The sequence below is a fragment of the Coenobita brevimanus genome, chromosome 116 (genome assembly GCF_032717465.1).
Source record: "Coenobita brevimanus isolate Jiangsu-jjx chromosome 116, ASM3271746v2, whole genome shotgun sequence".
Taxonomy (NCBI): domain Eukaryota; kingdom Metazoa; phylum Arthropoda; class Malacostraca; order Decapoda; family Coenobitidae; genus Coenobita; species Coenobita brevimanus.
Window position 1 is genome coordinate 51,508,856 of NC_137069.1, and position 288,358 is coordinate 51,797,213.

Consider the following 288,358-nt stretch of genomic DNA (forward strand, 5'->3'; position numbering starts at 1 on the left):
TGGCTCTTCATTCCGACCACGATCCTGCTGATTGTCAAACCTCCAGTGACCCGGTGACCTGCAACTTCCCCTCTTCACCTCCCACCAGCTATCAGTACCAACTCACACCACACCCAACACCATATACTGTATAAATAGGTAATGAGTTAGAACCATTCAGTAAAAAGTTTCTTCTATTATCTCTGAACCAATAATCTTCATAAATTATTTTTTCTTCTCTTCTCTTACACGATTAAAACAATATACAGTACTGTACATAAAACAACTTCCCAGATTATTTTTCATATTTTCAATATTATTTCACTTTATTCAAACATATGAACACTTCAGTTGTAAATAATATATATATATATATATATATATATATATATATATATATATATATAATATATATATATATATATATAATCATCATCAGCCGTTTGAGTATCCACTGCAGGACCGGCCTATCCCGACCGAAGTCGGGACGATACAGCCAATGTATCTCTACCAAGTGGCTTAGGCTGTCTGGTAGAGATTGTATGTAGAGTGAGAGGTACTTGTAAGTGTAATTGTAGTGTTGGAGTGGCTTTGGATGTGTGTGTAGTCTGTGAACCAAGTGTAATCGGCCCGCGGAAGCCGACTAGGTGCAAGCATACTTTGTAGTAAGCGACACTGGTTCAGCCACAGCACCCCTTCTGTCCTCCAATGCAGTACATGGCCGGGTGAACACTCCCAAAGTTTATTACCCTGGCGGGGCGCGAACCATGGTTCACCCGTGAACGAAACGCAATGCACACTACCACTGTACCAAAGAGGCTTTTCATATATATATATATATATATATATATATATATATATATATATATATATATATATATATATATATATATATATATATATATATATATATATATAGTATGCAGGGTGTTTCAAAAAGATGGACCCGATTTGAAATTGCTATATCTCTGCAACCTCGAACCGCCCCTGGATGAAACTCTTGAAAGGGCGGGGCATAAAGTTTCAAATAACCACCGCTAGATGCCTCTCCCCGCCGCATTGGCACCCGCAGGTTTGACGTTTTCTAAACAACACACTGCCTTTACTTTGGATAGGTAGCACGGGACCCCAAGACTTGGAGCTACACTCTTGGCCCCCAAGATCCCCAAACATTTCACCCTGCGACTTTTTCTTGTGGGGATACGTCAAACTGTGTTTTTGTGCCACTGTTAGTGACTCATCTGGATGACCTCAATAACAGAATCACGGCAGCGGTGACTTCAGTGAAAGAAGACACTCTGAGAAGCGTTTGGGACGATTGCAACTACCGTCTCGATGTTGTCCGTAGCAGCAGGTGGAGGGCACATAGAGCATTTATAAATTGGTTAGTAAAACTTGATAACTCACTAAACTGTTTGTAACTTTTTGTGTAATTATAACATGTTGCCGTCGTGAAATATACTGATTTGAAATTGGTCCATCTTTTTGAAACACCCTGTATATATATATAGAAGTGAGTTTTACGCCAGGTACCCCTTTTTTGGATAAGGGCTAAGGCGTTGCCCCTGGGTAGAGGACTTTGGTTTGAAGCGTGTAGCATTTTATGACCGGATGCCCTTCCTGATGTCTACCAATGACCCTTGGGTGGATTCGATCCTCCGACCCTTCGGTCAGAACGGAGCGCTCTAACCCACTGATATATTTATAATGTGTTTGTGTGTGTGTGTGTGTGTGTGTGTGTGTGTGTGTGTGTGTGTGTGTGTGTGTGTGTGTGTGTGTGTAACCAGAGTTTCATAGTAACCCTCAAGCCCAAAGAGTTGAAATGGACATTTTCTTAAAACCTTCCATTCAACAGATATTTTGCAATTTTGCTTAATAGCAGATGGTACCAGTTGCGGTAATATTTCATTAAAGAACTTTAATATGATGCTGAAATCCTTGTTACTAATTTCTGTGAGATATCAGCCTTTGGGTCTCTTCCATTAACCAATTTGTGCCCAGTCCCATAAATACAGGGTGGACCTAAGCATTTTCTACAGTTAAAAAAAAGGGGGGGGAGGGAACCTCAGGGTACAGACCTATGCACTTCGCGACTCTGAGCCAATGGACAGAAGCCGGTATGCTTATCATCCATCTAGAAAAAACCCTCAGACAGGAACTCTGGACACTAGTGGGATAGTTTTCCGGACCAATGGTACTTTTCTCATCTGTTTGATTTAACTGGTGTTCCCTTTTATCTCATAATCGCTAATCCCTTACCTCTGTTTACAGCAGATCCATAACCGTGACAAATTATAATGAACTAAGAATTCATCGCAGATCAATTATCACAATCCTTTGTTTCATCTGATACAGTACTTTACCTCTGCACCTCAGATGATGACCAGAGCAGTCATAAAACAGGTGTTCAGGGCGGCTCTGATAACAGCAGTGCTTTTCACATTAGAGTTTCAAGTCCTACCAAATTTCTATGGTGTCCGACGTGTGACGCAGACATCTAGGTGACATGAGTTTGCCAAAGCCAGTTTCCCGCTTGCAGTGATAGTATGCAAGAGGATGAGTTCTGAATCAGTGTCGTTTGATTCATTTCCTGCTGTGGGCAGCTGCCCGATCCCTGCCATCTTCACCTCTGCCAAGCCTACCACTCATTCAGGGAAGGGATTGAGTGGCAGTGCAATTGATAGGGTGTTGGAAATGATGGTGTCATTATCACATGGTGAGATGATATCAGAGTGAAAGTTACCATAGAGATAGTGCTGTCCTCCCATGCCTCATCCCATAGTTTCATGCTGCCACTTGAAAGTGAATCTGACACTACGCCAGAGCCTACTGACATCCTCTACCCTTCCAACGCCTTGGAAAACTGCTCTGAGGCATCGGACTCTGAGCCAAGGATCCCATAGCCAGAAGTCACATGGGGAATAAACTCTGCATTTTGGTCGACCGGCCTCCTATGCAGTACAGACACAGAGGCATCGTGTCGCCACCACTCCCCACATTGCCCAAGCCTGGTACTTGACAGAGGATGTCCCCAGAGCCTGGTCGTTCATCTATGCCCTCAGCAACACAGGAGCTACCATGTGGGTAGCTGTACGAGACTGCACTGCCTCCAAGCCCTCCCCAGACATTACCACATGGTGAATTGTTACCCTCTGATTCATTGTATTCTCCCTCCCGTCCCCACCGTTCAAGAGACCATGCATGTGGGTGTGCTGGCCATTCAAGAGGCCAAGGGGTATGGGGTGCATGTGTCCGTCATCCCAGTTCCCACAGAACATTTATGGAAATGATGTAAACTTTTGTGAGGGATGAGGAAGAAGGCTTTGAGCCAATGATAGCTGCCTTTGATGATTTATAGTCAGACATTCGAGCATATTTTTCTGTTGCACTAGGTATAATATCACCAGGAAATCTCCCAACACAAGCTTAACCTCCTTACCTGTGACAGATCCAGCATGAGGGAATGGTATACTCTGGAAGTAGGTGAATTTTGCTTGTGGCTAGCCCCGATGATGCTAAAGGCACAAACAAAAAAATATGCAATTTTCGGATCGGTATATTTGATCAAAGATGACCTTAGAGACATACCTGTCTTTGGGGTGTAGGGCAGTTACCTGCCATACTACATTACAGTTCTTGCGCTTCTTCTCCAACCTAGGACCTCCACTCAGTGACAGGTTGGGAATACTTGCCCAGTTCTGACCATGATAAATAGATCTTCTACATGATAAGCAAGACATTTGTCAAATGTTGAAAAGGTGTTATTCGAACTATATTCTCCCTCACTGTAATATAAATTATTTTAGGGCATCAAAGTTTACACATCTCTTTTTCCTACCTTATGAAGTTTGCCAGAAGAAATGAATTGGGCACTGGTTAGAGAAACTAATTTAAGTGAAGGAACGTTGTGGGGTGGATGTGGATGTGGTTGAGAAGATTAGGAGAAATACACTGAGGTGGTTTGGATATGTAAAGAGAATGGAGAATGAAAGACTGACTAAGAGGGTGTATGTAGGTGAGGTGGAGGGAGGGAGAGGGAGGGGTAGACCGAGGATGAGGTGGAGGGATGGAGTTGAGAGGTATATGAGGGGGGGTGAGTTGGGGGGAGGGTAGTCAAATGGTGGCGACATGGAGGCGTTTTGTCTGCGGCCACCCTTTGCGGGATTAGGGCGTCGAGCTATAGACAGATAGATAGATAGATAGATAGTTAGATAGAGTCTGGATCGTTCATAATAAATTAGGAAGAAAACGAAATTTTCTTATAAGAAAAGTAAAGGCATCGAGCAGAAAACCTGGAAGACCTGCAAATACGAAAGAATATTAAAATATGGGGGGGGGAAGTCAGAACTTTAAAAAAAACTAGAAAAATAAAGGAACGTACTGTACACGTCAGAAATGTGATATTCTGACGTTCAGTACCTAGGTTATCGAGAGGAAAAAATAATGGTGGACTTGGAGCTGTTTGAGGAAGAAATAAATAAGGGCGACGCGAAAGGGGACCGAACTACAGAGAAAAGTATAAGGGAAAAAGACGAAAGACACAAAGCCATATGGAAAGTCGTCGTTGAAAATGGCTTTTGTTGACTCTGTTTACTATTCAGTCCACAGTATGTTACCGAGAGTTTGTAAATTAAAGTTTCATTACTACCAGTTTCCTCCAGTATTATAGTACATGTTCTCTAAATATTTTATAATATTGACCAAACACCTGACAAAAAAAAAAAAAAAAAAGTTTGTATTCGCCGGAGATTCGGCGAATTTCCTGGTAGACAGCGACAGCAATTTTTGATGCATAAGAATAATTTTAGGTGAACTAGAAAAAAGCTCGAGCGTAGGAAATGAAGAAGCACAAAGTCCTTTATCCCGAGGACATAACTTATTTTTTTCTTGCTGTTGCCTGCCGGTTTTATTCAGCTTAGAAAATACCTGTCGTAATGAAGGAGCTAAGGAAAATTGTATCCAATCTTTTCAGATGGCAGGAGTATAATCAGTATTATGTTGTTTTCTATTACGTGTCCGTCCTTTTGCAGAGACATCACAGTTCATTCTCCACAGTGAGCAGCCCTCCTACTTACCATAAACTTCATAATCATGATTTTGGCACTAATACCCACTGGATGTAATAAACACACATTAATGCCGACTTATTCAGGACAGACGGAATGGTATCAATGAAGGTGTTTTTGCGTCATGTCGGTGAGTCATGTGGAAAAGTACTTGGTCTGTTTTAACGAAATTCAAAACATATTGTTCCCTGACCCAAACTGAGTTCGAACTCCTGTACTTGTAGGCAGCAGACCACGTTTTAAACCATATCATCATCATCTTGCCCACTTGATTTGCTGCAACATTAAGGTGACCAGAGGAGGGCAGAACAATTAACGATTGAGGTTAAATAATTCCAGTATATTGTACCCCAGATTATAGAGTAAAATAGCATCATAAAGGTGTGAGATACAAACAATTTTCGTGATGAGCTTCATAGTTTATTGTACAAAACCTGGGGGCTTCTCTTCCCGTTCTTGAGTTAATGTGTCTTTTGCTGGAAAGAAAAACTAGGATTAAAGACGAATAGGCGCTTTTTAAGCTTACGAAGATACGAACTGCAGAGTTAATATTAGTGTGGATTAACGAGGAAATATGACGAGAGGGAAATAAGAAGAAAATTAGAAAAAAAAGGAGGAAAGGGAAGAATGGAGAAGGAGGGAAAATGAGAGAAACTAGTCGAGACGAAGGTCGGGAGAGAAGGAGTAGAGAAGAATGAGGAAGATGGTAAGAATAGGAGAAGGAGATAAAAAAAAGGACCAGATGAGAACACGAAAAGAGGAATTCAGGAGAGGAAGGAGAATGAGGAGAATGAGAAAAGGAAGTGATACAGAAACAGGAAGAATAAATGAATAAATTGGAAGAGTGAAAAAAGCCAAGACAGGAAGAGGAAGACAAAGAAAACAGACGAGGGAGAGGGAAGTCAAAGGAGAGGAGAAATACGACAGGATATACGAGGGAAGGAGAGAGGTGAGAGAAAAGAAACGAGAAAAGGAGAGAAAAAGCAGAAAAGAGGTGATGGAAAAGAAAAAGGGAGGGAAGAGAACAATGTGGAGACTGGAGAGAGGGAAAAAATACAAAGGACAAAGACACCATACCGTACAAAGGAAAACAAACAGCAGCAGACCTGTTGGATCCACTCGTGACTGTTTGGTATCGGGAAGGTATTACAACTAACAAAATTATTCTATAAATTGAGGACCAGGATAGAAGAGCAGCAAGACAGGAGGAACGGGTAACAAGAGAAAGAGATAGAAGAAAAGGGAAAACAGGAAGAGAAAAGGGATACTGAAAACCTTGGAGAGAGAGAAAAAAATAATAAAAAGAAAAGACCAGAGAGAGGGGGAGGGGAGGAAACGTATCGGTATGGTACAAAGGAAAGGAGATAGCGAAGTGTCAAGCTAGTGCTGAGTTACATGAGAGAGAGAGAGAGAGAGAGAGAGAGAGAGAGAGAGAGCACCTGGAAAAGAAAAACACTAGTTCAGTAACAACGGCAGAAACAAACAAAATTAGAAAGCACACAGAGAGTGCATACCTCCGCCAATGCCATTGCCATTAAAAAGGAAGACCTGATCCGCGAAAATATTGTGTGGAATACATAGGATGCGGATCCGCCCCAAAATTTAATCAATTGTTCCTTGACCAATGGCTCATTTTTCCAAAAAGAAAAATATTGAATTTCATTGAAAGCTTTTGAAGATACTGTGCGAGATACGTAGGATCCGAATCCGGATCAGGATACGCCCCCAAATTTAATCAATTCTTTCCTGGCCCATGGCCCACCCATCCACAAAATTTCATTGAAATTCATTGTGAACTTTTTGAGATATTGTGCGGGATACTCCGAATCCGGATCCAGATCCTCCCCCAAATTTAATCATTTCATTCTTGGCCCATGGCCCACTCATCCACAAAATTTTATTGAAATTCATTGAGAACTGGAGATATCGTGTGGCCGAACGAACGTCCAGACAAACAAGCATAGGTGAATACATAACCTCCAACTTCGTTGGCTGAGGTAAAAAAAAAAAAAAAAAAAGTGAAATAGCAGTGGAAATAGTGATGACCGATAGAAAGAAAGCAGAAGGAACACAAAAGAAGAGAGAGAGAGAGAGAGAGAGACGTAGTGGGGCAGAGGAAATTTTTGTTTAATCAAGTACACAATAAACGAATATTCACAGCATTAAACTCTAATAAAAAATATGTATATATTCTTTTTTTTTTTTTTTTCATTCATTGCCAGACGCCATGTATCCCATTGGCCAAGAGTTAATTGTTCTACAGGGAGGGGCACTAATCCTTCACCAACCCCACTTGACACGTAGGGATGCCAACAGCATCTGGTGTTCCCAGGCGGTCACCCATCCAAGTACTAACCAGACCCAGCGTTGCTTAACTTCGCTGATCGGATGGCAAGCGGTGAGGCGGATTAGTCAGCAGGTGAAGGCTTGAGCTCAGCACACGTGTAAATGGAGTGCCAGGCCGCTCCACCTTATATATATATATATATATATATATATATATATATATATATATATATATATATATATATATATATTCTGGTCGTATAATTTCACATTGACCTACACTGGGTTTCAACTGTTAAACATTTGGCAGTTGTATATGATATAAAACAAGTAAAGCCAAGCAGTCTTAAACCGATCTCAGTTTCAAGAAATATCATTATTATCGACCCAGATAAAGATATGTTCAACATGGTTGATAATCATGGTGTAGATAAAATGAGAAAAAGACCCCGTAAGAGGGAAGAAGAGCTAACGGATTGGGACAAAGAGGAAAACTATAACGAAAAGTAGAGGAGAGGGAACCAGGCTGGCAAACTGCATATTACACAATCTCACACAAATGTTTATTACTCTCTACATAAGAATCAGTAAAAAAAAATAAAACGGAAATGCTGATACCTAATAAAGACTTAGCTGACAAGATACAACCAAAAGACAGTCCAAGTCAATACTAAACTACTGGATCTTCACAACGAACACAATTTACTTGTGCTGATATTAATATTATTCATATCAATTTATCTGCCATGCGATCCATTTATAGCCCATCAAGGGTAAGTTAAGGTCCGGGGTTAGTCTAGGTAATTCAGATATCAGGCGAGGACGACCGGCTTCACTAGCCCGTGTCTGTCATTATGTGAGTAATTAACCTCAATCATTCCACGGAAATAAACCTTTGCAAGCCAATCCGGTTGGAACGTCTTAACCCACAAAACCACCAGGCGCCAGTTGGTTGGGTTACCACCCAGTGTAGTAAATGGTTTCTTGGGTTACAGTAAACCTTTTGGTTGTCATTCAGTGCAGAGCCACCTGAAGGCAGCACAACCTCCAGTGAGTGACTGGTGGAGGCTTTCATCTACCAAGAGATGTTATACCCACATCCTTAAACACTAAATTCATTTGACAGTGTCCTGAACCTTTTAGATGGAAGAATTATTAATCCTTGTATCACGACACCATGAAATCAGGACATTTAAAAATCCTTAGTTGTTATAATATTATACATCTGTATCATGTTTTTACAGTAACTGATTATTATTGTATGGTTGAAGACTGGAGATGTGGCAGTGTGAGGTGCGATTGCTTTGTACTGTGTGTGAGTGTGTGTGTGTGTGTGTGTGTGTGTGTGTGTGTGTGTGTGTGTGTGTGTGTGAGATGTGTTCTGGTACTATGTGGTGGGTAGTGTGTGCGTTGTGTTGGAACTGTGTCTAGTGTGGCTATGTGTGATGTAGGAGTATGTGGTGTGTTAATGTGTTGTGTGATACTGTGATATGTTGTAGTGTGATGTAATAGAGTATTATGTGTGGCAGTGTGAGGCGTTATACTTTGTTGTGATCCGTGTGGTGACTAATACTGCTGGTGTGTTAATGAGAGGTTAGTAATTGTATGGTGTGGTTTATTTTTAGTTTAACAGTAACTGGCTTGTCAGTGACCAGTGTGACAGTGTGAGGTGTGGTAGTGTGTGTGTGATGTTGCGGTGTGTGTGATGTAATAGTATGTGGAGTGGTACTGGTATTGGAGATCGTGTGTGGAAAGTGTCAGGTGCGGCAGTGTAAAATGTGCTATTGTAAGGTGTGACAGAATGAGCGTGGCCGTGTGTGTTGTGAATGAATTGTGTGGTATGGTTGTGTGCGTGTGTGAGGAGGGGGTGGAAGGTGTGGTAGTGTTATGATTGACAGTATATTGTATGCCAGTATCAAGTACGGTAGTATATGGTGTGATACCGCGTGGTGTGAAGTTGTGTGATGTGTGTGATTCATTGACGTGTGGTGTGATAGTTTTACTGGCTGTAAAGTGAGGTGTGGAAGTGTAAAATGTTATAGTGTGAGGTTGCATAGTGTATGGTGTGGTAGCATGTGCTGTGGCAGTGTATGGTGTGGTAGCATGTGGTGTGGCAGTGTAAACTGAGACAGTGTCATGAGTGGCAGTAAATGGTATAGCATTATATTGTTTGGTGGAGTTTAATCTGAGAGTGTGAGGTGTTAGAGTGTGTGATGTGAGAGTGTGTGTTGGCATTATATGGTTAGTTGTTGTATGTGGTATGATGATGTGATGAGTGGTAGTTTGTGATATGACAGCTTGGTGCGTGGTAGTGTGTTATGATAATCTAGTGATAGGTATGCTTTTTGTGATATTGTGATGAGCAGTGTGTGGCGTGATAATGTGATGACTGGTTGTGTGTGTTGTAATAGTGTGATGAATGGTTGTGTGTGATGTAACAGTGTGATGAGTGGTGGTGTGTGGTATGACAGTGTGAAGAAATGGTAGTGTGTAGTATGATAGTGTAATGAGTGGTAATGTGTTGTGTGAGTGTGATGAGTAGCAGTGCTAGGTGAAATGAGTGGTGAGTGATAGTGTGTGGTATGATAGTGTGGTGAGTGGTAGTATGTGGTGTGGTGGTGTGATGAGTGGGCAGTGCGTGGTGTGATAGTGTGGTGATGTGATGTGGTAGTGTGGTGAGTGGTTGTGTGTGGTGTGATAGTGTGGTGATGTGATGTGGTAGTGTGGTGAGTGGTAGTGTGTGGTGTGATAATGTGATGAGTGGAAGTAGGGTGTGATGATGTGTAGTGAGTGGTAGTGAGTGGTGTGATAGTGTGGTGAGTGGTAGTGTGTAGTGTGATTGTGTGATAAGTGGTAGTGTGTGGTGTGATTGTGTGATAAGTGGTAGTGTGTGGTGTGATTGTGTGATAAGTGGTAGTGTGTGGTGTGATTGTGTGATAAGTGGTAGTGTGTGGTGTGATTGTGTGGTGATGTGATGTGGTAGTGTGGTGAGTGGTAATGTGTGGTGTGATAGTGTGGTGAGTGGTACTGTGTGGTGTGATTGTGTGATGAGTGGCAGTGTGTGATGTGATGAATGTTGAATGGTAGTGTGTATGGTATTATAATAATGTGAGTGGTAGTGTGTGGTGTAATGAATGATGAGTGGTAGTGTATGGTGTAATTAGTTGTGAGTGGTAGTGTGTGGTGTAATGAATGATGAGTGGTAGTGTATGGTGTGATGAGTTGTGAGTGGTAGTATGTGGTGCTATGAAAGGTGAGTTGTAGTGTGTGGTGCAATGAGTGGTAGTATGTGGTGTAATGAGTGGTGAGCGGTGTAATGATTGATGAGTTGAAATGTGTGGTGTATTGAGTTGTGAGTGGAAGAGTGTGATGTCATGCGTGGTGAGTGGTAGTGTGTGGTGTCATGACTGGTGATTGGTAGTGTGTGGTGAAATAGTGGTGAATGGTATTAATGTATGATACTGTGGTGAATGGAAATGTGTAGTGCGATAGTGTCGTGAGAGGCAGTGTATAGTGTGATGTGTGGTGAGTGGTACTGTGTGGTGTGATGTGTGGTGAGTGGTACTGTGTGGTGTGATGAGTACTGAATGGCACTGTGTGGTATGAGAAAGTGATGAGTGGTAGCGTATGGTGTAATGAGTAGTGAGTGGCAGTGAGTGATGCGAGGAGTGGTGAATGGTAGTGCGCGATGTTATGAATTTCGAGTGGTGGTGCGAGTGTCATAGTGTGGCAAATGTTAATGTTTGGTGTGACTGTGTAGTGAGTAGTAATGTGTGTCGTGATAATGCAATGAGTGGTAGTGTGTGCTGTGACTGAGTCAAGTGTGGCAGTGTGTGAGTGTGGTGGTATGAGAATGTGAAAGTGTTATGAGTAGTATTGTGGTATATACTGTACAGCGTCTGGTGTGATTGCGTGTGATGTGGTGGTGTGCGATGTGGTGGTGGTGGTGTGTGTGTGTGTGTGTGTTGTGGCAGTTGCTGGCAAGATTGTGAGTGATGTGGCAGTGTGTGGTGTGGTGGTGTGCTATGTGATAATGTTTGCTTTGATAGTGCGATGATTGGCTAAATGTTGTGTGAGTGTGTTTAGTGTGGTAGGTGAGAGTGTGGTGTGATAGTGTGTGGTGTGGCAGTGGTGATGAGATAATGTGACAGAGAGAGGAATGAAAGGTAGAAGGAGCATGAGAATATAGAAGTACTGTAGTGTGGAGTTCCAGAAGTGCGAGTACATTTGGTGGTTGAGACACAGTAGCTCTGTCTAAATAATTCTACCCTAAGGCAATGGGGCTTAGCCAACACACCAGAATTTTCTTTATTCTTTCGAGGGAGAAATGTCAAATAAAATCTAGTTCTTATCATCATTATGCCTCCGCCCACCCATAAGGGACGAGGCATTACGTGATTGGTGTGGCTGTCCGTGTGTACGTTCATGCGTGCGTGGGTCCGTGCATCTGTAGCACTCTTCTGGGCGTGATATTTCCTGAACCCATTGATGGAATTCCACCAGCCTTTTGTCAGTGATGAAGTATGAGGAGAAGAACTGATTAGGTCAGCTAGGTCAAGTGGTCAAAAATCAAGGATTATGGGGTCGACTTAGTTTATCCTTGTGGGGGCAATATCTCCAGAGCCCCAAGCAGGATTTTGATCAAACTTGTGTCAGTGATACAATATGAAAGGTCGATGCACTGATTATGTGAGCAAAGTCAATGATGCAAAGGTCAAGGTCATGTGGGTGTAGACGCGATATCTCCTGATCACGTCAACGGATTTCGCCCAAACTTTTATCAGTGATAAAGTATGAAGGAACAATGAACTGTCTAGAGGGCACTGTTTGGAAACTTCCTCTTCTGTTGTTTGCAGAAAGTACTGTATTGTTAAATGAAAACGTATGGGAACCACAAGGCTTGGTAAATGAGCTAGGAGAATATGTAAGAAACGGATCTGGAGGTAAATGTTGGGAAGAAGAAAATGGTAGTCTTCAAGATAAATGAAGTCAATGAACGCACAGTGAGGAGGGATTGTGAAGAAATGGAAAATGTGAGTGCACTTAAATATGTGGGTAGTGTGTTGAGTAACTATGGAAGTTTGGAGGAGCAAGTGCGTGAAAGGGTACACAAGGGAAGAAAAGTTATTGGTTCATTGAAAGCAGAGATAAAATATAGAGAAGTGAGTTGGAAGTAAAAAGCTGCTGCATGACAGTCCTGTGATCCCCACTCTACAGTAATGTATGGAAGAGAAGCTTGAATTTTGTTGGAAAGACACAAGTTAAGAGTGAGAGTAGTGGAAATGAGTTACTTGAGGGGAGCATGTAGGGCTGCAAGGAGAGACAAAATGGCAAATGAGAAAGTGAAGAAGCGATGTGTTGTGGATGTGGATGTGATAGAAAGCGTTAGGAGAAGTACACTGAGGTGGTTTGGCCATGTGGAGAGGATGGAGAGTGTGAGCCTAACGAGGAGAATATACAGTATGTAAGTGAGTTAGTGGGGGGAGAAGGACGGAGAGATGGAGGATGAGATGGAGGGATAGAACAGAGAGGAATATGAGATGGAGGGATAGAACAGAGAGGAATATGAGATGGAGGGATAGAACAGAGAGGAATATGAGACAGGGGAGTATAATTTGGGGGAGGACAGTGAAATGGCAGGGAACAGGGCGACTTGGAGGCAAATAGTTTGCAATCACTCCTCTTACGGGATTATGGCATCTGGCTAAAGATAGATATGCAGTACAGATAAAGAAGAAACAAATTCCCTAATCATTGTGTAGCTGAATAGCTGTCAGGACACTAAAATATCATGACACGCTACATAATAGCTAGTGACATATATGTTGTTAATATGTAATATTTTGCTTTACAAGAAAGGCGTTTCAAAAGACCTTACTAACTATGGGCCTATTAGCTTATCAGATATTTCCGGACTCTTCACTAAAGTCCTTATTAACGGGTATTCGACTACTGACCATCTTAACATAGAGAATCAGGTAATTGAGAAAACTGTGTAACTATTGCGTATAGCCAAATGCCATAATCCCGTAAGGGGTGGCCGTTTGTCTTTGAGTTAGTTGTTTTACGGGGAGTGGCACGAACCCTCCTCCAACCCACTTGTTGACACGTATGGAATACGTATGAGTTGGTTATGTAGTTACCACCCAGCGTTGTAAATGGTTTCCTGGCTTACAGGAAACCATTATGTTCGTCACTCAAACCCCTTAGGTTTTGTCGATTACGAAAAGGCTTTTGACTCAGTGGAGGATACAGCAGCTGTAAGTCCACTGCGGGAGCAAGTAGTAAATGAGATCATTGTAAAACTGCACAAAAACATATTCAAAGAGGAAACTGCTTCAGTAAAGTTACTCACTCAGGAAAAACTAAGGTTGCAAAAAACGTGCATTAGACAGATGAAGTTTCACCAAAAACAACTTACAGCATGCCTACAAAGTATTTTCAGAAAGCTAGACTGGGAGAACAATGGAATAAACATAAATGAAGACATCTTAAACCCTTAACGATTTGCGTATGACATTGTCCTTATTTCTGAAACAGCAGAGATAGCAGGAAATATTAAATGACCTAAATGAAGAAAGTCTCAAAGTAGTGGTAAAGGTGAATCCAAATACAGCGTCATCAAATTAAATGAAGAAACTTAGTAAGATGTTAAGTAGCACAATAACTTGGGGCAAATATTGCATTAAAGATATTCCCATAAACATGAAATTAAAAGACGCATTACAATTGGATGGAAAGCTAAAGCTTTCGATAAGCATAGAGACATCATAGAAAGTAGCTTCTCAGTATGCAGCTATGACACGAAAAATATATGACGATTGTATAATGCTTGCTATTACATACGGTTGTAAGATCAGGGACCTGGAAAAGATGGATAGAAAATAAACTAATTCGTTCTCATAGAGCAATGAAAAGGTCAGGGTTGGGAATAATCACACTGGGAGACAACAAGAGATCTGCTTGGAGGAAAAAAAAAAAGTCAAAGATACTACAGAAGCTATAAAAAAAACAAATGTAGTGAAGGTTAACTTCTGCAGTACGACTTCGTCATTCGTTTTTTATGCTTTCTGTCCGCAGATGATGTACGAGTAATTAAACTGAGGAAGTACCTGTAGCAGATAAGAGGGTCACTGTATCCTGTACTATACCTTCCCAGCTCGAGAAGTTACTTTTAAACAGAATGAAACCATCTGTAACCAGCGAGAGTACATTACAGAAGACGTCACCGTATTCAAAGCTTATAAGATCACCATGATAAGAGTAAACGTCCAGAAATCGAGATGTGTGTTCTTGGATCGGGATAACAGATTTATTATCAGTTTACGGTAATAACTATGATTACGGTATGATTTCTCAGGTGACAAGGATATGAGTGTGAAGCTTTTCACGACACTTGTTATTCTTGCAAAATTAACAGGAGATAAGTCATAGTACAGCTAGATTTTATCAATGCAGGAATAATGAAAATACACATTCATCTCATGTCTTACTCTTCCAGAAGGGAAAAAAAATCCTAAATACAGGAGTGAGATTAGCGTTTAACTAGGATGTGTTATGAAGACAGGGCAAGGAAAGGAGAGTCATGATTTTTCCCAAGTGTCTTTTTCTTTTGGAAAAACAAGTGTTTTTACGAGAGGTGGTTGATTGTATATTTGTTTGTGAAATCGATTACTATTTCTTCAAAAAGTGACCAGAGTGACATTTATGTTAATTACCTGTAAAGCTCTGTCACAGTCTTTTAATATTGTTCTCATTATCGCCGAACAACTTTATTTAACGTACAGGAAAATTTGTTAAATGAAGGGGTGATATTATGCCCTTCGTTATCCCCCTTTTAATACAGTTAAATCCTATTTTATATTTTATATCGTCTGGTGGCGACAAGACTAAAATTAAAACTACGTCATTAAACTGAAGGGCTTAAACTTGAGATCGTGAATGAAAAGTTAAGCTTGCAAACTTTGCCATTAATGAAATTATGATTAAAAAAAAAAAAAAAAAGGAAGAGCAGGAAAAGTCCTAATATTCTCCACTGTTGTTGTCTGACAGATGTAAAGGGTTGCAATGTCTAATTACTTCCCATCGTCACAAGTGTTTTGATTATGGCCGTCATGAATCAAGTGGTTACCTACACATTCATGCACACAATGTTGATAATACAGCCCTGAGCCTGCATCTTCAACACGTCTAGACCCGGGTATGAAAAAACCCAGACGTTACCGCTTTTATTGATCCATAAAGTAAGTCGCGGAGCCACTGACGATTTTGACGAGGGTCCGCAGTCTCCCGCCCATAAATCCTTTGATGTCCCAGGTGACGAGCAAATTTATACCGAAGTTGCTTCTGCCGGGAGACTCTTTCTTGACCTCCCCTGCCATACTCAGATAAAGATCCCTCCCCTTTCAAAATTTGTCTTTGGCATTATCTAACTCCTTCCTTAGCATAAACTGAACTAACCTAACCGCTATTAGCCTAGCTTAACCTAATCAAACAACCTAAAATATCTTGCCTTTTCCTACCCTCACCTCTAAATTATCATACCACAGCCTAACCTAACGGCCTAATGTTTTGTCCACTAACACACACATAAATAAAAAATCAAACAAATACATATCTATTTATCTATCTATTTATCTATCTATCTATATATGGTACATTAATTTGTTATTCTCGTAGGTTATTAAGCAGACAGTTTCTTTGGATTGCAATTACGTACGTGTAATGCACAATATTTTCTTTTGTAAATTACATTGGTAAAATGAGGGACCGGTCTTACTTTCCTCTTGTACACTGTTCACTTATTGCATCATCAAGAAAACCATCAACATTATCTTTGCTCACGTTTTCCTCCATAAGTGTATATATTTCATAAAGATACCATAAATGCAGAAGATTGTCTCATGAATATAGACATGAAAGAACCTCAATGCTACTCTCACATGAAAAATCAATAGAACGATTAATGACGCTAAAGAATCACAATAGAGTAAAAGCCAGATACTGGATGGATGCTATTATTATCAGAAATTACTACGTTATGGTGGTGGGTGGTGGCAACCATCATACACTCACTTGATGTAGAGCTGCCTACTTCTTCCTTCATCTTTATCACTCTCGTATTTTTGTGTTCTATGTCTTCCATCTATCCTGTCACTTTTTATTACTCCTCTTTCCTTTTCAGGTGGCTTTACATTGAGTGACAAGCCAGATGGTTTCCTGTAAGCCAGGAAGCCATTTACGTTGCTGGGTGGTAAACATGTGACAAACCCATACGTGTTCCCTACGTGTCAACAAGTGGGTTGGCGGAGGGCTAGTGCCCCTCCCGTAGAACACCGTACTCAAAGACAAACTACCACCCCTTATGGGATCATGGTGTCTGGCTACAGATAGATAGATAGAGTATGTTATTCAACAATGAGACAGAGGGATGCGCATTTTAAGAAACCTTAACTCTTTTGTTGCCGCTGGTGTCCACTGATACCACATCGTCCCACTGCTGTTGTGCCAACCCAGCGTGATTAACAAAAATCTTGGCACAGTACTCCGAACTAAACGAGTATATCGGCTGTCTATTGGCATCCTCTGGTTGTCATCTGTGTTGTTATCACGTCTTCATATATGTTCATAAAATGTATAATGTGCATAATCATATATACATTCATATATATCCATAATATATGGCGCTACTTATGTTGTGCGTATCTATCTGATTTGCGAATAGTATTACTCTTTCACTAAGACGTCTCATTACATGGACTATAGTGCTGGCAGACCTATTTACCGGTATATGTCACTAGATGAAATGTGTTTACTGTTAATCTTCGTGTTGAACTGAGGGATAAAAGGATCAATAATTCCATACTTCTAATTCTCTCGTCTGAAAAAATGTGTATTAACTTTCTGAAACACTTGCTGTTATTTATTCTCTCTGGTGTAGTCCATATGCATATATACCGTACGAAAAATATATATATTTTTTACTCATCGGCCAGACTCAGCACATCTTCTCCGACTGGTAGATACTGAAAGGGACTGAGTCAAGGGATAAAAGAGTTATAGATATGTATCGCAGACATGATTTTTCAATTCTACAAAGAAAAATTTGCCACTTTCAAAATCTGGAAAAACACCAACGGAGCCTGGGTGACAGGATGGCTAAATAAAATCAGGCTTTGGCAGCTAAAAGGTTAACCAACCAGATTCCAAGAACCACATAGTAATCCATGCTTTCTGACTACCACCTATGATGTACGACTTTGTTCTGCTGCTGATGTACAGCTTAGTAATTAATGCACGAAATCGCGTCTGTTGACACTGATAGCATCCCTGCAATGCCGCCCCAACAGGGAAGATGCTAACATCGTCACAGTGTCCAAGAATAAAACAGATAATCATCAGCATGTGGAAATGGCTGGAGTACCTCTGTTGCAGATGGATCTTTGTCTCAGTAGTATCTCTTTTAATTATAGCAGGACATTTCCTATCTAAAACATTGCTCCTGAAACTGGCAGGTCCAAACTGCTGACAAAATTCTTCCAGATGTCATGGTCGATTTCTTTCAATTCTGAAAAACAATTGCCATGATTGCCACGGCACCCCATTCACACACACAATATATATATATATATATATATATATATATATATATATATATATATATATATATATATATATATATTTTTTCAACAAAGCATGTGTTGAGACATAGCTTTCACTGACTGGACGAATCGATTCTATGTGCTGGGGAACACTAGTGTAAGTGCTGTGCCTCTCTTGTTGCCACTTAACTGATAGCACCTGTGCATCATGGTCCGAGGCACAACATGGATATTGCAGTGAAACTATCTAGTCATGCAGGATTTGGGCTGACGCCTATTTTATTTAACAAATGTATTGTCCGTATCACTATGCACCTCCATTAAAAAAAAAAAAAAAAAAAAAAAAAGGAACTACAAGTGGGACAAACATAGGCTTCAGAAGACAAGGAAGCCTTCTTAACATCAGCAAGTTCCACGGGAGAACAAAAGTCTCTCCTGAACATAATTTGAATCTGTTATAGTACATTAATCAGAGCACTCGAGAAGTCCCTAGTCTTATTCAACATCAGACGGACAAACAATCACCCTGGGCTTACAGAACCACTAGAGACAGAAGAGACAGGGAACGTTTGCTCTTCAAGTATAGAGGTATTTCCCAGTACATAATACTAGTATTGAAGAAACGATACAATTCTGCCTCAGACAATCAATAACATCTGTTGGCCTCCCACAGAAATGCTTTCTAATACAACAACCTCACCCTAAATACAGAAGCATCTTTTTTGGTGTTTAGTTTCACTTTAATCGACGGCTACGAAACATGTACGACGGATAAGAGTCACGTGAAATCCTTGTGACTACTCAACATGTCATGTCTCCACAATACTGTGAGTGTTACTTGGCAACGCTGTGTCTAAAACGTTGCAGAAATGCAGAGAACGAAGAGTACTTGAAATAGTCGTTATTCAACACCAGCTCCAATATTTTGCCCATGTCATCTGTATGCCTAAATAGAGGCTGATCCGTAAAGGATGTACAGTAAGAAAATAAACATTGGAAAATAGACATAAACGACTATTATCGTCTGCTGCGTGACCCACGTCACACTATCACACCATTAAAGGGGATAAATCTATGGCATGATGAGCAAAGGAAATGACTGAAATTTTAGTGGGCATGGGCAGTGGAACCGGAAAATTGCTTACTCTCTGAAAAAGGGTCATGTAGTATTAGGAGACTGATTACACTAAAGGTTTATTTCTAAACGTTCATCAAGAGTAAAAGTATTGGGGTGAGGGTCATGAAATGGGCATGGGGCCAAATAAAAGGGTTGGATGATCTGGAAATGTGATGAGAAAAAGTTTATATAGCTGTATACCACGAGAAAATGAGTGTTGTAGGATTCTAGTTCAGAACAATAGAAGTATATTTTGATGTATTCTTTAATAACTACAGCAGCAACTTACGCAGCTCGTGCTGCCGTCATATACTGATCGCCTTGCGACGCAGGTAAAAAAAAAAAATATTCTTATGAGAAACATGCTTGCAGACACACATGAAAAACAAACATTTTCTCGTAAGGAAGAATTTTAGTGTCTTTGTTATGGTAAGCTATGCACGTAGAGACTCGATCTCTTTCAGATCAAGTCACTGACGTTGACGAATTCAGTAGACGTTATAACTGAAGAATGATAAACTAAACTGAGCGAGTATCTTATACTGCACGTGGAATTTTCTGCTGCTCCGTATACTGTATATGGTGTTTTGTGTTCATTCATATTTGATAATAACTTTTGACCTTATGTTCAATATTAATTTTCTTCTTTTTTTTTTAAATATATTCTGGCAGTATCCTAACTCTCAGCATCTTAAAGTTTGTGCAACGCAGTTTGGCTTAATGTGTGTGTGTGGATGTGTGTGTGTGTGTGTGTGTGTGTGTGTGTGTGTGTGTGTGTGTGTGTGTGTGTGTGTGTTTGTGTGTGTTTGTGTGTGTGTGTGTGTGTGTGTGTGTGTGTGTGTGTGATATGGTAAAGTTGCTTAGTTTCTAATACTTTTAGTAAAGACAGTTACTTTCATCAGCACACGTGCTGCAGCATATATTCAACCAATAACGAAACATGAAATACGGACACCATTCCTGCCCCATAATTATAACTAACATATGCCAACACTGGCTCGTTCAACCTACACCGGCACCATCCCTGCACTATATACCCTACCTACACAAACATTTTTATATAATACCAACACCTACCCCTCGCCATGTAGCCTATCGACACCTGAACTACTGTATTTATCAACACCATCCCTTCATCATATAATCAACCACAAAATCATTCAGAACACACCAACACCATTCCCTTATCATATACGTAACTGCTGGCGTTAACACTGTTCCTGCATCTTACACTCAACGAGCACCAATACATTCAACTTGCACCATCAGCATTCCTGCGTCAAACACTCATATAACACCAACACATTAGGCATATACCAGTAACATATCCACACCACCACGGGAAGGTTGATTTGCGGTGGCCGAGTAGGTGACTGTTGAGTAGTAAGAGAAGTTGGCTGCTGTCCAAATGAACGCGAGTTTTATCCCAGTTTGTTATCTCCGCTAACGAAGTTTGTAGAAAATTATGTATTCACCTCTATTTCTCTCCGACAAGGAAAGTATGTGTTCATCCCTGTTCATTTGTTTGTTAGTTTGTTTGTTGGCAGGATTACTCAAATATTAAAAGAGAGATCTGGACCAAATTTGGTGGGTAGATAGCCCATGTCCAAGGGAACAATCTGTAAATTTGGGGGATCGATTCGGATCGTATTATATATTCAGGATCCGGAAACACTTTCTGTGAAACTCTAATCAATGATGAGAAAACCTAACCGATAATGAAGAGTGGTTTAGAAATTAAGTTGCCCCCTGTCAGAGGGATGCCCTTCACTGAATGTCCCTCTAGTTGTCTGTTTATTTCTTTGTTTGCAAGATCTCAAAAAGTTATTGTTGGTTTTCAGTGAGATTTTGTGGACATGTGGGTTATTGGTAAAAGAAAAGAGTTAACTAAATTTTGGTGGTGATCGGAGTTAAGTCCCGGTTTGGGACTGTTTTTCATTTGTCTGTGTACAAGATATCCCTCATTGACAGATTTCAATGAAATTATATAGACTTGTGAGCCTCGGGCCACAAAAGAGTTGATTTAATTTTGGTGGTGATCTGAGTTGTGTGGAATAGGCGTTAGCAAAGGTATGCGCTCTTTGGGTGCGCTTAACTAGTTTAACCCCGGGCTGTCTGGCCCAGAAGACCCATGGACCACAGGTTGGCAACGGCTTCTTTGGGGCAGCCCTACAGGTACTGTGCATTACTGTATTATATACCATGCAGAGACCTGGCGTCCTTTTGTTTTTCTCTCCGACAAGGAGAGTATGTTTTCACCCTTGCTTGTTTTTTGTTTGTTAGTCTGTTTGTCTGTTAGCAGGATTACTCAAAAACTAAAAGAGAGATATGGAACAAATTTGGTGGGTAGATTGCCCATGTCCCAGGAAACAATCGATTAACTTTCGGGACTGATCCAAATCTAAATACAGATTCTGGATCCGGAAAACAATTTTTGCAAAACCCCAATCAGTGATGAGAAAACCTAACACATTATGAAGAGTAGTTTGGAAATTACATTGCCCTTGTCGGAGAGATGCGCTCCACTGAGTGTCCCTCTAGATTTCTAATGCAGTGATGAAGGAACCAAAGGCCAGAAACCCTCAATATTGTTTTTCCAAGAAAAATATAAACAAAATAGGAAACCCAGAATCAAAATCTGTTCATTTCGAGATGCCTGGTCACAGCACATCAGTTTAAAAGAGTGGAAATCATAGAAAATACAGACCGATGAAGAAGGTTCCAGAGCTGACCAGTTGAATACATTAAGGACTGGGAGTAATGGTTAACTCCTGCATTAGAGAGGTGTACTATAAGTCTGCTGGTAGAGGGGTGCTACCTGCCAGTAGTAGAGAGAACCTCACTCAGGTCGTACCAGGGTCCTTCCCATGGCGAGTATCAGGGAAGTCGGAGGAGGTTTGGCACCTGGGTGAACGCCACAGCTGCTCCAGCTAGTTGCACAGCGCCACTACGTATAGGCTAAATAGATCCACGACGTTTGTCTCTATCATAAAATCCCTATAGACGGTGGGAATTATCATCAAACTGGTTACATATGCAAGAGCGTGCCAACAGGAGGGTGGCTGGTCTTCGGCAATGGACTTCTCTTTCAGATGCTGGCGAAGTATGGGTGGGGAAGGGGTGCCTGTAAGTTAACCTTTCGTTAGTTCTGTAAGGTATTCAAACGTGGTTAGTCCGGTGGGGTGTTACAGCACCCAGTACATGAATACATGTAGTGTTACTAACATGTAAAATATATTCATACTGCCGCTTCAGCATATCTCTGCAATCACTAATGAAAAGATTGAATGCCTTGTAGGTGGTGTTTACTAATTTATAATAATAAAATACAATAAATTACTGTATAATATCAGTAAAAAAATAACAGCTGGACTTATATCTCATTTGTCAGGTAAACACACACAGGAAAAAATATTTTGTGATTTTTAAAGTCAGTATAATGATAAACAATATGCAAAAATAAGAAAATAAAAAAAACAGTCTATATCAAAATATGATCTAAATGGTTAGTTTGATGGGGTGACTGGACACCCCAGATGGGGGGGTGAGTTCCTCTCTCTCTCGCTACAGCACAGGCAGGACTAAACCAATCCACATGCTCCCTCCCCTTACTGAATCAGGAGAGTACTGGAACGGAGAGAGATAATCGAATTACCGGCTAGTAAATATTATGAGCTTATAAAAAACTTTGGGGTGCCAAAACACCCCACCTGACTAACCAAAACCAAAGTGCTGTATTGGCTATAGTTGTGTGTATTAGAGTCGGTACTGTGTATGTCGTCGGTAGTGACCACAGCATATGAAAGGACACACTACCAGCATTCACAGAAGAGAAGAAAATATTAATACAGAAAATAAAGACAGAGAAGGTTTATTAATAACAGAGAGAGAGAGAGAGAGAGAGAGAGAGAGAGAAAGTCAGAAGTTGAGAGGCGACTCCTCACGAGGATCAAACTCACATTCCTCCAGGGATCATGGGGCTCAACTGTCACGTCAAGGCTCAACGGCCTCAAGTCGGGCATCTGGGGCTAAAGGCTTCAACGGGAGGCACATTATCACATCTTATCTCACCACGAGCCCCAGTACCACATGTTTACTGAACCGGTATCAAATGTCACACCCATGATCAAACAACGGTTGTCATATGGGGCTCAGTGGCTAAAGGCTCATAACAAACTCATAACTTGTTCATTACTGCTTTAAGTTCTTACTCATTGGTGTAACGAAGGTCATCATCATCATCATCCTAAGTCACTCCACTGCAGGATGAAGACCTCTCCCATCTTTTACCACTCTGAGCTAATGGTTGCTAGATTCTACCATTCAGCCCTAGTCATTCTTGTTCTTTGTCAACCTATTCTTCGTATACCATATATTAGGTTGTCATTCATTTCTTTTCCATTTTATATTGTCGTTTTCATACATACGGTGTTGATTGTAGTGAAGGTGATGCCGAAATACTGTACTGATGGTGATGACATTTGAGGTGATGAAATATTTGGTGGTGATAGAATGTATGAATTATTCTTAAGAGAGATAACTTCATGTGTAAGAGCTGATGGATTGGTTATAGTTGTGCAGGAGACTTTATCAACGAGGGCTGACAGAGACTAGAGTAAAGGTGATGTATGAAGGCAGTTTAAGATGGTGATATGAGAATGATGATGATAATATTGATGATAATGACACTGATCACGATAAAGAAAAAAATGATGATGATGATGATGATGATGATGATGATAAAATGAAGATGGAGGACACAGAAGGGGAGAGGGAAAATTATGATGAAAGATGGAGACTGGAGTACTGGTTATGAAAAGAATACGAGTACTGGAACATCTAATGATAAAAGAGGATCTGGAAGAATATTAACTCTCTACCGACTAGCATGAGGAATAGGTGGTAAGGCAATCTGAAAAAGTAAATGGGGTAACAAGAAGGTTTGGAGGTTTGAACTTCTTGACAATAAGAAAGTGGACGAAGGACGGTACATTAAGGTCTGCAAATCCCACACACAACAAATTAAGGTCTGCCTTTGTTAGGTGTGCAGGGAGGTGGGGGGGGGGGGTGCTTGGTCAGATGGAGGTTTGCAACAGTGTAGCATTGCCTGTGTTATGCATTAATCACAGGATTAGAGTGAGGAAGGTATGGTTCCTTGCCCGAGAGAAGAACGTCTGTATTGCGCAAGGCACACTCAGATGGCTCCCGTCCTTGGAAGCAATAATATTTCCAGGTAATATAGATATACTGCCTGAGGGCCTCTCAATGAATAGCTCCAAAGTGCCATAGCTACTGCCTCAAGGAAGGGTCCACAGGCCTTACTGGAGCAATAGGACAAGATAAATCGATAAGGTTATGATAAGACGAGCCCAACAGTGAGAAAAGATTAACAGCATAACCAAAGAGCTTAGCTGTAAGGAAAGGTCAAGAATGCTTGAGATCGCGCCAAGGTGGTCAGGATACAGGAAGGGCGCTGTACAAGCTGCTCTAGGTCATTATGCATAGAAAAGATGTAGGCTTGTTCATCAGGTGGATCAGTGAAAGTATAAGAGAGTCAAAGATGGTGGTGAACATTGAAATCACCTAGAATAGGAATTTCAGATAAAGGAGAAATTGATAGGATATGTACAATATTAGAAGATAGTCAAAGGATTTGTCATACTCAGTGGAATTAGGATAAACGTAAACAACATAGCTATATTTAGTCTGAGAATGACAAGATAGCTGAGGCCAGAGAGTAAACAATTCATAAGATTCAAGTAGAGGAAAGCGAGAACAAGATATGCTGTTGCATACATATACCCAACAGCCACCTTTAGCTTTGAAACGAACATAATGAATAGGAGGATACGGAGAAAGGTGTACTATCAGTCGCCTCAAGCATCTGAGTCTCAGCAAAGAAAAGAAGTTGAGGTTTAAAGGAAGAAAGGTGGTGTTCAAAAGGGAGAAAATTCGAGGAAAGACCGCAATGTTCCAGAAACGAAGACGAGGTAAACCAGACAATAGTCGCAAACATCTCTCTTGGCCGTCACCGAGAGAAAGGACTCCGAGGCTGGGTGTTGAGATGTCATTTCTTAGAAAATTAAAAATGGAAGTGTGGTGCGTCATGTGCTTGTAGTATGGTGTTGACAGTTAGAGGAACTTGTATAGGAGACTATATTGGCCTACTCTGTGATACTGAAACACTGAAAAAGTTCAGCCAAGGGGGATGATCTGAAGCTACTCCCTAGGCCCGATGAAATAGCAGCTCTAGCTCTTAGTCCAGCAGATACTGGGATGGACCTTCAAATGTTGTCTGTAGTTTTGATCTTGGTGTCATCTGAAAGGTAAGAATGTGTAGAGTAAGAATCTGCCAGGAGCCCTCTTGTAACCCATGATCATTTTGCATAAGTCAAGATGGCATCCAAGATGGCCGTCACGTCATATGTAAGTTGCATTCACAGAGTAATACACATATGTGCAAGTTTGCATATTTTTGTGGAAACTGTGTACCAAAGCCTTGTGAGAAGCATCTGCAACTGAATGTTGCATGATAATGCAGATAATTAAAATGAGGCCATAAATGATTCAAGAAATTACTATTCAAAAAAATATATATTCGATAATGTCAGATCTAATCAGATGAACCATTAAACCAACTCATATTTCGAACATTTCTCAACAGGAAAAAATTTGTTGGTATGCACCACATAATGCATACTAAGCTTCTATGTAGTTTAAAATTAACATTAATAAACATTTTACAAATATCGAAACACTATGGAAATACCATACTTACGACAACGCAACAGTGATATTCTACCTGTATATGACTAAATTGTACATACATAAAACTGTACCAAAACTAAATCACGTGTCTTAATTAGGCCTAGATATTGAAAAAAAAAATATCTTCTGAACATATGATGTGAAATTATATAGTTTCATTATGATGAACATTCATGTTGTGAGAAAGTATACCAAAAGATGCTTCTTACTTTCCAAGTAATGAGTGGAACCAAAATAGCACACTAATATCTTACCCTAGCTAGCATTATTCAAAGGAATCATTCAAGCGTCCAAAATCTTAAAAATTAATTTCACAAGAAAGATAATTCTCTTAGACTCAAAGACCAGCTTCCGGAAACACGGAGGTAACCAATTTGTACATGTCATGAAATGTAAAGCTTATGAATACAATTTTACATAAGTCAGAGAGTGACATCAATTCACTTTGGTAAATATGATTACTGAACATGTGTGTTAAAACATTCACGTCCCCTGCAACTGCAGAAAAATGTGAATCACAAACTGGCTGTTCTGTAACCACAGTGGAGTGTCTGGCATGGTGCATCTTCACTTTTGCAGCTGCACTGTATTAATTTTAATACAATGACTGGTTCCAGAGGGACATGGAGGCACTGTTACAGAATCTAAGGAATTGTTTGCATTATTCTTTATTCATCCAAAATTTTCAACGTCCCTGCTTGGGGGATGTGGGTCCTTCACTGATTTCCAAGTGCATGCATGGTAGTGAGCACGCTTGACATTCTCTGCTAATCATTCATTCATAGGCTGGAGAATTGAGATTTGGTGTCGTTGTATGTACTTCCCTTGCCAAGCTGTGATAACCAATAAGTCTCACAAGCCTCTGACATGCTGTCACACTGTGGAACTCCATAATATGCAACCATGAATTTCGCGGCTTCGTTCACCACATCTGACGTTGGTGGATGAATGTCGCCAAGAAGTGACAACGACAACTCAGAAAGCAATGCCTTTAGTGCAGCTCCTTTCCTAGTACCATAGACTGATTTTTGTGGAGTAGTGAGATTTTTGAACATCTACACCCTTTATGTTTGACTTGATACTTTTAACTACTTTGGACAATGCATCATCTATCTCATCTTCCTGGTCATCAACCAGTGTCATGAATAATGATGCCTTACACCGAAAAATGAATGTGCTAGATAAACCTGAAGTTGTCAGCATGAGCAAGTCTTCACCAAAACATTCCTTGACTCTTTGAACTACAAACCATCTTGACATATTTGTACCAAATTATGCTCTGTATATACCAAATAATTCAGCAGAATTCCAAACACGTGTTTTGGCTTCTGTTATGACATGAAGAAGAGATTCCAACGCACCATCTTTATCAGTTATCAGCACTGAATTTTCCAGTTGATGCTCCTGAATTTGGCGATATGAATTTCGACCTGCAGTCGACATGATATCTTCCATCAGTTTCATGGAGGTCACTGACAGCTCCCACCAGACGAAGCCTAACATCAGCAGCCCACACATCATTTCTTTCAGTACAGATGTTGAGGATGAAATCTTTGAACGACATTTTCTGTGATTGTTCCAATAATTTCACGGTGCATATAAGATGGTCTCCATCTTGAAGGTTTTTCATGATCTTTAATTAACAAACAATCTTCACCACAAAGGATACAGTACTCACGAAATGATAACTACTTATCCACCGTAAGTCTTGTTCTTTTTGATGGACTTGGTTCACTAAACGCTTGTTTTCCATTTCTCTTTACCGTAGGTGTCTTTGTGTATGTGTGCTTGTAGTAGGATATTATGAGGAAACACATGACTTATAGTACGGTATTTTAAAGTTCTCGTCTGTGACCATATTTTCTTCAAGTTGATCTGCTTTCCCATCATTGCAAATTTTACGGCACCTAATAATATTGCTAATCCTACTGGAACCATATTCAATCAGTCGAAATAACAGAAGTCAGTCATTTTTCATCCCTGCGAGAATAAGCATTCACCCTGCACGACATACTACATAATATTCTTCAACCAAATCCACCACCATGCACTGCACATTTTTTTTACCTGACAGTTAAATTCAATTAACTGATAATTAATAGAGTAAACAAACATGATGTAACTGGACAATCACATTCATGTAATGTTTCTACCTTTTCCTTTTCGTCTGCAAAAATTACCATGACCATGAAAGCAATATCCAATACTGCCACCACCAGTCGTTACCAGTCAATAAAGAAGATGCCTGAAAAAAAAAAAAAAAAGTAACAACACAAAAGTACAATAAATATACAGGAGTGATGAGTACAAAAAGCAAGCATGCAAAAATGCAATGGGCCAGTGTAGTGAAACCACTATTTTGCCATTTCATTTACTAACTTAATTTAGATGACTGATCAAAAAAGCATTTCTGTAAACAAAAATCGTTATTATTTTCATTATTTCATGAAAATAAAGGAAACTGTACCATGGCTGTACATTACGTTAGGTTTTTAAAAAATCACTTCAGCAACTTTTCGTAACTGGCGGCCAACTTGGACCCCATCTTAAATTACTTACAATGCTCAAGAGTGACATGAGGGCTCGCGGCAGATTCTTAATCTTCACATTCTTAGCCTGCAGATGACACCACCAAGAACAAAACTATTGACAGCTTTTGAAGGTACCCTCTAAAATCTTGCATTGGCTGCCGGACTATTTCCCTATCATCAGTTTTATCCACCTTGGGAGTACTGCCCTGTTCAACTGGTGCTGCAGTGTACTCCCATGTATATATATATATATATATATATATATATATATATATATATATATATATATATACACACACACACACACACACACACATAGGTACATATTCTCAAATATATCTTTCTTATGCTAGGTGAAATGCATAACAAGATAGCTGCTGTAACCTTCTTCGTGTGCTGGAGACCGGCAGACTGCAGTGGAAAAAAAAAAATCTAGAATGTCATGTGACGGGCACAGGAGACTAAGTAGGTAGCTAGATCAGAGGAGATTCAGTTCTGGGCAGGGATCATAGCAAACACACTTATCTTGAAACTCTTTCCAATAAAACCTTCTTGCATATAAATTCCACATCTTACTTTAATTCTGGAGGAAGTGGGGCGAGAGTGGACAGCAGAGACGAGAACAACACAGATTAAAATAGTGGTTAGAAAGAATGAGGTACCGAACCAATTACACAGCATCTACGTATGTTTATAATTTCGGGCGAGAATTATACCTGCAGCTACTTACTGTGTTGCCATTACCACATATTAATATTTTCAGGTAAATAAAAACTAATACCATCAAGCCTTTGCCCAGAGTCGGACACGTAAAAAAAAAAAAAATCCGAAACGCATCTCTGAACTTCATCATGCATTCCCCGATACCACTACTGGTCCCTGTTTCAGCTGAAGGTCCAAACAAGTGGAGAGAAGGCAACTTTGCCCAAAGGCCTAGTAGCTGTCCACGGATTCGAATCCAAGACATGTCTGTAGCATACGCAGTATGTTGGTGGTTGCATGGAAGCGACCATTGTATTGAAAGCTTCGATGCAATATTCAGTGACTTGACTAAACAGTTAATTTGTTAGCGAAATGAAATTTGCCGGCAGCAGCAGGAATTTAATGAACAGTTGCATCGTGCTGAAGAGTTTAACACTTTCATGCAATGAAATTTACATTTTCTTCCTACAACACACGGTTTTATTTTGTTTAAGAAGGGCTCATGAAAATGAAGCAAGCTAACCCTCCGAGATTGGGCACGTTCTTTTCATTTTATTTTTGCCATCGCCTGACGATCTTATTTAATCTAAGGACTAAGTCTCTGAACTGAAGTGGTAAAATAAAGCCATTAAAAAGACTCAGTAAGGTAAGCTTTCTCAATGTAAAATAGAATTGTATGATAGCAAAAAGTAGGTAAAAGGACATCATTCGGATTCAAGGAGTTACAATGGTCCGGAAGTGACTGGTCCAGTATGAAAGAGTATTGCTTCGTGACCTAATCTCATCCATCACCAACACAGTTAGTGCGACGCACAGCACTCCACATACAGATAGCACTGGCGCACACAATTACCATCATTTTATCAGTAGCAACTTTCTTGCCCTAACAGATCCCCAGCCTAGTCACAATAATATCATAAATAAGCTCCTTCCTTTCAATACAGGGCTGCCCTTTTAATGCTATTTTTGTTAATGTCAGACTATTTTATTCAGTTTATTTATAACTGCTCAGTAGATAGAATAGTTATCGCCTTGATGAACCCCTGCAATATAGGAAGTTTTTTTCTAGTTTGCAGAAAACATTTTTGTGGCAGCAAACAATTACTGAAAATATGCCCCATCACATGCAAGGAGTTTATTTTTTCACTATAGTGATAAATTAGATTAATCTAACACTGCAATATCCAATTATTATATTCAGCTTGATAAAGACCTCTCATAGTTAAAGAGTTAATGAAGGCTGTACAATTTATAAACCCTGCAGTACAAAAAGCCTCTCCATAGTTGAATAATATGGGCTGGTTTAGACAAGAATAAAATAAAGAACGGAAAATTAATGCACGGTCCGAATCCATGAAGAATCAGCACCTATTACGAGTTACAAGTACATAGACGAATTTTAAAAAGAGACATGTCAGTACAGTCAACCAAAAGAATATCTCACACCTGGGATTCGATGATGGTGAAAAAGAATTGCAGACGTACGCGAATGAATTAACACATTTTTTAAAAAATGTACCATTCAAGATGACGATGTATGCGATTTCCAGTCGTAATACTTAACAAACGACAATACTTGCACTTATAGTTACAGGGTGTTCCACATATCACAATGTTTCTTCCGTGTTTCAAAATGAAATGTGCGGTAAGATGCCCGATACACTTTTGGATGATTACATGTGATCAGGCACTGTTAATCAAAATTCACTTCCAACAGTCCAAGAGCCACTTATGCTGGCAACAGCAGCAGTAACAATAGCGGCAGCATATGTGGATGACCGTAATGGTATTTAATGCAGTAGGGGTGGGAATTATATCAGTACCTGTGGTGAGGGCAGGTGTGAGACTGCTACATTGTTAACCCTACACAGCCACTCTCTCCTACTACACCTGCACACCTACCTACCATCTTCAGTTATTGAGCTGACCTATATTCACCTTCCACCATATTACAAGATCATTAACCCATTTTCCACTAATTAATCCTTTGAAAATTAAGAATTTTCCTTATGGTAAATAAAATCATTAGTGCTTATAAAACCAAAAGAGGCCTCTACACTAAAGAGGTTTAAGTGCAGTTGGAGTTAACTCTTCCATTATACTGTTTTGAATCTGTGTCAGAACCTAATGTATCAGTGAGACTTGTCATAGTGGTTTAGGGGAATGGTTGAGCTGGCATCTCGAAGGTCCAGCTTATACGATTACTGCGAGGGGAAACACTCTCTTCATATACCACACAGTGAACTCCCAAATATAGTTGCACCTGATTATCTTACCTCCAGTGATCACTGGGATGCAAAGTTTCCTTCGCTCCGGCAAGACAGTGTTTCTTTCAGAACAACAAGGAACACTCAGAGGGTGCAACACCCGTGTTTTATATCTTTGACTTTGCCCTATGATCTAAACCTGCTCCCGGTTATTCTCAAAATCGATACACTTCATCCTTGCCCGGCCAACCACTTTTCCACAATACAGCAGTTGATTCAGATGGGATTAAAACGCTGATTCAGCCTTGCTGTTTGACCTTGACCGTTGATTCATTGCTTTCAAAATCAACAGTCTTCATCCTCACTTTACCCTCAACCCTTCCACTGAATATGATCTAAACCGCATCAACACTTTTTGTTACACTGTAGTTACACACAGGGATAGACGGACAGACACATGACCCCGCATGGGTTACAACAGTTAAACTAGACCCAAAAAAAAAAAAAAATGAAGAAAGGTGAAAATATGGTTCGATGGCTCAGATCCTTGAACTTGTAAACCTTTAACTACATTGCTTTCATGTTTTATTCTGGCTTTCCCCAGTCGATTTTATGCGTTTTCGATATAATTCTCACAGTGAAGCGGGTAATGGAGGTTGTTTTTGAGGCCTTCAGTGAGAGAAATCCTTCTTCAACTGAATAAAATCACTCAGATAACAAAAAAAGAGGTGCCTTCCTGCAGTTACCATAATGTTAGTTCTCTATATGCAGGAAGGAAACGGCGGTGTTGATGGTGGTGATGAGAGGAAACACGGGTGGAGTGGTGGTGGTGAAGGGCGAGAAAGTCATTAATCGGGAGATGTGAGGCTCGTGGGTACAATAAGCCTTGTGTTACGACAATGGCGTAAATAATTGAAGATACAAGATAACACCTGTCTTCCGGTCCCTCAGGTCACAGAAATGGGGAGGAACTAGCATGGAGAAACAGGGAGAAAACTGAAGGGAAGGAACAGAACGAACTGAGGAAAAAAGAGGGGAAAGGAGAGGCACAGATTTAGAAGGAAAACACAAAGGAGGGGAAGAGGAGAAAGTGTAGTGGGAAGAAAGAAATTAATGTATAGCGGATGAGAAGAATGAAAGACAAAATGGGAGGTAAAGAAAAATAATGCAGTGGAGAAGAGAAAATGTCAGAATGAGGAGAAGACTAATGGCTAAGTAAAGTGAATCTAGGAAATGAGGAGGGGTGGTTTTAAAAAATATCGAAGTATGGAAGTACTGTACTGAACATAAAGTAGGAATGAAATGAGGGAGGGGAGACCAAGGAGACAACCAGGACTAGGCAATGGAAAGGATAAAATTATGAAGAAGGCGATAATACTGCAAAGGAAGGAATAAAAGAATAGGGAGCGAGGAAGGTCTAGGAAATGGGAAGAAAGAAGGCCCCCCCAAAAAAAAAGAAAATGTGGAGATACAAAAAGGAGAAAAGGAAAGACAAAGGGTTAAGTAAGAAGGAAAGACAGCTGTGGAAGTAGAAGCGTGTGGTGAAAGTTGGTAATAGACTAAAAGTGAATACAGGAGGAAATGGGAGGTGGTGAGAGAATGTCTACTTATTACAGTAATGAACGACCTACCAACTCTCCTCACTTTATGGCTCGTATATCTCCCCTACTCACTTCTGGCAAAGGGTTAAGGGTAATGACCAGGTCGTGTCAATTTGTAAATACAAAATGAATCGGCACCGCTACGTCCCGTGACACAGATATATTTCAGTTGACCCCTTCTGCCAGATTAAGTCTTTTTAAGCTTCGCCCTATATATGACAATATCCAACTAGCAAAAAAGTACTAAATAATTCCCAAAATGCTGAAACTAAATGAGGGGTCGCGCCAAAGTAAAACACGTCAGAAAATGATCTGAAAATTCAGTGACATTTTGTGCCATTGCCTTAATCTCTTCCCTGTCATAGCTTTTTACTTACGTTTTTTTTTTTTTTTTCTTCACTGAAATATAACTATTGTAATGTAGGGTGAACATGATGCTTTGGCGATTTTTGATGAATAAAAAGAAAATGTTACTATATCTGATCATTGAACGCCTTTTCTGAAGTTTTGTGCAAGACGTATTTTTAAAGGTAAGGGCAACCTTCTTGGGAAGTATAGTATACAACCAATAAACATAACCGTACTACGAAACCCTACCCCTGAACAATAACACTCCGACTCGCTGTATCTGCAGGTATCCTCACAATGCATGTTTGCTTGTTTCTGAAGTGTAAACACGATTTTTACATAAATGAACAACACACACACACACACACACACACACACACACACACACACACACACTGAGTCTAGTTGTAGGGAGAGTTTTGGGGATTCCCCGTGGAGAGACACCCCTCCCCAAATAGATTACTTAATAATGTCTGCCATGTATCAACGTGGAGGGGAAACGCAGAACAATGAGTCTGTGCACAGTATTTACTGACGAATATTCACACAGTTGGAATTTTGAATCAGTAAATATTTTCCACTAGGTATTCAGTTTCTGTTAACATTACTACATGGTATTTTAATGATGGTAAAATGACAAAATGCTTCCTCATAAGGGATCCCCGCACTAGGAATGGCTTTGTACAGATGAAAGTTTACTATGACAGGCTTCAAAACTCAGACAGGCACCAACATTTGTTGAAAACTGCGAGGTAAAAAAAAAAAAAATAGATATACATATATAATTGTCTTTTACTGTATATACTCGTATTTCTGTCTTCTACCTCTTAAACCAGAAGGAAAGCATATACTCTGTTTCAGAGTATCTGTGTTCGCCTCACAGCCCTTATCAGAGTGCGAGACAGGAGACACCAATTACAGCGGCTGTCTCAGGGATGCTGACGGCTGGTCCTATGGCACATTAGTCCACCTACCGCAGTTTCTCGGACATTTTCATCGTTTAGCATATTTCACGTAAGAAAATGGCAGTACAAGACAATGCTACGGTGCTACATCCTTTTCACAGATCTTAGAAATTTTTCATCACAGCTCAGCATTGAAAAGGGAGAGATGACAATGTCAAGTCAGGTTAAAGTTGACAGAGTACCGTAGTTATCGAACCATGACCCCGACCACTCCACTGCCACCAGATCCAATTACCTCACATGACATTCTGGCCTTTATGATGGTGGGGGAGGGGGAGGGGCTAGCGGGGGAGAAAGAGGAGGCGCTGCGTGAAACAAGAGGAGAGAAAGGAAGAAGAGAGAAGATTATAGGCGAATATGTGCAAAATATAATGGTGGTTGTGTGAGGTGAGACCTAGAGGGATGGAGGGATGCTTGATGGAAGAGGTAGTGTGTGGAGAGAGGTAGACGGACGGAATAATTTAAAACAAGAGGTTGAAGGGAAGTGTTGTAGAGGGAGTGGTAATGTAAGGGATGTTTTGAGTGAAAAGAGAGAGCAGTGTAATAGAGGGAAGGAAGGGACATTGTGAGGGGAAAGAAAGGGGATTGTGTGAAGGCAGGGAAGGATGAACACGAGAAAGATAGATGGTAGTATGAGAGAAAAGAAATGTAGGAGTATGTGGAAAGAGGCAATGAGTTAACTGTCTAAAAAAAAAAAAAAAAAGAAGAAGAAAGAAAAACGTGAAGGGAGGAGAGAGACTGAGGAGAAGGAGGAAGCATGGATGACTGTATGATTAAGAGTAAAAGAGAGGGTAGTTTGAGTGAGAGATAGGAGAGGGGATGCTTGAAGGTGGGAGAGGGAATGAAGTAATGTAAAAGAAAAAAGGAAGGGAAGTGTGAATAAGAAAAGTTGTAGTGTGAGGGGGGAACAATGGATGGGGAATGGGATGTGGTGTGAAGGAGGGAGGTTGAAGGACAGTGTGAGGATGAGAAAAGTGGCAGTTTGACTAGAAGAAAAAAATTTGTATTGAGAGGAAAAAAAGATGAAGAGCATAAGAGTACGAACGGAAGAGCAATGTGAAAAACGAGAATCAATTGTGAGGATATATGAGATAGTGTGAAGAGGAAAGTATTTGACAGTATAATATGAAAGTAGAGAGGAAGAGAAGCATGAAGGAAGGAAGGAGTCGCAACGAGGGAATTTACAGATAATATAGTGAGAGACATGAAAAGGGATGGAGTGAAGGAGTGGGATGGGAATGGAACGAAGAAGCGTGAGGGATGAGGGGGAAAGGTCGGGTAAGGAGGTGAACTGTGGCAACACAGAAAGGCACAGGAGAATAAGGGCAATGTGAGTGAATGGGATGGGGAAAGATATGCGTAGCGTGAAGGGTATACGGAAATGTTTTCGTGAGGGACAAGGAGGGTTAATTTAGAGTGAGGGAATGGGGGAGTGGAACGATGGGAGCTGGTGGATCAGTGAGGAGATCGAAATATAGAATGAAACAATGTTAGTTTGAGAGAGAGAGAGAGAGAGAGAGAGAATACAAAGGCAGAGTAGGGAAGATGAACTAAATATGAAGTAATGTGTTAACAAGAGGGTGCAATGTGAGAGGATGAGGGATGAGTGATTGGAAGCAGCGTTGGGGCAGCGCAGATAAGGATTGCGTTTTTTTTTTTTTTATTAGAAACATACTGTAAGTGTAATTCGACCACGTTATCTTGCCGATAAATTTCGACATTTTCCAACGTATTTATCGTAGCGTTGTCGGAGAATAAAACACAACTGATGCACATCTGTTCCAGCGCACTTCTTAGTGACTAGCACTATAATTTAGTGTTAGTTGCCTTTTACATCCCATCATCCAAAAGCGAGAGATGACAGTTTCTGGAGTAGTTTAACTAGACTGACTTCATCACAGTTTCGCAGCAGTGACATCAAAATAGCGCCAGAAACCGATGGATTTAAACAAGCAGAACCAATAATTAACACTGAATAATCCTAAACAATGAGAAGTAAAGCCAAGTATAATGAAAAGTATGGAAGACTGTGCCTAGTTCTTACACCCTCCTTATTACAATAAATAATAGCCAACTGATAGGGAGGAGGTCGCTGCCACGTCACGCAGTTTTTTGGCAAAGCAGACGCTCGAGGTGCCAATGAGAATGCTTGAACAAGAGCCAACACTAATTATGTACCTATATATATATATATATATATATATATATATATATATATATATATATATATATATATATAAATATATATATATATGTGTGTGTGTGTGTGTGTGTGTGTGTGTGTGTGTGTGTATGTATCGACTCACTTGATGTAGTGCTGCCCACTACTTCCTTCAACTTTATCACTCTTTTTCTGTGTCTGTCCTCTCCCTTCCGTTTCCTCCCATCAATCCTGTCACTTTTTTATTTTTTTTTTTTACACTGAGCAATAAGCCAAATGGTTTCCTGTAAGCCAGGAAACCATTACAAGGCTGGGTGGAAGCCATATAACCAACTCATACATGTTACCTACGTGTCAGCAAGGGAGTTCGTGGAAGGTCAGTGCCCCTCCCCGTAAATCAACAGACTCAAAGACGAATCACCACCCCTTACGGAAGAAGGTGTCTGTATATCTCTTTCTATCTATCTATCTATCTCTATACATATACTGTATCTCTCTCTCTCTCTCTCTCTCTCTCTCTCTCTATCTATCTATCAATCTATCTATCTATCTATACAGGGTGTAACGCGACGTATGACAAAAACTTATACCATTGATCTATCATGTAATTCTGAGTATATTTTGTTCTATACACATATGCTCTCTGCGACCCCAGTTCAGTACCCAGCATTCGGCTGTTTTGTGTAAAAGCTTCGTCTCTTGCATGTGCCATTGGGTGAGAGCTTCGCAGGACGACGGGAGACGAGTATTATTAGCTTATACTGTACTATACATAAAAATCCCATATCCTATCAGTACACACGAGTTTTAAGAAGAAACTTTACGTAGTCTATTCATGCTTTAACATCGTCATGCATTCATGCAATTCTTTTGCACATATCGACTGTAATTAAGGATTAAAATCAAATTTTATGGCTTGCAAGGAAGTAGGGAGGGAGGGAGGACAGGCTGGTGTGTTGTTGCCAGTTATGTAATATTTGGTTTGTAGGATGTTGCTACCAGCATTATCATAACACCCACAGCTCATTCAGTGAAAGAGCATTACTGTGCTGGGTGACTAGCATCACTTTAAGTCAGGAGTAATATTATTATTCATAACAATTTTTCTGCTGCAAGTAAACGTGGCACCTTTTTTTTTCATATGCTGACGTGAGAGCAGATACAGGATTGCCAATGTAACGACTATGTTGCTAGACCTATTTTCTTGCTTCTACTTGTGGCACTAACATCTGGCAACATAATATCTAGCTACATTCTGGATATTTTTGCCATTTTTAGGTGATATTCTAGAGATTGTATCGTATTTTCTAGCTATGTTTTGCGGTGTTTATTATCTAGCGACATTCTAGCAAGTTTTCAGGACTAAACTAGCGAGACTGATGATAAGGACTTGGCAACCCTGCGTCCACTGTCATTTGAACGGGAACATTTGCAGGGGAGGCACATACTTTAAATACTGTTCTCTGCGTTCTGTTGTTCACCGGGTTTAGCTTCACATGTTCATGAAACAGCATGCCACGTACGTACAGCAATGAAGAATATGCAGATATCGTGTATTTTTTTACGGATTCTGCGATGATGTGCTGCAGAGAGGAACACAGGTGGAGATACCCAATGGCGCCACGTTTACTTGCAGCAGAAAAATTGTGATTAATGAAATTCTTCCTGACTTAAAGTGAGGCTAATCTCCCTTTAGAATAACGTTTTTTCACTGAATGAGCTGTGGGTGTTATGATAATACTGGTAGCAACATCCTACAAACCAAATATTACATAACTGGCAACAACACATCAGCCTGTCCTCCCTCCCTCCCTACTTCCTTGCAAGCCATAAAATTTGAATTTAATCCTTAATTACAGTCGATATGTGCAAATGAATTGCATGAATGCATGACGATGTTAAAGCATCAATAGACTACGTAAAGTTTCTTCTTAAACTCGTGTGTACTGATAGGATATGGGATTTTTATGTATAGTACAGTATAAGCGAATAATACTCGTCTCCCGTCGCCCTGCGAAGCTCTCACCCAATGGCACATGCAAGAGACGAAGCTTTTACACGAAACAGCCGAATGCTGGGTACTGAACTGGGGTCGCAGAGAGCATATGTGTATAGAACAAAATATACTCAGAATTACATGATAGATCAATGGTATAAGTTTTTGTCATACGTCGCGTTACACCCTGTGTATATATATATATATATATATATATATCCATTCATCCATCATCCAATCCTACATTGCCCCATGAGGAGCGTAGGAGCCCGGGGCTAGGCAGTTGGTTCCGACATTTAAGATGAGAGTGACCAGCCCCACTCATCCGTGATTGGCATTACATGAGCAATCAACCCCAACCATCCCTTAGATATAAACCTTCACTGGCTCTATCTGATTGGAGAGCAATAATTACCCACTAAACCACCAGGCGCCAAAATTTGGTTATATGGCTACCATCCAGCGTAGTAAATGGTTTCCTGGTGCACAGGAAACAATTTGGCTTGTCACTCAGTGTAGAGTCACCCAGAGGCTGAAGGAAGTGGAAAGAATGAAGGAAAGAAAGACAGAAGAGGGAGTGTAGAGTCACCCGTAGGGAGAAGGACAAGGAAAGAATGAAGGAAAGAAAAACAGAAGAGAATGGAAGGAAAGAAGGATGGAGAGGAAAGGGCAGACACCCGAGAGCAGCACTATATCGAGTGAGTGGATGGTGAGCGCCCCCACCTACCACAAATATATATATATATATATATATATATATATAAGTGGTAGGTGGGGGTGCTCATCACCCACACCTACCACAAATATATATATATATATATATATATATATATATATATATATATATATAAATGGTAGGTGGGGGTGCTCATCACCCACTCACTGGATGTAGTGCTGCTCTCGGGTGTCTGCCCTTTCCTCTCCTCCATCCCTCTTTCCTTCCATCCTCTTCTGTCTTTCTTTCCTTCAGTCTTTCCTCGTCCTTCTGCCTACGGGTGACATTACACTCCCTCTTCTGTCTTTCTTTCCTTCGTCCTTTCCTCTTCCTTCTGTCTGTGGGTGACTCTACACTGAGTGGCAAGCGAAATGGTTTCCTGTACACCAGGAAACCATTTACTCCGCTGGGTGATACCCATATAACCAAATTTTGGCGTCTGGTGGTTTAGTGGGTAATTATTGCGCTCCAATCGGATTGAGCAGGTGAAGGTTTATATCCAAGGGTTGGTTGGGTTTATTGCTCACGTAATGCCACTCACAGATGAATGAGGCTAGTCACCCTCATCTTAAATGTCAGGATCAACTGCCTAGTTCCGGGCTTCTACGAATTGGCTTCTATATATATATATATATATATATATATATCTATATATATATATATATATATATATATATATATATGTAAACTGTCTGCACTTTACCCAGTAACCACCATCAGGATTATCAATATGCATCCGCCCATCTACGATGGAGGAGGCATTAAGCATTTGGTCTGCAACGCGTGTGCACGTGGGTCCGTGAGTCTGTTGTACTGTTGTGGGCGCCATATCTCCTGAACCCATTAACGGATTTCCACCAGACTTATGTCAGTAAGGCGGCATAAGAAGATGATGAACTTATTAGGTCAGCTCGGTTAAGGAGTCAAAGGTCAAGGCCATCTGGGGGTCAGCTTAATTCATCCTTGTGGGCACGATATCTCCTGAACACTTTGACGGATTTCACCCAAACTTTTGTCAGTGATACAGTATGAAGGGGTATTGAATTCATTAGGTCAGTAAGGTCAAGAGGTCAAAGGTCAAGGTCACATGGATGTGGGAGCAAAATCTCCTGAAACCCTAGACGGATTTCGACCAAACTTTTGCCTGTAATACATTACGAAGGTCAAGGAGTCAGGTCATGTGGGTATGGGAACGATATATTCTGAACCCCACGACTAATTTCTGTCAAACTTTTGTCAGTGATAAAGTATGAAGGATCGGTGAATTGAATAGGTCAGCAAGGTCAGGGGATCAAAGGTGAAGGTCATACAGGGTCAACTTTATTTTAAGTCTCATTTCAACACACTGTGAACTCTGTCGTGGAAGTTGTATGTGTGCAAGGCTCGCCAGGGGCATACCGAGTGAAGCTTTGCGTCGGCAGCTCTGGACCCGAGTTTCCAGCATTTCTTTTCAGTACTAAATTACACCAACACACTAGGAAGGAGAGTTCATGATAGTGATAATAATGTTGACAATGATGGTGATGATATTGACTGGATAATACATGAGACCCACTGTCGAGGACGTCCACGGTGATTATTGATGATAATATATTTGACGATGACGAAGATGAAGACGAAAATGCAGACATGACGTATACGAAGCCGAAAATACAGACCACGACGAATATGAATACTAAAGTACAGACCATGTTGAAGACGAAGACGAAAATGCAGATGATGATGATGAGAGTGTTGCAAGGGATTAAGACATAACAAATAAGGTCACTTGGACGAACTCGGATGCTCTGCTGCTGAATGTGGTTTGTGCAATCGATCTGTAAGACAGAACAGTAGGCAACGGTCTGTGAAGCAGCTGTGCCAGTTTTCTTGTTTAACCCCCTTTACTGCAAGCATCGTCCCCCAGCCAGGATAAAATGGTCAGACATTGGCAAAAATACTGATGTTATTAATGGTTGTTCTTGCTATATTCCGTTCGAGCTGTCTGGTTGAGCAGACCCATCGACCTAGAGCAAGCAGCCTCCTTCACTGGCTGACTGCGCCTCACCAGGGTTGAAACAAGGTCTTTCCATACGGCATGGTGCAGGAAAAATGGAGGAGAAAAACCCTTAAGTGATTGTTGGCAATTGCTCCTAATCCCTTCGCTATGATAGATCACCTGTATGGTGAATAAAAAGGTCTGTCAGTATTGGCAGCAAGAATATAATATAGAAGAAAACCATTATATTTAGGGAGCATACGAAATTTCCCATAATCCCTACCCACCGATGGTTTTCTTATAACCTGAACAGAATCACTGAAAAACAGAAAGAAAATGAGTGAAAAACAAAAGTTCAAAACACTTTATCATTTCCTGCGAATCCCCCTCCAAGTGATATACTCCTATGTGGAATATGCAGGGATGTACTACTCTCACAGAGGGCTTCCTCTTTTGTTGCTTGAAGGCTCATTCTGTTAGGGATGATTTCGACTAAAGTCTCTCCAAGCATTTCTGTCGCTACTTACGCATGGCGTCATCTACCACGACACAATAAGCCTCACAGTGTCTTTCACCTTGTTCATGGCCTACCTCATCTCCCAGCTACAACACTCCTCTCTCTCTCTCTCTCTCTCTCTCTCTCTCTCTCTGTTGTTTTGAAGGTAATATGGAAAGAGGAAGAAAACCTTCCATTTTTCAAAGAGATAGGTGAGGTGTTTAGCAAACCCAGTTTGCCCAGCCCACATTAGTGTGAGCCAACAGATCTCATGTTATTTTCCTCCTTTCATTCCTTTGTTTGAGATATACTGGTGAGGTCTTTAAAATAACAATGTTGACTTAAGCAGATGACTTCTTTATAAACCAATAAGCCTCCTGTTTTCTGTACTTTTTGAATATTTATATCTATTCTTCATATTACTTTTCTTTCTCTCATTTTTCATTCAGCCCTCTACTCTCCCCCTGCTGCCCTCATCTCCTTTCTTCCACTATTCGTCTCTGTGAGCGTCAACTCGTCTGCTGCTACATTTTTCCACCCTGGTGACGCCTTTGCTGGAGTCACGGCTTTCCCTCACAGAACCCTCTCTTTTAATCTCATCTAACTTCTTCCTCCCATCTCTCCAGTCATCTTCCTTTCTTTAACCTCCTTTCATTATATCATTCATATAACATTTTTTTTTCTTTTTTAAATTTCTCCTCTCCAAAGTATTACCGTACTTATGTTCTGTCTGGATGGAAAACTACTTTGAGCACATGGTAATGAAACATTAATTTTGTATTTCGGTGTTTATGATATTAGCTTGTCATTGCTGGAATAATGCAAAGGTTAGTATAATGTTAACACACACACACACACACACACACACACACACACACACACACACACACACACACACACAGGTCACTGCGGATACTATTACAGTACGTGTAAATCCATAGTCATCCTTGACCAATATAACCATATCCATTTCTTTGCCGGGAGGAGTAATAATTGATATAATTATTAATTATTTGTCCTGACAATGGAAGGAGCTCATCTAGGTCATGGATGACTATGAATTTAAGTGCAATCATATTCTTAGTGGCGCCTTTAAATACAAGGTCATCAGATCTGATGTTCGAGCTACCATCCTTAAACATGAAGATAAATTAAAGAGACTGCTAGAAAGTCAAAGACATTATAGAAGTTATGAAACAACAGAATATAATGGAGGTGAACAGGTCATGTAGCAAGAATAAGAGCTAACCAATGGAGCAAGAGGCTGACTCCCTTGACTTCAGAGATAGTAAGCGCAGCAGAAAAAGGCCAGACAGAAGGTGGAGAGATAAGATAGAGAAGTTTGCAGGGAAAACATGGCAAAGATTGGCTCAGTCAAGGAATTCGTGGAGAAAGATGGGGAGGCCTTTGTTCAGCAGTGGACTTGCAATGGCTGATGATGATGATTATATATATATATATATATATATATATATATATATATATATGTGTGTGTGTGTGTGTGTGTGTGTGTGTGTGTGTGTGTGAATATTTTACTTATTTATGAGAAAGGTTATTGCTTGGGACTGAGAAATGTGGCTGAGTGTGGTATTTATTGCTTCAAGGTGGAATCTAATAAAATGATGGGTTATTGTTAGCTAATAGTAAGAAGGAGCTTTGGAGACTGTTCCGATCATCAGGGAATGTTTGTGAACGGAGAGATTTGAAGGTAAATGAATATAAAAGAAAGTTAGATTTTAAGGAAAAAGGTAATTCTCAGCGTGATAAGCATCTGAGTGAAGAGAGATTTGTACTCTTAGATGAGTTTACCTACCTTCGTACGGTAGTAGAAAAGTAAATGTTAATGTGTAATGGAAGTTTTGGGTAGAATGGCTCGAGGATGAAAATATTTTGTGCTGCTAAGGTTCGGATACGATGTCTCAATCTGATGATTGCAGGTGGATTGCATGACGTTGTGTTATTACCCATACCCATATTAAAATATAGATGTGACTTTGGATTGGGGTGAGTGTGGACGAAACGCCTAGAAAAGGAGCAGTAGAAATTAGACTGCTTATGTTTGGAGTGCAAAGAGTGGATGAGAAGCGACGTGCATTGTCAAAGATATGGAGTAAGTAGGTACGTGAATAAGAGGCTAGAAAAGAGTGTGTTTAGGTGGAATGACATATAGGAAGAATGGCTAAAGAAATGTTGCTGAAACGGCCATATGTGAATGAATATAAGTCGTGGTAAGCTAAGACGAAACTGGAAGATATGATTAATGGATATGTGAGAAAAAGAACCATAAATGCTGAAGAGGATGGCAGACTGAGAGGGGATCGAGTTAGTAATCTGCTTGATGTACGAAAATGCACTTGATAAAGGTTTGACACTCGATTCTTAACATGGCAGTTAAAATAATGACTCTGTCTGACGGGAGTATATGAAACTGACCTACACAGAAATAAAAATAAATGCAGTAAGTTACGACTGTGAGAAGTAGCCGTCATTATAGGGGCTTCAGTTATGTGCAGATGATTGATTGACTCATTTCACTGGGCATGCTATTGAATTTCTCTCTCTCTCTCTCTCTCTCTCTCTCTCTCTCTCTCTCTCTCTCTCTCTCTCTCTCTCTCGTTCTCATGCCTCACACCATTTTTTGGTTAAAAGAAAGAGTGGATGATAATGATGCTTGTTTTCCCCTACCCCTTCCATCAAGTATAATGAAATGCCAAAAACTCCAGTCCCGAGCTGTCAACGCAAAGCAGCATCGCTCGGTATGCCTCAAGCCTTGCACAAGGACTTGCTATACAACCTCCATAACAGGGTTTATTGTGGGTTGAAATGAGACTAAAGAAAAGTAAGCCGACCCAACATGGCCTTGACATTTGACTCCTGACTTTGTTGACCTAATCAGTTCATCGTCCCTTCATACTGTGTCATTGGCAAAAGTTTGGTCTAAATGTGTTGAGAGGTTCAGGAGATATCGCGTCCACACTCATATGACCTTGACCTTTGGCCTCTTGACTTTGCTGACCTAAACAGTTCATCGTCCTTTCATGCTGTATTGTTAACAAAAGTTTGGTCGAAATCTCTTGAGGTGTGCAGGAGGCATCGTGCCCACAACCATATGACCTTCCTCTTTGATCCCTTTACCTTGCTGAACTAATCAGTTCATCATCCCTTCATAGTGTACCACTGACAAAATTTGGTCGAACTGTCAAAGGGTTCAGCAGATATTTTGTCCACCAGGATAAACTAAGTTGACCCTTTGGACCTCGACCTTTGCCCCTTCACCTAGCTGACGCAATCAGTTCATCATCTTCTCATACTGCATCACTGAAAAAAGTTTGGTGGAAATCCGTCGTTGGGTTCAGGAAATATTGTGCCCACAAGTGTTATGGACGCGAGGACCCCCACATACATGCATGCACCCATGCAGGCATGAACAGACAGACTAATCACTCTTGCCTCCTCTGCCGTAGGTGGGCATAGGCAAAATGAGAGATGAGAGGAAGAATGGAACTTCAATGCATTAGTGTTGTGATGAGGAAGGGTAGACCGAGACGTTTGGGCATGTGAAGAGGGTGGGGGCTTTTCCACTCACAATCTTATTTCTTTTGTTTGTCTTATTGCTCCAGAAAAGCCTGGGGAACCTTTCAAGTAGTGGCAGCTATGGCACTTTGGCACTGCTGATTGGGAGGCCCTAAGGCAGTAATTATTTGATTTTTCTTGTAATGATTATTACTTCCATGGATTAGAGCCCTCTGAGTGTGCTGCGCTCATTTAAAATATCTTCCTTTCGTGCAAGGAAGCATACATTCCTTTCACTTTTCGTCTGACTATGTACAGAAAGAGAGAAAAAAAGAAAATCTGGGTTTGATCATGCTTGTTCTAATACCGTCCACAACAAAGAGGAGGCCTAGAAAAGGTATCGGCGCCCTCACACCCCAGAATCTTGCTTTTTAACATTTCTGCCCAGAATCATGCTAAGTGTGTTCCTAGCTCTACCAAGAATAAATTCATCCATAAATGCTCTGAACCCCCTGACTCAAGTTTTTCCCACTCCTTCCGGCACCTTACCAAAAACTTTTTAAACAACTTTACTTCATCCTCTTTCCCTCCATTTTTCCACCCTGATGGCTCTACAGCTTTTTTCATTTTGGGAAGGCAGAACGTTTCATCCAGACGTTCTCCTCCAGCTCCACCTTGGGAGATTTCGCTGCTGTTCCTCCATCTCTTCCCTCCTTTGATTTCCTCATATAGCCTAATTAAAATTCCTACAACTGATTCACTTTCTGCCCTCAACAGCTTCAGTACTTACAAGGCATACCAGCCAGATAGGGTCCATCCTCTTGTTCCAAACCGTTCTTCTGTAATTACATCCTGCCTGGGGAAAACTTTTTTGTCTTTGTCTGTCGACTTGCAACTTTCCTTTTTGCTAGAAATTTGCTCTCACTCATCTTGTCCCAAAGGAGGGTGACCGTTCACAGCCCCCTAACAATCGCCCTATTGCTTTAACATCCTCTGTTTCTAAAGTTTTGGAATGCATTCTTAACAAAAAAGAACCTTTCCTATCATACCTTCTTTCTGATCACAAGTATGGGTTCCTCTAGGAACCCTCCACTGGTGATCTTCTCATCTTCCCAAAACCCTGATCATCCTCCTTTGGGGACTCCGGCGAGAGATTTGCCATTGCAATTGCCATTTACTGATTTTGACAAATCTTTAAAATCTAGAGTGCCCTCTTATGATTTCTATCTTTTAATATATGCCTTTATCTCTAGCTTCCATTCTGTTCATTTGTTATTACTGTTGTAAATGGCCACCACTCTTCTCCTAGAGCTATCAATACTGGTGTTCTTCAGGATTCTGTCCTGTCACCAACCTTCTTCTTTCTAATAATAAATGACCTAAGCTATACATCTAACCCTATCCACTCGTTTGCTGATGATTCAGACTCCCCTCTCTTCTGTTGTCTTCTCACAGCATTCATCACAACAATTACTTCAACAATGATGGGATGCATCTATGGCATACATTATTCCTGACTTGGCATATATCTCTGATTGGAGCTAAAATAGTCTTGTTTTTAATACAGCATAAATTCAGTTCCTACATATTTCAATCTGCGAATATGTTCCATATAAGTATCCTTTAACATTCAACAATATTTAACTCGATCTTGCATCATCTCTCAACATTCTTGGTGTTTATTCTCTCGAAAATTGCATAAAAATATCATATCTCTGGTGCAAAATCTGTTTCAAGTATATTAGGTGTGCAAAGCTTACTTTGCAATTTCTTTACCCTTGTGCAACTAGTTATATACCTGTGAAAAAGTGCAACTCTCATGTGTGGAGGGTAGCCACATATCTGAACTGTTTGCTCACATCCCTCCCCCATCATGGTGGGCACATAGCATCTGTCTGGCACCAAATCTCACTTTTTATCTGCCCAGTTCTTTAATGTGAGAGTTAACCAATACTCCCAGTCCTTCATGTATGCAGCATGTCAGCCATGGAACTATCTTCCTCTGTATTTCTTCCTGCCAATGAACTCCAATCTTTTAAATGCAATCTGTTCAGACATCTCAGAATTAATGGATCTTGAATTTGGCTCTTTTCCCTTTTTTCTTGCAGTGAACATCTATGTGGGTGTCTAGCCCTGGGTTCTTTCTTCCTTGCATACAAAAGGATTGGTGTAGAGGGGGAAAGAGTTGCAAACATCAAGGGTTGAATTGCTAGAGGCAGACCAAAAAAGATATGTAACAAGGTCATAGATTTTGGCCTCAGGGACAAAAGACTGAATAGAGTGGCTGCTGGAGATCAAACAGCGTGCAAAGCCTCCATTAGGTGACCAATTTCGATGCATGCAAGCATGTTGAAACCTTTATAAATGATCAGACAAATGAATATTATCTGTGTTGTTTTTTTTCCTTCTTTATTGAACTAACTCGCTACCTTGCGCAGTCCTAAGACATGAAGGGAGGCCAGAAGACTGAGGTTTTGGTCGTAGCATAACACTTTTAGTGTTTTCTTGTTGAAGTGATATTGTATCATCTCTCAAGTTCTCCTTTCATTCATATGATTGTTACCTGGCCTGGACGGAGTCTGGTGAGGTATTGTTTTTGGTGGAATTTGTTTATTTGTTTGTTTGTTAACAATATTACACAAAAACGGCTGAGTGAAATTACATGAAACTTTCAGATACGTGGGGACTGGTAACCAAAGAAAGTGATTAAATTTTGGAGGTAATCGAGTGACCCTGAAAGGTCAAAATTAAGGTAACGGATTTTCAATGGGCTATAACTTGAAACCGGTTGAAGAAGGAGATATTTACTATTCAGAACATACAGGAACTCGCAATATGGGCTTTCATTTGGCACCAAGACTTTTAACCTTGAGTGTCCCTGAAAGGTCAAACTCAAGGTCACGGATCTTCAGGCGCCATAACTTGAAACTCATTGAAGATAGATATTTACTATTATCAACATATAGGAAGTTCTATATGGGTTTTCGTTCGTGCCATGACGTTTGACTGTAAGTGACCTTGAAAGGTCACTCTCAAAGTCACGGATATTCAGATAAGGCTATAACTCGAAAATCGTTGGAGATAGAGAGATTTACCACTACCGAAGTATAGAAAGGCTCATATTGGCCTTCATTTGTCACCATGACCTTTGACCTTGAGTGACTTTGAAACGTCAAATGCAAGATTATGGACTTTCAGAGGGTGTAACTTGAAAACATTTGCACCAATACCTTAGACTTCAATTATGTACTGACAATAAATGGCAGTAATTATTAAGTTTTCAACAGCGATACTGTAACATAACTGCTGTTGGGCGAGGTTTGTTGTGCCTGGCACTAATTAATAAGTATTACAAATCTGAAAAATTTCCTTTGCCTGGCTCTACACTATGGCAGATTTCTCCTGTCAGCATGCTCCCCATCCCTGATGGGAAGCAAGTGCTAGCAGATCTCATCATTGACATGCTGACTGTCCTAACAGATGTAGGAACTGAAAAGTGTGCTGTCATCAATATGGACAGAGACTGTTGCCACATACTAGAGGTCTTCCTCATACAGTAGTCGTAGATGTTTCACAGGATTAGGCTAATTATAAGTCCCATAGGATCTGAGGCTCTCGAGGGCATATCCAGGCATCATGCCACGCCTTGAAATGGGTTAATAGGAAGAATGAGGTATGTCATCCAGCACTGAAGGAGAAATATTGATCTGACAGAAGTTAGTTGTCACCTCGGTGGCTACAAATGAGTTCTATAACTATGCTTTCCAAGAACCTGTCCATCAGCAAGACGGGTCTGTAAATCTTGGAGTCAGACCTGGAGATCTTAAAGCTGGAGACTGTTAAGCCTTCTTCAATGTTGGTGTTTTTCTCCATACAAACTATGAATACCATTGAGGTAGATATTGTCAGATCACAGCCACACAGTCACTTGGGAAGGTGGGATCATGTTTTCTGGACCAGTGGCTTTCCTCACTTCTAGTCCTCTCAATAGGTGCCTGATCTTCTGCCTAATCCCCTCCACAGTAGTGACATTCTGGCTATACTCTTTCTCTATTTAGGGTGGCCATTGTACCCTGCCTTTCTTCAACGATGGTCCAAAAGGCTTTGCTACAATCCATCACCTACTCAGGTTCCGATTTGCCCTTTTACTATTAGAAGCCATTTGTGTGAATGCAACAATGTGAAAGTTCATATTCTAGTGGAATTGGATTCCTCTTATAGCACAGACAAATGAAATGTCTTCATTTTCTCTATGCATGTGGGGTAACAAAAACCGAAGGTTTACAGCAAATCTCAACAATTGTTGAAAGAAAGCCAGAACCATGTAGTAAGGGCTCACAGCTCATTCTAAGCATGCTGATGACACGTGACTGTAGTCTCTGGAGGTACGGTTATGACAGGGTTCAATGCATCGTCATGTTCGTGTGTTGAAAATCCGACATAATTGGTGAGTCTCTGCAGTGACAGGAGGTTTTTATTGACATCCTGAATCAATAAGTGGTTCAGGCAGCACATAATCAATAAACGTCCGAAGTGATTCAATACCAAAATGTTATCCAAGCTTCTTTTTGCCTCGGTGAACCGTATATGGCACACAGAAGCAGTGATGTAACGTTCACCAGCACTAAACAGAATAGCATCTTAATTATGGGCAGAATCTCCCCTGGCCTTGACTGAGCCTGTAATCATTCCTTGGAGCAGACAGCAACCTAATTAACTGCCCTCATGAGACGGTTACTAAACCTCCTTCCCAGCTCTCTACGTTTCCTTTCCCTCCTTACCTTTTCTTCTCATTTCCTTTCACGTTCTATGCACATCCTTTTGTTGCCACATTCTCCCAAGAGTTATCTTAGGAATGACTTTGTTATTGTGTCACTGTAGTACTGAGGAACTATATATTTTTTCCCAGGGAACCCAGCACTCAACACCACATGCCAGCAAATTCCGATGTACTGCAGGACGCATTTTGCATTCCGGAGTAACTTCACAGATTTGAGGAATTTGATAAAAAAAAAAAAAAATGATAAATTTTAAAGGTTGTTGAAATCTGACAAAATTATGTCGTAAAGGGGTAGGTGCCACTCAGTTTTCTGGATATTTGTTTTTTTCTGGATTTTTTTTTTTTTTCTGTCACTCCTCTCTCACGAGACTGGAAGTTGCCAATCGTTTCCTCCCCATATGAGCCAACTGGCTCTCATGCATTACCTGATTTTTAATATATTTAATCATATTCATCTCAGAGTCTACCATGAAAAGTCAACAAATCCGTTAGACATTAATCCCTCTCCCCTCCATTATTCCCTATCCTGTTTCTCCCATCTCCTTCATCTTCCTCATCCACATCTTAATCGAACATTCATCCTTAATGCATATTTCCGTCATATTCATTCATATCCCTCTCTTTCCCTTCTTTTTTTCTTTTCACACATATATTTCTCATTTTCTTTCCCTCTTCTTTTGTTTAATTTCAGTTTACCATTTTTTTGTTTTACTATTTTTAAATTATATATTCCCTCATACTCTTTCTCCCTCTGTCTATTTCCCTCCTTCCCTTCCTTTACTCTTTTCTTTACCTTTGTCCATTCCTATTTTCCCTTTCTTATCTTTGCTTTTTTCCTTGCTTTCCCAACATTTCCCTTTCCTATCTCTACATTCTATTTTTACATGTTTTCTCTCCCCATTCTGTGCTTTCCGTTTTTAATTGCTTCCCCTTTCTTCGTTTTCAGTCCTTCCATACTTTCTACTTCCTCAATTTTTTTGTTTCTTTTCAGTTCTTTCCCATGTGGATTTCCCTTCGCGTCTGTCTCCCTACATTTTTTTCTTCTCTCATTCCTCTGTTGTCTTGTCTGTCTACAGTATCTATCTATTGCCAGACTCCTCAATCCAGTAAAAGGTGGCCACAAACAAATCGTGTCCATGTCACCCTTTCCCCCGTCATTTCCCTGCCCCTCCCCTCAGCTTACATCCCCTTCCCTCATATACCTATCCACTCCATCCCACAATCTCATGCTCGGCCTCCTCCTCCCTCTATCAACCTCTACCTCACTCACATACACCCCCCCCTTGTTAGTCTCTCACTCTCCATCATCTCCACATGGCCAAACCTCCTCAGTGTATTTCACCTAAGGCTTTATATCACAACTACATCCACACCACAATGATTCATCACTTCCTCATTTGTCAGTCTGTCTCTCCATGTTACTCCACATGCTCCTCTCAAATAACTAATACTCACTGCTCTCATTCTTGACTTCTGTCCATCCGAAATGGTCTAAGCTTCACTTCCATACATTAGAGTTGGTATCACAATATTATCATGTAGCTACTTTTTAACTTGCATGCTCGCTTCCCTATTTCTTATCACTGCTTTCAAAGAACTGGCTACATTTTTTCCTTGTTGTCTCCATCCTCAAAACTTCCATCCTTACTCATCACACTAAACAGGTACTTAAAGGCACACATATATTTCTATTTCTTCATCATCCAACCTCACTATACATTCAGTGATTTCATTTCCCTCAAAGACCGTACCTTTTCTCTTCCCTATATTCACCTTTAGATTCCGTTTCTTACACACTCTCCCAAACTCATTCACCATGCATTGCAGTTCTCCTTCATCTTCACTTAACAACACAGTATCATCTGCAAACAACAGTACAGGGAGTTTCCAAACACTGCTCCCTCTCATTAGGACCACTCCAACATCCACTACCCTACCTTGTACCTCTTTTACAACCCCATCCTTATACAGATTGAACGACCATGGAGACATGATACCTCCCTGTTTCACTCCAACATTCAAATAGAAAAATTCACTCAGTTCACTATCCACACGCACTGCAGCCTAAGCACCCTCATTAATATTATTCATGGCATTCAACAACTTCCCATTTACCCCACATATTTTTAATATTTTCCACATTCGTTGTCTGCCCACTCTGTCATATGCTTTCTCCAAATCCATGAAGGCTAATTACAACAGCTTCCCTTTCCAAAAACCTAGCTGTTCTTGTCCGACTAATTCCTCTGTTATTTCCCTAACTATGTTGATAAGTATCCTACAATATACTTATCCTCTTACACTAAGAAGATAAATGCCCTTATAATTACACCGCAGTTTCATTTCCCTATTTTCTTTGTACATGGGAATAATTATACCTGACTTACAATCCTCTGGGGCTCAATCTTCTTCGCAGGCCACTCTGTTCATCTTCCATACCCATTTTACTGGAATCTCTTCCCCATGCTTCAGCATTTTACCACACTCATTCAATTCCCGGGGCTTTCCCCACTTTGACATTTTTCATTGCTTTTGCTACTTTCATCCTACTGATTTCCACCCTTCTCACCTCCCTCCTTGTCCCCGTCATTTCCTAGCCACTTATACTTGCATTACCCTCATTCTCTGTGTTTAACAGTTCTTTAAAGGTCTCTCTCCATCCACTCACTTTTTCTCCCTATTCTACTATCAATCTACCATTTTTATCTTTCACTCCCCTGCTATCTTCTGTATCACACTGTCTAACTCACAATACCTCCTTCCAGAACATTTTTTTTACATTCCCTCCACGATACACTCAAATTCCCTCCAATCTCCTCATTCTCTCTCTTCTCACTCTCTCTTACTAATCTTTTCATCTCTCTTTTCCTCTCTACATGTAACTCTCTCTTAAGTCCCTCAACTTCCCCTGTGCCTCTGCTTTCCATCCTCGCACTATACTTTTATGCCATAACTTGTCTCACCTCTTCATTCCACCATGTTGTTCCTTGTACCCCCCTTTCATCTTCTCTTCATCCCACACGCTGCGTCACATGCTGCACAGATTTTTCTTGTGAATATCTTGGACATACCTTCCATCCCCCGATCCCCATCTGCTCCAAAGCATATTCTGCCTTTTTTCCACCCTCTTGCAACCTTTCTAACCTCCTTGTATGGAGTACTTCCTCCTGTCCTTCCCCCCTTCTATTCCTCCATTGCACTTGAGCCTTGATTTCCACCACCAAGTGTTGGTCAGAAAGTCCACTGTCCCAACCTATGTATGCTCTTGTATCAGTCACATACCATATTCTCTCATCCACACACACATAATCAATCATTGCCTTCCATTCATTCAGTTCACTACCCATCCTTCTTATCACTCACCACGTATACCTGTGGATCATATTGTGCCTAAAGTGGGTGTTGGCCATCACCAACCCCCTCCCTGCATAAGAGTCCATTAGAGCACTGCTATTCTCATCCAATTTTGCAGGCACACCCCACTCACTAACTATTTCATCCACCTTCATATTCCCTACCTTTCTATTCATAATTCCAGTCAAAAACGCCCTCTCATTCCTCTCCATGAATGTGTCCACATTTGTCCAGAACTCTTCGTTCACTCTACTTGCGCTATCTTGCATTGGCGCGCATACATACAGTACATACACACACACACACACAGACACACACACACACACACACACACACACACACACACACACACACACACACACACAAACAAACACACACACACACACACACACACACACACACACACACACACACACACACACACACACACACACACACACATTTGCGCAAGTTTGTAATCCTACTTTCAATCTTACCCACACAATCCTTTAGACAACTGATTCATACTGTCTTATGTTCTCCTTCCATCTCTAGCACACAACAATACATACACCCTCTTTTGCTCTTTCATTCTCACCTATTCCCGCAAGAATACCCCATACTCCCACTCTCTCAGACTCTTACCTTACCATTTAGTCTTAGTTAATCCACGTAAGTCCACTTTTGCACCGTCTAACACCTGGACAATCTCTCGCTCTCTTTCACCTCATCATTCGCATCCCTTACATCCCATATTGCAATCCGTACCATGTCCTCTGTACCGTCCTTGGTCGTCACCTGTTTCTTCGTCCTGGTCCAAGGCTTCTTCTTCATACTTTTAGTTAGTTGTTTTCCGGGGTGGGGCACTAACCCTCCGCCAGCCCATTTGTTGACAAGTAAGGACAATACCACTTTTTCTTGGTTATAAGATTACCACCCAGCGTACTAAATCATTTCCTGGTTTACAGGATATCACTTGGCATGACACAAAATGTAGAGTTACCATGAAATAAAGTATCACTACACTGAGTAAGTGGATGATGAGTGCCACCACGGACCACTTCTCTTAGTCCTTCCTGAAATCTCTCTCCTTTCTCTCGTCATTTTCTGCCATCTTCTTCCCATATTCAGCTTAAGTTCCCTTTTCTCTCCCCATTCTCTTGTACCTTTCATCTTCTAGTATCTTTTTCTCCGCTCCATTCACCCTTCTCCTACTCCAGAAGGATTACTCTTTCATTTTTCTTCGATAATAACACTTTTTCTTTTTTCATTTTTTTTTACTCGCAATAAGTACTTCATTGGTCTCCTCATCCTTCTGAAGAGTGTTTTTCCTCTTCTCACCTTGTAATTATATATATATATATATATATATATATATATATATATATATATATATATATATATATATATATATATATATATATATATATATATATATATTCCAATCTCTAAAAGTAATGAAATTCTCGGTGTTTCACTTAACAATGTCCTCAGGTGGACCCCTCATCTCAAATCACTTGCCAAATCGCTTCAAAGAAACTTGGATTATTGTACAGAGTCCGTAACTTCTTCTCTGGCGAGCAGTTAGCTATAATTTATAAAAGTCATGTGGGCTCCCAGGTGGAATATTGCTCACCCTTGTGGAATGAATGTGGAGAGTTTGCACTAAAACAACTAGACAAAATTCAGAAAAAAGCTATTAGAGTTATTAACAACCCTACTGTTGCAAATAAACTATATTCCAAACAAGTAAGAAGGAATGTTGCCTACCTTCCACTGATTTGCAGATAGTTTTATGGCAAATACTCAGACAAAGTTCCATCCATTGTGCCACCTCTCCATGCCTTCCCCACACTACACGGGCATCTGGTAGCGCTCATGACTGGACTGTCACACTGCCATATTGCAGAACTTCTGCCTATCAGAATTCTTTTATTCCTCGAACTGCATCTCTTTGGAACTCGCTTCCCAAAAGTGGTTTCCCATCAAACATCAACCCACAGATGTTCAAGTGCAACTGTTACAGAGTTTTTTTATGAAGGGAGAACACCTGTAATCCGGTGTGATTTTTTTTTCATTTGTTTTTCTCTCCTCTTTTCTCTCTCTCTAAATATATATTCAGAAAAGAGCACACACACACACACACACACACACACACACACACACACACACACACACACACATATATATATATATATATATATATATATATATATATATATATATATATATATATATATATATATATATATATATATATATATATATATATATATATATATTCTCTCTTCCCTTCCTCGAACATACTTGTTCTCATCTCTTACATATAAATTTCTTATCTGTCTGTCTCTCCACTATTATTTCACGATGGTCTCCACTCCTTCTCCAGCATAGTTTTCTTCCTCTAGCCACAAATTTATTTTATTCGCTCTCTTTTCTCCTTTTCGCATCTCCCTCTTTTTCCTTCCATTTCTCCAACAAAACCATTACCTTCTCTCCGACACACTCTTTCTTCCCAATCTCACCCTTTGTCTTCTTTACATCCTGCCTTTCAAGCTCCTCTCCAAAGTCATTCTTTCTGTTTTTCTTCCTCTTTTCACTTTCAGTTCACCCTCTGTTTCTTCCTACAGTTATTTCTCCTTTCTACCTCCCTTCCATTCTTGCTAGCCCCCCCCCCTCTCTCTCTACCTCTAATCCCTTCATCTGTGTTTTCTAAGTCTTCCCCTCCATAACATTTTTCTGACCTTCCTCCTTCCTTTCTGCCACACAATATCCCATGGTGTTTTGCCTCTCCTTGCACAGTATTCTCGTCACCTTAACTTTCAGGCGACGACAGGCCACATTTCGAGCCGAATGATAACCATTTGTTGGTAGCAGTGTTGAAATAATTTAACGGTAGCAATAACCAAACAGTTAAAATCTCAGTCGTCTTTTAAGAATTTGTTTAGACTGAACCTATGCCTGTCCTGTTCCCACTGTTAACACTGGTGGGAAAGAAGGTTAGAATGATAATAATAATGACGATGAAGATGATATTTACATGTCATTATACACAAGCTAATTGCGTTACTTTATTCACTGTTAGTGCAAGTTTTGAGAGCACGGCTGGTAAAAGATATAATCCGGGAAAGAAGCACAAAATATTCAAATTTACATGATGTTGCAATTTTACCTTGACCTAAAATGCAGTTCTCTCTATACACTGAATGCCCAGTGTAGTAAGAGATTTGAACTAAACTTAAACATGTTCCAAAGGAGTGTAATGGAAAGGATATAAAACAATAGAACTGTAGTATTTTTGCCCCTGAAACAGGGGATATAAACTACAAAAAGATGAGCAGAATGAGTGCAGAGAAACATAGGAATATTAATCCCTTACCTCTTTGCTACGACAGAGTAGTAATTCACTTTTGCTACCTACTGTACACTGCCATTATAATATCCTTAGGAATGATCAACTGTTGAGATATTTTATGCTCTTATGGCTAAAATATGATACACCTCCAGTTCGAAATGTCTCTCATAAAATTAATAATATCATTTTCATAATAAAGAGTAAGATGAAAATTTGACAATGTTGTAATCAAGATTAGCATGTAAGAGGATAAGGTGTATACTCAGGAAGCAGAGAGGGTCAGAGCCATTACCACTTGTAATTAGAAAGAGAATATTTGCAGCCTGGAGGGGGATAGGGTTAGCATCATTAACCACTTCTGTCGGAGGGAGTATTTAGTAGTGCATTTTCGGTACCACCAAGCGATTTCTGTCAACTTAAGAGCAGCAATCCTATTAAGACTCTTGCCGGAGGATGGCAGGAATGGAGTGGCGAGGCTTAGACGCCGAGGGATAGACAACGGTGAAAGGGGGAGGGGTCCAAGGAGAGGGAAGCGAGTAACCTGGACATTCGAGATCAGGATCCCTGCACACCTCCGGTGCCTCACCCAAGTCGTGAAGTAGAGCCACAATGGCACGAGCCCAATCACGGTGGGGGAGTGGGTAGTGGGGTCTGCTTGCTAGATGCCGTAGCAGAACAGAGACAGGTAAGTGTGGATGGCGATGCACCAGACGGAGTGTCTCAGCCGTCGCACACAATGCAATCCGGTGGTTAAATGATGACTTTTCCCTGGTCAGTCTGACTTATATGGCCGGCTGCTGGATCACACACTTGGCTAATCCTTAGACTGCAGGTCGCTGATTGGTCCGTTACCTTTCCCTCTCTGACCTGATCATCTGCACTGCTGTGTAAGACCACACCACGTCACCTACTCTTTTGTTGTTGTTATTATTATTGTTTGTTATGTAGAGTGCCTCCAAAGCCTTTCTCAGTGCCTTTGTTAGGCTTGTCTCTAATATTTCTTTTTCACTCCATTTTGGCAGATGATGTTTTTCATTTCTGTGGTTGAAAAGGGCACTAGTTATCCGATGATGTCTTACATCAGCTTTATGCCCCCTCAGCCTCGTTTCGATGTCCCTATTGGTTTCTCTATAGGAGGCTGTTTTGCAACCACTACAGGGTATCTTGTATACTATGCTATTTTTATTTTGAGGGCCTTCTTTTTTCTCTCATTATGTCAGTTATTTTCTTACCTGATTAGGTCACTATGTTATGTTGGTATGGCGTAGTGATTTTCGAAGACTCATGACTATGTCTGTGTTTGGTACTATTAGATACTTATCCTGTCTTTTATCTGACTTTCCCCTTTCATTATTTGCTTTGCATTTTCTTTCAGTGTGACCAGAAGACCCTTGGGGTATCCATGTTTTAGAAAGGCACTTATGATGTAGTCTAATTCACTTTGGAGATACTTTACACTACAAATCCTAAATGCTCTTAGAACACGAAGGCTTGACAATGGGCTCAACACTCAGTCCAGTGATGGCATCCCTATATATGGAATTGCTAGAAAGGGATCATTACAAAAAGATAGTGCCGAAAGTACAAAGTGGCACAGACATGTGGATGACATACTAGTGATTACACACAGAAACACCAGCATTGACAGTTTTGTTTTTAAACTAAATAATGTAAGTGGAAAGTTAAATTTTACAGTGGAAGAAGAAAATGATTGTAAACAGGGGCGCAGCCAGAAATATAATTCGGGGGTGACCATAAACCTAGCCCCCCCCAACACCTCGCACTTAAGGACGCAGTGCACTATACATATTCCGTAGTTAAGAGTTCCACTAAATTGCCTGTAGCTATTTATGCTGAAAAAATTTACTGAGAAATATGCTTTTTATAATCATGAAAGGCTTTGTCCACCTCTTGCATCGTAAAAGGTACATTTCCTGCTAATAAGACAGGTCCACCAATGATATACAGCCGAAAATCATCATCAGTATACAGTATATCATCACAAACTGGCCAGTTGCATTTCTCAGTTCCTCTCCTTTCCAAAAATTTCATTGTACAACTCTTTTTCCCTACAGTTAACACTGTACCAATATATGCTTTTTTGCCATTATCCACATCACGGTATTTTCTCTCTTTAGGGCAGGCATGCAACCTGAAAATGAAAACTATCTACTTGTTGACACGCAAAACCACCATAAATACAGAAAACTATAAAATATATTGGTGTATAATGCATGAAAAGTAGATTTTTCCTTGCGAAAATCACACATGAAATTGTTGTCCCAACTCACCCTGGGTAAAAAAAAAAAAAAAATGATGGGTGAGTCGGGACAATTGTCTATTAATCCTTCAGTACTGCTCACCTGTAAAAATGCATTTGCTGGATAAATCATAATAAAATTATAACAATTGAAGATTTCACCCACCACAAAGTAGACCTTTAGCTCTAAAACTGACTGGGAGAGGAAAATTGACAAAATAAGTGTATTTTCAAAAATGAAATTTTACAAAGGTCAAAATGCTACCCTTCCATATTTGCACAGTCTTCATACATTATTCTTGGTTCTATAGAAAACTAGTATTAACAACATTTGTAAAGCTGGGGCAGGGCTATTGAATGGGCACCATAAAATGGAATTGTCTGGGCATTTAGCATTGCAGTGCCCACTGTTTCAACTCACCCCATGTCCCTACACTGTCCCAACTCACCACACTCAGCACTAATGTCTGTGAAAATCCATCGTCTGTTAAATACTTCACTTAGTTCAGTGATGATTAGTTACTTCAGTGATGGTTGCCACACAGGGCACAGGTAGCTTTAGCCTGAAATATATCACAAGGAGAATCTTAAGCAATCATTGGCTTCCAGTTTCTGCGTGCACCTACACTTATGCAGAGCTCATGACATAACATTATCATTTGTTATTATTACTGGCAGTAATAATATCCTCTACACTGTAATGCATTTGCTAAACATAAACTGACCTTTTAGAATTTGAACTCCTTAAGACCAATATACTTGATTGCTGCGGCTGCTTCCTTTTCATAATAAAGTGATCCAGGGAAACCCACGGAATACGTCTTTTCATAGCTTGTCACAGTACAGCATGCAAGTAGTGTAATTAGCAAGTTGTATGGACTGGTCACTGGTGCAACACGATCTGATGAGAGTTGACTGATGACTGATGGCACAGGCGGGTGATGAGTGAGTGACACTTAGCTGATGGCCGGTAAACGTTGCCACGATAGTTTATTTTTCTTGCCAATTCTGCCACATGTAGGCCTACATGCCCACAGGTACTCCTAACTAGTTAATTACATAAACCTATTAGTAGCGGAGTTTCCCGTTTTGAAGATAATATGTCATAAGGTACACCCTCTCAAAAAATTTTCAGCACCCCTTCCTCTGATACCGTTCACAATGATCACTGTTACAGACGGAGAGAATACGTGGTGTGTTGGTACCCCTGTACCTCTCTCCCTCTCCCACCGGATATCATCATTAGCAGACACATTAACACACACCAGCAACACAGGACCAGGGATACCAACCACGCAGAGTAATTTAGGAGTTGTTTCAGACTGCCTCGTGTGGTGTGGCATAATGTATCGTGCCGTACGGGTGCAGAATATTTTTTTATAGGCTGTACATGATGAAACTGAAAATTTAGCAGAGCGGCACATGTTTCTTCATTATTTTCCTGCCTTCTCTCCTCACCCGTTCGGGCGCTAACAGCTCCCCATGCGTAAATTCGAATATCTGTCTCACACCCAAAGTAAAGTAAGTCTTAAAAAGTATTTATATGTATACAAGACTTTTTTTCTCAGAATTGCATATTTTTTCAGTTCTCCAAGTAAGTGACATACCGAGTATTACACCCTTGATTAAACAAGAATTCAACATTTAAGATTCGCAGTCTACTCTCGAACACACGTAGATATATCGGGGGGGGGGGGTCCGGGCCCCTGTGGCCCTCCCCTGGCTGCGCCACTGATTGTAAAATACCTTTCTTGGGCACCTTAATTATGAGATCCAGTGATCAAGCAAAAGTCACTGTGTACAGGAAACTAACCAACAAAGATTACTTAATTCACTACCATACTTTAGTGCTCATTATAACAGGACAAAGCCAGGAGTGGTAATTGAATTTTTTTCTAAGAGCATTTAGGATTTATATTGTGAAGTCTCTCCAAAGTGAATTAGACTACATCATAAGCGTCTTTCTAAAACATGGATTCCCCAAGGGGCTTCTAGTCACACTGAAAGGAAAAAGGTAAGCAAATAATGAAAGGGGAAAGTCAGATAAAAGACAGGATATCTATCTAATAGTACCCGTACCAAACACAGACATAATCATGAGTCTTCGAAAAGCACTACGCTATTTCAACATAAACATAGTGACCTAATCAGGTAAGAAAATAACTGACATAATGAGAGAAAAAAGAAGGCCCTCAAAATAAAAATAGCATAGTATACAAGATACCCTGTAGTGGTTGCAAAACAGCCTCCTATAGAGAAACCAATAGGGACATCGAAACGAGGCTGAGGGGGCATAAAGCTGATGTAAGACATCATCGGATAACTAGTGCCCTTTTCAACCACAGAAATGAAAAACATCATCTGCCAAAATGAAATGAAAAATACTAGAGACAAGCCTAACAAAGGCACAAAGAAAAGCTTTGGAGGCACTCTACATAACAAACAATAATAATAATAACAACAAAAGTGTAGGTGACGTGGTGTGGTCTCACATAGCAGTGCAGATGATCAGGTCAGAGAGGGAAAGGTAACAGACCAATAAGCGACCTGCAGTCTAAGGATTAGCCAAGTATGTGATCCAGCAGCCGGCCATATAAGTCAGACTGACCAGGGAAAAGTCTTTCGCTGTGACTATTGGACATCAATCAGTGGAGGAACATAGGCTATGTGTGGCTGAAGGCTCACGATCCGCCACTTGGTATGCCAGTGCCACTTCTTATTCACCATTGCAGCCCCCTCTGGGCTTACCGAATCGTCTGCTAGTGAGGCTGCGGCGTTTACGTTTGGGATATTTATGCTATAACCAGATAAAAGGAGTGGCCCCAGACACTTGTGAACACTGCTTAGAGAGGTCGGAGGAGCCTCTACTGCACTATCTATTGTATTGCCCTGTGACTTCTGCTCTCAGGTCTCTCCCTCGTGGGGCATACGTCCCATCCGAAGATGAGGTGAGGGATGCCGCTGGCATAGTTGCCCGTGCTCCTTTTTCACATTTACTTCGGGTAGTCAGTCGCTACCCTCCGCCACGATAATATAGATGCGCATGCATAGCGCAACTGTGACGGGCTCACATGTTTGCCCGTGTCCCAGTACGTCCTGGGACGAATATCACACAAACAGGGAAAAGTCGACTCGCAGCCCACCTCTTGCCGAGGCAGTACCTCCTCCGCTGTTCCCGGCGGGACCAGCTCTCCACAGCAGCCGTACCAGCCGAGGGACGGGCCTGTCCTCTCCACCTGAGGGAGTGCCCTCGGTTAGCCCACCAGGAGGTTGAGACTCCTCCGCCCTATACCTTGCCGACGACCCTCCCTCCGCCAATACCTTGACCGGAGTTGTGCCCTTGTGTCCACCTGGACTGGGCCTCCCCTCTACGCTTCCACCTGTTGCTGCTGGAGAGCTGGGCAAGTCGTTTCGCCCTTTCCATCATAGGCAAGGGGGTTGAGGGCAGTGTCAGGGCGTATTCTACCTGAGCTCGTCGGCGCCCCCTCCATCGGCGCCGCATTGTCTACCTAGCTCTCGTCTCTCCCTGCCCTCGTTTTACCATCGTGCAGCCGGCTCACCATCCACCGCCGAGTCTTCCATCTGTTCCGCTCTGCCTCGTCGTACATCTGGCAGCCCAACTCACCACCAGCCATCGCACCTTCCCCTGCCTCTGCCGCCTTTTCCCTCGTTTGCCAGTTCCGCGTCTCCGCTACGCCCTCATTGGAGGGATTTTTCCTGCAGTTTTTTCCATGATGGGCTCTTTTGTTTGCCCGTTCCCCACCATAGCTGTGGGGCAAAAAATATTACAACACAACACAACAGGGAAAAGTCACTTGCAGCCCACCTCTCGCCGTGTCGACATCTCCACCCCAGTCCATGGCGGGACCAGCTCTCTGCAGCACCAAGGGGGTTTGGCCTGTCCCTTCCACCCAGAGGTCGAGGGCCTAGGTCCTGCCGACCAGGAGGCTGAGGCTCCGCCACCTTCCACTCGTAGACCACAGCCTACTACCCTCCCTCCGCCACCACCTGGATCGGGGCCTTCCCTCCATGCGACCGGGCCTTCCTTCCTCGTACTTACATCTGCTGCTGAGCTTGGCGAGTCTTTACAGCCCTAGTCAATCAAGAGTGAGGGGTTTGAGGGCAGTTTCAATATGCAGCTCGTTATCGGCGACCCCTCCATGGGCGCCGCGGTTTCCACCCTGCTCTACCCGTCCCGCCCTGCCCTCGTCGACCATCTGCAGCCAGCCTCACTGTTCCACCGTCCAGCCTTCTCCTTCCCTTGCTGCCTTTCCTCCGCCTGCTGGTTTCGCCTGTACTGCTATGCTGTCATTGGACAGCCTTCCTGCATCTCGTCTGACGGGCTCTCTTGTTTGCCCGTGCCTCACCACTGTTGTGGGGCGAATCTCACAACAACAACAGGGAAGAGTTTATTTCTCTGAATAAGCCTCTGTGCGAAACTATCCAGGAATAAACTTCTGTCTCAGACTCGTGTTTCTTTACACCACTCATATACATCTGTCATAATGTCTCAGCATTTATTGTTCTTATTATTATTATACTTTTACTGAGAGACAGTAGCCTATTAAATGTCTGTGTCCCACAAACTTACCTTAGAATTTTTTTCAGGCTGTCTATTACGAATCGGTACACAAACTTTGACCTTTCTTTTTTTTTTTTTTTTTTTACAATTCCGTACATTTTCACTTCGTCATGAACATTTATCGCCTGAATAATCAGTTTCCAGTCGTTCCTGCCTATATTTAGCTTTAATTTTGAAAAGTCAGAGTATTTTGTTAATAGTCTGGACCATTACCGGAAATGAAATTTATACCGTCATTAAAATTAATGTTTAGTATGGCTGCGATGATCACCAATACTAAAATAATTTCCCACTAAAACTTTATTAACGACCATCTATATTCTCCCCATCCTCCATTCTCCTTTCTCTCCACACTCCCTCCCTCTCTATCCCTTCTTCAGCCCTTTCCCAACGTCCTCTTCCTCCCACTCCCGTCCACCCTTCCTTCTTCCCTACCTGTCTCTTCCGTCCCTCCTCGCATCCTCTTGATCCTGCCCATTTTATCCCACCTACTTCCTCTTCGACGCCGTTCTCCCTCCTGCTTCTGTCGTTATCATTAAACAGTTTGACGTTTGATGCAAAAAAAAAAAACACTATGATTTTATTCATACGATTAAGTCCCTCAGTTTCACCAGTGGCGGGTTGGTTAGTTTTGATGTTGATTATCTATTTACTAAAGTCCCTACTGAAGATGTAATTAGTTTCTTGGAAGAAAAATTACCTAATTGTAACACTGATCTTGGCATGCCACATGATGTCTTTCTCCAACTTATTAGGTTATATATATGTGTAATGTAATGCATTTTCTTTTGGTTTTCATTTTCCCATGCAAAAGTTTGGTATGGGTGTGGGCTCGTCCCTCTTTCCCATCCTTAGCAACCTGTGCATTGAATATTACGAATCCAACCTTCTTAACATCATATCCCCTGAAAATCTAATTGGTATATATGTACTGATGATGTGTTATCCTTTTGGCCAGACATATTCACTAGCTTTGACGATTTTCTCATAAAATTAATTGCACTGGTTCCCTCAATTAAATTTAAAGCTGAATGGGAAAATAATCGTTCTATCCATTTCTAAATGAATTTATGCACAGGGATGAACAGAGGACACTCAGCTTTTCGATAAAGAGGACACCAACTCAGTGAAGTTTGTATATACACCCTTATTCATATCACTATAGCTCCACTAAAATGTCAGCTATTTCTTATGTGTTTCTTAGGGCACTCAGAATTAGCAGTCCCCGAAATCTGGATATGGAATACGTTAAGATAATCAAGGTATAATTAGATCTAAAGTATCGCAATTGGTTTATAAGGCAAGCATATTTTGAAGCCAGGAAAGCCATTTTTGTAAATAGACCAACATCACAACAAAGTAAGACCTACAGTACCATACGTGTCAAACCATAGCCTGGTGAAATCTGTGAGTCATGATTTGGATGTAAACATTGCATTTAGACATACTTCAACTTTATGATCAGTGTTGCTAGAGAATAAACCCATTAGTAACGAAACTGCAGGCGCGAACAAAATTCCTTGTAGAGGCTGTGACTTAGTTTATATTGTTGAAACTGGAAGGGATTTGGACACTCGCATGGATCACAAGTATGCTTGTAAGATAGGCAACATAAGTACTGCAGTGTATATTCACTCTTCAGAAAACAACCACAGAATCGACTGGAACTCTAGTTAAATTTTCTGCAAATGTAGTAATTATAAGAAACGTAGGATAGTAGAAGCTGCATGTACTGATAGATGTAACAATTGTAACCACTGTGAAGGAATGTATAAATTAGATCCAGTAATGAGAGGATTAGTGGCCAGGTCCTTGCCACCCCTGCAATCCCTAGCTCAGGACGTGAAGAGTGTAGAGGGAGTGTCAGGTGAGGTCACATCTGGTGCGGTTGGGGAGAAAAAAGTGTGGCCACCCTGCATATAAGTAGCTTCTCAGTAACAGTATGTACCACTGTTGGTCTGTAGATCCACTGAAGAGGGCGACAGCTGTCGCTGAAACTGTTTGGAAATACATTTTTTTTTGCTGCCAGTGTGTGTGTGTGTGTGTGTGTGTGTGTGTGTGTGTGTGTGTATCCTATTTCATGTTCACGATAATGTGACTCTTCAGCCGTCAGTTTGACGTTAATGGAAAAAGGGCTGATCCTCTGTTTTGAGAAGAACATCCATACATTCACTGCTGTATTTTTATTCCTGGGAATGTTAAATTTTGTCCAGTATTTTGTGGTCCTTATCGCCGCGATGGGAACACTCTGTGGCCACTTTTAAAAACTATTCCTAATAGTGCGAGGCGAAATTATTCGGTTTTCTTTGGTATTATCAGGTTTCCGGAGGAAGTTATGTATAATCGGTTTTAGCATTTTCCTTAAAACTGCTAGACTATTTCATTTTAGTTAAACAGGCCTTGTAGAACTAAGAAACAATCATAAATTTATTCAGTATCAGTATTTTTGTCATTCTTGCCTCTGAACTAATTCATTTTTTCCAGGCCCTAATCTCGTAAGGGACTCAGCCATGGAGCTACTGTAATGTTTGAATTGTTTTCAGCTACCACAAAATTATTCTGTTCAGTTTTCCTTGGTCCATTATGAGTGAAGAGACATCCCTATAGCCAGTTCCCTGTTTAGACAAGACACGCCAGTATAGTGCGCTTTATGAGCACGTGACGAGCTAGCTAGTGCCATGGTATCACAATTTCCCTCTGAAACGATATTCCTCATGATGGTTGCTGAACTTACAAAAAATATACTGGATGGAAAGACATTCTCTTATATACGATCACACACACACACACACACACACAGTTCTAATGGTACACGAGTGCTGGTGTAAAGCGAGGCGCCGTATCATTCATCACAGGCACAGTGCTAAATTATATACTCTTCGCTGCCAACCAGCTGGGTCGACGAACTTGAAACGATAAAGACTTGGTCATTGATGAGACGATTAATGCTAGAAATAGGGTGTTTTCCCTTGGTGACTGTGCCATAACAACATGACAAAAAACCGATGTAAAATTGTAGGGGAAATCTCCGATATTTATCTGTTAAGAGTTGATTGCAAAAAACACTGTTATACGATGGAAAATCTTCTTCAATTTGATTTCGTAATGGAAGCATTTACCGATAGGAACTGAACACTCCCATGGAAAACATGAAATTCCAAGGGGTTTCTATGCCTTTATGGGTGAGTTTTTAGTTTATATAAAAAAAACATTGAATGAATTTCACATGCAGAAATAATTTCAACTCCACTTCACATAGGAGTATAATTACTGGTTTCTGCTTAGCATGACAGTCGGGTTGGGCAGGGCCGGGTTGGACAAGGCCACTCATTTCCAAACTTAACTGAGGGTAAACATCGCTCGCTAGCTCGTAACTAGCGAATGTCTGGGACAATGACAATCTTTGGAGTTAATGTGGTAAATTATGTTTATGTTTTGGTCAGCATTTAAATTATCATGTACATTGATGATTTCTGCTGTGAGATGCGAAAAAGCAAGATGTCTCCGACCCCTGGGGGGTAAATATACTAGGTAAGCATACGAGTAAAACAGAGAAACGTAGGAGCGCGCGCGCGCGTGTGTAAATATCAATAATTTCCTTAGCACCGTGCCTGACTTGACCATCAGCATGCGTCACTGATGCCAAAACACTTCCAAAACTTTTGGTGCAGCAGACTGGCACTGAGACAGGGTGGAGAGGCCTGGAACCTTCCAGCCTCCGACACAAACATTTGTCTCAAGAGTACCAGAACTCCTGCATCAAAAATCATGTAGTGAAATCTTGACCTGTGTGTTATTATTATTATATTGTTTTTATGATTAATATAAATTATTATTATTATCATTATTATTATTATTATTATTATTATTATTATTATTAATTATTATTATTATTATTATTATTATTATTATTGTTGTTATTATTATTATTATTAATTATTATTATTATTATTATTATTATTATTATTATTATTGTTATTATTATTATTATTATTATTATTGTTATTATTATTATTATTATTATTATTATTATTATTATTATTATTATTATCATTATTATTATTAGTGGTAGTAGTAGTAGTAGTAGTAGTAGTAAGTAGTGGAAACAGAAACCTACTAAGATGTCTCCTTCCATACCCAGTTTAACAACCTGAATCAATATCAAACATTATCTGAGTATGAAACACATTGAAAAATTACATTTAAACTAAATTACTTCTAATATAATAGCCAACTCTCAAGCAGGTTTTCCCAAATAATGAAACAGTAGTATGGCATTAGTTGTGTATTGTACAATAACTAGAGAACTGAGAGTGGTGGTTTACTTTTCCATTAAGGACTTGGACAGGTATGCAGGGTATATGCGTGTGGTTGTGCTTGTTGCTACATGAATCTAAGTAATTATCTTCGTGTGTTGTCACTTGCAGATTGAAAAACAGTTACTACAAAATAGGTTTACCACAGATGAAATTTTGTTTTCTTAGCTCGTAGATTTAGGAAGTGAGGTAATTCAAATGTGTAATGCGAATGACAAGTGAAGTCGTGGTGAGTTGAATGGCAAGTTAAGTCTATCTAACAATCAGTATAGGTTCCACAACATAGTCTCCTTAAGCTCACACTGTTGACCTTAGAAATATTCTACGCAGTGAGTCAATTAATAATATTAATAATAATAATAGTAGCAGTAATAGTAGTAGTAGTAGTAATAGTAGTAGTAGTAGTAGTAATAGTAGTAGTTGCATTAATAGTAGTAGTAGTAACAATAATAAAAATAAAAACAAAAATTAATAATAATAAGAGAGCGACAGAGAGAGAGAAGGAAGGGGAAGGTATGTGACCCAGCTGACACCACACCACCTTTTATTGCCCTGTGTGTGTGTGTGTGTGTGTGTGTAATAATACACTAAGGAGCTATCTAGTGTTTCAGAGAGTTTATACACCCATATTATTCAGTGTGCATGTGTACGTATGTTTATATGTACCTTGCATACAGAATTTTGCTTGTCTGCTTGCTCATATATATACTGTATATATAATTGCTTGTGTATGCTTAATTTCCACTGCCAGACGTCTCTCAGCTGAATGAATTTATTTTGCGGTCGGAAGAATAATGTAGCCTATATCATCTCATCTCATCAGCAGTTTGAGTGTCCACTGCAGGACCGGCCTATCCCGACCGAAGTGGGGACGATACAGCCAATGTATCTCTACCAAGTGGCTTAGGCTGTCTGGTAGAGATTGTATGCAGGGTGTGAAGTGCTTGTAAGTGTAATTGTAGTGTTGGAATGGCTTTGGATGTGTGTGTATCTGTGAACCAAGTGTAATCGGCTCGCGCAAGCTGACTGGGTGCAAGCATACTTTATAGTATGCGACACTGGTTCAACCACAGCACCCCTTGTGTCCGCCAAAGTAGTACGTGGCCAGAAGAAAGTTCCCAAAGTTTATTACCCTGGCGGGGCGCGAACCCTAGTCCTTCAGTGTACGAAACGCACACTTTACCACTGTACCACAGAGGGCATAGTTCAACACATATTGTAATTTTTTTCTGGAGTTACTTCTTTCCCGACTGAAAGTTTGACTTATGTTTATGTGTTGCCTTGTGTGTGTACATTGGATGATCTAAGTTTTAAATGGACTTAAAACGAAAAGTGTCGACTGTTATTGGTATAGATCAAACCCTGTTTTCCAAAAAGAAGTGCCTCTCATCTACAGAATTTTCAAGCCAGTACGATTCCCTATCAGCTGAATATAATCCTTTGACATTTGTTGGACTAGATTACTCGAGTAATATCGATAATGGAAAAGTAAATGGTGATAGTATTATTATTCTCAGGATCCTGCCCTCAGAATAAAATGGTATGAGGTTATTTGGAACAGAAGGGTAAGGCCAATAAATTATAATATAGAGAAACGTTATGCTTCACTAGAGTAAAAGATTAATCAAGTAGGCAACAAATTTGGTGAGCTTAAACGATCAATGAATTAATACTACCCATCACAATCACCCCCCTGGGGGTAGGGGGGTTTGTCAAGAATACTCCCCCAGTATCCCTGCTTGTCGTAAAAGGCGACTAAAAGGGTTGGCGGAGGGTTAGTGCCCCTCCCCGGAAAACAAGTAACTAAAAAAACAAACAATAAGCCTCGGACAAGGACTGACCAAACGTTGACGACCAAGGACCGGACAAAGGACATTGCAATTGGAACGTGGAATGTAAGGGGAGCAAATGATGAGGTGAAAGAGAGAGAGATTGTCCAGGTGCTTGAGGATGCGAAAGTGGATGTATGTGGAATAACTGAAACAAAATGGAGAGGAGAAAGTGTGAGAGAATGGGAGTATGGATGGGGTATATGTGCAGGAGTAGGTGAGAATGAGAGGGCAAAGGAAGGAGTATGTATAGTTGTGAGTAAAAGATGGAAGAGGAGCATAAGACAGTATGGATCAGTTGGATCAAGGATTGTGTGGGTAAAGTTGAAAGTTGGAATACAAATGTGGGCGATTGTCTGTGTGTATGCGCCAACGCAAGATCGTGCTAGAGGAGTGAGAAGAGTTCTGGACAAATGTAGAAGTGTGCATGGAAAAGTTTGGAAGGAATGATAGAGTGTTTTTGATTGGTGATATGAATGGTAAAGTTGGGAATGTGAAGGTGGATGGAATAGTTGGTGAGTGGGGTGTGCCTGCTGAGATAGATGAGAATGGGAGTGCGTTAGTGGACATTTGTGCTGGGAGGGGGTTAGTGATAGCCAATACCCTCTTCAGGCATAAAATGATCCACAGGTATACATGGCGAGTGATGAGAAGGGTGGGTGGTGAATTGAGTGAAAGGAAGGCAATGATTGATTATGTGTGTGTGGATGAAAGGATGCGAAGATGTATATTGGATGCAAGAGTTTATAGAGGTTGGGGGAGTGGACTTTCTGACCACTACTTGGTGGTGGCCAGAGTCAAAGTTCAAGTAAGATGGAGGAATAGAAGAAGGGAAAGACGAGAGGAAGGAGTAGTTCCAAGGAGAGTGGAAAGGTTACAAGAGGATGAGAAAAAGGCAGAGTATAAGAGAGAAGTGGAGGAACGATTGGACAAATATGAGTTGGAGCAGATGGGGGACGTGGAAGGTGTGTGTAGAATATTTACAGAAGAAATATGTGCAGCATGTGATGTGGTGTGTGGAAGGAAGAGAAGACGGAGGGGTGAAAAGGAACAGCGTGGTGGACTAAAGAGGTGAAACGGGCTGTGGCACAAAAGAAGAAAGCATACAATGAATGGATGAGAAATAGGGGCGTGGAAGAAGTTGAGAGGCGGAAGAGAGAGTTATATGTAGAAAGAAAGAGAGAGGTGAAAAGATTAGTAAGAGAGAGTAAGAAGAGAGTGGATGAGGAATTTGGAAGGAATTTGAGTGTAAAGTGGAGGGACTGTAAGAAAATGTTCTGGAAAGAGGTGAAAAGAGTAAGACAGGGTGGAAGTGAAGTTAGCAGGGGAGTGAAAGATAAAAATTGTAGATTACTAGTGGAGAAGGGAGAAAAAGTGAGCAGATGGAGAGAACACTTTAAGGAATTGTTGAACGTGGAGGATGGAAGTAATGCGAGTATAAGTGGCTGGGGAATGGCTGGAAGAAGGAGGGAGGTGAGAAGACAGGAAGAAATCAGTAGGATAGAAGTTGTGGAAGCAATGAAGAAAGTTAAATCAGGGAAAGCCCCAGGAATTGATGGAGTGTGTGGTGAAATGCTGTAGCATGAGGGAGAGATAGTAGTAGAATGGATGTGGAAGATGTGCAGATTGGCCTGGGAGGAAGGTAGAGTCCCGGAGGATTGGAAGTCAGGTATAATTATTCCCTTGTACAAAGGAAAAGGGGAAAAAGAAGTGTGTGGTAATCATAGGGGCATTTGTCTTCTTAGTATAATAGGAAAAGTATATGGCAGGATACTTATTGACAGAGTTAGAGAAAGAACAGAGAAATTAGTTGGAGAAGAACAGGGAGGCTTAAGGAAGGGAAGAGGTTGTGTAGATCAGATATTCATTCTCAGATCTTTAGTGGAAAAGTTTCTAGAGAAGGGAAAGAAGTTGTATGCGGCTTTCATGGATTTGGAGAAAGCATATGACAGGGTGGATAGACTAGGATTGTGTAAAGAGTAAAGAATATATGGAATAGATGGGAAGTTGTTGAATGCTGGTGAAGAGTATGTACGATGGTGCGAAGGCTGCAGTGCGTGTGGATGGTGAACTAAGTGAATTTTTCTCTTTGAAAGTTGGGTTGAAACAGTGATGTGTCATGTCTCCATGGTTGTTCAATCTGTACATGGATGGGGTAATAAAAGAGGTACAAGGTAGGGTAGTGGATGTTGGAGTGGCCATGGTGAGAGAGGATAGTGTTTGGAAACTCCCTGTACTGTTGTTTGCAGATGATACCGTGTTGTTGAGTGAGGACGAAGGGGAGCTGCAAGGCTTGGTGGATGAGTTTGAGAGACTGTGTAAGAAACGGAATCTAAAGGTGAATGTAGGGAAGAGTAAAGTGATGGTCTTTGAGAGAGGTGAAGTCAGTGAATGTACAGCGAGGTTGGATGGTGAGGAATTGGAAAATGTGAGTATGTTTAAGTACTTGGGTAGTGTGATGAGTAAGGATGGAGGTTTGGAGGGTGAAGTGCTTGAAAGGGTACAGCAGGGAAGAAAGGTTGCTGGTTCTTTGAAAGCAGTGATAAGAAACAGGGAAGTGAGCTTGGAAGTGAAAAAGTTACTACATGACAGTATTGTGATACCAACTCTAACGTACGGAAGTGAAGCTTGGACGTTGTTGGAAGGACACAAGTCAAGAGTGAGAGCCGTGGAAATGAGTTATTTAAGAGGAGCCTGTGGAGTCACATGGAGAGACAGGCTGACGAATGAGGATATAAAGGAGCGTTGTGGTGTTGATGTGGATGTGATAGGAAGCGTTATGAGGAACACACTGAGGTGGTTTGGCCATGTGGAGAGGATGGAGGGTCAAAGACTGACGAAGAGAGTGTATGTGAGTTAGGTAGAGGGGGAAAGAGGGAGGGGGAGGCCGAGGATGAGATGGAGAGATGGGGTGGAGAGGTATATGACAGAGGGGGGTGTGAGTTGGGAGCGGGGGAGTGAAATGGCGGGGGACAGGGCGACTTGGAGGCGATTTGTTTGTGGCCACCCCAAACGGGATTGAGGCGTCTGGCAATAGATAGATAGATAGATAGACAATCACGACTATAAGAGAGGAATTATCTTTTATGATGCGAATAATAATGACTACAACTATAAACGTTACTTCTATTTTTATCATCGTTATTGTTCTTGGTATGATGACGATGATTACTTATATTAATATTACTACGTTGTTGTTGTTTTACTGATGATCATGATGATGTTCATAATGATGATGGTATAAACGGTACCATACAAATACTACTGCTATCATGACTACTAAGTATTTTGATACTTTTTATGTTTATCTTGTTTTGGTCAGTCACATTATTTAAACTAGTGAGTGACATTCCATGAAAACAACTAGATTAATGACAGGAGTATAGAGACTTAGCTTAACACTACCGAGACTACAGTATAGCATCCTTTGTTTTCACGCTTTGTAGTATGAGCTCATTGATCACCATCATTAGGTCACGTATGAAGTCATGTTGGTTGAGAGGCCCCCATAACATAATGAAGCAGTTGTTGAAAGCTACGGCTAACCCCTCCAGTTCCAAAAGTCACTTCTAAGCTGATTGTACCATCAGGGAGCAGTGAGAGTAACCCAGGGGGATATTTTCCTTTTGCTTTGCAATAATTTGTCTTGAAGAAAAGGTAGAAAAAATCTCTATTGATCCTGTAAAGACACTGGCGTCTCCGTAACGTCAATCTTGCTTCCGCCAGATAATATTTATGCAACATGGGAAACACCTCTCACACTGACGTTTTTGTTGCATCATTCTTGTTACCAACAGCAAACTATAATAACTAACAAAGGCCCTTTGTTACAGTGGGATAAAAGATTGAGCCTTAGGTTCCTAAGGCATATTTTGTTGCAATTCTGCTTTGCCATTTCTGTTTAGAAAGTGTGCTTTGTTCAGAAAGGCTGGTTCATTATTACCGGTATAAGTTTTCGATATGTATGCAAACCCGATGATATATGACGCATCAGGAACAAACTGTTTAAAAATTTTTGATTATCTATCTATCTATCTATTGCCAGACGTCTTAATCACGTAAGGGGTGGACACAAACAAATAGCCTCAACGTTGCCCTGTCCCCGTCCATTTCATTGCCCTGCTCCCAGCTCACACCCCCCCTCTCAAATATATATATATATATATATATATATATATATATATATATATATATATATATATATATATATATATATATACATAGAGAGAGAGAGAGAGAGAGAGAGAGAGAGATTCTTGATTATTAACCCTTTTGTTCTGAACATTAAACTTAGAAATATTAATGCCAGTAACTCAAAGGCATGTCATTCAAGAAAAATAATCCTTTCATGTCCATGTCGTAAAGCAGTATAACTTCTAATTAGGGTTAAGACACACACACACACACACACACACACACACACACACACACACACACACACACACACTTTCTCTATACTCACTTCAAAACCAAAGGTGGCTGTTGTGTATATGTATGCAACGACTTATCTTATAAAGCAGTGGTAGCAGCACTTTATCTAGATTCACCAAACTGGGTCTGATGATGTTTTTGGCACCAAGCTGTGGATTGTTTCTCCTTGGCCAGTCCTTCTGGACCCAGTGTAAATCCTCGGCTTTGCTCTCCCACCTACAGAGAAAACATAGGAATTTTGTATACCCCGACTGCTGACCCAGTAAAATACACAGACTTTCAGGTCTCCACACATGAACCGACGGTGTTCATTATAGTTTAGTTTCTCGAGAAGATTTGCCAAATTCTGTTTTTTTTTTTTTTTTTTTTTAATGCACAGAATGAGCAGCAGATACTGATGAATATTTATGACCACTATGAAGAAGCACCCCTTTCAGGCTTCTTTTAGATGAATCTAAAAATAGTCTCCATTCTTCTGTATTATAATCTCTGTCCAGTTTCAGCAATTGGCCATTCATGTCAGTGTAATATACCAAGGATCAGTGCAAAAACCACTATATTCAATAAATATCACTGTCATAAAAAATAAACACTCCAGTGAAAGCAATTTACAAGTGCACTAGTGAACTGAGTCACATTGAGATATGTCTGCTGTACTCCAATACTGGAATGACTCATCACTGTGTTGTTCCAGCTATATTCTGGCTTATTATCACCAGCCTTTAGAGGGCGGAGCGATAATGTTTTTGCCTGCCTCTGTGTGTGTGTGTGTGTGTGTGTGTGTGTGTGTGTGTGTGTGTGTGTATCTGTTCTTATTATACCATATGAACGGCTTGAGCTCTCAACATGAAACCTTCAGAGTATCAAGATATGGCCAAAAACTCGGACGAGTTCGAAAATGGGAACTTGGGGTCTAAGTCAAGGTCACCTAAATAACTGCCAAAGGTCAACTAGTTTTTATCGCTCGCCCTTAGTACCATTATATCTCATGAACGGCTCGAGCTATCAGCATGAAACCTTCATGATATCAAGATATGGCCTAAATCTTGGACTTGGCCAACAGCATATTTTTGCATTAGTCAAAGGAATGTATGCTTCCATGCCCGAGAGAATAACCTCTGTAAAGCGTATGGTACACTCAGATGGCTCCCGGCAATGGAAGCAACGATCATTCCAGGGACAGTCAAAGAAGTACTGTCTGAGGGCCTCCCAATCAGCAGCTCCAAAGTGCCACAGGCTGTACTGGAGCGATGGGACAAGTTAAGGTAATAAGGTTGTGATCGGAGAAGCCCAACGGAGAAGGAAGATTAACAGTGTAAGGAGAAGGATTAGTTATATGGAAGAGGTCAAGAATGTTGGAACTATCTCCAAGGCGGTCAGGGATACGGGTAAGGTGCTTCACAAGCTGCACTAGGTCATTAAGGATAGAAAAGATGTAGTCTTCTTCACCAGGAGGGTCAGTGAAAGGAGAGAAGAGCCAAAGGTGGTGCTGAACATTGAAATCTCCTAGAATTAATATTTCAGAGAAAGAGAAACCGATAGGATGTGTTCTATCGTAGAAATAAGATAGCCGAAGTATTTTTCAAAGTATAATTTGGGGATAAGTAAACAGCACAGGTATATTTAGTCAGATAATGACAGGAAAGCTGAAGCAAGAGAGTAGAGAATTCAGAGGAATCAAGTTCAGGAACACGAGAGCAAGATAAGCCGTTGCGTTCTTATACACAACAGTCACCTTTGGCTTTCAAATGAGTATAGAGAAAGTAGGAGGTCACAGGAAAGGGTTTGCTATCAGTTGCCTCAGACAGCTGAGTCTCAGTTAAGAAGAGAAGATGAGGTTTAGAGGAGGGAAGGTCGTGCTCAACAGAGGGAAAGTTAGCAAACTTGCCACGAATGTTGCATAAACGAAGAATTGAGTCATACAGTGGTTCCAGGCAGCTCGTTTGCTGATGAGGCAAAAATTCTAAGGAAAATTACAAACACAGAATCTTATTGAGAGGTACAAGAAGAATTAAATAAGCTTCATGAATGGAGCAATTATTGCTAAATTGAATTCAAAGTGGAGAAATACCATGTAATCAAGTTTGGTAAACGTGGAAAAAGGCCAGACTGGGATTATAAGCAAGGAAGTTCAACCCTACACATATCAGAGAAGGAGAAGGAGTTACGAGTGATTGCCAATAACAAACTATGTCTGGCTGATCACATCGATGAGAAACCACGGAACATGTAAACATTGCTTGCTAATGAGTGTCGCATTCACATATATAAAAAATGTTTCTAGAGAAGGGAAAGAAGTTGTATGCGGCTTTCATGGATTTGGAGAAAGCATATGACAGGGTGGATAGACAAGGATTGTGGAAAGTATTAAGAATATATGGAGTAAATGGGAAGTTGTTGAATGCTGTGAAGAGTATGTATGATGGTGCTAAGGCTGCAGTGCGTGTGGATGGTGAACTGAGTGAATTTTTTTCTTTGAAGGTTGGGTTGAAACAGGGATGTGTCATGTCTCCATGGTTGTTCAGTCTGTACACGGATGGGGTAATAAAAGAGGTACAAGGTAGGGCAGTGGATGTTGGAGTGGCCCTGATGAGAGAGGGTAGTGTTTGGAAACTCCCTGTACTGTTGTTTGCAGATGATACTGTGTTGTTGAGTGAAGACGAAGGGGAGCTGCAAGGCTTGGTGGATGAGTCTGAGAGAGTGTGTATGAAACGGAATCTAAAGGTGAATATAAGGAAGAGTAAAGTGATGGTCTTTGAGAGAGGTGAAGTCAGTGAATGTACAGCGAGGTTGGATGGTGAGGAATTGGAAAATGTGAGTACGTTTAAGTACTTGGGTAGTGTGATGAGTAAGGATGGAGGTTTGGAGGGTGAAGTGCTTGAAAGGGTACAGCAGGAAAGAAAGGTTGCTGGTTCCTTGAAAGCAGTGATAAGAAACAGGGAAGTGAGCATGGAAGTGAAAAAATTACTACATGACAGTATTGTGATACTAACTCTAACGTATGAAAGTGAAGCTTGGACTTTGTTGGAAGGGCACAAGTCAAGGGTGAGAGCAGTGGAAATGAGTTATTTAAGAGGAGCCTGTGGAGTCACGTGGAGAGACAGGCTGACAAATGAGAATATAAAGGAGCGTTGTGGTGTGGATGTGGATGTGATAGGAAGCGTTAGGAGGAATACAGTGGGGTGGTTTGGCCATGTGGAGAGGATGGAGTGTGAAAGACTGACGAAGAGAGTGTATGTGAGTGAGGTGGAGGGGGGGAGAGGGAGGGGGAGGCCGAGGATGAGATGGGGGGATGGGGTGGAGAGGTATATGAGAGAGGGGGGTGTGAGTTGGGAGCAGGGCAGTGAAATGGCGGGGGACAGGGCGACGTGGAGGCGATTTGTTTGTGGCCACCCCGAACGGGATTGAGGCGTCTGGCAATTGATAGATAGATAGATATGCTGAGAAAGATAATCACATCATTCATTAGACTAACTCTGGAGTATGCATCTGTTGTCTGGAATCCACACCTCAAAAAACACATGGATAAGATTGAAAACGTGCAAAGGGCCGCTACAAGATGGGACCCAATCTAAAGGGAGAAAAAGACAAGAAAAATTAGATCTACCAACATTACAAGAGAGAAGGAAAAGAGGAGACATGATTATGCTATCTAAATGTTTCACAGTAAAAGAGAAAATAGACATAGATGAGTATATAACCAATGGGGAAACAACATCAAGAGGACACTGCAAAAAATTTTACAAAAGTAGAGGTGATAATGACATAAGGAAATTCAGCTTCCCAAATAGAGCAATTAATCAGTGTAATGGACTACCGATTGAAACAGTGTGTGCTAAAACTATTCATGAATTCAAAGAAATGGTTGATGAAAATTGTTCAAAACACAGGACAGTACGACCTTCACTCATTCCTGTAAAGATACAATTAAGTAAGAACAAATAGTTAAGAACACATACCACTCACTGGCTCAGTGGTAACGCTTTCGCTTAGCATCGGTTAAGGCGGGATGCGAGAAGTTTCACTGACGAAGCGAGAAGTTACTGTCCCCCTTGAGCAAGGGGATGGTGTGTGTGTGTGTGTGTGTGTGTGTGTGTGTGTGTGTGTGTGTGTGTGTGTGTGTGTGTGAAGGTAATGTCCGTGCCCTTAGATCGGACTATATGACCTTTCAGCTTTCTTCAGGGAGGGTAAAAGCTGGCGATCACGACCATCACCTGGTCTGATCCTGACCGACCTGGTGAGTTTTACACACACACACACACACACACACACACACACCGCTCGCTGGTGCAGTGGTAACGTTCTCGCTTGCCAACTGGTGGACGGGAGTTCGCGCCTCGCTCAGGTTGCGAAAACTTTCACTGACGAAGTGGGTGGTTACTGTCCCCCTTGAGCAAGGGGACGGGTGTGTGCGTGTGTGAAGGTCACAGCCTTGCCCTTAGATCGGACTGTATGAGCTCTCAACTCCCTTCCGGGAGGGTAAAAGCTGACGATCACGACCATCAAGTGATCCTGACCGACCCGGTGAATTACACACAGGTCGCCTTTGTATTCATTACCGGGTATACATACTCGTACAACTTCATCTTCAGTACTGTTATCACTCGGCATTTCACTCTTCCTACTGGTAGATACTTTTTGCACTGGAAACAAGATTGGTCTTCATCAGTTATTCTTATACAAAACGGGTCTCTGAAACTAAAGAAAAGAGGTCTAATAGCAGCAAGAACTGCATCAACAGTGTTGTGAACATTGTGACGCCAAAAGTTAATTTGACCTATCCCTTTTTCCTTGACCTTTAATCAATGAGCACTTCCACTCCCACATCCAAAGTATATGCCATGTTTGACCCAAATCTGGCGTTCATTAGATACTTTCCAGTCACAGTTATATACATACAACACAAACGTACATGGAAACTAACTTTATAACATTATGGGCCTTCTGATTTGCTTAAAAACCACAAATGACATCAGGGTTGAAAGTAAAGTGGTCAACCATGCTGTTGGATGAAAATTCCAGTTCCTAATGCTTTTAACACAAGCACGTCACCCTCCTATTAACTGAGTAATATCCAAACGATCTGACTAAACGTAGGAAGATTTAAGGTATTCTGGGAATAAGCCATATGGGCTACCGCTTCACATCTAGTGGACCTCCATGGGGTGAATTAATATCGTCTAGCCGCGGGTCAGTCAATATTTGAATGTCATGAAAGTGAAATTGTTATTCTCACAGCAACAATTTCCTTTCCTTAAGCCATTCCTCTAGCTGTAATGAAGTTTTCTTTCTTTTTTTCTGCAGCAGATCGTGAATTCTTTTCATTAGGAAAGCCCGACCTTAGTGCAGAATGTAGTTCACATTTATGTATATTTCTCTTCTAGTGTTAAAAACTAATTAGTCGTCAGTGGATGAATGCAAAGCTCATCGTTGTAAACGAATTAGCCGAGCAGAGTTGTGTCATTCTGTTGAACTTTATCCTGACTAGCGCCAAGCGATTTTATTCAGCTTAATAAATCCTCTGCTGATATATTATTAAACCCACCTCAGTTAACCTACATACCAGTGGTGTCACAATCTAGTACTCTTATCGGATGTAGTTAACGGCGGCTGATTCTTTCGTTGAGAAGACACTCTCCTTATTAACAAAATTCACGTTCTTACTCCTTTCCCTGCGTTGGTGGAACTCGGACATATCCTAAAAAAAAAAAAAAAATGCGGAATACATGAAAATAATCACCATACCCCCTTTCAGTGCGATAGCATAGTCTACAGTACATATTTTAACTTCGCTGACTCCTGATGGAATTATTCACCTGAGAGAAACTCTAAGCAACATTAGAGGTAAAACGTTCCTTACAAAAACAAAAACCATAAATTCTCAGTAATCACTAGATTAAAAAAAAAAATGCCGGTATCGGACAATTAATCATCCACAGTCTTCCTTATATCACCAACCATTTACAAGGCTATCTTAAACGGAAAATCACGCCCTCTAAGAATTTGCCTAACTCTGTCTAACCCACCGTTATTTTCGAGCATTTGGGTTTCCCCAGCCGTTTCAGAATTCCGCGCATGATCGTTTCAATCCGATGCCACATTTTCTTTCTTGCTGCCTCCAGACGGTTTAATTCTACCTAAGAGAGATCATCGAAGTGAACGAGTTAGATACCTAACAGCATCATTAACTCACACAGGACTTTGTGATTCTCCTTAAGCTAATCTTAAACTAAATATAACCTGCTGACAAGAACAAGAAAGTCATCAGATTTGGGAGGTTATATTCATCAGAAACAATTCTCACATGTCATAAAATCATCTGACCCATACCAGTTTCAACACTCACCTAACCCCAACAAGTATTTATACAGTCCATAGACCAGCACTTTCTTTTATTCCTTATATAATTCTACTGCCTTCTACTGTCCGACGTACTATTTGCGAGTATCCTACTCTACGGAAATCAGCAATACTCCACACTCTTGCATTTTTCCTAACCCCCACTCTCAATAAATAATTTTTTGCCTCAACAATTTCCACCCATATCCTAAATTCCTTTAAAATTCTTTTTTTACCTCATAAATTCTTCCATCACTGCTTTATAACCATTCTCTCTACACCTTTCCTTCACTTACCTCTGTCTCTGTACCTCTCCCGTCTTTTCCCTCTCCCTTCTATCTTCCTTTCCTATCTCCTCCTTTTGCATTCTCTTATATCCCCCTTTGTCCTCCTATACCCTCCTCCTTCTCCTTCTACCCTCTTCTCCCTATCCATTCTGTCTTTTACTTTCCCATCTTCTCCTTCTCCCTAATGCTACCCGCCCCCCTCTTTTCCTTATTTCATCTTTCGTGTCCCATCTCTCTCTCTCTCTCTCTCTCTCTCTCTCTCTCTCTCTCTCTCTCTCTCTCTCTCTCTCTCTCTCTCTCTCTCTCTCCACTTCCCTTTTCTTGCTGTCTGTGTTAAGGCACACACACAAACTCCCTCACCTACACTTACACGCTTTCACAGTCACATTCTTACACCCTCTCACGCTCATCCGCTCACTCACCCCCCCTCCAGTCTCTCTCTGTTTCTGTCTCTGTCTCTGTCTCTGTCTGTCTGTCTGTCTGTCTGTCTGTCTCTCTCTCTCTCTCTCTCTCTCTCTCTCTCTCTCTATTTTTCAATCCTTCAGTTGTCCATTTCCCCCCCCTTCTCCTCCATATGCGAGTCTCAAGAGTAATCTCATTTCCTCCCTCTCTTCTTCTCTGCTGTTTTATTCACCGTTTCTCTCCATCGCACTGCTGTCGCTGTAACCAATCACTTGTTAAAATTACTGATCCCGACCTCGCCGAAGTTAACACGTGCGGGCCAAGAATTTTTTAAACTAATAAACAATTAAGGTCGTCTCCCTCTCGACCTCTGAGCGTACCTGACACACCTATTAATCTCGATGTAGGGTGAGCCGGCAACAAGGAAACAAAAGAAGGAGGTGGGGGAGAAGAAAATGAAGAAATGGAGAAAAAATGGTATACACCGAGAGTGTCGCAAGTTGCTGAGGATGGCATATAAGGATGTTAAAAGTAGGCATCATGAGGAAATTAGAACAGAAGCACAAGAGATATAAGAAGCTGCAGTGAAGACTTAGAGACAGCGGGAAACAAGGGAAACAGCAGACGAGGGAAGAAATAAGGCGTGAAAATAGGAGTGGACTGTGAAATATGCAAAGGTTCTTGAGTCGTTCAACATAGGCCTGACTCTCGTGGATTACCAAGGATCTTTTGTGGGGCGTGGAGTGAACAAGCAAGGGTTATGAAAGAGTGTACTGCTCAAGCGAATCATTAATTTTAGCAAGAGGTGACAATGAAGGTACCCCTAAAGGCATAATCAATTTTAATATAAGTGATTCAAATATGGAGCTAGACAGTTCGAATGAGGGACAAGACAGTTCTCCAGGAACCAGATATAACCAGAGTCATCAGGGTGAACAGCAGAGAACAAATTTAGGTGGCTAGCAGACGGGATCGACTTGGGAGTGTCTCGGGACACATAATTTGCTGCTGAGAGCGGCAGACACTCTCACAACCATTGACAGCAAAAAGAATTTGGTGAGTGGAAGTAGCTAAGATGTGAGTGTGCAAGACAAGAGAATTTCACATGTCATAAACGTCACTGAACAACGCCAGTTAACTTCTGCCCAATATCCAGCAATAATTAATGCTAGTCCCTGGTTGTGGCGATCATTATTGTGTTTATTATATATGTAATAATTCAAGTAAACCTGCGATACTCATAAGTCTGTCATTATAGAACAGTGAAAGTGCTTTTAATCACATGTAACTGAGTTAAATCTCCAAGTACTGAGTGACTTGTTTCCATCTGTGTTGCTAAAGTAATGTAACTGTCTTCTACAAAGTTAGTTAAAGTAAAATAGTAAACGTAACTGTGTTTTGGAACCTCAGTGTGTGGAACAGTTTTCCTTGTAGTCTGGGAGGGAATGAGGACAAAAGGAGATACACAGTGTCACTTCTTCCGAATTATAATGTTACAGATTCTCTACGGACCCTTCTCTGCACTCCCTGCTGCTATTGTTCTCACTCTGTCAGTAAATAGCAGTCATATATCGTGCTTATTAAAGATGAGTGTGGAACAAGTAAATTATTACGGAGGGAGTGTAGGGCAGGTTACTGCTATTAATGTTACTTTGATATCCCTCCTTCCTGTTTTTTTTTTTAAATTCTGTATTTAATTATCTTTGTAATCGTATTATATCCTAGTTACTGAGTCTTGCTATTCTTTTATGTGCCTTTATTTTCTTTCTTCTTCCTTTTTTCCTTTTCCTATCTCACTTCTGCTTTCTCCTGCTTTTTCCTGCACTTCTTTCTTCGTTTCCTACTCCATCCCCAACATGACTCTCCCATATATAGCAGTTCCTGTAGTTCTTAACCCTCCTTTATTTATTTTTTTGTCCTCTTCGTTTTTTACTATTATCCTTATTTTGATTCCTCACTTTTTTTCTTTATTTCATATTTCTACTGTTCCTTATGTTTTGCATCCCCATACTTTTCTTCTTTTCCACTTATGTGGATAAAAGGAACAGATAAACTGGCTTAGTGTGGGCAGACAAAAAATGGAAAATTTCTGGGTGACGCATTGCACTGGGGAGACTGGAGAATGGTATCAAGTAACTTGGGAGAGGCGGGAGGTGCTGCCGCTTTCCCATTCTCCCCATCGTAAATTATCACCCCAAAATGACTTATTCCTGTGCACCCAAACTGAGGCAGTATCTCCGTTTCTTTTTTTTTCCTGCATCTGTACCCCGCTATTTCTCACCAATATTCTTTTTACTCTCCATCCTTTACCTGTCTTCTCTGTCGTTTAACTTTTGCTTCTCATCTCTTCTTTATTTCATCGTTTCCGTCATTCTATGCTCAGTCTTTCCTCCGTTTCCTCGTATTTTCCTCATTTTTCCTACTCCTTTCTTCCTTTATCTTCAACGAGTTCTTTCCCATCTCTCCTCTACCTGTCTCCTTCCTCCACTTCTCCTTTTCCTCCTGTTTAGCATTGCTCCATCTTTTTCTTCTTCGTTATCTCTCCTCCTCTCGCTTCCTACTTGCTTCCCCTTCCTCTACCTGTGTTTTATATTCCCACTTCTCTCTCTCTCTCTCTCTCTCTGTCCGTCTGTCTGTCTGTCTGCCTCTGTCTGTCTGTCTGTCTCTGTCTGTCTCTGCCTGTCTGTCTGTCTGTCCGTCTTTCTCTCTCTCTCTCTCTCTCTCTCTCTCTCTCTCTCTCTCTCTCTCTCTCAAGTTCCCTCCATTATGGTGCTTCCTCACTCCTGGAGTCATTAAAGTGTATTCTTACCAACTAATAGGAATAATTTCTCCTTGACTGACACTGATGCGTACCCGAGATTTTCGATGAAAGAGAGAGAGAGAGAAAGAGAGAGAGAGAGAGAGAGCAGCGTGAGGAATAGGAAGAAGAGAAAACTGCCATGACATACTGAAGACAAATGCCTCCAGTTTCCGCCGCTATTGCCGCCATTCTTCAACAGCTCTAAAACGCCTGTCTTGGCACCTGCGTGGCGTCCTATCATGGTCTATAATATATTTACTGGCAAGATCATCCTGTCCTACTCGGGTTAGGCAGATATTGCACAACCTTGAGTACCACTGTGATTGGTCAAAATAGACAAGCATGTCTTTTGATGGTCACAATCACTCACTATGGCAATCCTGGGGACCTTCGAGTATCAATAGTTATATCTGTGCATAGCCTATTTAAGTTGCACATATAGTTGTTTGTAGCGACTAAAATTCATTGTAGATATGAATAACTGTGTTTTGCCTTATGGAGTCTTAAGACTTCTTTCTTTTTTTTTCAGTAATGAGTACTAACACACATTTATTTCGGCAATTATAGCCGATGGCACTAGGATATTGATTCACTTGCTGATGAAATAGGCTAACAGTATAACAGAACATAAAGTGCCGTACTATAACCTACAGAGATTATGTTCCTTCATTTATGGTGAGGAAGTGACAGAGCTGCACTCAGTAAATCGGCGTCATTTCAGTCTGTTTGCATGATCCCTGGCTGACGGAGAGGCAAAACGTACCGAGTATTATATTCTCCCGACCAGTATTATGCACTCACAAAACCTTATGCCGACAATGATTATTTGCTCACAGTTACCAATATCTGACACTGCAGCCTAATCATGAATGAACTTATCTGATGGTCGTGATATCCAAATTGGTATCGGTGATAAGAGATTATCGTCCATCCTCAGCATGGTGCTTGTGAGTTAGTAGACCTCGAAAGGAAGAAAGTAGACAGTACAAGAGGGGCAATTTCAACCTGCAATCCATTGGGCTTGCTTCGGATGAAAGTGGGGAAAAAAAAATTCAATAACAGGTAAAACATCGGTAAGAAACTACTACCACTACCACTTCCACTACTACTACTACTACTACTGCTACTACTATTACTACTACTACACTACTAAACTTCTACTTATGTTGCACTTCATGAATTTACTAAAAAAAAACTTGTGTATTCCTCCCTGGCTTATAAACCTTATTATAAAAGCGCCACGAAATTAATAATTTAACCCAAAAATGGAGGAAAATGATTTTACAATGGGACAACAAATTCTGTGCAATAATGTATATAAAGAGAAATGATAATTTAACCCATCATTATGTACGACATAACCAGATTCATTCACGAGTCCACTAGTACTGCATTTTGTATATGGAACGGCAATAATTAAAGGAATTACTCCAAACAAAGCTAGCATTTAAGTACCTAAAAAAATTTATATCTCACAACAGCCGAAATCGCGAGGCAATCACCGACGTGGTGGGCACGTCTTAAAAAGGTCGGTTAGATATTGCTGGCAAAAGATGAACCACATCAGAATTTACCTGTCACTAGCCCACTAGCGCCCAAGGATTATGCTGCAAGGGTACCAAGCATACCACCATCCCCCTATCAGTTCATGATCGCTAAGCTCATAGGTCCCTATGTAGACATTACAGGCACCAGTATATATCTCATATCACATTGTGCAGTATGTAGTGTCTGCTGGAGACACACAGCTTCTCATTAGGAAAGTCAATTCACATTATGTATATCCACAATCCTGTTGTCCAAGACTATCAAGAATGTTTTAACACATGATGTATCTCAAACAATCTCTTTGTAGTCCAGATGATACAAGAATTTTATGATACGAGCAGGTTAACCTGACTGAGCCCGTTACCTGACGTCATGGAAACTAACAATGGAAATCTACCAGACACTACATCCCCACCGAGCCGTAAATATTCTCAGATTTCGGAGGGCATTGAGACAGAGAGCCCGAGAGCACGATGGAGGGCAGAAGGCAAGGGATAGGGTCGCTCTCACGCTACGTTACGCTGTCAATGACATTTCGGTAACTGTGTACAATAAACTCCGTAACCCAAGAGTGCTCTGTAACTCATCTCGCTTACGATACACGGAGGTGGAAAGTGAGAGAGAAACCTACCTATTCACTCTACTCAGTGATGCACAGTTTTACTAGCAGCGGCCCACGTTACACTCCACTGGTGATAGAGGGGAAGCCTAGTCTAATATACACCTACAACCTCCCCATCTAATCAAACCCCTCAGGTATGTTAATCGATACCTACTGCGGTGTTCCCCTTCCCCTTCCCGCCTCTTTACTGACATTTTAAAAGTACAACTTCCTTCGTATACTGAGAACACTGGGCGCAAATAGGTGAAGTATTTCCCACCATCACTGAATCTAATATATTAGGTTGTTTACATACAGAGATGGACGATGTGCTAAGCAAGAGAGAGTCAGATTTTATATGTTGAATCTAATATGGATATGATACTTCGTATGTAAAAGAACGAAACAAACGCCAGAAGCGTGTAAATACTTAAGTACGCTAAACATGAGTGTGCATAATATGTATATGTTGTATATATGTATGGACTGTATGTAATGGAGGGAGAGTAAGAAATTGTTTTGGAAGGAGGTAAAGAAAGTAAGGCAGTGTGAAAGGGGAAATAGTAGGGGAGTGAAAGATAGGAATAATAGATTGTTGGTGGAGAAGAGAGAGAAATTGAGGAGATGGAAGGAGCACTTTGAGGATTTGTTGAATGTAGAGAGTGAAAGCAGTGTGAGTATAAGTGGTTGGGGAATGGCTGGGAGAAGAAGAGATGAGAGGAGGGAGGAAGAGATCAGTAGGTCGGAAGTAGTGGAAGCGATGAAGAAGATTAAGCTGGGAAAGGCCCCAGGAATTGATGGAGTGTGTGGTGAAATGCATAGGTATGGGGGTGAGATTGTTGTGGAGTGGATATGGAAGTTGTGTAGATTGGCTTGGGAAGAGGGAAGGGTTCCAGAGGACTGGAAATCAGGTATAATTGTTCCTCTGTACAAAGGAAAAGGGGAGAGAGAAGTATGTGGTAACCATAGGGGTATTTGCCTTCTTAGTGTGACTGGTAAAATATATGGTAGAATACTCATTGATAGGGTTAGGCATATGACAGAAGAGCTAGTTGGAGAAGAACAAGGGGGATTTAGGAAGGGAAAAGGGTGTGTAGATCAGATATTTGTTCTAAGATGTTTAGTGGAGAAGAATCTAGAGAAGGGAAGGAAAGTGTATGCTGCCTTCATGGACTTGGATAAAGCTTATGACAGAATAGATAGGCAAGGTATGTGGAAGGTATTAAGAATATATGGGGTGGAGGGGAAATTGTTGAGTGCTGTGAAGAGTATGTACGAGGGAACTAGGGTTACGGTGCGAGTGGATGGTGAGCTGAGTGAGTTCTTTGATCTCAGTGTGGGACTGAAACAGGGGTGTGTGATGTCTCCATGGCTGTTTAATATATATATGGATGGGGTTGTAGAGGAGGTGCAAGGTAGGGCAGTGGATGTGGGGGTGGCCCTAATGAATGAGGGTGAGATTTGGAAGCTTCCGGTGTTGCTGCTTGCTGATGATACAGTATTGTTGAGTGAAGATGAATGGGAGTTGCAAGGTTTGGTGAATGAATTTGGGACAGTGTGTAGGAGGAGGAAGCTGAAAGCTAATGTAAACAAAAGTAAAGTTATGGTGTTTGAGAGGAATGAAGTCACAGAGTGTGCAGTGAGGTTGGATGGTGAGGATATGGAGAATGTGAGCGCATTCAAGTACTTGGGTAGTGTGATGAGTAAGGATGGAACTTTGGGGGATGAAGTACGTGAAAGGGTACAGCAGGGAAGAAAGGTTGTTGGTACACTGAAAGCAGTGATGAGAAATAGAGAGGTGAGTATGGAAGTTAAGAAGGCACTGCATGATGGTATTGTGATCCCTACCTTGACGTATGGAAGCGAGGCGTGGACCTTGCAAGAGGGGAACAAGTCAAGAGTGAGAGCAGTGGAAATGAGTTACTTGAGAGGAGCATGTGGAGTGACGTGGAGGGACAGGTTGACGAATGAAGAAGTGAAGGAACGTTGTGGGGTAGATGTGGATGTGGTTGAAAAGATTAGGAGAAATGCACTGAGGTGGTTTGGACATGTGGAGAGAATGGAGAATGAAAGACTGACTAAGAGGGTGTATGTAGGTGAGGTGGAGGGAGGGAGAGGGAGGGGTAGACCGAGGATGAGGTGGAGGGATGGAGTTGAGAGGTATATGAGGGAGGGGGGAGTGAGTTGGGGGGAGGGGAGTCAAATGGTGGGTGACAGAGTGACTTGGAGGCGTTTTGTCTGCGGCCACCCTTTGCGGGATTAGGGCGTCGGGCTATAGCTAGATAGATAGAATATCCTCTTTCCAGGGCATCACCCTGGAAAGAGGAAGTTAAAAAGAAATAAAAGTTTAAGCGCAAATAATGAACGTAATGGAGAGAGTTCTAGAGGGTTTGATTAGAGAAAAATATTGATGAGATGCAGTTTGGGTTTATGCCAGGCAAAAGGACCACTGATGCCAAATTCATTGTTTGACAGCTTCAGGAAAAATATATAGGAAGGAGATGGGAACTGTACTTTGTTTTTGTTAATTTGGAGAAGGCCTTTACAAAGTCCCTAGAGAGGTGGTGAAGTAGGAAATGAGAAAGCTAGGAATCGAGGAGTTTCTGGTTAGGGTCGTTATGGCCATGTACTGTATGTGGGTGCTCACACCCAGGTAATGGTGAATGGAGATATGAGTGATGAATTTTCCGTGAATGTTGCTGTGTATCAAGAATCAGTTTTGAGTCCCTTGTTGTTTATCATGGTACCTGAAGCCCTCTCACGTGACTTCAGAAATGGACTCCCGTGGGAGATGTTGCATGCTGATGATTTGGTGTTGGTTGCAGAAAATGAAAGGGAGACGAAGGAAAGATTTAGGAATTAGAGAGATGGTATGAGACATAAGGGCTTAAGAGTAAATGGAGGTAAAACAAAAGTGATGATATTTAGGGCTGGGGGTAGTACTGTCAAAGAAGAGCGAGTGTGGCCATGTGTGATGTGTCACAAGGGCGTGGGAGGTAATTCCATCTTGTGCAGTGTTTGTGATAAGTGGATGCTTAAGAGATGTTGCGGTATTAGTGGTAGACTGCGAGATAATGCTGATTTCATGTGTGCGGTGTGTTGAGGAGAGCATGTGGATATTGCCAGGCGTGAAAGGATTGAATTTGCTTGTGAGTCTCTTGAGTGTGTAGAAGTGTTTTGTTATTTGGGAGACATGTCATGTGCTGGATGTGGGACAGAAGCTAGCTTCCAGTATCTATTTAAATGGTTAACACTCATCGTTATAAATTTTTTTTTTTTTTTTTTGGGGGGGGGTTATAAGAACAAATTATGTTTGACACTTGGCGTAGAGTAATCTGAAGTGATAAGAAAATTCATAAAGGGAGACACGAAGATTGGCGGAAATAGGAAGATGGAAGGGAAAATACAGAAGAGAATGATAATGGTGAAGGTAGAAGTATGCAACACTACAGTAGATCAAATGAATGGATGATGGTCGCCTCCCACCAAATACCATATGCATGCTTGTAATACTATCTATATATCTATCTATATACCTAGGCTGCTTCCCCCAAGGAAAGGGAGGTAGCCGAGACAGGACGACACACTCTCCATTTACTCATCCATTTAAACACATTCATTCACATCTTAGCCCCAAAGGGGAGAACGGACAGATCCTCACCGCACCACACCGCACAAGGGTCAACTGCGCAATGCAATCAGTGACATCCGCAGCAGGGCCCGACAGCAGAGCTGGTTTACCCCTGCCACATCATAACATACCCATCCCCTTACCCGCACCTGACCTGACTAGCTGATCAGACCAAATGCGGGAGAATATCCCCTCAGGGCTGCGTCATCACTTATTTATTCACAATTTCTCTCCATTTATTTCTGTCACGCACAGCCACTCTTCCTTGCTCGACAGACATCCCTCTCGCATCCAGCGCTCTCTTCACACTATCCATCCATCCTATTCGTGGTCTTGTAATACGCAGGTACAAAATGCAAACTCTGTACTACGCATTGTTTATATATAAAACTGTGTTACTGAAGTAACAGAGAATAACCTTTCTGAAACTGAAGACGTCATTTATATCTTGCCTCTGCTGCTACCGGACGATTATGCTCAGCTGAACATTGCACGCATGTAATACAAGGGTCATCAAGGCTATATCTAAAAACCTTACTTCAAAAAGTCTCTAAATTGAGTAAAATTATATGCAGATATCACAAAGAAAATGAAAAACGAAGCTGTAGTTTAGAAGCTTATTGAAAGTTACAGTAATTAACCTCAAAATGCTATTATCTCTCTTATTTGAAATAATTGTGCGGTAGTTATCGGACTATAATATGTAGTGAGTCCAATGTATTGAAAATGACACTGAAGATAGTTTCTACTCTTCAGTTGCTAGGCTTATTTTTAGATGAACAAAACTGTCTAATGTAATTAGGTGCTTTCACAGCAGCCAATGCTCATTAAGTGGTAGTTTTAATTGTTTCATTCAGACTGCATAGTTTCCTGTCCACTGTTGCTGCTGCTACAATACACAAACAAATTATTGTAGAATATGCATCAGATGGACAGCAGGGGTAACGAAGTGACATCCCAGACATGAAACGAAAGGTAGAGGCAGGAAGAGAACGTGAAACATAAAATTCTCATATTTGCAAGGGGTGCGTGGAACAGGGTAATATAGTCAGTGTTTGAGAATGACTGCAGATGGGCGACTGACTCAGGCAGATGACGAATAACAGTAGGATATTTATGTCTGTAACATAAATGAAGTGAATATAGCCTTCAGTAACTCTTTCTTAAGACAACCTAATGGTGATTTCCATCTCTTGGTGACGTACAATATAAAATATGTCATGACATAGCTTTTAATTCATTAATTTTGTTAGTATACTACACAATAGAAAGGGTGGAGAGAGAAGCCTCGAGGAAGAGAAGGGTAGGACCAGAGATGGTACAGAGGTAGCAACTGACATGGGGTTATAGGCATACTGCAGCGGCTCTTTATATATATATTATGCTTCAAGGAAATGCACCGTAACCCATTTACGAGGGCATATACAGGCCCTCCCGCACCTGGGGCACCGTACACACACACACACACACACACACACACACACACATACGCATCAGGAGAATCGCGGTGAGTTTCATACTTAACAGATCAGCTGTATTAGGAGGGCTGGTAAGTGACTGTGCAAGATGGCAAATAGGTCTACTGTGAAAGTATGCAGTATATAACCAATGGATTTGTCGAGGAAAGTTTTGTTTTACAGCAACATCGAATATGGTATTTGTATTAGTGCTGTGCATTGCAATAATGATTCACTAGCAGTCTTTAGCTCTCCCAGCGAAGTTGAACTGGGGTCATGCATTCACCCGCGTCTATTTGTCTGTGTTAAAAATATGAAAAAAACATAGTTATTGGATTTCAACTGAATATGGTGGATAGGATGGTAGTAGGTCAAGAAAGGGTTTATTAGACTTCGAGATTGATCTGGATCTAGCTGAAAGAATAATCAATAAAACATTTTGACGTTGGCAGAGGTATTCACTTTCTTAGATTACATAATCAGGACTACTAAGACCGTAAAATTAAATGACTTTGTGAGACCATGAAATTATTCGCCTGGTGGTAAAAAGAAATTTGAACAGTAAATCATAAATTTTATCCTTGTTGTAGGAAGTGTATTCCGTCTGACAGCTTTCGATTTAAAGTTTAATTTATACTGGATGACATTAATGTTTAATTCGAGACATGCGATTATTATGGAACCCGAGTAACTGATATCGTAGTTTACACATATTTGGTCTTATCACTAAGGCTATAATTCCGTGAGTTTCGAAGTAATTTTACCTCTTTCTTTAGTACCAATCTGTTAGTAAATCAATTAGAGGTGAAGTGTTACCCCCAGGCACGTAGTCGACTCTTACAGAACCATTCTAAGACTTGAAATCAGTGTACAAAGATCTTACGCTTATTTAGTATTGTCTAAGCTGAAAAACATCATTATGTGAGTGGTCATAGCATTATTACAATATAAAATATGACAAGATGGAGGTGCTATAGTACTGATCTAATTGTTTGACAAGGGAGAATAATACAAAGGGTCCCATCCATTACTGTGGCAGTATTAACTCCATTTGTTTCATTTCAGAGTCCCAGTCATCTGGTTCCAGTTGGTGAAACTATTCCTTAGACACGCAAAAATATCAAGGAGGGGAATGCTTCATGGATCTTTTATCACATCTTTCATTCATTCTGTCACATCGTTTTACACCGTAGTTGTAACATCCTACTACTACTACTACTATTACTACTACTACAAAAATTCTTACTCTTATTATTATTATTATTATTATTATTATTAATATTAATATTATTATTAATATTATTATTATTATTATTATTATTATTATTGTCGTTAATGTTGTTGTTGTTGTTGTTGTTGTTGATGTTGTTGTTTTCCTGTGATAAGGCCTACATGGCTACCTGACCTCTAGGACACTTGCGTTAATATTTTTCTTTACTCTGTGTTTCATTGTTGCTAAAGTAACAGAATATATGCCTATAATAAAGTACTCTGGAATCTCCCTTCATTACTACAGCAATCCAGTGTGTTAAGTGATTACTGGGCATTGCCGTACAATTGACGACTTGGCTTTCGCCATGGTAGCTCTGGTAGTGTTGGTAGCAATGAAACTGTTGGCCTGTTAGTGCCACGGTAGGGAACTGACGCCACTCAGCTCAGGTGACCATTCCCTATCTGCTGGTTTGTAGATAAAATGAATACCCAGACAAACACCGAGAGGGGGTGTAGGTAACAGTTGCTTGAGTGATACAGTTGCTTTATATCGAGGGATGATACTTGTATAACTCATGACAAGCTCTGCCGCAGCTCTTCGTGAACCAGGCTTCCATATTTGTGATGTATCAAGTTCTGGACGTAGGCTTAATAGCCCATTCCTTGAGGTCAAACAGTCCTCCTACATACACCATACACCCCCACATTTCACTTCTTTGGCGCTCACACCTTCCGTCAAAAATGACTACATCCTTTGGCCGTTGCATTCGGGACTGGTGCATTGGTATCAGTGAAGGTAATTTTACATGTCGGCTTTATGATATTGGAATCCATTAAACTGATCCCTGTCCCAACAGGGATTCAAACTCCCGACCACTGGGACAGCAGACTACCTTTTTACCGGCTCGGCCTTCGCCAAGGAGCAATACACAGTATCGCCAGAGACACCGAAACATACGGTGAAACAGTCACTCATGGCTAGTTCCATTGAAAGTGTGGATAACAGCGTACAGTCAACAGAGTATGTGGTAACACATTCTCTGTTGACTGTACGTTATTGTTCCTGGTTTCTGTTTCAACAAGTGTAATGCAAAAAAAAAAAAAAAAAGAAGAAAGAAAACTAGAATGAGGAATGTTATAATAAAAGAGAGGGATGAAATATGATTAAACGGGTGATGAAAGAGTAGGGAATAGATAAAGCGAGACAGAAGAGAGGATAAAAAATAAAATGGATGGACAGAAGGAAGAGGACAAAGAATTATGGAGAACAAGAGGTAAGGTAGTGGGAAGAGGACGGGAGGATTGAATAAGAATTAAATAGAAAGAGAAGAGGACGACAGTACAAAAATTTGAATAGGATGAAAATCATGAGGTATGGGTAATGGAAGAATATGGGGTAAGAAATAGAGAAATAAACTTATGAGAAATACCATTCTAAGTTAACCTCTTGCCTCCGATAACGCCTTTCTCATTTAATCCTTGCCCTCTCTTGACAGTTACACGGTATTTAAAGTAAGGGAGACTTTTCGAAGTGAAGTGGTAAGATACAGTGTTACATAGCCCGTTCCTCACAACATGTCAACAAGAAGTTGAACAACATTGTCTGGATTACTCAGTTTACTTCTTTAGTGAATGAAGTTTTGATAATCTTATTAACAAATAATTTTTTCTGCTTAACAATGATTGGTTCAAACAGAGGGGTTAAACAGACACAACACTCAGCAATTATTCATCGCTAGACTTCATTCCTTGAGGTAAACAAAATCGCTGGAAATTGCAACAATTCTCAAATATCTGTATGTCACCTGATTAATGGGAGGTAAAGAAATTCTCTCCTAAGGAAAGAGATGGGGGAATATTGTGAAGCGTACATGAGGAAAAAGATGAAATAAGATGACGGACGAGGAAAGTGAAATGGAGAAACGGAAAAAAAGGGAATATTTAACGAGGAACGGATGTGAAGATAGGAGGATGGTGAAATAGAAGAGAGGAAACAGTTAAAGGTTAATCCTTGCATTAAGATGATCTCTTTTCTTCAGTTACATGATTCTTACCGTCAGACAATTATTTTCCAGTTCAAAGATTACCTTACAGTGAAAGTGTGACAATGTTGCTATTACCAGTTTAAGTACGACTAATTGTAGTTTTACATAGTTATGCATTTATTATTTATTTATTTGTTTGTTTATTACTTATTTTATTTATCCTACCATCAGAAGATTTTAGCTGCTTATAGGGTTATAATACAATCTGTTGTTTAAACTCTCCTCTGTGGGTTTATCACATACAACAGTTTAAAAAAAGACTAAATTCAAATTGTGCTGATCTCAACAACTAAATCGTAAAAAAAAATTCCCTTCGGTCTTTTTTTTTTTTTTTTTTTTTTATGCCGCAGTGTTATCTCATTCCCGGTTTTTTATCACTGTAACCCTAAGTATTCTTCTGATCGCTGTCTGCGACTGGTCCCAGCACCTGCTTTTCCACACATTGTCATCGTCAATGTGTCCAAGTTTATAATAGCGCGCACTTTTAGTCCTCCATAAATATGTATAACTAGACATCTTTGGAAGTTCCTCATACTGTCGTTATATCGTCTCGTCTGTCTAGTTTTTTTTAAGTGTATTCTGTCGAGACATTTTAAAATAAACGGATGCGGCATTAAATACGAGTTACTGTTCAACTTTCTTTGCAAGTAACAACAATTTGTAGTTTCAAATCTTAGTTCATTCTTTTTGCAAGGAAAACAAATGCAGCCCCAGCACAGACCTTTTATCACTCGTATACAAAGTACGTTATTCCTATTGCCCTAATTGCCTTCCCTCATAGAAGCCCTACATATTACTCGGGCCATGTTTGCCTTTTCCTTATACTTTTCCTACACCTTCATATTGTTTAATACTGTTTCCTGGGAGATCGTAACAGAATTTATTGTTGCACACATATGTTGGCTTCTTTTGTGTGTGTGTGTGTGTGTGTGTGTGTGTGTGTGTGTGTCCGCGTCGATGTCCCTTATGAGATTTTGACAAGGCTCTTCCTCATTTCCTGGCCTTACGGAACACCTGAGAGTTACTTGATCAACTAAGATTGCCGCCTTTTCCCACCTCACACACTCGCACCCTTCCCCTCCCCAACTCCAACATTCTCACTCTCACCCTGCCCACCTCTCACACTCTACAACTCCCACAGTCCTACCTTCCCATCCTCACACACTTTCTAGCTCCCACACTCACATACTTCATCATATATTCACGAGCTCACTACCGCCCTCACTCATATTCCTTACCTCTCACCTCTATAAGTCCTCAGTAATCACATACCACATTCATACCCACACCCTTTCTTACACACTCTAACACACCACTAACCATAAAAGATGTTGGACTATACTTCGGGAGCTAAAGTGGTTGGAGAGAGAGAGAGAGAGAGAGAGAGAGAGAGAGAGAGAGAGGGGGGGGGGGAATCAGTAGAAATATGACTACTGACCGACACGTATCGTTGTGTGGAAACAAGGCAAAAGTGAATGTTTGCAGGACTTCCCCGCCTGGTGGTTGTTGGCAGTCCCTTGAGAAGGAAGCAGGTGCTACCCCAACGCAGTTAAACTTACAACACTGAAACAAAAGACTGATTATGTCGTGAATTTTCATGCGAAAACTTTAATAGGCTTCCATAAGACTCTGTTCTGAGCTACTGAACTGTTGCTTGGTGAGGTGAAAAAGTATTGTTTACGCTTTCCATACAGTATTTTTTTTTAATTTCCAAAATAATTGTGTGTGTGTGTGTGTGTGTGTGTGTGTGTGTGTGTGTGTGTGTGTGTGTGTGTGTGTGTGTTTTGCCTTTCTTACCAGATGTACAGTAGTTGCCATGCTTTCACAACTTTACTCCTTGGCTAACTGCCCAAAAGCATACAATAGTATACCTGGGTTTGATATCTCAGGATATTTCTCGAATTTTATGCATTTATGTATTCATAAATTATCTTACAGCCGAAAAGAACTAAAGCATCGCTCGGGGAACTACCAAAAGATGGATGTGGAGTCACCAGACACTAAATCAATAATCCCAGCAAGATGCGTTCTTTTCAGCTAGGACTGCGGTGATAGAATGGGGCGTGTTCGTTTAGGACATACCATCTAGCCTCATATGCATGACCGAAAGAGGTTGAGTCTTGTTCTTTTCCAGAATGGTGATACTGTATTGAATGAGTACTTAGGGAAATAACACGCATTTGCCGGCAAGCATTACCTCTATAGGTGTAGCTTACTACTGTAAGTAGTATATGATATAACTGGTTGAAGATACCCCTAATATAATATCCTAAAGTATGTAAAATGGCCTGGAGAGAGCAAGAATATAATTCTTACGTTATCACAGGCAAAGGGTCAACACGCCACTGATATACAGAGCTTTTATCATGAATTTTCTTAGCGAAAACATTACAAGGCTCCATTTATTCTCGTAGGTAGCAAAACTGTATGTTTACCGGGCGAGAAAGCATCGCTGACCACTTCACAGTGCTGATGCGTTTTATTGCAGTAATGATACTGATGGACGAGAGTATTAATCTCAAAGGAGACTTGTCGAATTGAAGGGATTAGATATAGGCTTCATTATCAGGGGCAGAACGAGAAGTGTTTCCTGTGCTGAATGAAACTGCTCGCCGGTAGCAAGAATAAAACATAATTCATTTCAGTATTGTTGGGTTAAAGAAGTGTTGGCTGTACGTGGGCTTCTGAGACGAAGTTTCCAACATGGTAAATCTTGTCAGTAAATATAAGAAGCAACAGGTGAACTCGCTGCAGGAAAAGTGCACCAAAAGAAGGGATGAAAAGAGCAGGTGCAGTAAAGTTTGACAATGTGGAGTGCTGATGGAGTGGACCGTTGTCTGGTGGAGTAGGGTGGATTGGATGAAATTGATAGGCACTGGGTGAAGTGAGGTGGCATAGAGTGAAATGGAGTGGCATCGGGTGAAGTGGAATTGGGTGGAGTGTAACTGGCGCAGGATACGGCAAGGTGAGCCAGAGCAGGGCAAGAGAAGGTAGGGTAAGATAGGGCAATGCCGAGCACAGAAGGACAGGTTAAAGTAGGGCATGGCAAAGCAGGTCAGGGCATGGCTTGATAGGGGAAAGTAAGACAGGGCGAAGCACGACAAAGCAGTGCATGGTAGGGCTTGACAGGGAAAGGCTGGGTAAGGTACAGCAGGACAAGTGGCAAAACACAAACGAAGTTATTCCACGATCAATGCTAGATCGATGCTGAGATGTTGGGTGAACTGTAATAGTTGCCAGTGTTTTTCCAACTGGTTTTGTCAATCGCAATCTCTCGCTCCTGAGGTTGCTGGTTCTGTTGGATATAAAAAGGACAAGATGCAGATCCTTGGTACTGTGGTTTTGTGAATTTAATCGGCTTTACAACATTGGTTGCGTATATCACTTTAGTATTACTGCGTGTAGAAGTCAAACGTTTTTTATAACTGCATAATTTAATAATCAGTCAGAGACCAAATTAATTGCCAGTATGAGGCAAAGATGAATATAAAAACTATGTCTGTTATGTGAAATGCTAATTCACATGTAATTGCTTGAGATCGTCGGGTCATAAACAAAACTGAGCCGCCTTCTGGTGGGGGAGCGGGACACTACCGATGATGTTGGGCTGAGCATGCTCATTGTAAAACCAGGCTAGTATGCCCAGTTGGAGCTCGCCGGTGGTAGCCAGTACCTCGCCTGCCACAGTCACCACCACCAGCACCATCACTAAGGACCACAGCACAAGTTGTAAATATCTAGTTATTGTTATTTATTGCTTTTTATAAGATGTTGAGATTGTATCTTGAATTTACATGTATTTACATTTATTTTTGAGAAGTGTATTGCTTTGTTAAAAATGCTGGACTTGTATCTTGAATTTACACTCATTTAACTTTCGTTTGAGATGCATATTTCTGTGCTTTCAGACAAATACATAACCCTACAACTGGCAGCTCATACATTAATATCCCATGATGAAGATTCTCACCCCTGAAACCAAACATATTCCTTCGAACGGGATCCTACAGCTGTGAACCTGAAATTTACAGATCCTAACTAGTGGAACACCACCTGGCCATTCACCATAAATGGCCAGTCAACCCAATGTGTGGTGTGTGGTGTATAGTGTGCAGTGTACGTTTGCTCTGTTACTACAGTGCATCACCATGGGCAGCATATTCCCAAAGCTTTGAAAATTCAAAGAACTGCTGCATGGATAAGGGCCACCAAACTAGTGAACGACCTGAAAGCGATTGGGAAGTAGGGGGAACAAGCAGATTCCGATGACCTGATTTACATTATTAACCTAGGGGAGAATCACTTCACCTTCAGGCAGAGTCTTCAGGGTGAGATGGATCAACACAACATCCCTGATGAACTGTACCACCTTTAAGATTTAGATGAAATCATCTTCAAGTCCAAAAGCCTGCTTGATCGTCTGGATATAGCCACCAAGAGTCAACCTAGTCCTGGTCTCGTCACACAGTTACCCTACACCACTAGTAAGATCAAGTTCGACTTCCACCTTCCTACCTTTAAGGGTGACATCCTTGTCTGGCCAGTTCTAGGAATTTTTTTTATTGTAGCCGTCCATGACAACAAGCAGTACTCCCCAGTCGAGAAACTAGTCCATCTCCCTATGGCATCTCCCAGATTATTGAAAAAGAAAAGGCAACGTATACTATACTGATGGGAGACTTTCAATGCAAAAGTTGGGAAGTCAAAACATGGAGAAGCATATATGGGAAAAATTGGAGTTGGAGAAAGGAATGAAACAGGAGAAACTGTGGTAAATTTTGCTGACATGTATAACATGTGACTATTGAAAATATTCTTTCACAAAAGAACAGGGAGACAATGAACCTGGAAAAGTCCAAACGGAGATACAAAGAATGAAATCGACTTGATTATGGCAGATAAAAATAACACGATCCCAAATGCCACAGTTAACAACAAAGTAAATATAGTAACCATAGCATGGTGGGTTGGACAGCCATATTCAATTTCAGAAGTGAAACAAGATTATTAAAAATAAAACAGATATGCCAATGCAAAGTTAACGAAAGCAAAGCAGCCTTTCAGTTGGAAATAACGAACTGATTCAAGGCTCTAAGTAATGCTGAATGTGACATTGATGAGATGAACAATAGACTAACAAAAGTGTTGATAGAATCAGCGGAGGTAGTACGGAAACCTAACACAACTAAAGCTATGAAGTGTTCGGCAAAGACACCTGAGCTGATGAAGAAAAAGAAAGAAAATGAAAGTAAAAGCAAAGAAAGATAAAACAGAACAATCGGAATTATATAAGCTTATCAACAGGAGACAAAGAGATGAAAAAATAAAGAGTTTCATGGATCAGATCAAAGAAATCATCAAAAAAGGAAAAAGTCTGAAACAGGTCCGAAGTAAAATGGCACTAGGAATGCAACAACTTATATCACTGAAAGAAAAGAACAGTGAAGTCATTAAATGTAAAGATAACGTGGTGAAGAGGGTTGAAGAATTTTACAAAGAACTATGCAGCAAAGATAGTAGTAACAGTAGCTATATTTTCAGTTGACACAAGTGACATAGCTGAGGTAGCACCAGACGAAGTAAACATTTCTCTTAAAAATATGAAAAGAGGGAAGGCTCTGGGAGAAGATGGAATAGTGGCAGATTTACTATTGGATGCAGGAGGAGACGTACACAACAGGCTCGCCTACTTATTTACTCACTGTATAAAAAGAAGAAATTTCCCAAAACATGGTGTATTGCAATAGTTATTCACTCTACCAAAAATGCAACTCAAAAGATCATACTAACCATCGACCCATATGATTAGTATATTATCAGTCATTTACAAACTCGTCACTTAAGTCCTTAGTAGCAGAATAACAACAAATTTGGATGCAAACCAACCTCGTGAACAGGCAGGATTCCGAAGAGGGTATTTGACTACTGATCATCTACACACAATGAATCAGCAAATTGAGAAAACTACAGAATATAATAGACCACTGTGCTTAGGTTTTGTTGATTAGGAAAAGGCTTTTGGCTCAGTGGAGCACATAGCAATTATAAATTCATTGCTAGAACAAGGACCAAATGAGAACAAAGTAAAACTGCTCGAAAACATATATGAAGGGAGAACTGCTACAGTAAAATTACATAAAGACTTGGAAATGATTAAGATTAAGAAGGGCGTGCATCAGGGAGATTCAGTTTCACCGAAAGTATTTACAGCATGCCTAGACAGCATTTTCAGAAAGCTAGGCTAGGAAAACAAAGGAATGAACATAGATGGAGAAAAGCTAAACTATGTAAGATTCATATGACATTGTCCTAAACTCAGAAAAAGCAGAGACACAGCAAGATATGTTTAACCTGAGGCATCCCGACGACATATGGATATGTCACCGCGTTTTGTAACGATGACACCTGACAACGTATCCAGACGGTTTGCAATTGCAAAGTCCGTCACTCACACATTTTTCAAGTTTCATGGGTGATTTTTGGTAGGCATATGTGGGAGACCTTCCTCTACCCAACGCCAGGCGGGGATAATGCCTGGCCCCACCTGACCCACCCCCTCCCACCCCACACGCCATTTTTTCTGCAACTCACCTATTAGCAGTGACCTGGCCAGTAAAGACATGTTGCACCACGGTCTCTCAAATGACGAAATTCAATGCGAAAGTGATTCCTGAGGTGGAGGACAAAGGATGAAATAGGAAGAAACAAGTAGAAGTGATGAGGCTGTAACATGGTAAAAGAAGATGCCATATGCTGATGTTTTTGGTGAGTGAACGATGTTTATATTGCCTATATTATTGTCTGAAAGCCAATATACTCCTGTACTACATATAAATTCGTACCAAATAAATAAATATCTAACCATTTACGAATCGTTTGAAATAGCTACCCCTCCCATACAAAAAGTTTTCTCTTGAGCCTGGCCTGAGAGAACATAGTAACAAGGTAAAGGTACTCTCACTTCTACCATATTTCTAAACTCAACTGAGCACTTTCTGAATTCTCGATGTTTCTTATTAATAGCAGAGGTTTTAGTAAAAAAAAAAAAAAAAAAACTTCGAAAATCTGCCGGGATTGGGGGGGAGGGGTCACTGGTGAAAAATCTGCTGGGATTCAGCGGAATAATGATCTGAATAGACAAAGTCTCAAAGTAGGGCTAAAGATGAACCTGTGTAAAACTAATGTTTACTCCACGTACACCAAAGAGCGTCGGCAGAATTTGCAAAGGAATTCTTGAAGAAGTCAAAGAGTACAATTACTTGGGGAAAATACTAAAATTAATGAAAGACCACGACTGTGAAATAAAAAGACGCATTACAGTTTGTTGGAGAGCTTTCATTAAACTTAGAGGCATTATGAAAAGTATCGCCAATATGTATGAAACAAAAAGTATATAACAAATGTATAATCCCAGCTATGACGTACGGCTGTGAGACCTGGAAACTAACTAAATCGATGGAAAATAAACTAATACGTTGTCAGGGAGCAATGGAAAGGTCAATATTGGGAATATTTTAAGAGACAGGAAAAAATCAACTTGGGTGAGAGAGCAGACTAAAGTCAAAGACAATACAGAAGTTATAAAGTAACAGAAATGGAGGTGTGTGGGTCATGTAGCAAGAATAAGGGATAACCAATGGAGAAAGAGGCTGATTGACTGGACACCATGAGTTGAAAGTGTAGCAGAAAAAAGCCAGACAGGCGATAGAGAGATGAGACAGAGATATTTTGCAGGGTAAACGTGGCAGAGATTGGTTAAGTCAAGGAATTCATGGAGAAGGTTGGGTGAGGCTTTTGTTTAGCAGTGGATTTGTAGTTTCTGATGATGATAATAATAATAATAATAATCTGGCCTTTTGTTTCTCAAAAGCGCCAGTTCTTCCTTTCGGAATTCACTAACGCTCGACACACATTCATTATTTTTACAATTACAAGAATTGTGACATTTCTTTTATATAATACAAGCTACATCATATATACATGAAAGTGGCAATAATTAAACCCTATAATCATCCGTCATAGTACCTCTCTCCAGGTCATAGCATTTTGAAAAAAGAAAGGCTTTCAGCTGTCTCTTAAAGGATTCAACAGTAGAAAGCTGTCTTATGGACAATGGCAATCTGTTATATAATCTAGGGGCTCTATATGCAAAAGAACGATCAGAGAAAGATGACTGGTGAATGGCTCCTGGCTCATCAAGACGCAAGGAATCATCTTCACTGCGTAACATCACACCCAGGCGTGTCGATGGGAGTTTTAACAATTCAGCAAGATACTTCGGTTCACCAAACTTAAGAACCTTGAATGTAATAAGACACAGTTTAAATTTAATTCTAGCCTTTACTGGTAACCAATGCAACTCAATCAGAAACGGGGTAGTTGAGGTTCTCGGGGGGAGACCAAAGATAAGCCGTGCCGCCCTGTTCAACACAGACTGTACTTTTGTTAGTATATTATTTGGAAGACCAACCCACAGTGAATTACAATAATCAACACGAGACAAGACCACTGCATGGACCAATGTTAAGAGGCACCGTCTATTCAGGAATCTTCTCACAGAGTACAGATTTCTGATATGCAAGTTACACCCTCTTACAACCTGATTAATATGTTCTTTGTAATTTAACTTAGAATTAAAGTAAACATCCAAATTTCGAACAGAACTGACTGGATGCAGCTGTGACACGCCAATGTTCAAAGCCAGGGCATTGTCAGTGTCATCACCCCTTCTGTTTCCTCTGATGATGATGATGTCAGTTTTACCATCATTCAGCTTAAGTTTCCTCTTAGCCATCCAAATCTTAATATCAGACATTAGAGATTCAAACTTTGTCTTAGTATCGTTGATATCTGACATCTTAACATAGAGCTGGGTGTCATCAGCATAAAAATGATAGGACACATCATGAGCATCAAGAAGAGATGATAAACTACTTGTGTAGATAGTAAATAGAATTGGACCCAAAATTGATCCTTGAGGGACTCCAAATAGAAGAGGAGCAGAATTACAGCTAGCGTAATCAACAACCACTCTCTGAGATCTGTCCGGCAGATACGACTTGAGGAGCAAAAGGGCACTATCACGAATGCCATAAAAATACAGATCATCTAACAATAGTTTATGATCTACTGTATCAAAAGATGCAGACAGATCCAAAAGAACTAGGAGAGAGGACATCCCACTACAAGTGTTTGCCACCAAGTCACCCTGAATCCTTGTTAGTGCAGTTTCAGTTGAATGGTATTTTCTGTATGCTGATTGAACAACAGGAACAACTCTGTTGTGTTCCAGTAGTGGTAAGAGTTGGTCGAGTATGGCCCGCTCAATAATCTTGGATAAAAAAGACAGGTTAGAGACAGGACGATAATTTGTCATGCTCTCGACATCAAGGCCAGGTTTCTTAATTAGGGGCCTAAGCAAAGCTCGTTTCTCAGACTGCACAAAATTACTTTCTAAGAAGCATCTATTTATTATGTTGCAGATAAAGTCTGCAGCATGCTCATACACATCAGGCAGTTGTGACATGTTACATGGATCGAGTGAGCAAAATGTTTTATTAAGTTCTCTGATGTAACATTTGACTTTGTTTACATCCAGTGGATGAAATGTTGAAAGCAGATGATCCCCAGTGCACCGTGGCTGGAAGTCAACTGAGTACACTTCACTAGGAGAACTGCTGTCTAAATCGCTTCTTATGCGAGATATCTTACTTGCAAAAAATGAAGCAAAATCAGAAGCCAATTGGGCATCAGATAAAGAAGTTGGTTTAACAATTACATTCCTCCGACCAACTAAATTGTTCACAACTGCAGACAGTTTTTTTTTATCACCACCACATGAATCAACTTTATTTTGATAATACCTAGCCTTTTGGGCTTTTACAGTGTGAACGTCTGCTGATGTTGATCATGTATGCTAGTAATTTCTCGTTTTTGCTCGTAACAGTTTGCAGTTTTTGGACGTGGATCTGCATCCAAAGAAATAATCACCATTAATCAGGAACTGCATCTATTGCCCTGAAATTTGGTGTGATATTAGCCTTATTGAATTACCAGTTTGATTAAACTATTTTCATTTATGTGAAAATTAGAAAACGTGACCCAAAAAAGCTTAGAAAAAAGAAGCGGTATAAACATTCTTTAATGCTATTTTAACCCGTTAATTGCGGGGCATCACTTTCGTGATGCTCGGGCACAATGGATCATACCGCGGGGCGTCACTTTTGTGATTCTGTGTTATTTTGAATTCTCCCTGGCTTACAAGTGGTGGCTTGTATCATCTATCGGTACTGCCAATGTCCAACACTAGTCATCACTCCAAATCTCATTTGTACTCCCATCCTTTGTTGACAATTTAGCTATTTTTCTTCGTTCCTGACTCCCCTCCCTACCTCCCCTCCATTACCCTCTCCTCTAGCCTGCCCAACCGTGCTGCACAGAGCAAATCATCCCCAGAATTTTCCACTGATTTCATCCATTGAAATAAGCCCTATGCCCTATTCTTATACAAAATGATATATACCAAAAAGAAATAAGGTAAGTGATAGTGCTATACACCTGGAATTGGCTAATTATCACCTGACAACACCTCACGTGCACTCGTTCGCTAATTTCCTACGGTAATTTCCCCTTTGAAATATGCCGTATAATCTATTCTTGTAATAAAAATATATATATATGAAAGGAAGGTTGAAGCCTAAGTGATATTTACATTCACCTGGAACTATCTATTTTTTTATGTATTGTCGAGATTTCCTACCAATCATTTTTTTTTAGCATGTACTGCTAATGTCCTACAATAGTCAGCACTCCTTCTCTCATCTGTACTCCCATCCATTGTTGACAATTTAGCCATTTTTCCCCGTTCTTGACTCCCCTCCCTACCTCCCCTCCATTACCCTCTCTCCCCTCCCCACCTCACCTCCATTACCCTCTCCTCTTGCCTGCCCGTCTGCGCTGCGCTAAAGCAAAGCTTCCCCGGAATTTTCCACAGATTTCATCCATTGAATAAGCCCTATGCCCTATTCTTATACAAAATAATATATACCAAAATGAAAAAAGGTAAATGATAGTGCTATACACCTGGAATTGGCTAATTATAACCTGACAACACCTCATGTGCACTCGTTTGCTAATTTCCCACGGTAATTTCCCCTTCGAAATATGCCATAAAATCTATTCTCGTAATAAAAATATATATATGAAAGGAACGTTGAAGCCTAAATGATATTTACATTCACCTGGAACTACCTATTTTTTTATGTATTTTACGAGATTTCCTACCAGTCATTTCTTAGCATGTAAGTTAGCAGCTGTCACCCTATTGTCATTGTCAACCCTTGCCTGCCCATATAAGCCGCGTCATTCAGTTCCTTGTCGTCCTCTGAGGTCAAACCATGTCGCACTATGCCCCGACATTTCCGCCGCTTCTGCGCCCATTGCAAAGGGCCCTGTGACTTCAACCCCTAGAAAAATTCGTGGGGGAAGCAGTAAAGGACTAAGTGACTCAGCAGTGGAACGTGAGCTTGCTGAATTATCAATGATAATGATGGATAGTGACTTTGATCTTTCGGGAGAATCGTTTGATGAGCCGGGGGAGGAAATCGTGACAGAAACTCCTAGTGCGGGTGCTTCAGTGTCCCAAGTTATCCCTAGCTCCAAAGGAAAGGAGCCCTTAGTGCAGCAAGGGAAGGAATTTGGGAAGGGAGTGAAAAGGCGGCGGGTTAGCCCTGGAACAATGGCCCCTCATGACCCAGCCCGCCACGAGTCCCGATGTGAATCACCTCCCCGCTCCCCCAGCCCTACTTCACTAATTTCTTCCTCATCTTCAGCGGAATTTTCTCCTGAGTCTTCATTGTCGGAGTCTCCATCGGCACCAACAGTGAAGGCAGGCTGTAGGGGAAGAGGTAAATCCCTGACACATAAAAGTAGAGTAGCAAGTAGAGTAAGGGCTGCTAGTGCTACTCGGCAACCTAGGGTCAGTGCAAGTGAACCTTGAAACAGCCCAGTCTGCCTCACAGCCACCCTCCACCCTCACCCACCCTACACCGCCATGACAGGGAATCCTGGGCGCCTTCACGTGGATGGAAGGTTCCGATTTCGTCCCTGAACATCTAAATTTTGACGAGAGTTCCTCGGAGATACAGCCTGCCTTCACTCTTGACGAGGATGCTGAGTGTGTGGACTTCCTTTTGGCCTTCCTCGATGACGAAGTCATGCAGCACATATGTGATGAGACAAACAGGTACGAAACACAACATGCTGCAAGTGGTGCAAGTGCAGCAAAGATGCAACAGTGGACCATGCTGGGAGTGCAGGAGCTGTATGCGTTCTTTGCCTTCATGCTTCTCATGCCACACTCAAAGAAGCATGAGTTGGAAGAATATTGGTCCATGGACCCCTTACCCTCACCCACCTTCAATAAGTACATGGCCAGAGATCGCTTCCGGAACATCATGGGAAACCTGCACTTCGCCAACAACGATGTACCTTCCCAAAACAACCCAATCTGGAAGATCCGGGAGATTCTGAGCAGAATGAAGGATAAGTTTATGTTATTCTTCCACCCTTTTCAGAAGGTTGTCAAAGATGAATCCTTGGTTTTGTTCAGAGGACGTCTTAGGTTTGTACAGTGCATTCCAAGCAAACGCCATCACTTTGGAATCAAGTTCTTTGTACTGTGCGACTGTAAGACGGGGTACATCCTTGACTTCGTCATCTATTCAGTCAGCACTGTCAATCTGGACAAAACACACCCCCTTGGCTTCTCAGGCTGTGTAGTGAAAGTGCTGCTTGAAAGGTATTTTGGTGGGAATCATGTGCTGTATACAGACAATTATTATACAGCACCGATACTTGCTAAATATCTTTCAGAGCACGGCATCGGCTCCTTTGGCACTGTGAAGAGTAATCGTGCCCACTTCCCCAAATTCCCAGAGGCAGGAAACTCGCAGCAAGGAGACGTGCACCTACGCAAGTCTGAGAAGATGCTGGCAATACAGTGGCATGACAAGAGGGTCGTGTACATGCTCACCACCGTACACAAGGGAGAAATGAAAGACAGTGGGAATGTAGACCGTAGGACAGGCGAACTTGTGAGGAAACCTGATGCTGTCATAGACTATAATATCAACATTCGGCTGGTGGACAAGTCCGACATGATGATTGGAGAAATCGGCTGCCTCAGGAAGAACACTAGGTGGTACAGGAAAGTTTTTCTGCATCTTATAGACATGACGATGCTGAACGTTTTCATCCTCTACAAGATGAAGGTAAAGCCACCCAAGTCCTTCTCCCTGAAGTTGTTCACCAGGACTTGTGTTCAGCAGCTGCTTGAAAGATATGGTAGGGTGACAGCAGCAGGTCCAAGGCGGCATGCAGTAAGACTTCCTGACAGATTTGAGCAGAGGGAGTACATGGATCGGCACAGACTGGTGCCAATGCCTGCCACAACCAAGAGGAAGGCTGCAATCCGCAGGTGCCATGTGTGTGCACATACCACCTGACACACACCTGAGCACAAACGCACCTCTTGACAGGGCGCTGAGTGCCAGGTTCCCCTCTGCATCATGCTTCTTTGATTACCACAGCCTGAAGCAGTTCTAAAAGTGCAAGTGGAAAATGTAAATAATGTGTAAATAATGTGTAAATAGCAAGTGAAAGCAATGGATGAAAATATGATGGAACAGTGTAATATTGTTTTATAAGTTACTGCAAGTGACAGTGCATTACATAGTGTAAGTAAAATAGAAGTGTAAATATTGAAAATACAATAGAAAATGTAAATAGAAATGTAAATAATTAGTAATATAAGAATATGAGTACAAATACTTGAAGTTATGACAGTGATAGTGAAACGTGGCTCTCTACGTATTTTACTGAAAGAGAAATTGATTGCCTACAGTGACAATAAACTACTATTACTGAAGGAAACTTATCGATAAAGACTGAAGATATATATAAGTGTTTTATTGTAATAGGATTATAAAGTGTGAGTGTTTTTATGAACAATAAATGACAGAACACCAGCGGCGAACGAGCGCAAGTGGGAAGGTCATACGCTCTCGCAATTTTCATTGTTTTCACAGTGTTTTTTTTTTGGAGTATAGATTCCAAACTATTTGAAAATCATAGAATAGTTTTTCTAGTGATAATAGCAGGCTGTGGTAATCATATTACGGGTTGTCGGGAAGTGTAAAGTGGAGACTTCGTTACCCAAATTCAAGGGTCTCCACAAGTCCTACGGTACTCGACGAAGGCTCAATGAACATTCCAGGAGAAAGCTGAAGGTATGTGTCATAAGCATGTGTAATTTTAATACTCTAGGACTAATAACTGATTTTTGGCAAATATTTTTAGAGAGTCTGTTGGAGCGCGAATATGCCCGTGGGACACACAAGTCAGAGCAAAACAAGCCCGCGGTTTAGGGGTTAACTTATGCTTGTCATAACTAGTTTACTTTATGCAATATTGCTTTCTTTTTTCTTTGATTTCATTCTACAACGTCTCTGCATTCTACCGGTAAAAAAGCAACTCTACCAATCCAAATATTTCGGGGTGAAAAAACATTCGGAATAGTAAAAACTCCATCCCACGGATTTGGTGTATACATTATTTTGTGCTCTTTCAACTTATACTCGTCATATTGATGGAGTGTGTGGTGAAATGCTGAAGCATGGGGGAGAGATAGTAGTAGAATGGATGTGGAAGATGTGCAGATTGGCCTGGGAGGAAGGTAGAGTCCCGGAGGATTGGAAGTCAGGTATAATTATTCCCTTGTACAAAGGAAAAGGGGATAAAGAAGTGTGTGGTAATCATAGGGGCATTTGTCTTCTTAGTATAATAGGAAAAGTGTATGGTAGGATACTTATTGACAGAGTTAGAGAAAGAACAGAGAAATTAGTTGGAGAAGAACAGGGAGGCTTTAGGAAGGAAAGAGGTTGTGTAGATCAGATATTCATTCTTAGATCTTTAGTGGAAAAGTTTCTAGAGAAGGGAAAGAAGTTGTATGTGGCTTTCATGGATTTGGAGAAAGCATATGTCAGGGTGGATAGACAAGGATTGTGGAAAGTGTTAAGAATATATGGAGTAGATGGGAAGTTGTTGAATGCTGTGAAGAGTATGTACGATGGTGCAAAGGCTGCAGTTTGTGTGGATGGTGAACTAAGTGAATATTTCTCTTTGAAAGTTGGGTTGAAACAGGGATGTGTCATGTCTCCATGGTTGTTCAATCTGTACATGGATGGGGTAATAAAAGAGGTACAAGGTAGGGTAGTGGATGTTGGAGTGGCCCTGGTGAGAGAAGATAGTGTTTGGAAACTCCCTGTACTGTTGTTTGCAGATGATACTGTGTTGTTGAGTGAAGACGAAGGGGAGCTGCGAGGCTTGGTGGATGAGTTTGGGAGAGTGTGTAAGAAACGGAATCTAAAGGTGAATGTAGGGAAGTGTAAAGTGATGGTCTTTGAGAGAGGTGAAGTCAGTGAATGTACAGCGAGGTTGGATGGTGAGGAATTGGAAAATGTGAGTACGTTTAAGTATTTGGGTAATGTGATGAGTAAGGATGGAGGTTTGGAGGGTGAAGTGCTTGAAAGGGTACAGCAGGGAAGAAAGGTTGCTGGTTCTTTGAAAGCAGTGATAAGAAACAGGGAAGTGAGCATAAAAGTGAAAAAGTTACTGCATGACAGTGTTGTGATACCAGCTCTAACGTATGGAAGTGAAGCTTGGACGTTGTTGGAAGGACACAAGTCAAGAGTGAGAGCAGTGGAAATGAGTTATTTAAGAGGAGCCTGTGGAGTCACATGGAGAGACAGGCTGACGAATGAGGATATAAAGGAGCGTTGTGGTGTGGATGTGGATGTGATAGGAAGCTTTATGAGGAACACACTGAGGTGGTTTGGCCATGTGGAGAGGATGGAGGGTGAAAGACTGACGAAGAGAGTGTATGTGAGTGAGGTGGAGGGGGGAAGAGGGAGGGGGAGGCCGAAGATGAGATGGAGGGATGGGATGGAGAGGTATATGAGAGAGGGGGGTGTGAGTTGGGAGCAGGGCAGTGAAATGGCGGGGGACAGGGCGACTTGGAGGCGATTTGTTTGTGGCCACCCCAAACGGGATTGAGGCGTCTGGCAATAGATAGATAGATAGACTTTCTTTTTTCTTTAATCTTATTCTGCAAAGTCTCAGCTTTCTAAGGGCATAATAACAAATATGCTAATTCAAAGATTTCAGGGTGAAAAAATGATTGGAAAAGAATACCAGCTCGAGACGAGGTAGGAGAGGGGGAATGTGGGAGGGGAGGGGAAACGGGAGGGTTCTGTTGGGTGCGGGGGTCTTGGACCGGGAAAGTGTTAAAATTTCAGTGCCGGCAATCTTTTCTGGAAGTCAGTCACATTTTCGGTCATTACCTTATTGATGGGTCAGTATTAAAAAACTGAATTCCGGTTATATACAGAATGTAGATAATAGGCTACTGTACCGATAACAGGAAAAATATGAAGACAAATATTTTAAATTTCTTTAAAGAATTCTTCATTGCGAATGAAGATAATCCTTGCAATATGTGTGTCGTGGACTTTAATACTTAACATTAATGATCAGGAAGGATATTGAAATTTTCTCAATGGGTCCGTAAAACTGGCATGATGGGTCGGAGATTGCCTACCACTGTTATATTAATAACTTTTTATCACTCGTCTATGCCTGTTTGTTTGATTTTTGTTTAATATTCTAAGACCTTCAACTGTTGCCAGTGCCGCTAAGAGGAGAAAGTACTTTGATGAATTCATTAACTACCGACTTTCAATTCATACTGATGGAATTGAGGAACCTTAGTATGCAATCTGTTCTGAAGTGCTGGAAAACGATTCTTTGAGGTTTGGAAAGCTAAAGCATCTTCCAATGACAATCCAACCCTAATATGTGGAAAGAAGCTAAGATTTCTTCAAGCTCCATAAACAGAGTTTTTGAGAGCAAAATGTAGATGTGAGTGGCGCTTTTCAAAAACAGAGCTAGTGTATAATTTAAGAATAATACAAGGCTTCTCTTGAAATAGTAAAGAAGGCCCACATGACTGGTGAAATTTTAATTACACCAAGTGCTAAAAAAAAAAAAACAAAGGAAAGCAAACAGCAACAGACCTTATGGTCCTTTCGAGGGTGTTTGTTACATAGTAGACTACTGTATGACTACAAGATTTAAGCGTACATGCTGAAGGATAAGGATAGTAAAGCAAAAAGGCTTCCCCTGCCTCCAAACCCTCATGAAAAAAGTGAGAGGGGCCACCATGCAGCATGGAAAAACTGACATGGAAATTTCATAGGAAAGACTGAAAAGGAAAAGTTACATTCTATAATACTTTATCTATAAGCTACTAGTTTGAACATCCTGAAAGAGAAAAGAAATCAAATGAACAGATAACGACGGCATGACATTATGTATGGGTACGTTGAGTTAACGGGCATCTGTAGACATAGCATGGAAATTGGACAGTAACAGTGTGGATGTTCAGGGGTAGTGCAGCAGCCTTGCCTGGCGCTTTTAAAGTAGGCAGCAGTCAGTTAGGACCCAGCTACGTTCACTTCACCGAGACAAGGAACTCTCCCATGTGGGACAAATTCACAAGTTACCTCCTGGAGCAGCGACCCCTGGTACATTAAAAAAAGTCACGATGGTGGTCACCTAATTAAAAGGGACCCTCAGTAATTCACAGCCCATCACAGGTCGAAAGTAAGAGTAGTGACCATTAATTGAGGGCTATCTGTGCAAGTCCTAGTCTGTGCTTATATTACTTTATTTGCATTGAATGAATCGAAATATATATAATGACGTGACTCGATGCAATGTGCAAGTGTATTAAGTTTACGGGGTGTCTTGTAGACAGGACGGGAATGAACTTACACATATCTGGTAAAAGTAAGTTATTCAGTCAGAAAGAGAGTAAGCTGAGGATTCTCGTACAAGTACTTGTCCATTTTGTCTTTAAATGTCTTAAGTGAGATACTGTTCACGGTATTTGAGGGTAATCTGTTCCAGATGTTTACGACTCTGTTGAAGTAGAATTATTTTGTTTCATGGAATTGGAAACGCTTTCCCATAATTTTGTAGCTATTACTCCTGGTTTGACTCGACCAGTCCATTTCAAAATATTTATTCATATCTAAGTTGTCATATCCCTTCATGATTTTGAAAACTTCAATAGGTCACCTCTTAACCTGCATTTTGTTAGGCTAAATAATTTAAGTACTTCAAGGCGTTCCTCATGTATTGTAGTTTGTTTCTCAGTCGTGATATCATTTTTGTGATTTTTTGCTGTATTTTCTCTATTTTTCCTACGTCCTTTCTGTAGTACGGTGGCCAGAACTGCATACAGTACACGAGTTGGGGGCACATTAGCGAGTTGTACTAGGCAAGTGTGATTTTTTCCGATTTAAACTCGAAAGTTTCCAATAAAACCCACCAGCTTTTTTGCAGTTTTATCCACCTCGGTGCACTGCTTATGCAGTTTTAGGTCATTTGATATTATCACATCAAGATTCTTTTCATTGTCTTTACTTGATAACTGGATATTATTCATTTTGTAATTCGCATGGACATTGTTATTTCCAATATGAAGTACGTTGCATTTTTCAATGTTGATTTTCACTTGCCATTTTTCTGCCCAGCTTGAATGTAAGCTTCAGCATATTTCTTTGTCAGACGACACTGTGAAACGGAGAGTAAGCGAAATGTCAGATGATATCATAGGACAGGAGAAACAGGAGATTAAACTGTCTCAAACTGGTATGTTCAGAATACAGCTTAATGAGTCAACATATGGGAGTTTTTCTGCACTGGCATTTGCGTTTGTTACGTATGAAATCTTGTCTCTCATCAGTGATGAATATCTGTTCTGTACCCAGCATCAAACAACCACAACAACTTTAGTTGTTATAAGAAAAAAAGTTAACCTTTTTTTTTTTTTCACAGCTAACATAATATTCTGGGAAATTTTATGTACAGTTTGTATCGATGGAACTTTGGTGTTCCTGTGATCGAAATCAGGGTTACAGAAGCTTGTCTAGGATGTAACTCTGGACCGAAAAGTACTTCAGTGTGTGATCCATCGTTTTGCACTAGCATCATCAGCCCTTTCTGGTGTCCTCTGCAAGATCCTGGAGGAACTGGTAATTAATCGCTCCATGGAAGTGCCTTCGGAGATTCGTGGGCCCCCATGGCCGGCATCGGGACCATTTTTACAAGTTCCGAAAATAAATTTTTTCTCTGCCATAGTGAAGAGAATCAACTGGTGCATCTGGCGCAGCTAAACCCATCATGTGATTCGTAATGAATTGCGGAAAAAATCGAAATGACTGTGGACGAACCAGTGAAAACTAAGCAAATGCACTACATTAAGAAATATTCATATTTTCGCCAAAAAAATCAGTGTTTCTGAAATAGTTTTGGAATGCCTAGAGATATGAAATACAAACAAAATAAGTACATACTGTAATATTGGACTTTTTACTAAAAAATTTATTATTACTAAAATTTTCATTATTTTTGATGTTTAGTATGTTAATACAAGTACGGAGGTCGTTGTGGAGTCTGGCTTGTGTAGTGTGTGTCTGAAAAGAGGTTTCTTACCAGATAAGGGCACTGCTGTGAGTGTATAGACTCAATCGTTGCAGGCAAAATTCGATGCGACCTGAGATCAGCACCTCACATGAGGGGACTTAGCGTGAAGGGATCGGAAGGTTTTAAATCCTTATACTATCCATAAGAACACCTCATATGTTGTTTAAGTACTTGTGGAAATCAAGAAATATGTTAAATGAACACTTTCAATACATACTATGTGTACTGATAAAAAAAAAATACCATAATTATGAATGTTTTCCCTCTTTTTTTTATGTTATAATGTTTATTCCTGTATGGATATATATATTTTTTTTACTCTGGGTTGTGTAGTGCATGTGGAATGAGAGCAGAAGGATGCTGTTTTTAGTCCGTTGCAAGATAATGGGACAGCTGTGTGTGTTCTGGGACAACCCTCACTGTCAAAAAACAATATGGCTAGAGATTAGCACGGTGGGCTGGGGAAGGAGGGGTAAGGGGCGGTGAGGTTGTAAGTTGTAGTTTTAAATACAGTAAACAAGGAATATGAATATCTTCCCGGCAAATAAAAAAAAATAAGAGGAAACCAATTCCGTCAAAGAAATAATGTCACAATTGAGTAAAGGAAAAAACAACTTACCTATTCCGCTCGTAGGGTTGAGGATTGTTGAATGGGCAGAGAGAGCGAGCTATAGCAAGGGATGCTTATATCTCTCTCCTCCCTTCCCAGGTCAAAAACAAACATTGATAAACAGCTCTGTCTGGGAAGCACACTTTCTTTCTTTTCTTGACATACTTGTCTTATTCTTACTTACACTAACACTTGAGGGGAGACGACAGACTTCCACTCATAACTGATTCATGAGATGTACTGACCACCTCAGTGGTTTGGAAGGTAAAGTAAGTCACATATCTCAGACTTTCGATCCCTTCCCAAAATTATTCACAGTTATTTACATATCACACCACATCAACGCCACTGGCCACACAACGTTATTCGATGCCGGCAGCCATTTAAGGGTTAAACTCTCACCTTCTCAAACAACTTTGCTGAGACACGGAAGCAGAGCATGAATCCACTTCTCTTACTCTAAAGTGCGATGGCTTTCCAAGGGTAATGTTGTGAATCGAGTCCTCTAAATTCGAGGAGAACTTAAGCTGTTTTTGGAAATTACACAGAAGGATGACCTAGAAATTCACCTCAGGAAGATGTTGTGAGAGTCACCTCTCACCTACCTGGCAGACATTTTTTATCAACTAAACAGGATGAACTTGAAGCTTCTGGGCAAGGGCAATAATATCTATGATCTAATGGGTAGTATTCCTGCTTTTCTCGTCATATTTCAGAAAAGGCAAAAAAAAAGTCAGTGCAGGAAGTTTTGTTATTTTTAAGATGAGAGATCATTGATAGTTGAGGAACTAGTATAACACACTACCCATTCCTGCCACCTCTACGTCGCCCCTCAGACTACACACCAACCATCACACCAACACACCACCCATCACACCACCACACCGCCTCTCACACCACCACACCTCTCCCACCCCATGACTGTATTCATCACACTGCCACCGCAGATTATGCACCGCTACACACCACATTACACACTATCACATGACCACTTATATTACCTCACCACACCGCCCATCACACAGCGTAACAATACAATTCCTCATATCACACAGCCCTTCAAACCACCACATCAGCGGTCACACCATCACAAGGCTCCTCAATCCACTACAGCATCCCTCAGAATACCACACTGCACCACCTACCACACCAACTCATCACCTCTTTCGCCACTACACCCATGATACCGCTATACATTACCACCCCTCATACTGCCACAGTACCTTTCATACCATCACAACGTTCTTCGCACCACAACACCATACCACCCCTTATTCCACCACTCCATACAATCCTTCTCTCCGCCACGCCATACCCCACCCCCCTCACTTCGCCACACCATACCACCCCTCACTCCACCACACCATGCGACTTCTCACTCCAGTACATGCGACTTCTCACTCCAGCACATGCGACTTCTCACTCCAGCACACTATAACACCTCACACTCCACAACACCATATCACCTCACTCCACCACATCACACAGCTCCCCACATCACATCATTCCTCGCACCGTCATATCACACCAACCCTGACACCATCTCACATCAACCCTAAGTGCCCGGACTCACTTTCCCCCGAACATGTGATCGCCATGAAGAAACGAGGCTCAGGGGTACATCCAACTTTCAGACTCGAATACGACAGCAGCTCTAACCCGGTGCTTCGTTTCATCTTGCCTATCACGTTTCGAGCAAGTGTGGCCGCAACCTAACACAGCTACATCACTTCTTGTGCCACTACACCACTCTTCACACCATCACACCACACCAATTCTAACGCCACAACATCACCTATTACATCACCATACAACCCCTTATACTTCTACACTCCTCACACTACGACAGTACCCGTCAAATAACCATACTACTGCACCGTTCCTTGCTGCTCCCTACTTCAACCCAACGCAACGCTCCGCTCCTTCTCTTTATTTGCCGTATCCCGCCTCGGCTTGTTTCCTTAAGATACGTCAATATTTGGTTAGTTATGTCAACACTTTAACAGAGACGGTTGGTAAGTATGTGTGCGGCAGAGGATCAAGCCAGGCATATATTCCACTGCGGGAATCTACACCCCAGCCCACCTCATTTGTGCCGCATTTTGGAGGAATCTGAAACAAGTGAGAGAACCGATTTATTTGGTCAGGTTGGAGTTATGTTCGTCTAGGATAAAGGGAAATAGTGGATGTGTCTTAGGCACACACAATCTCACAATCTTCAGTTACTACTACTACTACCACCTCTTGTATTATTATTATTATTATTATTATTATTATTATTATTATTGTTATTATTATTATTATTGTCCTACTTCTTCCTTAGCCTTTATCATTCTTTTTCTGTGCCTGCCCTCCTCTCTTCCTATTTCTCCTATCTTTCCTGTCACAACTTAATGCTTTTCTTTCCGTTACAGGTGGCTTTGCAAATGGTTTCCTGTAAGCCAAGAAACCATTTACAACACTGGGTGGTAACCATATAACCAAACCATACGTGCTCCCTACGTGTCAAGTGGGTTGGTGGAGGGTTAGTGCCCCTCCATGTACGGGATTATGGCGTCTGGCAATAGATAGATAGATAGATTATTATTATTGTTGTTGTTGTTGTTGTTGTTGTTGTTGTTGTTGTTGTTGTTGTTCTTGTTATTATTATTACAAACTGCTTTTTGACTTGTGTGTGTGTGTGTGTGTGTGTGTGTGTGTGTGTGTGTGTGTGTGAACAATTAACTCAAAACATTTCTATCCGATTTTAGCCAAAATTTGTGGATGGGTTGAGGGTCAGCAAATGAGCGAATAATTAGGTTGTTTTTAATTTTTAGATCGAAGTTCAAGGCTACGGTGCAAAAATCAACTTAGCCTTTAGGTACCCTACATCATTCCTAAAGTAAATGATTGGGAAAAAGCTGTGTAATAATTAATTCTGAGAATAAAAAGTCAGTGATGAAGGACACAGAACAAAGTCATACTTCGACTCGTGTGTGTGTGTGTGTGTGTGTGTGTGTGTGTGTGTGTGTGTGTTTATCACCCAATTCAGAATACAGGGCAGGGATTAGGAACCTACTTAATCTTGTCACTTAGAAGGAGGATGACGTGTCGCCAATTCTCAGTTGCATTAGGTGAGCAATAAACTCCAGCATACCCTCGAATTTCAAAGTTTATTTGACACATCCAATTGCAGCGGCTCAGCAGACCACCGGGCGTCCAATTTTCCATTTGATTATATGGTTATCCTCTGGCGTAATAAACGGTTTCCTGGCGTGCAAGAGGCCATATGGCTTTCCTGGCTAATAAGAGACCATTCGATTTGCCTCTCAATAGGGAATCACCCGAAGGTAGCACTACACCATGTGAGTGGAGAGTGAGGTATACTAATTCGTCAGGGGAATCTTATTGCTGAACTTCCTCTGAATTCCCTCTGGTTTATTGCCTTTTATTTTTGCCCGTACTATCGTAGTTGAGGAAAAACCTACCATTAACGTCTTCTTTCCTCTCTTCTTTCCTCTCATATTCTCTCTGACAAGGAAAGTATGTTTTCACCCCGGTTTGGGTGTTTGTTTATTTGTTTCTTTGACTGTCGCAGGATTACTCAAAAACCAAAAGAGAGATTTGGACCAAATTTGGTGGGTAGATAGCCCATGTCCCATGAAACAATTGGTTAACTTCTGGGACCAATCCGGATCTTATTGCAGATTCTGGATCCGGAAAACATTTTTTGCGATACACTATTCAGTGATGAGTAACCGTAACACATTATGAAGATTGGTTTGGAAACTACGTTGCCCTTGTGGGAGAGATGTGCTCCACTGAGTGTCCATCTAGTTCTGGGCACAACCAGAGATAGGAAACGCCTCCCAGACTAGTGAAAAAAGTAGAAAAAGTGTATTGACTAAATTTGTTCTGCAGGAAACATGTCCAGTTTGTAATTGAACCCGAATATCCTCCTCTCTCTCTCTCTCTCTCTCTCTCTCTCTCTCTCTCTCTCTCTCTCTCTCTCTCTCTCTCTCTTCATGCTGCTATCCTACGATTTCCCTCAGATCAGAATATCCTTCAATTGATGGAAGGTTTTATCAGTATGTGTGCAGAAAATTCTATTATATCCCATTTTAAGTATGTTGAAGCTACATTAAAGCAATTTAAATCTATTTCTAGGTCTACCAATTAGTGTCAGGTTTAGAGAATGGTGTCCGTAAACCTGAGTCGGGTGGTTTCCAGGTGTACTCTGAATTTCCTCTAACATCCTGTATTACCCCTGCCACTAAAAGATACTACAAAGATTAAATATACAACCCAGTTAGTGAAACCGTTACAGAGAGTTCAGTGGCTGAAATTGTTACTCTCTTATTTCCTCTTTCATTTTAAATTTCACTTCAAATTTCAAAGACAACCACAGTTAGTGAAAAGGTTAGAGAAAATACACCAGCCTAATTTAGGAGGAGGGAGAACCTGATTTGTAAGTTGATGCTTCAACTCTTCATTTCCATTTTAATCATGCAATCGTCCAGTAATGGATATAACTGAGATAAATATAGCTAATAAAGGAGACCTCGGATATAATAATCTAGGGAAATTAGTGTAACAAGGGTAGACCATCTTGCAGTCTAGTTAACAGTGATTTTTTTTCTTCTTCCTCTGTTTTACTGTATGTTGCTTCTCGGGACTCCATTACCCAGATCAGGAAACATTCTAATTAGCGTCGAAGTTAGGGAAAAAGATGGGATGGGGTGGGGGAGCAGTGAGCCGGGGTAGGTGAGCACGAGGTGCAGGAGGGTCTGAAGTTTCACTACTTTAATCCAGATATTATAAGGCATATGATCCTACGTCCCTTGCACCATTTTCATGACAGAAATATTATGAAGCGATCTTTTGGATTCGAAATGTGGTACCGTACGCTTTCCACTGATGTGAGACTTCGACTCAATATGTCAAGAATGGGTATCTTCCTGTTCACATATTTACACTCCTCTTTCATCTCCTCTCTTACTCACTTTATTCTTGCCAACCAAGAGATTTTACTCGTTTAGAGGACAGACCAAACCAATGAGCGATACTGTAGTAAAACAATTTAACGTAAGAATTCCAACATCCTTCCAATTTGCAAGTTACGCTGAATTTCCTCTTCTCTCTCACTTTCCCCCCAGCTCTCCCTGACCCTCGCTTCCTCATTCGGCGTCCCATTTTGATTAATTCATTCAATTATGCGACTGGTGAGGAGGTAAGATAGGAACGAGGAAAGAACTGGGCGGTAGAAAGGACGGTAGGAAAGAAAGAAGTGAGGATCGGACGGCTAGAAGTAGGCAATAGCCAGGGAAAAAGGTCGAGGAAATGTGTAGTGAAGAAAGGAGGAAAAAAGGATGGGGAAGAGAGGAAGCGAGGAGGAAAGGAAGAGAAGGGGGGGAGGGGGGCTGAGAACACGTGTAGGGAAGTGAGAGATGGAAATTGGAGTAGAAATAGTTTAGATGAGAAGGCAGAGCGAAGGGGTGAGGAGAGAAGTAAGAAGCGATATGGATGAGTGAAGGGGGTAAAGGAAGGCAGGAGAAGGCATGGTTTAAAGAAAGGGAGGAGGAGGGAAGGAAAAGCGAGAGGAGTGGAATAGAAGTGGCGAAGTGTAGTGGGGGATCAGAGGAGGAATGAACTTTTTTAAGGAGAAAACGTAAAAGAAAGGGAGGAAAGAGGGGGAAGACGATGGAGAGAGGGGTACAGAGAAAGGAGGAAGCAAATGTTAGGGAAGAGGGTAAGATAGGAGGAGGATGCGTAAGGAAATGAGAGGTGGAAATTAGAAATGGTTAGTGTAGTGGAAAGGTGGGGAAGTGGGTGGAAGTAGAAGGGGTAAGGAAGGAAAGGAAAGGGTGGAGGAGGGACGGGAGGGATAAAGAAAGAGGAAGTAGGAAAGGAGAGGGGTGCAGGGTTTATGCCGAGGGAAACGGGAAACGAAGTCTGAAATGGAAACTGTGTTGGGGAATATGTGGATGAAAGGGAGGGGTAGGGAAATGGACGGAGAGGGGTAGGAAGGAAGCAGGGGAGAAAAAAGGAGAGAAGGGGAAACAGGATACAATGAGTGAGAGGAAAGAATGAAAGAGGAGAAAGAGAAGGGAAGAGACAAGAGAAGAGGACAATGGGTTGGAAAAGAAAAGGGAGAGAAAGGAAAGAAGGAAGAATGGCAGAAAACAGAAAGAAGGGGGAGGGGGAGATAAGAAGATGAACTAAAGAGAGAAAAAGAGGGCAAACCCATAGAGGGATAAGAATAGATAGAGGACACGATAGGTGAGAGAGAGAGAGAGAGAGAGAGAGAGAGAGGGGGGGGGGGACGGAGAGTTATAAGGAGTAGTAGCATTTCAAAAGGTCTCACGCTGCAAAAGTAAGGCTTTCCCCACCACCTTTCCACCTATGTACCAGGCATAGTAATGGAATTGCACTTTAGGTGAAGAGAAAATTCTGGCCAAGGAAATTCCGCAGGAATGGAGGTAAATTTTAGTCCATTACCATGTTAATCCTTACAAAACTTTGCCTATCTAATCTATGAACTGATGCTTCGTAGACGTTTCAACTACCTTTGTCGGTAGTTAATTCTAAATACTGCAGATCTTGTACTGGAGAAACTGAGTCACTGCAGCAACACTTCAAGGCAAAGTTCCGTGCATGATTCCTCGTCGAGTTGTTGCTTTCATTAAATATGCACTGGTAGTCTACTTTTTTTTTTTTTTTTTTAATCCTATGTGTCAACAAGTGGATTTGCGGAGGGTTAGTGCCCCATCCTGAAAAAAAAAAAAAAAAAAAAAGATACAAACAAGAAGACTCGGACCAGGACAGACCAATAAATGACGGCCAAGTACCGGACAAAAGACATAGTATGGATTGCAGCATGGAATGTAAGAGGTTCATAATGACGAGGTGAAAGAGAGAAATTGTCCAGGTGCTTGAGGGTGCAAAAGTAGACATATGTCTTTTAACTGACACTAAATGGGGAGGTGAGAATGTATGAGAGTGGGAGTATGGATGTGGTATGTGAGCGGGAGTAGGTGATTCGAGAGGGCAAAAGATGGTGTATGTGTTGTTGTGTGAGGGAGATGGAAAATAATATAAGAGAGTATGGATCAGTTGGTCCAAAGATTGTGTGGGTAAGGTTGAAAATGGGGATACAAACATGGTCGATTGTGTGTGTGTGTGTAGGCGCCAGTGCAAGACCGTGCAAGCAGAGTGAAAGAAGAGTTCTGGGAAAATGTGGAAGTGTGAATGGAAAGTTTGATAGGAATGAGAAAGTGTTTTTAGCTGGAGATGTGAGTGGAAAAGTAGGGAATTTGAAGGTGAATGAAGTAGTTAGTGAGTGGGATGTGCCCGCAGATGTGGATGAGAATGGCAGTGCTCTTCAGAACATTTGTGCGGGAAGGGGGTTGGTGATAGCCTGGGGGTTGGTGATAGCCATTATCTCCTTTAATCACAATATGATCCACAGGTATACAGGGCGAGTGATGAGAAGAGTGGGTGGTAAACTGAATGAACAGAGGGCAATGGTTGATAATGTGTGTGTGGATGACAGAATGAGAAGGTATGCTTTGTATGCAAGAGCATACAGAGGTTGGGGAGCGGACTTTCTGACCCCTGCTTGGTGGTGGTGAAAGTCAAGGTTCAAGTGCAATAGAGGAATAGGAGGGAAGGACAAGAGAGAGTAGTCCATACAAGAAGAGTAGAAAGGTTGCAAGATGATGGGAAAAATGCAGAACATAAGATAGAAGTGGTAGAGCAATTGGGTAAAATATGATTTGGAGCAGATGGGGACGTGGAAAGTCTGTGCAAGATTTTCACAAAATGAATCTGTGCAGCATGTGATGTGGTGTGTGGGGTGAAGAGACGAAAAAACGGGTGCAAGGAACAGCATGGCGGAATGAAGAGGTGAGGCAAGCTGTGGCGCAAAAGAAGAAAGCATATAGTGGGTGGATGGAAAGCAGAGGCATGGAGGAAGTTGAGAGATGGAAGGGAGAGTTTTATGTAGAAAGGAAGAGAGAGGTTAAAAAATTAGCAAGACAGAATAAGAAGAGAGCGGATAAGAAATTTAGAAAGAATTTGAGTGTAATATGGAGGGAATGTAAGAATATGTTCTGGAAAGTGGTAAAAAGAGATAGGGTGATAAAGAAGTTAGTGTGGGACTGAAAGATAATAATGGTAATTGATGGTGAAGAAGGGACAAAAAAGTGAGCAGATGGAGAGAACAAAATTAAAGAATTGTTAAACATAGAGAAAGAATGTAATGTGAGTATAAGTGGCTAGGGAATGGTTGGGAGAAGCAGGATGGTGAGAAGGGAGAAGAGATCAGTAGGATGAAAGCAGTGGAAGCAATGAAAATAGTCAAAATGGGGAAAACCCCAGGTCTTGAAGGAATGTAAGGGTGAAATGACGAAGCATGGGGGAGAGATAGTAGAAGAATGGATAATGAAGTTGTGCAGATGGACCTGGGAGGAAGGTAGAGTCCTAGATGATGGATGCCAGGTATGATTATTCCCCTGTATAAAGGAAAAGTGGAAAAAGAAGTGTGTGGTAATCATAAGGGCATTTATCTTCTTAGTGTAGTAGACAAAGTATGTGATAGGATACTTATTGACAGAGTCAGAGAAATAGGAAAGGAATTAGTTGGAGAAGGACAGGGAGGTTTTAGGAAGGGGAGTGGTTGTGTGGATCAGATATTCATCCTTAGGTCTTTAGTGGAAAAGTTTCTAGAGAAATGAAAGAAGTTATATGTGACCTTCATGGATTTGTAGAAAGCGTATGACAGAGTGAGTGGGGTGTGCCTGCAGAAATGGAAGAGAATGATAGTCCGCTAGCGGTCATTTGTGCCGGGAGGGGCACAAAATGATCCACAGGTATACGTGGCGAATGATGAGAAGCGTGGGCGGTGAACTGAATGAACGGAGGGCAATGATTGATTATGTGTGTGTGGATGATAGAATGAGAAGGTGTGTAATGGATGCAAGAGTATATAGGGGTTGGGGAAGTGGATTGTGGCGGTGAGAATCAAGGTCGAAATCCAGTGGGGGAATAGAAGAAGGGAAGGACAGAAGGAAATAGTTCTTTCCAGGAGGGTGGAGAGGTTACAAGAGGAAGGAAAAGGGCATAATATAAGAGGGAAGTGGGGGAGCGATTGGGTAAATATGATTTGGAGCAGATGGGGGACGTGGAAGATGTGCGCAAGATATTCACAGAAAAAATCTGTGCAGCATGTAAGGTGGTGTGTGGGGTAAAGAGAAGATGAAAGGGGACTGCAAGGAACAGCATGGTGGAATGAAGAGGTGAGGCAGGCTGTGGCAAAAAAAAAAAATCATAAAGCATATAGTGAGTGGATGAGAAACAGGGGTGTGGAGGAAGAGAGTTATATGTAGAGAAGAAGAGAGAGGTGAAAAGATTAGTAAGAGAGTAAGACGAGAGTGGATAAGGAATTTGGAAGGAACTTCAATGTAATATGGAGAAAATGTAAGAAAATGTTCTGGAAAGAGGTAAAGAGAGTTTGACAGGGTGCTATAGAAGTTAGTCGGGGGGTGAAAGACAAAAATGGCAGAATACTAGTGGAGAAGAGAGAAAAAGTGAGCAGATGGAGAGAACATTTTAAGGAATTGTTAAACACAGAGAATGAAAATAATTCCAATGTAAGTGGCTGGAGAATGGCTGGGAGGAGGAAGGATGTGAGAAGAAAGAAAAATCAATAAGATGGAAGTAGTGGAAGCAATGAAGAAAGTCAAAGTGGGGAAAGCCCCAGGAATTGATGGAGTGTGTGCCGAAATGCTGAAGCATGGGGTAGAGATAGTAGCAGAATGGATGTGGAAGATGTGCGTGGGAGGAAAGTAGAGTCCTGAGGACTGTAAGTCAGATACAGTTATTCCCCTGTTCAAAGGAAAAGGGGAAAAAGAAGTGTGTGGTAATCATAGGGGATTTGTCTTCTATGTGTAATAGCAAAAAGTATATGGTAGGATACTTATTAACAGAGTTAGGGAAATAGCAGAGGAATTAGTTGAAGAAGAACAGGGAGGATTTAGGAAGGGAAGAGGATGTGTAGATCAGGTATTCATACTTAGGTTTTTAGTGGAAGAGTTTCTAGAGAAGGGAAAGAAGTTGTATGCGGCCTTCATGGATTTGGAGAAAGTCTATGACAGGGTGGATAGACAAGGATTGTGGAAAGTGTTAAGAATATATGGTGTAAATGGGAAGTTGTTGAATGCCGTGAAGAGCATGTATGAGGGTGCTAAAACTGCAGTGCGTGTGGACAGTGAACTGAGTGAATTTTTCTGTCACAATACCGTCATGTAGGGACGGGTAATAATGTTAATAATATTAGTCACAAGCTTTAGAGAAAATGACAGACAGTCATTAGAGAATGTGGCAAGGCAACTGTAAAAATCAGGAGTCCAAGCACTAACACTATCAGGCGATCCTCACTCTACGACTGTTGAGGGCAGAGTGAGATGTGAAGCTCCTCCCACTGAGTACAACTGAGTAGTTGATTGGAGAAAGCTGGATGACAAAATCCACAACGTGGTACGATGTGGGAAGAGACACACCCATTGGTCGTGATGTAGCTATGATGTCAAGAGATGGATGTAGCCAAGAGACCTTGGGTGGCTAGCCTAATTTCAAGATACGTTATGAATTCAGCTGGCTGTACTGTGGCGTTCGGCGGTGTGTGTGGGAGCTGGGTGGAGACGACATGTTTTTCCCACATAGGGCAGGACAGGACCAAAGGACGATGACAATTTACCCCACTAGGAAGGTACAGGACACACACACCAGATCCACATGGCGAAGGGCCAGGAGGCGACAGGAACTGGAACAGTAAGCAGCTGAAGCCTCATCCAGAGGCTTCAGCTGTTTAGGATGAGGCAGGTCACACACAGAGGGAGCCCAGTACATGCACTGCAAGAGATGCAGGGCATCAGTAGGGTAGAGCTGCTTAATTAACTGCTGGGTAAAGTGCAGAGAAGACCAGGGTGGCTCATACAGGACAGGGCGTGGCTCACTGGCAGGAAGATGGGTTTTACGGAGAATATTTGTAGGAGATGGTGAATAATGATTTCCATCCCACTGCTATCTCCACAGTGTTACAAGCTTGAGTGTCAAGGTTGATCCCTAATGTCCACTAGTCTTTTATGGCGGCCTTATTGTGGACCAAATTATTACAGATGCACCTTTCATGAGGCCTAAATCTGAACTAATTTGGAAAGCCATCGCACTCCATCTCCTTTAAATCAGATGACCTACTCAGGAGAAATGTACTAGTGTCGCATAATTAAGCATGCATTCTGTCATGTAGGTCTAATGGCAATACATGGTTATATAGGGTTATACTTTAAACATTATTATACATTACACTAACATTTACATAATGTTTGGTTGATAATGTCTAGTTTGCAAGAAATCATCAAATCATCTGTACAAATTTCTCTAACTATCTTCACCAAACTACATGCACAGTACACACTGCACTTCCTATTCAAAATTCACAAAAATGGCGTCGATTAATCAAGCCTCGGAGTCCCCAGGGGGAGGGACCATAAATGCCCCCATCATCCGCCCCTCTCCCGGTGACGACTCGAGGTGCCTGGAACCACTGTCTGACTCTCTTCTTCTTCATTTCTGCAACATTCGCGGCCTTTCATCTAACTTTCGCTCTGTTGAGCACCACCTCTCCTCCTCTAAACCTCACCTTCTTTTTCTGACGGAGACTCAGCTGTCTGAGGCAACCGACAGCAAACCCTTTTCTGTATCCTCCTACTTTCTCTATACTCATTTCAAAGCCAAAGGTGGCTGTTGTGTATACATACGCAACGACTTATCTTGCTCTAGTGTTCCTGAACTTGATTCTTCTGAATTCTCCACACTCTGGCTTCGGCTTTCCTGTCATTCTCTGACTAAATATATCTGTGCTGTTTACTTATCCCCTAATTCTACTGACTATCAAAAATTCTTCGACTATCTTACTTCTACGTTGGAACACATTCTGTCCATTTCTCCTTTCTCTGAAATCTCCATTCTTGGAGATTTCAATGTTCACCACCACCTTTGGCTCTCCTCTCCTTTCACGGATCCACCTGGTGAACAAGCCTACATCTTTTCTATCCTTAATGACCTAGAGCAGCTTGTACAGCACCCTACCCGTATCCCTGACCGCCTTGGAGAGAGCTCCAACATACTTGACCTCTTCCTCACAACTAATCCTTCTGCTTACTCTGTTAATCTTTTCTCTCCGTTGGGCTCCTCCGATCACAACCTTATTACCTTAACCTGTCCTATCACCTGTACGGCCTGTGGACCCTCCAGGGCTTGTCGTCTGTGGCATTTTGGAGCCGCGAACTGGGAGGCCCTCAGGCAGTACTTCTTTGATTTTCCCTGGAATGATTATTGCTTCCATGGCCGTGAGCCATCTGAGTGTGCCTTGCGCATTACGGAGGTTATTCTCTCGGGCATGGAAGCATACATTCCTTTCTCATATCCTTTGACTAACGCAAGAAAGCCTTGGTTTAATCACGCTTGTTCTAATGCTGTCCGCAACAAGGAGAGGGCCTACAAAAGGTACCGGAGCCAACCCACCCCTGAATCACATCATCTTTACGTTTCTGCCCGGAATCGTGCTGAGTCTGTTCTTCGCTCTACTAAAAATAATTTCATCCATACTAAATGCTCTCAACCCTCCAACTCGAATTCTTCCCGCTCCTTCTGGCACCTTGCCAAAAATCTTTCTAACAACTTTACTTCATCATCCTTCCCTCCTCTTTTCTACTCTGATGGTTCTGTAGCTATTTCTTCTACTGATAAAGCAGATCTTTTCGCACAGACTTTCTCCTCCAATTCCACCTTAGACGATTCCGGTGCTGTTCCTCCATCACTTCTCCCCTCTGACTTCCTCATGGCTGACATTAAAATTTCTTCAGTTGATGTATTTTCTGCCATCACTGGCCTCAGTACTAACAAGGCATATGGGCCTGATGGGGTCCCTCCTGTTGTTCTCAAGAACTGTGCTTCTGTGCTTACACCCTGCCTAGGCAAACTCTTTCGCCTTTGTCTGTCAACTTGTACCTTTCCTTCTTGCTGGAAGTTTGCTCTCATTCAGCCAGTCCCAAAGAAGGGTGACCACTCCCAACCCTCCAACTATCGTCCAATTGCTTTAACGTCCTGTATTTCAAAAGTTTTCGAGTCAATTCTTAATAGAAAAATTTTAAGGCATCTTTCCTATCACAACCTTCTTTCCGATCGTCAGTATGGGTTCCGTCAGGGACGCTCCACTGGCGATCTTCTCACCTACCTTTCAGACTCCTGGTCATCCTCCTTTCGGGACTTCGGCGAAAGCTTTGCCATTGCACTTGACATCTCAAAGGCTTTCGATCGAGTCTGGCATAAATCTTTAATTTCCAAACTGCCCTCCTACGGTTTCTATCCTTCTATCTGTGCCTTCATCGCTAGCTTCTTTTCTGGTCGTTCTATAGCCACTGTTGTAGACGGCCATCGTTCTTCTCCTAGATCTATCAACAGTGGTGTTCCTCAGGGCTCTGTCCTGTCACCAACTCTCTCCCTTTATTCATCAATGATCTTCTAAGCTGTACATCTAACCCTATCCACTCATACGCTGATGACTCCACCCTTCACCTTTCCATTCGGTTCCCGTAACGCCCATCTCAACAGTTACTTCAAGAAACAAGGGATGAGGCTATGGCACACCTAATGTCTGACTTGGCTCGTATCTCTGACTGGGGTAAAAATAATATGGTTGTCTTTAATGCATCTAAGACTCAGTTCTTACACCTATCAACCCGACAAAATCTTCCACAGGTATACCCATTAATGTTTAATAATATTCAGCTTAATCCTGCATCATCCTTGAACATGCTTGGGGTTTCATTTACTCGGGACTTATCGTGGAAAGATCATATTACATCTCTTGTAAAATCTGCTTCCAAAAGATTGGGTGTGCTAGGCCGACTCCGTTCTTTCTTTACCCCTGCACAATTGTTGTCTCTATACAGGGGTTTTATCCGCCCCTGTGTGGAGTACAACTCTCATGTGTGGGGAGGCTCCCCGCACACAGCTCTTCTCAATAGGGTGGAGTCAAAGGCTTTTCGTCTCATTAACTCTCCTCCTCTTACTGACTCCCTTCAACCTCTGTCTCTTCGCCGCACTGTTGCATCTTTATCTCTTTTCTATCGCTACTTTAATGGTCACTGCTCCTCTGAACTGTCTGCTTGCATTCCTCCACCTCTACGACGTGCGCGTAGCACCCGTCTGGCAGCAAACTCTCATCCCTTTTCTGTCCAACTCTCTAATGCAAGAGTTAACCGTTACTCCCAGTCTTTCATTTATGCAACAGGTCAGCTCTGGAACTGTCTCCCTCTATCTGTATTTCCTGCTGCCTATGATCTCCAGTCTTTCAAACGCAGTGTGTCCAGGCATCTCAAAATGATCGGATCTTGAATTTGGCTTTCTATTGTATTTTGCTTTTCTCTTGGAGGGAACTGTTACTGCGGGCTCATGGCCTTTGATTCCTTCTTCCTCGCATTAAAAAAAAAAAAAAAAAAAAAAAAAAAAACTGTACGACGCTATCAGTTTAGTCAGGCTGTCCTGATTAAGATGATGGGTCATACTGAACGTGGTAGTATCTGGTCCAGGACTGGTGTCATTACAGGATTTTAGGGCAAGAAGAAGTTCATTTATCATAAACTGTTGATTGTTTGGGGAGTCAACTTCTTCTGTGGCAGTGTCTGATTCTCACAGCTCGGCCGTGTGTTTATGGTTATGGCAACGCTCATTGTAACGGGCTGTGCCACTTACATGAGAGTGACTTCTAGTATGGATGTTAGATAAAATCACGGGATCGTCATAGATGTTACTATCCATCTGCAAAGTGGTTACAGGGGTATATGGGCATTTGTCATTAAATACAATGATAGTGGACCAGACGTAAGTGGGTACAAGGTATTGTGATTCGCCATGGACACAAAAGAATGCCAGGAGTCATGTTTAGCCCTTGTAATTAATTTCCTTGCCTCAGTCTGTGCCTGTTTCTAGCAATAAAATTTTCCTCAGTAGGTTGACTGTCAAAAATCCGGTATATCCTTTTGCATTTCCTTAATATTTGTCAGTAGTCTAGCATCCACCACCGAGGTCTACCCTTCGCATGAATGGGAGAAGTCGTGGAAATAGAAGCCTCTGCTAAGTGTAATGGCATCAGTCAGATTCTGGACTTTAACATCTATGGTCTCCCTTTATATCTAATTGGCGATCCTTGAGAGAGATACCCCACTCTGCATTCTTAAAGTCAAATTTTCGAAGTGAAGGGTCAGAAAAATAGCCACATGTACAAGAAAGACAGATGGATAAATGATCACTTCCCAAGGAATCTTCATATGGACCCCATAAGAAATCTTTATATATTCCTGGGAACACTAGAGACAAGTCAGTGGCCAAAAAACTACCGGTTGACTCATCAACACGAGTCGCTCATCCGTTGTTCTGAAGACAAAGGTTGGATTGTTGTATTCAGCCATCTACTTGTTCCCCCATGACCATCAACCTTCAAGCTACCCCAGTGGTGACGATGGACATTTATAGTTACCACAAACTAAGTTATTTCCAGGAAGATGGTCGATTATGTGAATTCTAAGAATCACTAGCAATGGGACCAAGGGGAGGACAGTAGAGAGAGAGCAAATAGACAGATACGTGTATAAAAATTTTAATCTGCACATGACAACTCCCGAATTAGAATTTAGAACCAATTCTATTTATGATGGGTGTGCACAGTGTGTGTAGATGGCAGCTCTTTGACCGTCATCTCATCTACACAAGTGGTTGTGTTTGAGCAGTGGTCAATCAAGAAGATTCAGCAAGTGCATCTCCTGTTAACAAGTAACATCTGGCTTGTGTATAGATAATAAGATCGCTATATAACTCTACCCACTCATCCCGACCTGCTGTAGTTAATAATATGGTTATAGAAATAAAAACTTAAATGGTAATTGGGTACCAACTTTCCACCATGCTGATTTTAATATTTCTGATTAATTAAAATTTTGGCCATAGGAGTTCTATATGCATCCCACTTGATTCCCATAGAGGACAGACAGACAAGCGACAAACACATTCTCTCTCTCTCTCTCTCTCTCTCTCTCTCTCTCTCTCTCGTTAACTAGTCCACCCCGCCCGCCTCAGATGACAGGAACTCCGCTAGGGAGGCTGTAAGGATATGCAAATTAAATACGAGATGCACTTGTATCAACTTGTCTTAATTTGTACGATGTTTAAGCTCGTGTGTGTGTGTGTGTGTGTGTGTGTGTGTAGCTTGAAGTCCCTCTTCATTATCATTTTGTTGCTGTGAATCACTCATAAACAGTGCCTTCTATATGCAACTCACAGGCTTCGTCGACATCGTATGTGCTTATTCTTCCTGCCATCGGATGATTTTATTAAATTAATAAATTTTTATCATAATTAGAGGTTACAAGTTTTCTTCATTAACCTTGCACTGCTGAAGACCCATCCTTAACTTTAATTAATTCTTCTGTTGCTAACATGAGTAGTTTCCATATATATCATAGTGGTATAGGAGTTACTGAAAAGACAAACGATATTAGAGAATTACCTGTGACAAAGCATCATTTACAAAAAATGCATGTTGTGAACTATATTCCCTGGAGGACACCATTTTATTTGATTTATTGAGTTTAAGGCCTGAATGCAAGAGGGAGGCTTCAGCCGGACTCGGGGCTTGAGTCATTCTTAAGATGGACTTGGGACGCGCCTGGCAAAAGATATGCAGAAACAAGACTTAAGTCTCTCACAGGCAGAGCCGATGCTTTCAAGTCACAACCGCTTCGGTGTAGGACTAAGTCTTATGGACAGTGGCGTACCAGGGGGGGCGGGGGGGGAGAGTGAGCGGTCCGCCCCCAGTGACAGTCAGGTGGGGGAGGGGGTGCCATTTAGCTGAGTGGTAACTTCTTAATTTCACTGTTTCAAGGTTTTTAGTAATGCTATCAGAAACTAGATCGAAGTATATGATTCTATGCTGCATAACTTTCATTGAACCTGAATTCTGAAACTACCATTAAACTGTTGCCGCCCCCCTCCGCCCCCCCCAAGGATAGCTAGTATGACTGTCATTCTGAGGGACGACTCACGAGCTTACTCTAGCCAAAAGTTTTGGCCTACGTATTTATATGTACATCTACAGATTTTAAGGTCCATTTCTGATTGGCAGATTTTGTAAGTTACATCATTACATGTGTTTATTGTATACATTTTTGCTTCTTTTTCCTTACGGTGAATGGATTCTTGGAAATATAGAACTTAATTACATACTTCAAGCATTTTCTTTAATAATATACTTCACAAAACCATTGTACGGTATAAATATTATGATGATGAAGTTATGTTTGTCGATTCTGTACGTATGTGTCCAGAGTCCAGATGCTGAGTACCCGATTGTCAACGTAAGAAAGTGAACCTGTCGAGGCTTGTTGATAGCTGGTCATGTGTGCTGCTTAGTGCCCTGTAAATTCTTCCCAACATTACTGGACTTGCTTACAAGTAAGCGTACAGATGTCAACTTCTGGTTTCAGGTACTGTTGAGATACTTTTGGAAAAGATAATGCTCAATCGCCCTTGCTTGTACCGAATCAGACATACGGGCTGGTGAAAGGTGCTTTAAATTTGGATTTTGCTGACATTCTACTCTGGCATCATAACTATTTTGCTATGTATGATTTCAGCAAGGGTGGAAGCTAACAGTAAACGCATAATCTCCTGGGGACTCCCTTAATTATCAGTGTAATGGATATTTTAGGGCCTCATGCCCTCCAAGGGGAGAAATCGGCAGTGGAGAGAAAGGATGTGAATACTGGGGTGAAAATGGTATATCTTAGCTGGTATGAAGGTGGAGAGAAGCAAGGTAGGCGAAAAGAATCTAGATACAGTACACAAAGTAAATGAGTTTGTGAGAAAAGTACGGGAGAGAAGCGACAAGAGATAGAGCTGAGTGGATGAACCGTGTGCCGAGATTATGTCCAAGGTTGGCACCTCTTTTTAATCTGAATGTCGTTAGATTGACTATTTAATAGGTAAATACTAAAATACAGGATGTGGTGGAAAATTTTTGGCCTCACTCATAAGGTGGAGCCAGGAATATTGGGGCTTGAATGATGACAACTAATAGTCATTACAAGAGTAAATTTACATTCAACAAGCATTCAACATATTGCACACATTTGAGGAACTCACACTTTGGGCTGTGGCATCATCAAGCTTCTATAAAGGCCTCACTATTTCTTCCTCCTCGGAGGGTTTCAGTTCAAGAATTAAAAATATATATATATATATATATATATAGAAATATATATATATATATATATATATATATATATATATATATATATATATATATATATATATATAGATTTATATATTTTTCGGAAGAAATGGCGAGGACCACAATAGACCAGCATTATGAAGCGAAATCGCCCCAGTGCCTTTCAGCAAAGAAAAACAAAGACAGCAAGGGAGTAATCAACTAAGGCAATGTCTGGCTCAGTTTTGAGGTATATGACACATTCAGCATCAAGAGCTACAAGGCCAGAACCAGGTGAATCAGAACGGCATCTGAATGACACATCTTTAACAGGATATTTAACAGAAAGGAATAAAGAAATCGAAGATGATAAGTCCCCTTCAAATTCTGACAGCAGTGAAACTGATACTAGCAGGAGTAATCATCAAGAGGAAGAATATGAGTCTGATAAAGAAGAGGAGACTGAAGAACTGTTAATGTACTCCAAAATATCTTCTTGGTCAATTCCTGTTCCAGATGACTTAAAAGTAGATATAATGAACAGATACTGTGAAGCTTTCCAAAATAAGGATGGACCATTTTGTGCAGTTCAAAGACAAGGTGATAAATTAAACGGGGAAGCTCGTCAGCTGACCACTGCATGGTTCTATAAGGCTCTGCCAAATGGTGGGAAAGTTTTAAGGTCCTGGATGGTTTACTTTCCATTTTAAAAATACTTATGATGACAAAGATATCTGACCATGAGTCTTCCAAGGAACGCCTCTCCTGCCTGGAGAAATGGAAGACCTTGGCAATAGGGCTGAAACTTAAAAAAAAATGTTCACTAAATTCATCAAACAGCAATGGACAAAGAGAAAAAGAAGTGGGGGAAAACTCTACATCATCTCCTTTGATATTACTCTATTTCTTGCTAAACAGAACTTTCCTTTTCGTGATCACAAGGAAGACATTCATCAGGAAACAGGGGTAGTTTCCTGGAACTGGTGGAGCTGCGGTTAAATTGTGATACTGTTTTAAAAGAACATGTCATGAAGGGTGAACATGCTATTCCACCTGGGAGGAAAATGGCCTCATGTTATTATCCTCGGATTCAGAATGAGTTCTTCTGTCTTCTAGGGAATCATGTTGAGGGGAAAATCATGCTGATATCAAGAAAGCAAAGTATTTTGAGATTCTTTTTGACATCACTTCTTTCCCATACTGACCAGATGTCTGAAGTGATAAGATTTTTCCACAATGAAGGTGACACAATTGAGGAGAGTCATTTTGGGGCTTTTTCTCTATTGCTGGAAACACTGCTACCGAGCTCACTGAAGTTATCTTGAATCATTTGAAGAGAGATGGACTAGACATAAGCATGTGTCACAGTCAAAGCTGTGATAATACTGCCGATATGGCTGGAATTCTTGGTGCTATTCAGACAAAGATCAAAGAGTAAATCCAAAAGCTTCATTTGTTCCTTGTGCAAATCATTCCCTAAATCTCTGTGGGGTGCACTCATTTTGGAGCACAGTTTTAAATGTGACTTTCTCTGAACCTTGGAAATAATTTATTACTTATTTTCAGTCTCAGCTCATCGATGGGAGGTGTTGTTGGAGAATATGGAGCAAACAGTGAAAGAACTTTACCAAACTAGGTGGAGTGCTTGTCATGATGTGAAGCCACTGAAAGTGAATTTTGAAAGGATGGTCTCCTCCCTTGAATCATTGTGTGATCCAAAGGAAAATGTAGATATACAAGACGATCACCTCATATTTTACTGTCTGTTGTGTATGATTTTTATTTTTTAAGTTACCCTTCTTTTTGGTGTGAAGTTCTGGAAGAAGCTGATCTCACACAGAGGTATATATTGACATTAGGAATCACTCTTGAAAAGGCACTGTGAAACTGCAAGACTTAAAGCAGTTTTTTCAAGTTCAGTAGAATGATATTATGAAGAGAACCATCCAGTATGCAATGACAAAGTGTGAGGAAATGGTCATTCCCCTGGAGAGAAGAGGGTGGAAAAGTTACACAAAAAGGATGTCAGGAGAGATGGCAAAAGATGCTGGACTGAATGCCAGAGGAAGTAAAAAGGGCTATAACTGAATGCATAGATAGATTCTATCATGGATTAGATACACTTACAAAAGCAATAGGGAACATTCTCACTATACTGGCTGCTATTCAGCCGAACTCTTTGTTATTGCAGTTGAAGAAAAACTTGATAGGTTTATTTCAAAACTGAGAGAGATATTCGACGAGTTCTGGAATGAAGACATCAAGGTAGAAATTGGACGACATTGGAGACACATGGAAGCTGCCAAAATCAACTTCACTGAAGCCAGAAAGGGGACAGCCTAGCAGTTTTTAGAGTTTATTGTGAAATGGGATTTTTTGGGAAACTCTGCCTAGTTTGTTGTTGTCCCTAAGGCTCTCTTTGACTATCTGTGTGTCTGTTGCTACGGATGGAAGTTTTTCTAAACTGAAGGTAATCAAAAACTACCTACGCTCAAAAATGAACCAGTCCAGGTTGTTGAACCTGTCTTTGCTCTCAGTTTAGTATGAGTATGCTAAGAAAAATAAATTTCAAAATGTAATTGACAACTTTCCAGAGGTTAAGTCTCGAAGACAGAAAGTTTCAGAGTGAACTCAAACTAAGTGTGCTTCTTCTTTTTCTCCTTATCTTTACCTCGCCCGGACGGAGTCCAGCCAGGTATTGTTTTTGGTCAAGTTTGTCTGTTTGTTAGCAACATTACGGAAAAACGGATGAATGAAATTACATGAAACTTTCAGGATATGTGGGCTTTGGTCCCAAAAGAAAGTGATTAAATTTTGGAGGTAATCTAATGAACTTGAAAGGTCAAAATCAGGGTCACAGATTTTCAAAGGACTATAACTTGAAGCTAGTTTTAGATATAGTTACTATTGCGAACATACAGGAACTCGCAAAATGGGCTGTTATTTGGCACCGGGACCTTTGACCTTGAGTGATCTTGAAAGGTCAAACTCAAGATCACGGATATTCAGGTGGCCATAACTCGAAACTCGTTGAAGATAGAGTGATATTTGCTAATATCGACATACAGGAAGTCCCATGTGGGTTTTTAATTGGTACCATGACCTTTGACCTCGAGTGACTGACAGGTCATCAGCAAGATCACGGATTTTCAGAGAGCATAAATTGAACACATTTGCGCCATTACCTTAGACTTTAATTGTGTACTGACAATAGATGGTAGTAATGGTTAAGTATTTAACAGCAATAAAATAACTGCTGTCGGGCGAGGTGTGTTGTGCCTGGCACCACTTTTTTTTTCTATTTCTACTTAAGTTCTACTTCTATTTCGCTTTCTCTTTCTCCCTTTCCTCCTCCTCCTCCTCCTCCTTTTAATCATCATCATCATCATCACTATCCTCCTTCTCCTCCTCGTTACCGTCGTCATCGTCGTCGTTGTCGCCAGCCTCCTCCTCCTCCTCCTCCTTCCTCTTCTTCTTCTTAGGGTGAGATGGAAAGTTGAATGCTGAGAAATTCTTGAAAAATTTTCCTTATTTTCAAGTATGTGATTATATTCAGAATATTATATACCAATTACACGCATCCATAATTTGCAAAATATTCATTTTATTGCCTGGTACACAGGTAATACAAAGCAGCACTGCGGTATAGAAGTGGCTGGAAACTTTGTTGTAGTAATACAACATAAAGAAAAAAAAAAGCACTCTGATAGTGTACCACCCTTGCCCGACAACTGATGTAATGACCGTACATCTGGCTTTACCTGCGACTTTGATATCTGGCTAATTGTTCTCAGAATCAAACCACGTCGTTCTTGTATGACGCTTCAGCAGTTTACTAGGTGGCCTTATCCTGTCACCTTGAACACTGGCTTATTGTTCTGACAACTGGATATCTTCATCCTTGGCTCATTCACACAAATGCTAACAAATCTGATTAAGATTAAATCGAAATCATTTTTTTTTTTTAATCTTGTCCTGTGACTGTAAATTTTGTGGTTTATTGTTCTCAAAATAAAGTCCGTTCATCCTTGCAATACCCTCAGTCCTTCCGCTGAGATTGATATAAATTTGATATAAAACTTAATTCGTCTATAACAAGTGGTTTTGATCTTTGACCAGAAAAAAAAAGGCTAGGGGAAACCTTTGACTAACTCTCAAACCTTTCACCATGTTTGGTCGCATTTAGTTCAAAACTGTTTCACTTGTTTTGGTCACTTAGTCACACACCGGCTGAAATATGAAAATACCCTGTGACCATGACCAGTGACTGATTATTCATAAAATCGGAACCCTTCCTCCTTGCCTTACCCTCAACCGTTCCATGAAGTTCGGCTTAAATTCAACTAAAACTATTTAAGCTGACGTTACCATGTTTCCAAGACATTTAGCATTACCCTGCAGCGTTCATCTTTCACTAGTTGCCTGCAGTTTGAAATTGCCTTATCCTTGCTGTACCTTGAACCCGTCCACATACCTCTTGCTTGACCCATAATCTTTCTGCAAAGGTTGCTTTAGATCAGATCAAAACTTTCAACTGACCTTGTCTTGTTGCATTTAACTGTGACCTTTTGCAGTGACCTTCACCTCTGAAAATCGATTCCATTAATTTTATCCTTACCTTATAATGAACTTTTCTGCAAAGGTTTGGTGTAAACTGGATAATAATTATTTAAGCTGCCCTTGCCATATGACCTTAACCTTTGCCTGCTGCTCTCAGGAACAATAGATTTAACAATTTATGTGGTCCAGAGTTGCTGAAAATTGTATTGCTTTTTTTTTTTTTTGCTCAGCCGCAAGGGTCGAAATTTGGCCTTGATTGCCCTGTCACCATGACCATTGACTGATAACTGCTCAAAATCTAACGGTTTTGTTCTTGCCTTCCTCCCAATCATCCCTTTAATTACGGTTTGAATAAGACAATAACCGTTAAAGTTGACCTTGCAAAGTCAAGATATGACCTAGGATTGTGGTATCGACCTTTGACTTGTTCTCGAAAATACGAAGATAAACCCTTGCTTGGCCCCTGACCGCTCCACCAAATTTGGATAAAATCGCATGAAAACTGTTTGAATTATGAGACTTTCGATGAAAGATGGTATCCTTTTCGGCAATTCGCTCTGAACCGTTGTGGGAGATTCAGCCTGTTTGTGTGTGTGCCTGTCTATGCCTTAACTCTTCCTAGGCTATTTGATGGATCTGAATAAAACCTGAGAAGTGCATTCGTCTGATTACTCGAAGGTCGTCCACTGTATTCAAGTTTCCAACCATGATTTTTAGGAGGGTCAACTCCCTCACCAAAATATACTATTCTCTGAAACTGTGAAAGGAAGGCAGATATCACATTGATAATTTAGTACATGTTGTACAATGGACTTCCATCCGAGTTGCGATGTTTGGGGAGTGTGACATCTCCAGTGATTTGGCGGTCAGCCCCCCTGCCAAAAATGAAAGCCATCAGAAACAGGGGAAAGTAAATACATGGATATCAACCAAATTTCTCAGATCAGTTCGTCTGATTCCATGATCATGCCTTCCGCTATATTATATTTTCCACCATTTTTAAGAGAGCAGCCCCCTCCAAACTTGTAAGGGATACAAACTAGTGGAAGGAAGGTAGATTTCCCTTTGATATTTTGGTATATGCAGATTTCGCTTTAATATTATAGTATATGTTGGCGGAGTCCATCTGCTAACTACAACAACAACAACAACAAATACTACTACTACTACTACAACTACTACTATTACTACTGCTCTTGCTACTACGATACTACTAATACTAATACTAATACTGCCACCACTACTGATGATGATGATGATGATGATGTTGATGATGATGATGATACTGAGTGTATCCTGGGATATCACACTTCTTATACACTCTGTAATATATTTCAATCACATATGCTAGCATCAGGATCCTAGCTTCTTTTATGGCTCAGTAATATTACTATAGTTTTTAATTCTCTCACATCGGCAGGTGTATCGAAGGATTAGGTATGCAATTTCTACGTTTCCCCAGAATGCACAGGAATAAACTGCACATCTACTTTCTGTACACACACACACACACACACACACACACACACACACACACACACACACACACACACACACACACACACACACACATGCTGAGTCAGAAACGTCCACTCTCGCTTCAGCCGAGCGGGAGTAACAAACAAATCAGATCTGGAAGTGGCATAATCAGTTTGCAGGGCTTAATCAGTTCAGGGAGGGGATCATATAGTTCTGGAAGGGAATATATCAGTTCCCAGACAGGGTATATAATTTCTGGAAGGGGAGCTATAAATCCTGGGATGGGTTACAATTCCAGATCATCACGGAATCACCAAGCATATCAGCTCCTCAAGGGGTATTATTCCATCCCATGCCAGCCACTATACATGAATATTGTAGTACAGGCTGATACTGGAATCCATCCCTATTCACCACTCCAGGACATGGCAACACAAGGGACCTCAGTTACCATTCCGTCACCCTGGAATTGCCTTGGGGAATGACAGATTGAGGTGGTTTGTCCCCTGCATATCTATACTCGGATTTCACGGGCTAGGGGGTGGAGTGTAGAGATTAAGGTCAAATTGAAAGACATGCGAGTGGATGGGTGGATGGATGGATGGGTACTTACGTTGATTTGCTCTGCTGCCTTAATATGTACTGTCATGGGCCAGGGAGTGGGGTATGGAGACTGAAGATCACCTTTAAAAAAGTAGAGACAAATAGATAAATTGGTCGTTAAATAGATGAATGGATATATTTCGAGGTTTTTTTTTTCTTTGTCTATATATATATGAGAAAGTTTCACCTAAAGTTGATAATTTGTGTTTCAGTGAACACACACACACACACACACACACACACACACACACACACACACAGATTATTTTAAACAATATCAGAATGAACCTCTTAATGACTGAGTAAAATTTTTCCTTGCATAGTCGTAATCTCATCCTGGGAAAAAGCTTTTTTTTTTTTTTTTTTTTTTTTTTTTCTTACTACTTACTAGCAGTTAATGTCGATTGTCGGTAGTTGGCATACTCGTATATCACTAGAGTTATTCCAATCATGAGGGTCATCATGATGCAAATATAACCTCTCTGTCCCCTGTAACTTACTCATAGCTGAGCATTATTGCTTGGTGTCTGATGAAATAAAATCGCAAATGTCATACCACAAGAGTGTTATCCCCATTGGTAATGCAGCGATCGATGAGTTTACAAAAATTTTTGCACCAAAGGACTCTACTCTTCCTCTTTGATGAGACCTCGATATGATGGAACTAGATATAAGAAGTCGAACCTCTTTTATCATGGGAAGTCTTTCGTAGTTAAATAAAACCGCCTGGTGGTAACAAGATTAAAATATGTTGTCATAGTGAAAGGGTAAGCGTTATTTTGTTTTTCTTAGTTAACAGACTCCTTCACGTAGAGTCCATACCTTTCCCTTCCAAACGATGTTATTGAGCCATGATAAAGTAGTGTTAATGAAGGCTACCCACACCTGCCAGTTCTGAAGGCTAACCTTTTCAACGTAATACTGTTCCCCTTGTCCTCCCTACTTCTTCCCGTCCCTTCATTCTTTCTCCTCTCTTCCCCCTCCATCCACCCATCTCCTCTCACCCTCCACTATTCCCTCCTCCTACAGTCTTATTACCCCTACCTCATTCCTCCTCTTTCGTTACTCCCAACACGTTACTTCTTCAACCTCTTCCTTACTCCTCCCTCTTTCTTATACCTTTCCACCATTCTACCCCTCTTTCTCCTACCCTCTCCTGGTCTCTTCGCCACTGTTTCTCTCTCCCCTCACCTGTTCCTTCCGCGTTTCTTGTTTCCTTAGTTTCCACTTCACTCAGTCTGTTTTCCCCCCCCCCCCCCAGTGTTCCAGGCTAGAGAATTGTTTGTTGACAATCGTTATGGTTGAGAGGTTTTGAGGGGATATCGATGAGAAGTGTGAGGGTGCAGGGGAGGAGAGAAGTGGGAAAGGCAAATACAAGGGTGGAGCAGGAGGGAGAACACTCGTAGAACAGGGAAGCGGGAGAGAAAGGAGGAAACGAGAGAGGTAAGAGGCAGGAACAGAGGGCAGAGGGAAGCGTGAATAACGGAGAAGTGAAGGAGAGTGGAGTGGGGAAGGATGAGGAGGGAAACAGAACTAAGTGTTTGGAGACGGAGGGAAGTAAGAGGGCAGAGGCAGAGCAGCCGAGATACAGTAATATAAGTGGGGCGAGAAAGAGTAAGAGAAGGGAGAAGAGAGGGGAGATGAGGTGAGGGAGTAAAAGAGGGGAAATGGAGAGGAATTATGAGAGTGTTGAGGGAAGAGGGGAGAGGAAGTAAGAAAGCAAAGGATGGAGGATGTATGAGAAAGGAGAGACAGGGGGGAGAGCACACGGGTAAATGAGGGATGGGCTACGGCAGAGCGAAAGGAGGCATCGGAAATATGAGCCTGAAGGGAGAAAGGAGGATAGGAGGAGGAAAGAGAAGCGGACGAGGGACAACATTAAGTCGTATAATTTCTCGTTGCTTCAGGTATCAGTAGAGGGGTGGAACTGTAGGGGAACATGGAGGAGATGATAGGAAGGCAGTGTGAAAAGGGAAGATGGGAAAAGAATGAGGAGGACGAAGGAAGCAAAATTATCCCCAGGACTGTCAGAGCACACACACACACACACACACACACACACACACACACACACACACACACACACACACACACACACACACACACACACACACACACACACACACACACACACACACACACACACACACACAACAAATTAATTCCTTGTATTATCATCATCATCTTCATCAACAACAACAACACTGAATCAATTACCCAATAAAAATATATATATCCTCAAAAAATATATGCAAAGGTAATACTAATGCAAGAAAAATGATCGGTATCAGCTAGCCTTCCTCCGGTACCCAACCACTCAGCAGCGCAAACAAACTCACACTAATGCATAATTGTCGGGCAAGTTGCCATTAAACTCCATCTGAGTCGTGTAAACATCCCAAGCTATATAGAAAAACTTCATCTACCAATAACCTTAATGGCCAGAGCATGAATATTTCATTTCCCTTATTGCTCTCTCCAGTCGATTTTATGCAGCACATGAGAGAACTTTTGAACTGGGTTAAGACGCAGTTCCCATTAACTCATACTCTTCAGCTTCCATTAATTCACTGCGACAGAAATCACTGCCAATGCTTTAGGTGACGTGTATGCACTGCAAGAGGCTTAGCAACACAGATTACAACCCATTTAACGATTTTTCGCTCGTCGAGTCTGCATGAAACCCTCTTTAGTTTGCTTCACTCTCACTTGTCACTCAGGCAATCACAGGCATGTGATGAGGTACTTACGTATTTCTTCTGAAAGTGCGTCGCTGTTATACTGTATCATAGAGAACAATGAAATACTAATTATATGAGACATGAGTAAGGTACAATTACATGATGAGGTCGGTGATAATTTTGTAACTATTTCACGTGTCTTTCAGTATAGTTGTATAACAATATTACTGGATGCTTGTAACTATGCTATCTGAGCAGGGAGGAGTGCTTACATTGCCATAATTAACAGGTAAATGTAGGTGAAAGATAATTATGTACACGTTCAAGATCACTGTTATGTGTTTTGACATCTCAGTAGAGAAAATCTTTGTCAGAGAAGAATCACTGCGAAAAGAAAATTTTTAAAAGAATTTCCTACATGCCTGGCATCACGGTGATTTATCTATCCAGAAGCAAAGGGATTAAATCCTGCAAGTTAAGCGGACTCTTCTGAACTATAAATATTTGGATGGATACACCATGAATGACATTATGATGTTTTCTTGTTGAGGAATGTTTATCGCTTCATATATATATATATATATATATATATATATATATATATATATATATATATATATATATATATATATAAGGAGCCTCTGTGGTACAGTGGTACAGTGGCATTTCGTACACGGGTGAACCAGGGTTCACGCCCCGCCAGGGTAATAAACTTTGGGAGTGTTCACCCGGCCACGTACTGCATTGGCGGACACAAGGGGTGCTGTGGTTGAACCAATGTCACTTACTTAGTATGCTTGCACCCAGTCGGCTTGCGCGGGCCGATTACACTTGGTTCACAGACTACACACACATCCAAAGCCACTACAACACTACAATTACACTTACCCTACATACTTCTCACCCTACATACAATCTCTACCAGACAGCCTAAGCCACTTGGTAGAGATACATTGGCTATAACGTCCCGACTTTGGTCAGGATAGGCCGGTCCTGCAGTGGACACTCAAACGGCTGCTGCTGCTGATATATATATATATATATATATATATATATATATATATGAAGCGATAAACATTCCTCAACAAGAAAACATCATAATGTCATTCATGGTGTATCCATCCAAATATTTATAGTTCAGAAGAGTCCGCTTAACTTGCAGGATTTAATCCCTTTGCTTCTGGATAGATAAATCACCGTGATGCCAGGCATGTAGGAAATTCTTTTAAAAATTTTCTTTTCGCAGTGATTCTTCTCTGACAAAGATTTTCTCTACTGAGATGTCAAAACACATAACAGTGATCTTGAACGTGTACATAATTATCTTTCACCTACATTTACCTGTTAATTATGGCAATGTAAGCACTCCTCCCTGCTCAGATAGCATAGTTACAAGCATCCAGTAATATTGTTATACAACTATACTGAAAGACACGTGAAATAGTTACAAAATTATCACCGACCTCATCATGTAATTGTACCTTACTCATGTCTCATATAATTAGTATTTCATTGTTCTCTATGATACAGTATAACAGCGACGCACTTTCAGAAGAAATACGTAAGTACCTCATCACATGCCTGTGATTGCCTGAGTGACAAGTGAGAGTGAAGCAAACTAAAGAGGGTTTCATGCAGACTCGACGAGCGAAAAATCGTTAAATGGGTTGTAATCTGTGTTGCTAAGCCTCTTGCAGTGCATACACGTCACCTAAAGCATTGGCAGTGATTTCTGTCGCAGTAAATTAATGGAAGCTGAAGTATATTATATACAGTATATACTAGGGCACATCAGAAACTGAAAAGTTGCAATATGCTATTGCTTGATGGATATTTGAGTCCACTTGAGGTGATAAGGCTACAGGAGAAATATCATGGTGATTGATGCGCGTTTAGGGATCGCCATGGAAGGTGGTGTGTGTGACGAATCTGTCTCTATCTGGAGGTTTTGCTGGGCAGGCAACTGTTGTACCTTGCCTGCCGTCATCATGTTCTCGAGATCCTCTTGAAGGCGTTGCTCTCCTCTCTACTGACGGAGCAGTCCAAAGGACCAGATGTCACCCTTTTCTAGAAGTCCCAAGACATGTGGCCATACATCAGTCAAACAAAGTACACAACTGCTGTCGACAGCGAGACCATCTTGTTGCAGGTTCAGCCTTGTCGTGAATAAATTGTCCAGTTTGCCGAAGCACTTCTTTGGGAACAGCAACCTCAAGACGATTACAAGGAGTTCCTGGAACAATCAACCTATTTCACTGAGGCCGTTCCCCAGAGCCTCTCCTCCGTCCAGTTCCAGGCCCCTGGTGCGCTGCATCACACTAGATGAATGGCAAGGGCCATTAATGCATTGAAAATCTGGTTGCACATCGATCAGTTTAAACAGCTTCATCCCATACACACGTCTTTGCTTGGACCCAGTCGAAGGGAAAATTTCTGGGAAAAACTGAGGGACTTCTGTGTCTTAATTGTGCACTACTAAATGGGAGCATGTTCTCAGCCTCGTCAGCAGCTGCTGATCCCCGCGTGGACTTTGAAAAACTGGCACTGCATATGTATCTGCCTGAGGTGACAATTGGGATCTCACTGTTCGATGATGGGGTGTCCAGTACAGAGGAGAAGGCAATGGTTCACTGCATAAACAATGTTGAGGGCTCGGAAGAATCAAGCACACGTCTGCACTCCTCCCCCAAAGGATGTTGTGAAGAAGAGCCTGTCAGAGTACTTCACCAGTACAAAGAAGATCGCGCTGCAACATCTGGGCATCGACTTCTTGTTTTGGGGTGCTGATCCTGTGACCTGGGCAACCATTGAAGCCTATGCTCATGGGAATGAGCGTGTCACCAAACTGCTGGTGACAAACGACGCTGCAGAGCGTGGCGTGGACCTCATTCAAGAGTTCGCGAACAAGGGCGTGACCAAACTAGAGAATCAGCTCCAGCCCATGGTTCAAGTAGCTGAAGAACATCGGTGAAAGTACCTGAAGATGTCAAACAAGTTTGATCTCCTGCGCTAATACATTCCTTCAGTGTATTCTATCACTCATCTTGGTATATCCAGTGTGATTCTGAATTACGCAAAACATCTTCTTTTTCGTTACACAGGAAGAACATTATTAAAGCCGAAATTCAGTTTATTCTGACCCCCCTAAGTGATGCTTGATCCCGGACAAATATACGCGATTCTCCCTCAAGTGGAATATCCACGAGGTAAGCAAAGATGTCTGACCACTTCTATTCTTCCTGTAAATCATGACGCACCCAAATAAACGAGTGTATATATATATATATATATATATATATATATATATATATATATATATATATATATATATATATATATATATATATATATATGTGTGTGTGTGTGTGTGTGTGTGTATTCTCTTTTTTTTTTAACCATCATAGACTTGATGGTCTTTTCCCTGAGACCCAAGAATCCTAAAACGTGCCACACACCTTCATATGTATCCTCGTCGTCATTAACAATAAGAATCCATACTGAATACATCTAGGGTGCTGACCAGAAGCCTACACGTGATAATACTGTGTATCCTCGGTGAAAGAGCTGTGGTGTTCACCTGAAAGCCAAACCGAAAGACAAACATCATATTTCCTTGTACCTTACCGTGAGAAGAACCCTGGTCCAATACTACTGAGGTGCTATCTACCAAAAGGGGACACTGGATCCCTACGCGGTGTATATTCCACAACTGCTGGATGGCAGACGGGTTTGCTTGGCCAGGCAGACCGGGACTAGCAACAGAGAGAACAACTAGGTTTTTCCCGTGGAGGACTAGAGTAATGGTATTAGTGAGGGTGTTTTTTTATATGTTGGTGGGTCTTGTGGAATATCATAAAAGTGTTTTCACGAAATTAATTTATCAGACTGTTCGCCGAACTTGCCTGAGATTGAACTCACGTCCTTTCGGAAAATAAATCACTTAACTAGATACTCGACCAACATCTCCCGAGTAGCTCCTTCACAACAATGGCGTATTAGCTTGGTTTATTCATGACATCATGAGACATTTGTTAATTTCTAAAGTCTATGGTAAATGAAAGCTTTATTCAGTCCTCAAGGTAGGAGTATCTCGTTGATATAAAGTTAAATAGTGTGGAAAGATCAACAGTAAATACTAAAGACTTCCAAGGGCTGAACATGATAATTAAGAGCCATTTTATATTATCCTCTAGTAGGGACCTGATGTTAGGCTACCGAGGTCAAATACAACTTTCCCATTGCACTGTTTCTTTGCGATCGGAGTCACCTGTGATGTGTTGTGCCTTTCTTGCCCTCTTACAGCGTGGGGTGGGGAAGGTGTGGATAAAAAACAATAAACAGTAAAGAAACATATAGCAAGTTTCTGTATAAACACAGCAATATATACACATAAAACGTCGAACACATATTACGCCATTAGAGTTGTAGGTTAAGGGCCCGGCAGTACTGTACCTCTAACACTTTCTTTGTAGTTAAGTCTTCTTTATGTATTCCTTCTGTGTTCTCGCTATTTTGCACAGTACCTGAAGCTTTTATCTTGTTAATGGAGACAGTTAGGAACCCCGCACTAAGATGCTTTTTTTTTTTTCCTTGCTACCTTCAGGCTGTTAAATCAGTACCGTATATTTAAGTCTGTCATACTGGAGTGGTAAATTGAGACTTTCTAACCCCTGCGCTACTTGGGATCTTCCTTGAACTGCATAAACTCACCTTGAGATCAGACGAATATAATGAAATAAAAAACATCAGCAGGAAGAGGAAAACGAGCACAATGCACAAACAACATCTTTATTTCAGAAGTTTCGACATCAGTGTGTCATCGTCAGTGAAAAATAAGAAATTAAGGAAAAGAATAAAAAGTAATTGCACTAAGAATAATCCTCAAATCAAGAATATGATCAAGGAGAGAAAAGTAAAACGAAAAATTATGCAGCACAGAGTTATACAGTGGTATTGTTATTGAGAGATGGTTTAGGGGCCTTGGTAGACTATGACTTGCACATTTAACTTACTATTTGACGCACAGTATATAATCTTAAATGCGTCATCAAGTTTTTTTGGGTGGGTTACCTTTATATTCTTGACATTCTTTTAAAAGGGACATCAAATAAATCATCATAAATCATATTTCGTATGATTTTTAAAGGCAAAAATTTACATTTTTTTAGTCAGTTTCAGGGCACCATACTAGACAAATCAGTTGAAGATTATGGTTGTTATTTTTCTACCTTATTCTCTAGACTCAGTGGTTGATTATGATTGGCCGATATTTCTTTACTTCTAAAGCTAATGTCACTGTGAATATGTTTTGCCTGCATTATTATTCTGCTTCACAGATACGATAATACAACACCATTGCAGAATCTAACTATCTAACTATGTATATCGTTTGACAAAAATACTGCCTGTATGCTGTCCGATTGTTAACGTATCTTAGGATGTCAATCCCAGTTTTTCCTATTATTTGTTTTTGTTTTTTTTCCCCTACCCCTGGGGGTAGGGGGGTTTTCAAGAATACTCCCCCAGTATCCCTGCTTGTCGTAAAAGGCGACTAAAAAGGTTGGCGGAGGGTTAGTGCCCCTCCCCGGAAAACAACTAACTAAAAAAACAAACAAGAAGCCTCGGACAAGGACTGACCAAACGATGACGACCCAGGACCGGACAAAGGACTTGGTACTGAGTACATGGAATGTAAGAGGAGCGAATGATGAGGTGAAAGAGAGAGAGATTGTCCAGGTGCTTGAGGATGCGAAAGTGGATGTATGTGGAATAACTGAAACAAAATGGAGAGGAGAAAGTGTGAGAGAATGGGAGTATGGATGGGGTATATGTGCAGGAGTAGATGAGAATGAGAGGGCAAAGGAAGGAGTGTGTATAGTTGTGAGTAAAAGATGGAAGAAGAGCATAAGACAGTATGGATCAGTTGGGTCAAGGATTGTGTGGGTAAAGTTGAAAGTTGGAATACAAATGTGGGCGATTGTGTGTGTGTGTATGCGCCAACGCAAGATCGTGCTAGAAGAGTGAGAGAAGAGTTCTGGACAAATGTGGAAGTGTGCATGGAAAAGTTTGGAAAGAATGAGAGAGTGTTTTTGATTGGCGATATGAATGGTAAAGTTGGTAATGTGAAGGTGGATGGAATAGTTGGTGAGTGGGGTGTGCCTGCTGAGATAGATGAGAATGGGAGTGCATTAGTGGACATTTTTGCTGGGAGGGGGTTCGTGATAGCCAATACCCTCTTCAGGCATAAAATGATCCACAGGTATACATGGCGAGTGATGAGAAGGGTGGGTGGTGAACTGAATGAAAGGAAGGCAATGATTGATTATGTGTGTGTGGATGAAAGGATGCGAAGATGTGTAATGGATGCAAGAGCATATAGAGGTTGGGGGAGTGGACTTTCTGACCACTACTTGGTGGTGGCCAGAATTAAAATTCAAGTAAGATGGAGGAATAGAAGAAGGGAAAGACGAGAGGAAGGAGTAGTTGCAAGGAGAGTGGAAAGGTTACAAGAGGATGAGAAAAAGGCAGAGTATAAGAGAGAAGTGGAGGAACGATTGGGCAAATATGAATTGGAGCAGATGAGAGACGTGGAAGGTATGTGTAATATATTTACAGAAGAAATATGTGCAGCATGTGATGTGGTGTGTGGAAGGAAGAGAAGACGGAGGGGGGTGCAAGGAACAGCGTGGTGGACTGAAGAGGTGAAACAGGCTGTGGCACAAAAGAAGAAAGCATACAATGAATGGATGAGAAATAGGGGCGTGGAAGAAGTTGAGAGGCGGAAGAGAGAGTTATATGTGGAAAGGAAGAGAGAGGTGAAAAGATTAGTAAGAGAGAGTAAGAAGAGAGTGGATGAGGAATTTGGAAGGAATTTGAGTGTAAAGTGGAGGGACTGTAAGAAAATGTTCTGGAGAGAAGTGAAAAGAGTAAGACAGGGTGGAAGTGAAGTTAGCAGGGGAGTGAAAGATAAAAATGGTAGATTACTAGTGGAGAAGGGAGAAAAAGTGAGCAGATGGAGAGAACACTTTAAGGAATTGTTGAACGTAGAGGATGGAAGTAATGCGAGTATAAGTGGCTGGGGAATGGCTGGGAGAAGGAGGGAGATGAGAAGACAGGAAGAAATCAGTAGGATAGAAGTTGTGGAAGCAATGAAGAAAGTTAAATCGGGGAAAGCCCCAGGAATTGATGGAGTGTGTGGTGAAATGCTGAAGCATGGGGGAGAGATAGTAGTAGAATGGATGTGGAAGATGTGCAGATTGGCGTGGGAGGAAGGTAGAGTGGAGGATTGGAAGTCAGGTATAATTATTCCCTTGTACAAAGGAAAAGGGGAAAAAGAAGTGTGTGGTAATCATAGAGGCATTTGTCTTCTTAGTATAATAGGAAAAGTGTATGGTAGGATACTTATAGACAGAGTTAGAGAAAGAACAGAGAAATTAGTTGGAGAAGAACAGGGAGGCTTTAGGAAGGGAAGAGGTTGTGTAGATCAGATATTCATTCTTAGATCTTTAGTGGAAAAGTTTCTAGAGAAGGGAAAGAAGTTGTATGCGGCTTTCATGGATTTGGAGAAAGCATATGACAGGGTGGATAGACAAGGATTGTGGAAAGTGTTAAGAATATATGGAGTAGATGGGAAGTTGTTGAATGCTGTTAAGAGTATGTACGATGGTGCGAAGGCTGCAGTGCGTGTGGATGGTGAACTAAGTGAATTTTTCTCTTTGAAAGTTGGTTTGAAACAGGGATGTGTCATGTCTCCATGCTTGTTCAATCTGTACATGGATGGGGTAATAAAAGAGGTACAAGGTAGGGTAGTGGATGTTGGAGTGGCCCTGGTGAGAGAGGATAGTGTTTGGAAACTCCCTGTACTGTTGTTTGCAGATGATACTGTGTTGTTGAGTGAAGACGAAGGGGAGCTGCAAGGCTTGGTGGATGAGTTTGAGAGAGTGTATAAGAAACGGAACCTAAAGGTGAATGTAGGGAAGAGTAAAGTGATGGTCTTTGAGAGAGGTGAAGTTAGTGAATGTACAGCGAGGTTGGATGGTGAGGAATTGGAAAATGTGAGTACGTTTAAGTATTTGGGTAGTGTGATGAGTAAGGGTGGAGGTTTGGAGGGTGAAGTGCTCGAAAGGGTACAGCAGGGAAGAAAGGTTGCTGGTTCCTTGAAAGCAGTGATAAGAAACAGGGAAGTGAGCATGGAAGTGAAAAAGTTACTACATGACAGTATTGTGATACCAACTCTAACGTACGGAAGTGAAGCTTGGACATTGTTGGAAGGACACAAGTCAAGAGTGAGAGCAGTGGAAATGAGTTATTTAAGAGGAGCCTGTGGAGTCACGTGGAGAGACAGGCTGACGAATGAGGATATAAAGGAGCGTTGTGGTGTGGATGTGGATGTGATAGGAAGCGTTATGAGGAACACACTGAGGTGGTTTGGCCATGTGGAGAGGATGGAGGGTGAAAGACTGACGAAGAGTGTATATGAGTGAGGTGGAGGGGGGAAGAGGGAGGGGGAGGCCGAGGATGAGATGGAGGGATGGGGTGGAGAGGTATATGAGAGAGGGGGGTGTGAGTTGGGAGCAGGGCAGTGAAATGGCGGGGGACAGGGCGACTTGGAGGCCATTTGTTTGTGGCCACCCCAAACGGGATTGAGGCGTCTGGCAATAGATAGATAGATAGATAGAAAATGGTGTTTCTAAGGGAGAATATCAAAATAGGGTCAAACCTCTATGTACAATGACATTTTTGTTTGGAATGGTCTTGTTGCCTCCAAACGATTTTATTTACCTGACAAGAGGGTTCGTGGAGTGACGGAATAAAAGAAGATTATAGTTAGCATTTCCAGTTCGATAAATCTTTTCAAAGCTGAGTAAAATTGTTTGCATGTAAAAAAAAGGATGAAGCAATACCTCGTCGTACTGAAGGCGTCCAGGGTACATGGCCAGGCAACATCCTTTGGTGACATTGCAAAGTCAAAAGGCCTCCAGTTACTCGAGGCTGTGCAGAGAGCGGTCTAGTGAGTTCAATGTTCTTGATACAAACATTAATGCTCTTCCGCAAAAACACAGCCCCGTTAATGACATCAGTCCTAAATAACAACTCAAGCATGTATTCAATATAGATGGAGCGTATTAATGACTAAAAGGTGACATATGAACATGTAAGGCACATAGGACGACTACCAAGCCTCATGCAACAGACTGTCATAGTAAGGTGGATGAATCATTCAAGAGCAGACGAAAGTGGAACTGTGTGTATGTGTGTGTGTGTGTGTGTGTGTGTGTGTGTGTGTGTGTGTGTGTAAGTTAAGTTAATGCCATTAAACCTGAAAAAAGTTCTTACCTAGTAATATCATTCATGATCATCGTCATCGTCTTTGCCATCGTTACCTTCGTGGGGAAAGTTCACTGTAAGACGAAGACCTCTCCCATCTTTCGACAGATTCCTTCCCAGGGAGAGAGAGGGGAGCTGATGGACGTTTGTATAACTGGGCTGAGAAGCAGTTCGGCTTTACCGGCTCAAAAAATGGACCAAACAACTTTTCATCAATACACTCTTCAGTCGATAGGGTTAAGCAAGAAAATACAAAGGGGAGCATTACGTCCATTTGGTAAGCTGTATCTAATGCGTGGTGTCCAAACCTGCCACTCACCTGATCACCGAGACGACACAATTTTACACTGGTCCTTCAAGTGTGCCGTGGTTGACGTGTGTAGTGGCAGGCTGGGTGAGTGGACGGAGAGAGGAGGTGGGAAGACGTGGATGTAAATGAGAGAGAGAGAGAGAGAGAGAGAGAGAGAGAGAGAGAGAGAGAGAGAGAGAGAGAGAGAGAGAGAGAGAGAGAGAGAGAGAGAGAGGTGAAACTAAGATCTGCTCCACACGAAAAGCATGTAATATGAGTGAGGGAATGGGGAAAGGACAAAGAGAGCAGGGAGGAGTGGAGGACGAAGGAGGAAGAGGGAAAGACGAGGAGAAAGAGGAGATACAGAGTGATGTAGAAACGAGGATAAAGGGAGAGAAAGGAAGGGATGAGAGGAGAGAGACACGGATGGAGGAGGGGATGTGATGCAATGAGTTGTAGGGCTGAGTGATGAAGACCGGAGGAAAGGTTCAGGAAGAAGAAGAGTGATGGAGGAATGAGGAGGAAGGAAAGTGAAAGAATAAATGGGACTGAGGAGGGAAAAGGAAGAGTTAGATGAAGTGACAGAGGAAGATAAGGAAGTGAGAGGCGGAGGAAGAGAAAGGATTGAGACATGGGACAAAAAAAAAAAAAATGGAACACGATAGAGGGAGGCGAGCAAGTCAGAAGGAGAAGGAGTAGATGGAGAAAGGAGGAGAAACAAGAGAAGGAAGAGAGAAGAATTATGGGAAAAAGAGATGGAGGTGAAAAGGAAAGATGAAGAGAGGAGAAAGGGCAAGGGGATGATGCAGGAGGGAGAGAAGTGAATGAAAGAGGGAAAAGAGGAATATGGAGGAAGAAGTAAGATGGGGCGATATGGAAATGCGTTTGATAAAGGAAAAGGAAGGCATGATGGGATTCTGGCTGTGGAGAGAGAGAGAGAGAGAGAGAGAGAGAGAGAGAGAGAGAGAGAGAGAGAGAGAGAGAGGTTGTCTTAGTGGGCACGGAGTGAAAGAAGTGGAAATGAAACAAAAAGACCATTTATTGACAGGGGTGGGAGAAACAGACGGGCTAGTAAGTGGAAAAGAAATGGAAGAAAACAGTGATATAAGCAGATTGGAATTCTTGGATGGAAAAGTTTTGGAGAGAAAAAAGGTGATTTAGTTAACAATTTAAGATTTGATTAGATGTGGCTGTCAAGAGACAAATAGCGTTTTAGTGGCGAGAAGAAAGAATTCAAACAGCAGTTTTTACACTTATCGCCAGAGAAGATTAGTTTATTGTCAAACTTCGTGCTGAAGATAGAGCAAAACAAAATATCATCGTAGTGAAGTGGTGTAGTGAGACTGAGATGGCAAAGAGGGGACACGATCTTGAAAGAGAGGAGAGTGGGAAGAGAATAAGGGGAGAGACTGGGAAAAGAGGGAGATAATACCGGAGAGACAAATTAAAAACTTAAATGTGAAATGAGGAAAACGCTGCAAGTAGAAGATAGAGGGAAAATGGGGTTACAAATTGACAAAAGAACCAGGTTATATATATATATATATATATATATATATATATATATATATATATATATATATATATATATATATATATATATATATATATATATATATATATATATATATATATATATATATATATAAAGAGAGAGAGAGGGAGAGTAGACTGAAACCGGTTACCTAGAACACAAAACATTAGAGCCTAGAATTCTTAAGAAAGAGAGGAGAAAAAGGGGAGAATTGAGCTGAGCGTGGGATAAGAGTAGGCGGAAATACAAAAGACACAAATAGTTCTATCATTTAGTTGAAGAAAAGGGGCATGGAGCTCTCTATGAGAAAAGAGGGAGAGGATCAAAGGGAAAGAGTTTAGTTCTAAAGTGAGAAAGGAGAGAGAAGCTGGAGCTCATGAGTGAGGAAGGGAGGAGAGGTTTAAATTTCTTACTGGTAAGAGGAAAGAGCAAACCTTAGGAGAACATACTGCACAAACCTGCACATCACCGATATCCCGTGCCACCATGACCACTATTTTATTTTTGCATCATCCGTAAGAAATTTATAGCGTGGTAGAGAAGCTGCAGTAAAGTAGCAGACATTGCCACACGTCGCGAACATACTTGATACTGCCACACATCACACTGCCACTCCACAACACTGTCGCATTTAAAACTACCACGTCCAACACTATCCTAGACACACTAACACACTTCACACTACCGTACCTCATAGTGACATTCCTTACACCGTCATACCTCAGACTGCCACACTGCACACTGCCGCATTTCATGATGGCACAATTAACAGTATCACACCACACAAAACTACAACTCACACTCTCCTCACATAAACACACACCCCTTTATCATATCTCTCACTGCCATACATCACATAATCACATTTCTTATTGCCACACCTCATAGTATCACATCTCACAATGCTACACTTCACATTACCATATCCCATATTCCTACACCTCACACTATCACATTTCCCTTTACACCTCACGCTGTCACATCTCACTTTGCAACACCTCACACTGACACACCTCACTCTGCAACACCTCACGCTGACACACCTCACACTGCCCCATCACGCAGTACCACACCACATACTGCCACAGACTTCAAGGCATTACCACCCCTCACACCACCGTCCCCACACTAGCATACTACATAGTAACACCTCACACTGCAACATCGTACAGTACCACACTTGCCAGTCACATCTCTCCCACAATGCACACTGCCACACGTCACATTAAGGGTCCTACATAACGCGATTTTAATGTTATGTTGATGACGATGATGCCCATATAATAATTGCAACGCCAATTCCACCCCTTACGTTTCTGAGTGCATTGGTGGGAGCAGACGGCACCGATGGTACCACATAAGCAAGACGCACAACCTACGCTGCAGTAAATATCAATTTTGCTTGTTAGTGCCGTGCTAATAAATATTTATCGTGCTGCGTCCTCCCTGTTTATGCTTCCTTGCATTACCTTCATAGTGTGTGTGTGTGTGTGTGTGTGTGTGTTAGGGCTCACTAACGTACATATACACACTGAGTGCTTTTCCTATTCCTTAATTACTTATCACGTTTCTCTCTCCTGGCAGTAGGAAAATGTGGGATTTCCGTTTCACCAGCGATCGTAACCTCAAATCATGGTCATCATTTCTTGCGCTGACTTTTTATCAGTGACTCAGTCGTATTAAGTACAGTTCATCAAACTCTCTTAAGCATTTTTGGCTGACCAACGTCACAAAACTGAATGCATATATCACGATATCCTATAATTAAATGATATCATACTGGAGTCAAAAAATAAAATAATGGAGTTCGGAATGTAATAGATCCAAGTCATTGTCCCCATCGATGGTTCTTATTACAATAATGACCATATGGGATGTCATGAATCATTGTTTGATAAAGTGCCCATATATTTCCGTGACATTTGTAGGCTTTTCTATAACCTCCTCATGTTTCCTATAACTCATTCCTCACAGTTTTACCTTTCCCTTCTTTTTTTTTTTTTTTTTTTTTTTTGCTCACCATGACATGGCTGTCAGAGGTCATTCTTAGAAAGTTTTTTTTAACAAACTGGTAAGGGAATCATGAAAAGCAATTAAGATGAAGGAACAGATGGTGTAAATCTACTATGGGTTTTAACTGAAAATTATACCGTAATTGCTTACTGGTAATTATGCTGACAGCAAGCTGTTTACATAATTACATTATTGCAATCATTAATTAATATATGAGTCATAAGAACTATCTATCTATCTATCTATCATCCAATCCTACATTGCTTCATGTGGAGCGTAGGAGCCCGGGACTAGGCAGTTGGTCCAGACATATAAGATGAGAGTGACCAGCCTCACTCATCCCTGAGTGGCATTACAGGAGCAATCAACTCCAACCATCCCTTGGATATAAACCTTCACCGGCTCAATCCGATTGGAGCGCAATAATAACCCACTAAACCACCAGGCGCCAAAATTTGGTTATATGGTTACCACCCAGCGTAGTAAATGGTTTCCTGGTGTACAGGAAACCATTTGGCTTGTCACTCAGTGTAGAGTCACCCACAGGGAGAAGGAAGAGAAAAGAATGAAGGAAAGAAAGACAGAAGAGGGAGTGTAAAGTTGCCCATAGGCAGAAGGACAAGGAAAGAATGAACGAAAGGAAGACAGAAGAGGATGGAAGGAAAGAGGGATGGAGGAGAGGAAAGGGCAGACACCCGAGAGCAGCGCTACATCGAGTGAGTGGATGGTGAGCTCCCCCACCTACCACAAATAAGAACCCTCAATATGAATAAATCGGACACATGTAAAAGACACCGTCAACTTCTTGGCATTTGCAGTGTCAGTGGAGAGTAGGACAATATTACAAGTATTGTGAAAGATGACTGCAATAATACTTTACAGACCACAGTATGATTTAAATCTCTAGCGCAAAACAAACGTGGAATAACTTTGCACTGTCTTAATATCCCTGATTTTTTTTTTCAGTACTGTCGCTTCATTTCCTTACTATTTAATGCGTAGCTTTTAACACATATGGCCCCTCTCATACACTTAGGCTACTACCCTGCCCACTTCATCTTCTCCCTGCCTCATACATAAGCCCTCACCATACTTGTCTCCCTTATTTCGGACTACTACCGAAAGTTTTCAAAGTGTTGAGTAGATACAGGCCGGGTTCACAACAGGCTTAGAAATGAATTGGTAATGGTGACTCTCCTGGTAAGAAGCAGGAGGTGCAGTACAGCACAAAAGTGTGTGTGTGTGTGTGTGTGTGTGTGTGTGTGTGTGTGACATCAATCACAAAGAGTACCTGAGTCACTGCCATCAAACTTAGCACAGAATAGTCTGTACCGTATGCTGAACAAACTGTATTTCCTGTACAAAACCCCTTAAAGTAAAAGTGCACAGCCGTAGAAATATTCATCACCCATACACTTATAAAACTCAGATGCTTTTATTCCTAATAGCACATTTTTGTAGCCCCAGAAAGAGCCTTTGTCCGTGTACTTAAGATAATAAAATATTCTTGTGATGACATTCATGGTGTTAGAAATGATGATACCAATAGGCACAATGATAATACTAAGAACTATGGCAAATACAGAAGGGGAAGTGTTGATAGTGATAGTTGTGTGTGTGTGTGTGTGTGTGTGTGTGTGTGTGTGTGTGTGTGTGTGTGTGTGTGTGTGTGTGTGTGTGTGTGTGTTTACCTATGTTACTAGTGTTAACATTCGCATTTAGCATAAACTGTAAACCTATTTGATTACCCGATAAAACCAGGCACGACCTTTGGCTGGATAATAATTTCGACTTTTAACCATGCAGTTACCAGCTAGTATTCTAAAACATTTCAAAGTAACTGACAAAAACAAACGTCATATATCCTGAGCTTGTCAACTGCAGACTAATTCCAAGTGTGTTCAATTATTAAACAACGCCATGAAGCACGTGTTACGATTCTTTAAACTGAAAAATATCAGCGAACGTGTAAACATACTGATATTCTATTTCCCTTTTACTTTGTGCAAAGGAAAAAAAGCAGGCTGGAAGGACAGGACAGTTGTTCCATTAACCGACCTTATTTGGTTGACATCATTAAAGAGGAAAAATAGACAGAAATTGCTTTGCTATTTAGGAACTGAACCCTGACAATATCTATAGCAGTAATATACAAATTTTGCGGCCTCATTACGAGGGTGTAGCCAAAGGGGAGGAAGGGAAGGAGGGGTTGATTGGGGTGTAGGGGTATATGAGAGGAAGGAGGGGTAATGGAGAAATGAGAGTATGGAGCAACAGATAACAGGGGGAAGGATTATGATGAGATAAGGGAGAAGGGTGAAAGAGTAAAGCAGAACAGTATGAGAAGATGATAACGAGAAGTGGAGAGGAAACGAGGGTTCGGAAAGGATGGACAGGGAAAGAGACAGGACAGAGAAATAAGGGAAAGTGGGTTAAAGGAAAATGAGAAAAAGATTGAGACGAAAGAGATAATAGTGAGTGGGAGAGTAGGGCTAGCAGATCAGAAGTAGATGAGATTGGAAGGACGATAACGGGACAGGGAAAGATGAAGTGAAAGATGGGGATGGGAGGGAGATGAAGCAGATGAGAGAAAGAGAATGGAATGAGCAGAGGACGGTAAAGGGAAAGCGGAAGAAGAAGGAAAATGGGATTGGTGGTGGGAAGGAGTAGGTGATTAGGAAGGGCATGAAAAAGAGACGTAGGATGGAAGAGGAGGGAAGGATGTGTGAGAGAGGGAATGGAGGGGGGAAGGAAGAAGGGAAGTGGAGAGAGAATGGAAAATGAAGGAGGAAGGGGTAAAGCATAAGTAAATCTCCTCTCACTTTCTCAAGGTACAAATCTACTACACTTTCAAGATTCCACTCAGTCTCACCTCCACCCTCACCTCGCCATCATTTACCTTTTACTTATTCCTGACCATCTCCTCCCGTAATTTCATGAACGTTTCCACCACCAAAAGTCTGTCCTGCAGTGGACTGACCGTGTCTGTTGAAAATGAAGTGAAAGGAGATGGAGAGAGATAGAGAGCCTCAGATAGTGAGTGGGGAGGGAGGGGGGATTGGCAGTGTGAGGAGGGGAAGTGGATAAGGTTATGATGAGAAGATAAGAGGAGAGAATTTTGAGGAACGGTAACTATCTATCTATCTATCTATAGCCCGACGCCCTAATCCCGCAAAGGGTGGCCGCAGGCAAAACGCCTCCAAGTCACTCTGTCACCCACCATTTGACTCCCCTCCCCCCAGCTCACCCCCCCTCCCTCATATACCTCTCAACTCCATCCCTCCACCTCATCCTCGGTCTACCCCTCCCTCTCCCTCCCTCCACCTCACCTACATACACCTTCTTAGTCAGTCTTTCATTCTCCATCCTCTCCACATGTCCAGACCACCTCAGTGTATTTCTCCTAATCTTTTCAACCACATCCACATCTACCCCACAACGTTCCTTCACTTCTTCATTCGTCAACCTGTCCCTCCACGTCACTCCACATGCTCCTCTCAAGTAACTTCGTGTAATATTATAACAAACAGAAGAAAAATGAAGGAGATGAAATATATTTTCCCCCAGACGATCATATTCAGGTAAGGATCAGATGTCATACACAACCTAAAGTTTCTCAGTACAAAAACTCATTATTAAGCTTGAAAAAATAGCTTGGATATAAGAATTTAATGAAAATGAACACGTCACCGAATTGACGATGTTAATCTCTTCTGTTCGATAACATATAAATCACAGCTGATTTTATTCTGTTTTGAAAAGATCCCGAATTTCGAATGGGTTAAAAACTGTCTTCATTAGCTCCTTCAATATAAAATATTTCTTTTGGGCTGAGTACAATAGTCTGGCAGCAATAAGATCGTAACGAAGACATAATGGTGGTTAATTATTCCAAGGCTTCTGGGTTAGATGCCATTTTGTCGATTGCCAAGGTAAAAGGGAGGTGCAGCCCTTGTCATATGCCTCTTCATACATACATTTCCATCTGCATCATACCTAACTGAGGCATCAAGTTGAGCTGAAACTGTTGCATCTTCACATTAGACATTAATTCTGTGTATAAATCCTCAATTTCTTTCTCTTTCTTTTTCGTTCACATTCCATGTTAAGCCATCTACTTATCTGTCTATGCCTTATCGTACTCTTGCCAGTCACTTACATATCCCTCGATCACCAACTTTTCATTTAGATTTTTTTTTATACATGGGGCATATTCCCTATTGGGAGTGTGCAATCCATTTTCCCATCTCTCCTCTAGTTTTTGAGTGGCAACCCTGCGAAGATTGGCCTCCGCATCCCTAACAACCAGAGCCAGTTTTCAAAAATGGCACCATAGCTCCCCAGCAGCTTGATGGAATTGAATGAAATTTATGCATGCGTATAGACATTGACTAGTACTACAACTTTCTATGTACATCTGCGTGCTAAATTGGCCAGGTCAGGGGCCAAAGATCATCAAATGCGAAAACGGTGAAAATACCTATGATCACGACTATGCTCGCACATAATGCTAAGGCTCTCAAGATGACTAAACCAGGGTCATGATTTTTAGGTGGAATGTTGCACTGGAGGACCTCCATACAAAAATGACATTTCATGTCGAAACTCACTTCCAGTCGGTGGCAGTACCACCTAGAAATTGTACCTCTGGTGGGCTATTCTGCGAATTTCAAGTTCCCCTTCTCCACCGTGGATGAATAGACTCGAATGAAACTTTGCGCGCATATAAGCGTTAATGAGTACTGCAAGTGTGCTTCATACATGCATGACCTATATCCGCCACGTCACTCAGCGAAAAATCACTAATATCACGACTAGGCTCGCGCAAAATGCTAAGGATCCGAAGGTAAACGACCCAGAGCAATGATTCTTGGGTGGGATGTTGTCCGTCCGTACCACCATACAGGAGCGACTTTTCATAACGTAAATCACTTCCATTCGCTGACAAAGCTGGGTCCGCTTAGACCAGGCCATCATCGCCTAACGGCTTGTTTACAGCTCTTGGAAAGCAAGAGTAGGTGTCATGTTTTGGTCGGCGAGCGCACTTTCAAGTGTTGGGAGTGGGAGGCTGCGTGTGATACATGCATTATACATGCATTATATATATATATATATATATATATATATATATGAAAAAGTTCAATCAAGTTTTACCTACATTTAATAGAGAGATTGAAGGTTGGTCAAGAGGTTTACGTAAACTCCTTCAGAGCACCTAAGAAAATCACTTATACTTTGCTGCGACTTCGACCAAACTTTGAGAAATGTTTGGGGGTAATGGGCATTAGATTTTGATAATTATTAGGCTACGATCAAGGTTCCACGGAGAAGCCAAAGGTAGGGGCAACATACAATGATTCCACTGAGCAGTTTTGATCCGATTCACGTTACACATTGTGCAAGGAATCATGCTACAGCAACACTGAGGCAATTCACATCGGAAAATTGTCATTCAAAAGTCAAGGTTACATAAGATGATCTACTAAAACACTTCTTATTCGATTTAGGCCATACCTGATGGAAGAATTGAGGGTAAGGTAAGAACGAAGTATTGATTATTGGAATGATTAATTTAAAGTCCATGTCACAGGGAAAGATCAAATGCCATGGCCACGTGGCAAGTTTTACTTAAAGTTTTGATACGATTTGGGCCAAACTTTGTCCAAGTGTTCATCGTACGGCAAGGGTGAAGAGATTCTATTCAGACAAATATCAATCATATGTTGAGGTCACAGAGAAAAGTCAACGACCAGGGTCTCATGGCAGAGACGACTAAAAGGCTTAGATCCCATTTAGACCAAACTTAGTGTAGGGGGCTGAAGGACGAAGGGATCTAATTTTAAGGGTGTCGTTACATGGCTTAGTTAAAGCTGGACCTGTGTGTGTGTGTATGTGTGTGTCCTCCATTAATAATACTACATTCTTCATACTACATTCTGCATATAAACTGGTCAGTCTGTACGGCTCAATGAGAGAGAGAGAGGGAGGGAGAGACCTCCATAACACATTATATACGAGTGTTCTGCACATAAACCGGTCAGTCTGTAGTTCTGTATCTCTTTGTCAGTCAGTTTATCTGTCTTTGTCTCTGCCAGTCATATATTTCATCTCCATGTGACGTTAAAGATGTCTGCACACCTACATCTATATTTCAGTAGTTTTCTGTATATATATATATATATATATATATATATATATATATATATATATATATATATATATATATATATATATATATCGTTTATTAGTAACTTCCTCAGGTAATCTGGCAGTCTATATTTCTGTGCATGTCGGTCTTTCTCCTCTTATTTCTTTAGTAGACTGCCTGATTTTCTCTGTCTCTCTGTACTGTACGTATGCTTCTTTGTCTACAAGTATGTCTTTGCCTGTATGTCTCCCTGTCAATCTATTTGTACCTGTTTGTCTGTCTGCCTGTCTGTCCCTCCGTCGGTCGGTCTCTAGCTACCTGTCTGCGCGTATGTGTGTGTGTTTGTCTGTGTGTACAGTATGTATGTGCCTCTGTCTCCCTTCTGCCTGCCTGTTTACCTGCCCGTCTGTCAGAATATATCCTTTTTTGTCTCTCTGACTTTTTCTGTCTCTGTTCGTCTGTTTGTTTGTTCATTTGTTTGTAACTGCCAAATCGTCTCTGTCTCCTTGTCTGTCAGTCGCTGCTAAGCAGTGTTTTATCTTACCATCAACCTATTCATCTCTTTATTTTTCTTTATTCATCCATACACCTCGTTACACATTCATGTATTTTTTTTTTAATGCTAGGAAGAAGGAACCAAGGGCCACGAGTATCCCTGTGTTTCAACATTTATCTAGCTACTTATATCTATCTAGGTCTCTATCTATCACAATATCTATCGCATCCATCTAGTAGCATATTCAGGCCTGCAAGAACTCAAGTGCAATACATCACCAGAAATAATTATTGGTCCCCAGAGCATCGTGTGGCGGAGAGCTGTGGCGGGGAGGGGTAGAGAGGGGGTGTACGTGAGGTGTGCTGTGCTGGGAAAGTATGATGAAGTGGTGGTCTGTTAGAGGTGTGGTGGAGGTGTGATGGTGTAGTGAAGTGCACTGTGATGGAAAACTGAGGTGTGGTGGACGTGTGGTGTAGATGTGGTGGTTTGTAGGATATGTAATGGTGTGATGGGGGTGTGGTTGAAGGTTGGCCGGCTTGTGGTGGATGTATGGTGTTGATGTGATAAAGCCTGGGAGGAAATTCTGCCTGGGTGTGGTGGAGGAGTGGTAAGGTGTGATGGAGATGTGGTGTAGGTTTGGTGGGAGTGAAGTTGGAGTGAGGTGGCTGTGTGGTAGAGGTGTCATAGGGAGTCCTTGTCTAGCGGACAGGGGTGTGTAGGAAGGCTGGAGTTAAGATGGGTGTGTGTAGAGGGGGGGTGTTGTCAGTTGGTCAGTGATTAAGTGGTGAAGTTTTACTTCGACGTTCTCTGAATGAGAAACAACAGCATCCAAAAAATAAGGGCGCCTGGTTCCCCTGTAATGGATTTCACAATGCAAGTAAAAGATAAACACTCTCTGATTTATGTATCTGTCTATCTATCTATCTATCCATCTACCTACTGCCTTACTCTACATCCCGTAAAACGTGACTTTGACAGAAGAACCTCGAGGCATTTCTCCTCCCGCCCAGTAAGGACTTCCTCTTCTCTCGTCATATCATAATCCTTCCTTCAGTACAAGAGATCTTCCCCAAACCTACCACCTCAGCGCCCTTCTACACATAGAGTTGCGACAACTGTGTTCCAGCCAGCCCGGGTCGCGTGACCCCAGGCACCATATTGCCTCCCAGTGGCGCGGGAAGCAAGGGCTGGTAAGTTGAATGTCTAGAACTCATAATGCTCTTAACTGTGATTAATTTGGATTCTTCATTATTTATGCCTCTCTGTGTTGCCTGGGGATGCTCTTCTTGACCTGGACAATGGAAAATGATGCACAGATTTCCCAGAAAATGGAGAGCAAATGATGCCATTTGGATTCGGTAAGTTTAAATACGTATTTCATGAAAGATGCTACTTGTAATACTAACATTTGATCCCAGAAACACTTCTTTATCATACAATTTAAATAATGTTTAGGATATCCCCGGCAGTCATGTAACTTATTGTTATGCTTAAGCAAAAAGTGTCATGTCACAACTGCAGACTCCACCACTGTGGCATGGGATTTGACTGGTAAGCTTAATGATTCAGTAACAGCTGCTTCAAGATTCAGTTATGATTCATATTATCCGTGCTTTTGAAAGGCTAATTCTGTATTGATCGCAATTCTTATATTTCCCCAGTAACGATATTTAAAAATACGGTAACTCACAAATACGTATTCCAAAAACGAGTTAGATGTAAGAATCTTAATATTTTTATAAAATACTATGGAAGACTGAATCTCATATTCCACTGTGTTTGGGAGGGTAATATATTATCAGTTACTCCATAAGTTATCATGGAAACAAAAAAAGTCCTTGCCTTATAGTAAGTGAAATGGATATCAAATTCGAAAGTAAGCCTAAAACTAAAAAGATTGCCGCACCTATGCAGAGATCCTCATGTTTTCATGTTAAATGAGGATTAAATTTAGAAACAAGTGTGCAGGGCATTTTTTTTTTTTGTCAATAGCGACATCCAACCTGCTCAATCTCTGTATATCCTCGTATTATCAAGCACTGTCTTTCCTAAACGATGTAGACAATCATAAAACGAAATAAATATTATACCGAAGATGGCTAAACTCACCAAATTCTTAAGCAATGAAATTAAGAGCGCAGAATGATGAAAATGAAAACAGGGGACAGTGCAGAGTGGGTAAGTAGGCATTGGGAGAGGTTGGGAGGCAATATGACTCCTAGTCGCCAATTGTAGGCACTGGATCCTCTTACCGAAGGGGTTGATCTATTAGTAGCCGCTTATATACTGTATACTGTGCCAGGACACGGTACGAGGGTGGGATTGAGGTGGTCTAGGGATATCCTTCACTAGGTATACGTCACAGCAAAAAAAAAAAAAAAAATATGCACCGTTATAAGAGTCATTGGGGCAGTAAGGTTATTTAGGACTCCATGCAAACCTTTTCAAATGTGCAAATGTTAATAGGTCATGCATTCGTCATCAACTTATTTGATATATTTACGGCAGAGGAAATAAGGAAATAAAAGTTTCAGGAGTAGCCATCTTTATTCGTCAAAAGCAGCGACAGTGGAGACAGCACTAAAACAGTTAACTTCCCTTGGGTCCTGTGATAAAATGGGCAGCTTTATCTTGATGTAGGTTCCTTGCTTGCTATTGCCTTAACAAATGAAAATTCCTGTGCAGCAGTTGGCATACATATGGTAATACTAGCCAGCTATTATTCTTACTAACAAAGATGGAGAGAGAAAGATCAGAACCGTGTGTTCTGCAAGGTCAAATTAAACAGGGCTGCGGCTATTCAAGTTTACACACACACACACACACACACACACACACACACACACACACACACTTGATAGGCACAACCATTAATTTTCAATTTATCATTGACAGAATGAAGCAGTCTCTCTCTCTCTCTCTCTCTCTCTCTCGTCCGAATCGTGATGATAATTCCACTAATCCTCGTCTGCCTTTAAAAAAATCTCGCAATAATCATCGCTTATACTGCGACGAATCCAGTGGTGCGGAAGTGAAAACAAAAATAAATAATTCGTTGTCTTAGATTATTTTCTTTCATTTTTCCTGTTATTTTAATATTTCTTTCTTCTACATAATTCTGATCCACGAAATAGTTCCTCTTTTTGAAGAAAATTTGCTTTGCCTTTAAGTAATTCCTATTTTTTTTCCCCCGTTTTATGGGAAATTCTATTTTTCTGATAATTGTTATGATTACTTGTTCTCTTTTTTAATGTTCTTTCATAGTTTGTTACATGTCTTCTTTATAGGTCTTTCCATATCCTGGTACTTAATATATTAGGTACATCGTTCTTTTAAAAATATTATTTTTTCCTCTGCTGCATAATTTCTTGTGTTAGACTATTTCTCTTTAGATGCTCCCGTATTTTTTCTACATAACTGTCCTTTTAAGTAATTCTTATGTATAAACACAATATATATATATATATATATATATATATATATATATATATATATATATATATATATAGTACCTTCCGAATTTAATTTAGTTCCTACTTTAACCCCTTCAGGTGTGGGTTATTGCGTCATCTACTTACCTAAACCAGGAGTGTGAGGTGCGACCCAGCAAGCTGTGACTGCTGTGTGGCAATGTGTGGGTATGGCATGGTGTGTTGTGGCAGAATGAGGTGTAGTAGTGAGTGGTAACTGTATCTGTGAAATGTGACAGTGGCATTATGAAATAAGAATGTTTATCTGACGTATACTGTCATGTGTGACTGCGTGAGTTGTGGCAATGTGTGGTGAGGTAATGTGGCACGTGCCAGTGTGAGATTTGGTCATGTATGGGGAGGTAATGTGGCATGTGGAGTGTGAGATGTGGTAATGTGGGATGTTGCAGTATAAGCTATAAATTTCAGGTTGACAGTGCCAAGTGCAAATGTGAGGAGTGGTATTGTAAAGTATGGCAGTGTGAACTGATGCAGGGAAATTTATGGCAGTGTAGGTGTCGTAGTGTGAGGTGTAAATTTGAGGTGGGTCAGTGTGGGGTGAGGCAATGTGAGTGCGGCAGTGTAAGGCCTAGTAGCGTAAGGTGTAACTGTGAGGTGTGGAACTTTCAGGTGTAGCAATAAGAGTTTTGGCGATGTGAAGTGTGACAGTGTGACAAAGAGGAGTGCTAGGTGTAACCGTTGGGCGTGGCAGTGTGAGATGTTAATGCATGTTGCGGTACTGAAAGATGTGGAAGTGTGGGTTGTTGCAGTGTGATCCATGGTAGGTTAAGTTGTGGTATTGTGGGGAATGGTACTGTGAGGCGAAAATGTAAGTTGTAAGAGGTGGTCGTGTATGTTTGACAGTCAAAAGTGCTGTAGTGTGAGACTTCATAATGTGAAATGTGGTAGTATGAGGAGAATTAAGGTGTGAGTGTGGTAGCTAGAGATATGGCCATGAGAGCGGAGACAGTTTCAAATGTTAATGTGTCGTGTTGGAATGAGAGATATGCCAGAGTGAAGTTTGACGGTGTGAGCTATAAATATTTGGTCTCAAATGTAACTGTGAGGCATTGTAGTGTGAGCCGTAATTGTGATATGCCACCGTGTGAGCAGTGGTAGTGAGAAGTGCAGTTGTGATCGGTGAGGTATTTTGAGGTGTGGTAGTGCTAAGTGTAACTGATGAGTGGCAATGTAGTAGTGTGATGTGATGGTAAATGCGAGGAATGGCAGCGTGAGATATGATAGTGCGAGGTGTGACTGAAAGATGTAGCAGTGTGTGAGGTGTCTTCTAATACACAGCGATTTATCTTTGACATTTGTAAACCAAATAATCAAGAATACTGCCCTCGAAGAGCAACCGAATGGACACTCAAATAAACAATATCAGAACAGCAAACACTAAATTGGAAAGATTACCTCCAAACACTTGACCACAAAACAAACATCAACAAACTCTACAAAACACTAAATAGCATCAAGCTTTTCAACAGCAACACCACACAATCACACGCTGCCATAACAACAACAGACACCATACCCTCAAGCAAACAACAAGCAAACACTCTCATCAATCATTTTTCACAAGACAGCCATTTAAACCCCCATCCTGAAGACCGACGTATCATCCGACGTAAGAGACAGTTCCCCACAGACCTAGACTACGCACCTTTCATTTACAACCAGACGAAGCACATCATTAACAACCTCAAGGACTCATCTGCCTGTGGACCAGACAACATAAGCAACATTCACCTTAAACACCTTGGACCACAAGGCATACAAGCACTCACCAATATATCAAACTACAGCTACTCACACAACATAATACCCAACATCTGGAAGCATGGCAACATCATCACTATCTCTAAACCCAACAAAGACCCCACGCTACCCTCCCCACACTGCCCCATCACACTCCTCTGCATCCTCACATTCACCTAGCCCAGTCACAACATGGCTTTAGGCCACTACACTCCACAAACACCCTTCTTACAGACCTTACACAGAGAGTTATCGATGGCATGAATTCAGCTAGGCCACCACACAGAACACTCCTAATCACACTAGACATCAGCAAAGCTTTTGATGCCATCCCCCGTCACAACCTCACAAACAAAATACTCAACACAAACATGCACAATAACACAAAAAGATGGCTGGCAAACTACTTAGCAGGCAGATGTGCACACGTAACATTTGCCGGACAGTCTTCTAACATCAGAAACTTCACAAACGGCGTCCCCCAAGGATCTGTGTTGTCCCCTACACTCTTTAACCTATACATGCACGACATACCCACACCCCACGCACCACAGATACACATAGCTTCCTATGAAGATGGTATAACACTTACATGTACGCACCAAAACGCAAGCACAGCTGCACACATCATCCAACCTTACCTCAACACACTACACGAATGGTTCACCACAAACAGGATAAAAATAGCCCCAGCCAAATCTACGGTGACCCTTCTCACAAACTGGACAGCAGAACAGTCACATCCCACACCTCACCATAAACAACACTCCCCTACCACACACACACACACACACACACACACACACACACACACACACACACACACACACACACACACACACACACACAAAATCCTTGGTGTAACATAAAATACATCAATGTCATTTAAACAACACATCACAAACATTAAAAATAAAATAACTCCAAGACTCAATGCTTTGAGGTCACTTGCCCATACAACATTAGGACACAACAAAGAAACCACCACCACAGTATACAAACAATACATACGTTCAGTGATGAATTATGCAAGCCCTGCCTGGGCTCCTAACCTCACCAAAACACACTACAACACTCTACAGACCATACAGAACAAGGCCCTAAAAGTAATCACAGGCTGCACAGCTACTACACCCACAGACCACCTACATCAAGAAACCAAAGTCCTCAAAGTCAAGGATCACCTAGACATGAGAGGCACCCGGTTTCTTGCTGCAGCCTCCACAAACCCACAACATCCGCTATATTACATGGCAGCACATCCACCCACACCAAGGAACATCAAAACAACACCCAGCACACGATACCATACACAAATACTGTCATCTCTCCCCCCTCGTGCACCTCAGACCAGCTTCCAGAAGCATATTCACACTCAGATCAGTCGCCGCTCCATTCAGTCACTTAAAGACAACACACAGCTGCATGCACGGCCTCCTGACATCCACCCTTCTGAATCCTATCTTCCTCGTGAGGACAGGGTCCACCTGGCCAGGCTGAGATGTGGGCACCATCCAGCCCTCTTAAGCTACCAGAAGAGGCTGGATGACTCCGTCGCTGATGCCTGTCCAGGATGCAACACAGCACCCCATACTATTAAGCACATTATGGAAGACTGCATTGCACACACTCACCTACGCCAACAACACAACATACACTCTTTGAGAGCTCTGTGGGAAAGTCCGGTCTCGGCCATGGCCTTCCTAAGGGACTCGAGGCTGTTCGGGCAGACTGCCTAGGGAACAACTACTACTACTACTACTACTACTACTGTTAACTCTCCCCTCTTGCCCACCTCAGATCAGCTTCCAGAAGCATATCCACACTCAGATCACTCGCCGCTCCATTCAGTCACTTAAAGACAACACACAGCTGCATGCACGACCTCCTGACATCCACCCTTCTGAATCCTATCTCCTTCGTGAGGACAGGGTCCACCTGGCCAGGCTGAGATCTGGGCACCATCCAGCCCTCTTAAGCTACCAAAAGAGGTTGGATGACTCCGTTGCTGATGCCTGTCCAGGATGCAACACAGCACCCCATACTATTAAGCACATTATGGAAGACTGCATTGCTTTGAGAGCTCTGTGGGAATGCCCGGTCTCGGCCATGGCCTTCCTAAGGGACTCGGGGCTGTTCGGCCAGACTGCCTAGAGAACAACTACTACTACTACGAGAGAGAATAAATAAGACAAAACATCTATAAAGCCTGCGAACTTTCGCCTGCCAGCTAAAATTTAAAACGTCTGTCTGTAAACAAGGAATGCTATTATAATGAATCACAAGAAACATAAACATTAAGATCAGCAACACACTGCTCAGAATTTCTGGGGAGACGCTGGAAGAGAGAGGCTTGACAGGAGGAGCGTGGGGAGGAGGGAGGGGCTGAGAGAAATGAGGTGAGAGGGAAAAGAGGTTGAGGGAGAGGGGGTCAAAGGGAGACAAGGGGTTATGGGCGAGGGGTTGAGGAAGAGACTTATGTTCCTGCAATGGTGTGAGGTGGAGGGGCAGAGTGTGAGGAGGAGGTGGGATCTGAAGGAGAGGGGGTGAGCGGGAGGGTTGTGGTTATGCAGGAGGGTAGGAAAAGAGAGAGGGTTAGAGGGAGGTAGAGATGGAAAGTGTCTGTTCTTAGGAGAGTTTGTGGAGAGTACTATACACTGTGGGGTGAAAGAGGGGATGAGGAGAAAAGTGAAGGAAAAGGCTAGGAATTTATGGAGGTTAAAGGAGGACTGGTTTATGAAAGTACAATGGAGGTACAAAAGAAAGCAAAGGGGGACAGACTTATTGGTCTTTTCGAGGCTCTTTGTTGCAAGATAGGTTAAAATAATTAACGTAACAGTTCCATATGTCATACGCAAGAATAGGAAGGAATGAAAGCTACCCGCTCCCACCAAACTCTCCAACCGAAACCGACAGGAAATAGTGAGAAAGATCACCTTGAAGGATAGACAAGCTGCCATGAAATTTTCACAGGGAGAGGAGATGGCTGAAGAAAACTATTGGGAATTAATGTGGGTGAAAAGTAAGGCTTGTTTATGGAAAAGGGAATGAGGAAAAAGGAATGAAGGGGAGATGACAGGGGTGAAATATGATTAGAGGAAATGACTGAGGAGGAAATACGGAGAGAGTAAAGAAGAGGAGTGATCGTGGAGAGGGAGAAGGATAAATGAGAGAGGTGGGTGAAGGGGGTGATGGAGTGAAGGGGTAATAGCAAAAGGGGGAGAGGAAGATATAGGGGAAGGGGAGGGGGTTGCAGGGGATGGAGGAAGGTGATTCGATGAGGATGTAGGAAAGGGAAGAGATGATGGAGGGAGGTGATGGGGTGAGGATGGAGGAAGGGGAAGAGGTGATGGAGGAAGGTGACGGGGTGGGGATGGAGGAAGGGGGGGAGGTGATGGAGGAAGGTGACGGGGTGAGGATGGAGGAAAGGGGAGAGGTGACAGAGGGAGGTGATGGGGTGAGGGACGAGAGGAAACCTGGGTGTAGGGTACGAGTTTGAGTGATTATAGTTATTAACGTCAGGATTCTGACAGTTTCGTGTGTGTGTGTGTGTGTGTGTGTGTGTGTGGAGAGAGAGAGAGAGAGAGAGAGAGAGAGAGAGAGAGAGAGAGAGAGAGAGGGAGAGAGAGTCTATATTTACTTAAGCCATATTTTATACTTCCTTATCAGATTTTTATTACAGGTACGATGATTGTATTAATAATCATACCCGATAGGGATTCAAACTGAGAGAAATTCAAGGTAATCTGCTTTGTCATTTTCGAGAAGGCCTTAATAAGAAAATTATTGAGAATTTAGCGACACTGATTTCTCTGCTAGTAGATTTAGCTTTATGTTTTAGATAATCAGGAGGTGATTTAGGATAAAGCAAAACTAGAAGAGCAGGAGTCGACATTTATATAGGCTTGAAACATCTGTTTTTGCGATTCAGTGGTTTTTGTTTGTTAAGGGTAACGAGCGTGTTGATGATATCCCTTCATTACGTATCCACTGATACTAAATTGGTCAACACTTATAGACTCATTAAGACTCATTAGGTACCGTATAGAGACTTGTTATACAATCTCCGAACTGAATGATACATACGGTAATTATACATTTACCGCGATTGCTGATACTTTTTTTTTTTTTAAGTTGCTCCACTTATGCATTAACAGCACTAGAACAAGAACAGTTCCTGGCACACTGAGAGCTGTAACACCACGGAAATCTCAGTAGTCACGTTGGTCACCTCACTCTCCAAACAGGAATGACCTAACACTTTGTCCAGTCAGGTGGAATGATACATGTACACTAAACAGCTTCTGTGACTGCATGTAATCCGTGGATTATGGCTTCGTCATCAGCATTGGTCTGCTCCACGGGGATACTACAAACACCAGCTGCTCTAACACTTTTTATCCTAGACAGTGCTTTCTTGAGTTAATCTAGAGAAGGCAAGACATCGTCAACTGGTAAAGAAGCACCAAGTGGCTGCACACCAGCCAACAAAATCTCTCCACTTGGTGGTTCTGTTTAAATTACCCAGTACAATAAGCCTCACTCACCTGCCATTGATACAAGCCTTCCCTCTGCTGTCCGAACATTTAAACTGAGAGTTGGGACTGGAGTGGAGCTTCTTCAGGGCTCAATAAGCAGGTCGAAGTTCATTTCTATGAAAGTGGCCATCTACTTCCTCTGCAACTTCCCTAACATATCTATCTTTTTCCCTTCCCATCGAAACCCTTACATGATGAGACAGAAGTCGGTGCTAACTCTTAATCCCCATCCAGTCTGGCACGAAGACTCATATTAATTGCAGTCAGCGTCTCTGGCGAGAGTAATTACCTCTTTCATCTTAGACACTTTCCAATGCTTTCATTAGGTAATTCTAGAATAACACATTTACAGTTATTCCATCGTTAAACAGGGTTCTCAACAATATCAAGTACCTCAGACTGATCTGAGACTGCCACTACATACTCATAAGCAACTTCCCATCCCTGTCTTTGTCAAGCTGGAACCTTTTTATCTTTAGGTAGCATCTTAGGACTCTCCTAGTTTTGATTTACAGTCTTAGAGTAACAACAGCAAGTGTACGATCAATGGAAAAAAAACTTTGTACTTCTTAAAACCCCGCAGTTCTGAAGAATTTTCCTCAATCTACTTTCCAGGATGTGATGAGTCTCATTATCAACGACTCCAGTTCTAAAAATACCGTGTCCAGGAGTGACGATCAGTCCCATGGAACAAAGGTCTAGCAATTGTCTGTTAACAAGATTTTGCTGAATTCAGAAGGTAAAAACGATTAAAATTCTCTTTTCCAGAATCTTTAGGACCGACATTTTCCTTGAAGCCATTCCTGTCTGTGTCAGTAACTGCAGTGAAGTTGCCTAGGTCCTATAGGATATCCTGTAGGGGACCCTGTTCCATTGTTGAGTCATCTGGCATCGAAGAGCTTTCTCTTCAAGACCACTTATCACAGTAGCAGCACACAAATAAGGTATGAAGCCCAAGCTGCCCAAAGTGTGCTTCAGCCCCATCACCAATATATCATTAAACAAAGTAGGCTTGTTGGCAGAAAGGACAAAGTGAGCAGAACCTCAGCAATACGTACGAGAGGAGAACAATTGTCACAATTAGACCAGTAATATATGTAGTCACAACTACTAATCTCGACATGGTCAGCTGCGTCACCTTAGACAATGCAACGATACCGACCCTCTGTTGCCTCACCTTCCATGACAAAAATGGCAATTATTGGTTATTCTTTCGAGTGGCATAGAACGTTCCAAGTCTCCAGCCAAATTATCCCCCGAAGGTTAGCTCTGAGTGTGGCACTTTGGGTTTCTGTGTCCTCTGCCACCACCATCACCACGATGTCCATTAAAAACAAATAGATCTTGGGTTTCTCCCCCCCCCCCTGTTCCTTTCATATGTTTGCTGGAGTACCAAAGGCTTTTGCCCAGTATGATTGGTGCCAGCCTGACAGGGCTAAAAGAATCGTCAGTATCCGAGAAGGGACCCTCTAGCAAGCAGTGGTCAGGGTCTGCCGAGCCTGGCGACCTTAATCCCACATACTCTTTATAATTTGAGGGGGATGTTGTTTAATTTATATTTTTTATGGGGAGGCACCCAACCAATCTTCAGTTTCAGGTAAGAGGGCTTGCTGAAGTTAAGACATATATGTCTCTTATCCGCTTTAAAACACTCCCATATTGCATTCACACACTTATTCCAACATTCGTACAACTATTGGATGCAACGATGAAACTCTCCTTTCTTCTTATTCCTCAGGGGACTTGTTTCAGATTGGATGTTTTCATTCATTCATGACAAAGCTATTTCTATTCATCATGAGCTTCAGTTGATGGACGAACCTAGAGCCATACGTGTTGTCAGGTGAATAATTTGGACGTACTGTAGGATAAATGGAGTGATTTCAATCAATCAATAACTGTTGGGTACCAAACACTGTGCTAATGAGGGTGTTGTGGTGACACGTACACCCATCATTCCATTTTTCACGTTGTTTGCGTTTGACTGTCTCATGAAAAGGTGTCTGATCTTACGGGAAAATCTGCAATTGCATTACCTTTGCATGCAGTCTTAAATGAAAATAATTCTTGAGTCACAGTGACGTTAGTGTCTGTCACCGAGCACCGTGTCTTAATATATTGATGTAATGGGTAGCATCCATAAACCTACTTTTCATCTTCTGTTATGATTAGATTCTAAAAAAATAATGTGCATAAGTCAATGATGCAGGAAGAAGTGACGCAATGCTGCTATTGGCCATGTGTGGGAGATGCTTGAAATCGACTTGGCTTCGAAATATCAATGGCGACAGTTTGCATAACCTTACTCTCACTTAGGTCGGTAATAAATCGCAACTAACCTCTAAGCTACGGGCGGCCCTAAACATTTATGTACGTGGTGCGGGAAAACCAGTTTAAAAAGTTGTGTTTTCATCATGTGTTTTGACCCACTTATACCAAACCAAACATGATAATATTTTAGTCAGACAAAGTTTACACTCCACACTGATGATTCGCGACCGATTCATCAAGCATAAGCATGGAGTAGGCACGAAAAATGGCCGAAAATTTCACAATATTTCACGCGACTCTTCCGGAATGGACGACGCAGTCTGCCGATCGGCAGTTCAGGAATGCTGTACGCAGCTGAGGAGCTAAAAGCATGACTGATATACGAGAAGCGCTGGCATCTTTGGCCATGCATCGTAAATTGGTGAGGCCATGATTAGATCATTTCATGACACTGATCTATGCTGTATACCATGGAAGAGGATTAGGTTTTTAGAAGACATAATAGTGCTAGAAAACATTATGCAGTCTTTTAGTTGTACAGTCTATAATTACACAATTAGTACTTACAGAGGCATCACTCATACATACTTTGCGAAATAGGGCTCAGTCTTTGGTTTATAATGCAGAAATACAAAAAATAATTCTTCCCACACATCATCATCATTTTCCTGATCCCTTTTCCCATCAAAAGAGAGTGGTGAGATAAGATTAAAAAGATAACTGTGAGACGTTTGCCCATTGAAATACCTTCAGGATTTCAGGTTATTCTTAAAGACACTTTATTGCTACTGGATGTTTTACTGTGAGTTCAATTGTGTTACATCCACGAAGTCTAGTTGATCTGTCTCTCATACAATCTTTCAGAGTAAACGCAAAAGAGTTTCATTCGTGTGTGTTGCCCAGTGTCATGACTATGCTGCGTACACACAGAACAGTCTCCTCAGCAGATCTGGTAAGAAGGCAGCCGGCCACTCCCGATTCATGACATTCTATGACGTCTGATTCATGATGAATAAGCAACAATCATCCACTCGCTTAAATTTGTCTACCCCCAGGTAATTAAGATGTCTCCCGACATGTTATAGATGTAGAGTTTAATAGAAGTCAATTTTAACAGTAAAAAAAAATACTGATATTAGTAAATTATAATAATATAACATAACAATAAACTATGCTGAAATAAGAGCATACTAGTTATCGGAGAGAATATTTAACGAATTTAATGAACACACATAAGAGAAATATAAAATACTGATATAGATTAGTGAAGAACAGTGAAATAAGATTAATGTAGCAGCTGGTTATACAGGAATCAGAATGGTATCAGTAAAGTCTCCACAACAATAAAACCTATTCCGGTAGCTGTGAAGAAAGAAGTCAGCTTTTCCATCACATCCAAAGCTTTTGTGGTAGTTTGAAGCTGTGCACAGAACAGATACTGTATTTATCTTTGACGTCATGCATGGTACATACCTAACAAACGCGAATAGTTGTGCACAAGAACTCATACTGTTGACTCAACCTTATGTACTGCGAACGTACCAGTTGGTGACAAGTTAATCCCCTGTATCATTGGTTCCATATCAGCTGACATTTCAATAATTCTTCGTTTGACTTGGTCGTTTGACAAGGAAATCTGTTGAATCTAATGTGCACTTGAGTCTCCAACAACCCTCTTGACTATCATTAAAACACACGACTCAAGTAAAGTTTCATCAAACGTATGAGCTTTTATCGTTCTTGCTGTTTCAAGGGAAATATCATAATGCCTCTGCAACAAATATGTTGTGTTACTGGAAAGCACCACCCCCATCCAGTCTCTGCTTTCCCAAATTCTGTTCATGGCACTTGAAAAAACTAGGGTCTTCCTCTGATTCTGAGGGTGGATTGTCATCAGATTATGCTTCAGCTTACTAGGACTCATAGAATCATTTCCCAGAGCTATGAAACACAGTACACACTAACGTTTCTCGATGCCATCTACGAGGATTGATGAGAATTCGTAGTTAACACATACCGTGCTGGAAAAAAAAAAAACTGATTCCTCCCTATGCCAGCCAATTTTGGATATTTTTCCTGGCTAAATGGGCTTAATTCATCAACATAAGATCCCTGTCACTAATAAAAGTACTCTTTCAAACCAGAAAGTTGGTTGAATTGAGTCGGGTTAGTGCCACTCGACCGCTGAAATTTTTGAGGTAAAGTCCTTATATTTTCACACGGTCATTGCCCCTTGCCAGCCGACTGTGTTTGTAGGTGTGGCACTGGCTCAGCGTACCAGATGTATATTTATGATGAATGAAAAGTGTTGAGGACGCATATATCAAGGCACTGGACACTTCAATTATTGCAGGAAGTAGATCAACATCACAGGCGTTTTAGATGGGGACGTGTATCTATGTCGCTAGCATGGTAGAAGTTAATGTATTCATCATTGTACTTCTGTTTCTTAGCAACACTGGCAGCCATCGCAAATGTATATAAAAAAAAAAAAATCCAAACGTATAGACAGAGACGAATAATAAAGTTCAAAATTATGTGGACCACTTGCACCAATGTAAGTTAATTCACTACATTGATTTAAAGTCATTGTCCAAAAAAAAAAAAAAAAAAAAATCACCAGTGCCAAATGACTTTCACCAAACTAGCATGAAGATATTTTTAACAGCACCCAAGTGAATACAATTTTATGCACTATTAAGCCACTGGTTTTCAGTATCCATTTTTTTTTTTTTCAAACAATACTACAGTAACCCATTTGCGCCCAGCATCTTCAATATAGGACGGAACTGGACATTTTCAAAATTTAATAAAGAAAGGAACCCCGAGGTAGGGACCTGTGAGCTTCGCGACTATGAGCCGATAGGCGGAGGACGGTACGCCTAGCACCCTTCCAGCAAAATCCCTCGCACTAGGGAGCTAATGGGTTCATTAATTCGTAATTTTTTGTTTCTAATAATTTAGAATATGTTTCAGTAAAGAAGCTTCCGAGTTAATAATGTAGATGTTACCATTTGCAAATTCACCTGGCATCATAGTGCCTGTTAAATTCTCTGAACTCTCCACGTGTGGTAACCGGGATGCGTTATCACTTTTACTTATGCAGATTATGTAAAGTTATGGTCACACTGTCAGAAAACAATGTAAAGTTTTGCGTGATCTTACTAAATGCAGCATTACACTTTGAATAATCACATTTACTCATTACTGCATAATTTTCACTGTCAAAAATCTTTAAAGTAAGCTGTGAATGTTGATGCAAAAAGAAAAAAGAAGTAAAAAAGGTCTCAAACTCAACAAAAGGAACATAAGATATCACATATGAATGCGTAATCATCCAAAAAAACATCAATAATTAAAAGAGAGTAGTAAAACCATATACTGCTTTATATTTATTGCCGATTCAACCCTGCATTAAAGTTTCGCATTGTTTGTCATAAATTTCAAGTCAAAATCGCTAAACTTGCACTGAAATCGGGTTTGTGATTCCTGTTTGTTTTAAATTCATCCGAATGAAGTGATTTATTTTCAGCGTATATTTTAATTCAGATCGTTTCGTGAATGTGTATTAAATGAATTTCTTCTTATATTTTAAATCAATACTGTACTTTTTGATGCAAGTGGTCTGCTGGGGCTGCAAAATTACGGTAGACTGTGTCAACGAATATACATGCGAGAGGACAGGGTGTGGGCGATTCATGTGTGATACATAAAGTCCTTTTACTGTAATACGGCCACAAGCAGATATCAGTTAATTAGAATGTTCAATAGAATGTTGAGCCATGGTGTCAATACCAGTCAAAATATCTGCAGGATACCCGCATTTGTGTTATAAAACTCAGCTGTTAAAGGTTTTACTAATTCATCGAACTGTCTTTCAAGAGTTACCTTACCATTCACATAAAATTCTGAGCCATCAACACCACAGAGAAGAAACGTCAAGCAGCTCAAGGATCCAAACACGTTTGTTTCATTCTTTAATATCGTTTAGAGAGGACTCAGATACTAAGTTCACCATAGACCCAGAGTCCATAAAAAAATGATGCTGGGACTCCTTCCTAATTACCTAAGATCACTTTTTTTTTTTTTATGCGAGGAAGAAGGAACCAAAAGCACTGAGCCCACAATAACAGTTCCCTCCAAGAGAAAAACAAAATATAAGAGTGAGCCAAATTCAAGATCCATTCATTTCGAGATGCCTGGACACACTGCGTTTGAAAGACTGGAGATCATAGGGAGCAGGAAATACAGACAGAGGGAGACAGTTCCAGAGTTGACCTGTTGCATAAATGAAGGACTGGGAGTAACGGTTAACTCTTGCATTAGAGTGTTGGACAGAAAAAGGATGAGAGTTTGCGCTAGAAGGGTGCTAGGCGCCCGTCGTAGAGGTGGAGGAATGCATGCAGACAGTTCAGAGGAGCAGTGACCATTAAAGTAGCGATAGAAAAGAGATAAAGATGCAACAGTGCGGCGAAGAGACGGAGGTTGAAGGGAGTCAGTAAGAGGAAGAGAGTTAATAAGACGAAAAGACTTTGACTTCACCCTATTGAGAAGAGCTGTATGTGGGGAACCTCCCCACACATGAGAGTTGTACTCCACACAGGGGCAGATAAAACCTCTGTATAGAGTCAACAATTGTGCAGGGGTAAAGAAAGAACGGAGTCGGCTTAGCACACCCAATGTCTTGGAAGCAGATTTTACAAGAGATGTAACATGATCTTTCCAAGATAAGTCCCGAGTAAATGAAACCCCAAGCATGTTCAAAGATGATGCAGGATTAAGCTGAATATTATTAAACATTAGTGGGTATACCTGTGGAAGATTTTGTCGGGTTGATAGGTGTAAGAACTGAGTCTTAGATGCATTAAAAACAACAAGATTATTTTTACCCCAGTCAGAGATACGAGCCAAGTCAGACATTAGGTGTGCCATAGCCTCATCCCTTGTTTGTTGAAGTAACTGTTGAGATGGGCGTTGCGGGAACCGAACGGAAAGGTGAATGGTGGAGTCATCAGCGTATGAGTGGATAGGGTTAGATGTACAGCTTAGAAGGTCATTGATGAATAAAAGGAAGAGAGTTGGTGATAGGACAGAGCCCTGAGGAACACCACTGTTGATAGATCTAGGAGAAAAACGATGGCCGTCTACAACAGTGGCTATAGAACGTCCAGAAAGGAAGCTAGCGATGAAGGCACAGATAGAAGGATAGAAACCGCAAGAGGGCAGTTTGGAAATTAAAGATTTATGCCAGACTCGATCGAAAGCCTTTGAGATGTCAAGTGCAATGGCAAAGCTTTCGCCAAAGTCCCGAAAGGAGGATGACCAGGAGTCTGAAAGGTAGGTGAGAAGATCGCCAGTGGAGCGTCCCCGACGGAATCCGTACTGACGATCAGAAAGAAGGTTGTGATAGGAAAGATGCCTTAATATTTTTCTATTGAGAATTGACTCGAAAACTTTTGAAATACAGGACATTAAAGCAATTGGACGATAGTTGGAGGGTTGGGAGTGGTCACCCTTCTTTGGGACTGGCTGAATGAGAGCAAACTTCCAGCAAGAAGGAAAGGTACAAGTTGACAGACAAAGGCGAAAGAGTTTGCCTAGGCAGGGTGTAAGCACAGAAGCACAGTTCTTGAGAACAACAGGAGGGACTCCATCAGGCCCATATGCCTTGTTAGTATTGAGGCCAGTGATGACAGAAAGTACATCAGCTGAAGAAATTTTAATGTCAGCCACAAGGAAGTCAGAAGCGGGAAGTGATGGAGGAACAGCACCGGAATCGTCTAAGGTGGAATTGGAGGAGAAAGTCTGTGTGAAGAGATCTGCTTTATCAGTAGAAGAAATAGCTACAAAACCATCAGAGTAGAAAAGAGGAGGGAAGGATGATGAGGTAGAGTTGTTAGAAAGGTTTTTGGCAAGGTGCCAGAAGGAGCGGGAAGAATTCGAGTTGGAGAGTTGAGGGCATTTAGTACAGATGAAATTATTTTTAGCAGAGCGAAGAACAGACTTAGCACGATTCCGGGCAGAAACGTAAAGATGATGTGATTCAGGGGTGGGTTGGCTCCGGTATCTTTTGTAGGCCCTCTCCTTGTTGCGGACAGCATTAGAACAAGCGTGATTAAACCAAGGCTTTCTTGCATTAGTCAAAGGATATGAGAAAGGAATGTACTCGTATGCTTCCATGCCCGAGAGAATAACCTCCATAATGCGCAAGGCACACTCAGATGGCTCCCGGCCATGGAAGCAATAATCATTCCAGGGAAAATCAAAGAAGTACTGTCTGAGGGCCTCCCAATCCACGGCTCCAAAATGCCACAGACGACGTTTCCCTGGAGGGTCCACGGGCCGTACCGGAGTGATAGGACAGGTTAAGGTGATAAGGTTGTAATCGGAGGAGCCCAACAGAGAGAAAAGATTAACAGAGTAAGCAGAAAGATTAGTTGTAAGGAAGAGGTCAAGTGTGTTGGAGCTCTCTCCAAGGCAGTCTGAGATAGGGGTAGGGTGCTGTGCAAGCTGCTCTATGTCAATAAGGATAGAAAAGATGTAGGCTTGTTCACCAGGTGGATCCGTGAAAGGAGAGGAGAGCCAAAGGTGGTGGTGAACACCTAAGTGAGTCAGAGGACCAATCTGGCATACTGGGAACTCAGAATTTTGTGTCGTTAAGGAGGATTCTCTCGATTCTGGTGTGGGTTTCCCTCGACTGTGTATTGGCAATGGCACGGCTTTCGTTACTGAAATGATAATGGCATTTGGCATAAATACAGTACTTATTCGTGAGTGACTGTGATCTAATATCATGTCTCATTCATCCCCTAGTCCAGTGGTGGGGAATCTTTCTCCTGGTATGGGCCATTGGGATATTTGTAACATCATTCGCAGGCCATGCAAAATTATCAACTTAAAATCAACTGTAGCCCAGTACATAATATATATATATAGATAGATAGATAGATAGACAGATGATAGATATAGACAGATACACACACACACACACATATATAGATAGATAGATAGATAGATAGATAGATATAGATAGATAGATAGATAGATAGATAGATAAATTCGTTCATGAGTCTATGGAATTGCATTTATGAATTGCCTAGCAGGCCTGATCAAAATTTAATTGTCTTGCGGACCTTATACGGCCCGGAGGCCGGACGCTCCCCACCCCTGCCCTAGTCTCTTATAACAATGAGCTGCTCGGTGACCTATTCATTTACAGTACCAACATAGAAACTGCCTTAGTTTTGTTTGTAGATCTGGCATGGTAATGAGAGAAACTGCTTTATGACCCAGGCCTAGCACGTGACATGGCTGGGGAACGTGGTGTGACGTTTTGTCTGCTGAGTGGAAGTGAAACGTGTCCTTGACCTTGTCACTGCTAAGACCGTGGTGCTGAGCTAGTAACTGGCTGAATTGTATCTACTGTCTGAGAAGGTATGATACTGAGTGTCTCTTCTATCTGTACAGCCAACGTGACTGTTATTCCAAGGAGAAAACCGAATCTCTAATGCAGCGTCTAGTTCATCCTTGCTAAGATGATTTAGGATTCTGAGCTAAGTGGGTTTTCCCTTATCACCAGTTTCCGCCCACGGACTGTTTCATAATGCCTCAGAGATCTCCATTCCTGTTGTTGCTGACACCGCTGCTGCTTCTAACATCCTATTTTCTTAGGAAGAGATGAGTCTATCTTGTCTCATTCTTTGCAGTTATCTGATAATGGTCATCAGGCTTTGTGCTGTCGTGTGGTTCCAAAAAAAAAAAAAAAAAAAAAAAAAGAATCTTCGAATTTGGTGCAGCATTCATCAAAGGAAGTAAACTTCTCCAAGAATCTACACCTCATGAGAGATCCCACTCGAGAGTAAACATTATCTAAATGACTCCTAAGATAGGCGATTTTAACACTGTCTATCGCAAGGCCTTTGTTTGTAGCTGCAGACTGGACATCACTGATGAAATCATACATGCTAATAGCAGGATTCATTCCCATAAATTCTGGATACGATGCACCATCCAAAATGATTGTTTGGGGAGGGGGAGAGGTTGCCATATTTCAAAAAGTAGGAGGTGGTAACTGAGATATGTGTGATGTGTTTGGGGTATGATGTGAATGGAACTCAGCCGACTGAACTATTTCGCACTGGTATGTCTTTCCGTTTCTCAAATAAGTAAGATTGTCGTGTGAACTTTCAGTCTTGTCGGTTTTATTTAATCTCAAGAAGTATGTGTATCATCTTCAGATAAATTAATCTTAAAGTTTGGAAATATAGATAAGAAATTAAATTGAAGAAAAAATTAGCACGAGGAAAATAGTGAGTCAGTAAATACAAGACATTTCTTTTTCTTTTTTGAATTGAAATTAACTGTTATGTAAATAACAGTTAACAAAAAGGAGTCATATATATATATATATATATAGATAGATAGATAGATAGATAGATAGATAGAGAGAGAGAGAGAGAGAGAGAGAGAGAGAGAGAGAGAGAGAGAGAGATAATATTTACAAATGAACTGTTCCAATGGATGAATATAGTAAAAGAAATTTGAGAGTATGAAAAATAATCTGGGGAAGTTGTTTTAAGTATAGTTATTTAATCGTGCAAGGAAACAAACAATAATATATATCTTTTATTAGTCCGGAGATGATAGAATAAACTTTTTACTGAATGGTTCTAACTCACCACTTATTTCTTCAGCATATGGCGTAGAGTGTGGTGTGAGTTGGTACAGATAGTTGGCGGAAGGTCAAGAGGGCGAGTTGCAGGTCACCGGGTCGCTGGAGGTTTGACAAACAGCAGAAATCGTGGTCGGGAAAAGGGCTTGATGACAGGCAGGCTTGGTGAAAAACAGGCTAGGGGATGCAGTGGCTTGTTGATGGACAGGCTTGGTGAAGGACAGGCTCGATGGCAGACAGGCTCTGTGACAGACGGACTAGATGACAGACAGGGTTGATGACAGATGGACTGGATGACAGACAGACTCGGTGACAGACAGGCTAAATGACAGACTGGTTCTATGACAGACTGGCTTTATTACAGACAGGTTTTATGACAGCCAGGCTTGGCGAAAGATGGCAGTTAGTCAGTTTATAGGTTATTGAAACTGACGGTAGACAGACTTGAAATGAGGCACGTCCTTGACCATGCTGCCATCAAAATGTGAGACGTATGCCCCTAGATATACCATGAGGATTTCACGTTATTCTTAAAGACTCCGTATTGTTACTGGATGCTTTTGGGGGAGCTCATTTGTGTTACACCCATGGGGTCTAGTTGATCTATTTGTTTTAAACAATCTTCCAGTGTAAAGGTAAAAGGGTTTCCTTTGTGTGTGTTACGCTGTGTCATGACTACACTGTGTACACATAAACTGTCTCCTCAGCAGATTTGGTGTGAAGGCAACAGACCGCTGCCGATTCATGACACTGTACCACGTCTGACTCATGACGAATAAGCCTCAAACATCGGCTCGCTTGCATAATAAGCAAAATGTATGCAAAAATTAAGGACAATATCAGGTTGGTTGTATAGATTTTTCTTGTACTGTCCATGCAGGGATTTTATGTTTTATGCTTTGTTGTCCCCACCTCAATCTGTGTGGTGCATTATAAATGTTTAATACTGAGGGCCTGAACCCAGAGTCCGGACCATTCCATATTGTTAATCAATAGAGAACGGCGGGTTGTGATTGAAACCATTACACATGCATGTTCTACCACACACCTCCCCCTTCCCTTTTCCCTTCACTGACCTTTAATATTCTCTATCTCCCCTTTACAATCCCATGTGCTTATCTCTACGCCACCCCTCTTCTTTCACATCAGCCATCCATAGCATCCTCCGTCGTCTTCCTCTGGTTCCCTTAATATTTCTTTTCTTGCCACTCACTTATTATACATCCCTTCCTCTTTGTCCCTTCCTTTCCTCAAATCACCAAAGCCTCACTTACACTTTTTTTTTCTTCACCACCTCTTTTTCCCAGAATCAACTGTTCACATCATTACTCTTTCCCCACTCCCTCCCCACCAACTAGATGATATTATTCTTCCTTCCCATCACTATCTCTTCACCATCATATCGCCATACCTCTTTGTCTCCTCATATCCCCATACTAACCACTGATACTAGTTCTGCTCATCGATCCTTCACATCCTTCCTCTTCACCTTTTATTTTTCTCTCATCCGCTCTTAACACGACCCCTCGTTCCCTCCCCACCCACACACTTCCCCTCATTCGCTCACTCGCCTTTTTTTCACCCTCATGCCCTGACATTTCCCCTCTCTCTCTTTCCTTTAACCGACCTCTTTCTCCTGCACCAGACCTTGACCACATCTTCCCCACCCCTCAGTAACCCCTCACACCTCTCTTTCGCGCACATCTCCACTCCCCGTCATCACTTCTCTTCGTCTCTAATATTAGTCTTTTTTCCCTCTCACCTCCATTTTGCTACATCCATATGAGTTCTTCTCATCTCAGGGAAACTTTTGGTACTAAGGTTGTTAAACAAGAATATCTAATCTCTCCTTTCAGAGAATCTTTCCCAAGTTCGACATAACTGTATGGAGACAGGAAGAATAAAATCAAACTATGTACCATCGCAGTAAAAGGATTGCATTTTTTTTTTTCATATGTATGCATTGTTATTTGTATTCACAGTACAGTTTGATGTTCGTTCATATATATATATATATATATATATATATATATATATATATATATATATATATATATATATATATATATATAATACAGTAAAGAGAGAGAGAGAGAGAGAGAGAGAGAGAGAAGGAAGATGAATACCAGCATTGGGATGAACATCTTGTTTATTTAACGGGCACGTTTCGGCTTTAGCCATCATCAACCTAAAAAAAAAAAAAAAAGATATGTATCTTAGATTTACAATAGAGAATATAAAGCAATGAAAACATATTTCTCAATTAAGTGAACATACAAGTAAATTCCTAATGAAGAAAAGAATGGAAAGGATGTGCCTTACCATATTAAGAATCACTGAGAAACACTGTGAACTTCCTTAATTTTGTACAACTTACGAACCTCACTAAACGTACTAATTCAATTACTCGTGCCAAATACGCTCAAAATCGGAAGTTGCATAAACTAGGTTATGTCAATCCAGATGCCTTCCTCAAAAGTGATACATAATATTTCTTCTAGAGTTCTTGGTCCCAGTGAAGAATCCTTATTACGTAAAAATCTCGGTTTTGCACTTCCACCGTATATGTCTAAATTCCTTCCGCATTTTTTTGTTTTGCACTTCATAATAAGAAGCTATCATGTCATTGGTTTTACCTCTATAAAATCAGATCAATTGAGATTTTTAAGAATTCTTCGAAACGTAGATTGTTCATCATTTTACACTTGGAGTTCTTTCAGTAGCATTCTTCGTAGTGATGAGCGTGCTGCCCTCCAGTCACTAAAACAGGACCATTCATTAGTTATACTGAAACCTGATGAGGACAATGGAGTTGTGCTTTGGGAGAGAAATGATTATGCCTGTATAATGTTCAACGTATTGTCAGATACCACTCAATTCAAAACAGTAGCAGATGATATATTCCCTTTGTTGCTAAGAAAGGAAGACAGCATTAGCAATTATCTCAGATCACTTGAATCGAGAGGGGTTTTAGATGACCAGTAATATACACAGTCTTTGACTCTGGTTCCCGCCCAGGTATTTTGTATGTATTCCCTAAAATACATAAGCCTAATTGCCCACTTCGCCCCATCCTCTCTGCGATAGGCACTGCGAATTACAACCTAGCAAAGTTCCTCGTTCCCCTACTTACTACAATCACTCATAACACATATGTATTTAGAGATTCGTTCTAATTTGCAAAAGAAATCAGTAAAATAAAATTCAGCACGTGTACCATTTCATCATTTGATATTAAATCCCTATTTACTAATATAGCTTACCCGTTAAAGAAACTGTATAAATTTGCACTCACCAACTATACAAGGAGAGTAACAAAATTAATGGTTTTGCCCTAAAAGACTTCCATTAACTAACTTTTGCTATGAGGGATTCGATATTCATATATAATAATACAGTTTACAGATAAACTGACGGAGTGGCAATGAGCAATCCCCGTAGTCCGAGCCTTGCTAATGCTTTCTTGTCTCACCATGAATCTCAATGGCTCGAGAATTGTCCAGCCGACTTCAAACCCTTGTTTTACAGACACTATGTTGACGACGCTTTTGTGATTTTTGTTTCACCTAACCATGTTTCCTCGTTTTTAATATTACCTCAGTTCCAAACACCCTAATATTCACTTTACGTCTGATATAGAGGAAAATAATAATCTACCATTGTTTGATATACTTGCTGAAGAAATAGATAACTCATTTTGCACCTCGGTCTATGGTAAGCCTACATACACTGGTTTGACAACTAAATTTACTTCCAACATCCCCGTGCGATTTAAACAGAGCCTTATATACACTTTGGTAACTAGAGCATTTAACATTAGTTCAACTTACAAAAACTTTCACTTGAAATGAAATAATTTATGAAACATGTTAATGCTAAACGGTTTTCCCTTACATTTCACTGAAACACACGTAGGAAAAAGGTTAAACTAAATAATGTCCCCTCCCCTACAAACTCAGATTGTCCCAAAAGCTCTTGTTTATTTTGTAACCCCTTCTTTAGGACCTCGTTCTTTTGGAGTAAAAAAATACAATCAGGAAACTCATATCTGATTATTATCCACGGGTGTCACTGAGGATAGTATTTCAACCATCAGCAGTGCTATCCAACCACTTCAAGTTCAAGGACAGTATCCACTATTTTCTGACGTGGTGTACAAGTTTAAGTGTACCAGATGTAATTCTGCTTGTATTGGTCAAACCAAACCATATCTCACCGCCAGGATGTCGGAGCATCGTGGAAAGTCATACAGAACGGGTCTCCCTTTTATCGAAACCCGGGTATTCACCGATCCGTGAGCACTCTGAAGCCTCATGCCACCCAATGTATAAGTGATTTCTCCTTTCTACACACGTACCGTGACGACACATCATTGTAGAGTAGCAGAGACTCTCCTCACCGACCTCCACAAATGAAGCTTGTGTGTCTGTGACTCCTCCACCTCACTACGCTGCATTTATTAAAAGTATTAATTTAACTAATTACGTCATGTTAAGCATTTTAACACATGACCACATTTTGCCAATACATAGTACCTGACGGCTGACCTATGTGTTAGGTGGTACGGCACACCCTTTCCATTTTTTTTGTTTTTCGTTATGAATTGTATGTTCATTTCATTGAGATATATGATTGTCATTGTGTTTGATTCTCTGTTGTAAATCTAAGATAAATATAACTTTTTTAAGTTGATGATGGCTACAATAAAGCCGAAACGTTCCCGAAAAATAAACAAGATGTTCATCCCAGCGCTGATATTCATCTTCCTTATTGGACTTCGCTTCCTTCCTGGAGAAAGTATTGTCTCTTTATATATATATATATTAGGGAATAGACCATAGCACAAGTCGAACAGGACGGTACTCCCGAGGTGGATGGCAAGCTGGTGACAGGGAGAACTGTAGCTCCCGTTTCACCAGAGTGAGAGAGAGAGAGCGACTGAGCCCTACGTGAAAGAATCCGGGAGGCCTGGTTTCCATATTGGCTTATTTGTTGTAGTTAATTTTGCCTTCTTCTTTTCTTTTCCTTCTCCTCCTCCACGGCATGACACTTCTCCCTCCTCCACTTGGCTCTTCTTCCTCCTTCTTCCAGTTTCTTTCTCACTTCTTCCCGACTCCATTTCCTGCTCATTCCAGCTCCTCGTCCTCCTTTTCCCATCTCTTTCTCTTGATCTCGATTCCCCTTTCTCATCACCCCTACCTCTTTTATTCGTCCACACGGCTCATCTCACTCCTTTTCCCCTACTTGTCATCTTCCTCCTCTCGATTCCCCGTCCTTCTTGTTCTTCATATTTTACTTCCTCGTTCTGATTTCTTATAACGCTCGACTTAACTGCTCCAAATCCTTTTCTGCACTTATTCAATTTTTCCCTCAAACTCGTATCGTCTATTACCTACTTCTTTTTCTCCTCATACTCCTCCAGAACCCTTTTCTTCTTCCTCTCGAACTGTATCAACTCCTCTTCATCCTTGTCCTTGCCTGTTATGCATCCATTTATTCCTCCTCGCAACTAGAAGGGTTAAATTATCATTACTGCTGACCCATTATTATAATTTCATTATTCATATTGTTGCACCACACTTACTCAGTCACCAGTATGCATCATCTTCTTTTGCCCATCCAGTTTTATTATTATTATTATTATTATTACCAGGGGAGTGAAAGATAAAAACGGTAGATTGCTAGTGGAGAAGGGAGAAAAAGTGAGCAGATGGAGAGAACACTTTAAGGAATTGTTGAACATAGAGGATGGAAGTAATGCGAGTATAAGTGGCTGGGGAATGGCTGGGAGAAGGAGGGAGGTGAGAAGACAGGAAGAAATCAGTAGGATAGAAGTTGTGGAAGCAATGAAGAAAGTTAAACTGGGGAAAGCCTCAGGAATTGATGGAGTGTGTGGTAAAATGCTGAAGTATGGGGGGGAGATAGTAATAGAATGGATGTGGAAAATGTGCAGATTGGCCTGGGAGGAAGGTAGAGCCCCGGAGGATTGGAAGTCAGGTATATTATTCCCTTATACAAAGGAAAATGGGAAAAAGAAGTGTGTGATAATCATAGGGGCATTTGTCTTCTTAGTACAATAGGAAAAGTGTATGGTAGGATACTTATTGACAGAGTTAGAGAAAGAACAGAGGAATTAGTTGGAGAAGAACAGGGAGGCTTTAGGAAGGGAAGAAGTTGTGTAGCTCAGATATTCATTCTTAGATCTTTAGTGGAAAAGTTTCTAGAGAAGGGAAAGAAGTTGTATGCGGCTTTCATGGATTTGGAGAAAGCATATGACAGGGTAGATAGACAAGGATTGTGGAAAGTATTAAGAATATATGGAGTAGATGGGAAGTTGTTGAATTCTGTGAAGAGTATGTATGATGGTGCTAAGGCTGCAGTGCGTGTGAACTAAGTGAATTTTTCTCTTTGAAGGTTGGGTTGAAACAGGGATGTGTCATGTCTCCATGGTTGGTCAATCTGTACATGGATGGGGTAATAAAAGAGATACAAGGTAGGGTAGTGGATGTTGGAGTGGCCCTGGTGAGAGAGGGTAGTGTCTGGAAACTCCCTGTACTGTTGTTTGCAGATGATACTGTGTTGTTGAGTGAAGACGAAGGAGAGCTGCAAGTCTTGGTGGATGAGTCTGGGAGAGTGTGTAAGAAACGGAATCTAAAGGTGAATGTAGGGAGGAGTAAAGTGATGGTCTTTGAGAGAGGTGAAGTCAGTGAATGTGCAGCGAGGTTGGATGGTGAGGAATTGGAAAATGTGAGTACGTTTAAGTACTTGGGTAGTGTGATGAGTAAGGATGGAGGTTTGGAGGGTGAAGTGCTTGAAAGGGTACGGCAGGGAAGAAAGGTTGCTGGTTCCTTGAAAGCAGTGATAAGAAGCAGGGAAGTGAGCATGGAAGTGAAAAAGTTACTACATGACAGTATTGTGATACCAACTCTAACGTATGGAAGTGAAGCTTGGACGTTGCTGGAAGGACACAAGTCAAGAGTGAGAGCAGTGGAAATGAGTTATTTAAGAGGAGCCTGTGGAGTCACATGGAGAGACAGGTTGACAAATGAGGATATAAAGGAGCGTTGTGGTGTGGATGTGGATGTGATAGGAAGCGTTAGGAGGAATACACTGAGGTGGTTTGGCCATGTGGAGAGGATGGAGGGTGAAAGACTGACGAAGAGAGTGTATGTGAGTAAGGTTGAAGGGGGAAGAGGGAGGGGGAGGCCGAGGATGAGATGGAGGGATGGGGTGGAGAGGTATATGAGAGAGGGGGGTGTGAGCTGGGAGCGGGGCAGTGAAATGGCGGGGGACATGGCTACGTGGAGGCGATTTGTTTGTGGCCACCCCGAACGGGATTGAGGCGTCTGGCAATAGATAGATTATTACCAGTAGGTGGAACGACCATCATCCACTCATTCGATATAACTCTCCCCCATCCCCTCTCTCTCTCTCTCTCTCTCTCTCTCTCTCTCTCTGTATCGAGATGATTCTACACTGGGTGATAAGCCAAACTCTTTTTTGTAACCCAGGAAGCAATTTACTACGGTAGGTGGTAAGCATACTGCTAGATCGCGCCTGTTAGTATAGTGGGGTAAGGCGCTCCAACCAGATTTAGCCTGTATTACCATCTGAGGGGTGGCTGTGGTCTGATAATCACGTAACGTCACTCAGAGGCATGTAGAGCTGGTCGTCCTCGCCTTTAATGTCGGGACTGAGTAGCCTAGCCATGGGCCTCTAAGTTGCTGATCGAGAGAAAAAGGCTTTGATGATGATGATGATTATTATTATTATCATTATTTTACAATGACGTACGGATGAGGCATTGGTTTGCCATGAAAATGAAAATCGAAGAGTAAAGGCAGTGGAGTGTTGGGAAACGTGTGTAGAGTGAGGAGAATGGAAAGGAGAAGAAATACTGTGATTGATGAATGATGCAAAAAAAGTCGGTGGACACAAGAGTAATTGCATGAGTCGAGAATGGGCGTGAACAGAGTGGTGGACAGAGTATATTTGAGTGAATATGAAGGTGGGAGGAGACGTGGTAGGCCTGGAAGGTAGATAGACAGATATGGTAAACGAGGTATAGGAGGTAACGAGGCTATGGAATTGATGGAGCTGGTCGAATTAATTTTGTGCGAAGGAGAGTATGACTAATGTATAACACTCTTTTTTAACTTCACAGTCGTCGGATTGACTCTATCAGGTGTGTGAGTGTGGCGCTTAGTGTGCAATGTATTTTGACCTGTCAGATGGGGCCAGGGTTCTGAGGGTTTGATTGTTTGTGAATGGGAGTGTACACCATCTAACTCGACAAACTGTGGTTAGGATCTCATTCTATCAAGTTATTATCTGGCTGTCTGGACCTTACTTCACCTTAGCTTTGGGTGGGAAAGGAGGCCTGGATGAAGATGATGAAAATGGTGATGATTATGATGATGAATGTTTATTCTAATGATGATGATGATGATGATAATGATGATGATGATTACTGTTACTGCTCTGTTATTGCAAGAACCTTGTGAAATTTATTGCAAAGACCACACGATTTCATGCAATTAATGAGAAAATGGAAGTGGAGGGGCTTGATGGTACCTCTATTAGCTCGTTCACCGTTACAAAGTTCTCTGAAAGTTATTGAAAGGACTTGATAGCAAGAAAAGTACGCAATCAGTGCCTCTGACTGAAGAGGTTAGCGGCCTACCTACTGTTACATGCTCCTAATTAAGCAACTTTACTGGCCCTTGGATCGCCAAGACGGGCCATTGATATTTCTTGAATATTACTTTCAGAAAGTTGGTGGAGTTTACCCAGCCCTCTTTTTGTGTTCATGATGGCATTGTTTTGCAGTCCCATTGACAGTTATGTCGTTCTTATTGAACAGAGCTGAGGAGCACACCCAGGTGCTTTCCTACAGCAAAGTAAAAGGAGGTACTATAGTATGAAAATACATCGGGCCCTAACGGATCGGGTGTATTTGTGCATGAATATAACTGAGGCAAATATTAGGTGGACAAATGTGAGGCAACCCACCAAATATATATGCTAATGTTTCATTTCCACAAATGCATAGCGGTTGTAATGGATATCGTGCTGTGATTTCAATGTATATATTCAACACCGCGCTATTATGCAGGTTCAGGAAATTGGCCTGTTTCGAATGTGCTTTGCAGATTAGACATATTCATTTCAAATACTTGTGTGATGAAAAAGGAGGTGGCTGAGGGGGAGGGGGTAAAGGTGAATGAAACGAGATGTAAAAGTGGAGGTGGTGGAGACTTGAAAAAAAAAAAAAATGAGAATGGGAGAGTGGAGACGGAAAGTAGGTGCGAGGGTAAAAAGTAATGGAAATGGAAGTCAGGGTGAGTTTATGGTAAAGGAAGGGTGAGAGGAGAGGACAGAGACGGGGAATGGAAAGGAAGGGGACGATGATGAATAAAGGGGAAAGAGGAGAGGGAAGGGAAAAGGAAGAAGCAAGGGGAAAGGAACAAGGGAGGAATATAACGAGACGAAGAAGACAGAGAAATGAGATACTTGGTAGGTCGGGGAAAATGGGATGGAGGTAAACATGAAGTGGGAGAAAAGAGGAAGAAGGAAGGGAGGAAGCGTGGAGAAGGGAGAGGAAAAAGGATAAAAATGGAGTAAAAAATGGGGAAAAGAAATGACAAAGGGAGGGGCAGAGAAAAAGTGATGGATAGAAACAAGGATGGAATGGGATGAGCCAGAGGGAAGGGAACGGAAGGGGAGGGGAGAAGTATTGTGGACAATCAAGGAAGTGGGGATGGGGAAGAGGAAAGTAGGGCAAATCCCATGACAGAAAGGCAGGGGTTGGATTCTCAGTACCCTGTCCTTATTTCAATTTCCATTCTAAGTAGAAAATTTTATTATATTCCATTTCACCGAGTCTGGAACCATCAGTGATGTTCTCAACATCTGTAGCACTGACAAAGTTCCTCAGTTCTGGATAATACCTTTTTGAATTACCTTCTCTATCGGTTCTCAAGGTAATAAATTTAATAGAGGTTCACCTAGTGCAGAAGATTAACATCTACACTACAGGCATTGAAGACATCACTGATAATGCCAAACTTGGTGAAATTGAGTATAGGTATAAATCAGGTTGGTAAGGCTGCCTTATAATGTGGGGTGAAGACTCGATGGTAAGTAGATAAAAGGAAACGGATTGACCACCCTGAAATTATATTAATCGAGTATTTAAGTATAATGTACTTATTATCATAGGTTTCTCTTAATACGAACAGAAGAGTCTAACGGTAACAGGACTGTCATATTATGACTTCTGGAGTTTAGGGGTTTAATGGAGAATGTTTGAAACCCTTTCATTCAAAGGTTTCTCCAAAAGTGAAACAAGCATTCCACGGTTGCAACTAATTCTTCAGCCTCAGATCATCTTTTGTATTTTGTTATTCCCATTTCTAGAAGTTACATGTTTTGTATCATTTTTATTGTTACAATAATAGAGCAGAGGAAGGAAAAACAAACGAATGAAACAACAATCCATACACCAGACTAGAGGTGTCCATTCAAAAAAAAAAAAATGTAACAGTTGGACTTGAACAGCCGTAGGTTGAAGTTTGGGGGGAAATCACTCTAGGGAAGCGAGTTCCAAAGCTCGGGGAATAAGAGAATTATGATAGGCAGAAGTTCTGCAATATGTCAATCTGACAGTTCAGTATTGAGCGCTACCAGATGCCCGTGTAGCGCGGGAGAAGGGATGGAGGGGTGGCACAATGGATGCAACTTCGCCTGAGCACTTGCCGTGATAGTATCCGTAATTTGGATCCTTATTGTTACCTATAAACTAAGAAGCAACTTCTCTGAATGAAACCCAAGCCTCTCGCGCCAGGTCGTTCATCACACCATCAAATTCTATTATCAGGTCCAATAAATCCGCTCTCCTTCAGATTAGCTTCAGACAAATCAGGAACCCTTTGGCACAAATACATAAAACAGGCTCCATCTTTTCATAGGGCCTTGACAAACTGCTTAATTAATCCAAGCTTAATATGTAGCAGTGGTAGCAGCACTTTATCTGGATTCATCAAGCTAGGTCAGATGATGTTTTTGTCACCAAGCTGTAGATTTTTTTTCTATTTGGCCAGTTTTTCTTAACCCAACGTAATTCCTTGGCTCTGCTGTCCCACTCACATAGAAAACATGGGAATTTTGTATACCCTGTCTTTCTGGTCCCCACACATGAACCATCGGTTTTCATTGCAGTTGATTTTCTCGAGGAGATTTGTCAAACTCTGGAACGTTTCTTTTAAATGCACAGAATGAGCAACAGGTACTGAAACTTACTTAGTACCATTATGAAGAAGTACTCCTTTCAGGCTTCTTTTAGATGAATTTATGTATTTAATGGTCTCCATTCTTCTGCCCAATAATTTCTGCTAAGTTCCAGCAGTAGGTCACTTACACCAGTGCAATAAACCACTATTTTCGGTGAATATCTCTGTGATAAAGAAACTCCACTGAAAGTAATTTATAAGCTCATTAGTCAATTGAGTCACACTGAGATATGTTTGCTGAATCCCAGTACTGGTATGACTCATCACTGTGTTGTGTTCCAGCTATATTCTGGCATATTATTAAATAAAATGACTGTGTTGTTTTAAACATTCAATTTGATATTAGAAAACTCTAAATTCAGACATGTTATCATTGTAATAAAATATTCATATGTGAATAATTAGTTAGCGTGAGATTAGTAAAAAAATATATAATTGAAAACTAAAAAAAAGTGAAAAAAAGGTTAAGTGATGGAGGAAAATGGTTTTCGTTTTTAATTCAGTGCCCAAAAACACACACACAAAAATCATATGAAATCATCAAAACTATTTTTTTCTTCAATGTATACATGAGAAATTGAAAGGTGAGTGGAATGCAGTGAAAGATCAGGAGAATGGCAGTGTGGAGGAGGAACGGCAGTTGTTTAAGAGTGCTGTGGAGGGGCATGCGGAAGAGGTGTGTGGTGTGAAACAAGCGGGTGGTGGTGTAAGAAAGGAAGTGAATGGTGGTGCGAGGAAGTAAGTATGGCTGTGGCTGAGAAGAGACGTGCATATGAAGTGTGGCTGCAGAGGAAGGATGGGGTGTCATACGAGAGGTATAAGGAAAAAAGGAATAGGGCGAGAAGGGCTGTGCATGATGTTAAAGTGATAGCAGATGATAGGTGGGGTAGGCAGTTGACTGCGAATTCTCAACAGAATAAGAAAATGTTTTGGAAGGAGATGGAAAGTGTGAGAAAGGAAGAGTCTGGGAAGGAAGAGCAAGTAAAAGCACAGGATGCAAGGATGATGTTAACTGAGATGGATACAGTAAGGAAGAGATGGGCAGAGTATTTTGAAAGACTGTTAAATGTAGAGGAGTTAAGGAAGGCTGAGACTGTGGCGGTATGGTGCCGATTGATGGGGCAAGAGCGAGTGTGGTTCCATTATATAAAGGTAAGGGTGATAAGCATGAATGCAATAGTTTTAGGGGTATATGTCTACTGAGTGTTGTAGGTAAGGTGTATGGTAGAGGTTTGGTTAGGAGAGTTACAGGGGGTACAGATGGAGTGATTGGAGATGAGCAGTGTGGTTTTAGGAGAGGGAGGGGATGCTTGGCTCAGGTGTTTACTGTGAGACAGGTGTGTGAAAAGTATTTAGTTAGGGGTAAGGATGTATTTTGGGCGTTCATGGATTTAGAGAAAACATATTGTTAAGAAGCGAGATTTGCCAGTTAGGTAGCCGAGACGTTTCTCGAGATTTACCGTAGGTTCGGGTACGAGTCAGAGTTGCCAGTTTGCCTGCTGTTTGTGAGTGCAGTTATTTCGTAAGTTGTACATTAATTCTTATGCTCTTTTTCTCAATAATGTTATATTTAAGTGACTGCTTGTTAAATTATGTAATTTAAGTTCGTATGGTAAATGATTTAGAGAGTTATGTAATGTAAGACAACTATGGCATGTTCTGATGTCTCCTAGTTAGTAACTGTTGTTGCTAGGGGCTGATGCAAGACCAGTATGCCCTAGAATGTTGGACAAGTAGATCATTCTAGTAATGCAAGCTTATATAAAGATGGGGAAAGGCTAGGGCAAGTTTAGTCGGGGGACAGGTCAGTTTGAGTGAAGTGCAGTGTCAGTGAAGATTGTATATTTTTGGTACCTGTGAAAACAGCGGCAAATAGTGACGAGTTATTGAAGTTTGTATATCACTGGTACTTGAGAAAACAGTGAAATGTAATAACTGTGAAGTGTTATTAAACATTAGGCGTAACAGCAGTTAGTAAAGTGTGTATAGCTCCAGTATTTGTGAGAACAGTGAAGTGAAGGTGGAAAGCATTAAGTGGAATAAATTGGAAAATAAAGGCAGTGAACTTTAAGGAGCCAGTGTTTATTTTCGCCTCAGCTGATCTTGTGTACCGCATACCTAAAGGCTGACCATAGGAAGAACAACTCACTGGGCAATGTCTTTCCTATACTGAACTACTGCTGTTGGAGCCTGTGGCAGCGTGGGGTGGGGACGCAACAGTAAAGTATGATAGAACTGATAGGGAAGCTTTGTGGACTGTTTTGAGATTGTATGGATTAGGTGGCTGTTAAAAGGAGTGAAAAGTTTTTATGTAAACAGTAGAGGGTGTGTAAGAGTGGGATATACTGTGAGTGATTGGTTTCCTGTGAGAGTGGGGCTGTGGCAAATGCGTGATGTCGCCTTGGTTATTTAATTTAAGAAAAGTTTATGCAAACTGGGAGCAAGCAAATTAAATAAGCACAATATGGAGAAATGAAACACTATTCGCACATATAAACAAGCTCAAAGAAAATAACTGTAAATGTATTAATTACAAACAAAATGAATTCTTATGTTACAAGACAAATAAGTAATCATTCACTCATTCAGACAAACTAGCTAATACTCTTAAGCCTAGAAAAACACGGAAAGAAAATACCGGTCAGTGGAGAAAATGGAGACAAGGTGTGAAGAGACTAGGTAATCACAGCTCACTGGCCACCGCATTACACACAGCATGTGATGTCCATTGCCTGTCTTTCACCAACTCGGTGGAGAGATACTGGAGACATAGAGCTGCAAGAACTAGACAGTCAGGCCACTGAGACGCCACTGGCACAAGGATAATCTCCAGTGATGCTGCTTCCTTTCACTGCCCTCGATGTCCATCACTCACGGTGGCTGGTGATACTAACTTAAGTTTCTCACGCCCGGCACAAAGCAATGCATGATCAGCGGTAGTGGACAGAGCTTAGTCTAACGGTTATAAAAACTGGGGCAGGGAACGATGTATACACAATAATTCGCTCACTGAAACATTACTGTGTTTACATAAAGGCAGTTACTCAGGATACTAGGACGAATGTTTGAAAAAAAACAATAATAAAACTTTCAAATCTGAGTGCAAAAAGCAAGGCCTTTAACTGACTGAGCGAAGTTCTGTGGGGTGTCACTACTGTTCATGAGTTCCCATATTAATAATGCAATGTCACGAACTGTCATAATAACATGATCTCGCGAATTCGTGACACTTCCCCCAGTCAAACACAAACTCCAATTATTTCGTGCTGCAACCTTCTTCTCCCTTCCATATCTCTATTCTCTCCCCTCTTCTCTTCTCTTCTTCATTCCTCTCTCTCATCTTTTTCTTTCCTCCCACCTCTTTTCCCATCTTCCACATTTCCTCTTCGTCTTTTACCATCCTTCCTTTTTCTTTCTCACTACCTTCTTCTTCTTCATACCAGTGCCAAATTCTCCCCATACCCCTTCTGGTCAGCCTCTTCTTCCCTCCTCTTCATATTTTCTTCACTTATCCCCATCATCCCCTACGTCTTTCCCTCCTTCCTCCTCCTTTTCCACTCTCAGACTTTTTCCCTTCATTTCCATCCACTCTTCCATATTTTCATTTTCTGTGCCTCTCTTACAAATTCTTAAATATGAAGTAGTTCTTTCCCCCTAGCCATCCTTCCTTTCTTTTCCTTCTTTTCTGATATGCCCTCCAACCTCTTTTTCTTCTCCTGTTCTCGCATTACTTATTTCTGCAGAGGACGGGTGAATGGAGGTGATTTAATTCTAGCCACCCTTTACATCATTAAGGCGTCGGACAATAGATTTAAAGACCTCCACATTTTAAAATTTCCCTCCATTCTTTTAGCTTTTATTCTTTTGTCGTGCTTTTCCATCTTCTTTTTCAAGTTTTATCACATTTTATGCCATTCCTTCACTTTCGTCTTCCTGTTTCATTTTTTTTACTTTTATCCAGCATTCTTTTCTCTCATTTTCCTCTTATATTTACTCCATTTATTCATTATCAGCTTTATCCCCTTCTCCGGTTATTTATCCATGGTCTCTCTCTCTCTCTCTCTCTCTCTCTCTCTCTCTCTCTCTCTCTCTCATTATGTTGCAATTAGTCTTCGTCCAGCAGAGTAAGACACCAGACAGATTCCCGTAAATGACTTCTCGATCTGTACAACTGGGGAGAGAGAGAGAGAGAGAGAGAGAGAGAGAGAGAGAGAGTTTCAAGAACAAAAGTAACCTTATCGCAGGAAGCATGAGGTCAGGAGGAAGATGAAAGCAAGCGTGTGTGTGTGTGTGTGTGTGTGTGTGTGTGTGTGTGTGTGTGTGTGTGTGTGTGTGTGTTAGAACGGGAAAGAAAAAACAGTAGGATGAACCAGGATATGAGTGGGATAAGAGAAGATAGAGGAGGGTGGAGGAGAGAATGAAAGGACTGAGAGAAGGAGAGGGAGTAGAGAAAGGGAGGAAGGGATAAGAGAGACTGGAAGGCAGAGGAAAGAGGAAGAAAAGAGGGAGAAGAAAAGAGAAAGGAGAGACGGTGAGAAAGGGATGATGAAAGAAGTCTAAAATGGTGGATAACAAAAAAAAATGGGGAACAGAAGAGAAAAATGGATGAAGGAAAACAAAAAGAGAAGAAAGAGGAGAGAAAAAAAAAGAAGAGGGAGACGAAAAGAGAAAGAACGAGCAAAAAGAACACAGAGGTGGGATAAGAATGAAGGAGCCAATGTGAAAGGGGAGGAGGTGAAAATGAGAGAAGGGGAGAAAAGAGAAAAAGGGAGGAGGATGCTGTATAAGACAATGGGCGTGAATGGATGATGGTCGCTCTTGTTTACGGTATATAGGGTATCGTAAATAATATACATAAAAACGTCTTCCTCTATCAGCGGAAATGTCCTAAAAATCACCTATTTGCATTAATAATTAACGAGATAGCCATTCCCATGACAGTGACATTTCAAAATGCATAATCGTATTGTACTGCAAAGCTTTAATATTATTTTGCTCTGCTGAATCATATTTGAAACAAGTATCAAAGCATTTTACATTCCAAAAATTTTAACTAGAAAAACTGCAATATATCAGTAAGAAAACAAATTATTGCACTGACAAGCATTAACCACATTCACATACTAAACGCCTTCATTACGAGGTCTCTCCAAGAATGAATAAGAGACTCCATTAGTGGCAAGACTTAATCACCATCGAACCATTCCATTACCTTTTTCAGTTACGTAATCTCATTTCAGTTTCAATTGCATTACAAGCAAACGATCATACAAAACTATTTTATGCTTCTCTTAGCAGAAAAGAAGTCGGTTTGGGTAAATCTAACACTTCCAGCTAGAAAAGTCTCTCCAAAGCTTAATAAAATGCATCAAGAAAGAGCTGGAAAAAAAAAAAATATTCAGACTGACGGGTTTTTGTGTATTTCTGGATATTGCTTTTAACCCCTCTAGTATGGCAAGCTGCTCCTCCAACTTTAATATAATTGGCTGGTGGAGGCAAAATTATGTGCATGCTGGAAAGGAACACCTTCAATCTTTAATGTTAATATAATTCGGCTGCTCTGCCGCCAGTTATACAAACTCACCTCTCTCTTTATGTCCAAAAATGAGAATGATAAGCCGCAGAGGATGGGTTATTTCAGTGTGCAGTCCACTGAGTTCGCGTCCAAGTGATTCTAGTCTTCACAACAACAACAGGAATATAGTAACTGGCCGGTCATCATGCAAAAGATACAAGTAATGTTAATAACTATTGTTGTGACAGCCCTCCTAGCTCCTGACCTCACGATCTGAACCTGTGTAAACCAGAACAGTCATAGCGTTCAGTCTTGGAAAGCTCTAATTTAAATGCACAATGATCTAGGTTAAAGTGCTAGAGGTTTGCTTCAAACCTGAGAGTCTGGATTATTTGTCAATGTTTGGCAGTTCACCGTGTTGCGCACTACAGCTCCCAAATGCTTCTGTTTCGCATATATACATGTATTGATTGAGACATTCATTCATCCACCCATACATCTAATCTGTTTTTCTCTCTATCTGTTCGTCCTTCCATTTATCAATTTTTACCACTCTAACAAATCCATTCATCTGCCTACCCACCCTATTATCTATCTTTTCCTCTACTCATCTAATCCAATGTTTTTTCAACACAGTTTACCTACACAATCATAATACATTTATCCTACCAAAAATCAAACTCTTATCTATCCAGACTTACCCAGACTAATCAAACGTTATCAAAAGTAATGTAAAAAAAAAAAAAAAAAAAACATGAAAATAACTGTGTGTTCTAGAACGAAAGTGAGAAGCTCCAACATTCCAAAATTTAACCCATTACATTTCCCCCTCTTCTGCTAAAGGTTAAACATCAAATTATCAAAGTTTCCAGAAGAATGAAAAATTCACAAACTCATAACAAAGGAGTGCCGAGGTACAACAATGCAAACATGCTGGGTGCTGGAAAGATTGGTGTAAGATAACCAGTTCCTCAGTAATTCAACAACTCAGTAAGCCAGTGACAAAGCTGTTTCAAGGAATGGATTGCCATTGCTGTCCTGATCATAACGGACGGGGGACGGGATGAGAATAAGACAGCATTAAGCTGTACTTTTCAAAATAATTCTTTCAAGAAGTGATGCAACATCTCCGGTACCAGTGTTAATATGGTTCTTAGTGAGAATGCATCCTAAGTCTAGTAATACCAAGTCGGTTCACTTTCCCTCAGTGCGCAGGGAGGCGTGGCTTGCGTGTGACATCAGTCGGATTAAGTAACAGAAAATGTACAAAAGGGCAGACTCATATTAAACATGTATAATAAGGGAAAACGAAGAAGGGGAAGAAGTGTGGACTCGTTTAACCGTATTACATTGCAGTAGGTTCCCTCACACCCCTGCGCCTTCCTTCACACATTTCAGTCCCTTCCCTCACTTTGGACTGAAAATGTGTCATGATCTGGAGAGTGCAGCATACATGTATTCACCACCACGGTCAGGCGTCAAATGAACTTGGGTTTCGTGCAAACTGACGTGCTCCGATGCTCCGCCCCCTGCGCCAGCTTGGACCCGTTTTAGATGGAAATGATCCGACTTGGTATTAGTAGACTTAGAATGCATCCTTGAAGGCTCGGCAGAATGGCTGATAAACTACTACCCCTAAATAGTGTATATATATATATATATATATATATATATATATATATATATATATATATATATATATATATATATATATATATATATATATATATATATATATATATGTGTGTGTGTGTGTGTGTGTGTGGAGAGAGTAGGGTGAGAGGTGCCTGGCAAAAGTGTGAGTGTGGGAGTACGAACCCCGAAGCAAACACAGATGGAACAAGTGGAGTCATTTTGGTACATACGTCTGTGTTTCATCTGGAGTGGCTGGGGAAGTGTGTGTGTGTGTGTGTGTGTGTGTTTTAGGGAACTGTCTCAGTAGGGAAGAACACTACTCTTAGATAAATGTGGCGATTTTTTTTACCGTATTGATTAATTGAATTGATTTATGTATCTTTATTTATTAATTTTTTATTTAATTATTGATTAGTTTATTTGTATAACTTTTGAAGAAAAATCTTCCATAAGTCATACGGCTTCTTTACCTGTCGCGAATTTTTTTACCGCCGGAAGTGCTTGGGAACATCCATACATAGCCATGTATCACAAGATAAACTCCTTTACTACTGCCGCCAAAACGATTCCAGGAAATGAAATAGTGCATAGACTAGGCTTCTCTTGCTGCTAGGATTACGAACATATTTAAATAAGTCCACTACTACGTGAAACTTCGCGAAACACTGTGATAATTGCAACAGTAGAAGAAATGCAAATACTACCCTGACATAAGTAAAAATATACCTTTAAGGCAGAGGTGTAAGGGAAGCCTCTAAGACGAAGAAATTAAAAACAAAAAAACTTGTCATCATGGATTTCCTGGAGAGAGAGAGAGAGAGAGAGAGAGAGAGAGAGAGAGAGAGAGAGACTAAGTTAAATGTACGTACATTGTGATATGGTTTTGCACATTCAGATGTTCTCAGAACTCATTTAAGATTATTCAGTCTTTAGCAGCCGGTATCTGCATATGTATTTTTTCAGCGCGGTGATTTGTTGTACTGGTTGACCTAAACTTTTTTTTTCCCAAATGAGTAGTGATAGCCATAAATATTACCTCATGCTGGCTAACTACGAAGGGGGAATGGATGTATGTAGATGTGATTCATGTGAAAGTTAAAGTGCTCAACTGGCTATTACAGTGTGTGTTAGAGTCTGTTTACCATGGATAAACCGACAAGGTGCAAACAATATTATGCCAGTATAAACTGGCATATTACCAGCACCCAATTTAAATGTTTTCCCTGTTTTGGGGTTAGATCCCTGGAGCTGGATTATACTCTATGCTTTGTGAGATGAGTATACTGCTCATCAAGTCACGCATTTCCTTTCTTAGCAAAACTGGGCCTCAGTTGGCACGGGCGAAACATTGCCTTTTTACTGAAATACCTATTCTTTTGACCTTTTTTCCTCCCTCACTGTCTGACTTTCTCTTTTACGTCTTAGTTTATTAACTTTAAACTGATAATGATGGGTAGTACTGCACCCCATCCTCGTACATATTTTCCAGTTCGTATACTTCCCACTAGGGTGAGGGGATGAGACACAATGTACTTTCCATGTCCCAGTAGCTGTAAGAGTGGGTGGCTGTATATTTGTTCTCTCGTAACTCTTTGTAGTCCCACAGTGGCTGAGGTTTAGTGACACCCGACATTACCAAATTTGCACATAATGTGTTTGTCCATAAACATATACATAAGACACTAACCAACAGCCTACACGTGGCTGAACTGTCCAACATGGGTTGAGCAGTTATGGTGTCCCTCTAGGAGCAACACAAGTTTGTGGGATGGGGAATCAGTGAAAAGACTGCGGAGGAGTAAGATCCAACCATCACTAAAGAGAGTCTTGTGAAGCCCGCCGGGCCTCTCTCTCTCTCTCTCTCTCTCTCTCTCTCTCTCTCTCTCTCTCTCTCTCTCTCTCTCTCTCTTACGGGAATGCACCACTGTTGTTCGAATGAAATGTTACTGTATGTTGAGTGTCTGAACGAATGTAAGGTTCAAGCAGATAGTCTGCAATGCATTAAACAAACGGAAAGCTTCAGTACTCGTCTGATAATTAAAGACGCGCTCTGAAAGAAGTGCATTTCTTATGTAATGAATATGAGCCAAACTCTAGAAAAAGCAAAATTGTTCCGTCCAAAGAAAAAAAAAAGAAAAAAAGCCAGACTCAAGATCCGCTCATTTCGAGATTGTTGGACACATTCCGTTTAAAAAACTGGAGGTCATAGGCAGTAGGATACACAGACAGTGGAAGACAGTTCCAGAGTTGACCAATCTCATATATGAAGGGTTGGAAATAAAGGCTAACTCTTTCCTTAGGGAGCTGAGCAATAAAGATGGATAAATATATACATACATAGAAATAAGTACAGGAATAGATAGATATACATAAATAGATTGATTGACAGATTGATATAGAATGATCTATAGATATGCGGTACATACTGTAGGTAGAAAATAAACAGATATTGGTTAATTGACAGACAGATCGGAAGATTCCCCTTACATAATTATTTATCATTATTTTATTATTTATAGCTTCCTCAAGATAATTTTATTCAACTGTAGAGAATTGAAATTTGAATGTAGTCCATCTACAGAGAAGCTGAAAATAAATGGGAATACCGATACAATACATTAAATAAAAATTAACTAAAATGAAAGGAAATATGGAGACATTGCTTTAAAAGTTTTTCTTACAATATTATCTATGTTAAAGTAAACAAATGAACCACAGTACGTCTAGTACATGTGCAAAACGATGCAAAATAGCAGAAATACACGTCTAGTGCACTTTCAGGTTAAAAGAAAAAGAAACCGTATTAAATCACACTCTCAGTTACAAAGTTACTTTTTAAAGCTTTTGTTCATGCTTTGTCTGGAAAAGGGTCAGTGAAACCAATAAGTAATCTCTACAGCACGGAAACTCTTTAGGTCGTAACTTTGAAAAATGTCCACTGAAAATTGAGCAGCAAAACTGTGTTTCTAATGCATTTAGATTGATTCATTCAAACAATCTTTTACTGCCCTGTTTGGAACATAAAGTATCAAAGCCATCTTGCCGGACCATTTCAGGGTTTGAGCTTGAAACGCTAGTTTCACCCACCAGCTGAGTGAGAATGATTTATGTTAGCCATTTGCCATTCTCAGTTAGCCTCCAGGACACTAACAGAACCTTTCCAAAGATCTTTCCAGATAATCACCGGAGATTCCGTGGTTAATAATTATTTTGGAAGCATTTTGTGTGTGTGTGTGTGTGTGTGTGTGTGTGTGTGTGTGTGTTTTATGGAGGGGGGGGGCATTTTAGACAATGAGTCCCGTGATATGAGGACAGCCTTTACCCCGCGAGGGTTTCTATTAGTATTATCATTTTTTTTTTTTTTTTTATGAGTTGGCTTTCAACTTCGTATAGAGTTGGGTTAGCCCTTTCCCCAACGGGCCAAGAAAAAACAGCTGGGCCTTTCTGGCTTAAAATACAAATGAAAAGAAAGGGAAGTTTTTGCCCCAGAGAGGCATTAGGTAACAACTTCAGGACTCAATGTAAATTTTTATTTCACATCCCGAGTGGGGGGAGGGGGAAGACAACACACCAGACGATCAGACGCTTATTTTATTGTATAGGTATTAGCAATACTGTGGATGGTTTCCTGAGGTATAGATAACCATTCTGCTATTTATTATATTGTATATCAAGCAAGGTTTTGTATATACCAGAAGGGTTACCCTGCGTTGCCTGGGTAAAACCCTATGATCGTGCATTACCTGTGACCCCGGATGGCCACTCATTGTGGGAGAAGACCCTCGGATCCCATTTTATTTTTTGGCCTATTTCCACAGGGTTATATTCTCAATGGACCAATTCCTACCATGGACCTAGTTTTCAAAAACCCACCCACCCACCAACCCTGCCCACCCGTCCCACCAGTGCGTCTACGCTTCCTATGCGCTGTAGCTACTAATATGGTTATCTATCTATCTCTATCTATATACCTAGGCTGCTTCCCCCAAGGAAAGGGAGGTAGCCGAGACAGGACGACTCACTCTCAATTTGCTCATCCATTCAAACACATTCATTCGCATCTTAGCCCCAAAGGGGAGAACGGACAGATCCTCACCGCATCACACCGCACAAGGGTCAACTGCGCAATGCAAGCAGTGACATCCACAGCAGGGCCCGACAGCAGAACTGGTTTACCCCTGCCACATCATAACAGACCCATCCCCTTACCCGCACCTGACCTGACTAGCTGATCAGACCAAATGCGGGAGAATATCCCCTCAGGGCTGCGTCATCACTTATTCATTCACAATTTCTCTCCATTTATTTCTGTCACGCACAGCCACTCTTCCTTGCTCAACAGACATCCCTCTCGCATCCAGCGCTCTCTTCACACTGTCCATCCATCCTATTCGTGGTCTTCCTCTCAGTCTTACACCTCTCACATCAGATCTAGTTATCTTTTTCACCAATCGCTCATTATCCATTCTCTCCATATGCCCAAACCATTGCAACACCCTCTGCTCAACTCTACCAGCCATCTCCCGAACAACTCCAGTTCTCCTTCGCACTTCATCATTTCGCACTCGATCCATACGCGTCACTCCACACATACACCTCAGACATCTCATCTCCATTACATTCAAACTTTTCCTCTCTGCTACACCCATATTCCATGTTTCAGCCCCATATAACGCAGTCGGTACCACAACACCCTCATACAGCCTTCTCTTTACATCCATTCTAAGCGAACGACATTTAAACACTTTTTTCATTCCTCCCAGCACCTTTCCTACTTCATTTATTCTAAACTTCACTTCTGCATCTATTCTTCCATCCACAGCAACATGTGACCCTAGATATTTAAAACAATCTACCTCCTCAAGCAACTCACCATTCAAAACTATATTCATCCCCCTACCATCTATCAACCTCGTACACTTCATCACTTTACTCTTATTCTCATTTACTTTCAATTTCCTCCTTTCACACACCCTTCCAAACTCCTCTACCAACTGTCTCAATTTCTCCTCTGAATCAGTCACCAGTGCAGTATCATCTGCAAACAGCAGCTGCTTCAGATTCCACTCTCCTCCATCAACATTTACCAGACTCAGACCACCTAAAACTCTTGCATTCACCTCCCTTACAACACCATCCATGTAAATATTAAACAGCCAAGGCGACATCACACATCCCTGTCGCAGCCCCACTCTCACGGGAAACCAATCACTCACAGCATTTCCCACTCTTACACACGCTCTACTATTTACATAAAAACTTTTCACCCCTTTTAGTAACCTACCATCAAGTCCATACAATCTTAAAACAGTCCACAAAGCCTCCCTATCAATTCTATCATACGCTTTCTCTAAATCCATAAATGCCCAAAACACATCCTTGCCTTTCGCTAAATACTTTTCACACACTTGTCTCACAGCAAACACCTGATCAACGCATCCCCTCCCTCTCCTAAAGCCACACTGCTCATCACTAATCACTCCCTCTGTACCCTCTCTAACTCTCATAATTAACACTCTACCATACACTTTACCTACAACACTCAACAGACTTATACCCCTAAAGCTAGTAATATGGTTATAGAGTGAAAAATTCTATGGTAATTGGCTACTATTTTTTTACCACGTCTTGAACAATTCTAACTAAATATAATCTTGGTCATCAAAGGACCCACTTTAACTTACGTAATGTACACTTTTAAAACGCCTAAAATTGTCGTAGGAAGTTACACCTGCCAGGGTTGTTAAAAGAGTTCTATGTGCATCAGCCTCGAATTCCATATAAGACAGACTGACAGGCAGGCAAACAACTCTCTCTCTCTCTCTCTCTCTCTCTTTCTGTGTGTGTGTGTGTGTGTGTGTGTGTGTGTGTGTGTGTGTGTGTGTGTGTGTGTGTGTGTGTGTGTGTGTGCGCGCGCGCGCGCGCAAAAAGCATGAAACTCCACGGAAACGCCCCGCGGCATTTACCGCTTAATATAAGCCACCGGGTATAGACAAGTGTTAATTAACAACATTTTTGGTAACTGGAGGCCGATTACACAAAGTTTTCTTATGCATTCTTTAAGTTAGCGCATTTTAAGTACATTGATTCAAAAATTGCTGCACTGTATTGCACCGTTTCGGCAAATTTCAGCTTACGAAGACAGATAAACAGAACGGGAATTTTAGTAATATACAGTGTGCGTGTGTATATATATATATATATATATATATATATATATATATATATATATATATATATATTCATGGATCCGGAAAAAGTGTATGACAAAGTAGACAGAGAGGGATTGTGGAAAGTTTTGCACATCTATGGTGTAGATGGTAAGCTGTTAGGTGCTGTCAAGAGTTTTTATGATGGTAGCGAAGCATGTGTAAGGGTTAATGGGCATCTAAGTGAATGGTTCACGATCGGTGTGGGCGTGCGACAAGGTTGTATGATGTTCCCTTGGTTTTTCAATACATTTATGGATGGGGTGATGAGAGAAGTAAAAACACGAGTAATGGAGAGAGGGATGGCGCTGGTAATAATTGGTGACAGACGGAATATCTCAAATTTGTTGTATGCTGTTGATGCAGTACTGCTTGCAAATACCGGACAAGAACTTAGTAGGGTAGTGCAGAGATTTGCTGATGTCTGTGAGCGTCGTGCCTTGAGACTAAATGTAGAGAAGAGTAAAGTAATGGTTATTGAGAGAGAAAGTGACTCCCAAAGTGATGTCACAGTGAATGAAGAGAGACTGGAATTGGTGAGAGAGTTCTAATACTTGGGTACAGTGAAAGAAAAGAGAGGATAATGTGCAAAAGAAGTTGAAAGTAGAGTGACACAAGGAAGAAAGTGGCTGGTGCAATGACGGCCTTGATAAGAAACAGAGGCTGAGTGTTGCAGCTGCACGAGGCCTACATGATGGAGTGTTAGTGCCAACTCTAACAAATGGGTGTGAGACTGTGGTATGGTATGAAAATGAAAAGTCAAGAGTAAGAGCAGTGGAGATGGGACTGCTGAGGAATGTATGTGAATTACAGACGGTGGATAGTATACGAAATAATGTGGTTCGTGAAAGGTGTGGAGTGAGGAAGTCGGTGGACACAGAATCGAAGAGAGTGTCCTGAGATGGTATGGTCATGTGGAAAGAATGGATAACAATAGAGTGGTAAAAAAGGTATATCTGAGCGAATCTGAAGGAGGGAGGAGGCAAGGTAGGTCAAGGAGAAGGTGGAAAGATATGGTGCATGAGTGTGTGAGGAAGAGAGATTTGGAAGTCGGTGAGGCTAGGGAGCTGACAAGAGATCGAGCTGGCTGGATAAATTTTGTGAGGAGTAGTGCGTGATCAGGGATTTTGGCACCCCTTGTGGGCATGGCAGCGTTCGGATTGACTCAGTCGGATACGCTGTGTGAAGCTGCAGAATGTGGTGAATGTTTTTGGCGTATCCTGTGGAGCCAGGATTCTGAGGGCTTGAATGATGAGTGGATGGAAGTGTGGCCTATTTTGGATTGGGCAAGTTTGTCCTGACTGGACATTGTTACTCCTCACCCTGCCCTTGGGTGGGAAAGGAGGTCCGGATGATGATGATGATATACTGTGTATATATATATATATATATATATATATATATATATATATATATATATATATATATATATATATATATATATATATATATATATATATATATATATATATATATAAATGTATGTGTGTGTAGTGTGTGTGTGTTTGTGTGTAAACCATTTTAGAACGAAGATGTGTAATTCTACAATTCTTGCCACCATTGATTCAAATAAAGAATTCAGCGGTTAATGAAGGCATTGTCGAATTTGATGGGTTGCTCTTACAATGTGAAAATATGTTGGATGTAAAGAAAAATACATTATGGATGTGGCATTGTGATGTTGGGGATGGCTGGATTTAGATATGATGGATTCAGTTTTTCGAAATGTTATATAAAGGAAGCATTAGGTTAGGTTAGGTTAGGTTAAGTTAGGATTAAACCGGAAGTAGGCGTGCTTATGAGTCTTTATTTCATAATATAACATTACAGCTATATAACATTTCAAAATAAACTAATCCATGAAACATAAATCCGGGAATCCGTAAAACTACATTACTGTTAAGGATGACTCCGTAATGAAACAGTTAGGCCTAACAAATGCTTTAGTGTAATTGTTGGGGGTATAAAATAAATAAAATGTTTGAACTTTTGTGCTATGATATAATTATCAGAAAATATAAATATCTTTAAGTTTCTCATAGAACTGGGGATACCTCATTGCCTTTCAGCAGCACATGATTAAGCTTGGGAGAGAGAGAGAAAGAGAGAGAGAGAGAGAGAGAGAGAGAGAGATCTTCTCAACACTTGTAGTAAATCACCGTTGGCTATTAATGAATCCTGTCACTTAACAGTTCGATGTGGAGTGGGCAGAGTGCAAGAATTAGTTATCAGGAACGGTGGAAGAGAAATCATTATCTCAGCAACAGGTGGCTTTAAAGAAACCTTCTTTTTTTTTTTTTTTTTTTTTTTGGGCGGGGGGTATGGTGTTTCATCACTATATAGCAGAGATATGAAAACTGTGGTAGCAATTCATTTTGAGCGGTCAGTTCCTTTTCCCATTTAAGTTTAAAGAGTCCAACCAATTTTTTTTAGCAGTTATCATATATTTAAGAGTTGCGCTTCTTGGCACATTCTTACAGGAACAGAGAAACAGTGACAACAAAAACGGAACTTTTCTAGTGAAGTTTATGCAAAAGCGACAGTGTTAACGTGGACTCCAGTGGAGTTGGGTAAACTCTTGAGCCATTCCTGCCTTTGTCCTCCGAACCGTGTTTCTGTCGCTGTGCACGAGTTTTAGAAGGAACTGTTTCTGCTCTTCATCCTTCCATCGTGCATTTTGACCAGGTCGTTGAGGTTCAGTGCGTAGTTTGTTTCATGGACCTCCTGCTGAAGTCCAGTCTCAGCAGCCAGCCACTCGAGCATTTCTTTCGTTTGGCTGGTCACAAATCTGTCCAGGATGTCAGTGGCAGAAATGCTGAGATTAGTTCCCTCCAGCCCCTTCAGACACTTCCTGCCTGGCTGGCGAAGGTTTTCCAGCATCCTCTGCTTGGTCTCCGGTTCAAGTCTCTCGTCGAGGAAGCCCAGGGAGACATTCTCCATGCTAAGATACCAGAGGTGATGAAGGGCTTTCTCTGCCAATGATTCCACCTCCTGGTCCGGGTAGTTGAAGAGGACCTTGAGAAAGTCCAGATCGTTCTTCTGGGCCCTGCTTGGTATGACAGCAGTTGGTGTGTTCTTCGTCAAATCCTTCCTCAACGCCACGTATTGTTCATGGAGTTGCTCGATCTGCCTCATCAGGTTGGCCTCCGTTTTCACAAAGAGGTTGGCCCGCCTCCAACCTTCCTTCAGCTTCTCTCCAAAACCACCTTCGCTGCATTCGAAACTGATGCCTTCTGGTCGTTGTGATGCCATAATAAAAACAAGGAAATCGTTTTGTTTGGAAAGAAGGTGGGCAGTGGAAAAACTGGAAACTGGGCCATCTTGTCTAGCCAAGCACCACATGGCATGACCTCAACTAATCTGTAGATAAGGTCAAAATTAGTTTTAACAGGCAACTGAAAAATGCGATCACGCAACAGTAACTATCTGATAAGTAAATTACCCAGATACCATATTAACTAGATTTATGTGCAATAAGACTGGCAAAATTTCAAACAACTGTAATAAGACTACATACACCAAGCAAGAACCCACATGTTAAGCACCTTCCACGACACCACCTCACCAGCAACTCACACCGAGACACTGAACGTCGCCTGGGGCACTGAAACGGCACTTGCCCACTCTCCAACTTCAGGGGGGGAGGGCTTGGCAAATTCCTGAGTCACGATCGGCAGAGATAACCAAAAACCATATCACCATCCCAGATGTGGCAAATGAGTGCGATCTCAAAATACACTTCAATTTCCAAGGGATTGCAGGAATCATTTATGGGGATAATGGATCACAGCCACAAGAGATATGAACAGATTGTAGAATATTCCATCTATGAAATACCCTAGGGGGGGGTAGTAATTTATGGGATGAATCATTTTCCCACTGACGTTCCATAGGGTCTCCTGCAGTGGAATGGAGATACAAATTCTGAGTGTGACTGTTGCCCCTATTGTTCGTTTTCTACCTGCGTTGCAAGATGCGGGGAAGTGAGAGCAAGGGAGTTTGTCTTTTGTGTAGTTTCATCCGCTCGCTCTAACAAAAGGGGTGCGGGTGTCAAGTTCTCAGCCGCGTCTCTCTCTCTCTCTCTCTCTCTCTCTCTCTCTCTCTTTCTGTGTGTGTGTGTGTGTGTGTGTGTGTACAAAATAAGCAGTTTTTATTCAGTTTTAACACCACTTTGCTAAATGGTTCAGGGGCAGTCACTGAGTAAACTTTTTTTCTTTTAAACAATTAGTCAGAAATCAAGATCGCAAACGTAAGAAAAATAGTAACGCTGCAAAGTGAACTTAAATAATGTTTATTCATTTTAGACCAAACGTGGGGAAGCGTTGAGGGTAAGGAAAGACTGGAGTGATTTATTTTTGAGAATAGCAAGTTAATAATCAAGCTCACAAAGCAAAGTCAGATTTCTATTGCAGAGTTCTTGTTACCAAGATCATTCATAATGTTTTGACCTGATTTAGACTATAGGCTACATGGTGGAAGGGTTGATGATCAGGAAAGGGTTGAACGACTATTTTTTTTAGAATAATGGATCAACAATAAGGGTCACAAAGATAGGTCAAATTTGGACATCGGAATTTTTATTGGGTCTGGACTAAACTTGGTGAAATGGTTTGGGATAATGCAAGAATAAAAAAAAAATGATTTAAGAACAGTTGGTCAAGGGCCAAGGTGACATGCAAGGTCAAAGTTCGACCCGGGTGTCTGTGTGTGAATAAAACAACTAAAACAGCTTTGAACTGACACTTACCAAACTTGTGTCACGGACTGAAGATCATCCAGTGGGCTGACCTTTTTGTTTTAAAATACAATAGGTGAAACATGAAGATCACCAGGCAGGGTCAGCTTACACAGATGTTATGAGATTAGACAAAACCTTGGAAATGGGTTGAGGATAAGACAAGAATAATGGCTATTTTGGACAGACGGCCAAAGCTGAAGGTCACATTCAAATGTAAAATGCCAAAGTAACAGGAAAACACCAGTTCAAACAATTTTTATATATGTGATTTGAATCAAAACTGGTGGAAGAGTTCATGGCCAGGAAAAAGAAAAACAGTACTGAGCGCAGTCTGTCGAAGGTCAAGATAACAGAGCAAGGTCAAGTTACATCCTTGCATGTGTATGAAGAACTTAACCAAAATATACATTATTTCACCTGAATCAAAATTCCTGGAAGTGTATAAGATCATCCAGAAAGTTCACCGATTGTTTTTGAGAGAAATGGCCGAAAACTCAAGTTCACATTACAAGGTTAACTTTTTTTTTTCATGTAGAATAAACGTTAGAAGACAAATAAAAGAAACATAATTAAAAGTCAGTTAAGAGTACGTAAGAGATGGGTGAGAGCTAGGAAGGTTAGGTGTGGCAAGGAGGTTTTGAAAATGAGTGAGTTGGATAAAAGAGAGAAAAAGATAGAGTATCAGGAGAAATTGAAAGATGAGTGGAACGCAGTGAAAGATCAGGAAAATGGCAGTGTAGAGGAGGAATGGCAGTTGTTTAAGAGTGCTGTGGTGGGGCATGCAGAAGAGGTGTGTGGTGTGAGACGTGTGGGTGGTGGTGTAAGAAAAGGAAGTGAATGGTGGTGCGAGGAAGTAAGTATGGCTGTCGTTGAGAAGAGACGTGCATATGAAGTGTGGCTGCAGAGGAAGGATGAAATGTCATATGAAAGGTATAAGGAAAAGAGGAATAGGGCGAGAAGGGCTGTGCGTGATGCTAAAGTGACAGCAGATGAGAGGTGGGGTAGGCAGCTGACAGAGAATTTTCAACAGAATAAGAAAATGTTTTGGAAGGAGGTGAAAAGGATGAGAAAGGGAGAAGGAAGAACGAGTAAAAGCAGAGGATGGAAGGATGTTAATTGAGATGGATGCAGTAAGGAAGAGATGGGCAGAGTATTTTGGAAGATTGTTAAATGTAGAGGAGGAAAGGGTGGCTGAGATTGTGGCGGATGGAAGGGTGCAAGGAATAAATGTGTTGGGAGAGTTGAATGATTCTTTGATCACGAAGGAGGAAGTGGAGAAGGCAGTAAAGGAGATGAAAACAGGGAAAGCTGCAGGTATGGATGAGTGTGCTGTGGAATGTCTGAAGGGTGGTGGAGTGACTATTGTTGACTGGTTAGCAAGATTGTTGAATGTGTGCTTTGTGAAAGGTATGATGCCAATTGACTGGGCAAGTGCTTGTGTGGTCCCGTTGTATAAAGGCAAGGGTGATAAGTATGAATGTACTAGCTTTAGGGGTATAAGTCTGTTGAGTGTTGTACGTAAGGATTATGGTAGAGTGTTAATTATGAGAGTTAAAGAGGGTACAGAGGGAGTTATTGGTGATGATGAACAGTGTGGCTTTAGGAGGGGGAGGGGATGCGTGGATCAGGTGTTTGCTGTGAGACAAGTGTGTGAAAAGTATTTAGTGAAAGGCAAGGATGTGTTTTGGGCATTCATGGATTTAGAGAAAGCATATGATAGAATTGATAGGGAGGCTTTGTGGACTGTTTTAAGATTGTATGGACTTGATGGTAGGTTAGTAAAAGGGGTGAAAAGTTTTTATGTAAATAGTAGAGCGTGTGTAAGAGTGGGAAATGCTGTGAGTGATTGGTTTCCCGTGAGAGTGGGGCTGCGACAGGGATGTGTGATGTCGCCTTGATTGTTTAATATTTATATGGATGGTGTTGTAAGGGAGGTGAATGCAAGAGTTTTAGGTGGAGGTCTGAGTCTGGTGAATGTTGATGGTGGAGAGTGGAATCTGAAGCAGCTGCTGTTTGCAGATGATACTGCGCTGGTGGCTGATTCAGAGGAGAGATTGAGACAGTTGGTAGAGGAGTTTGGAAGGGTGTGTGAAAGGAGGAAATTTAAAGTAAATGAGAATAAGAGTAAAGTGATGAAGTGTACGAGGTTGGTAGATGGTAGAGTGATGAATATAGTTTTGAATGGTGAGTTGCTTGAGGAGGTAGAGTGTTTTAATGATCTAGGGTCACATGTTGCTGTGGATGGAAGAATAGATGCAGAGGTGAAGTTTAGAATAAATGAAGTAGGTAAGGTGCTGGGAGGAATGATAAAAGTGTTTAGATGTCGTTCGCTTAGAATGGATGTAAATAGAAGGCTGTATGAGGGTGTTGTGGTACCGACTGGGTTATATGGGGCTGAAACATGGAATATGGGTGTAGCAGAGAGGAAAAGTTTGAATGTAATGGAGATGAGGTGTCTGAGGAGTATGTGTGGAGTGACGCGTATGGATAGTGTGAGAAATGATGAAGTGTGAAGGAGAACTGGAATTGTTCGGGAGATGGCTGGTAGAGTTGAGCAGAGGGTGTTGCGATGGTTTGGGCATATGGAGAGAATGGAATGAGCGATTGGTGAAAAAGATAACTAGATCTGATGTGAGAGGTGTAAGGCTGAGAGGAAGACCACGAATAGGATGGATGGACAGTGTGAAGAGAGCGCTGGATGCGAGAGGGATGTCTGTTGAGCAAGGAAGAGTGGCTGTGCATGACAGAAATAAATGGAGAGAAATTGTGAATGAATAAGTGATGACGCAGCCCTGAGGGGATATTCTCCCGCATTTGGTCTGATCAGCTAGTCAGGTCAGGTGCGGGTAAGGGGATGGGTCTGTTATGATGTGGCAGGGGTAAACCAGCTCTGCTGTCGGGCCCTGCTGCGGATGTCACTGATTGCATTGCGCAGTTGACTCTTGTGCGGTGTGGTGCGGTGAGGATCTGTCCGTTCTCCCCTTTGGGGCTAAGATGCGAATGAATGTGTTTGAATGGATGAGTAAATGGGGAGTGTGTCGTCCTGTCTCAGCTACCTCCCTTTCCTTGGGGGAAGCAGCCTAGGTATATAGATATAGATAGATAGATAGTTAATTGTCAAAGAGTAAAAATTTCACGGGTCTCTGTGCAATATAAACCCAAAACAGTTTAGGACCAATTTGAAACAAAGCTGGTGGAACGATTAAGTGTTAGGAAGGACTGAATGAATATGACTTTCAGGGTAATCTGTCAAAGACGAAGGTCACAGGGCAAAGTTAGACAGTCTTCCCCTGAACCAGATGGTGGACTGCGGTGTACTGTTGAACTCTTTACGTGCTCTTTCTTGTGTGTGTGTGTGTGTGTGTGTGTGTGTGTGTGAGAGAGAGAGAGAGAGAGAGAGAGAGAGAGAGAGAGAGAGAGAGAATGTCGATATAAACCCCCATCACACACAAATCTTGAATCCTACAGCAGTCATTTTCCACGGGATGTAATATCATGGCCTGACATGGCCTCTCTTCCCTCAACGAGAATTCCTGCTCCTTCCACCCAATTCTTCGTCACCCACTTTCATTCCCTAATCTTCAGTAGATTTTTATTCCCGGAGGCCATTTTGAAACGAACTTACACATCACTAACCACTCAGGAAATGCATTCCAGATCAAACTCCACCTCCCATCAAACTCCCATCTCACAGTCCTTTGATCAGAACAACCATTTCTTTCCCCTTGCTATTATAGTTTCGTGATTCGATGTAGGTCACGTGGTCACAGCTTGATTTGGTCCCACCGTTACCTCTCTTCTCAACAACCCTCCTTACCGCCTTCAAAATTCCTTTAAACGTGTAATGTTTACTGACAGCCACTAGTACCTCTCCGATGGCAAGAATTAAAAGTGGTGCTGCAGTTACGTGTATATTAAACAATGCACTTGCATCAGAACCCAAACAACAGCACTTTAGCTCAGGGCAAAAGAGTAGTGCAGGTTAGACATTTGCGTCGCTGATCATAGGGGTGCGAGGGGAACAAGTAGTGAACACTGAATCTTTGGTCTTGTTCCAGTGTGAGACAGAGTCACTATACCATGAATTTCCTAAACAATAAATACTGCACATATACATTCAAAATTTCACACACACACACACACACACACACACACACACACACACACACACACCACATTTACTCATGGAAAGGCGCGCCCTTACTCACGCACATTCTCTCTGTGTCTGACTGCGTGACTCAGTCTGTCTCTGACTGCCACTCTAATTAATAGTCCTCCCATCAAAAAAACGTATGCAAATACCATTGCCTTTGTCACCATACCGTTATTGAAACCACAATGACCATTTCTGGCCAAAAACTCGAAAAATTATTTTCGTATATTTTCGCAGGGCACGATTTCTGAAAAATTCTGGCCGGACTGCTGACCGCGATTGCCAAAATTTTGGTTCGTTATTTTTCTGACACTCACATAACTTACCCAGACCCAATGCAGAATCAGTTAGGTCGATATTTATTACTGTTCTCGTGAAAAAACGAACAAATGCACTGACATACACACATACCCAGCTTGACTTAATTATACACAGTATGTATGTATGTATATATGTATGTATCTATATAGATAGATAGGTAGGTAGGTAGATAGATATATGTAAACACATCCACTCATCTATCTTTTCATCTTTCCATGCATATGTACTTACAGTATATTAAATCATATACACAGATACCCGTATACATGCATATAAAGGCCCACATGGACGCATATATGTATACACACGTACATACGCAGACCTACATAGATAATCATCCTTCCACCCATAAATACATACAGACTTACAATAGATACAGAAATACATATACCTTTCCCCACGGTAGTTCTCACAATAATTTCTTCTCTTAAATATATTCTACTCGACGAGGTGAGAAGTGAGTGACATGCGAGGGGATGGCGGGGTTAGGACTGTATAGGAAGAAGTGAGGTGTGGGGAGTGTGAGAGAAGTGAGGAAATGTGAGTAGTGGGCAGTGAGTTGAAGGGAGAAAGGAATGACAGTGAGGTGGATGGATGGCGGGGTGAGGTGGAAAGGTGAGTGGTGTCATGAGAGTTTGGAGGAGGTACCGGCTAGAGCTGAGAGAGAGGATGAGGAGGGATGTAAGGAGGGAGAAAAACTTATAAAATGAGATGAAGGATCAAAGAGGTGGGTAGAAATAAGGAAGATGGCTCCAATGGGAAGTCTATCTATCTATCTATCTATCTATTGCCAGACGCCATAATCCCGTAAGGGATGGCCATTTGACTTTCAGTTATTTGTTTTACGGGAAGGGGCACTAACCCTCCACCAACCCACTTGTTGACACGTAGGGAGCACGTATGGTTTGGTTATATGGTTACCACCGAGCGTTGTAAATGGTTTCTTGGATTACAGGAAACCATTTGGTTTGTCACTCTATGTAAAGCCACCTATAAAGGAAAGAAGAGCAATAAGAAGTGACAGGAAAGTTGGGAGAAATAGGAAGAGAGGAGGGCAAAAAAAAAAAAAAAAAAGATAAAAGCTAAGGAAGAACTAGGCAGCACTACATCAAATGAGTGGATGATGGTCGCCGCCACCACCTACCACTAAGTAATGGGTATAAAACAAAGATAAAAGAAAAGAAAATGAAGTGAAAGAAGGACGAATGATGGAAGGTTAGGTACAAAATAGGAAGTAGGTGGATTATGGAAGATGGAATACGACAAAAATAGCAAGAATGGTGGGATATGAAGATGAGGGAACACTGACAGAAGCAAAAGGGGTTGGAATGAGAAGAAAAGAAAGGAAAGAAGGAAACTTAGAATAATACTAATGAGAGAGAGAGAGAGAGAGAGAGAGAGAGAGAGAGAGAGAGAGAAGCACTTCATATTAACGTCAGGATATAGGAGAAATTAACAACAAAACAGAAATGACAGGAAGATGAGGAACACGACGGAAGGGAAAGACGAGATTAGGAGGGAAGAAAGAAAAATAATGACATTTTAATGTCAAAAATATAGATATAAAAGGAGAAAGAGAGGGAAGGAAGATAGGAGTATAGAAAGATGGAAAGAAATGAGGAAAGACAGGAAGGATAGAAAGAATAAAGAAAATGGAAGAAGGAAAGAAGGAAAGAAAGAGGTGAATAGTAAGACCATAAGTAGTAATCCAATGGAACAATGAGTGTGTAGTAAAGAAAATGAATGATTGGTATTCTGAATACGTTATTAATGAATGAATGTGAATAACACAGAATTCGAGAAAAGAAATTAAACTGGAGTGAAGATGGAAGGAATTAGAAACGGGGAAATATAATGAGAAAGAGGTGCCTAGAAAAGGGAAGAAAATGAAGCTAGAAGGGAAGAATGGAAGGAGTACAAGAAGGAAGAATGATCGGTAGGAATTAATACAAATAGAAGAGAGAGAGAGAGAGAGAGAGAGAGAGAGAGAGAGAGAGAGAGAGAGAGAGAGAGAGAGAGGGAGGGAGGGAGAGAGAGAGAGAGCGAAGTAAGATAGTTCAAGTTATATTGCCATGGAGGCGGGGGGGGGGGCGATGTGGAGGAAAAAGGAAAAAGGGAGGAACAGTAGAAAAATTTCAGATGAAGGAGGGTAATGGTGTAAGAGAACAGTCAAAACAAAGAGAATGGGATGAAAAGTGGTAGAGGAGAAAGACGGAAAATATAATGGTGGAAAGAATGAAGAGATTGAAAAAAAAGATAGTAAAGTGGATAGCTGAACAAAGCAAAAATCGAAAAAAAAAACCGATGTAAATAATGGGGAAATTAAGGGAAACGAAAGAAAAATGTGTATCAATAGGAGGTAGGCAATGAAGAGTGCAATTACAAGCAACGGGAGGAGAGAGATGGACCTAAGAGGCAAAACGAAAAGGAGTGTTAGAAAAGGTGTATGAGGAAATAGAGGCATGGATTAAGGTTCAGGAAAAACAATAAGGAGGTGTAAATGGAGAAAGAAACTGAAAATAGAAATAAAAAAAAAGTAGGAGGGAAAGAATGGTAGGGGATGAGGAAAGTAGTGAAACTGGAGCAAAACTAGAGTGCGAGGAGAGAATATTGCACGAGGGGAGAGAGAAGTGGAAGAGCAGAGAGTGGAAATACGAACAGGGAAAGAGAGAGGGAGAGCTGGGTTGGGGGGAACTCCTGGTGCCAAAAATAGATGAAAGCAAAACTCTGAGAGGAAGATACATGAATGGAAACTGGAAAAGTGGTAGAAAGATGGGAAAAGGAAAATGTATTGTAGGTGAAACGACAGAGAGAGAGAGAGAGAGAGAGAGAGAGAGATTATGAACTACATTATACAGAAACTCCCAATAAACAGTACCGTTAATCTCTATTCCGTCAATTCTGGGACTTATCTGAAATGCATTTTTCACTCGATATATATTTCTACCGTATGTATAACCTTACAACTTTTTTCTTCACTTAAGGAGGATGTAGACGTATAATCATCAGTAATTACTTTTGGGGATCTTTCTTTTCAGAATCCTTCTCCTCCTTTTTTTTTTTTTCTCCTATGATTCCATCCATGAATAACAACTCCATCGCCAGGTTAACACTCTTTTGGTGGGAAGCTCGGAAGTTTTACATGCCATCCAAGAATGGTTCAGTTCTATGATTATCATCCACTGTTAGTGTCTTAAGAAATTTTGGACAGAGCTGTAAGGCTAGGTCAAGTAATGCTTCATGTGACTACAGACGCACCACTCCTCCCAAACATTTGAAATGTCTTTGCTCAGTAAATGTGTAGGACTACATAATAGATAGATAGATAAATAGATAGATAGAGAGACAGATAGAAGCAGGGAGTCAGATGATAAGGTGTTGTGTCTGCGAGAATCGAGCAGTGCTAAACATGCTTACACACTCTTAACACTGAGGAAAGCTGACGACAGCGGCCAGTAAGGAGATGATGCAGTTAGCTGTCAGCAGTCCTCTCCTGAACAAAGATCTGGTAACCACACACACATATACACACATACTCACACCCAGGCTCCTTAAGCTTTCCATCCATGAGGAATACACGTGACACACCCCTGCTACACCAGAATTTAGGAAAGAGAGCTCAGACGGAGATGAGACACAGAACAGGGAGGAGGAGAAGGAGACAAGCGACCCTAGAGAGAGGTCGTGACGGAGATTAGCCACCGAACAGGCAAGAGAGTAGTAGACAGGCCTCAGAGGAGACAGGTGACGGGAGAAGGGCTTGGCAATTTGAGAGAGAGACAGATAGACAGACAGGGAGGTAGCTACCCGGGACTTATATTCGTTCCGTGTGAGGGACTTGTTAATATTTCCAAGACAAATAAAAATAGTCCCATACTATTCTTTACCTCTCCTGTCACTACATGACATTTGGTGGGGAAGCTACTACAAGATATAAAAGCCGCTCGACCACAAGTCTAAAATATACTTCTCTACAAGTAACTACAAAGTCTTTATGACAAATGCGTTTACTCTTTTTTACTCCTAAAAGGCTATTTATGGATTATGGCTGTGTAAGAAATTACCCAGTCTAGCACCAGTTGATGTTACTAGTTAATGGAAACCGATCGCCCGACAATAGCGTAAATATGAGTTTTTCTGTGGGCACTGCATGATGATATTACTCTTTATCATCATAGGAGTGATGGTAATATTAGGTCAAATTTTCAGAATCAAACGTTGTTACCCCTGCTCTTTCCTCCCTAAAACACTGCTAACCATTTGAAATATTTTCCTCAAACTCACATCTTGTCCTGGTGCCATTCTCAAAACCTTCCGCATCCAATGTTTAACAATTTTGTGATACGATTTCTTTAGATCCATGAAGGCAACATACAACTTCTTTCCATTCTCTAGATAATGTTCCAGAAAACACCTTAGAAGTAATACCTGATCTGCACAACCTCTTCCCTTCCTAAAACCTCATTGTTTTTCTCCAACAAACTCCTTACTTATTTCCAAACTTTAATGAAAGGTTTCTCACCGTACATTTATCCAACTGCACTGTGAGAAAAAAATACTCGAACAATATTCCACGCACTTCACCTTCCATTTTCCTTTGTAGAGAACTATTAAACCTAACTTTCAACCTTCCGTGACCTTATCTTTGTCCCAGGCCAGTCTGCACATTATCTTCTGTATAGCTATATCTCCCCTTCATTTCAACATTTCGCCACATACTTCATTAGCTCCTGCGGATTCCATTTTTTTTTTCATTGCTCTTAATGTATTACTCCCAGTAGCCACTTCGCTCTTTCTTGTCTCTCTTCGTCTTTTAGCCACATCCCAATGAGTCATACCCGTGTACCTGTGCTATGTACTTTATAATTACCAATACTTTAACCTGTTCTCTCCATTTGTTCATATTTTCTTTCTCCACCAACCCTTTTGCCAGTTTTATCGTTCATCTCTGTATTACTTGCCTTCTTACTTTGTCTTAGTATCCCAGCGCACTTCCAGAACAGTTTCTTACATTCCTTGCATTTTACACTAAGATTTCTTCCAAATTCCTCATCCAGTCTTTTCTTACTCACTCATACTAGGTTCATCACCTCTCCCCTCATCTCTACATACACCTCTCTTTTCCATCTCTCCACATCTTCGATCCCTGTACTTTCTATCCAGCCAGTAAATGCTTTTTTCTTCTCATCTGCTCCTAGCTTCTCTTCTTCCTTCCACCCACTTCCATCTTCTCTTCACCTCACACACTATCTCTACTACCGCTTCTGTGTCTTATACATTTCCTCGAACCTTCTCCATTGCCTTCATATGTTTATCTACCCAGGTGCTTCTCTGCTTCTCTTTTGTGTTCTACATGTTTCTCTTCCCCAGGCAGCCTTTCTTTTTTCTTCTGTCCACTCATTGTTTTTGCTCCTCTGTTTTACAATCTACTATGTAGTGATCAGATACTCCACTCCTCCAACTACTATAAACTTACGTGTCTAGGACAGGTTTTCTCATTTGATCCAGTGGTGTACCTGAGGGGGGGGGGGGCTGTTTGAAACTACCCCCCGGGCCCCCAGTTGAGGGCCCAAAAAAGCCTAAAAAATTTATGTTTTTTTATTAATATTTAAAAATATTTATATGTATCATCCCGACAATCCCGGCTGAGATATTAGATAAGTTTCGAGAATTAGGAGGGCTAGATTCTCGCCCCGCAAAGAACCTAGCTCCCGGGCCCCAAAATCTATAGGTACCTCCCTGATTCGATCATTCACATACACATAATCAGTCACTGTATTACGTTCATCCAATTCATCATCACCTCACCAATTGCCTTGTATCCCTGTGAATCGTTTTATATCTAAGGAGGGTATTTTCCATTGCCAAGCCCTTCACTACACAGATGTCCAGTAGAGCCCTACGATTCCCATCCATTGAAGTGGATGGGAATGGTAGGGTTCTCCTCAAACATTCTCCACTTCTTCACCCATATCGTCAATCAAAAACACCCTCTCATATCTTAGTCCTGCATTGTGCATCTCTCCTTCAACAGCCAATAATCTGGTGTAATTCTTTTATGAACCGTCTGCTTCGATTCAAGCAACATTATAGTTTGAGAGAACACTCATCTTTTTTTCCACCAACTTACCGTAATTATGCAAGAGTGTGAAACTGATCATCTCTGGAGACATTTCCCTCATTCTGTCTTTCTCAGTGTATATGACATCCAGTCTTTCAAATGCAATGTGCGCACGCATTTTAAAGTGAGCTTATCTTAAATTGGGATTTCCGTGAATTCAGTTTACGATTCTCGAAAGCTGAAGGTTATGGCATTGCAAGTGGGAGCTTCCCAGTCATCCTCATAATTTTTCACAGATTTCATCAAGTCTGAGTATTTTGTAGCTTGAACAATGACTTTCACTTGTGAAATGTGTATCTTGTTATATACTGATGAGAGACCACCCCCATCACACTGTCCTCGTGTCCGTCTTAGAAAGTATAGATGCATGAACCTATTACAGTGTTATAACTTGTTTATAAGCAATACAGCTTCGTTTCACTAGAGATATTCATTTATTTCCTCCAGTGTTTCTACCTGAAGATTGTGTCCGTTATATACCATTCAGAAACCCAACCCAGTCTTATCTAACCTAGCCTCACCAGCTCTGATCTTTAACTATGCCACTTAACTGTAATGTAATCTAATTTAACCAAATGTATCGAATCCTAATCCATCTTAATGTAATCTTAACTACCCAACCCTATTTTACATATCGTATCTTAACCTAACATAATCCAACCAACCTAACTAACCTAATCAAACCTATTCTGTCCGGAAATGAACTACGCAAAAAGAGACCAGGGATTGGGTAACGTGCAACATTGCTCATTTGTCTCTGAAAGTGTGAAAGCAGAGATTCATTCGTCAATAATAGCTGATTTGTGACAAAAGATGAAATAAAAGCTGAGTAAGAATGGCCACGAAGGAAAAATATATATAATAATTTCCTCATAAACTAATAATAAAGTCGCAGTTACAAAACACTAAGAAAGACATCAGGAGAAATTTGTAATGAAATGGGAATCATCCGTAACTTCCTCATGGTGATATCCTAAAGCTACAGTTTTGCCTAGTTTACTTTGGAAGGAAATTTTTTTAGTATTATCAATTGTTTTTTATTATTTTATTATTACTATTACTATTATTATTACTATCATTATTATTATATGAGTAGATGGAGAGAACACTTAAAGGAATTGTTGAACATACAGGATGGAAGTAATGCGAGTATAAGTGGCTGGGGAATGGCTGGGAGAAGGAGGGAGGTGAGAAGACAGGAAGAAATCAGTAAGATAGAAGTTGTGGAAGCAATGAAGAAAGTTAACCCGCCCCGTCCCGTCGACGTATGGGTACGTTGCAATGATTTGCATTTGCCAGTCCTGGCGACGTACCAGTACGTCATGCAGTTGCAATGTGCATAATTTCGACAATTTTCAAATCTCGCGCTTGATTTGCGGTACGTACCCTCGCATGACCTTCCCCTACCTGCCACCAGGCGGGGACACTCGGCGACCCCGCGCGACCCGCGCTAGCCCACCACTCGTCCACTCACCTGGTAGCCACGGTCCTGCTCAGACATGGCTAAGAGAGGTCTCTCAGACAGCGAAATTCAAGTCGCCCTGGACACCTTTACCGGCGACAGTGATTCCCCACTGGACGACGAGGAGATGGACAAAGATAATGTGCAGCCAGAGGAGGAAGAAACCACCAGCAGTGACGAGGAAGTGCCATCACCCAGGAAGCAGCAGTACGTGACTTACCGTGCTGCTAGAGAGGGGCAGGAGGCAAAGAAGGCACGTGGTATATCCTATCCCTATCCCCAGCGTGATTTGGAACCAGAATTCGAGGACGAGGACGAAGACGAGGACGGAGCCGTGGGACGTGCTGCCACGTGGTATGGACGGGAGGTGATTACACATCGTGGCCCAGAGCGCACACCACGTCGTATGAGCAGGTATGGGCCTAGCATTCTGTTTGGGGAGCTAGGAAGTCAAGTGGAGGGAGTGGGGAGTGAAAGGGAAAGTCCAGGGAGGATTAGGGAAAGTGAGAGTGACGTGAGTGAGTCATTGCTCTCCCTACGTAGTGTGAGGCGGCATAGTGGATCACGTGGGCCAGTGCGGGTGCGTTCCTTATCATGTGGGGTTGTGAGGGAGGGGGAAGGTGGGGAGGAACCACTCCAAAGCACGTCTTATGCTCCCCAATATCCCCTAACACGTGGTCAAGCTAGGTTGCGTGAGAGAGCACGTGGTGTTGTAATGGAGGGGGAAGGTGGGGAGGAACCACTCCCCAGCATGTCTTCTGCTCCCCAATATTCTCCTATTTCATCCCCACAGCCCCCTAATGTTCCTCAAGGCCGTAAGGGTAAGGGAAAGGGAAAGGGTAAAGGCAGAGGGAAGAGGAGTGACAGTGGGGAAGCCCTCCGTACTCCTTCTCCCCCACCTCCCCAACCAGGATCTCCTCCCCACCCAGACGAAGGCGGTGATGGGGCTGATGGGGACGAGGGATTTGTGTCGTGGGATTGGGAGGATGGGAGTGATTTTTCTCCCCTCATTCACCCCTTCACTGAGCAAGGGCGATCTGGCTGCATTGCACCAGGAATTCGCTGTAATTCCACCAGGTTGGATTTTTTCCACCTGTTTTTCAGTGAGGCATTTGTTGAGCAGATTGTATACCAAACAAACCTGTTTGCAAGCGCCCAGCGCCTAGAGAGTGAAAGATTGGGAACAAGGAGTAGGCATTCTATGATCTATGATTACCCTGTCACCCTTCCAGAAATGTTCTTATTTTTTGCCCTGGTCCTTTTGATAAGTATAATAAGAAAGAATAGAATTCCTGCTTACTGAACTAGGGACCCTGTTATGTTTACCCCCATATTTGGTCAAGTGATGAGCCGTAATCGGTTTCAACAAATTCTAAGTCCCCTCCATTTTTATGATGCTCATGACCCTGCAAATGCAAACAACACTGATAAAATGAGGCGAATTCGGTTGGTCTTTGATCACCTCAGGCAATCCTTTCGTTCCTCATTCTATCCCTATAGAGATCTCGTCATAGACGAGAGTCTCGTGTTGTGTAGAGGCAATATTTCATTCAGACAGTATATACCCAGCAAAAGGCACCGTTTTGGGTTCAAGATCTTTGTTATGTGTGACTGTAGGACCGGATACTTGCAAGACATAGTCTTGTACACCGGTGCACAGACAGACATAATAGAAGATCGAAGTATTGGACTGTCGGGAGCAGTGGTAAAGACGATGATACAAGACTACCTTCATCGCGGTCACGTTCTCTACCTCGACAATTGGTACACTAGCCCTCTTCTCGCTCGTTATCTTCACACACATGAAACGGGAGTCTGTGGAATCGTAAAGGTGAACCGGCGTCACATGGCCAAGGTAGGGCGGAAACTTGCAAGGAGTGAGGTTGTCTTCTTCAAAGCCAACAACATCCTTGCCACAATGTGGAACCACAACAGAGAAGTAAGCCTCTTGTCCACGGTTCACCGCCCCTTGATGCACCGTACTGATTCAGTAGATTACCGTAGCGAGAGCAGGCGTCGTGTTTGGAAACCTGAGTGTGTTATGGATTACAGTATAAACATGCGCCTCGTGGACCAGTCAGACTCCATGATATCGACGGTAGAGTGTGCCAGGACAACGAAGTGGTATAAAAAACTGTTCTTTCACTTACTAGCTATCACTGCTCTGAATTGCCACCACCTTCATGCCATGACCACAGGAGTTCAGGAAACATTTGAAGGGTTTGTGAGGGAGCTCACAATAGAAATCTTTGCAAAGTATGCTGTTGAAAGGCCCCAACATCGCACCCGCACTGCCCATATTGCCCAAACTCCCCAGAGAATATCCGGCCGCCATCTCCCCACTCCTATCCCTCCCCAGCCAAACAGACCTAGGCCCCAACGCAGGTGTCACGTGTGCAGTAATTCCCAGGTGAGATTCACGACACAGAAGAAGGACACCCGCTATGAGTGCGTGCAGTGTGACGTGGGTCTCTGTATTCACCCATGTTTTAGTGAATATCACACGTTGATGCAATTTTAGTATGGTGTCAATGCGAAAGGACGCTGAAATTATGAGGTAAATACGACAGACAGACGCTCAGTGAAATTATCAGTCAAGTTGATCTCCAAATATTAGTATAAAGTGCATACGGGTCGAACATAAGTGAAAACATTGTGTGTAAGTATATAAATCTGCCCTAAGTTGAAACTTACATAGAGAGGGTTTTATGATGCGATATTCTGTCGCTCAGTGCAATAAATACGGCCCGTAATTATATAATTATTATTATGGGACATTCTTACGGGTATAATATAAGTTCAAATTATTGTATGTGATGATATATATTCTAAGTCAAATATTCATAGCGTGTGTATAAAGATAAGATTTCCTGACGCCCAGTTGAATGAATAAGGCACGTATTAGTCAAAATAAAAGTCAGCAAGTGATAAAGTGAATAATTAGTATATAAGTGTGTGAGTGAATTAGTATATAAGTGTGTGAGTATTATGTTTGTCGAAACATTCCTTGCGAGGATATTTTCAGGCGATATTCTCCCGCTCACTTGAATAAATAATGGCAGTAAGTATGTACAGTGCATTATAGGGGTGTAAACGTGTGTAATGTAAGTGGGAAATTATAATTGGAGTGAATAAATAAAGTAGATGATGAAACACGAGTGTTTGAGATCGTGGTTGCTACGTGAATATGCGCTAGCATATCGCTAAATGCCCTCGTAATAAATGAAAATGATTGAAAACCTTTACAGTGGTGGAGGAAAGGTTCTATGTAAAGGGGAAAATAATTGGAAAGTGATAAAACAATTTGGTATGTTGAAATACGAGTCATAGCGAGTGCGCTTACTAAGCTGATGTGCGCTATACTTATGCTGCATGTCATCATAATGAATGAAAACATCTGAAAACACTTACGAACAGTTGTAATTGGTAAAATGTCATTGAAACAGAAGTATACAAGTAGAAAAAATGATAGGTTGACTCATAACAGAAACTTAGCATATAGCATGTTACGACTCGGACCAAACTCGCTATGCTCGCGCAATGGTACATTGCTTATTTTTCATATATATGTGTCTGAAATCCATTATATTGTTACTGTTATTGTTTATTAGTTCAAATTCAATAAATATAGAGGTGTTGTGTGTTGTTTGTCCCATTATTCCTTACCATAGAAAACGTAAACGCATATCCAGCCCATTAGAGAACACCATACCTGCGGGGGGGAACCGCACCTGTACGGACCACTTATAGACCGCGGGAACCACTCTCTTTGTGATTTTCCTTTGTTTCTCGACCTAAGCGGAAGTTTTAGCAAAAAAAAAAATTTTCCAAAAAGGCTCGGGACTGGAGGATGTCATAGGTGCGGAAAACCTCAGGACGTGACGGGTTAAATTGGGGATAGCCCCAGGAATTGATGGAGTGTGTGGTGAAATGCTGAAGCATGGGGGAGAGATAGTAGTAGAATGGATGTGAAAGATGCTCAGATTGGTCTGGGAGGAAGGTAGAGCCCCGGAGGATTGAAAGTCAGGTATAATTATTCCCTTGTACAAAGGAAAAGGGGAAAAAGAAGTGTGTGGTAATCATAGGGGCATTTGTCTTCTTAGTATAATAGGAAAAGTGTATGGTAGGATACTTATTGACAGAGTTAGAGAAAGAACAGAGGAATTAGTTGGAGAAGAACAGGGTGGCTTTAGGAAGGGAAAAGGTTGTGTAGATCAGATATTCATTCTTAGATCTTTAGTGGAAAAGTTTCTAGAGAAGGGAAAGAAGTTGTATGCGGCTTTCATGGATTTGGAGAAAGCATATGACAGGGTGGATAGACAAGGATTGTGGAAAGAATTAAGAATATATGGAGTAGATGGGAAGTTGTTGAATGCTGTGAAGAGTATGTATGATGGCGCTAAGGCTGCAGTGCGTGTGGATGGTGAACTAAGTGAATTTTTCTCTTTGAAGGTTGGGTTGAAACAGGGATGTGTCATGTCTCCATGGTTGTTCAATCTGTACATGGATGGGGTAATAAAAGAGGTACAAGGTAGGGTAGTGGATGTTGGAGTGGCCCTGGTGAGAGAGGACAGTGTTTGGAAACTCCCTCTACTGTTGTTTGCAGATGATACTGTGTTGTTGAGTGAAGACGAAGGGGAGCTGCAAGGCTTGGTGGATGAGTTTGGGAGAGTATAAGAAACGGAATCCAAAGGTGAATGTAGGGAAGAGTAAAGTGATGGTCTTTGAGAGAGGTGAAGTCAGTGAATGTACAGCCAGGTTGGATGGTGAGGAATTGGAAAATGTGAGTACGTTTAAGTACTTGGGTAGTGTGATGAGTAAGGATGGAGGTTTGGAGGGTGAAGTGCTTGAAAGGGTACAGCAGGGAAGAAAGGTTGCTGGTTCTTTGAAAGCAGTGATAAGAAACAGGGAAGTGAGCATGGAAGTGAAAAAGTTACTACATGACAGTATTGTGATACCAACTCTAACGTATGGAAGTGAAGCTTGGACGTTGTTGGAAGGACACAAGTCAAGAGTGAGAGCAGTGGAAATGAGTTATTTAAGAGGAGCCTGTGGAGTCACACGGAGAGACAGGCTGACGAATGAGGATATAAAGGAGCGTTGTGGTGTGGATGTGGATGTGATAGGAGGCGTTATGAGGAACACACTGAGGTGGTTTGGAGGGTGAGAGATTGACGAAGAGAGTGTATGTGAGTGAGGTGGAGGGGGGAAGAGGGAGGGGGAGGCCGAGGATGAGATGGAGGGATGAGATGGAGAGGTATATGAGGGAGGGGGGTGTGAGTTGGGAGCAGGGCAGTGAAATGGCTGGGGACAGCGCGACGTGGAGGCGATTTGTTTGTGGCCACCCCAAAGGGGATTGAGGCGTTTGGCAATAGATAGATAGATAGATTTACTCTTATTATCACGATTCATTATCATCATCATCATCATTATTACTACTACTACTATTATTATTATTATTATTATTATTATTGTTTACCCTTATTATCACGATTCATTATTATCATTATTACTACTACTATTATTATTATTATTATTATTATTATTATTATCATTATTATCATTATTATTATTATTGTTTACCCTTATTATCACGATTCATTATTATCATTATTACTACTATTATTATTTTATTATTACTATTATTATTATTATTATTACTTTTGTTGTTATTAATGACAATCATCCACCACGGTCTACAAACATTCTACCATCAACCTTACCGCAATTTAACAACTCCCAGATCCTACAAACCTAGTAGCCTCTCCCCGTCCAATCACTCTGCCAACACTTCAGCTCAACCAACCTTCTCACTATCCACCAACACTCACCATACACACTTCCAGTATTGACCTCTGACTTGGGGAACACCCTACCATCACTAGGTACTCTGCTATTTCCATCGTACTCTGCTGCCAAACTTAACCACATTCCAAGATCAACAACATAAATATATCACACGCCACAATATCCTAACAACAGACCTAGTAGTTTACCAGCTCCGCTTACCAACTCTCCTGTCCCCCACACCTCTCTCCACCAAACCGTAAACTTTTGCCCACTTCACACGCCATTTCCGAGACCTCTGCACGGGTCTTTGGTATCAACTTTGCACTGGCGTCTACGCAATGTTTTACGGGAACTGATGGCAGTGTGGATGAATACAGCAGGGGTGTGATGGAAATAGTGGAGGAGTTTGTAGAATGGGATGGAGGGATTGAGGTGGGAGAGGTAGTGAAGGGAGTAGGGAGGATGCGTTGACTGGGCAATGTGGCAGGGGTAGTATATTGTAAGGGATAGTGGGAGCATGGGAAATCGAAAGGCAGCAGCAGGGGAGCCCATGTGCATTGCCTAGGTAACGACTGAGGGGACAGGGAGAGGGGAAGCAAGTTTAATTTTTCTGTTTTTTACTTTTTTTTTTCTTTGCTGGATAAAAACGTTAAGGGATATGGTTATGTACTGGTTAGTAAACAAAACTTGTTTTCGGCTTTTTTTTTTTTTAGTCTTGTCATCATGTCCAAATTGATTGCCATAACCATGTCATTGCCCAATATCTCTTTCAGGATGAATATAATAGTATTGGAGTACCAACAATACAATAAATAGTGTAAGACCCCTAGGCCGCTGAGGATATAATGAAGATAATTCCTAACCACTTCGTTACCAAAGGTCAACCATAAGCATCTGGCATGAACAAAAAAATAAATTAATTAATAAATAAATAAATAAAATGAAAAATCCTTGTTCTTTAGGGGTAAAAGGCAATTATTTCCAATCTCTTCACTGATAACGAGTATTCCTGACTAAGCCGTATGGTTTGGTAGTAGTAAAAACATAACACAATATACTGTACACCATTCTCCTATATAACACATTCTCCATCTCCTCATCCTCCCTCCTTTGCTTTCCTCCCCACCAACCACTCCCTGTCCTCTCACCTTAGCCATTTTATTCATTTCCCCACCTCCTCGTTGGTCTGTTTATTCCTCCATACTTCTTCCATCTATTTTTTCCAGTCATTCCTCCCCATCTCTATCTTACCCTATCCATCTTTGTCCAGCATTTTCTGTCTATCTTCCTCTCAGTCCTGCCGTCTTCATCTTTCTCTCGATTCTAACTTTACATTCCCTCTAACTATGACTATCCACCCTTCCCTCCATTATAGTTCAATCTTCCCTACCTCCTTCCACCCACGTATCGCATCAAATATCATTCTCACCAGTGCACAATTGCTCTAGGAAGGGATGCCAATTTTCACTATAATTGGGTCAAGCTACACTTAAGAAATATCCCTAGATATATAATAAGTTACTGCATTATTTTTTTAATGCTGTTTTGTAGACAATGCGATATCTCATAATTTCTCATACTGAATATTAAAGATATCCAGAGTGGAAAGCAGAAAGTATTTTAGTCTGAAACTATGTGACAATTTTTTTCACAGTAACCAGTTCGTGGCTGGAGAAATTCCGACCAACTGAATTCTATTCTACAACAGTGGGGTATCGTATTTACATTAATGTGCTCTGGTAATTCACGTAAGCTGGCCTATGCCCTGGCATTTCTACACAGAATTTCAAAACAGGCTGTTTCATGAAATGGGAATTTAACTTCATTAATATTTTCATTCAAAGAGGAGAAAATATGTATATTTTCTTATATCAAAACTTCTCAGTTAAAGGAGTCAACCAGTGACATTTAGCGACCTACAACCACGTTTTTATTTATTAAAGGATATGCACATCAAACAGTTTTATATGAAGTTACTAGAATCTTACTGCCTTGTGCACGAGACACTGTTTTCTGATATTTTACTTAATCTGTATTCCATAGATGTTACGAAGCTAAAGAGGTGTTGGTTACCTCATGTTTAGTCCAAAAGCTATCCCGATGTACATAACATTGAGCTAAAAATGTATCTTTACTTCTAAGAGTCCACATCTGCGACGAAAAATATAAAAAATTTTACTTAGAGATGTCACATGTGTTTGATGATAGATACTAATGACGTTTAATTTTTATTCTTTCCTGTCAAGGCTAAAAATTATAATTTTATATAAATGGATGCCCGATAATAACTCTAGAAATTACTCATAATAGTTGTTGAGCGAAAACAATGTTGTCATTAAATTTTTTGTTATTGTTTGGTAAGTGTAAATACAAAGTTTCCGATTAATGAACTGAAGCATAAAGCTGTTTTCACAGGCAGTAATAACATTGTTTTCTCTTAATATATCACGAAATAAATTCAGTTCCATAAAGAGATACTGCTAATAACGATAGCCACGAGAGTGGCCTGATGGCACTTCATAAATGAAAATCACTAGACTTTGTGAAATCGCTTTCTAGGACGTTTGTATCTACCATCTCCATCCATCCAACACTTACACTTCCTTTTATTTATTCCCTAGCTAACTTTCCTATTTGGCATATTATTTTCCCCTGTCTTTTGTTCATTTGTCACTTCAGACCCGCATCATCCCATGCTTCGTTTCCTTCCCTTCCCTCCATCCTGATCATATCTCTCCACACATCCATTCTCACTTTCTCTCTACTCCTTTTTCAGTCCTACTGATTTTACCCTAGTGCTTTTATCCATGCAACCCCAGACCTTTTCTCTAACGATTTCCCGTCACTGTACTCTAATCGTAATCTGCTCACCATCTGCCCATTTTCCTTCCTTTTTCCTCAGCCTTTACATTGAACCCTTAATTATCTCCTTCTTCATTTCAGTCAAGTTCCATTCCCTGCATCTCTCCTAGCTTATTCCCCTGTACATTCACTCTCTCTTTTTGTCCCTACCCTCTTTCGTTTCCTATAGATCTTTCCTTAAAATCTAACTGTCATTTTTACCACCCAGTCGCTCATCTTTCTCTAAATCTATATACACCGATTTTTGTCTTTCCGTTTATTACCACCTGTCCTCATTTCACTTCAACCGGCGAAGAACATTTGGGCTTCCCTCTCCTTCCGGCAGAACTTGTCCTCGCTTTGTTTGGAGGAGCTTATGAGGGGCTGTGCTTATTAAATTCACAGTGACTCAGACTACAGCAACAGATTTACAGCGCAGTTTGCACTCTAAGAAAAGTTCATCCTTTAACTCATATTGATCTGTCTTGCAAAATTTTCCAATGAAATGGACTTTTTGTAATCGGCAGTTCTTTATTTTTTTTCTCCTCAGTACGTCGCAGTGCTAATCACAACTCATCGCCACCGTACCTTAATGTTGTTCCAATCTTTTCGTGTTACCTGCGGTCCACTGTCAACTGTCCAGTAAAGTGTGATATCGCTAATCATACAGTATACCAGTAAGACGTCAACAAAATTTAGCATAAGACAGGCTACTTATACATCGTCTCTATGTATTATCCTCTCCTTCCTTTCTCCTTTTGTCGTTTCCCTCTCAATACCTCCATTGTTTCCTCGCATCCATTCACTCTCTCCTCCACCCTTCCCCTCCTTCCATTCACTCCCGTTCCCCTTCCCCTCCATCCCTCCACTTTGTTCTTCCATTTATAATCCCCCTTTTGTCCCTTTGGCTTCAAAAACCTACACTCGACCATGGAATTTTCAGCCATCCTCCATTCTTACATGGCAAAAAATGACCGTACAAGGAATACAAATACCAGTGTGGAAAACAGTACTCTCCCGGAAAAAGAAATAGAGAGAAAATAAGGCTAACCAAGGAAAAAGGTTAATTATAGATAACAGACCAGAATGCAAAAAAAGACAACCATCAAAAGACCAACCACGGTGAAAAAAAAACAAATGTGAGCTAAGAAAGAAAAGACCAAGCTGAAAACAAGAGAGAACTGCATGGAAAAACGATCAATATGAGAAACAAACAGAAAGAGAAATACCGGAATCAGGAAAGGAAAAGTTGGTGATACAGCACTGGTGAATATGCAGTCTAGTAAAAAAAATCTAGTACAGCAAACATATATTAAAAAAGAAGGCAGCGACTTTGAAAGATCAGCTTCCCCTCATGCCATATCAGCCTCAGAAATATTAATCTTCGAACATAGAGGTATATTTTGTATTCTTTTAACCTGAAAGGAAACGTTTAGAAATGAAGAGGGTGGAAACATAACGTCTCAAACCTCTTTATTAAAGGAATTATTTACACACACACACACACACACACACACACACACACACACACACACACACACACACACACACACACACACACACACACACACACATAATGTTGGAAAAATGATGACTATATGAAATTATTTGCCATTGTTTTGAAAGGCTTAACCAAGACTGTTTCTGGTCACTTCCCTGCAAGAAGTCTCATCCCTTTTTTTAAGAAACTGGTCTGCGGGTCGAAAAAGATAATCGCAAAATGCTATCGAATGAAGCGATTCTAACCTCTTCAGTACGAGATACCTCCCCTAAGGCAACTAATATCACCTAATATACATACAAATAATACACATACAAAACGTCATGGAATCGGTAGGATTATTGAAAACTGTTAAACCGTTCACTAAGGATATTGTGGATGAAGTGTGCGATATAATATGAACGAAAAAAAGAAGACACGCTACAGAAAAGGACAGTGAACATTTTATACTTGGATTAGGTCACGTCCAAGGTTAATATTGGAAGTGGCTTTTTCATTAATGGTATGGTGTCTCTTTTAGCGTGTGTGTGGGGGGGAGGGGATTGAGTATCTGTGTGTTTCCAGTGTACGTGTGTGTGTATGTGTGTGTGTGTGTGTGTGTGTGTGTGTGTGTGTGTGATTCCCTGGCGGGCGGGACTGCAGAGCCTTGATGGGAAACTATAGGGCTCACTAAGCTGGAACGGCAAACGAAAATTGATATGTGAATGGAACTCTCTCTCTCTCTCTCTCTCTCTCTCTCTCTCTCTCTCTCTCTCTTTCGTTACCCAGTATTTCCTGCACCACGATTTTGCACTCTTCTGCTGTATATTCCCTATCACCCACCATAAGTTTCATGCGGCCATCTCTCGCTGACGACCAAGCAAGATGCCTGGAACCACTGTCTGACTCGTTCTTTAATTCCTGCAATATTCACCACTTTTCACTAACTTTCTCTCTGTTGAACACCGCCTCTCCTCATCTAAGTCTCAGCTTCTTTTCCTCACTGAGAATCAAATGTCTGAGACGACTGATAGCACACCCTTCACTGTATCCTCCTACTTTCTCTGTACTTATTTCAAAGCCAGAGATGGCTGTTGTGTATATGTACACAACAACATATTGTGCTCTCGTGTTAATGAAGTTGACTCTTTTGAAATCTTTACTCTCTGCCTTCGGCTATCCTGTCATTACCTAAATATATCTGTGCTGTTTACTTATCCCCAAATTCTACTGACCATGAAAATTCTTTGACTACCAAACTTCTAAGATGCAACTCATCCTATCATGTTGTCCCTCCTCTGAAATCTCCATTCTTGGTGATAGTGTTCATCACCACATATGGCTCTCCTCTCCTTTCAGTGATCCACCTGGTGAACAAGCCTAAGAAGATCCTTAATGACCTAGAGCAGCTTGTACAGCACCATACCCGTATCCCTGACAGCTTTGGAGAGTTCAAACATACATGACCTTTTCCTTACAACTAATCCTTCTGCTTACAATGTTATTTTTTCCTCTTTGTAGGGCTCCTCCGATCACAACCTTATCACTTAAACCTGTCCAATCTCCCCTGTAAGGCCTGTGGACTCTACCAAGAAGTGGTGGGTTAGCACTTTGAAGCTGCTGATTGGGAGCCCCTCAGGCAGTACATTTTTTAAATTTTCAGTGGAATAATTATTGCTTCCCAGGACGTGAGCCATCTGTATGTGCCTTGTGCATTATGGAGGTTATTCTCTCGGACATGGAAGCATACATTCCTTTTTTTGTCCTGTGACTAATGCAAGAAAAAAAAAATGGTTTAAACAAGCTTGTTCTAATGCTATCCACAACAAGGAGAGGGACTACCAAAATTACCTGTAGCAACCCACCCCTGAATCTCATCTCTTTTATGATTCTGTCTAAGAATCATGCTAAATCTGTTCTTTGCTCTGTTAAAAATAATTACATTTGTACTAAATGCCATGAACTCTAAGTCTCAAATTCTTCCCGCTCCTTCTGGTACCTTGCCAAAAAACTTTCTAACAACTTTGCCTCTTCATCCCTCCTCTTTTCCACTCTGATGGCTCTGTTGCTGTTTCTTCTACTGATAAAACAGAACTCTTCTGCCTGACTTCTCCCCCATTTCCGCCTTAGACGATCCCGTGCTGTTCCTCCATCATTTCCACCCTCTGATTTCCTCATAGCTGACATCTGAATTTCTTCAATTGATGTATTTTCTGCCATCAGTGGCTTCAATACTATCAAGGCATATGGACCTGGTGGGATCTCTCTGTTGTCCTCAAGAACCGTACTCTGTGCTTACACCCTGCCTGGGAGTTTGCTCTCCATCATCCTGTCCCCCCAAAAGGGTCATCATTCCCAGTTCAATTGCTATAACATCCTGTATTTAAGACGTTTTTGAATTTCTTTATAATTACAAAAAAATAAAGCACCTCTCCTATCACCACCTTCATTTCTATCGTCGGTATGGGTTCCACCAAGGACACTCCATTGGCGATCTCCTCACCTACCTTTCATACTCCTGTCCATCCTCTTTTCGTGACTTTGGCGAAAACTTTACCGTTGCACTCGACCTTCGATCGAGTTTGGCTTAAATCTTTAATTTCCAAACCGCCCTCTTACAGTTTCTATCCATCTATCTGTGTCTTCATCTCCAGCTTCCTTTTTGGTCATTCTATGGGTACCGTTGTAGACATCCACCGTTCTTCTCCTATTGCAGTGTTCCTCAGGGCACTATCCTATCACCACCTCTCTTCCTTCAATGGATGAAGACCGAGCTGTACATCTAACCCTATCCACTCATACCCTAATGACTCCACCCTTCACCTTTCCATTTGCTTCCCGTAGCGTCCATTTCAACAGTTACTTCAACAAACAAGAGATGAGACTATCGCATACCTAATGTCTGGCTAGGCTCAAATCTCTGATTGGAGTAAAAGTAATCGTTTTGTTTTTAATGCCTCAAAAACTCAATTCTTACATCTTTCAATGTTTCAGTCTTTCACAGGAGTACCCTTCAAGTTTTAACAATATCCAACTCAATCCTGCATCATTTTAAAACATACTTGGGGTTTCATTCTCTCGGGATTTACCTTGGAAAGACCAGATTACCTTTCTTGTAAAATCTGCTTCCAAGAGATTACTGTAGGTGTGCTACGCCGACTCTAAGCCTGCTTTACCCCTGCACAGTTGTTTTGACTTTATTTTCCCCTGTGTAGAGTACAACTGTCATTTGTGGGGAAGCTCCCCACATGCATCTCTCCTCAACAAGATGGAGTCAAAGGCTTTTTGTCTCTAACTCTCCTCCTACTGGCTCATTTCAACCTCTGTCTCTTCGCCACACTGATGCATTTTTATCTCTCTGCCACTGCTCCTCTGAACTGTTTGCTTCCATCCATCAACCACAATGACGGGTGCTATGCATAGCACCCGTCTAGAAACAAACTCAAAATCACTTTTGTCAACTCTCTAATGCAAGAGTTAACCATTACTTCCAGTCCTTAATGTATAAACTCTGGAACTGTCTTCCTCTGTCTGTATTTCTTACTGCTTATTATCTCCATTCTTCCTAAAGCAATGTATCCAATCATCTTGAAATGAACAAATCTTCTCTCTTTAACTTTTTTTGGAGGAGGGGGAAACAATTTTCGGCTTCGAGCTTTTAGTTCCTTCTTCCTAGAATTGAAAAAGGAACATAATCCATTGTCTGTTATGACGTCATCGTGTATTCTTTCATCCCTGTCATAAGGTGCAAAATCCCTTGCCCGTTGCCATAACATTCTTCCACATATTACTCAGTTTTTCTTCCCTCTGTTCATATAAGAAAATTGTTCATTATAATGGTAACGTTTTTCCTGACGTAAGTTGTATCTGCTACATCTGCCTCACGAGTTCTTCTATTATTCTTTAACTTATTTCTTTATTTTTCCTCTCTCGCTGGTGCTGCTCTGACATGTCATTTCTGGGGGACAACCACCATCCTTTCTCCTCTATACTTCCATCTCTTCCACTCTCCCAACCCTATTCAGCTCTCAGTGCACCTTCCAGAGACTTTAGCCAACTACATAATTTCCTTTACAGCTCGCATGATTGTATCCTATTTATTATTTCTGCTCATATATTTTTTTTTTTTTTGGGGGGGGAAATGTTCCATTCTTATGGCAGTTAGAGCAGACCTGACATAGCCGTATATTATTCATTTAGATGAATCATGCATAAATAATGGAATTCTTAAGAATAAATCACTCAGCACTGATGAGCCAAGTCACAAAAGTAAGTACAGGTAATGTAATAAAGATTAATAATACTATGAGAGCTGACAAACAACAGGCTACTTACAGATGATAGGTTGCTGCTGTTCTCTCTCTCTCTCTCTCTTATACATTCGAATCTCAACTATGACTTACCAACCCCATGGAGAAGTCAACTGGGCCTTCTAAGTGCCACCCTCCTTAACAGGTCAGTTCTTACGCGGTAATACTCACCGTCCGTATTGAATACAAGCCTGGGTTGTTCCGTTTCTTATGTTGACTCGGTATTAGCAATTGTGATCTAGTGCTGTGTATGGGGGTCTTGTGAAAAATCAAGAAACTGTTTTGACGATGCTCAAAACATCAAACCGTTCCCAGCCTCAGTCCGAGATCGACCTAGCGTCCTTTCGGACTGCAGACTGATGATCTAACCCTCTGTCATCACCTCCACCTCACCTGCTATTTCCCAGTACTTGCTTCCCCAGTTTGCGTGAACCTACTCCAGTGCTGACACCATTTTCTTCTCTCTTGCTTCCTTCCATCTGTTAAATACTTTGTTTCCTTCCTTAGCCTACTTTAATCTAGTCTCCAGCTTCTCCCAATCTCCTCTTTCTCCCTTTACACGGCCTCCCCTTCTCCCTCACCTTTCCCACTTACTTTGCCTGCCTCCCCCCTCCCCCCACACACACGAGGCCTAGGTTCCTCCCGGTAATTCCACGCCCCAGCAACAGCATACTAATAGACTTATCTTCTGAGGAAGGTGTTGTGGTTCCCGCTTTCATAATGCCACATCTAGCATCCTCTCTTAGTGCCCTTCTACCTTGTTGCATTACTTTATTTCTTCTTTCCCTACCCTTCTTTAAATCTTCTCCCTACGCGCTCTCTAAGTCTTCACTCTACTTCCTTTCTCCTTCAAAATGCTGCAAGTCATGTCTATTCTTAGTGCGGCGCTGCCTTGCTCTTAAACTTTACTGTCCTTAATTGACTCCCACCCAAACTCACTCCCTACCCTCTGGTTTTACCCCTCACTCTTCCCCCCTTCCTTACATTCTCCCCTACTCCTTACCTCACCTTATTCTCCCTCACGTCACGCCATGTGTCTTTTGTTAAAGAGATTCCACCTTGGTTTGTTATCTTCGGAAAACTTTAATCATTTCCCTACCTCCTCTCACTCCTCCTCTCCTGGTCCTCTTGCTTCGCTTCACAGTCTTCACCCAACTCCTTTTCTCCATCGTAATGCCTCCTTGCTTAGCAGGACTCTACTTTGCCTTTTTACTTACTTTCCACCTTCCTCCCTCACTCCCTACCCAGTTCCTTCCTTTCCCACCCTCTCACTTTTCACTCTTCGCCCTCGCTCCTCATTACACTTTTCACTCTTCGCCCTCGCTCCTCATTACACTTTTCACTCCCTCATCCTTAATTTTTCAATTTCAATGGTTATTTCACACTCTCCCCGTTATTTCCTTTCCTCCTTCACCACCCCTCAATCATCCCTATTTTTCCACCCTACTCCCTTAATCCGCACCCCACCCTTTCCCATACTAATATATACTCAGACACTATTATATCCATCTGACCTATCCAAAAGTCATGTACAAGATATGAAATGTGCGATGTCTGTAAGATATGAAATGGCTGCCAGTTGACCAGAGACATAAGTTGCGTTATAAATTTGGTACATACATTATATATTGGCAGAGAAAAGAATATTTACGCTAAAATAATGAGAAATAACCAAAAATGTAACCTTTTTTTCCACGGCAAATCAACGCAACCCACACCTTGATTATAAAAGAAAGTACGAGCTACGGTTATCCTATGTTAAGGTTAAGCTGTTCTTCTGCTACAGTATACGACAGCTACTGTATTCACTAGGATGCCAACGTATGTGACTGTGCAGACCAATCCTGGATCTGCAAACTTTGCTATATAGTCGGCATGCAAAGTCCGTGTGTGTATATATATATATATATATATATATATATATATATATATATATATATATATATATATATATATATACATATATATACATATATATATATATATATATATATATATATATATATATATATATATATATATATATATATTGTTACATAGCCTATGATTTCATCATCCTTTGTGTAATTTTAACGCACAGTATGCTGCATGTTTGATCACGAGCGTGTTCTGCCTCAGTCCCCCCTTCTACCCTTATAGTATAGTAAGTCGTCCTTTCTGTTGTTCAGAGTAGGATTGTCAGCTCTTTGTCCCCTATGGCTTCATTTGCACGTCCATCTTACAAGTTATATCAAGCTCTGCTGGCCCCTATATAATGAGCTCAGTCTCTACATTATTGCCACTTAGATCTGCTCCTCATTTTGTTCACATCTCTGTCCTCCCCTGTACAGTTATTATTATTGTGAGTGCTCAGGAAGTCTCCAGCCATCTAGCAGCTGTGTGTAATTTGAGTATAACTGTTGTTGCATTTTTTTTTCTTGTACTGTGTAGCATAAGGTTAATTCTTAGGTCTAGTAAGGTTTTTGTAATTTATGTAAAGGTTCTTATTGTCAGCCATTATTTATAATAGTTTGTATCTGTAATAATTTATCTTGCATTAACTGAGCATTACCCAGTGTATTATCATTTTATCAAGGCTGACTTAGATAAATTTACTCTTGCTAATTTCGTGTTAATAGAGGCTATTGCAGTTAACCATATATTTAACCTGTTTTTTGCCATTACATTATCCTTATGAGTCCTGAATGTTTTGTTGTTAGTTTGAGCATTAAACTTTAACTTGTAATTTTACCTAACTCTTTTATTTTGAACCTGGACCTTTACGGGACAGTAGTGATTATTAGAGTTCTCACTTAAAGTGTACATTATCTTTCTCTGTTCCGTAACATAAATTTGGCGACCTCGCCAGGATATTCAGGATATTATCATAAGGATATTGCTTGATATTTAGTGACTGTGATTTATTCATGATGTCTACTATTACTACACTTGATGAAGCCAAAGATTTTTTGTCAAATGTGCAAACAGTGTGTGATGTAGAAAACAGAACAAAGAATGAACTTAAGCTTGTTGCTCAACAATTGGGAATTGCAGTTCACTCTCATCATTCTAAAGATCAAATTGTTGGCATGATTAATAAAAGCTTGTTTAATGTAACTCCTCCAAATGAGCAAACGCAGATTGAATTAGCTAAGTTACAGCTAGCCCTGCAGGAGTCTCGTGCTAAGGAGGCGGAGTCTCATGCTAAGGAGGCTGAGTTTCAGGCTTGTGCTAAGGAGGCTGACGCACAAGTTGAATTGCTAGGATTCAGGCAGACCATGAGTATCGCATGAAACAAGGTGGAACTGGATCATCTAGCTCTGATGATTTTGATGTGGCTAAAAATGTTAAACTTGTCCCTCCTTTTAATGAATCTGATTTAACAAAGTATTTTCAGTTGTTTGAGAGGGTAGCTACAGGTTTAAATTGGCCCAAAAAGTATTGGCCAGTACTCCTTCAAACTGTTCTCACCGGTAAAGCTCAAGTAACTTATGCATCTTTGCCTCAGGATCAATCTGATAATTATGATGTAGTTAAGAGCTTGATTCTTAAGGCCTATGAGCTTGTTCCTGAAGCCTATAGAGTAAAATTTAGGACAACTTACAAGCAAGATAAGCAATCCCATGTTGGGTATGCAAAAATCAAAGAAGATCTGTTAGAGCAGTGGTTAAATTCTAAGAATGTGGATTCTGATTTTGGTAAATATAAGCAGATGATTTTGCTGGAGGACTTCAAGAGGTGTATTTATAAAGATGTAAGCCTATATCTTGATGAGAGAAGAATAGATAATTTGTCTGATGATGCAGTTTTAGCTGATGAATATGTTCTCACTCACAAGAGATATTCTAGAGAAAGAAGGAAAGCTGAGAGTAAGTACGTTGCCTCTACTCAGAGTACAGGCAACAAGAAAGAGAATAAAGATGATGTTTCTCAGGAAGTAAATACCAGCTTCACCTCTAGATTTCAGAAAAGTAAATGTACTTATTGTAGTAAGCTTGGTCATACTACGGAGAAATGTTTCAGGAGACAGCGTGATGTGAACAAAAAGGAGTCTTTAAATATTCAGTCAATTGGTCTAGTGTCCACTCTTGAGAGTTCCCAGAATTCTTTAACTGAGTTAACTGAACCTGCTTTGAGGGGTACCTTAAATTCTCATGGTGGAGCTCCTCTTTTGAGCAGTAACGTGGGTGACACTCTCAAGAGTTCATGTGCTAATTTCCTGTCTGATGGTTTTGTCAGTCCTCTGGACAGTAATGACAAGAAATCAGTTAAAATATATCGTGATACAGGTGCTTGCCAATCCCTTATGCTGACCAGTGTTCTAGGCTCTAATGTTAATTCCTCTGATGAAACTTTAATCTTACAAGGTGTAGGGAATAATTACTTCTCTGTCCCTCTGTGCAGAGTGAATTTAGAGTCTGGTTTTGTTAATGGTTCCGTTATGGTTGGGTTGGTTGAGACACTCCCAATGTCAGGTGTAACTTTCTTACTTGGAAATGATATTGGTGGAAGTCAAGTGTGTCCAGCTCCTCAGTTGTCTAGTGAGCCAGTGGCTGCGACCCGGGATTGTGATGTTCCTTATGTGTTCCCTGCATGTGCTGTCACTAGGGCTAAGTCTAAAGTTACTGGTGATTTAGAGGATAATAATGATGATGATGATGTTATCCTAGCTGACACTTTTCTTGCTAATTTGGACCACTCACCAGATGAGGCAGTACCACGTAGTGTTGATAATTTGTCTCGTCAAGAGTTGGTTGAGTTGCAGGTTGCTGACCCTGAGTTGAAAGGTTTAGCTAACTCTGCTTGCAGTGAGGAAGAGTCAGCTGGTGCTTCTACTTGTTATTATATAAAGTCAGGAGTACTTATGAGGAAGTGGAGACCCCCAACAGTATCAGCCGACTGTGAATGGGAGGTTGTACATCAAGTTGTCATCCCTCGTGTTTGTAGGCAGGATATCATTAGAGTGGCTCATGATTCCAGTTTGGCAGGACACCTTGGAGTGAGGAAGACTGTGGCACGCATTTTGAAACACTTCTACTGGCCAGGTATCTTCAGGGATGTTTCCTGGTATTGTAAGTCTTGTCACACCTGTCAAGTTGTGGGGAAGTGTAACAAGACCGAAAAGGTTGCACCTCTAGTTCCCATTCCTCCTTTTGAGGAGCCTTTCACCCGTGTGTTGGTGGATATTGTGGGCCCTCTTCCTAAGACTTCTTCAGGATTTTCTTATGTGTTGACCCTGATTGATATGGCTACTCGTTATCCTGAAGCCATTCCACTTAGAAATATCTCACCAAAGAACGTGGTTAAGGAAATGCTAGGGTTCTTCACAAAGTTTGGTCTGCCCAAGGAGGTACAGTCAGACCGGGGAAGTAATTTCATGTCAAATGTTTTCAAGCAGTCTCTGAAAGAGTTGGGCATCACCCAGATCACGTCTTCAGCTTACCATCCCCAGACTCAAGGAGCGTTGGAGAGATATCATCAAACACTCAAATCGATGCTCAAGAAATACTGTTTGGAACATCAGAAAGACTGGGATAAAGGTCTTCCATTTGTTGTATTTGCCGCAAGAGAATCTCCAAATGAATCACTGGGCTTCTCACCTTTTGAACTACTGTTTGGCCATGAAGTAAGAGGACCCCTTAAGCTACTCAAGGAATGCTGGCTGTCGGAGGAAGATGACGTCAACCTGCTGGAGTATGTGATGGAGTTCAAAGAACGGCTGTCCACTGCTTTACAGCTGGCGAGAGAGAATTTAGGAGCTGCTCAGGAGAAGATGAAGACTTGGTATGATAAGAAGTCCAGGTTACGCCACTTTCAGCCAGGAGATCAGGTTTTGATTCTGCTACCGGTGCATTGGCAACATCTTCAAGCCAAGTTTAGTGGTCCTTATTTCGTGGAGAAGAAACTCAGTGATGTCAACTATGTCATCGCCACACCAGATCGTAGAAAGAACAAGCAACTTTGTCACATCAACATGCTAAAGTTATATAACAGACGGGACGAAAATAATCCAGTCTGCACTGTAGCTGTTCCACCCGAGTCTGCAAGTGAAGTTCTCCCATGCCGTATGAGCCTGAGTGATAGTTTGGGGAAGAATCCTGATATCATGAATGATCTCCAGACTAAGCTTTCTCATCTACCTCCCGAGGAAAGGCAGGAGTTTTCGGCATTACTGCAGGAGTACCCGCAAGTGTTCCGTGCTACTCCAGGAAGAACCACTGTGTTGATGCATGATGTCGATGTTGGAGACGCAAAGCCAATTAAATTGCCTCCTTACCGTGTGAACCCAGTGAAAGTTCCTCTCATCCAGAAGGAGCTTGGCTACCTGTTGGACCACAAGATGCTTGAGCCCTGTCAGAGCGAGTGGAGTTCTCCTGTCACTCTAGTCCCTAAGCCAGGTGGGTCACAGCGGCTTTGCATCGACTACAGACGTGTTAATCAGATAACCAAAACAGACACTTACCCTCTCCCTCGTGTGGAAGATTGCATAGACAAGATCGGAAAGGCTAGGTACATAAGTAAGTTTGATTTGTTAAAGGGATACTGGCAAGTACCTATGACTGAACGTGCTAGGGAGATCTCATGTTTTGTAACACTAGGAAAGACTTTTGCATGTTCTGTAATGCCATATGGTATGAAGAATGCACCAGCCACATTTCAGAAGCTCATGAATGTTGTAACAGAGGGTTTGGCAGGGTGTGTTGTTTATATTGATGATGTATTAATCTTCAGTGACAACTGGAAAGATCATCTATGCCATGTCAGTAAATTTCTTGACCGTTTGGTTCAGGCTAATCTTGTAGCTAATTTATCAAAGTGTGAGTTTGGTCAAGCTAAAGTTCAGTACCTTGGGTATGTAATTGGTGATGGACATGTTGCACCACCAGGAGCTAAGGTTCAGGTTATAAGTGATCTTCCCAGACCTAAAAGTAGGAAAGAGCTACAAAGATTTTTGGGAATGGTAGGTTATTACAGGAGATTTGTTCTTAACTTTTCTATTCTTGTATCACCATGTCACAAATCAATTCGCGACATTTCCTTTTTGTGAGAAGCCACGAACTATTAGTGGAAAACTCACTGTGTATCGCTCAGTTAACCGTTTCTCTCTCCATTTCGGGGTATACTTTTCAAATAATTCGTCACCGTTTTCAAAAAGTGACCGATTTAATGCACGTCACTAAGTGCGCTACTGAGCGATACAATTATTTCTTTATCGTTTGCTTCTGCTTCCCTCAACCGTTAGCCACGCCTTGCGTCCTGCCCATTCAATGTATTTGAATTGAGTCTTGTGTTTGCTGTGACGGAGAAAGGGTCTGTGCTCAGAAGTGGAGAGGTCAGCTAGAACCCCAAGCTCCATTAGTACAGTTAATCCCAGTACTCCCACCTTAGTGGTGATACATAGTATTCATCGACTGGTATTTCTTTTGTGTATTTTGTAGTTTTAAGAGCTTAGTTAAGGTGTTTTTCCTAGGCGTAAGTATTTAGCTTCTGTGTGAGTGAGCGAGTGCGTCTCATTTAATTTGATTTGAAATGTAATGTTAAATTTATTTTTGTGATTAATAAATTTAACAGTTCTATTTCTTGAGCTTAATGTAGAGTAAAAATCTTGTTTCATTTCTCCATAATTAAGCTTATTTCCCATATAGCTCCTAGCTTGCATAAACGTTTGCTTTCATAACTGGTACTTAGACCAGTCTTGTTGTATTAACTTAAAATCCGTTGTGCCAGGAGTTAATGCATCAGCAAGAACCTGATGTTATTATTATTAGTATTAGTTATTTATTGTCAGGGGTGATGTAACTTTCTCCAGAGGCTAACAGTACAGTAATTCAGCAATTGTGAGTAATTAGTCTCTGCTGTGTACTGTTGAGAAAGTTTATAAATTCTCGTTCTTAGAGAATCTTAGCAAATCAGCGTAAAGTAATCGTTGCTTGATGTAGCAAGACAATCATTGTCTCTGCTCTTCAATATTATTGAATATTATTATCAATTTAAATAATATTTAAAGCATATATTTTAAAATTACCGTGATATTATAAAAACCCCGTGACAATTGGCGACCTCGCCAGGATATTAACTCCTAGCTCTAAAGCTATTCACGAGATAGTGCTCACTCATTCATATTTAGGTATTTATCATTAAAGTTTATAGGCACAAGCTTACTGGTGTTTACCCTTAATTTAGCAAGTGAATTTTGCTTTATCAATCCATAGAGTACTTAACTCTAGTTTATTCTTGGTAACGCCAGACGATTTTATTCGCTCCTGGGAAGTCGCCGTACCATTCTGTTTATTATTGAGTCTTCCCAGTCATTTACATTTTTGATTTATTTGCCAGTTAACTAGATAAGACTGGTCACCACTAGCTTGTGTCTGTACTCTTTACTTTTGTTTATTAGTATTCGTCGCTAAGCAGTCAGTACTCAATTTCGGTTTGCTTAATAAATTAGCGAAATGGCTACTACTGTATTTTTACAGGAAGCCAAAGAAATGGGTCTTTCGGACCCAACCGAAATTAAAGAGTATATACTCTCACGGCATAATCAGGAGCAGCAGCGCGAGAATGATGCCCGTGAAGAGCGTAAGATTCAGCGCGAATACGAGCGAGAACAGCGCGAACACGAGCGAGAACAGCGCGAATACGAGCGTGAACAACGAGACAAAGAACGAGAACATGAACTTGAAGTGCTGAAGCTCAAGCGAGATTCCTTGGCTTCAGACACGTCTGGTGCAGTTGGTCCAAGCTCCACGAGCGTTCTTCCTGCACATGTCCTGGCGACCCCACGCATCAAGCTTCCTTCATACAAGGAAAGCGAGCGAATCGAGCCGTACATAGCTCGTTTTGAGGACATGGCAGACATGTATCAACTGGATGAGGCAGCTAAGCGGATCCAATTCCTTAGTTTATTTGAGGGCCCTGCCCTCGATATTCTCCACAGAATTCGTGGAGACAATCTCACATATGAGATGATGAAAGCTGCACTCATTAAGGCGTATGGTCTCACAGTAGACGACGCCAAAGTTCAGTTCATGCGAGCTCGTCTCCAAGACAAGGAGACAGCTGTTCAGTTCCTTGATCGTCTCACAGCTTACTTAAATGAGTGGATGGAGAAAGATGAAACTCCTTCCACGCGTGAGGGGATAATTGACCTTATGCTGCGTACACAGCTAGAGAGGTCGTGGCCTGCTGAGCTCATAGCACAGCTTAAGATCTGCCAGGTGAAAGATGCCAGCCAAATGGTAGAGAAGGCTGACGCATTCTTTACTGCATACGGGTATCAAGCTCGTAAGCAAAACACCTGGAGCAGAAAAGATACTGCCAAGTCTGGGAAGCCGTCTCAGACTGAATCCCAGCACCAAGGCCATTCTCAGAATAATGGCCAAGGTCCAAAACCGCAGTGGAAGGACCAGGGGCAAAACACTCAGAAACCTGAGTGGAAGAGGTACAACAAGTACCCTAACCAGCAGCAGTATCAGCCACGCAACCGACCGTCGGGACAAACTTTTTCACCACCAGCTCAAAAGAGGCAGGAAGCGAATGCAGCCTTCATTCCTCAGCAGCAGCCTGGTGGTCACGTCCCTACCAGTGTGGGTACTTCCCCACAGTTCACTAGTCCCACAGTGACAGTGAACCCCCTCCACAGATGGCCAATGTTCCATCTCCCCAATATAACCTTCAAGGCACAATGTTTGCCACATCAATTCAGCAGCCTCAGGAGTGGCTAGCTGCTTCCTCCACAGGCCCTCCCACAGGTGACAGTACCTTCCTTGTTCAGCCAGGGTTTGTGGGAGGCATTCCTGTGAAGGTCCTGAGAGACAATGGTTCCTCAGGTTGCTCTGTTAAGCAGAGTTTAGTTCGGCCTGAGCAGTATACAGGTCGACAGATCCATGCAAGCCTTATTGATGGATCAGTGAGATTGTTCCCTGAGGCATGTATCCAGGTGGCATCTCCATTTTATACTGGTATGACACTTGCAGTTGTCATGCCAGAGCCTCTATTTGACTTGATAGTAGGCAATATTCAAGGAGCCAAGGATAGTTGCTCCGATGATGGCGCCACTCAGACTTCGGCTGCTGCGGTGACACGAGCCATGACTGAGGCTCCAGACTGTGTCACCCCAGTGATCATTGAATCGCCGCAAGATCTGATGTGCAGTCAACTTGTTGTACAAGAACAACATTCTGACCCGACACTTGCTGCCGTGCGGAATAAACAAAAGGGTCGAGTGATTAAGTATTCACGGGGAGGTCGAGCCAAGTTCCTTCGCAAACAAGGACGGCTCTACCGTGAGTCACAAACACCCGAGGGCGAGGTTCGACTGCAGTTTGTCGTTCCCGCCAAGTACCGCCCAGCAGTGTTACAATGGGGTCATTGTTCAGCCTCAGGAGGTCACCTGGGCAAAAGGAAGACCCAGGGCCGTATCCGAGCTGACTTTTTCTGGCCAGGGATGGGACGGGACATAGATAGTTTTGTCCGTTCTTGCAGTGTGTGCCAAAGTATCACCACTAATCAGGGACATGCCCTTCCTGTGCCATTTGTAACTACACCTGTAATCTCTGAGTCAGTTGAGAGACAGGGTAGTGGTGAAGTGGGTGCAGACCTGACGTCTCGCCCATTGGCCCCACAGGACACATTATGTCCAGGGCCTGTACACACATATTATGTACCGTAAGTTAAGGGGGAAGTTGAGAGGCGACTTGAGGCTATGGAAGACCCAAGTTTGCATAAGGATTCTCAGCTTCCCGGTACTAATAGAAGTACTGTAGGTTAAGGGGGAAGTTCGAGAGAGAACTCCGCAGTGGCGACTTGAGGCTATGGAAGACCCAAGTTTGCATAAGGATTCTCAGCTTCCCGGTACTAATAGAAGTACTGTAGGTTAAGGGGGAAGTTCGAGAGAGAACTCTGCAGAGGCGACTTGAGGCTATGGAAGACCCAAGTTTGCACAAGGATTCTCAGCTTCCCAATACTAATATAAGTATTGTAGGTTAAAGGGGAAGTTCAAGTGAGAACTCTGCAGAGGCGACTTGAGGCTATGGAAGACCCAAGTTTGCACAAGGTTTCTCAGCTCTCCGATATTAATATAAGTACTGTAGGTTGAGGCACAGGTTGAGGACCCGTGTGCGGTTCGAGGCTATGGAAGACCCGAGTTTGCACAGGGATTCCCAACTTGCCGACCATAATCGTGTGCTAAAATTAATGGCGACCTCGAGTGTACTTTTCATAGCATGTACTGACTGCTAGCCAGAGAGAGTAATTGTAACATAATAAGAATTTTGTCTCATTGACACTTTTGATGCTCCACCTTAATTGGTTTTGCAGGTTCAGCAATGGGTGTAGCAGTTTTGCTGTGCGGACCAGCTGATCATCTGCCGCACGCTGCTGCCTCTTCTCCTCTGCCTTCGTCGTCGCCATATTATTATTTACTGTGTCATTTTACACGTAGGTACAGTTACACTACAACTGTCACACCTACACTGTGTATTACATACACCACGCTACACAACAATTAGTTGTCAGTGTAAATGTAGCGAATTTTCGCTCAGTTTGACTTGAGTACAGGATTTTCACCGTCGTCACGGAGTTTTTCCCTCAAGCTTGCTTCTATTAACGTAAATACGAGGTTTTTTCGCTCACTGACGACTGCGACTTTCTCCTGTAGCAGGATAGCACACACACCACAGTGTGAATCTTGTGTGACTGAGTTAGGATTTATATATATGTATATTGAAATCTTTCTTCTGAAGGAAGAAAGATTTAATTTTCATGGGGCGTAATGTCACGAATCAATTCGCGACATTTCCTTTTTGTGAGAAGCCACGAACTATTAGTGGAAAACTCACTGTGTATCGCTCAGTTAACCGTTTCTCTCTCCATTTCGGGGTATACTTTTCAAATAATTCGTCACCGTTTTCAAAAAGTGACCGATTTAATGCACGTCACTAAGTGCGCTACTGAGCGATACAATTATTTCTTTATCGTTTGCCTCTGCTTCCCTCAACCGTTAGCCACGCCTTGCGTCCTGCCCATTCAATGTATTTGAATTGAGTCTTGTGTTTACTGTGACGGAGAAAGGGTCTGTGCTCAGAAGTGGAGAGGTCAGCTAGAACCCCAAGCTCCATTAGTACAGTTAATCCCAGTACTCCCACCTTAGTGGTGATACATAGTATTCATCGACTGGTATTTCTTTTGTGTATTTTGTAGTTTTAAGAGCTTAGTTAAGGTGTTTTTCCTAGGCGTAAGTATTTAGCTTCTGTGTGAGTGAGCGAGTGCGTCTCATTTAATTTGATTTGAAATGTAATGTTAAATTTATTTTTGTGATTAATAAATTTAACAGTTCTATTTCTTGAGCTTAATGTAGAGTAAAAATCTTGTTTCATTTCTCCATAATTAAGCTTATTTCCCATATAGCTCCTAGCTTGCATAAACGTTTGCTTTCATAACTGGTACTTAGACCAGTCTTGTTGTATTAACTTAAAATCCGTTGTGCCAGGAGTTAATGCATCAGCAAGAACCTGATGTTATTATTATTAGTATTAGTTATTTATTGTCAGGGGTGATGTAACTTTCTCCAGAGGCTAACAGTACAGTAATTCAGCAATTGTGAGTAATTAGTCTCTGCTGTGTACTGTTGAGAAAGTTTATAAATTCTCGTTCTTAGAGAATCTTAGCAAATCAGCGTAAAGTAATCGTTGCTTGATGTAGCAAGACAATCATTGTCTCTGCTCTTCAATATTATTGAATATTATTATCAATTTAAATAATATTTAAAGCATATATTTTAAAATTACCGTGATATTATAAAAACCCCGTGACACACCACTTACAGACCTACTGAAAAAGGGAGTTAAATTTGTCTGGACCGATAACTGTGAATCCTCTTTCAACAAACTTAAAGCTATCCTATTAAGTCAGCCAGTGCTCGCTACTCCAAATTTTGCTAAGCCTTTTAAGATGGCTGTTGATGCAAGTGATACAGGAGCTGGGGCTGTTTTGCTGCAAGAGGATGATCAGGGTATTGAACACCCTATATATTATTACAGTAAGAAGTTCACTCCACCTCAAAAGAACTACTCAACTATTGAGAAAGAGCTTTTGGCCTTGATTTTGGGTTTACAGCATTTTTCATTTTATTTGTGTTCTGGTTTTGACCCCATAGTCATTTATACCGATCATAACCCACTGAAATTCCTTAGTAAGTTTAAAGATAAAAATCAGAGATTGACAAGATGGAGTCTACTTCTTCAGGAGCATTCATTAGACATACAACATGTCAAGGGGAAAGAAAATGTTATTACAGATTGCTTATCTAGACTTTAGACAGATTGTTTTAGAGTAATAAGAAATTTCCTTTGTAAATTTCTTTTTCTTTGTGGGGAGGTGTTACATAGCCTATGATTTCATCATCCTTTGTGTAATTTTAATGCACAGTATGCTGCATGTTTGATCACGAGCGTGTTCTGCCTCAGTCCCCCCTTCTACCGTTATAGTAGAGTAAGTCGTCCTTTCTGTTGTTCAGAGTAGGATTGTCAGCTCTTTGTCCCCTATGGCTTCATTTGCGCGTCCTTCTTACAAGTTATATCAAGCTCTGCTGGCCCCTATATAATGAGCTCAGTCTCTACATTATTGCCACTTAGATCTGCTCCTCATTTTGTTTACATCTCTTTCCTCCCCTGTACAGTTATTATTATTGTGAGTGCTCAGGAAGTCTCCAGCCATCTAGCAGCTGTGTGTAATTTGAGTATAACTGTTGTTGCAATTTTTTTCTTGTACTGTGTAGCATAAGGTTAATTCTTAGGCCTAGTAAGGTTTTTGTAATTTATGTAAAGGTTCTTATTGTCAGCCATTATTAATAATAGTTTGTGTCTGTAATAATTTATCTTGCATTAACTGAGCATTACCCAGTGTATTATCATTTTATCAGGGCTGACTTAGATAAATTTACTCTTGCTAATTTCGTGTTAATAGAGGCTATTGCAGTTAACCATATATTTAACCTGTTTTTTGCCATTACATTATCCTTATGAGTCCTGGATGTTTTGTTGTTAGTTTGAGCATTAAACTTTAACTTGTAATTTTACCTAACTCTTTTATTTTGAACCTGGACCTTTACGGGACAGTAGTGATTATTAGTATTCTCACTTAAAGTGTACATTATCTTTCTCTGTTCCGTAACAATATATATATATATATATATATATATATATATATATATATATATATATATATATAAGGAGCCTCTGTGGTACAATGGTAGAGTGTGCGTTTCGTACATGGGTGGACCAGGGTTCGCGCCCCACCAGGGTAATAAACTTAGGGTGTGTTTACCCGGCCACGTACTGCACTGGCGGACACATGGGGTGCTGTGGTTGAATCAGTGTCACTTACTGTAAAGTATGCTTGCACGCAGTTGGCTTGCGTGGGGCGATTACACTTGATTCACGGACTACACACACATCCGAAGCCACTCCGACGCTACAATTACACTTACAAGCACTTCTTACCCTACATACATTCTCTACCAGACAGCCTAAGCCACTTGGTAGAAATACATTGGCTGTATCGTCCCCACTTCGGTGGGGATAGGCCGGTCCTGCAGTGGATACTCAAACGACTGATGGTGATGTTTTATATATATATATATATATATATATATATATATATATATATATATATATATATATATATGGAGCCTCTGTGGTACAGTGGTAGAGTGTGCGTTTCATACACGGGTGGACCAGGGTTCGCGCCCTGCCAGGGTAATAAACTTTGGGAGTGTTCACCTGGCCACGTACTGCATTGGCGGACACAAGGGGTGCTGTGGTTGAACCAGTGTCGCTTACTATAAAGTATGCTTGCACCCAGTCGGCTTGTGCGGGCCAATTACACTTGGTTCACAGACTACACACACATCCAAAGCCGCTTCAACACTACAGTTACACTTACAAGCACTTCTCACCTTACATACAATCTCTACCAGACAGCCTAAGCCACTTGGTAGAGATACATTGGCTGTATCGTCCCGACTTCGGTCGGGATAGGCCGGTCCTGCAGTGGATACTCAAACGGCTGATGATGATGATGACATATATATATATATGTGTGTGTGTGTGTCCTACTCTGGGCATAGGCTTCACAGCCTGCTCCCAAGGCCCAATAGTCCTCCTACATACCAAACACCTCTGCATGTCACCGCTTCGGCTCTAACACCCACCATCCATATTGAATACATGCTAAGGCAGTCTCATACAGAACTGGTGTATTGGTTTTAGCGGGGGTATTTATACAACATGTGGGCTGGTCTTCTGGTGGATCAGATGATTTTTTGAAATTCAGATCTTTAAACTGTTCCCTGCCCCAGCCGGGATTTGAACCTGGGTCCGGTAGGACTGCCGGTCACCTCTCTACCGATTGAGCCACGCCTCCCTCAATAGCACAGCTACCCTTTGATACAGAGACCGAGGCCGTTCCCGTCTGCCCAACTGGGAGAACTCTCTTTGGTTATGTCTCCATTGTCTGTGTCCTTCTCTGGCCAGGTTTCGAGCTTGTTCGAGATGAATGGTTCCTTTGCTGGAGAGGGTTCAATGTTGTCTTCTGTCAGATGCACTGGTTTCAAGATCTTTTTGAATGATGTATTTCTTCAGAGTTTTCCTTATATCATCTTTCTTCATCTGTGCCTGTGGGTTGCAGCGTGCTTCAGAGAGTTGGGCATGCAGAACCTGGTAGAGAAGGCGTTGCTCAGGTATGTGGAACACTTATCCGACTCATATCAGCTGTTGTTTTAGCCAGGATGGTTTCTGTGCTGACTGACATTGCCCACTGGAGAATTTGAGTGAGGAACTTTATCCTCTCACGCAAGTCCTAGGATGTGCTGTAAGCATCGGATGCGAAACGACTCAAGCTATTTGATGTGGAAATGGTAAGTAATCCAGGATTCAGCACTGCATAAGAGGGTGGAGAAGCATAGTCATTTATCCTGTTACCTTCACCTCGATTCTCAAGCTGGATCAGAGATGTTCAAAAGAGGCTGAGGCGTGGCTGATTCAAGCAAGGACTTTTGAATCAGTGGATGTTTATCTGTGAACACACTTTACCTGTTTTACATTTTCGCCATTTATCTGAAATGCAGATTCTGCTCCGTCGTTTCTCTGCTGTATTACTTATATTTTATTGACATTTATTCGTAGCACCAGTACATGGTATTAATTAGAAACATAGTGAGACTCTGTTGTGTGGCTTCTGGGTTATATGTAAGGACAGAACAGTCATCAACATATTGTAGCTATAGGAAATGATCTATTTCAGCCTTTGATTGTGCTTGAAGACACCTGAAATTAAATAAATTTATTTATAGATGGAACTGGGTTTTTATTCGAACATCTCCGTTCCTTTGTTGGTGACTTAAAAGGGTGATTGCAGTGAGACAGATGTTGAAAATGACGGGAGTCAAACACATTCTTCATTTACTCCCACGTCCACGTTGAAGGATTCGGATTTGCCCCAACCTATGAACATCCATGTTGTCATGCAAGCTCTTCAGGATTGTAAGAAATTTGTTTGGAACTCGAAATTTTGAAAAAACATTCCACAAAACTTCTCTGTTGACAGTGTCAAATGCTTTTCGAAGATCAATGAATGCAATATTTTATTCACGGCTCTGCTCATGGCATTTCTCTTGTATCTGTTGGGCAACAAAGATCATATATCAGGTACTTCGTTCCTTCCGAAATCCACATTGTGTTTCAGGATGTGTTGCCTCAATCAGATGGTTTGTCAGTCTGGGTAACATCATCTTGGCTTGCACTTTGCTAGCATTCACAAAGAGAGAGATCCCTTGGCTTTTGTTACAATCTGAGGAGTCCCCTTTCTTTTTGTAGATGGTTACAGTATCAAAAATAAGCCTTTCAGATTATATTTATTGCTGGTTCCAGATAGTATGAGCTTGTTGAGGCTCTGGTGGAGTAACTGGCCACCTTCTTTGATTAGTTGAGATGGTATGTCATTACGCCAGGAATTTTTGTTTTTGGAGATCGGATGGCCTGAATAGTTTCTGCAAGCGTTGATGGGACATCGAGATGTGCCACCTGAGGAGCATTAGGGATGTTATCAAGGATATTGTGCTCTACCGAGTTTCTTCATTTTTGTAAGGTCTTGTAGTGTTGTGCCCATCTTTCTAAGATTGCTTGCCTATTTTTCAGGAGCTCACCTTCAGCTGATTAAACAGGTGTTTTGTTGTGTTAGGTCGGCCCATAAATGGCTTTTCTGGACTTGTAGAACCCATGTCGGTTATAAATATCAGCCAGAATTTGCAGCTCTTCTGCTTGCTCAATCCACTACTTGTTTTCCATGTCACACAGTTTTCTCTGGGTTTCATTTCTGAGATTAGGGAATTCAGTTTTTAGGGTTAAGGAGCTAGGATGAGCCTACCAATGTTATGTGCTCTATTCTTCATTGCAAGAAAATCATGTATTCCCTAAAGATTTCCATTATTCCAGCCTCCATGGAGGCAAGAAGAAAAGCCTAATGCAGTGTTTTGAAGCAGTGTCTTATTGTTCATCCACTGTGCATCTAGGTCTGCAGCATTGTTCTTTGCGTCAAGTGGTGGGAAATTAGAGAGCTTGTCTGTAATTGTCCTGCTCAAGGTGTTACAAGTTGCTGCATTCTTTAAAATGCTACAGTTCAGTTTCTTGTAGGATGGTCTACACCACAGTTATGAGTGTATAACTAGTTGCACCTTGGTGAGTATAAGGTTATTGTCTGTTGTGAACTCAGCACCTCTCATAGCTCAGGTTATATGAACTTCGCTTCAATCTCGCTGCCTTACAAAACCATAGTCAATTAGGTGCCAATGTCTAGATCATGGGTGAATCAGTGTGGTCCTCTGTGTATTAGGCAGTTGAAAAATGGTGTTGGTGATGACCAGACTGTGCTCTAAACATAAGGAAAGCGATCTAAGGCCATTGCTGATCATGTTACCAACACCATGGCAGCCTATAAAGCCGGATCAGAGGTGATTATCTTTTCCTACACTGGCATTGAAATCTCCGAGCAGGATGAGTTTATCATTATGTGGCATTGATCAAATGGTAGGATCCAGAGGCATAAAAGGAATCTTTGAGTGTCCTCAGAGTTACGCGTTGGGCCATAGGCATTGATGAATGTGCATATTGGCTGTTAGAGGGTGGTATGTGCCAAAACATCAGCCTCTCTGATGTACCCACAAATGATTCTTGGATTTTCTGTATTCGATTGCTACGGACTGCAAAAGCCAATACCACGGTTTCATTTAACATTATCTGGGTATCTCCTCAGGAAATAGGTATAGCCTTCTCTTGCTTCTATTAGGTTGACCTCTCCTAAGAGGTGAGTCTCAGTCAAGGCAGCAATCAATCATTTCCTGTAGCACCCTCGGGGATGCATAGGGCCTCGATGAACTCACACCACCACATCCTATCTTGTGCTAACTCCTCAAGATCTCCCCAACACTCATCTCCAGCTTCCCGTCTCATTGTCCTCACCCACGTCTCTTTTGGCCTTCCTCTACCTCTCCTACCAAGTGCCACCCACCCTGGTGTACCTCGTACTATTCCCTGTCTCCTATACACATGTCCTAGCCACTTCCATCGTGAGAACCTAACATATTCATCGACCGGCTGCACTCTAATTCTACTATTTGGTATCCTTTCCCACCACTTAACTCCTAATATTTTTCTAAGTGCTTTGTTTTCGAACACCAAGAATTTATTTTCCATAGTCACTGTGCTGTACCAAGACTCGTGTCCATAAATTAAGATACTCCTAACCATTACCTTATAAAGTTTGATTTTTGTATGCACAGAAAAATTGTTATTATTCCAAATATTTTTAAGCATTCCCATTGCCTGATTAGCCTTCTTTAACCTTTCCTCGAATTCAAAGTTCAAGGAACCATCCTTGGCTAAATAAGTACCTAAATACTTAAACCTATCAACTTGCTTTACAACCATACCTCCAATTACACATTCCTGCGTATTTTCCATATTCATATTGATTATTTCAGTTTTTCCACAATTAATAACCAAACCCACCTTGCGACCTTCACTCACCAAACAGTCCCACACTCTCTGCATCTCTTCTGGCCCATCACAAATCAAAACTATATCATCTGCATAATCTAAATCCAAAAGTTTCCTGTTCTCTCTCCGAAGTATACCTGCACCGGTTTCTGTTCCAACGCGTTTCATAATGTAATCAATGACCAATATAAATAGTAAAGGCGATAGAACACCACCTTGAATTACTCCGAACTTGACTTCAAACGAATCACTCAGATAACCATCAACCATCACTTTACAAAATGTGTCCTCATGCATGTTCATAATGACCCTCACAAACTCCTCTGGTATTCCATAATGTCTCATGATCTTCCCCATAGTCTCTCTCGAAACACTATCAAAAGCCTTTTCAAAATCAACAAAACAAAGACTTAACGGTACTCTCATTTCATTAACTTGCTGCATCAAATGCCTAACTATAAAGATCTGATCATTGCAACCACGTCCCTTTCTAAAACCAGCCTGTTCATCCCTCAGAATACCCTCAACCACCGGCTCCAACCTATTTAACAACACTCTACTGAAAACTTTCAAAGCTATCGGTGACAAAGAGATTCCCCTCCAATTACCACATTCACTCAGGTCTCCCTTCTTCGGAACTTTAACAATTATACCATTCTTCCAAACTGATGGTAGTAACCCCGTCACCCATATCTTATTGAATAGCTTGGTCAAGATCATTATTAATCTATCCCCCTCCACTTTAAACATTTCCGGAAATAAACCATCCTCCCCTGGTGCCTTATTATTCTTTAACTGTTTTACTGCTTTCTCCACTTCTGCAAGCCTCAACTCTCCTGTTTCTATATTTAAATCTTCCTGAGCAGACGGTATATCCTCTTCTGGTGGTATTGGTCTATTAAGAACTGTCTCAAAATGCTCTTTCCATCTATTTTTAATATCTCCATCTTTGGTCAATAAATTTCCTTCCCTGTCTCTAACTGGTATTTCCTTGCGTTTACCTGCATTACCACTCAGTTCTCTAATCGATTCATATGCTATTCTTTAACTCTGTCCATCATTTTTGTTTATTAAGATTTCAGTCTCTGCAACCTTTTCATCCACACATCTTCTTTTATCTCTCCTAGCTAACCTTCTTACTTCTGAATTCAAACTCCAGTACGCAGCTTTTGCTAATTCAATCTCTCGTTCATCAACGCATTGCATCTCACTCCTCAATTTAGCCTCACCTCTCTTTTTTATCATATCCCACGTTTCCTCTGATATCCATTTATTTCTCCTGAATCTATGTCTCCTTCCAATCGTACATGCAGCAGTCTCATGCAAAACTTTGTTCACATCCTCCCACATCTCATCTACACTTCTCTCCCCCTCTTCCAACGTTTCCAACACCAAAAACCTATTTCTGCATTCTAATCTGAATTCCTCCTTTTCTTCTCCTTCCCTTCTAAGCTTAACAATATCGTATCTAACAACACCAGATTTTTCCTTCTTCTGATTTTTAAGTTTAAACCTTATTTTTGCAATGCTGAGTTGATGGTCACTACCAATATCCGCTCCCCGTTTAACATGAATATCTAGCAGAGAACTTCTATGCCTCCTACTGATAGTGATGTGATCAATCTGATTTTTATATTTTCCACACGGCGACACCCAAGTTGTCTTGTGTATATTGCAGTGCTGAAAGAATGTGCCCCCGATGACTAAGTCATTTGCTAGACAGAAGCTTCCAAACCTCACTCCGTTTTCACTCATCCTACTACCAACTCCCATCTTACCCATACATGCCTCAAATCCCTCATTTGAACAGCCCATTACTGCATTAAATTCTCCAAGGCAGCAATGTCAATTATATCTTCTAGTTCATGGACAATAATGGCAGTTCTATGGCATGGTCATGTGTCTTGGTCAAGCAAAGTTCGTATATTCCAGGTGGCAAGAGTCAGGGGGATTCTTTTGTTTTTTTGACCGCAATGTGGGATGCTTTGACAGATGCAGTTTTCATCCCAAGTGGTGTAGAGCAACAAATGTTTAGGTTACCTTTTCTAAACCCCTCCCCATCATGGGTAAGAAGTTGGGCGTCCGTTTCTAACTGCTTAGTCAACACTGGATGCTACCGAAGGCATGATCTGCTCCTATGCTATCATACCAGTGACCAGTGGGCCAGTGCAATCTACGTGCAAAAGTCGAGCTAGGGACTTTCAGCCAGATCCATGACCTATCATCGTCACCCTATCCTGTTGCCATAGGTCTTTGTTTTTTTATGGAAGGATGAAATGGGACATGAGTATAGCACTGGGCTTGTGCAATGAATGGATTTGGTGTGATGATAAGGGTACGCAGTTTATACCACCACATGTCTTGGCCCTTCGCAGCCAGTGATGGTGGCATGCAGATTCACGAACAACCATCTACTGATCAGGGTTGTAGGAGTCTGCTGGGAATTCTGTCTGTCGAGTCCCGCCTTCTGTGGGACTCCACGCACGGATTTTTCGTTCAGAATATACTCTCATACACTTAACCCAGCCATGGGTAATCTAGAAGGCAGTGGACCTGGGAACACTTAGTCTGACCCCTCACAGATAGTCCCTCCAGCAAGATTAACCCTGTCCCCTTGCTGAGTCTGGGTGGGATCTCCCCTCTTTGGTATGGCTCACCAGATTTATGGGGTATGCAAGCCCCTCACCACGACAAGGTGGTAGAGATACCTTAACTTGATCCCATGAGGGATCAGGTTAAGCTATGACATATCGTCACAATATATAGCTGTGTTTTACAATGATGCCGCTCTAATATTAAATACGAAACATAAGAAACATGCATCTTAATACAGGGAGAAAACCATCATTAGCTTGCTTAATAGTGAATTCTTACAAAATACATCTATTGTGTTTACCACAATATTCCATTTTCAAACCCTACAGAGAGGCATTACACCTCCATATTTTAGTCCTCATTCGATCCTCTAACGATGCATCCTCATGATACCACTTGATTTACCTAAACAAAGACTCTTGAAACAGATGTGGTCGCGATAAAAAAAAAATAAAGTTTTTTCTCCTCCGACGATTTTATTCTGCACAGAGCAGAATGATTGAACAACAGTGGTTTTACTTAATTTTCATTAACCATGAGTTTCTAGGGATCTTGCTACAGTCAAGTAAATCCTGTGGAAGTCGTAGGAACGAACTAATGAATTACATCAAAGTCAAGTAATATGATATAGCCAGTCGATCAATCACGAGATATTAAAAAATAAGACTTCCTCACTGGCTATACATTAAGGTGATATTTCACTAAAAGACTCGCTATTTTTCTGAGCAGAAGTTCAATCCTGACAAGTAATGGGTTCGTGTGCATCCATACAAGCGCGACCCACTCCACATGTTGAATTCTGAGTCACTGTTGTATGGAATGAGCTTCATTTATGGAGTAGGAATGCGTTTCCCAGGAAACTGGTTAAAACAACCATCAGCTGGCCATCAGCGGAGCTGAAAGAGGTAGGGATCTTTGTCATTAAGAGAATACACAATAGTCGACCACTGTACTAAAAAAAAAAAAAAAAAAAAAAAAAAAAAAAAAAAAACTTCGAATTGTCTGACGTGGAATTTTCGATGACCGGGTATAATTGGTGAGCTGCAACGAAAAGCAAACAGCAACAGACCCCATGGTCTTTTTGTGGCTGTTGTCAGAAAGGTTATGCCTATGATTTCTAATTCTATAAGTTGATGCAAAGATAACAAACAAGAAGGCCTTCCATGGCAACCATGCCTTCATCTGAAACAGACAGGAAAAAGTAAGAAAGATCACATGCATCACAGGAAACTGCCATGGAAATTTTGAAGGAAGGATTGAAAAAAAACTTCATATCCTCCACCTACTAAATCTGTAAAGGGAAGATAACATTATCTGAAACACTTCTGCTGTATTCACCACGGTCTGGAAGAGAGGAAAAGTCAGTTAGTCAGATGAATTATTCATCCAAGAAAGTAACTGATGAATCGAGGCAAGGTACTGTACATATACAGCCGTTTTTTAGACGTTATTATTGTATCAAAGTCTACAATATTTCTTGGCAGTTTATTCTATGTGTAGCCAACTCTACTGCAGAAGATATGTTTTGCTTTGGTTCATTGGACTGGGTACGTCTGCAGACGATTTTTATAACCATTACTTCTAGTGAAATTTGACTGGTTTACTACCTCGCCCGGACGAAGTCCGGTGAGATATTGTTTTTGGTCCAGTTTGTTTCTTTGTTTTGTTTTTTGTTTGTTTGATGGCAATATTACGGAAAAACGGATGAATGGAATTACATGAAAGTTTCGTGATATGTGGCCACTGGTCCCAAAAGAAAGTGATTAAATTTTGGAGGTAATAAAGTGACTCTGAAAGGTCAAAATCAAGGTCAGGGCTTTTCAGAGGGCCATAACTTGAAACCGAGTGAAGATAAACATATTTAACATTATCGACATACAGGAACTCCACTGGACACCAATACCTTTGACTTTCAGTGACCTTGAAAGGTCAAATGGATATTCAGGGGGCTATCACTCGAAACTGGTTGCAGATAGATAATTACTTTTATCAACGTATCAACGTATAGGAAGTCCCATATGGGTTTTTAAGTGGTACTATGACCTTTGACCTTAAGTGACATTGAAAGATAAAATTTAAGGTCACGGATATTCAGGGAGCTATAACTTGAAACTGGTTGAAGATAAAGATATTTACTAATATTAAGGTATAGGAAGTCTCATGTGGGTTTTCATTTGGCATCATAACCTTTGACATTAAGTGACCTTGAAAGGTCAAATGCAAGATCACAGGTTTTCAGAGGGCTATAACTTGAAAACGGTTAAAAATACAATAACTGCTGTCAGGCAAGGTTTGTTGTGCCTGGCACCACTAGCTGTGAGGTACTTGAATGCCACCATACTGTCGTGTCCTTTAAAAACTTTGCATACTTGAATCAGATCCTCTTGCAATCTGCATTTTGACAAGTTAAGCAGCTTTAGCTCTATTAAACGTACCTCATACAGCCTTCCTTAATCAGAGTATAATTTTTTATAACTCTTCACTTCATTGTCTCTACTTTCCCAATAACCTTTCTTATAAAACTGTGACAAAAAATAAACACAGTACTGTAACTGGGGCCACATTAAGGAACTGTACAAGGCGAGATCGATATTCCCTGAATGAATTCAAACAATCTGCTAGTAAATGCCACTAGTTTATTGGTTTTATTAACTTTGTGCACTGTAGACAAGTTTCCAAAAAATTTATTATTATTCCTAAATTTTTTTCCTGGTCCACATTGTGGAGTTGGGCATTACTCATTATGTACCTAAATATTTCATTCTCCTCCCAAAATTTAAAATGCTGCATTTTTATGTATTAAAATCAAATTGCCACATTTGAGCCCACTAAAATTCTTTATCTAGAACTCTGTGGCTAATCAGTTTCTGTTTGTATGAATGATCTCTAGTACTGATTTTTGTATCATCAGCAAATTAGGAAATTTTGCAATCCAAACCTTATTAATATCATCATTATGAAATGAGAAGGGAACAGGGCCAAAAACGAACCATGTGGTACTCCGATTGTGATATTCATCCAGTCTGATTCTTTCTCATCAAGTACCACTCTGTTTTTAAGTCTCAAAGGCCAATTTACAATCCCTTTTTGTACATAGCTTCTGATACAAATAGACTTAAAGTATCTCAGGAAGACATTTATAGAGAACGTTACTAAATGTCTTATGAAGATCGAAGTAGATTATATCGGCAGATGAAAAAGTCAAGGAAACTGATAAACATGACCACTTGTACAAGAATCCATGGTGTGAGTCTTTAATGAGATTATTAAATTCTAAATGCTTGACTATTATTATCTCTACTTGCCATCCACTCACTTGATGTAGTGCTGCCTACTTCTTCCTTAGCCTTTATCATTCTTTTTCTGTGCCTGCCCTCCTCTCTTCCTATTTCTCCTATCTTTCCTGTCACTTCTTATTGCTTTTCTTTCCGTTACAGGTGGCTTTACATAGAGTGACGAGCCAAATGGTTTCCTGTAAGCCAAGAGACCATTTACAACGCTGGGTGGTAACTATATAGGCCTAACCAAACCATACGTGCTCCCTATGTGTCAACAAATGAGTTGGTGGAGGGTTAGTGCTCCTCCCCGTAAAACAAATAACTCAGAGTCGAATGGCCACTCCTTACGGGATTATGGCGTCTGGCAATAGATAGATAGATTGATGGTTTCCAGATACTTGCATACTACTGATGTTAACCTGCAAAGTTCCGGGATTTTATGAGCCAGATGCTTATTCTTAGCGGGAAGAGAGTTTAAAAATTCTATGTATTCAAGTAGTCATAGGTCTGTATCTACAGCACACACAACTTTCAAGTTCAGACTACTCAACAATCCTTCATCTCTCCACTGCAAGTGTCTCAAGGTCTCTAAATGGAGACAATGAGGAGGTAAGTGATAAATGGAGGCAATTTTCGGTGCTGCAGAAGGCTGTGTTTGGAGGAGTGTATGAGTCCATGGCTACAGCACACAGCCCCTGTGCCTGACTGGGCCAGACGAGGTTTCCTGGCTAAAAAATGCTCATGCCCTCCTTGACCCACTTTACCTTGACACTCCTTTCCACTGCCTCTGGCACTGCCGCATGCATGAATCAACACAGCTTTACATGTTGCTAACTCAGTTTAATCACTCAAATTTTCCAGCCTTTTCCAGAGTGATACTGTGCACTAAGGTGTATGGGATGAGAGAGAAAAAAAAAGTTACTCCAATGTGTATTACAATGGCTTGTTGCAAAGGATTGCTTTTGTGTTTTCTGCGAGAACATTCTCTGTGTTGTGTAAGATCACTTGAGATACCCCTGAGTTCATTTTCTTTTGTAACACGTGGACTTTTCTCATTTTCTAAAGCACTTATCTGGCTAAGTTCTTACTGCAATTGAGGAATAACCCAAAATGAATATGAGCTAATATCACAACAAAACCAATTTCCACATAACAGCAGATTTTCACAAAACCTATTGGCACTTGTATTACCAGTTCACTTTCATTGTATCCAGAGCTCGTTTCCTTTTACTCATATTTTCCCTTACATTTGGAATTCTTATGTACTAAAATCACATACTTGGCTAGCTTCTTGCTGCACTAGAGGAGCTGCACAAAATATTTTCTAGTTTACTATTGCAATCAAATTATTTTGCATATGTATTGTACAATATTCTCACAACATTAATTTCCATTTTTATTCTCAGTTCACTTACAATGGAACTTTATATTATAAATTTATATGTATTAATCTCGTTATGTACAGCATTTACACTTTCACACACACCACTGCCAAGTACCTCACCTCAGTGTGGTAATTCAAGATGCTCTCAGTACACAGTGCCACCTTGCACCACTGCACTGGTAGAGTGTTTTCTTCCGATCTTGTTGCTTTTGCTGACTGTTCAGGCATACATGGCACAGCCTATACAGTTTTTTCCCTACAAAAGTGTACCCCAGGTTCACCATGTGGTGAGAGGTAGTCTGCCTGGGTAACCCTGTCTGGCAGTATAACAGGACTGCGTTTCCTTAGTGTAGCTGGCTGAGTACGAGTTCTTTATCTAACTAACAAAAAGAAAAAAAGGCCTGTGCCAATAACCTGCCAGAACAGTATGAATGAGTTCAGCAGTGTGGTACCAAGGTGTAGGAATAATTTCTTGTACCCCATACATTACTTCCTGAAACGGTCAATGACACCAATCTCTATATCAGACTTTTCCATGGGTTGCATGTTGATGTAATCACTGACTGCATCAGATTTAAACAAGGGCTCCATGGTCCTTCAGTCCTACTTCACAGTGGCTTACATCTCGCCTTTGTGAACAATGGTAAGCATGATGACCCTCTGTTTCTTATGCCAGCGAATAGCCAATTTTTTAAAATCAGATTTCGTGGTGAGTAGATCCCCTTTTTGGTCATGGCAATGAATGCAGGGTAGTGCCTTCTATTAGACCTAACAGTGCAGCAGGGTCTTGTCCCATATTCAAAGAATCTTCATCGTTGCCATGGATGTGTGGTAGTTATCCTTGAACAGAATGTGGTGAACCCTAGTGTACTTGTTCATTAGCACTTTCACAGTGGCACTTAGCTGCCATGTGGTTATCACTAGAGATAACCACATTTGATGTAGAGTACAGTACAAATCCAGGATTATTCAGTCTTGCAGTCACAAACGACGAAGAATTTATGCCAAAGTGATGATGCCTGGATGATGCATGCTGGATAAATGCCAGTCATCCCTGGAACAACGAAAACGACTTGTCCATCAACACTTTCTGGAAAGGCTGGAAAACTTGGCAATAGATTCCTTGATACTGGTCAGAATCAGGCGGATTTTCCATAATCTGTCATTGGGTGCAGGTCCCAGGTTAGGGGAAAGACATAGGAACCGCAGAATGGCAAGGTACCTTTCCAGCACATGAACTTCCCGAAGACAGGTGTGGCTATGATATTGTCCATGATCCAATAGTCCTGGATGGTATGTCTTTTTATGTGCGCCATCAGCATGCCGCACATAATTCACTCACATCCATAGGGTACCATTCACTCTTCACTGATTGGTCATGGGATGGGAGGCGAAAGTTGATCTCGTGCACCAGGTATTCCATCTCGGGCAATGGAAAAAATGCCCTACATAAATCCAAGATGCAAGAGGTCGATGTCCCCAGGATATCTGCTGAACACCTGTCTGTGAATCATTAAAGGCACCCGCCACAGGATTAAATCCCTGCCCTTCCCCCGGCGCAAAAGTTACCATTGTCCTCACACATGGCCTATGGAAACTGGGGCAATGGGCACAAGCATCATGTATTACCCATGCACATGGCATCTTGCAGGGTGGGGAGGAGAGGGAGAATGGGATGAATCAGAGGGTGCTGATTCAACAAACGGAAATGCCTGGGGAGTGCTGGAAGGTAATGCTGCCTACCAAGGCTGCCCAAATGGTCATCTCTGTGGTTGTACGGGCATTGACGATAGTGTGGGCTGTGGAAACACCACTCTACAAGTTCCAGGTTGGGATGATGTGGGTGGTAATGGCATGGAGCCTCTTCTTTGCCAATGTGTAAGTGGCTGGGTGGCCGAAATGGAACGTTCCTTCTTCACCTCACTTCCGGTTACCCGAGCCTCCAAATTTTAAATCCAACAGTTTAAGGAGTCTTCTAAGATGTCAGAGGGAGAGTGAATGTCATTCAGTACTGAGGGAATATCAGGCACCACTGTGGGGTAGTCTGACTCTCAAGAAATGACATGCAGCTATGGGATAAGGTAAGGAAGTGGAGCAGGGGCCAGTTGCTTTCCACATGGTAGCTCCTGCTCTAAGAGGTCGTCTCTCCACTTGATAATGATGACAACATCATCTCTAATTCCCTGCTGACTGCACTATCACTCAGCCCTTTCCCTGGTCGTGTGTTAGACATGGCAAGGGTGGAGGTGGTAGGGTCGTACAGCTACTCGTGAAAGACAGGGAACTGGACTTGTGGATCCTTTTTTCATTATTCTTTGCACTAGTGTGTCGTGCAGGAAGCTGGCCGGGGTGCCCACGCAACTCCTAGAAGGCAAAGTGGCTCACAGGGTACCACAGAAAATGGGTATGAAATTAAACAGTGGTGAAAATGCGAAGTGGCTATAGCCATCATCCTTGCTGCCCTGGCCACCTGTTTCATGATGGCTGTGGCCGTCATCTGAGTTGTAAGGGTTAAAATCATTGGACGATAATTTCCAGGTTGTGATTTATTGTCCTTTTCAAATGTTGATGTTACATTTACTAGTTTCTAGTCATGCGGTACACTGCTACTTCCTAGTGATATATTAAATATTTGGGCTAAGGTTTCAACATTTCATTTTTTACTTGTTAAAACTATTGGAGACATACTGTTTGGTCCAGGCATATTGTTGATCTTAAGTTCTTTTATCGTAAACAGAACAAACTGAATGTCTCTCTCATTGATCACAATGTCACTAATTGTTCCATCTTTATTCACATGTACTTATACAAGTGGAGGAAACAAACATTAATTTTCGACTCGAAATGCCGATACAAAGAAAGTTTTAAGAATTTTGACCATATAGATATCATCATTTGCATGGTCACCATTTTCTGAGACTAGTTTAGTCGCTGGGTCAGTTTTTTAAGCTGAATTTAAAATCGTTATATATATAGGGTATAATCGAATAATCAACTTTATTCGCACTCTTGTCCCAAAATTATATGAAACCAAGGAAACATACCAAACATATTAGCAAAAAGCGTGTTCAGGACATTTCAACTTTCCCATGATGTGTTTACCAGGCCTCAGGAAGATGCGTAATTAAAGTAGTGTACACTTCCCTTCCATATGATGCCACAGACTAATGATAAGACACAGGACACCCTTGATGTCCGCACATACCCATGCAATATTGTAAAATGAAAGAAATCATTATTCTTGAAGGAAACAGAAAGATGAATCCCAGGGGCACAACCCTCTATAAACTCTGGTCCGGGTGAAGGTCTACTAGTATGCATAAGCTTATGTGAAACAGTTTCTTGACCTTTCTAGGGACATATCCCCTTCCCAATTGGACTGAGGTCATTAAGGATCCTCTCCAGCTTAAAACATGGCCGAGGTTAATGTCTACTAGTATGCAAAATTTCGTGTTCCTTGGTTAAAAACCCAGGCTGAGAAGAATGACTTTGGCCCAACCATTAGGGGCCATCTCCACCACTCGTGGGTGCTGACCTAAATTATGTTGCTATTACAGCTCTGTCCTTTTACAAAATTGCTGAGGACTGCCCCCTTCCAGTGGGAGGTGGTCTTCGGGGCTATATCCTGGCTATAATGTGGTTAAAGTATGCCTATCAATATACAAACTTTCATGTTCTTTCATTAAACACTATGGCCATCCATTATAGCTTTGTCAGGACCAATGGGATGGTTCCACCCTTCCCAAAATGTGGGCGTTGTGAACATCTATCAAATGCAGTTTCATATTCCGCAGTTAAATCTTTGGCCCTTGATCATGACTTTCTCCAAGACCACAAGGAGCCACCATCCCTGTGTAGGGCCGTGACCATTGTTGTAATGTAGCATGAATAATGCTCTACCACTTTGAAAATTCTTGCACTCTTAAATAAGCAGCCATGCCTAACAATTTTCAGTGGGAAACCCAGGGCCCGCCGTCTCCATTTGAGACAGCCCTCGTGTGTTCATCCCTCCATAAAAGCTGACCCGGGGTTGGATCAACCATTGTGCAAAATCCGTTTTCCTTACCCTGGACCATATTATTCAAGAAAATATAGAAACTCAATGTGTGAGGAAGCAAAGGAGGGGGTGACACAGATAGGGACAAGCTCTGCATATGGCGGCTTCCTTGGGTGTGGCAAATACACTTTCGCTAATACAGTAGCATCAGATCTGTATGTAATGGCCCATGTATCACCGAAAAGATTGCTAGTATTGTTACAACCTTAATGGATTTGCTACATCAAGAATGATTACGTAGACAGGCCAGACAGTTAATAAGAGGCAGCTGAACACTTCTGGATTTCATTCCCTCTAAGCACGGCTGAGAAACACGTGCAAAACACTGTGACTTTTCACTTTTTCGTTACCTCACTCTATCACTCACTACTACTTGTTCACGATCTGTTCACTGACTTACCTATTCTCACTTTGATTGACTACTCCATACGTCACTGACAGTCACTGTCCATCCACCACTGACTCACTGACTGTCTCATTTAGTGTTCATTGTCTGACTGATCACTTATTTTCCGTTACTGACTCACAAAACGGCCACTGGTTCTCGCACAAAAACTAATGGTCCGCTACACCCTGGCTCCCTGACTAAACTGAAACTGTCACAGATACGGGATGGTCACTTTAAATACCCCCCACCGCCCGACTCCACCTACTAGTACAGCCCAGAACATTCCAGGACCTAGGAGAGAACGCATATTTTCTTACGCAATAATGCATGTAAATTAACAATATACAGTACAATAATAATAATGACAAGAACTAATCCATAAGGTAAGATAGAAATATAAAACAAAAATGCCAAAATCTCCAGAATGTTCCTCACATCTCCATGTAATCTCACAACATAAGTTAATTTCTAGACTGTTCCTTGAATCTCCAGACACAAACATGAACTTTATTCTGCCGGCATAATAGTGTTATTACGAGTACCTTAGTGCCAGGGAACGTATTTCAACCACCTGGATCAGTCTTTTTATGGTGTATTGTAGACAGTCTACTGAACCTCGGTTGCGAGTTTTCTAGCAGGTGTTACGCTTCTCTTGCATGATGAAAAATGAAATGAAAAAATCAGTCTCATAAAATGAATTTATATACAATATTCACCTATGTTTTTGGAGAGAGAACCTGTATGTTTTTGGAGTAAACTTTCTCATGGTTTGGAATGTTTTGTTTCTTTTCAACACTTCAGGGCATTATGAACACTGGCACAAAGAGATTTTTTTATTATTTAATTAAACAACAGAGACATTTGCTTGAAATGAAAATAACTGTGACAAGAAACGTCAAGTAATGTAAATAATCACAACGAAATAAAGGCTACTATGGAACATTTGAAACTGTACAAATATAAACATAATTCCTATTCAGTACAAGAGGTCCATCTTCAGTAGAATAAAATCATCTGACACGAGCAGTAATGAAGCAACTACACTTCGCTAAGGCTGCGTTAAAGAAGCTCGTACTAATTATCTTAATCCAACAAATCTGCCTTGAACATAACCCCGCCATCTGCAGGGAGAAAAAGAAATTGAGGGAATAAAGAATCTTGAACATTTATAACTCCTGCAATAAAAGACGTCTCTAAACTGAACATAATCCAATGGAAAATAAAAAAAAAACATTAGTAAATAAAATCTCCCAACCCTTCCCCATCATACAATTGCAATAACAGGTCCCGCTCATACACGCCATATTAAAAACATGCAGCATTCAGCTTTTATACCATCGACATGCTGAAAACAAGAGCTAGCCAAACAGACCAATATTACGGTACAAGGTCAGTGGCAACAGCATCAACTACATGTGATCATTAACTCAAATTACGCAGAAAAACAAGGCAAGGGAAATTATTACTCTTTTTTTTCTTTTATCATTTTCTTCTGCTACCTTTATTAAGCGTTATTAGATTAAATGTGATACTTTTACGGGCGCAAATGTTAGATCTGGCCTTTCAGTATTCGGAGTGTCCTACTAAATGGGAACTATTGTCTGGAGGAAAAGAAGACAAATTAAAGAAAGAACATAAGCTGAAATTATACTAATGTTTTCATACTGATGATGTACAGAAAAAAAGCAAATATTGCTGCACAGGGTCAGTATCTACGGTGGGATCTAGGCGTAACTACCTACCTACACACACACACACACACACACACACACACACACTTAAACAGAGAGAGAGAGAGAGAGATTGTGCAAAGAGGAAAGGGCAGTAGAGTACAGTAATAAATACCTAATGCTTCACACTTACGTATTAGTTGTTGGCCTCTTTCATCTAATGTTAGCAAGTCTGCCGGCCTGGGGTGTCACTAATTCACGGTGCTTGTCTATCTGTTTACTGGTTCTTTACGAAATGCCGTTATTCATTTCTGTCTTATAACTGCACAGCTTTTATTCAATATATTTGATGTGTGTCATATTCAAGAAGTTCGCTTGTGTGTGCGTATATATATATATATATATATATATATCCCATTGGAGCCCAGTGTCCAGAGTTTTGAGCAGAATTGGGATTATTCAAGTCTCCATAAAGTAGGGAACCCCCGGGTAGGGACCTATGAGCTTCGCAACTATGAATCGATAGGCGGAGGGCGGTACGCTTAATGCCCTCCCAGTGCAATGCCTCGCCCAACACCCCTGGGATCAAATGGGTTATATATATATATATATATATATATATATATATATATATATATATATTTATATATATATGTTTGGATCTGAACATTCATAAATAACAGCAGGATGGACCCTCTGATCATGAGAAGTTACGTGTGAAAGAAAGTATCAATATTAATTTTAATTTGACTTCTAGTTTTTACGTTAAAGTTCATTCCAGTTTGACTGTTAAGTGTCTGATAGCAGAACGACTGAAAACAGACATGTAGAGAAGGAATCTTACAGATGACCTATATTTAGGAAACTTGGTGAGTACGTTCCAGCAGCGGTGTTGGAATGTGGACGTTTTATATTCTCACTGTCAGATGAGCCTTCGTAAAAATTTCTTCTAACCCCATTGTCATTTAGTTTGGATATTAAACTTTCTTCGTCAAAGCTTCATTATTTATAGTTTTTCAGTATCGACATGGTTTACATCAGTACCGTACGGTAGCAAAGTATAATTTGCACTGTAAATCGCCAAGAAAGAGGTATTACAAAGACTGCTATTACTACAACAATAAAGCACTTTCCCTGCACCAACACTACCCCGGCTTATGTGTGGCAAAAACTCCCCGTCTCCAAAAAAGTCAAAACCTTTTCGTTCCACACCGATAACCCCGTACTTTTATACAGAGCTAACGAGGCACACAGAAGTGGACCAGACCAGAGTTGTTTAAATTTCAAACGTCTCTAAACTTCCACTTCGTATACGATTTTTTTTTTTTTTTTTTTTTTTGTAGGTGTTAGCCTGCTGGTGGACTTGCCAAAAGATGCACAAATATCATTAACAATTGCTAACATATGTTCAGTTCTCCGTAATTTATATAGATGTAGATATACTGCAAAATTTTGCAGGCTAAATGTATGACAGGCCAAATCTCCTTTTCAAAAATTGCCAAGATTTATATGTATGATGAATGAGGCAGACAGCCACATACAAGCTGAGGAAAACCTAAGATACTGAATCTTAAAGTGTGACTAAAATTACATTCAGAATTCGTCAGAACGTGCTAAATTATCTAAGCTAGGCGTGCTAATAAGCTTGCTCTCTCTAGATGTTAGATTATATTTAGCCAAAACTTGTAAGAATGTAGTTAAACTTGCTCCCAAGTTATATTTGTCATATAGTTTCTTCTCAAAAGAACTTAGAACATCGCTAAATTTGTTGTCAGATGATTTAAAGTGTTACAAAACTTGCTGTCAGAGTGGTAAAAGGTCGCTGAACTTTTTCTTAAATGCTGTTGGAATGTCACTTTGATTTGAAAGTATATTACATTGCAGAAAACTTGTTGTCAGAAGGTGTCAGGATGTTGGTAACCTTGCTTACGAAAGCCGTTAAATTTTCGTTAATCTAGCTTTCAGGAAGTGTTATATTTTCTAAACACAAAAAATCCCTGAAGGTTTGCTACGTAGTCCACTAATAGCACAATAATACCTGAGTAGATCTGTAAATATGCACTGTAACTTAATGGAAATAAATAGCTTTATCATGAAACAAGTTAGACTAACTATGAAATAGTGTCTGCTTTTGAGTGCCAAGATACTTATTCCCAGTTCATAGTCTGTTCATTTATTCGAGCCAGCTAGCAAGATGAACAAGCACGAACGCTATACGAATATACTAATGTAAATAATAAGTAAACGGGAGAGGGGGAATACCACTTCTTGTTTTTTTTTTTTTTTTTCAACATGACGGCGGATTTTGAGACAAGCTTCTTCACGAACATTTGTACCTATATCTTTATGTAGGACAGCAGAACACCAAAACTGAGTTAATTCTGAGACTATTAAAATGACAGTGGATCTATGGACACCGTTGGAGAGCTAATGCACAAGTAATAATGTGTTCTCTCACCTAGTTTTCTAAAAAAAAAAATCACCACCATATTGCTTAAAACATACCCACATCACCTAAACTGAAGACCAAACCTCGGTTCTCTAAGAAACTTTTTAACTACACCGGCGCTACATGCGTCCTTTGAAAGCTTGTATAAAAGATATAGGTACAAGTGTTCATGAAGAAGCGTTTCTCAAAATTCGCCGTCATTTTGATGAAAACACACACACACACACACACACACACACACACACACACACACACACACACACACACACACACACACACACACACAAGCGTCAAATTGAACACCAAAATTCAGTTATATCGGAAGCTACGAAACTGGACACAATAATCGCTGGAAAGCTAACTGGAAAAATAAGTTTTTTTTTTTCTTTTTTCGGTTACTGCTTTATTATTGTAAACGTGACAGACCATCAAATTGAGGAACAAAACTTTTTTTTTTCAAAACTTTTTCAAAATAGTGAGTCAACACATTTGGAAGTGTTATCGAAAACAAATTGGTGTTACGAATGTGACATTTTTCCCCCAAACTTAGCATCGTATGCTAAAAACGGACCAGGAGAGAGCCCAAATGAGTGACAAACTGGGTTGTCTAGGAAATTATAAACTTACAACAGCCCTTCGCACGTAGCTAGAAAGGTAAAATCGCATTCGCCAGCTTGCTTTCTCTAGACTCCGTAATGTGGACGTCAGTAAATTAATATTTTTCCAGACTGATCTAGGTAACGTTTCCTTAGGTTAGGTTAGAATGTCAGGTTTAAATTAGGTCAGGCTTTCAGGGCTAGTTGAAGTTAGGCTGTCAGGATAAGGTTGCTTTGTTGTAAGAATCAGACTAGGTTAGACTGTTAAAATTAAGCCAGGGTGCATTTGTCCTTGAAGGTCAGGTCAGGACTGTTTCACTTAGGATGATTAGAGTAAGGGTTAAAATACCTCATCTCAATCATCCAGGAAAAGTAGGCTTAGCATGTTTTCTGGAAATGGTTTACAGTATTGGCAATATTCTGCTGGGTCTGGGTCAATTGCAGATCCATTTTTTTTTAATATTCCCGGCACGCAAGCCGTTTTATATTTTAGTTGTTAATTTACTGCAGTTTTAGGAGGCGCCGGGGAATTTGTTCGCTAAATGATGTCACTTACATTCATAATAAAATTCATACATGGACAGTAATGGCACTTAGAATTGCTTTCCAGCATAAAACATTACTTGCTTAATTATTTGCAAAGCCTCGTCTTTATTATATTTAAAACTAAAAACCGACGTGATTTTCTATAACGATTCTCAGCTTTCCGTAATCTCACCTTCTTTTAACATTTAGAGGACACGAAATCAGCCTTTACCTTTCAGTTCAACGACATATTTCTAGCTTTATTATATTAACTAAAAGTAGATCATATTCGGCTTAGGTACGACTGGAGGGGTTATTATAGCCTTTCTTAGTTGAGATTAATCGTCCGGGGGTGGCAATAAATAAAGCAAGACGTCATTAATGTAGAGGTTAACCACTTAAATACAATTAAGTATTTTGTACTACGTTCTTAGAGTCTCAGCATCATAACAGTATTCTTCGTTAGGGCAATTCCATATGGCATGTTTAGATAACCTTTCATTAATGCCTCCAATTCGAGAGGACGGAATATTTCCTAACTGGAATATTAAGGACAAAGGAAGTCAGGTAGGGAAACACGTCACGGCTCTAAGGGGATTAAGCTTAAAAATCAAATGGTGTCAAGTGGCGATAACCATAAGTAAACATGAGAGCTGTCGATAGGTTGTCTAATGTTTCTTGCTCCCCTCCCTTGGTTTTCTTCGCAATCATCCCCTGATCCATTAATCGCATTGCCTCCACGTTACCTAACATTCCTTCTCTTTCACTTGCCTGAGTTCTGTATATCCATTATATAATTTTTAATCAGTTCCTTGGTATGCAGTCACTTTTTTTTTTGTTATTTTTATAGATATTAAAGACAACATACATACTATCGAAAAGCAATTCCAGCAGAGATAATTGTTATATTGACTATGCTATTTGCATACAGTAATGTATTTTATATTGACGAACACTCAGCTATAAAATTCTCCTCAAAAGAAATCATAGTAGTCTACTGAAAAGATTGTGTGCTCTCGAATATTTTATTTCTAACATGAACTGATGAAGCTGTTAAAGTAAATAGGGTGAGGGGGATCTGATCGAACCACACATATGAACTGTACATTTTACATTTGGTTCTGTATAGTGTTCATCGATTCTCGTGGACACACAATGAAGCTTGCGGAGGTAGACGCTCCTGGAAACCATGTTTTGATTAGTTCCACATGCCATCAACAATGAAAATCATGGTGGTTTAAAAAAGTGTACATTGCAGGTTGTTGGATAAATATTTCAGTTACTAGCAATGCAAATTATTCTTCAGAAATACCTTAAGGAGGCCATCTCTCATACCCCTAACTAATTTCCACGAGAGGTCCAAGATCACCTTTGATGCACCAGTCAAAAAAAAAAAAAAAAAAAAAATTATCCACCTCATAACTAGTATTAGCCTGTAATAAAATTACCCACCAACGTTCAATATATTAACTCGAATGCACAGTAAAAGATAATATGCCTATAGTAGGACTCGCGCACGTTTGCGGCTGTGGTGTGGCCCGCACCTGTGTACAATGGTGCCACGTTTCCCCAACTTGCGATGTGAAACGGAAGCTATTTATGTACAAGGCATAACAAATTCGATAAATTCAGATGAATAAAGCTTACACTTGTGTATTTTGATGGATGAATCAACAGTAATCTTATTATGTATAAAATATTTATACAGTAACACAGAAACATGGCATACATATTGTACAGTGTTGCTAAAAGAAATTGTAGTCACTTTTAATGGTTTTTAGCGTAGTTTTAGGGTGGGTAATAATATCACAGTTATGGATATAAGATAATGAGCCTGAAAAAAGAAGAAATATGCCAATATCCAAAGTAAAAGAAATAATTCATGTAATTCTTGTGAGTGGCAACACTTACACACCCAGCTGGCCTAAGGTAAAGTACGTACCTCCGTAGACCCAACCATAGCTTGTACAGGTGTTGCTTGGGAAAAATGCTCACATTTACCGGCTTTTACCATAATTTTAAGGACGAGGAATAATCACATTTATAATCATAAGCTAATATGTAGGACAAAATAGTAGGCATATGCCAATACCGAAGTAAAAAAAAAAAAAAAACATTATTCACTCGCGAGCGGCAACACTTCCACACCCAGTCGGTGAGAGAGCGAGAGAGAGAGAGAGAGAGAGAGAGAGAGAGAGGAGAGGGGCATGCATTGAATGCATTGTCGGCATCACTAAATATAACAAAACCAAATTAACAAATGAAAGCACAATTATAAATAACTTATAAAAGAATCAAAAGTACTCAGGGTGGCTCACATTTCCCGCCAGGAGAGAGAGAGAGAGAGAGAGAGAGAGAGAGAGAGAGATAACGGTATAGAAAACGTGGCAACACTGTACACAGGTGCGGCCACACCACAGCCGCAAACGTAGGCGAGTCCTGCTATAGTTCCAGATATACTGCCGTTCAATGGTACGTTTATAAAAAGCCTATACAAGTTTGTCCAGGGAAAAAATCAGTATGTACAGTACGAGTGCAAACATTGGCGGTGATGCTCGATTTCTAATGAAACATTGACGTTCCACTGGTATTTTAAATAAAATCAAGCTGTGCATGTGTGTGTCTCTCTGTGCTTTTGTTTGTTTCTTTCCCAAGAAAGGTAATGGATACCAGCCTCACTCATTTTGCATTAGGTCAAGGTACGGCTAAGGAGTGTTAGAAGAATACCAAGCAAAATTTTTGGCAATTGGGCGTGACGCGATGGGACGAAATCGTCGGAAACTGCAACACGCGAAAATAAACGAAAATATTTTTTTCTGCCTTTCTTTTCAGAATCGTTCTATTAGTTAGTCCTGCCAATTTTTATGGACAAGCACTATTTGTTATATACAGTATGGTTCCGGTGGCTATGATTCCCGGTAATCCATCGGTCGGCAACTGATTTTTGACTAATACATTCTTCACTTCCAGTTTTCAAATTATTCAAAAAATAATTTTCTTCTACATGAATATCTACTAGAAACAGATAGTCTGATCCATATTTAAAATAAATAATTTTCCGTGAGCATATGAAATCAAATTTTCCATCATATATACAGAAACGAATTTTACATTTCTTGCTTAGCTGCTTGACATTGTGTGAATCTGTAGATTTTTGTTATCTTTTTTACCAGAGTCATTCCTGAGAAATTCTTCCAAGTTAGATGATATCATGCCGATATATATATATATATATATATATATATATATATATATATATATATATATATATATATATATATATATATATATATATATATTCACTTTCATTAAGTGGAAAAGAGTCGTCAGAATTTAAGGAAAATGTAATATTTTCAGAGCCGTTGGGTTAGGAGGGCTTGTGGTGACTGCTCGCCGGTGAAGGATGTGCTGGTTTGTGTTGGCGCCAGTACAGTGCAGTGTACTGCTTGGAACTGGTGGTGTCAGCGAGGGGAAGTGTGGCTGGTGAAAATGTAAAAGAGAGTACTGACACTGGTGGCGCTAGTGTGGTAATGTAAATAGAGCTATGTACAGTTAATGACAGTGTGGTGATTGATTACAAAGGCAGGCAGTGTGCATAGTCTGTGTGGTGAAGGTATTGATTACAAAGGCAGGCAGCGTGCATGGTCTGTGTGGTGAAGGTAATGATAATAAAGGCAGAGATTGTGCAATGTGCATGGTCTGAGTGGTGAAGTATTAATAATGTACAGTCATTCCTATTACAAACCTCAAAGTTGCCCGTCTTTTGGAATATTCTACAATGATTTTAAGTATTCGCACTGTAAATGACATTTATATAAATAAATGATTTCCAAGGGTATTTTTTTATTTATCCGACTAACGTGGCTCAAAGTTCTGCCTACGACCAACGTGCTTCCAGTGTCTTAAGGTGCCTGGTGTTCTAGTGGTTAAAATGTCCCCGTCGTTGCGACGTTGTTGACACGCACGTAGTTTTTAACCCCTGAAAGTAACTAAAGTCTTTTGATCATGTAATGCCCTTAAATGATGAGGACTGGTCATTTATCCTTTAATGTACTGGACTATGGTAGCCTAGCCTTGAGACCTTGTATCTCAACTGACTTAATATAGAATTGGATTTATTTCTCATATATAAAATTCAAGTGGACAATTGTGTCTATGAAATGCAAAAGTAATTTTTGTTGATCATCAGCGTTAGGTCACTGAGTGCGGATATGTCGTTTGACGCGACGTTGCAAGAAGTGCCTTGTTCTTCCATAGCTAGTCTGATTAGTTTATGAAGGTAGTAGACGATTTTATTCAGATCTGGGTTTCAATATCTCTTCGACTGAGAGCATGGCGACGTCCTACCTATTTTTTTTTTTTTTGTACCACCAAAGGATTTCATTCAGAGTAGGAAGGACCTCTCGCACTGAAACTACGATGCTATATTTTCGGATGAATTATTGCTGCCATTAAACGAATTCTTTACGATCAAGAAGGATGCGACTCTGCAAGACGGTCATTATTCTTCCTGAGATCATCTCGTGCTTCTTTAGTTCACTTTTGCTGCGACCAAAAGATTTTATCAAGATTTAGACAAACCACTCCCAAATCAATGAAGATAGAAACAGACTTACTAGAATATCCATCAATCCTTTGACTCCATTGACTGCTATTCAGATTGATTGTCGCTACCAGCAGACGATTATAGTTTAAGTTAAATCTTATAAAACAATGGCTTTACATTGGGAAGATACCCCCTCCATGGTAAAGCTGTTAGACAAAATCTGCATTCATCTCCTCTTTACGATTATGGCTTTTCTAAATGTTCGTGCTCCCCTAGTTTGGATTTTTTTCAGCTAAGGGCATACCCCTCATTGTGGCTGGGTTAAAAGCTATATCCTTTGAGCCCTCCAATGCAATGACGGCTTTCCTGATTCATTCCTTTACCACTAGACTGTTTTCTTCAAGTCAGAAATGAATTCTCATATTGACTGAATTTGAAACTTCTTTCACTGTTTCCTTTATTGCATAATGTTTTCTGTTGAAATCCTTTTCATCGAAATACGTCTCTGATTCATTCAGTTTTCTTCCAAATCATCAATTCTGTCTTTCTATTGGCAGACGACTTTGTTTTGTCAAGGGGAGATCCTATAATGAAATATTTTTTACATACCTCCATTAACCCCCTTCACATTGAATATACCTTTTCTGAATTATTCATATGTTCTTGTGTGTCTGACTCAGGGTGTAGACTAGACTCCGTGACCTGAGAGTTAGCATTAATACGTACTGCACAAAAGATTACTTACAAACCTTCACGTGTAATCATTTGGACACTAGTAGTATTCAGTCCAAACTGATACATGCAAGGGTTGTCTCATTTAGGGAATGGTGAGCTTTATTTGTAGAGGTTTTCTGGAAGAGTACATTAAACTGTATTAAAGAAACTAAGGTCCCTAACTATTTTCTGTCTCATCCGTGGCAGTCTGTTGCTGTATCAATTGGCCATTACTTTTCCCATATTAATCATCTCTCTATCCAGCCACACACCTTACTATAGAAGGGGTCGCCTCAAAATGAAACAAATTTAGGGTAGGAGGGACCCCTTTAGTGAAGAGTCAAAGGCCAATGAGATACACGAGTAAAAATTAAATCGAGTTGCATAATTTCAATATTGCACATATACAGTATGTACAACATATTGTCTTCACTGTGCTTATGGAGTTACATAAAAAAGTGCCCTGAAAATTACGCGTTGCATGGTATTTAAGTGACATGTCCTGTATTGTGTCCATGAACTGTACTTAAAAGCACTGTGCTCCCATGCTTGCAGTACATTGCTCTTGCAGCTACATGCAAAGTTGCAGAGCGAAATGGTGCTTCACTTGCCAGACGAACAATTATTATAGTTGCTCAGAGTATTGTGAAAACGTGATTCGATATTTAAATCGTATCATTGGATTACGAAAGTCATTGATCGCTATGTCGTCAACAATCATTATAAAGTGGATAGATATGTTCACAACCGAAAATCGTCTTAAATTTCTTATACAGTATTGTGTAAGTCCTTAAAGCTTATTTTGCTTGGTTTCTCGCATAAAACACCAATAACTAAATGAAATTACTAACCAAATAATTTCAGCCAAGGAATTTATATTTTATGATCAGTTTATCTCCGGAAGGTTAAATTACTTTTAGGCGAGACTACTTTTACTGTACAGGAGGTGTTACACAGAGGCTTCATAAACCCCTCTCCCAGGTGCCTTGAGATGTATAATTGCTTTATGTTAGTCAGAATTAAGGTCTTCGTAGTCTATCTATTCTATCTATTGCCAGACGCCTCAATCCCGTTTGGGGTGGCCACAAACAAATCGCCTCCAAGTCGCCCTGTCCCCCGCCATTTCACTGCCCTGCTCCCAGCTCACACCCCCCTCTCTCATATACCTCTCCAGCCCATCCCTCCATCTCATCCTCGGCCTCCCCCTCCCTCTTCCTGCCTCCACCTCACTCACATACACTCTCTTCGTCAGTCTTTCACCCTCCATCCTCTCCACATGGCCAAACCACCTCAGTGTGTTCCTCATAACGCTTCCTATCACATCCACATCAACACCACAACGCTTCTTTATATCCTCATTCGTCAGCCTGCCTATCCTTGTGACTCCACAGGCTCCTCTTAAATAACTCATTTCCACTGCTCTCACTCTTGACTTGTGTCCTTCCAACAACGTCCAAGCTTCACTTCCGTACGTTAGAGTTGGTATCACAATACTGTCATGTAGTAACTTTTTCACTTCCATGCTCACTTCCCTGTTTCTTATCACTGCTTTCAAAGAACCAGCAACCTTTCTTCCCTCCTGTACCCTTTCAAGCACTTCACCCTCCACACCTCTATCCTTACTCATCACACTACCCAAGTACTTAAACGTACTCACATTTTCCAATTCCTCACCATCCAACCTCGCTGTATATTCACTGACTTCACCTCTCTCAAAGACCATCACTTTACTCTTCCCTACATTCACCTTTACAGTAGATTCCGTTTCTTACACACTCTGTCAAACTCATCCACCAAGCCTTGCAGCTCCCCTTCGTCTTCACTCAACAACACAGTATCATCTGCAAACAATAGTACAGAGAGTTTCCAAACACTATCCTCTCTCACCAGGGCCACTCCAACATCCACTACCCTACCTTGTACCTCTTTTATTACCCCATCCATGTACAGATTGAACAACCATGGAGACATGACACATCCCTGTTTCAAACCAACTTTCAAAGAGAAAAATTCACTTAGTTCACCGTCCACATGCACTGCAGCCTTCGCACCATCGTACATACTCTTCACAGCATTCAACAACTTCCCATCTACTCCATATATTCTTAACACTTTCCACAATCCTTGTCTATCCACTCTGTCATATGCTTTCTCCAGATCCATGAAAGCCGCATACAACTTCTTTCCCTTCTCTAGAAACTTTTCCACTAAAGATCTAAGAATGAATGTCTGATCTACACAACCTCTTCCCTTCCTAAAGCCTCCCTGTTCTTCTCCAACTAATTTCTCTGTTCTTTCTCTAACTCTGTCAGTAAGTATCCTACCATACACTTTTCCTATTATACTTAGATGACAAATGCCCATATGATTACCACACACTTCTTTTTCCCCTTTTCCTTTGTACAAGGGAATAATTATACCCAATCCTTCGGGACTCTACCTTCCTCCCAGACCAATCTGCACATCTTCCACATCCATTCTACTACTATCTCTCCCCCATGCTTCAGCATTTCGAAGTATGAACCCAAATATTTTGGCTGAAGACCCCAAAGCATTCGGGGCTAAAAACATTCATGAAGTAGCCGTTCAGCTAAATCCGTATATTCCTGTTCTACCAATTGATATGTGAAATATTCAGATTTTGAGATGCTCCTGTAACTGCAAACGTGAACACACACACACACACACACACACACACACAAACACACACACACACACACACACACACACACACACACACACACACACACACAGTACTACTCTCTCTCTCTCTCTCTCTCTCTCTCTCTCTCTCTCTCTCTCTCTCTCTCTCTCTCTCTCTCTCTTTCCGTATGCCCTAAACACCTCTAATAATAATGTTATGTGCTCTTCTAGGCTTACAGTCTACTTGAATCTAAACAGATACTCTTAAAGATAGACAATTATTTTCTTGGCAAGAACAGAGAGAATGTTACAGTAATTATTCTTTCTTGTTGATCCTCGCTGACAATTAGTGATAATTTTGTAGTATTCCTGGCAGATACATGAATGTGAATCTACATTTTATCGATGAATTCTTTTCACTTAGATACTCGGCTTTACGAAGACCATATCTCGCACTGCAATGCTGCTCACTGTTGCACCTGTACTGCACACACAACGAATTCTCACATGGCGACATAATACATTGCCAAGCCACATATTTTCCACACGTCACACACATTTTGCATTGTACGCCAGACACTGGCACATTACATAATCATACCTCACACACAGCAATCCTCTTGTCTTCTGCAGCAGAGAAAATTCTATTTTCCTTCCCTAACATGGCTCTGATTCCGAATTCTGACACTTTCTGGGGAGACTGAGACACAGTTTCCCGTCCTTATATGTTGTTACAATTTTCACACGCGTTATTCAAACACAGAAATAATAAGCTGCCACACATTAACTATCATCACTGCCTAAGATATACAAACATTCATTTTTTAGGTAACAATTCAGCAAAATTTACCACTATTTCACCTCTGTTGTTCCTTTCTCCCACTCCGAATTATCCAAACGTACATCCCCTTTTTCTATTTGTCAACTTTTGCATTGAAGTCTCCCATGAGTACAGTATTAGTGGTCTTTTCTTCTTGTGTCAGCTGAAAAGTCAACTATCTTTATAATTGTCTCTGATGCATACAGTTCCTTGTGAAATTCTTAAGCTGTCTTCACCATCCTATCTCTGCATCTAAGGACTTTACCATTTTTGTTTCACTGGATGAATTTGTTGATTTCCTAGTTTCATTATACTTCGGACCTGTTTCAGACTTTTTCTTTTTCTGATGTTTCCATGATTTGATCCATGTTTCTCTTTTTTTTTTTCTTTCCTCTGCATCTTGTTCATAATCTTATTTAATTCTCCTCTTTCTGTTTCATAATTATTAGTTTTTCCTTTCTTTTTCTTTCTTCTTTTCATGAGCCTGACGGTCACTTTTGAACATTTTTTGGCTATGGTTTTAGGCTATTAGCTTTCCCTACTGCCTCTGCTGATCCTCTAGTGACTTTTGTTAGTCTATCATTCAACTCATCAATGTCACATTCAGCATAGCTTAGAACCTGTTATCTAGTCGTTATTACCCGTCCCCGCCTCGGTGGGGCTCGGGGCCGGGTATTGTTTTCTCTCTGTTTGTTTGTCTATCTGTCTGTCTGCTAACTTTACGCGAAAACTACTGGTCAGATTTTGACTAAAATTACAGGGATGATGGGCTACGACCTTCTTATCACCTGATTAAATTTGGGACCAAATTGGGCCAAGGCCCAGTCTGTAGAAAAAAAAAAAAAAATGGTAAAAATCGATTTTTCGCCATAACTCTTTTCAAATTCGTCGTGTCGACATGAAACCAAAACCTAAACATGCATTTTTCAAATCGGCATCCTATAACATGCCTCATTGTATCAGGGGGGCTGCCTCCCAGTTAGCGTGTGACACAGTTTTTGGAAGATGTAATGCAAACTAATGGAGAGATAATGAAGCCCTCATAATCTACATAAATTTTACTGGTGAGGTTAGCAAGATTAGTATACAGTATTAGTATACAGTTTCAAGAGCACGAGTATAAAACAACAAATGACCTTAACTACGCACATTTCCTGCTACACACATACCGGTCATAAATATTCTTTTAATATCGAAATATAATGTTGTCACTGATACGACTAATTACTAATGTACTAATGACTCAAAAATTTCTTTATTGAATACTGCTACCATGTTAACTGAATAAATAATACTGGCATTGTTTTAATATATTGCAACGATACTACCACCATTTCAATATTTCATAAATATATTCAGCCATTTATGTCTTCATGTATAATATTTCCTACATTGAACTCTTCTATTGTAATAATAATATCATTTCAGTTCTGTGCCATAACACCATCAAAATTTGAATTTGCTACTGAAATACTGCCACCATTTCAATTTCACTGCAGTAATAGTCATAATAAAAATCTCCTACTATAATTCTGCCACCATTTAAATCTACTACTGTATTAGTAACTCCATTTAATTTTATTTCTGCATTACTTCACCTATTACACCAAGTGGTATAAAACATTAACTCAACCACTGAAGTCGACTTCTTCAGTACTGCCAACATGTAATCCCAGTCACCACAGGATGCACACCTATTGGCTGCGTAAGATCGCGTGACGGCGGTAAAAATCAAATACAAAACCTAGATCGTAATGAAATGACTAGTAAAGACCTGCTGAGCCGTTTTTACGAGAGGTGCGTACAAGCTACACAACTCCCTCGGGGCAGCATTAGAGGAATACAAAAAGGATCTTACTCAATACGTCAGAGGAAATAAGGTCAGAGTGCAACTGTATTAATGCAACAAAAGATACTGCAAGTTTCTCACAATAATAATACTACCTCTATTCTGGTGTTTCATAATACACCTGGACACATTCATACATTAAAATATAGTTGCATTGTCAGCATCCAACAGAATAATGCCTTCATTCAAATTACCACTAAGCTTCTTACGCCTCAGAGAGAGAGAGAGAGAGAGAGATTGGCAAGAACAGAGGTGAGACCGATATGAGAAAGAAATTACTGTAGGATGAAGCTGGGGGAGATTGGAAGGAGAGAAGACGGAAAAGAATAGAGAAGCTTAATTACACTACTAGACAAATTTCAACTTTTTACATAGTTCAGAAATGAGAATGGGTGATTTGGGTTAAACTCACCGTGCTGATTACAAATGTTTTTACGTTTTCCTCAATCACGCACTGATTCTCTGAAATTTAGCCTTGAAATTTTTCTTCCACTAGTCAGAAATTAATATGCTCCTATCGCCTGCTTATGCTGGGAATATTTTTTTAATTGAATAATATTAACTGGTATGTAAAAGTAATATGAAGAGACAAAATCAAGTGTATTATTCCACAGCTGTATGTAAATTTCGGTGTGAATACAGGTACTCGTTGTACAGTTTTGATTATTTCTTTTTATCCTCTTCATCGGTTCCCACGTCATCATCCAACAATAGGTCGCTATCATACCAGCGTCAGAGAAATTATCAATATGCCGGGAATCGAACCCGGGACTCTCAGGTGAGAGCCAGGCAGCATACCACTACACCACGACCAGGTAAGAGTTAACTCACGTTGTCACAATCTTGTAACCAACGTCCCTCCGCCCCCCACTGTGGGCCTGAAGAGGGTGAGTTAACCCCCTGGCACTCGGGCAAGTAGATGCTTTTAATCTATCCCAAGCACTTACGGCAAGTCAGAATGAAGAGAGAACCTGTATTTTTACACAGGAAAAATCATCAGAGAAATTACCAATATGCCGGGAATCGAATCCGGGACTCTCAGGTGAGAGCCAGGCAGCATACCACTACACCACGACCAGGTAAAAGTTAACTCACGTTGTCACAATCTTGTAACCAACGTCCCTCTGATGATTTTTCCTGTGTAAAAATACAGGTTCTCTCTTCATACCAGCGTCATTTCTACATTGGTATCTTTGTCCCATTACCACAATACCCTGGTGAACACATTTACCCTGTCCGTCACTAACATCACTAAAGAGTGCTGAAAATAAAATAAATGAAATGTAAGTGAAGAAAACTGATTTTAAGGGACATGCGGCATCCATGTTCATGTTACACGACCAGGAGCTCCTCAACGATATTCACGTAATCTTCACTGTGATGGCTGCCCAGAAAACATACACAAATTTTCTTAAGAGACCTCCAAACCCTAATTTTGTCTGCCTCGAGGGTTGCTTCAAATTGGCTGTCTTTCATCAGGCTACAGATTTGTGGCCTACGAAAATGCCTTCCTACAGTTTGGAATCACTAACCTTAGGGAAGACTTTCTTCATGTGTGCGAATCCTCCACCTATCTTAACCAAAGTTTTGACGAAGTTTTTCATCAAGCCCAACTTGATGTGAAGAGGTGGAAGTATATCGTCCACTTGGACAAGTGGTTCGTTCCATACTCTGTGTACACCGGCTTCGTAGGAACTTTGCGGAGTTCGCTAACGTGGATGTAGTGCTGCTGTACGTCACAGCAGTCCCATAAACACAGGGAGCAACAGTATTTCGTGAAATCTTACTGTAGGCAAAGTAGCGTGGCTACTACTCTCAAATCGATGCAGATTTTCCGTTAGAATTCATCGTACGCAGTCAAAACGAGGAGATTTTTCATTGATTCGTACGTTTCCTTCATTTCAGGTGCTAAAATAAGTCGTATGCTGGGTAACATGTTCCTGATTTGCTGGAGTCAGTAAAAAGTCTCCATTTGTCAGGATCATGAACCCTTCCCAAGGATTCGAACAGACCATCTATATTGCTACAGTATCGTACTCCTATATCTGACTTGAAAAACATTCCAAATTTTGTTGTTGCCTCCTGAAACTCGTCATCTTTGTGTTTTAATTAATCCGACATGTTCCATTCTTGGAATCTTGAAAGGAGTAGTTCTGACTGTTATTTTGATAAATTTAGGTCACATGCAAGATCGTTAAGGTCGTCTTGGGTGACTAGATGGAGAACTTTGCCGGAAAGCCGACATTCGATGTCAGAATCATGGGCAGCTGTTCCAAATGTCTCTCCATCTTCATCCTCATCTGAAGTCTGGTCAGCGACCAAAAGTGAGTTTTGACACTAAAAGTAATATCTATATGGAGGTACTCCAGTGCAACCTTCCACCCAAGGATCGTGGACTTGGCTTAATAAATTTCGGAACTTTAGAATTTCGTGCAAGCAAGGTCATAATTTTAACACTTTTAATAATTTCTGCACTTGATGACCTTCGACCCCTGACCTGGGGGATATACGTCATCCATGTATGAAGCACACTTGTAGTACTCATTAACATCTTTAGGCATGGAAAGTTTCATTCGACTCCATCCTCCCACTTTGGGGCTAGGTAACTTGAAATTTGCGGAATGGCTCACCATACATTCAACTTCTAGGTGGCGCTGCCAGCGACTGCAGATGAGTTTCGACACTAAATGTAATTTTTATATGGAGTAACTCCAGTGCAACATTCCTTCCAAAAATAATGGCCCTGGCTTAATAATCTTTGGAGCCTTAGCGTTTCATACATAGTCGTGATTTTAGCTATTTTCCCAGTTTTTGCATTTGATGACCTTTGACCCCAGACCTGGCCAATGTAACACATAGGTGTACATTAGAAAGTTGTAGTACTATTCTTTGTCTATAAGCATGCAAACCTTCATTCAATTCCATTGAGCCGCTGGGGAACTAGGGGGACATTTTTGAAAGTCGGCACTGGTTGCTAGGAATGCTGAGGCTAATCTTTGCAGGTGTGCCACTCGAAAACTAGAGGGGAGAAGAGAAGAATGGATGGCACATTTCCGATAAGGATTGGCTACAAGACTGCGTCGAAAGAAGTCAGAGCTTTTTACGCCCATTAGCTCTACAGCTCAAAACGTGAAAAGTGAAAAAAAGCTGTTTTCCGGCCGTTGCCAAAGCGGTTTTCCGGCCGTTGCCAGGCAACGAGTAGTTGTCTAGTACACAAAACCTTGTGGAGAAAACTAGGTCATAGGCTGGTCATTGTGTCCAAGTTTGGTAGGAATCGGTAAATTCTGAAGGGTAGAAGTGCCTGCCACAATTAACCAAGGAAGAAAGAATATAAGAAAGAAAG